A 288,358-nucleotide genomic window follows, 5' to 3' on the forward strand; every position below is an offset into this window, starting at 1 on the left:
GGAAACCAGAGCACCCGGAGGAAACTCACATGTTCCCAGGGAGGATGTACAACTCCTTACCAATGATATCAGATTTGAAATCTGAACTCTGACGCTCTGAACTGCAATAGCGTCACGCTAACTACTACACTACAGTGCCACCAACGACCATAGGATGTTCCCTATAGTGGGGGCGTGATGTCCAGCTCCGGAATTTTCCTCATCATTTACTCCCGAAACCTTCCCCATGAGTGGGCATAGCCACAAAGAGACAAAAGTTTGAGATCTGTTTTCCTTCTCCAAGAAGTTGCCAACCATAGCTGGAGAGCCCCATCTGCCCGAAGCGACTGGTTTTAAGGCACCAGTAACCCTCCCTTGCCCCTTCTCCTATCAGAAGAAATTGTTCTGCCAGGGTTAGTAGCTAAGCCACATGTGAAGACCAGGAGCTGGACTTGGCTCTCAGAGGCTATTTGAGCTGCATGCTATTGGGAGCATTTAATAGGGAGTGGGAGCTTGTCCGCATAACACCCTGCCACTTTGTTACTTGTCAAACCTTTGTCACTTGTTCCTTTCCCAATCATTACTTATCACTGATAAACGTGAGTAAGTCTTAAATATTTCCGCAGCTGGTAATTCTCTCTCTCTCACTCTCTCTCTTGCTCTCTCCCTCTCGCTCTCTCACTCTTCTACTCACCCTCTTCCTCTCTCTCCCTTCTCCTGTTCTCTCTCCCCCTCTAACTCTCTCTCTCCCTCTCTCCTTCTCTCCCTCTCTCTCCAGCTGAAACGGATGAGGGAATACATTAGAAAGGGCCGATACGTGAAGGAACATCCAATACCTGGGAGGCTACCAAGAGAAATGAAGGAAAAACAGGGAACGAGCGGTCGGTGGTTTAAGCTCTATCACTGGGAAAATGCTGACTACATTACTTAGCAGGGAAATGCAGTCACTTTCTAAAAAGAAGATTCTGTTTGACAAGTTTCAAAAATAGTTATTGTTTTTAATTTAGAGATATCAGCCCTTCCTGTCCAACGAGCCCAATTACACCATGTGATCAATTAATCCACTGACCCGTTTGTTCGGAAGGAAACCGGAGCACCCGGAATAAACTATCGCAGTCACGAGGAGAACATACCAACATTCCTCATAACAGCAGTCGGAACGGAACCCAGTTCCTGGCACTGTAATAACGTCACGCTAAAGGCCACGCGACCGTACTGCTCGGGTTCTGTGAGGAGATCATTTAGACCTTCGCTCAGCAATGATGTGAAAGGTTATTACCACAGGTCATCTGTCGGGGTATTTGCTGGTGTTTGTAACCTCTCCCTGTGGTCTGCAGTTGTTTTCTCCTTGTTTATTTTCATTTAGAGGTCCAGCGTGGAACAGACCCTCCCAGCCCAACAAGCCGTACCACCCGTTAACCCCGGCCTAATCACGGGACAATTTACAATGACCAATTAACCTAATAACCCATACGTCTCTGCAATGTGGTTGAAAACTGGAGTCCAGAGGTCATAGGGAGAACGTACAAACAGGTAGCGGTGGGAATTGAACTCTGAACTCCAGAACACCTCGAGCAGTGGCACCCCTCATCCCCTCCTTTTAAGAAATGACCATTATCATCCTGAAACAAGAAAAACAAGGTAATGCCCTTCAATGACAACCTGAAGTGATTTCAGAGGCTGGTTGTGGCTCACGGTAACTCCGGTCCCCTAAGCAACCTGAAGCCTCGCTCTGAAACAGATCTGTAGCGGTCACCATTTCCCTGGCCCCACACTCATCTTGGGAGCACCTGGACAGTAAAGATACCTACATCATCTACTGTTTATTGATTACAGTTCTGCTTTCAATACTATCCTTTCACGCAAACTCATCACCGGACTCCTAGAGCTGGGTACAACACAAGTTCAGGTTCAGTTTGTTGTCATTCAACTGTACACATGTGTACAACCAAACGAAACAATGTTCCTCCAGACCAAGGTGCACAACACAGTATGTGTAACACACACACACACACACACACACACAAAACATAAAGTAATATTACCTCTTCCCTTCACTACTGGATGCCACTCTTTGCCTCCGGGCAGTCAGCCAATCCTGTCCAATCAGCTTCAATATCATTTTTATTGACAGTAAATTGTTAATTCCAGATTTGTTTAAAGGCTGTCTTCACTCCTCTTGTTGCAACAGTTAGATTAGAACCACATGGAGAGCACAAACGAGGGAGGGGGAGGGAGCAGGGGAGAGTAAGAGAGACCGGGAGAAGGGGCAGAGAGAGGGTGGGACAGGGAGTGAGGAAGAAGGGGAGAGGGAGAGAGAGAGGGAGGGGAGATGAAGAGCAAGAGAGGAAGAGGGGATGAGGGAGAGAGAGGGAGAGAGAGAGAGAGAGAGAGAGAGGGAGAGAATGAGAGAGAAAAAGAATGAGAGAATGAGAATTACCAGCTGTGGAAATAATCAATACTTACTCATGTTTATCAGCGATAAGTAATGATTGGGAAAAGGAACAAGTGAAAAAGGTTTGACAAATAACAAAGGGGCAGAAAGTAACCCACCGGTGTCTACAAGTGGATGCTATTTAAATAGAATATTAACATATAAAGCAAGGGAAGAGAAAAGCTTTGCATACTAAGAGACAGGCTAAGAAACAATTGAAAATCTCATTGTATGTGGGACTGAGCTCTATAGAAAAATTGAGTGTATTCCCCAGCCTCCAGCCCACAGCCTGATTCTACATTCCATCAATTTTACCGCATGATCAATATTTGTGAATCCCCAAAGAACTGCAGCTTGTAGGCAACAAGATACAATATGTAAATGCTCCGGGCTTGTGGGGAAGGCTATATCACCAACAAACACTTTGTAATGATGTCCTAGGAAAGTGCGATGTGATCCTCTATTGACAGCCGCGCTCTCAATGTTCTGCCTCTTAACTACACAGGCATCTTCATAGAACACAGAACACAAAACAGAGAACGTAGAACACAGAACATAGAACATGAACATCGAACACAGAACACAGAACATAAAATGTAGAACATGGAATATAGAACATGAACACGAACATGAACATGAGTAGAATACAGAACACAATAGAGACCTTTCGGTCCACAGTGTTGTGTCAACCATTAAGATTAATCTAACCCTTCCCTCCTACATAGCCCTACACTTTTCTATCTCCCATGTGCCTGTCCAGCAGTTTCTAAGTGTCCCTAATGTATCTGCCTCTACCACCACTCCTGCTGTTGTGTTTCACACACCCACAAATCTCTGTCATAAAAACCCACCTCTGACATCTCCCCAATACTTTCCATCAATCACTCTAAAACAATGCCGTTGGTATTAGCCATTTCCACCCTGGGGAAATATCTCTGGCTGTCCACTTGATCTGTGCCTCTTGTCATCTTGTACACCTCTATCATTGCCTGTCATCCTCCTTTGCTCCAAAAGGCTCACTCAGCCTTTCAACATTAGATATGCTCTCTAATCCAGGCAGTGTCCTGGTAAATCTCTTCTGCACCCTCTCTAAAGCTTCCACATCCTTCCTATAATGAGGCAACCAGAACTGAACACAATACTCCAGACAGTGAGGAAGATTTTCAGAGTCTGCAGAGGGACTTGGACCAGCTGGAAAAATGGGCTGAAAAATGGCAGCTGGAGTTTAATACTGACAAGTGTGAGGTATTGCACGTTGGAAGGACAAACCAAGGTAGAACATACAGGGTTAATGGTAAGGCACTGAGGAGTGCAGTGGAACAGAGGGATCTGGGAATACAGATACAAAATTCCCTAAAAGTGTTGTCACAGGTAGATAGGGTCATAAATAGAGCTTTTGGTACATTGGCCTTTATTAATCGTAGTATTGAGTATAAGAGCTGGAATCTTATGATGAGGTTGTATAAGGCATTGGTGAGGCCGAATGTGGAGTATTGTGTTCAGTTTTGGTCAGCAAATTACAGGAAGGATATAAGTAAGGTTGAAAGAGTGCAGAGAAGGTTTACAAGGATGTTGCCGGGACTTGAGAAACTCAGTTACAGAGAAAGGTTGAATAGGTTAGGACTTTATTCCCTGGAGCGTAGAAGAATGAGGGGAGATTTGATAGAGGTATATAAAATTATGATGGGTATAGATAGAGTGAATGCAAGCAGGCTTTTTCCACTGAGGCAAGGGGAGAAAAAAACCAGAGGACATGGTTTAAGGGTGAGGGGGGAAAAGTTTAAAGGGAACATTAGGGGGGGGGGGCTTCTTCACACAGAGAGTGGTGGGAGTATGGAATGAGCTGCCAGACGAGGTGGTAAATGTGGGTTCTTTTTTAACATTTAAGAATAAATTGGACAGATACATGGATGGGAGGTGTATGGAGGGATATGGTCCGTGTGCAGGTCAGTGGGACTAGGCAGAAAATGGTTCAGCACAGCCAAGAAGGGCCAAAGGGCCTGTTTCTGTGCTGTAGTTTCTATGGTTCTATGGAGTGTAACCAGGGATTTATACAGCTGCAACATTACCTCACGGCTCGTGAACTCAATCCCCCAACTAATGAAAGCCAACACACCACACACCTTTGCAATGCTTCTTTGAAAAATGTGTGGGTAATGGTGTTTCTACTTCATATTGCACTGTAACAGGCATTTCCGGCCCAATGAGCCAACTACATCCCTGTGACCAATCAAGCTTGCAATATGTATGTCCTTGGGACTGGGAGGAAACCAGAGCACCTGGACGAAACCCATGCATTCACAGAGAGGGTGTACAAACTCGGTACAGACTGCAGCAGAAATTGAACCTGTCACTAGCACTGTAATAGAATTATAAGACCATAAGACCATAAGACATAAGAGCAGAATTAAAGCTATTTGGCCCATCGAATCTGCCCTGCCATTTCATCATGGCTGATCTATTTTACCTCTCAGCTCCAATCTCCTGCCTTCCCCCTGTGACCCTTCATGCCCTGACCAATTGAGAATCTATCAGCCTCTTCCTTAAATATACGTAAAGACTTGGCATCCACAGCCTCCTGTAGTAAAGAATTCCACAGATTCGCCACTCTCTGGCTAGAGAACATCTCCGTTATAAGAAGGACACCCCTCTATTCTGAGGCTGTGTCCTTTGGTCTTAGACACTCCCACCAGAGGAAACATCCTCTCCACATCCACTCTGTCAAGGCCTTTCACCATTCGATAGGTTTCAATTAGGTCATCCCTCATTCTTATGCTAAACATTATGCTGCTTTTGCAGCAAATTCTTGATTCTGTTTTCTCCTGTTTTCACTGTGCTTAAGCCATTGACCGGTATTGCACTGTGGCTTCCACCGCCAAAGATATAATTTGGTGATTCAATGTACCTGTGGCAAGTAAAGCTAACTGAATCTTGCTGGCTGGGCACAGATTTCAGTGGAAGTTTCCTGATCAGTCTGGCCCTAGATGATACCCATCTGGAGTTGGAGTTGAGAAATGTGGTTCCGGGCTCTCAAGACGGTAATCATACCTGGCTAAATGTGTCACTGGCATTTTCGATGGCTGATTTAGAGAGATATGAAAATAGGTGGAGGGGCTGGTAGTTTTGAGGAAGTAGAGAGGCTACAGAATGACTTAGACAGATTAAGAGAATGAGCAAAGAAGTGACAGATGGATACAGTGTCAGGACATATATGGTTATGCAGTTTGGAAGAAATAGTAAAGATGAACACTAATTTCTCAATTCAAAAATCTGAGGTTCAAAGGGACTTGGGAATCCTTGTGTAGGATTCCCTAAAGATTAATTTACAGGTTGAGTCGGTGGTGAGGAAGGTAAATGCAATGTTAGCATTCATTTCAAGAGGACGAGAATATAAGAACAAGGCTGTGATGCTGAACTTTAAAAGGCTCCGGTCAGACTGTACTAGGAGTATTGTGAGCAGTTTTGTGCTGCTTGTCTAAGAAAAGATGTGCTGGCATTGGAGAGGGTTCAGAGGAGGTTCATGAGAATGATTCCAGGAATGCAAGGGTTAATGTACAAGGATCTTTTGAAGTTACTCACTAGAGTTTAGGACAACAAGGGGTGATCACATTCAAACCTATCAAATATTGAAAGGCCTAAACAGAGTGGATGTGCAGAGGATGTTCTCTGTACTGGGGGAGTCTAGGACCGGAGAGCATGGGCTCAGAATAGAGGGATGTCTATTTAGAACAGAGATGAGAAGGAATTTCTTGATTAGTCGGGTTACGGGGAGAAGGCAGTAGAATGGTGATGAGTGAGATAATAAATCAACCGTGATGCAATGGCAGAACAGACTCAATGGACTGAATGGCCTAATTCTGCTCCTTTGTCTTATGGTCATGCCTCAAACACAGGCAAATGGGACCAGCTCCAGCTGGCAATGAGAAGGTGATGGACTGAAGGGCCTGTTCTATGCTGTATGACAGAAGCCATGTCCAGCTTTGATAGACTGATTTACCAGTGTGAAGTGTTGCACTTACCCAATGAATAGTATATGACTCGGTGATAGGAAGCCACCACCCTCACGTCCAACTTTGATAGACTGATTCACGAGTGTGAGGTATTGCAATTACGCAGTGAATGGTAGGACTCTGAGGAGTGTGGTAGACAAAGGCATCTGGGAATACAGGTACATAACTCATTGACAGTGGCATCACACATTGATAGGGTCATAAAGAAAGCTTTAGGCACATTGGCCTTCATAAATCAATGTATTGAGTAAAGGAGATGGGATGTTATGCTGAAGTTGTATCAGACATTGATGAGGCCTAATTTGAAGTATCATGTGCAGTTTTGGTCTCCTGACTACAGGAAAGACGTAAATACAATTGAAAAGTACAGAGAAAATTTTTACAAGGATGTTGCCAGGACTAGAGGACCTGAGTTATAGGGAAAGGGTGAATAGGTTAGAACTTCATTACCTCAAGAGATTCTGCAAATCCAAAGTAACACACACAAAACGCTGGAGAAACTCAGCAGGTCAGGCAGTATCTATGGAAATGAATAAACAGTCCACGCTTTTAGCCAAGACCCTTCATCAGGACTGTGAAGGAAGGGGGAAGATGGTGGACTAAAATGGTGAGGGGAGAGAAAGGAGGCTACCTGGAAGGTGATAAGTGAAGACAGGTAGGAGGGAAAGGTCAAGGTCTGGAGCAGTTTCCGTACATCCACGCTCACACCATCTTTCCTTCGCCCAAACATTGATAGACATCCTCTTGTCCTGACCTACCACCCCATGGGCCTCTGCATCCAACGAATCATCCTCCGCAACATCTGCCATCTCCAAAGAGATCCTGCCACTAAACACATCTTTACCTCCCCCCTCTTGATCACTCCCTCAGCGATTTCCTGATCCATTTGTCCCTCCCCTCTAATCTGCCTCCCAGCACTTATCCCTGCAAGTGGCTATACATGCTAGTGCCACACCTGCCCAGACACATCCTCCCTCACTTCCATTCACAGCCCAAACAGCTCATCTTGGTGAGGCAACACTTCACCTGTGAATCAGCCGGGGGCGCCAATTGTGTCCGGTGCTCCCGTTGCAGCCTCCATACATTGGTGAGACACAGAGTCAACTGGGGATCACTTCATCAAGCCCCTCTGCTCCATCCGTCAAAAGAGGGACTTCTTGGTAGCCAAATATTTTAATTATGATTCCCATTCCTGGTCTGAGATGTTGGTCCATGGCCTCCTCTTGTGTCAAGATGAGTGCACCCTCAGGGTAGAGGAGCAACATCTTATATGCTGTCTGAGTAGACTCCAACCTGATGGCATGAACATTAATTTCTCTTCCTTGTAAAACAAATTTCACCACCTCTTCCTTTATTCCCCACTCTGACCTCTTCTCACCTGCCTATCATGTCCCCCTTAGTTGCTGTCTGTGAGGAGTGTGTACGTTCTCCTCATTACTGTGTACCGGTCAGTATAACGGTATTACAGTTTCAGTGACCTAGGTTCGATTCCCGTCACTGTGAGGAGTGTGTACGTTCTCCCCACTACCATGTACCGGTCAGTGTAACGGTATTACAGTGTCAGTGACCCGGGTTCGATTCCCGTCACTGTCTGTGAGTGTTTACATTCTCCCCAGTACCGTGTACCAGTCAGTATAACGTAATTACAGTGTCAGTGACCTGGGTTCGATTCCCGTCACTGTCAGGAGTGTGTACGTTCTTCATATGAGCTCCATGGGTTTGCTTTCGAATGCTCCAATTTCCTCCCTCATTCCAAACATTTACTGGTTGGTAGCTTAACTGATCAGTGAAGCTAGGTGGGTGGAAAGTAGGGATGAAGTGAGAAGCTGGGTGGTGATAGGTGGAAAGGCAACAGGCTGAAGAAGTATGTCTCTGATAGGTGAGAAGAGTTGTCCAAAGGAGAAGGGGAAGAAGGACGAACACCAGGGGAAGTGATTGGTGGGTGAGGAGATGAGGTGAGAGGCGATACTGGGGCATAGAAAAAGGGGGAAGGGGGAAAAGAAGAATTTACTAAAATTTGGAGAAATCCATGTTCATGCCATTAGACAGAATATAAGGTGTTGCTTCTTCAAACTGGTAGTGGCCTCATCATGGTAGAAAAGGAGGGAGTGAACTAACATGTCAAAATGAGCATTAATGTTGCATTAACAAATCACAGATACACAGTTATCTGCAGCAAAATATTACATCTGCCATCCCCTGGGCTCCTGGAGAGGATGCAATCTAATGGCTAACGTTCCACGAAATGGCACACGTACTCCCACAGTGGATGCCAACTTGTGAGATAACTACAATGAATTTCTCTTTCTAAACACGAGAAAGTCTGCAGTTGATGGAAATCCAAAGCAACCCACACAAAATGCTGGAGGAGCTCAGCAGATCAGGCAGCATCTATGGAAATGTAAAAACACCTGAAGTTTCAGGCCAAGATTTTTCATCAGGACTGAAGGGAAAGGAGTAAATGCCAGAACAAAGAGGTGGCATTAGGGTAGTCTTCTATACCCATCAATACCACTCTATAGCCTCCGCACTCGTCCATAACCCTCTATAGTCTTCCATACCCATCCATAACCTTCTATTGTCATAAGGGGAGCTTTGGAGGCGGACTCAAGTGCAAGACACAGACACTGAAGTACTAGAAACAGGACTCAGTGTGTCAACAAAGCAAGGGAAGTGGGGAAGAAAGGATGCTGGACATTGACACAGGCACTGGACGAGACTAGGATGCAGAGCCGGAGCTAGGACATGGACAAGAAACACTAAACCCAGACAAGGAACTAGGAACAAGGAACCTGGACGAGGGACACGGGACTCTGGAAATAGAGCCTGAACAAGGGCCTGGAACCTGAGTCTTGGTTGGGACTAGGAACCTGAGTCTTGACTCGGAACCAGAATCCAGGTTTAGGCTAGGGCAAGACATGGCTACAGGACAGGACGCAAGACTCCTGGACAAGTCGAGGGAACTTCAGCACAGGGCTGGGTGAGGTACTCCTAGGCTGGGTGAGGCACATGGACAGGATGAGAACACGAAGCCTTGACAGAAACCTGGGAGCCATGGACTTGGAACTCAGGGACCTCGGAGCCTTGGTCTTTAGCATGGGAAACACAGATCCTTGGTCTTGAGCACAGGAACATGGAACACAGAGCTGGGACCCCTCCTTGGGAACAGGATTAAGGGCTGGGGCTCTTTCTATACACATAACACTGAACACAAAGAGACGGTTCTCCACTGTTGTAGCGGCAAACCGTCGGACCTACACAGCGGAGGCGAGGACACAAAGAGACGGTTCCCAACACTAGGTAGCGGCAAACAGCCCAACCTACCTAGTGAAGGCAAGGACACAAAGGGAGAGTTCCAAACAACGACAGACTGTTCCTTATATTGACACAGCAAGGCCCCGGTCTTGCTCCGGCGATTGAACTTGACAGCGTTACAGGCGAAGGCTTTAGAAGGAAGGGGAAGGGAAGGGAACAGTCCAGCAAATGAAGCTGAACCCAGGAGCTATTTATGTAGCCAGCCCAAAATGAGAATCAGGTGCCTCAACTGAGATACTCAACAGAACAAGGGAGAAAACAGGAAAACCCAGGATCGATAGACCAGACTGGGAACCAGAATGCAGACTTCATGGACCGGACCATGACATATACGTCCATAACCCTCTATAGTCTTCCATATATGTCCATATCCTTCTATAGTCTTCCATATATGTCCATAACCCTCTATAGCCTCCATACCTGTCCATAACCTAGTCTTTCATATACATCTATAACACTATAGTCTTCCATGTATGTCCATGACCCTCCAGTCTTCCATATACATCTATAACTCTTTACAGTCTTCCATATCTGTCTATAACCCTCTATAGCCTCCATACCCAGCCATAACCCTCTATAGTCTCCATACCCATCCATAACCTTCTATAGTCTTCCATATACGTCCATGACACTCTATTGTATTCCATACCTGCCGATAACCCTCTATAGTCTTCCATATTTGTCCATAACTCTTTAGTCTTCCATGCCTGTTCATAACCTTCTATAGCCTTCCATACCATCCATAACCCTCTATAGCCTTCCATACCCGTCCACAGCCCTCTATAGTCTTCCATACCGGTCAAATAGCCCTCTATCATCTTCCATATCTTTCCATAACCCTCTATAATCTTCCATACCCGTCCATAACCGTCTATAGCCTCCACGCCCATCCATAACCCTGTATAGTCTTCCATATATGCCCATAACACTCTAAAGTCTTCTAAAAATATCCATAATCCCCTAGAGTCTTCTATATATATCCATAAATCCCTATAGTCTTTCATACCCGTCCATAACCCTCTATAGTCTTCCATACACGTCCATAGCCCTCTATAGTGTTCCATATATGTCCATAACCATCTGTAGTCTCCCACATCCGTCCATAACCTTCTATGTCCAGGTCCAGATCCAATGGTACGCATGGTCTTCATAAGTTAGGGTCTTCCTTGGTTGCAGTGGATGACTGTGACTTCTACTGTGCCTTGTTCTGCCCTTTGCTCTCCACGGAGCATTGCAGAAATACCTCCCTGACCATTCTTGGCCAGAATGACCTTCCTGGCCATTCGATCTCACTGTAGATCTCATCTGCTCAGTCTGCCACAGCTAGCTTCATGTGCTAGGATAGACATGTACCCTTCTTACCAGAGTACGAGGCCATCTGCTACCCTCAGCTGATTTTGCTGCCGGTTGAAGCAGTGTACTGGGATGTGGCCACTGTCGCTTGCGAACAGCTATTAAACTTGGAGCCACAGGTGAGAGCTGAGTGTCTGGTGGGGACCAAAGGTGAGTGAGTTGCCCTGGAATGGACACAGCAAGCTCCTTCACCAGAGGTGTCTGGACACCCAATACACCCCATTGCAAAAGATTACTAATATAAAATTAATTGAGGGAGGAGATTTTTGTTCCTTTGGTATAACACAGCAAATTAATTCCTGTGCTCTCCTATCTGTTTGTGACTTCTCCTTAATGTTTCTGTAATCATTGTCACCCCGTAAAGGGACGTCCTGTGAGGATGGAATAGTTGGCTGGCAGCCTGGGACATTTGATATATTGCAGGAATGTTGCCTCCTATTTGTCAGGATAATTACCCATGACTGATTGTGTCTTACAGAGCTGGCGAACAACAATGTGAGTGGAGCAAGGGCTTATGCGTACGTCAACCTCTGTCCCATTCCCATTTCAAAAATAATTTGCTGAAATGGAGGGCATTTGCAGCATTATGGCCCCTGACAGATTTTGAATCTTGATTTAACACTTCACAGGTTTCTCCGTGCACATGCTGAGTCTCATAAAACTCATCAGGTTAGCACGTGAATTGCAAAGCAGAGCAATGTTAAGCAGTAATTAAACCAAACCAGTATTGGATTCTCAAACACAAGAAAATCTGCAGATGTTAGAAATCCAGAGCAACACACACAAAATGCGGGAGGAACTCAGCAGGCCAGGCAGCATCTATGAAAAGGAGTAAACAGTTGATGTTTCAGGTCGAGACCCTTCATTTGGATGTCTTGGCCTGAAACGTCAACTGCTTATTCTTTTTCATAGATGCTGCCTGACCTGCTGAGTTCCTCCAGCATTTTGTGTATGCAGTATTGAATTTTGATGTTTTAATCCAAGGTTCATTCAGAAGTCAGGAAAGAGGCTCAAAACTTGTTACTTCATAATCGTTTTATTAAGACCATAAGACATAGGAGCGGAATTGGGCCATTTGGCCCATCCAGTCTGCTCCACCATTCTATCAAGGCTGATTAAGAGTTGACAGAGTAATGAAAGTTGAATGGATAGCGATAGGGGTCGACTATTGAAGTGAAAACTAATATTGAAGAAGGTGCCTAGAAATATAACAGCTATTTTTATATGACAGTGATTAGAAAAAATCCTATCAGAATTTTTAGATAAGAATTAACCAATCAGAAAGAACTTATTCAATACTGCAGTAACAAATTAACCAATGAGAATGCCTTTACTCATTTAATGCAGAACAAAGAAGCTTCCAGAGCTTTCCACAATTATACTTTCTACAGTTACTTTAGCATGTTAAACTTGCATAAAACACACACAGATAATTAATTTTTAAACTGCAAAAAAACAATTAAACAGTCCAACCTAAGAAGAAAACAGTCCGGTCAAACATGGGTCTGAGCAAACAGAAGGCACATCACCAGGCCATTCATTGACTAATTGGAAAGTGAGCAGTCTTCTGCTATTGGCATCTAATGCAAGAGACTTCTGACTGAACCCCTTACTGCCTGGTATGGAGATGAAAAACCTATGGAACACCAAAAGGCCAAGGCAGTCATAGTCATAGTCATACTTTATTGATCCCGGGGGAAATTGGTTTTCGTTACAGTTGCACCATAAATAATAAATAATAATAGAACCATAAATAGTTAAATAGTAATATGTAAATTATGCCAGTAAATTATGAAATAAGTCCAGGACCAGCCTATTGGCTCAGGGTGTCTGACCCTCCAAGGGAGGAGTTGTAAAGTTTGAAGGCCACAGGCAGGAATGACTTCCTATGACACTCTGTGCCGCATCTCGGTGGAATGAGTCTCTGGCTGAATGTACTCCTGTGCCCACCCAGTACATTATGTAGTAGATGGGAGACATTGACCAAGATGGCATGCAACTTAGACAGCATCCTCTTTTCAGACACCACTGTGAGAGAGTCCAGTTCCATCCCCACAACATCACTGGCCTTACGAATGAGTTTGTTGATTCTGTTGGTGTCTGCTACCCTCAGCCTGCTGCCCCAGCACACAAGAGCAAACATGATAGCACTGGCCACCACAGACTCGTAGAACATCCTCAGCATCGTCCGGCAGATGTTAAAGGATCTCAGTCTCCTCAGGAAATAGAGACGGCTCTGACCCTTCTTGTAGACAGCCTCAGTGTTCTTTGACCAGTCCAGTTTATTGTCAATTGGTATCCCCAGGTATTTATAATCCTCCACCATGTCCACACTGACCCCCTGGATGGAAACAGGGGTCACTGGTACCTTAGCTCTCCTCAAGTCTACCACCAGCTCCTTAGTCTTTTTCACATTAAGCTGCAGATAATTCTGCTCACACTATGTGACAAAGTTTCCTACCATAGCCCTGTACTCAGCCTCATCTCCCTTGCTGATGCATCCAACCATGGCAGGGTCATCCGAAAACTTCTGAAGATGACAAGACTCTGTGCAGTAGTTGAAGTCCGAGGTGTAAATGGTGAAGAGAAAGGGAGACAAGACAGTCCCCTGTGGAGCCCCAGTGCTGCTGATCACTCTGTCGGACACACAGTGTTGCAAGCACATGTACTGTGGTCTGCCAGTCAGGTAATCAAGAATCCATGATACCAGGGAAGCATCCCCCTGCATCGCTGTCAGCTTCTCCCAGCAGAGCAGGGCGGATGGTGTTGAACGCACTGGAGAAGCCAAAAAACATGACCCTCACAGTGCTCGCTGGCTTGTCCAGGTGGACGTAGACACGGTTCAGCAGGTAAACGATAGCATCCTCAACTCCTAGTCGGGGCTGGTAGGCGAACTGGAGGGGATCTAAGTGTGGCCTGACCATAGGCTGGAGCAGCTCCAGAACAAGTTTCTCCAGGGTCTTCATGATGTGGGAGGTCAATGCCACCGGTCTATAGTCATTGAAGCCGCTGGGGCGCGGCGTCTTCGGCACAGGGACGAGGCAGGATGTCTTCTATAGTACAGGAATCCTCCGGAGCCTCAGGCTCAGGTTGAATACATGGCAAAGTACTCCAAATAGCTGAGGGGCACAGGCTTTGAGCACCATCCGGTCCTGCAGCCTTGCTTGGGTTGAGACGTTTCAGCTGTCTTATCACCTGTTCAGCTGTGAAGCCCACCATGGTGGTTTTGTGTGGGGAAGGGGTATAGTCATAGAACCATAGAACCATAGAAACTACAGCACAGAAACAGGCCCTTTGGCCCTTCTTGGCTGTGCCGAACCATTTTCTGCCTAGTCCCACTGACCTGCACACAGACCATATCCCTCTATACACCTCCCATCCATGTATCTGTCCAATTTATTCTTAAATGTTAAAAAAGAACCCGCATTTACCACCTCGTCTGGCAGCTCATTCCATACTCCCACCACTCTCTGTGTGAAGAAGCCCCCCCTAATGTTCCCTTTAAACTTTTCCCCCCTCACCCTTAACCTATGTCCTCCGGTTTTTTTCTCCCCTTGCCTCAGTGGAAAAAGCCTGCTTGCATTCACTCTATCTATACCCATCATAATTTTATATACCTCTATCAAATCTCCCCTCATTCTTCTACGCTCCAGGGAATAAAGTCCTAACCTATTCAACCTTTCTATGTAACTGAGTTTCTCAAGTCCCGGCAACATCCTTGTAAACCTTCTCTGCACTCTTTCAACCTTATTTATATCCTTCCTGTAATTTGGTGACCAAAACTGAACACAATACTCCAGATTCGGCCTCACCAATGCCTTATACAACCTCATCATAACATTCCAGCTCTTATACTCAATACTACGACTAATAAAGACCAATGTACCAAAAGCTCTCTTTACGACCCTATCTACCTGTGACAACACTTTTAGGGAATTTTGTATCTGTATTCCCAGATCCCTCTGTTCCACTGCACTCCTCAGTGCCTTACCATTAACCCTGTATGTTCTACCTTGGTTTGTCCTTCCAACGTGCAATACCTCACACTTGTCAGTATTAAACTCCAGCTGCCATTTTTCAGCCCATTTTTCCAGCTGGTCCAAGTCCCTCTGCAGGCTCTGAAAACCTTCCTCACTGTCTACTACACCTCCAATCTTTGTATCATCAGCAAACTTGCTGATCCAATTTACCACATTATCATCCAGATCATTGATATAGATGACAAATAACAACGGACCCAGCACTGATCCCTGTGGCACACCACTAGTCACAGGTCTCCACTCAGAGAAGCAATTTTCTACCACCGCTCTCTGGCTTCTTCCATCGAGCTAATGTCCATTCCAATTTACCACCTCTCCATGTATACCTAGCAACTGAATTTTCCTAACTAACCTCCCATGTGGGACCTTGTCAAAGGCCTTACTGAAGTCCATGTAGACAATATCCACTGCCTTCCCTTCATCCACTTTCCTGGTAACCTCCTCGAAAAACTCCAACAGATTGGTCAAACATGACCTACCACGCACAAAGCCATGTTGACTCTCCCTAATAAGCCTCTGTCTATCCAAATGCTTGTAGATTCTGTCTCTTAGTACTCCCTCCAATAACTTACCTACTACTGACGTTAAACTCACTGGCCTATAATTTCCCGGATTACTTTTCGATCCTTTTTTAAACAACGGAACAACATGAGCCACTCTCCAATCCTCCGGCACCTCACCTGTAGACAGCGACATTTTAAATATTTCTGCCAGGGCCCCTGCAATTTCAACACTAGTCTCCTTCAAGGTCCGAGGGAACACCCTGTCAGGTCCCGGGGATTTATCCACTTTAATTTTCCTCAAGACAGCAAGCACCTCCTCCTTTTCAATCTGTGCAGTTGCCATGGTCTCACTACTTGATTCCCTCAATTCCATAGATTTCATGCCAGCTTCCTTAGTAAATACAGACGCAAAAAACCTATTTAAGATCTCCCCCATTTCCTTTGGTTCCGCACAAAGCCGACCACTCTGATCTTCAAGAGGACCAATTTTATCCCTTACAATCCTTTTGCTCTTAATATACTTGTAAAAGCTCTTTGGATTACCCTTCACTTTGACTGCCAAGGCAACCTCATGTCTTCTTTTTGCCCTCCTGATTTCTTTCTTAAGTATTTTCTTGCACTTCTTATACTCCTCAAGCACCTGATTTACTCCCTGTTTCCTATACATTTCATACAACTCCCTCTTCTTCTTTATCAGAGTTGCAATATCCTTTGAGAACCAAGGTTCCTTATTCCTATTCAATTTGCCTTTAATCCTGACAGGAACATACAAACTCTGCACTCTCAAAGTTTCCCCTTTGAAGGCTTCCCACCTACCAATTACATCTTTGCCAGAGAACAACCTGTCCCAATCCACGCTTTTTAGATCCTTTCTCATTTCTTCAAATTTGGCCTTCTTCCAGTTCAGAACCTCAACCTAGGACCAGATCTATCCTTGTCCATGATCAAATTGAAACTAATGAGAGCAGGGTGGGGGACTGTGAGGAGGGGTAGGAGGGGAGAGTGGAATATGTGTTGGTTAGGGGCCGACAACAGATGGCTCATGTGGGAGATGGGCAGGGGCTACAATGTCAAATCTGTTAAAGAACAGGTTAAGTTCATTGGCCCTGTCCACACTGCCTTCCGCTCCTCTGCTGCTAGTTTGCCGGAACCCAGACAACTGCAGACTGGATGTAAATAGAAAGGATATTTTCTATAATGGGGGAGTCGAAGGTCAGAGGACACAGCGTCAGAATAAAGGAATAACTATTCAGAAGAAACACAAGAGTGGTGAATCTGTGGAATTCATTGTCAATGGCTGTGAAGGTCAGGTCAGTGAGTATATTTATAGCAGAGGTTGACAAGTTCTTGGTTAGTCAGGGCAACAAAGGTTACAGACAGAAAGCAGGAGAATGGGCTTGAGAGGGATAATAAATAAGCCATGAAGGAATGACATAGAAGGCTTGATTGGCTTATCCCACAGCTCATAGTTTCATAGTCTCCGATGTACAAGAGTGCAAGAGGCAGCAGAGTGATGTAGAGTCAGCCCGCTCAGTCATAGGCACAACCTTCCCCAGCGTCCGCAATATCTTTAATAGATAGTACCTCATCAAGGCAGCAACTGTCACCAACCACCATCATCATACAGGACATCAGACAAGAACGACTTGCACCATCCAGATATCTGTAAATGACAATGCTCACCATCCAGGACATCTGTCACTGACAAATCTCACCATCCAGGGCATCTGTCAGTGACGAACTTTACAATCCAGGACATCTGTGACAGACGAACTTCACAATCCAGGTCATCTGTCACTGATAAACTTCACAATCCAGGTTATCTGTCACTGACGAACTTCACAATCCAGGTCATCTGTCACAGACAAACTTCACCATCCAGGAAATCTGTCACTGACGAACTTCACCATCCAGGACATCTGTCACGGACAAACTTCACCATCAGGACATCTGTCACTGACGAACATCAGCATCCAGGACATCTGTCAATGACCAATCTCACCATCCAGGACATCTGTTACTGACGACACTCACCATCCACGACAGCTGTCACTCTCGAACATCATCCAGGACATATGCCTCTGACGAAATTCACCATCTAGGACATCTGTCACTGAAGAACTTCAACACCCAGGGCATCTGTCACTGACGAACTTCACCACCCACAACATCTGTCACAGACAACTACAACCATCCAGGACATCCATCACTGACGAACTTCACCATCCAGGTCATCTGTCACTGTCGAACTTCACTGTCCAGGACATCTGTCATTGACAAACTTCGCCATCCAGACATCTGTCAGTGACGAAGTTCACCATCCAGGACATCTGTCACTGACCAATCTCACCATCCAGGACATCTGTCACTGACGAATTTCACCAGCCAGGGCATCTGTCACTGACAAACTTCACCACCCACAACATCTGTCACTGATGAGCCTCACCATGCCGCACATCTGTCATCGACGAACTTCACCATCCAGGGCATTTTTCACCGAGGAACCTCACGAGCCAGGACTATCTGTCAATGTTGACTCTCATCATCCGGGCCACCTGTCACTGAAGAATTTCACCATCCCGGAAATCTGTCACTGATGAACTTCATCATCCAGGACATATGTGACTGACGACCCTCACCATCCAGGACGTCTGTCACTGACGAACTTCACCATCCAGGGCATCGCAAACTGATGAACTTCACAATATAGGACATCTGTCACTTACGAACTTCACCGTCCAGGACGTCTGTCACTTACGAACTTCACCATCCAGGACATCTGTCACTGATGATCCTCACCATCCAGGACATCTGTCATTGACGCCCCTCATCATTGAGTACAGCAGTCACTGACGAAATTCATTATCCAGGACATCTGTCACTGACGAACATCACCATCCAGAACATGTGCCACTGACGAACTTCACCATGCAGACTATCTGTCACCGACGAACTTCACCATCAAGGGCATATTGCACCGATGAACTTCACCAGCCAGGACATCTGTCAATGTTGACTCTCAGCATCCAGGCCATCTGTCACAGATGAATTTCACCATCCCGGACATCTGTCACTGATGAACTTCACCATCCAGGACATCTGTCACTGACGACTCTCACAATTAAGGATATCTGTCACTGACGAACTTCACTATCCAGGTCAACCGTCACTGACGAACTTCACCACCCAGGATATCTGTCACAGATATCATCACCATCCAGGGCATATGTAAATGATGACTCTGACAGTCAAGGACATCTGTCACTGACGAACTTGAATATCCAGGTCATCTGTCACTGATGACTCTCACAATCAAGGGCATCTGTCACTGACGAACTTCACCACCCAGGACATCTGTCACAGACGAACTTCACCATCCAGACATCTGTCACTGACAAACTTCACCATCCAGGACATCTGTCACTGACGACCCTCACTGTCCAGGAATTCTGACACTTACTAATATCACCATCCAGGACATCTGTCACTGACGAGCCTCACCATGCAGCACATCTGTCACTGACGAACTTTACCATCCAGGGCATATTTCACTGACGAAATTCAACAGCGAGAACATCTGTCACTGTTGACTCTCATTATCCAGGCCATCTGTCACTGATGAATTTCATCATCCCAGACATCTGTCACAGAAGACACTCATCATCCAGGACTTCTGTCACTGAGGAACATCACCATACAGGACATCTGTCACCGACGACACTCAACATGCTGAACATCTGACACTGACGAACTTCACCACCCAGGGCATCTGTCACTGACGAACTTCAACACCCACAACATCTGTCACTGATGAGACTCAACATGCCGCACATCTGTCACCGACAAACTTCACCATCCAGGGCGTTTTTCACCGAGGAACCTCACCAACCAGGGATTCTGTCACCGTTGACTCTCATCATCCAGGCCACCTGTCACTGAAGAATTTCACTATCCCGGAAATCTGTCACTGGCGAACTTCATCATCCAGGACATATGTGACAGATGACCCTCACCATCCAGGACGTCTGTCCCTGAGGAACATCACTATACAGGACATCTGTCACTGATGAACTTCACCATCCAGGACATCGCAAACTGACGAACTTCACAATATAGGACATCTGTCACTTACGAACATCACCATCCAGGTCATCTGTCACTGACGAACTTCACAATCCAGGACATCTGTCAATGACGAACTTCACCATCCAGGTCATCTGTCAATGACGAACTTCACCATCCAGGACATCTCTCACTGACTAACATCACCATCCAGGACATCTGTCACTGACGATCAGCAGCATCCAGTGTATCAGTCATGAGGAACTTCACCACCTAGACATCTGTCAGTGTCAAACTTCACCATGCAGCCCATATGTCACCGACGAACTTCACCATCAAGGGCATAATTCACTGATGAACTTCACCAGCCAGGACATCTGTCAGTGTTGACTCTCAGCATCCAGGACATCTGTCACTGATGAACTTCACCATACAGGACATCTGTCACTGACGAATCTGACCATCCAGGGCATCTGTCACTGACGAACTTCACAATATAGGACATCTGTCACTTATGAATATCACCATCTAGGACATCTGTCAATGACGAACTTCATCACTCAGGACATCTGTAACTGACCAACTTCACAATTCAGGATATCTGTAACATACGGACTTCACCATCCAGGACATATGTCACTGACGAACTTCACCATCCAGAACATCTGTCACTGACGAACTTCAGCATTAAGGTCAGTCAGTAACAAACTACACCATCTAGGACATCTGTCAATGACGAACTTCACCATCCAGGACATCTGTCACCGACGAACATCACCAGCACGGACATCTGTCACTGATGAACTTTACAGTCCAGGTCATCTGACACTGAAAAAACTTCACCATCCAGGACATCTGACACTGACAAACTTCACCATCCAGGACATCTGGCACTGAAGAAATTCACCATCCAGGACATCTGTCACTGACAAACTTCACAATCCAGGACATCTGTCACAGACGAATTTTATCATCCAGGATATCTGGTACTGACAACAGTCACCATCCTGGTCATCTGTTACTGATGAAGTTCACCGTCCAGGTCATCTGTCACTGATGTCCCTCACCATCCCTCACCATCCAGGCATCTGTCACTGTCGAACTTCACCATCCAGACATCTGTCACTGTTGAATGTCATCATACAGGAGATCTGTCACTGACCATCGTCACCGTAGCTAAATTTGTCACCGACGAACTTCACAATCCAGGACATCAGTAACTTACGAACTTCACCATGCAGGACATCTATCACTGAGGAACATTAACCATCCAGGACCTCTGTCAATGACGACTCTCATCATCCAGGACATCTCTCACTGACGATCATCATGATCCAGGACATCGGTCACTGACGATCTTCACCATCCAGGACATCTGTCACTGACGAACTTCACCATCCAGGACATCTGTCACTGATGAACTTCATCATCCAGGGCAGCGGACAGTGACGAACTTCACCATCCAGGACATCTGTCACTGACGAATATCACCATCAGGGACATCTGTCACAGATAACAATCTACATCCAGGAAATCTGTCACTGACAAACTTCACTATCCAGGATATCAATCACCGACAAACTTCATTATCCAGGACATCGGACACTGACAAACTTCACCATCTAGGTCATCTGTCACTTAGGAACTTCACCATCCAAGACATCTGTCACTTACGAACTTCACCATCCAGGACATCTATCACAGACGAACATCACCAACCCGGACATCTGTCACTGATGAACTTCACCATCCAAGACATCGGTCACTTACAAACTTCACCGTCCAGGTCATCAGTCACTGACGAACTTCACCATTAAGGTCAGTCAGTAACAAACGACACCATCTAGGACATCTGTCAATGACGAACTTCACTATCCAGGACATCTGTCACCAACGAACATCGCCAGCACGGACATCTGTCATTGATGAACTTTACAGTCCAGGTCATCTGACACTGAAAAAACTTCACCATCCAGGACATCTGACACTGACAAACTTCACCATCCAGGACATCTGGCACTGAAGAAATTCAACATCCAGGACATCTGTCGCAGACGAATTTTATCATCCAGGATATCTGGTACTGACAACAGTCACCATCCTGGTCATCTGTCACTGACGAAGTTCACCGTCCAGGTCATCTGTCACTGATGTCCCTCACCGTCCAGGCATCTGTCCCTGACCAACTTCACCATCCAGGACATCTGTCACTGACAAACTTCACCATCCAGACATCTGTCACTGTTGAATCTCATCATACAGGAGATCTGTCACTGACCATCGTCACCGTAGCGAAATTTGTCACCGACGAATTTCACAATCCAGGACATCAGTAACTTACGAACTTCACCATGCAGGGCATCTGTCACTGAGGAACATTAGCCATCCAGGACCTCTGTCAATGACGACTCTCATCATCCAGGACATCTCTCACTAACGATCATCACGATCCAGGACATCGGTCACTGACGATCTTCACCATCCAGGACATCTTTAACTGACGAATTTCACCACCCAGTGCATCTGTCACTGACGAACTTCACCATCCAGGACATCTGTCACTTACGACTATCACCATGCAGGACATCCGTCACCGACGAACTTCAACATCCACGACTCATGTCACTGACGACCTTCACCATCCCGGACATCTGTCACTGATGAACTTCATCCTCCAGGACATCTGTCACTGATGACCTTCACCATCCCGGACATCTGTCACTGATGACTCTCACCATGCAGGACATCTGTCACCGATGAACTATACCATCCAGAGCAACTTTAACCAACGAACTTCACCATCCAGGCATCTGTCACTGTTGAATCTCACTGTTGAACTTCAACTTGCAAGACATCTGTTACTGAGGAACATTAACCATCCAGGACATCTGTCAATGACAACTCCCAACATACAGGACATCTCTCACTAACGATCATCACGATCCAGGACATCTGTCACTGACGAACTTCACAATCCAGGGCATCTGTCACTGACGACATTCACCGTCCAGGACATCTGTCACTGACAACTTTCACCTTCCAGGACATCTGTCACTGACAACTTTCACAATAAAGGACATCTGTCACTGACGAACTTCACCATCAGGACATCTGTCACTGACGAACTTCACCATTCAGGACATCTGCCACTGACGAACTTCACCATCCAGGACACCTGCCACAGACGAACTTCACCATCCAGACATCTGTCAGTGACGAACTTCACCATCCAAGACAGCTGTCACCGACGAACTTCACCATCCAGGACATCTATCACTGACGAGCCTCACCATACAGGTCATCTGTCACTGACGAATTTCAACACTGAGTGCATCTGTCACTGAAGAACTTCACCATCCAGGACATCTGTCAGAGACTAACTTCACCATCCAGGACATCTGTCATTGACAACCTTCACCAGCCAGGACATCTCTCACTGACGACCTTCACCAGCCAGGACATCTGTCACTGATGAACTTCATCATCCAGGACATCTGTCACTGACGAACTTCACCATCAGGACATCTGTTACTGACGAATTTCACTACCCAGTGCATCTGTCACTGACGAACTTCACTATCCAGGACATCTGTCACTGATGAACTTCATTATCCAGGACATCAGTCAATGACGAACTACACCATCCAGGACATCTGACACTGATGACTCTCACCATGCAGGACAATTGTCACTGACGAGCATCACAATCCAGGACATCTGTCACTGACGAATTTCAGCATCAGGACATCTGTTCACAGACGAACATCACAATCCAAAACATCTATCACTGACGTCTCTCACCATCCAGGTCATCTGTCACTGACGACTTTCAGCACTGAGTGCATCTGTCACTGACGAACTTCACTATCCAGGACATCTGTCACTGATGAACTTTATTATCCAGGACATCAGTCAATGACGAACTACACCATCCAGGACATCTGACACTGATGACTCTCACAATGCAGGACAATTGTCACTGACGAGCATCACAATCCAGGACATCTGTCACTGACAAATTTCAGCATCAGGACATCTGTTCACAGACGAACATCACAATCCAAAACATCTATCACTGATGTCTCTCACCATCCAGGTCATCTGTCACTGACGACTTTCAGCACTGAGTGCATCTGTCGCTGAAGAAATTCACTATCCAGGACATCTGTCAGAGACTAACTTCACCATCCAGGATATCTGTCACTGATGACCTTCACCAGCCAGGACATCTGTCAGTGACGAACTACACCACCCAGGACATCTGTCACTGACGAACTTCCCAATCCAGGACGTATGTCAATGACGAACTTCAACATCAAGACATCTTTAAGTGACGAACTTCACCATCCAGGACATCTGTCACAGACGAACTTCACCATCCAGACATCTGTCACTGTCGATGTTCATCGTCCAGGTCATTTGTCACTGACGACCTTCACCATCCAGGACATCTGTCAGAGACTAAACTCACCATCCAGAACATCTGTCACTGACGACCTTCACCGGCCAGGACATCTCTCACTGACGAACGACACCATCCAGGACATCTGTCACTCATGAACTTCATTATCCAGGACATCTGTCAGTGACGAACTACACCACCCAGGACATCTGTCACTGACGACCTTCACCATCCCGGACATATGTCAATGACAAACTTCAACATCAGGACATCTTTAACTAACGAACTTCACCATCCAGAGCATCTTTCAGCGACAATCTTCACCATCCAGACATCTGTCACTATTGAGTCTCATCATCTAGGAGATCTGTCACTGACCATCGTCACCATAGGGAAATCTGTCACCAACGAACTTCACAATTCAGGACATCAGTCACTTAAGAACTTCACCATGCAGGACATCTGTCACTGACAAACTATAACCATCCAGGACATCTGTCAATGACGACTCTCATCATCCAGGACATCTCTCACTAACAATCATCACGATCCAGGACATCTGTCACTGATGAACTTCACCATCCGGACATCGGTCACTGACGAGCATCACCTTCCAGGGCATCTGTCACTGACGAACTTCACCATCAGGACATCTGTTACTGACGAATTTCACCACCCAGTGCATCTGTCACTGACGAACTTCACTATCCAGGACATCTGTCACTGATGAACTTCATTATCCAGGACATCAGTCAATGACGAACTACACCACCCAGGACATCTGTCACTGACGACTCTCATCATCCAGGATATCTCTCACTAACGATAATCATGATCCAGGACACCTATCACTGATGAACTTCACCATCCAGACATTGGTCACTGACGAACTTCACCATCAAGGACATCTGTCACCAATGAACTTCACCATCCAGGGCATCTGTCACCGGCAAACCTCTCAATCCAGGACATCTGTCACTTACGAACTTCACCATCCAAGACATCTGTCACTTACGAACTTCACCATCGAGGTCATCTGTCACTGATGAACTTCACCACTCAGGGCATCTGCAACTGACGAAATTCACCATCCAGGACATCTGTAACTGACGAACGTCACCATCCAGGACATCGGTCACTTACGAACGTCACCATCCAGGATATCTGGCACTGAAGAACTTCACCTTCCAGGATATCAAGTCACTGACGAGCTTCACCATCCAGGTCATCAGTCACAGATGACTTTCACCATCCAGGACATCTGTGTCTGACTAACTTCACCATCCGGGTCATCTGTCACTTACGAACTTCACCATTCGGACATCTGCCACCGACGAACATTACCATCCCAGACATCAGTCACTGACGAACTTCACAACTCAGGTCATCTGACACAAAGGAACTTCATCATCCAGGACATCTGTCACAGACGAACTTCACCATCCAGGACATATGGCACTGATGAACATCATCGTCAAGGACATCTGTCACCGATGAACTTCACCATCCAGGACATCTCTCACCCACGAACATCACCATCAAAGAAATCTGTCACTTACGAACTTCACCATCCAGGACACCTGTCACTGACGAGCATCACAATCCAGGGCATCTTTCACTGACGACTCTCATCATCCAGGATATCTCTCACTAACGATAATCACTATCCAGGACATCTGTCACCGACAAACTTCACCATCCAGGGCATCTGTCACTGACAAACCTCCCAATCCAGGTCACCTGTCACATACGAACTTCACCATCCAAGACATCATTCACTGAAAAAGTTCACTGTCCAGGACATATGTCACTGCCAAAATTCATCATCCAGGACATCTGTCACCGACGATAATCACCATCGAGACCATCTGTCACTGAGGAACGTCACCACCCAGGACATCGGTCATGGAAGAACTTCACCATCATGACATCTGTCACTAGCGAACTTTAAAATCCAGGTCATCTGTCAATTACAAATTTCAGCATTCGGACATCTGTCACTGACGAACATTACCATCCCAGACATCTGTCAATGACGAACTTCATAATTCAGGTCATCTGACACAAAGAAACTTCACCATCCAAGGCATCTGTCACAGATGAACTTCACCATCCAGGACATCTGGCACTGATGTACATCGTTGTCAAGGACATCTGTCACCGATGAACTTCACCATCCGAGACATCTCTCACCCACGAACTTCACCATCGAGGACATCTGTCACTGATAAACATCACAATCCAAGACATCTGTCACTTATGAACTTCACCATCCAGAACATCTGGTACTGAAGAACTTCACCATCCAGGACATCTGACACTGACAAACTTCACAGTCCAGGTCACCTGACACTGAGAAAACTTCACCATCCAGGGCATCTGTCACAGACGAATTTCATCATCCAGGTCAGCTGTCACTGATGTCGCTCACCGTCCAGGCATCTGTCACTGACTAACTTCACCATCCAGGACATCTGTCAGTGACGAACTTCACCATCCAGGATATCTGTCACTGACGAACATCATCATCCAGGGCAGCGGACAGTGACGAACTTCACCATCCAGGACATCTGTCACTGACGAACTTCACAATCCAAGACATCTGTCACTGACGAAATTCATCATCCAGGGCAGCGGACAGTGACGAACTTCACCATCCAGGACATCTGTCACTGACGAATGTCACCATTAGGGACATCTGTCACTGATGACAATCAACATCCAGGAAATCTGTCACTGACAAACTTCACTATCCAGAATATCAATCACCGACAAACTTCACCATCCAGGTCATCTGTCACGAAAGAACTACACCATCTAGGACATCTGTCAATGACGAACTTCACCATCCAGGACATCTATCACAGATGAACATCACCAACCCGGACATCTGTCACTGATGAACTTTACAGTCCAGGTCATCTGACACTGACGAACTTCACCATCCAGGACATCTGACACTGACGAACATCACCATCCAGGGCATCTGTCACCCACGAACTTCACCATCCAGGACATCTGTCACTGATGAACTTCACCATCCAGGACATCTGTCACTGACGAACTTCACAATCCAGGACATCTGACACTGATGAACATCACCATCCAGGTCATCTGTCACTTACAAACTTCACCATCCAGGTCAACTGTCACTAATGAACTTCTCCATCCAGGACATCTGTCACCCACGAACTTCACCATCCAGGACATCTGTCACTGACGAACTTCACAATCCAGGACATCTGACACTGATGAACATCACCATCCAGGTCATCTGTCACTTACAAACTTCACCATCCAGGTCAACTGTCACTTACGAACTTCTCCATCCAGGACATCTGTCACCGATGAACTTCACCATCCAGGGCATCTGTCACCCACGAACTTCACCATCCAGGACATCTGTCACTGACGAACTTCACCATCCCGGACATCTGTCACTGACGAACTTCACGATACAGGTCATCTGGCAATGACAAACTTCACAATCAAGGACATTCGTCACTTTCGAACTTCATCATCCAGGACATCTCTCAGTGATAAACTTCACCACTCAGGACATCTGTCACTGACGAATTTCACCACCCAGGACATCTGTCACTGACGAATTTCACCATCGTGGACATCTGTCACTGACGAATTTCACCATCGTGGACATCTGTCACTGATGCCCCTCACCATCCAGGATATCTGTCACGGACGAAATTCACCATCATGACATCTGTCACTAGCGAACTTCACAATCCAGGTCATCTGTCACTTACGAACTTCAGCATTCGGACATCTGTCACCGATGAACATTACCATCCCAGACATCTGTCACTGACGAACTTCACAATTCAGATCATCTGACACAAAGGAACTTCACCATCCAGGGTATCTGTCACAGACGACCTTCACCATCCAGGACATCTGGCACTTACGAACTTCACCATCCAGGTCAACTGTCACTAATGAACTACACCATCTAAGAATCTGTCAATGACAAACTTCAACATCCAGGACATCTATCAGAGACAAACATCACCAACCCAGACATCTGTCACTGATGAACTTTACAGTCCAGGTCATCTGACACTGAAAAAACTTCACAATCCAGGACATCTGACACTGATGAACATCACAATCCAAGACATCTGTCACTGACAAACTTCACCATCCAGAAAATCTGTCACTGACGAACTTCAGTATTAAGGTCAGTCAGTAACAAACTACACCATCTAGGAGATCTGTCAATGGCGAACTTCACCATCCAGGACATCTGTCACCGATGAACATCACCAAGACGGACATCTGTCACTGATGAACTTTACAGCCCAGGTTATCTGACACTGAAAAAACTTCACCATCCAGGACATCTGTCACAGACGAACAGGACCATCAAGGACATCTGTCACCGACGAACATCACTATCCAGGACATCTGCCACCGATGAACTTCATCATGCAGGGCATCTGTCACCGACAAACCTCACAATCCTGGACATCTGGCACTGATGTACATCATCGTCAAGGACATCTGTCACCGATGAACTTCACCATCCAGGACATCTCTCACACACGAACTTCACCATCCAGGACATTTGTCACTGATGAGCATCACAATCCAGAACATCTGTCACTCACGAATCTTACAATCCAGGAGATGTCTCAGCGCCGAACTTCACCATCGAAGACATCTGTCACTGACGAACTTCACCATCCAGGACATCCGTCACTGACAAACTTCACAGTCCAGGTCATCTGACACTGAAAAAACTTCACCATCCAAGACATCTGTCACTGATGTCCCTCACCGTCCAGGCATCTGTCACTGACTAACTTCACCATCCAGGACATCTGTCAGTGACGAACTTCACAATCCAGGACATCTGTCACTGACGAACTTCATCATCCAGGGTAGCAGACAGTGACGAACTTCACCTTCCAGGACATCTGTCACTCATGAACTTCATCATCCAGGGCAGCGGACAGTGACGAACTTCACCATCCAGGACATCTGTCACTCATGAACTTCATTATACAGGACATCTGTCAGTGACAAACGACACCACCCAGGTCATCTGTTAATGACGACCTTCACCATCCCGGACATATGTCAATGACAAACTTCAACATCAGGACATCCTTGACTAACGAACTTCACCATCCAGAGCATCTTTCAGCGACAATCTTCACCATCCAGACATCTGTCACTATTGAGTCTCATCATCCAGGAGATCTGTCACTGACCATCGTCACCATAGGGAAATCCTACGAACTTCACAATCCAGGACATTAGTCACTTAAGAACTTCACCATGCAGGACATCTGTCACTGACAAACAATAACCATCCAGGACATCTGTCACTGACGAACTTCACCATCCAGAACATCTGTCACTGACGAACTTCACCATCCAAGACATCTGTCACTTATAAACTTCACCATCCAGGTCATCAGTCACTGACGAACTTCACCATTAAGGTCAGTCAGTAACAAACTACACCATCTAGGACATCTGTCAATGACGAATTCACCATCCAGGACATCTGTCACCGACGAACATCACCAACACGGACATCTGTCACTGAAGAACTTTACAGTCCAGGTCATCTGACACTGAAAAACCTTCACCATCCAGGTCATCTGACACTGAAGAAATTCACCATACAGGACATCTGTCACTGCCAAACTTCACAATCCAGGACATCTGTCGCAGACGAATTTTATCATCCAGGATATCTGGTAGTGACAACAGTCACCATCCTGGTCATTTGTCACTGATGAACGTCACCATCCAGGACATCGGTCACGGACGAACTTCACCGTCATGACATCTGTTACTAGAGAACTTCAGAATCCAGGTCATCAGTCAGTTACTGACTTCAGCATTCGGATATCTGTCACCGATGAAGATTACCATCCCAGACATCTCTCACTGACGAACTTCACAATTCAGGTCATCTGACACTGAGGAACTTCCCCATCCAGGACATCAGTCACAGACGAACTCCACCATCCTGGACATCAGTCACAGACGAACTTCACAATCCAAGACATCTGTCACAGACGAATTTCATCATCCAGGTCAGCTGTCACTGATGTCGCTCACCGTCCAGGCATCTGTCACTGACTAACTTCACCATCCAGGACATCTGTCAGTGACGAACTTCATCATCCAGGGCATCTGTCACCAACAAACCTCACAATCCTGGACATCTGGCACTGATGTATATCATCGTCAAGGACATCTGTCACCGATGAACTTCACCATCCAGGACATCCGTCACACACGAACTTCACCATCCAGGACATTTGTCACTGATGAGCATCACAATCCAGAACATCTGTCACTGACGAATCTTACAATCCAGGAGATGTCTTAGCGCCGAACTTCACCATCGAAGACATCTGTCACTGACGAACTTCACCATCCAGGACATCCGTCACTGACAAACTTCACAGTCCAGGTCATCTGACACTGAAAAAAATTCACCATCCAGGACATCTGTCACTGATGTCCCTCACCATCCAGGCATCTGTCACTGACTAACTTCACCATCCAGGACATCTGTCAGTGACGAACTTCACAATCCAGGACATCTGTCACTGACGAACTTCATCATCCAGGGTAGCGGACAGTGACGAACTTCACCTTCCAGGACATCTGTTACTGACGAACTTTACAATCCAGGACATCTGTCACTCATGAACTTCATCATCCAGGGCAGCGGACAGTGACGAACTTCACCATCCAGGACATCTGTCACTCATGAACTTCATTATACAGGACATCTGTCAGTGACAAACGACACCACTCAGGACATCTGTTAATGACGACCTTCACCATCCCGGACATATGTCAATGACGAACTTCAACATCAGGACATCTTTAACTAACGAACTTCACGACCCAGGACATCTGTCACTGACGAACTTCACCATCCGGACATCGGTCACTGACGAGCATCACGATCCAGGGCATCTGTCACTGACGGACCTCACCATCAGGACATCTGTTACTGACGAATTTCACCACCCAGTGCATCTGTCACCTACGAACTTCACTATCCAGGACATCTGTCACTGATGAGCATCACGATCCAGGGCATCTGTCACTGATGACTCTCATCATCCAGGATATCTCTCACTAACGATAATCACTATCCAGGACATCTGTCACCGACGAACTTCACATCCAGGGCATCTGTCACTGACAAACATCCCAATCCAGGACACCTGTCAATTACGAACTTCACCATCCAAGACATCTGTCACTTACGAACTTCACCATCGAGGTCATCTGTCACTGACGAACTTCACCACTCAGGGCATCTGCAACTGACGAAATTCACCATCCAGGACATCCGTCACTTTCGAACTTCACCATCCAGGACACCAGTCACTGACGAACGTCACCACCCAGGACATCTGTCACTGACGAATTTCACCACCCAGGACATCTGTCACAGACGAATTTCACCATCGTGGACATCTGTCACTGACGAACTTCACCATCCAGGACATCATCACTGACAAACTTCAACACCCAGGACATCTGTCACTGACGAACACTACCATTCAGAACATCTGTCACTGATGACCCTCACCATCCAAGATATCTGTCATGGACGAACTTCAACATCATGACATCTGTCACTAGCAAACTTCACAATCCAGGTCATCTGTCACGCACGAACTTCACCATCCAGGATACCTGACACTGACAAACTTCACCATCCAGGACATAGGTCACTTACGAACTTCACCACTCAGGGTATCTGCAACTGACGAAATTCACCATCCAGGACATCTGTCACCGACAATAATCACCATCGAGAACATCTGTCACTGACAAACGTCACCATACAGGACATCTGTTACTGACGAACGTCACCATCCAGGACATCGGTCACGGACGAACTTCACCATCATGACATCTGTCACTAGAGAACTTCACAATCCAGGTCATCAGTCAGTTACTGACTTCAGCATTCGGACATCTGTCACCGACGAAGATTACCATCCCAGACATCTGTCACTGACGAACTTCACAATTCAGGTCATCTGACACTGAGGAACTTCACCATCCTGGACATCAGTCAGAGACGAACTTCACCATCCCGGACATCAGTCACAGACGATCTTCACCATCCCGGTCATCTGTCACTGACTAACTTCACCATCCTGGACATCTGTCACTGACGAACTTCACGATACAGTTCATCTGACAATGACGAATTTCACAATCCAGGACATCTGTGACTTTCGAACTTCACCATCCAGGACACCAGTCACTGACGAACTTCACCACCCAGGACATCTGTCACTGACGAATTTCACTATCGTGGACATCTGTCACTGACGAACTTCACCATCCAGGACATCATCACTGACAAACTTCAACACCCAGGACATCTGTCACTGATGAATTTCACCATCGAGGATATCTGTCACTGACGAACAGTACCATTCAGAACATCTGTCACTGATGACCCTCACCATCCAAGATATCTGTCATGGACGAACTTCAACATCATGACATCTGTCACTAGCAAATTTCACAATCCAGGTCACCTGTCACTTACGAACGTCAGCATTCGGACATCTATCACCGACGAACATTACCATCCCAAACATCTGTCACTGACGAACTTCACAATTCAGGTCATCTGACACAAAGGAACTTCACCATCTAGGGCATCTGTCACAGACGACCTTCACCATCCAGGACATCTGGCACTGAAGAACATCATCGTCAAGGACATCTGTCACCGATGAACTTCACCATCCAGGACATCTCTCACCCACGAACTTCATCCAAGACATCTGTCACTTACGAACTTCACCATCCAGGTCAACTGTCACTAATGAACAACACCATCTAAGAATCAAACAATGACGAACTTCACCATCCAGGACATCTGTCACAGACAAACACCACCAACCCGGACATCTGTCACTGATGAACTTTACAGTCCAGGTCATCTGACACTGAAAAATCTTCACCATCCAGGTCATCTGACACTGAAAAATCTTCACCATCCAGGTCATCTGACACTGACGAACTTCACCATCCAAGACATCTGTCACTTACAAACTTCACCATCCAGGTCATCAGTCACTGACGAACTTCAGTATTAAGGTCAGTCAGTAACAAACTACACCATCTAGGACATCTGTCAATGACGAACTTCACCATCCAGGACATCTGCCACCGATGAACATAACCAATACGGACATCTGTCACTGATGAACTTTACAGTCCAGGTCATCTGACACTGAAAAAACTTCACCATCCAGGACATAGGTCACTTACGAATTTCACCATCCAGGATATCTGGCACTGAAGAAATTCACCATCCAGGACATCTGTCACTGACAAACTTCACAATCCAGGACATATGTCGCAGACGAATTTTATCATCCAGGATATCTGGTAATGACAACAGTCACCATCCTGGTCATCTATCACTGACGAAGTTCACCGTCCAGGTCATCTGTCACTGATGTCCCTCAGCGTCCAGGCATCTGTCACTGACCAACTTCACCATGCAGGACTCCTGTCACAGACGAACTTCACCATCCAGAAATCTGTCAGAGACGAACTTCACCATCCAAGACAGCTGTCACCGATGAACTTCACCATCCAGGACATCTATCAATGACGAGCCTCACCATGCAAGACATCAATCACTGACGGACTTCACCATCCAGAGCAACTTTAACTAACAAACTTCACCATCCAGACATCTGTCACTGATGACTCTCATCATCCAGGATATCTCTCACTAACGATAATCACTATCCAGGGCATCTGTCACTGACAAACCTCCCAATCCAGGACACCTGTCAGTTACGAACTTCACCATCCAGGACACCTGTCACTTACGAACTTCACCATCCAAGACATCTGTCACTTACGAACTTGACCATCGAGGTCATCTGTCACTGACGAACTTCACCACTCAGTGCATCTGCAAATGACGAAATTCACCATCCAGGACATCCGTCACTGAAAAAGTTCTCCGTCCAGGACATATGTCACTGACGAAATTCATCATCCAGGACATCTGTCACCTACGATAATCACCGTCGAAAACATCTGTCATTGACGAACGTCACCATACAGGACATCTGTCACTGACGAACATCACCATCCAGGACATCTGGCACTGAAGAACTTCACCTTCCAGGATATCAAGTCACTGACGAACTTCACCATCCAGGACATCTGGCACTGATGAACATCATCGTCAAGGACATCTGTCACCGATGAACTTCACCATCCAGGACATCTCTCACCCAAGAACTTCACCATCCAAGACATCTGTCACTTACGAACTTCACCATCCAAGACATCTGTCACTGAGGAGCATCACGATCCAGGGCATCTGTCACTGACGACTCTCATCATCCAGGATATCTCTCACTAAAGATAATCACTATCCAGGACATCAGTCACCGACGAACTTCACCATCCTGGGCATCTGTCACTGACAAACCTCGCAATCCAGGACACCTGTCACTTACGAACTTCACCATCCAAGACATCTGTCACTTACGAACTTCACGATCGAGGTCATCTGTCACTGTCGAACTTCACCACTCAGGGCATCTGCAACTGACGAAATTCACTATCCAGGACATCTGTAATGGAAAAAGTTCTCCGTCCAGGACATATGTCACTGATGAAATTCATCATCCAGGACATCTGTCACCTGCGATAATCACCGTCGAAAACATCTGTCACTGACGAACGTCACCATACAGGACATCTGTCACTGACGAAGTTCACCATCCAGGTCATCTGTCACTGATGACCCTCACCGTCCAGGCATCTGTCACTGACTAACTTCACCATCCAGGACATCTGTCACTGACGAACTTCACCATTCAGGGTATCTGCAACTGACAAAATTCACCATCCAGGACTTCTGTCACTGAAAAAGTTCACTGTCCAGGACATATGTCACTGCCAAAATTCATCATCCAGGACATCTATCACCGCCGATAATCACCATCGAGAACATCTGTCACTGATGAACTTCAGAATTCAGTCCATCAGACACAAAGGAACTTCACCATCCAGGGCATCTGTCACAGACGAACAGGACCATCAAGGACATCTGTTACCGACGGACATCACTATCCCGGACATCTGTCACTGACGAAATTCACTATCCAGGACATCTGACACCGACGAACTTCATCATCCAGGGCATTTGTCAACGACAAACTTCAAAATCCAGGACATCTGGCACTGAATTACATCATTGTCAAGGACATCTGTCACTGATGAACTTCACAATCCAGGACTTCTGTCGCAGACGAATTTTATCATCCAAGATATCTGGTACTGACAATAGTCACCATCCTGGTCATCTGTCACTGACAAACTTCACCACTCAGGGTATCTGCAACTGACGATATTCATCATCCAGCGTATCTGTCACTGAAAAAGTTCACTGTCCAGGACATCGGTCACAGACGAACTTCACCATCCAGGACATCTGTCACTAGAGAACTTCACAATCCAGATCATCAGTCAGTTACTGACTTCAGCATTCGGACATCTGTCACCGACGAAGATTACCATCCCGGACATCTCTCACTGACGAACTTCACAATTCAAGTCATCTGACACTGAGGAACTTCACCATCCAGGACATCAGTCACAGACGAACTTCACTATCCATGACATCTGCCACCGATGAACTTCATCATCCAGGGCATCTGTCACCGACAAACCGTACAATCCAGGACATCTTTCACTGACAAACTTCACCATCCAGGACATCTGTCACTTGCGAACTTTACCATACAAGACATCTGTCACTTACGAACTTCACCACCAAGGTCATCTGTCACTGACGAACTTCACCACTCAGGGTATCTGCAACTCAGAAAATTCACAATCCAGGACATCTGTCACTGAAAAAGTTCACTGTCCAGGACATATGTCACTGCCAAAATTCATCATTCAGGACATCTGTCACCAACGATAATCACCATCGAGAACATCTATCACTGAGGAACGTCACCATACAGGACATCTGTTACTGACGAACGTCACCATCCAGGACATCTGTCACTGACGAACGTCACCATCCAGGACATCTGTCACTTGCGAACTTCACCATCCAAGACATCTGTCACTTACGAACTTCACCATCCAAGACATCTGTCACTGAGGAGCATCACGATCCAGGGCATCTGTCACTGACGACTCTCATCATCCAGGATATCTCTCACTAAAGATAATCACTATCCAGGACATCAGTCACCGACGAACTTCACCATCCTGGGCATCTGTCACTGACAAACCTCGCAATCCAGGACACCTGTCACTTACGAACTTCACCATCCAAGACATCTGTCACTTACGAACTTCACGATCGAGGTCATCTGTCACTGTCGAACTTCACCACTCAGGGCATCTGCAACTGACGAAATTCACTATCCAGGACATCTGTCATGGAAAAAGTTCTCCGTCCAGGACATATGTCACTGATGAAATTCATCATCCAGGACATCTGTCACCTACGATAATCACCGTCGAAAACATCTGTCACTGACGAACGTCACCATACAGGACATCTGTCACTGACGAAGTTCACCATCCAGGTCATCTGTCACTGATGACCCTCACCGTCCAGGCATCTGTCACTGACTAACTTCACCATCCAGGACATCTGTCACTGACGAACTTCACCATTCAGGGTATCTGCAACTGACAAAATTCACCATCCAGGACTTCTGTCACTGAAAAAGTTCACTGTCCAGGACATATGTCACTGCCAAAATTCATCATCCAGGACATCTGTCACCGCCGATAATCACCATCGAGAACATCTGTCACTGATGAACTTCAGAATTCAGTCCATCAGACACAAAGGAACTTCACCATCCAGGGCATCTGTCACAGACGAACAGGACCATCAAGGACATCTGTTACCGACGGACATCACTATCCCGGACATCTGTCACTGAAGAAATTCACTATCCAGGACATCTGACACCGACGAACTTCATCATCCAGGGCATTTGTCAACGACAAACTTCAAAATCCAGGACATCTGGCACTGAATTACATCATTGTCAAGGACATCTGTCACCGATGAACTTCACAATCCAGGACTTCTGTCGCAGACGAATTTTATCATCCAAGATATCTGGTACTGACAATAGTCACCATCCTGGTCATCTGTCACTGACAAACTTCACCACTCAGGGTATCTGCAACTGACGATATTCATCATCCAGCGTATCTGTCACTGAAAAAGTTCACTGTCCAGGACATCGGTCACAGACGAACTTCACCATCCAGGACATCTGTCACTAGAGAACTTCACAATCCAGATCATCAGTCAGTTACTGACTTCAGCATTCGGACATCTTCACCGACGAAGATTACCATCCCGGACACCTCTCACTGACGAACTTCACAATTCAAGTCATCTGACACTGAGGAACTTCACCATCCAGGACATCAGTCACAGACGAACTTCACCATCCCGAACATCTGTCACTGATGAACTTTACCATCCTGGACATCTGTCACTGACGAACTTCACTATCCATGACATCTGCCACCGATGAACTTCATCATCCAGGGCATCTGTCACCGACAAACCGCACAATCCAGGACATCTTTCACTGACAAACTTCACCATCCAGGACATCTGTCACTTGCGAACTTTACCATACAAGACATCTGTCACTTACGAACTTCACCACCAAGGTCATCTGTCACTGACGAACTTCACCACTCAGGGTATCTGCAACTCAGAAAATTCACAATCCAGGACATCTGTCACTGAAAAAGTTCACTGTCCAGAACATATGTCACTGCCAAAATTCATCATTCAGGACATCTGTCACCAACGATAATCACCATCGAGAACATCTGTCACTGAGGAACGTCACCATACAGGACATCTGTCACTGACGAATGTCACCATACAAGACATCTGTCACTGACGAACGTCACCATACAGGACATCTGTCACTGACGAACGTCACTATCCAGGACATCGGGCATGGACGAACTTCACCATCATGACATTTGTCACTAGCGAACTTCACAATCCAGGTCATCTGTCAATTACGAACTTCAGCATTCGGACATCTGTCACCGACGAACATTACCATCCCAGACATCTGTCACTGATGAACTTCATAATTCAGGTCATCAGACACAAAGGAACTTCACCATCCAGTGCATCCATCACAGACGAACAGGACCATCAAGGACATCTGTCACTGACGGACATCACTATCCCGGACATCTGTCACTGACGAACTTCACTATCCAGGACATCTGCCACCGACGAACTTCATCATCCAGGGCATCTGTCACCGACAAACCTCACAATCCAGGACATCTTTCACTGACAAACTTCACCATCCAGGGCATCTGTCACCGACAGACCTCACAATCCAGGACATCTGGCACTGATGTACATCATCGTCAAGGACATCTGTCACCGATAAACTTCACCATCCAGGACATCTCTCACCCATGAACTTCACCATCCAGAACATCTGTCACTGACGAATCTTACAATCCAGGACATGTCTCAGCGCCGAACTTCACCATCCAGGACATCTGTCAGTGACGAACTTCACCATCCAAGACACCTGTCACTGACGAACTTCACCATCCAGGACATCCGTCACTGACAAACTTCACAGTCCAGGTCATCTGACACTGAAAAAACTTCACCATCCAGGACATCTGTCACTGAAAAAGTTCACCACCCACGTCATTTGTCACTGATGTCCCTCACCGTCCAGGCATTTGTCACTGACTAACTTCACCATCCAGGACATCTGTCAGTGACGAACTTCATCATCCAAGGCAGCGGACAGTGACGAACTTCACCATCCAGGACATCTGTCACTGACGAACTTCACAATTCAAGTCATCTGACACTGAGGAACTTCACTATCCAGGACATCTGCCACCGACGAACTTCACCATCCCAACATCAGTCACAGACGAACTTCACCATCCAGGACATCTGTCAGTGACGAACTTCATCATCCAAGGCAGCGGACAGTGACGAACTTCACCATCCCGGACATCTGTCACTGACGAACTTCACCATCCTGGACATCTGTCACTGACGAACTTCACTATCCAGGACATCTGCCACCGACGAACTTCATCATCCAGGACATCTGTCACCGACAAACTGCACAATCCAGGACATCTTTCACTGACAAACTTCACCATCCAGGACATCTGTCACTTACGAACTTCACGATACAAGACATCTGTCACTTACGAACTTCACCACCAAGGTCATCTGTCACTGACGAACTTCACCACTCAGGGTATCTGCAACTGAGAAAATTCACCATCCAGGACATCTGTCACTGAAAAAGTTCACTGTCCAGGACATATGTCACTGCCAAAGTTCATCATCCAGGACATCTGTCACCAACGATAATCACCATCGAGAACATCTGTCAATGACGAATGTCACCATACAGGACATCTGTCACTGACGAACGTCACTATCCAGGACATCGGTCACGGACAAACTACACCATCATGACATTTGTCACTAGCGAACTTCACAATCCAGGTCATCTGTCAATTACGAACTTCAGCATTCGGACATCTGTCACCGACGAACATTACCATCCCAGACATCTGTCACTGATGAACTTCATAATTCAGGTCATCAGACACAAAGGAACTTCACCATCCAGTGCATCCATCACAGACGAACAGGACCATCAAGGACATCTGTCACTGACGGACATCACTATCCCGGACATCTGTCACTGACGAACTTCACTATCCAGGACATCTGCCACCGACGAACTTCATCATCCAGGGCATCTGTCACCGACAAACCTCACAATCCAGGACATCTTTCACTGACAAACTTCACCATCCAGGGCATCTGTCACCGACAGACCTCACAATCCAGGACATCTGGCACTGATGTACATCATCGTCAAGGACATCTGTCACCGATGAACTTCACCATCCAGGACATCTCTCACCCATGAACTTCACCATCCAGAACATCTGTCACTGACGAATCTTACAATCCAGGACATGTCTCAGCGCCGAACTTCACCATCCAGGACATCTGTCAGTGACGAACTTCACCATCCAAGACACCTGTCACTGACGAACTTCACCATCCAGGACATCCGTCACTGACAAACTTCACAGTCCAGGTCATCTGACACTGAAAAAACTTCACCATCCAGGACATCTGTCACTGAAAAAGCTCACCACCCACGTCATTTGTCACTGATGTCCCTCACCGTCCAGGCATTTGTCACTGACTAACTTCACCATCCAGGACATCTGTCAGTGACGAACTTCATCATCCAAGGCAGCGGACAGTGACGAACTTCACCATCCAGGACATCTGTCACTGACGAACTTCACAATTCAAGTCATCTGACACTGAGGAACTTCACCATCTAGGACATCAGTCACAGACGAACTTCACCATCCCAACATCAGTCACAGACGAACTTCACCATCCCGGACATCTGTCACTGACGAACTTCACCATCCTGGACATCTGTCACTGACGAACTTCACTATCCAGGACATCTGCCACCGACGAACTTCATCATCCAGGACATCTGTCACCGACAAACTGCACAATCCAGGACATCTTTCACTGACAAACTTCACCATCCAGGACATCTGTCACTTACGAACTTCACGATACAAGACATCTGTCACTTACGAACTTCACCACCAAGGTCATCTGTCACTGACGAACTTCACCACTCAGGGTATCTGCAACTGAGAAAATTCACCATCCAGGACATCTGTCACTGAAAAAGTTCACTGTCCAGGACATATGTCACTGCCAAAGTTCATCATCCAGGACATCTGTCACCAACGATAATCACCATCGAGAACATCTGTCAATGACGAATGTCACCATACAAGACATCTGTCACTGACGAACGTCACTATCCAGGACATCGGTCACGGACAAACTACACCATCATGACATTTGTCACTAGCGAACTTCACAATCCAGGTCATCTGTCAATTACGAACTTCAGCATTCGGACATCTGTCACTGACGAACATTACCATCCCAGATATCTGTCACTGATGAACTTCATAATTCAGGTCATCTGACACAAAGGAACTTCACCATCCAGGGCATCTGTCAAAGACGAACAGGACCATCAAGGACATCTGTCACCGACGGACATCACTATCCCGGACATCTGTCATTGACGAACTTCACTATCCAGGACATCTGCCACCGACGAACTTCATCATCCAGGACATCCGTCACTGACAAACTTCACAGTCCAGGTCATCTGACACTGAAAAAACTTCACCATCCACACATCTGTCACTGACGAAGTTCACCATCCACGTCATCTGTCACTGATGTCCCTCACCGTCCAGGCATTTGTCACTGACTAACTTCACCATCCAGGACATCTGTCAGTGACAAACTTCATCATCCAGGGCAGCGAACAGTGACGAACTTCATCATCCAGGGCAGCGAACAGTGACGAACTTCACCATCCAGGACATCTGTCACTGACGAACTTCACAATCCAGGACAACTGTCACTCATGAACTTCATCATCCAGGGCAGCGGACAGTCATGAACTTCACCATCCACGTCATCTGCCACTGATGTCCCTCACCATCCAGGCATTTGTCACTGACTAACTTCACCATCCAGGACATCTGTCAGTGACGAACGACACCACCCAGGACATCTGTCACTGACGAACTTCACCATCCAAGACATCCGTCACTGACAAACTTCACAGTCCAGGTCATCTGACACTGAAAAAACTTCACCATCCAGGACATCTGTCACTGACAAAGTTCACCACCTACGCCATCTGTCACTGATGTCCCTCACCGTCCAGGCATTTGTCACTGACTAACTTCACCATCCAGGACATCTGTCAGTGACGAACTTCATCACCCAAGGCAGCAGACAGTGACGAACTTCACCATCCAGGACATCTGTCACTGACGAACTACACAATTCAAGTCATCTGACACTGAGGAACTTCACCATCTAGGACATCAGTCACAGACGAACTTCACCATCCCGACATCAGTCACAGACGAACTTCACCATCCCGGACATCTGTCACTGACGAACTTCACCATCCTGGACATCTGTCACTGACGAACTTCACTATCCAGGACATCTGCCACCGACGAACTTCATCATCCAGGGCATCTGTCACCGACAAACCTCACAATCCAGGACATCGTTCACTGACAAACTTCACCATCCAGGACATCTGTCACTTACAAACTTCACCATACAAGATATCTGTCACTTACGAACTTTACCACCAAGGTCATCTGTCACTGACGAACTTCACCACTCAGGGTATCTGCAACTGAGAAAATTCACCATCCAGGACATCTGTCACTGAAAAAGTTCACTGTCCAGGACATATGTCACTGCCAAAATTCATCATCCAGGACATCTGTCACCGACGATAATCACCATCGAGAACATCTGTCAATGACGAACGTCACCATACAGGACATCTGTCACTGACGAACGTCACTATCCAGGACATCGGTCACGGACGAACTTCACCATCATGACATTTGTCACTAGCGAACTTCACCACCCACGCCATCTGTCACTGATGTCCCTCACCATCCAGGCATTTGTCACTGACTAACTTCACCATCCAGGACATCTGTCAGTGACGAACTTCATCATCCAGGGCAGCGAACAGTGACGAACTTCACCATCCAGGACATCTGTCACTGACAAACTTCACAATCCAGGACAACTGTCACTCATGAACTTCATCATCCAGGGCAGCGGACAGTCATGAACTTCACCATCCAGGACATCTGTCACTCATGAACTTCATTATGCAGGACATCTGTCAGTGATGAACGACACCACCCAGGACATCTGTCACTGATGACCTTCACCATCCCGGACATATGTCAATGACGAACTTCAACATCAGGACATCTTTAACTAACGAACTTCACCATCCAGGACATCTGGCACTGACGAACAGGACCATCAAGGACATCTGTCACCGACGAACATCACTATCCCGGACATCTGTCACTGACGAACTTCACCATCCAGGACATCTGGCACTGACGAACAGGACCATCAAGGACATCTGTCACCGACGAACATCACTATCCCGGACATCTGTCACTGACGAACTTCACTATCCAGGACATCTGCCACCGACGAACTTCATCATCCAGGGCATTGTCACCGACAAACCTCACAATCCAGGACACCTTTCACTGACAAACTTCACCATCCAGGACATCTGTCACATACGAACTTCACCATACAGGACATCTGTCACTTACGAACTTCACCACCAAGGTCATCTGTCACTGACGAACTTCACCACTCAGGGTATCTGCAACTGAGAAAATTCACCATCCAGGACATCTGTCACTGACGAATGTCACTATCCAGGACATCGGTCATGGACGAACTACACCATCATGACATTTGTCACTAGCGAACTTCACAATCCAGGTCATCTGTCAATTACGAACTTCAGCATTCGGACATCTGTCACCGACGAACATCACCAACCCAGACATCTGTCACTGATGAACTTCATAATTCAGGTCATTAGACACAAAGGAACTTCACCATCCAGGGCATCCGTCACAGACGAACAGGACCATCAAGGACATCTGTCACTGACGGACATCACTATCCCGGACATCTGTCACTGACGAACATTCACTATCCAGGACATCTGCCACCGACGAACTTCATCATCCAGGGCATCTGTCACCGACAAACCTCACAATCCAGGACATCTGTCACTGACGAATCTTACAATCCAGGACATGTCTCAGCGCCGAACTTCACCATCCAGGACATCTGTCAGTGACGAACTTCACCATCCAAGACACCTGTCACTGACGAACTTCACCATCCAGGACATCCGTCACTGACAAACTTCACAGTCCAGGTCATCTGACACTGAAAAAACTTCACCATCCAGGACATCTGTCACTGAAAAAGTTCACCACCCACGACATCTGTCACTGATGTCCCTCACCGTCCAGGCATTTGTCACTGACTAACTTCAACATCCAGGACATCTGTCAGTGAAGAACTTCATCATCCAAGGCAGCGGACAGTGACGAACTTCACCATCCAGGACATCTGTCACTGACGAACTTCACAATTCAAGTCCTCTGACACTGAGGAACTTCACCAACTAGGACATCAGTCACAGACGAACTTTACCATCCCAACATTAGTCACAGACGAACTTCACCATCCCGGACATCTGTCACTGACGAACTTCACCATCCTGGACATCTGTCACTGACGAACTTCACTATCCAGGACATTTGCCACCGACGAGCTTCATCATCCAGGGCATCTGTCACCGACAAACCGCACAATCCAGGACATCTTTCACTGACAAACTTCACCATCCAGGACATCTGTCACTTACGAACTTCACCACCAAGGTCATCTGTCACTGACGAACTTCACCACTCAGGGTATCTGCAACTGAGAAAATTCACCATCCAGAACATCTGTCACTGAAAAAGTTAACTGTCCAGGACATATGTCACTGCCAAAATTCATCATCCAGGACATCTGTCACCAACGATAATCACCATCGAGAACATCTGTCAATGACGAACGTCACCATACAGGACATCTGTCACTGACGAACGTCACTATCCAGGACATCGGTCACGGACAAACTACACCATCATGACATTTGTCACTAGCGAACTTCACAATCCAGGTCATCTGTCAATTACGAACTTCGGCATTCGGACATCTGTCACTGACGAACATCACCATCCCAGACATCTGTCACTGACGAACTTCATAATTCAGGTCATCAGACACAAAGGAACTTCACCATCCAGGGCATCTGTCACAGACGAACAGGACCATCAAGGACATCTGTCACCGACGGACATCACTATCCTGGACATCTGTCACTGACGAACTTCACTATCCAGGACATCTGCCACCGACGAACTTCATCATCCAGGGCATCTGTCACCGACAAACCTCACAATCCAGGACATCTGGCACTGATGCACATCATCGTCAAGGACATCTGTCACCGATGAACTTCACCATCCAGGACATCTGTCACTGATGAACATCACAATCCAGAACATCTGTCACTGACTAATCTTACAATCCAGGACATGTCTCAGCGCCGAACTTCACCATCCAGGACATCTGTCAGTGACGAACTTCACCATCCAAGACATCCATCACTGACAAACTTCACAGTCCAGGTCATCTGACACTGAAAAAACTTCACCATCCACACATCTGTCACTGACGAAGTTCACCATCCACGTCACCTGTCACTGATGTCCCTCACCGTCCAGGCATTTGTCACTGACTAACTTCACCATCCAGGACATCTGTCAGTGACGAACTTCATCATCCAAGGCAGCGGACAGTGATGAACTTCATCATCCAGGACATCTGTAACTGACGAACTTCACAATTCAAGTCATCTGACACTGAGGAACTTCACCATCTAGGACATCAGTCACAGACGAACTTCACCATCCCGGACATCAGTCACAGACGAACTTCACCATCCCGGAAATCTGTCACTGACGAACTTCACCATCCTGGACATCTGTCACTGACGAACTTCACTATCCAGGACATCTGCCACCGACGAACTTCATCATCCAGGGCATCTGTCACCGACAAACCTCACAATCCAGGACACCTTTCACTGACAAACTTCACCATCCAGGACAGCTGGCACTTACGAACTTCACCATCCAAGACATCCGTCACTGACAAACTTCACAGTCCAGGTCATCTGACACTGAAAAAACTTCACCATCCACACATCTGTCACTGACGAAGTTCACCATCCACGTCATCTGTCACTGATGTCCCTCACCGTCCAGGCATTTCTCACTGACTAACTTCACCATCCAGGACATCTGTCAGTGACGAACTTCATCATCCAGGGCAGCGAACAGTGACGAACTTCATCATCCAGGACATCTGTCACTGACGAACTTCACAATCCAGGACAACTGTCACTCATGAACATCATCATCCAGGGCAGCGGACAGTCATGAACTTCACCATCCAGGACATCTGTCACTCATGAACTTCATTATGCAGGACATCTGTCAGTGACGAACGACACCACCCAGGACATCTGTCACTGACGAACTTCACCATCCAAGACATCCGTCACTGACAAACTTCACAGTCCAGGTCATCTGACACTGAAAACACTTCACCATCCAGGACATCTGTCACTGACGAAGTTCACCACCCACGCCATCTGTCACTGATGTCCCTCACCGTCCAGGCATTTGTCACTGACTAACTTCACCATCCAGGACATCTGTCACTGACAAACTTCACAATCCAGGACAACTGTCACTCATGAACTTCATCATCCAGGGCAGCGGACAGTCATGAACTTCACCATCCAGGACATCTGTCACTGACAAACTTCACAATTCAGGACAACTGTCACTCATGAACTTCATCATCCAGGGCAGCCGACATTCATGAACTTCACCATCCAGGACATCTGCCACTCATGAACTTCATTATGCAGGACATCTGTCAGTGACGAACGACACCACCCAGGACATCTGTCACTGATGACCTTCACCATCCCGGACATATGTCAATGACGAACTTCAACATCAGGACATCTTTAACTAACGAACTTCACCATCCAGGACATCTGGCACTGACGAACAGGACCATCAAGGACATCTGTCACCGACGAACATCACTATCCTGGACATCTGTCACTGACAAACTTCACCATCCAGGACATCTGTCACTTACGAACTTCACCATACAAGACATCTGTCACTTACGAACTTCACCACCAAGGTCATCTGTCACTGACGAACTTCACCACTCAGGGTATCTGCAACTGAGGAAATTCACCATCCAGAACATCTGTCACTGAAAAAGTTAACTGTCCAGGACAATGTCACTGCCAAAATTCATCATCCAGGACATCTGTCACCAACGATAATCACCATCGAGAACATCTGTCAATGACGAACGTCACCATACAGGACATCTGTCACTGACGAACGTCACTATCCAGGACATCGGTCACGGACAAACTACACCATCATGACATTTGTCACTAGCGAACTTCACAATCCAGGTCATCTGTCAATTACGAACTTCAGCATTCGGACATCTGTCACTGACGAGCATCACCATCCCAGACATCTGTCACTGACGAACTTCATAATTCAGGTCATCAGACACAAAGGAACTTCACCATCCAGGGCATCTGTCACAGACGAACAGGACCATCAAGGACATCAGTCACCGACGGACATCACTATCCTGGACATCTGTCACTGACGAACTTCACTATCCAGGACATCTGTCACCGACGAACTTCATCATCCAGGACACCTTTCACTGACAAACTTCACCATCCAGGACATCTGTCACTTACGAACTTCACCATCAAGGTCATCTGTCACTGACGAACTTCACCACTCAGGGTATCTGCAACTGACAAAATTCACTGTCCAGGACATCTGTCACTGAAAAAGTTCACTGTCCAGGACATATGTCACTGCCAAAATTCATCATCCAGGACATCTGTCGCCGACGATAATTACCATCGAGAACATCTGTCACTGACGAACGTCACCATACAGGACATCTGTCACTGACGAACGTCACCACACAGGACATCTGTCACTGATGAACGTCACTATCCAGGACATCAGTCACGGACGAACTTCACCATCATGACATTTGTCACTGACGAACTTCACAATTCAGGTCATCTGTCAATTACGAACTTCAGCATTCGGATATCTGACACCGACGAACATCACCATCATTGACATCTGTCACTGATGAACTTTACAGTCCAGGTCATCTGACACTGAAAAACCTTCACCATCCAGGACATTGGTCACTTACGAACTTCACCATCCAGGACATCTGTCACTTACGAACTTCACCATCCAGGACATCTGTCACTTACGAACTTCACCATCAAGGTCATCTGTCACTGATGAACTTCACCACTCAGGGTATCTGCAACTGAGAAAATTCACCATCCAGAACATCTGTCACTGAAAAAGTTCACTGTCCAGGACATATGTCACTGCCAAAATTCATCATCCAGGACTTCTGTCACCGACAATAATCACCATCGAGAACATCTGTCAATGACGAACGTCACCATACAGGAGATCTGTCACTGACGTACGTCACTATCCAGGACATCGGTGACGGATCAACTTCACCATCATGACATTTGTCACTAGCGAACATCTCCGTTCATGTCATCTGTCACTGTCGATGTTCATCGTCCAGGTCATTTGTCACTGACGACCTTCACCATCCAGGACATCTGTCACTGACGAACGACACCATCCAGGACATCTGTCACTCATGAACTTCATTATCCAGGACATCTGTCAGTGACGAACTACACCACCTAGGACATCTGTCACTCATGATCTTCATCATCCAGTGCAGCGGACAGTGACGAACTTCACCATCCAGGACATCTGTCACTCATGAACTTCATTATCCAGGACATCTGTTAGTGATGAACTTCACCATCCAGGACATCAGTCACTGACAAACTTCAACACCCAGGACATCTGTCACTGACGAATTTCACCATCGAGGACATCTGGCACTGACGAACACTACCATTCAGGACATCTGTCACTGATGACCCTCACCATCCAAGATATCTGTCATGGACGAAATTCACCATCATGACATCTGTCACTTACGAACTTCACCATCCAGGTCAACTGTCACTAATGAACTACACCACCTAAGAATCTGTCAATGACGAACTTCAACATCCAGGACATCTATCACAGACAAACATTACCAACCTGGACATCTGTCACTGACGAACATCACCATCCAGGACATCGGTCACCGATGAACTTCACCATCCAGGGCATCTGTCACCCACGAACTTCACCATCCAGGACATCTGACACTGACAAACTTCACCATCCAGGACATCTGTCACTTACAAACTTTACCATCCAGGTCATCAGTCACTGACGAACTTCACCATTAAAGTCAGTCAGTAACAAACTACACCATCTAAGACATCTGTCAATGACAAACTTCACCATGCAGGACATCTGTCACCGACGAACATCACCAACACGGACATCTGTCACTGATGAACTTTAGAGTCCAGGTCATCTGACACTGAAAAAACTTCACCATCCAGGACATCTGACACTGACAAACTTCACCATCCAGGACATAGGTCACTTACGAACTTCACCATCCAGGACATCTGGCACTGAAGAAATTCACCATCCAGGACATCTGTCACTGACAAACGTCAGAATCCTGGATATCTGTCGTAGACGAATTTTATCATCCAGGATATCTGGTACTGACAACAGTCACCATCCTGGTCATCTGTCACTGACGAACTTCACCACTCAGAGTATCTGCAACTGATGACATTCACCATCCAGGACATCTGTCACTGAAAAAGTTCACTGTCCAGGAGATATGTCACTGCCAAAATTCATCATCCAGGACATCTGTCACCGATGATAATCACCATCGAGAACATCTGTCACTGACAAGCGTCACCATACAGGACATCTGTTACTGACGAACGTCAACATCCAGGACATCGGTCACAGACGAGCTTCACCATCATGACATCTGTCACTAGAGAACTTCACAATCCAGGTCATCAGTCAGTTACTGACTTCAGCATTCAGATATCTGTCACCGACGAAGATTACCATCCCAGAGATCTCTCACTGACGAACTTCACAATTCAGGTCATCTGACACTGAGGAACTTCACCATCCAGGACATCAGTCACAGACGAACTTCACCATCCCGGACATCAGTCACAGACGAACTTCACCATCCCAGACATCTGTCACTGACGAACTTCACCATCCCGGACATCTGTCACTGACGAACTTCACGATACAGGTCATCTGACAATGACGAACTTCAGAATCCAGGACATCTGTCACTTACGAACTTCACCATCCAGGACATTTCTCAGTGCTAAACTTCACCACTCAGGACATCTGTCACTGACGAACTTCACCATCCAGGACTTCAGTCACTGACGAACTGCACCACCCAGGACATCTGTCACTGATGACCTTCACCATCCCGGATATATGTCAATGACGAACTTCAACATCAGGACATCTTTAACTAACGAACTTCACCATCCAGAGTATCTTTCAGCGACAATCTTCACCATCCAGACATCTGTCACTATTGAGTCTCATCATCCAGGAGATCTGTCACTGACCATCGTCACCATAGGGAAATCTGTCACCAACGAACTTCACAATCCAGGACATCAGTCACTTAAGAACTTCACCATGCAGGACATCTGTCACTGACAAACAATAACTATCCAGGACATCTGTCAATGACGACTTTCATCATCCAGGACATCTCTCACTAACGATCATCACGATCCAGGACATCTGTCACTGACGAACTTCACCATCAGGACATCTGTTACTGACGAATTTCACCACCCAGTGCATCTGTCACCGACGAACTTCACCATCCAGGGCATCTGTCACTGACAAACCTCCCAATCCAGGACACCTGTCACTTACCAACTTCACCATGGAAGACATCTGTCACTTATGAACTTCACCATCGAGATCATCGGTCACTGACGAACTTCACTACTCAGAGCATCTGCAACTGACGAAATTCACCATCCAGGACATCTGTCACTGAAAAAGTTCTCCGTCCAAGACATATGTCACTGACGAAATTCATCATCCAGGACATCTGTCACCTACGATAATCACCGTCGAAAATATCTGTCATTGACGAACGTCACCATACAGGACATCTGTCACCGACGAATGTCACCATCCAGGACATCCGTCACTGACAAACTTCACAGTCCAGGTCATCTGACACTGAAAAAACTTCACCATCCAGGACATCTGTCACTGACGAAGTTCACCATCCACGTCATCTGTCACTGATGTCCCTCACCGTCCAGGCATTTGTCACTGACTATCTTCACCATCCAGGACATCTGTCAGTGATGAACTTCACAATCCAGGACATCTGTCACTGACGAACTTCATCATCCAGGGCAGCAGACAGTGAGGAACTTCACCATCCAGGACATCTGTCACTGACGAACTTCACAATCCAGGACATCTGTTACTCATGAACTTCATCATCCAGGGCAGCGGACAGTGACGAACTTCACCATCCACGACATCTGTCACTCATGAACTTCATTATACAGTACATCTGTCAGTGACTAACGACACCACCCAGGACATCTGTCACTGACGACCTTCACCATCCCGTACATATGACAATGACGAGCTTCATCATCAGGACATCTTTAACTAACGAACTTCACCATCCAGAGCATCTTTCAGCGACAATCTTCACCATCCAGAATCTGTCACTATTGAGTCTCATCATCCAGGAGATCTGTCACTGACCGTCGTCACCATAGGGAAATCTGTCAGCAACGAACTTCACAATCCAGGACATCAGTCACTTAAGAACTTCACCATGCAGGACATCTGTCACTGACAAACAATAACTACCCAGGACATCTGTCAATGACAACTTTCATCATCCAGTACATCTCTCACTAATGATCATCACGATCCAGGACATCGGTCACTGACAAACTTCATCATCCAGACATCGGTCACTGACAAGCATCACGATCCAGGGCATCTGTCACTGACGAACCTCACCATCAGGACATCTGTTACTGATGAAATCCACCACCCAGTGCATCTGTCACTGACGAACTTCACTATCCAGGATATCTGTCACTGACGAGCATCGCGATCCAGGGCATCTGTCACTGACGACTCTCATCATCCAGGATATCTCTCACTAACGATAATCACTATCCAGGACATCTGTCACTTATGAACTTCACCATCGAGGTCATCTGTCACTGACGAAATTCACCACTCAGGGCATCTGCAACTGACGAAATTCACCACCCAGGACATCTGTCACTGAAAAAGTTCTCCGTCCAGGACATATGTCACTGACGAAATTCATCATCCAGGACATCCGTCACCTATGATAATCACCGTCGAAAACATCTGTCATTGACGAACGTCACCATACAGGACATCTGTCACTGATGAACGTCACCATCCAGGACATCTGGCACTGAAAAACTTCACCTTCCAGGATATCAAGTCACTGACAAGCTTCACCATCCGGGTCATCTGTCACTTACGAACTTCACCATTCGGACATCTGCCACCGACGAACATTACCATCCCAGACATCAGTCACTAATGAACTGCACAATTCAGGTCATCTGACACAAAGGAACTTCATCATCGAGGACATCTGTCACAGACGAACTTCACCATCAAGGACATCTGCCACCGACGAACTTCATCATCCAGGGCATCTGTCACCGACAAACCTCACAATCCAGGACATCTTTCACTGACAAACTTCAGCATCCAGGACATCTGTCACTTACGAACTTCACCATACAGGACATCTGTCACTTAAGAACTTCACCATCAAGCTCATCTGTCACTGACGAACTTCACCACTCAGGGTATCTGCAACTGAGAAAATTCACCATCCAGAACATCTGTCACTGAAAAAGTTCACTGTCCAGGACATATGTCACTGCCAAAATTCATCATCCAGGACATCTCTCACCGACGATAATCAGCATCGAGAACCTCTGTCACTGACGAACGTCACCATACAGGACATTTGTTACTGATGAACGTCACCACACAGGACATCTGTCACTGACGAACGTCACTATCCAGGACATCGGTCACGGACGAACTTCACCATCATGACATTTGTCACTGACGAACTTCGCAATCCAGGTCATCTGTCAATTACGAACTTCAGCATTCGGACATCTGTCACCGACGAACATTACCATCCCAGACATCTGTCACTGATGAACTTTACAGTCCAGGTCATCTGACACTGAAAAATCTTCACCATCCAGGACATTGGTCTCTTACGAACTTCACCATCCAGGACATCTGGCACTGACAAACTTCACAATCCAGGACTTCTGTCGCAGACGAATTTTATCATCCAAGATATCTGGTACTGACAACAGTCACCATCCTGGTCATCTGTCACTGACAAACTTCACCATTCAGGGTATCTGCAACTGACGATATTCATCATCCAGGGTATCTGTTACTGAAAAAGTTCACTGTCCAGGACATCGGTCACAGACGAACTTCACCATCATGACAACTGTCACTAGAGAACTTCACAATCCAGGTCATCAGTCAGTTACTGACTTCAGCATTCGGACATCTGTCACCGACGAAGATTACCATCCCAGACATCTGTCACTGACGAACTTCACAATTCAAGTCATCTGACACTGAGGAACTTCACCATCCAGGACATCAGTCACAGACAAACTTCACCATCCCGGACATCAGTCATAGACGAACTTCACCATCCCGGACATCTGTAACTGACGAACTTCACCCCATCCTGGACATCTGTCACTGATGAACTTCACGATACAGGTCATCTGACAATGACGAAGATCACAATCCAGGACATCTGTCACTTACGAACTTCACCATCCAGGACATCTCTCAGTGATAACCTTCACCACTCAGGACATCTGTCACTGACGAACTTCACCATCCAGGACATCGGTCACTGAGGAACTTCACCACCCAGGACATCAGTCACTGACAAACTTCAACGCCCAGGACATCTGTCAATGACGAATTACACCATCGAGGACATCTGTCACTGACGAACACTACCATTCAGGACATCTGTCACTGATGACCCTCACCATCGAAGATATCTGTCATGGACGAACTTCACCATCATGACATCTGTCACTAGCGAACTTCACAATCCAGGTCATCTGTCACTTACGAACTTCAACATTCGGACATCTGTCACCGACGAACATTACCATCCCAGACATCTGTCACTGACCAACTTCACAATCCAGGATATCTCTCACCCACGAACTTCACCATCCAAGACATCTGTCACTTACGAGCTTCACCATCCAGGTCAACTGTCACTAATGAACTACACCATCTAAGAAACTGTCAATGACGAACTTCAACATCCAGGACATCTGTCACAGACAAACACCACCAACCCGGACATCTGTCACTGATGAACTTTACAGTCCACGTCATCTGACACTGATGAACTTCACCATCCAGGACATCTGACACTGACGAACATCACCATCCAGGACATATGTCACTTACGAAATTCTCCATCCAGGACATCTGTCACCGATGAACTTCACCATCCATGGCATCTGTCACCCATGAACTTCACCATCCAGGACATCTATCACTGACGAACTTCACCATCCAGGACATCTGTCACCGATGAACATCACCATCCTGAACATCTGTCACTGATGAACTTTAGAGTCCAGGTCATCTGACACTGATGAACTTTAGAGTCCAGGTCATCTGACACTGATGAACTTCACCATCCAAGACATCTGTCACTTACAAACTTCACCAACCAGGACACCTGACACTGACAAACTTCACTATCCAGGACATCTGTTGCAGCCGAATTTTATCATCCAGGATATCTGGTAATGACAAAAGTCACCATCCTGGTCAACTATCACTGACGAAGTTCACCGTCCAGGCCATCTGTCACTGATGTCCCTCACCGTTCAGGCATCTGTCACTGACCAACTTCACCATCCAGGACATCTGCCACTGACGAGCCTCACCATGCAGGACATCCGTCACTGACGAACTTCACCATCCAGAGCATCTTTAACCAACAAACTTCACCATCCAGACAACTGTCACTGTTGAATCTCATCATACAGGAGATCTGTCACTGACCATTGTCACCGTAGAGAAATTCGTCACCGACGAACTTCACAATCCAGGACATCAGTCACTTACGAACTTCACCATGCAGGGCATCTGTCACTGACAAACATTAACCATCCAGGACATCTGTCGATGACGACTCTCAACATCCAGGACATCTCTCACTAACTATCATCACGATCCAGGACATCTGTCACTGACGAACTTCACCATCCGGACATCGCTCACTGACCAGCATCACGATCCAGGGCATCTGTCACTGACGAACTTCACCATCAGGACATCTGTTACTGACGAATTTCACCACCCAGTACATCTGTCACTGACGAACTTCACTATCCAGGACATCTGTCACTGATGAACTTCATTATCCAGGACATCAGTCAATGACGAATTTCAACACTGAATGCATCTGTCACTGAAGAAGTTCACTATCCAGGACATCTGTCAGAGACTAACCTCACCATCCAGGACATCTGTCACTGACGACCTTCACCAGCCAGGACATCTCTCACTGACGAACGTCACCATCCAGGACATCTATCACTGATGAACTTCGTCATCCAGGACATCTGTCAGTGACGAACATCACCACCCAGGACATCTGTCACTGACGACCTTCACCAACCCGGACATCTGTCACCGACGACTCTCACCATGCGGGACATCTGTCACTGACGAATTTCAGCATCGTGGACATCTGTCACTGATGAACTTCACCATCCAGGACATCAGTCACTGACAAACTTCAACACCCAGGACATCTGTCAATGACGAATTACACCATCGAGGACATCTGTCACTGACGAACACTACCATTCAGGACATCCGTCACTGATGACCCTCACCATCGAAGATATCTGTCATGGACGAACTTCACCACCCAAGACACCTGTCACTTATGAACTTCATTATCCAGGACATCTATCAGTGACGAACTACACCACCCAGGACGTCTGTCACTGACGACCTTCACCATCCCGGACATATGTTAATAACGAACTTCAACATCAGGACATCTTTAACTAATGAACTTCACCATCCAGAGCTTCTTTCAGCGACAATCTTCACCATCCAGACATCTGTCACTATTGAGTCTCATCATCCAGGAGATCTGTCACTGACCATCGTCACCATAGGGAAATCTGACACCAACGAACTTCACAATCCAGGACATCAGTCACTTAAGAACTTCACCATGCAAGACATCTGTCAATGACAAACAATAGCCATCCAGGACATCTGTCAATGACGACTTTCATCATCCAGGATATCTCTCACTAACGATCATCACAATCCAGGACATCTGTCACTGACGAACTTCACCATCCGGACATCGGTCACTGATGAGCATCACGATCCAGGGCATCCGTCACTGACGAACCTCACCATCAGGACATCTGTTACTGACGAAATCCACCACCCAGTGCATCTGTCACTGACGAACTTCACTATCCAGGGCATCTGTCACTGACGACTCTCATCATCCAGGATATCTCTCACTAACGATAATCAGTATCCAGGACATCTGTCACCGACGAACTTCACCATCCAGGGCATCTGTCACTGACAAACCTCCCAATCCAGGACACCTGTCACTTACGAACTTCACCATCCAAGACATCTGTCACTTACGAACTTCACCATCGAGGTCATCTGTCAGTGACGAACTTCACCACTCAGGGCATCTGCAACTGACGAAATTCACCATCCAGGACATCTGTCACTGAAAAACCTCTCCGTCCAGGACATATGTCACTGGCGAAATTCATCATCCAGGACATCTGTCACCTACGATAATCACCGTCGAAAACATCTGTCATTGACGAACGTCACCATACAGGATATCTATCACTGACGAATGTCACCATCCAGGACATCGGTCACTTACGAACGTCACCATCCAGGACATCTGGCACTGAAGAACTTCACCTTCCAGGACACCTGTGTCTGACTAACTTCACCATCCGGATCATCTGTCGCTTACGAATTTCACCATTCGCACATCTGTCACTTACAAACTTCACCATCCAGGTCATCAGTCACTGACGAACTTCACCATTAAAGTCAGTCAGTAACAAACATCTGTCAGCGACGAACATCACCTACACGGACATCTGTCACTGATGAACTTTACAGTCCAGGTCATCTGACACTGAAAAAACTTCACCATCCAGGACATCTGACACTGACAAACTTCACCATCCAGGACATAGGTCACTTACGAACTTCACCATCCAGGACATCTGGCACTGAAGAAATCCACCATCCAGGACATCTGTCACTGACAAACTTCACAATCCTGGACATCTGTCGTAGACTAATTTTATCATCCAGGATATCTGGTACTGACAACAGTCACCATCCTGGTCATCTGTCACTGACGAACTTCACCACTCAGAGTATCTGCAACTGATGAAATTCACCATCCAGGACATCTGTCACTGAAAAAGTTCACTGTCCAGGACATATGTCACTGCCAAAATTCATCATCCAGAACATCTGTCACCGACGATAATCACCATCGAGAACATCTGTCACTGACAAACGTCACCATACAGGACATCTGTTACTGACGAACGTCACCATTCAGGACATCGGTCACAGACGAACCTCACCATCATGACATCATTCACTAGAGAACTTTACAATCCAGGTCATCAGTCAGTTACTGACTTCAGCATTCAGATATCTGTCACCGACGAAGATTACCATCCCAGACATCTCTCACAGACGAACTTCATAATTCAGGTCACCTGACACTGAGGAACTTCACCATCCAGGACATCAGTCACAGACGAACTTCACCATCCCGGACATCTGTCACTGACGAATTTCACCATCGAAGACATCTGTCACTGACGAACACTACCATTCAGGACATCTGTTACTGATGACCCTCACCATCCAAGATATCTATGATGGACGAAATTCACCATCATGACATCTGTCACTAGCGAACTTCACAATTCAGGTCATCTGACACAAAGGAACTTCACCATCCAGAGCATCTGTCACAGACGACCTTCACCATACAGAACATCTGGCACTGATGAACATCATCGTCAAGGACATGTCACCGATGAACTTCACCATCCAGGACATCTCTCACCCACGAACTTCACCATCCAAGATATCTGTCACTTACGAACTTCACCATCCAGGGCATCTGTCACTGACGACTCTCATCATCCAGGATATCCCTCACTAACGATAATCACTATCCAGGGCATCTGTCACTGGCAAACTTCCCAATCCAGGACACCTGTCACTTACCAACTTCACCATCCAAGACATTTGTCACTTACGAACTTCACCATCGAGGTCATCTGTCACTGACAAACTTCACTACTCAGGGCACCTGCAACTGACAAAATTCACCATCTAGGACATCTGTCACTGAAAAAGTTCTCTGTCCAGGACATATGTCACTGACGAAATTCATCATCCTGGACATCTGTTACATACGATAATCATCGTCGAAAACATCTGTCATTGACGAACGTCACCATACAGGACATCTGTCACCGACGAACGTCACCATCCAGGACATCGGTCACTTACGAACGTCACCATCCAGGACATCTGGCATTGAAGAACTTCACCTTCCAGGATATCAAGTCACTGACAAGCTTCACCATCCAGGTCATCAGTCACAGATGACCTTCACCATCCAGGACATCTGTGTCTGACTAACTTCACCATCCGGGTCATCTGTCACTTACGAACTTCACCATTCGGACATCTGCCACCGACGAACATTACCATCCCAGACATCAGTCACTGATGAACTTCACAATTCAGGTCATCTGACACAAAGGAACTTCATCATCCAGGACATCTGTCACAGATGAACTTCACCATCCAGGACATCTGGCACTGACGAAAAGGACCATCAAGGACATCTGTCACCGACGAACATCACTATCCCGGACATCTGTCAGTGACGAACTTCACTATCCAAGGCATCTACCACCGACGAACTTCATCATCCAGGGCATCTGTCACCGACAAACCTCACAATCCAGGACATCTTTCACTGACAAACTTCACCATCCAGGACATCTGTCACTTATGAATTTCACCATACAAGACATCTGTCACTTACGAACGTCACCATCAAGGTCATCTGTCACTGACGAACTTCACCACTCAGGGTATCTGCAACTGACAAAATTCACCATCCAGGACATCTGTCACTGAAAAACTTCACTGTCCAGGACATATGTCACTGCCAAATTTCATCATCCAGGACATCTGTCACCGACGATAATCACCATCGAGAACATCTGTCACTGACGAACGTCACCATACAGGACATCTGTCACTGAGAACGTCACTATCCAGGACATCGGTCACGCACGAACTTCACCATCATGACATTTGTCAATAGCGAACTTCACAATCCAGGCCATCTGTCAATTATGAACTTCAGCATTCGGACATCCGTCACCGATGAACATTACCATCCCAGACATGTCACTGATGAACTTCATAATTCAGGTCATCAGACACAAAGGAACTTCACCATCCAGGGCATCTGTCACAGACGAACAGGACCATCAAGGACATCTGTCACCGACGGACATCACCATCCCGGATATCTGTCACTGACGAACGTCACTATCCAGGACATTGGTCACTTACGAACTTCACCATCCAGGACATCTGTCGCAGAAGAATTTTATCATCCAAGATATCTGGTACTGACAACAGTCACCATCCTGGTCATCTGTCACTGACAAACTTCACCATTCTGGGTATCTGCAACTGACGATATTCATCATCCAGGGTATCTGTCACTGAAATAGTTCACTGTCCAGGACATCGGTCACAGACGAACTTCACCATCATGACATCTGTCACTAGAGAACTTCACAATCCAGGTCATCAGTCAGTTACTGACTTCAGCATTCGGACATCTGTCACCGACGAAGATTACCATCCCAGACATCTCTCACTGACGAACTTCACAATTCAAGTCATCTGACACTGACGAACTTCACCCCATCCTGGACATCTGTCACAGACGAACTTCACCATCCCGGACATCTGTCACTGACGAACTTCACCCCATCCTGGACATCTGTCACTGATGAACTTCACGATACAGGTCATCTGACAATGACGAAGATCACAATCCAGGACATCTGTCACTTACGAACTTCACCATCCAGGACATCTCTCAGTGATAACCTTCACCACTCAGGACATCTGTCACTGACGAACTTCACCATCCAGGACATCAGTCACTGAGGAACTTCACCACCCAGGACATCTGTCACTGACGAATTTCACCACCCAGGACATCTGTCACTGACGAATTTCAGCATCGTGGACATCTGTCACTGACGAACTTCACCATCCAGGACATCTCTCAGTGCTAAACTTCACCATTCAGGACATCTGTCACTGACGAACTTCACCACCCAGGGCATCTGTCACTGATGAATTTAACCATCGAGGACATCTGTCACTGACGAACTTCACCATCCACGACATCAGTCACTGACAACTTCAACACCCAGGACATCTTTCACTGACGAATTTCACCATCGAGGACATCTGTCACTGACAAACACTAGCATTCGGGACATTTGCAACTGATGACCCTCATCATCCAAGATATCTGTCATGGACGAAATTCACCATCATGACATTTGTCACTAGCAAACTTCACAATCCAGGTCATCTGTCACTGACGAACTTCAGCATTCGAACATCTATCACCGACGAACATTACCATCCCAGATATCTGTCACTGACGATCTTCACAATACAGGTCATCTGACACAAAGGAACTTCACCATCCAGGGCATCTGTCACAGACGACCTTCACCATCCAGGGCATCTGTCACAGACGACCTTCACCATCCAGGACATCTGGCACTGATGAACTTCATCATCAAGGACATCTGTCACCGTTGAATTTCACCATCCAGGACATCTCTCACCCACGTAATTCACCATCTAAGACATCTGTCACTTACGAACTTCACCATCCAGGTCAACTGTCACTAATGAACTACACCATCTAAGAATTTGTCAATGACGACCTTCAACATCCAGCACATCTATCACAGACGAACATCACCAACGCAGTCATCTATCACTGATGAACTTTACAGTCCAGGTCATCTGACACTGACGAACTTCACCATCCAGAACATCAGTCACTTACAAACTTCACCATCCAGGTCATCAGTCACTGACGAACTTCACCATTAAAGTCAGTCAGTAACAAACTACACCATCTAGGACATCTGTCAATGACAAACTTCACCATCCAGGACATCCGTCACCGACGAACATCACCAACACGGACATCTGTCACTGATGAACTTTACAGTCCAGGTCATCTGACACTGAAAAAACTTCACCATCCAGGACATCTGTCACTGACAAACATCACAATCCTGGACATCTGTCGTAGATGAATTTTATCATCCAGGATATCTGGTACTGACAACAGTCACCATCCTGATCATCTGTCACTGACGAACTTCACCACTCAGAGTATCTGCAACTGATGACATTCACCATCCAGGACATCTGTCACTGAAAAAGTTCACTGTCCAGGACATATGTCACTGCCAAAATTCATCATCCAGGACATCTGTCACCGACGATAATCGCCAGAGAACTTGCCTGACAAATGTCACCATTCAGGACATCTGTTACTGACGAACGTCACCATCCAGGACATCGGTCGCAGACGAACTTCACCATCATGACATCTGTCACTAGAGAACTTCACAATCCAGGTCATCAGTCAGTTACTGACTTCAGCATTCAGATATCTGTCACCGACGAAGATTACCATCCCAGACATCTCTCACTGACGAACTTCACAATTCAGGTAATCTGACACTGAGGAACTTCACCATCCAGGACATCAGTCACAGACGAACTTCACCATCCCGGACATCAGTCACAGACGAACTTCACCATCCCAGACATCTGCCACTGACGAACTTCACCATCCCGGACATCTGTCACTGATGTACTTCACGATACAGGTCATCCGACAATGACGAACTTCACAATCCAGGACATCTGTCACTTACGAACTTCACCATCCAGGACATCTCTCAGTGATAAACTTCACCACTCAGGACATCTGTCACTGACGAACTTCACCATCCAGGACATCAGTCACTGAAAAAGTTCACTGTCCAGGACATATGTCACTGCCAAAATTCATCATCCAGGACATCTGTCACCGACGATAATCACCATCGAGAACATCTGTCACTGACGAAAGTCACAATACAGGACATCTGTCACTGACGAACGTCACTATCCAGGACATCTGTCACTAGCGAACTTCACAATCCAGGTCATCTGTCAATTACAAACTTCAGCATTCAGACATCAGTCATTGACGAACGTTACCATCCCAGACATCTGTCACTGATGAACTTCATAATTCAGGTCATCAGACACAAAGAAACTTCACCATCCAGGGCATCTGTAACAGACGAACTTCACCATCCAGGACATCTGTCACTGATGAACATCACAATCCAGAACATCTGTTACTGACGAACTTCACCATCCAAGACATCTGTCACTTTTGAACTTCACCATCCAGAACATCTGGCACTGAAGAACTTCACCATCCAGGAAATCCGTCACTGACAAACTTCACAATCCAGGTCATCTGTCACTTACGAACTTCAGCATTCGGACATCTGTCACCGACGAACATTACCATCCCAGACATCTGTCACTGACGAACTTCAAAATTCAGGTCATCCGACACAAAGGAACTTCACCATCCAGAGCATCTGTCACAGACGACCTTCACCATCCAGGACATCTGGCACTGATGAACATCATCGTCAAGGACATCTGTCAGTGACGAGCATCACGATCCATGGCATTTGTCACTGACGACTCTCATTATCCAGGATATCTCTCACTAACGATAATCACTATCCAGGACATCTGTCACCGACGAACTTCACCATCCAGGGCATTTGTCACTGACAAACCTCCCAATCCAGGACAATGTCACTTACGAACTTCACCATCCAAGACATCTGTCACTGACGAACGCCACCACTCCGGGCATCTGCAACTGACGAAATTCACCATCCAGGACATCTGTCACTGAAAAAGTTCTCCGTCCAGGACATCTGTCACTGACGAACGTCACCATCCACGACATCTGGCACTGAAGAACTTCACCTTCCAGGATATCAAGTCACTGACAAGCTTCACCATCCAGGTCATCAGTCACAGATGACTTTCACCATCCAGGACATCTGTGTCTGACTAACTTCACCATCCGGGTCATCTGTCACTTACGAACTTCACCATTCGGACATCTGTCACCGACGAACATCACCATCATAGACATGTCACTGATGAACTTCATAATTCAGGTCATCAGACACAAAGGAACTTCACCATCCAGGGCATCTGTCACAGACGAACAGGACCATCAAGGACATCTGTCACTGACGAACTTCATTATCCAAGACATCTGTCACCGACAAACCTCACAATCCAGGACATCTTTCACTGACAAAATTCACCATCCAGAACATCTGTCACTTACGAACTTCACCATACAAGACATCTGTCACTTACGAACTTCACCATCCAGGAAATCCGTCACTGACAAACTTCACAATCCAGGTCATCTGTCACTTTCGAACTTCAGCATTCGGACATCTGTCACAGACGAACTTCACCATCCAGGACATCTGTCACTGACGATCAGGACCATCAAGGACATCTGTCACCGGCGAACATCACTATCCCGGACATCTGTCACTGACGAACGTCACCATACAGGACATTTGTCACTGACAAACGTCACTATCCAGGAAATCGGTCACGGACAAACTTCACCTTCACGACATTTGTCACTAGCGAACTTCACAATCCAGGTCATCTGTCAATTACGAACTTCAGCATTCGGACATCTGTCACCGACGAACATCACCATCATAGACATGTCACTGATGAACTTCATAATTCAGGTCATCAGACACAAAGGAACTTCACCATCCAGGGCATCTGTCACAGACGAACAGGACCATCAAGGACATCTGTCACTGACGAACTTCATTATCCAAGACATCTGTCACCGACAAACCTCACAATCCAGGACATCTTTCACTGACAAAATTCACCATCCAGAACATCTGTCACTTACGAACTTCACCATACAAGACATCTGTCACTTACGAACTTTACCATCAAGGTCATCTGTCACTGACGAACTTCACCATACAAGACATCTGTCACTTACGAACTTCACCATCCAGGACATCTGTCACTGAAAAAGTTCACTGTCCAGGACATATGTCACTGCCAAAATTCATCATCCAGGACATCTGTCACCGACGATAATCACCATCGAGAACATCTGTCACTGACGAAAGTCACAATACAGGACATCTGTCACTGACGAACGTCACTATCCAGGACATCTGTCACTAGCGAACTTCACAATCCAGGTCATCTGTCAATTACAAACTTCAGCATTCAGACATCAGTCATTGACGAACGTTACCATCCCAGACATCTGTCACTGATGAACTTCATAATTCAGGTCATCAGACACAAAGAAACTTCACCATCCAGGGCATCTGTAACAGACGAACTTCACCATCCAGGACATCTGTCACTGATGAACATCACAATCCAGAACATCTGTTACTGACGAACTTCACCATCCAAGACATCTGTCACTTTTGAACTTCACCATCCAGAACATCTGGCACTGAAGAACTTCACCATCCAGGAAATCCGTCACTGACAAACTTCACAATCCAGGTCATCTGTCACTTACGAACTTCAGCATTCGGACATCTGTCACCGACGAACATTACCATCCCAGACATCTGTCACTGACGAACTTCAAAATTCAGGTCATCCGACACAAAGGAACTTCACCATCCAGAGCATCTGTCACAGACGACCTTCACCATCCAGGACATCTGGCACTGATGAACATCATCGTCAAGGACATCTGTCAGTGACGAGCATCACGATCCATGGCATTTGTCACTGACGACTCTCATTATCCAGGATATCTCTCACTAACGATAATCACTATCCAGGACATCTGTCACCGACGAACTTCACCATCCAGGGCATTTGTCACTGACAAACCTCCCAATCCAGGACAATGTCACTTACGAACTTCACCATCCAAGACATCTGTCACTGACGAACGTCACCACTCCAGGCATCTGCAACTGACGAAATTCACCATCCAGGACATCTGTCACTGAAAAAGTTCTCCGTCCAGGACATCTGTCACTGACGAACGTCACCATCCACGACATCTGGCACTGAAGAACTTCACCTTCCAGGATATCAAGTCACTGACAAGCTTCACCATCCAGGTCATCAGTCACAGATGACTTTCACCATCCAGGACATCTGTGTCTGACTAACTTCACCATCCGGGTCATCTGTCACTTACGAACTTCACCATTCGGACATCTGTCACCGACGAACATCACCATCATAGACATGTCACTGATGAACTTCATAATTCAGGTCATCAGACACAAAGGAACTTCACCATCCAGGGCATCTGTCACAGACGAACAGGACCATCAAGGACATCTGTCACTGACGAACTTCATTATCCAAGACATCTGTCACCGACAAACCTCACAATCCAGGACATCTTTCACTGACAAAATTCACCATCCAGAACATCTGTCACTTACGAACTTCACCATACAAGACATCTGTCACTTACGAACTTCACCATCCAGGACATCTGTCACTGAAAAAGTTCACTGTCCAGGATAAATGTCACTGCCAAAATTCATCATCCAGGACATCTGTCACTGACGATAATCACCATCGAGAACATCTGTCACTGACGAAAGTCACAATACAGGACATCTGTCACTGACGAACGTCACTATCCAGGACATCTGTCACTAGCGAACTTCACAATCCAGGTCATCTGTCAATTACAAACTTCAGCATTCAGACATCAGTCATTGACGAACGTTACCATCCCAGACATCTGTCACTGATGAACTTCATAATTCAGGTCATCAGACACAAAGAAACTTCACCATCCAGGGCATCTGTAACAGACGAACTTCACCATCCAGGACATCTGTCACTGATGAACATCACAATCCAGAACATCTGTTACTGACGAACTTCACCATCCAAGACATCTGTCACTTTTGAACTTCACCATCCAGAACATCTGGCACTGAAGAACTTCACCATCCAGGAAATCCGTCACTGACAAACTTCACAATCCAGGTCATCTGTCACTTTCGAACTTCAGCATTCGGACATCTGTCACCGACGAACATTACCATCCCAGACATCTGTCACTGACGAACTTCAAAATTCAGGTCATCCGACACAAAGGAACTTCACCATCCAGAGCATCTGTCACAGACGACCTTCACCATCCAGGACATCTGGCACTGATGAACATCATCGTCAAGGACATCTGTCAGTGACGAGCATCACGATCCATGGCATTTGTCACTGACGACTCTCATTATCCAGGATATCTCTCACTAACGATAATCACTATCCAGGACATCTGTCACCGACGAACTTCACCATCCAGGGCATTTGTCACTGACAAACCTCCCAATCCAGGACAATGTCACTTACGAACTTCACCATCCAAGACATCTGTCACTGACGAACGCCACCACTCCGGGCATCTGCAACTGACGAAATTCACCATCCAGGACATCTGTCACTGAAAAAGTTCTCCGTCCAGGACATCTGTCACTGACGAACGTCACCATCCACGACATCTGGCACTGAAGAACTTCACCTTCCAGGATATCAAGTCACTGACAAGCTTCACCATCCAGGTCATCAGTCACAGATGACTTTCACCATCCAGGACATCTGTGTCTGACTAACTTCACCATCCGGGTCATCTGTCACTTACGAACTTCACCATTCGGACATCTGCCACCGACGAAAATTACCCTCCCAGACATCAGTCACTGATGAACTTCACAATTTAGGTCATCTGACACAAAGGAACTTCATCATTCAGGACATCTGTCACAGACGAACTTCACCATCCAGGACATCTGTCACTGACGATCAGGACCATCAAGGACATCTGTCACCGGCGAACATCACTATCCCGGACATCTGTCACTGACGAACGTCACCATACAGGACATTTGTCACTGACAAACGTCACTATCCAGGAAATCGGTCACGGACAAACTTCACCTTCACGACATTTGTCACTAGCGAACTTCACAATCCAGGTCATCTGTCAATTACGAACTTCAGCATTCGGACATCTGTCACCGACGAACATCACCATCATAGACATGTCACTGATGAACTTCATAATTCAGGTCATCAGACACAAAGGAACTTCACCATCCAGGGCATCTGTCACAGACGAACAGGACCATCAAGGACATCTGTCACTGACGAACTTCATTATCCAAGACATCTGTCACCGACAAACCTCACAATCCAGGACATCTTTCACTGACAAAATTCACCATCCAGAACATCTGTCACTTACGAACTTCACCATACAAGACATCTGTCACTTACGAACTTCACCATCCAGGACATCTGTCACTGAAAAAGTTCACTGTCCAGGATAAATGTCACTGCCAAAATTCATCATCCAGGACATCTGTCACTGACGATAATCACCATCGAGAACATCTGTCACTGACGAAAGTCACAATACAGGACATCTGTCACTGACGAACGTCACTATCCAGGACATCTGTCACTAGCGAACTTCACAATCCAGGTCATCTGTCAATTACAAACTTCAGCATTCAGACATCAGTCATTGACGAACGTTACCATCCCAGACATCTGTCACTGATGAACTTCATAATTCAGGTCATCAGACACAAAGAAACTTCACCATCCAGGGCATCTGTAACAGACGAACTTCACCATCCAGGACATCTGTCACTGATGAACATCACAATCCAGAACATCTGTTACTGACGAACTTCACCATCCAAGACATCTGTCACTTTTGAACTTCACCATCCAGAACATCTGGCACTGAAGAACTTCACCATCCAGGAAATCCGTCACTGACAAACTTCACAATCCAGGTCATCTGTCACTTACGAACTTCAGCATTCGGACATCTGTCACCGACGAACATTACCATCCCAGACATCTGTCACTGACGAACTTCAAAATTCAGGTCATCCGACACAAAGGAACTTCACCATCCAGAGCATCTGTCACAGACGACCTTCACCATCCAGGACATCTGGCACTGATGAACATCATCGTCAAGGACATCTGTCAGTGACGAGCATCACGATCCATGGCATTTGTCACTGACGACTCTCATTATCCAGGATATCTCTCACTAACGATAATCACTATCCAGGACATCTGTCACCGACGAACTTCACCATCCAGGGCATTTGTCACTGACAAACCTCCCAATCCAGGACAATGTCACTTACGAACTTCACCATCCAAGACATCTGTCACTGACGAACGCCACCACTCCGGGCATCTGCAACTGACGAAATTCACCATCCAGGACATCTGTCACTGAAAAAGTTCTCCGTCCAGGACATCTGTCACTGACGAACGTCACCATCCACGACATCTGGCACTGAAGAACTTCACCTTCCAGGATATCAAGTCACTGACAAGCTTCACCATCCAGGTCATCAGTCACAGATGACTTTCACCATCCAGGACATCTGTGTCTGACTAACTTCACCATCCGGGTCATCTGTCACTTACGAACTTCACCATTCGGACATCTGCCACCGACGAAAATTACCCTCCCAGACATCAGTCACTGATGAACTTCACAATTTAGGTCATCTGACACAAAGGAACTTCATCATTCAGGACATCTGTCACAGACGAACTTCACCATCCAGGACATCTGTCACTGACGATCAGGACCATCAAGGACATCTGTCACCGGCGAACATCACTATCCCGGACATCTGTCACTGACGAACGTCACCATACAGGACATTTGTCACTGACAAACGTCACTATCCAGGAAATCGGTCACGGACAAACTTCACCTTCACGACATTTGTCACTAGCGAACTTCACAATCCAGGTCATCTGTCAATTACGAACTTCAGCATTCGGACATCTGTCACCGACGAACATCACCATCATAGACATGTCACTGATGAACTTCATAATTCAGGTCATCAGACACAAAGGAACTTCACCATCCAGGGCATCTGTCACAGACGAACAGGACCATCAAGGACATCTGTCACTGACGAACTTCATTATCCAAGACATCTGTCACCGACAAACCTCACAATCCAGGACATCTTTCACTGACAAAATTCACCATCCAGAACATCTGTCACTTACGAACTTCACCATACAAGACATCTGTCACTTACGAACTTCACCATCAAGGTCATCTGTCACTGACGAACTTCACCATACAAGACATCTGTCACTTACGAACTTCACCATCCAGGACATCTGTCACTGAAAAAGTTCACTGTCCAGGACATATGTCACTGCCAAAATTCATCATCCAGGACATCTGTCACCGACGATAATCACCATCGAGAACATCTGTCACTGACGAAAGTCACAATACAGGACATCTGTCACTGACGAACGTCACTATCCAGGACATCTGTCACTAGCGAACTTCACAATCCAGGTCATCTGTCAATTACAAACTTCAGCATTCAGACATCAGTCATTGACGAACGTTACCATCCCAGACATCTGTCACTGATGAACTTCATAATTCAGGTCATCAGACACAAAGAAACTTCACCATCCAGGGCATCTGTAACAGACGAACTTCACCATCCAGGACATCTGTCACTGATGAACATCACAATCCAGAACATCTGTTACTGACGAACTTCACCATCCAAGACATCTGTCACTTTTGAACTTCACCATCCAGAACATCTGGCACTGAAGAACTTCACCATCCAGGAAATCCGTCACTGACAAACTTCACAATCCAGGTCATCTGTCACTTACGAACTTCAGCATTCGGACATCTGTCACCGACGAACATTACCATCCCAGACATCTGTCACTGACGAACTTCAAAATTCAGGTCATCTGACACAAAGGAACTTCACCATCCAGGGCATCTGTCACAGACGACCTTCACCATCCAGGACATCTGGCACTGATGAACATCATCGTCAAGGACATCTGTCACCGATGAACGTCACCATCCAGTACATCTCTCACCCACGAACTTCACCATCTAAGACATCTGTCACTTACGAACTTCACCATCCAGGACATCTGTCAGTGACGAGCATCACGATCCATGGCATTTGTCACTGACGACTCTCATTATCCAGGATATCTCTCACTAACGATAATCACTATCCAGGACATCTGTCACCGACGAACTTCACCATCCGGGTCATCTGTCACTTACGAATTTCACCATTCGGACATCTGCCACTGACGAAAATTACCATCCCAGACATCAGTCACTGATGAACTTCACAATTTAGGTCATCTGACACAAAGGAACTTCATCATTCAGGACATCTGTCACAGACGAACTTCACCATCCAGGACATCTGTCACTGACGATCAGGACCATCAAGGACATCTGTCACCGGCGAACATCACTATCCCGGACATCTGTCACTGACGAACGTCACCATACAGGACATTTGTCACTGACAAACGTCACTATCCAGGAAATCGGTCACGGACAAACTTCACCTTCACGACATTTGTCACTAGCGAACTTCACAATCCAGGTCATCTGTCAATTACGAACTTCAGCATTCGGACATCTGTCACCGACGAACATCACCATCATAGACATGTCCCTGATGAACTTCATAATTCAGGTCATCAGACACAAAGGAACTTCACCATCCAGGGCATCTGTCACAGACGAACAGGACCATCAAGGACATCTGTCACTGACGAACTTCATTATCCAAGACATCTGTCACCGACAAACCTCACAATCCAGGACATCTTTCACTGACAAAATTCACCATCCAGAACATCTGTCACTTACGAACTTCACCATACAAGACATCTGTCACTTACGAACTTCACCATCAAGGTCATCTGTCACTGACGAACTTCACCATACAAGACATCTGTCACTTACGAACTTCACCATCCAGGACATCTGTCACTGAAAAAGTTCACTGTCCAGGACATATGTCACTGCCAAAATTCATCATCCAGGACATCTGTCACCGACGATAATCACCATCGAGAACATCTGTCACTGACGAAAGTCACAATACAGGACATCTGCACTGACGAACGTCACTATCCAGGACATCTGTCACTAGCGAACTTCACAATCCAGGTCATCTGTCAATTACAAACTTCAGCATTCAGACATCAGTCATTGACGAACGTTACCATCCCAGACATCTGTCACTGATGAACTTCATAATTCAGGTCATCAGACACAAAGAAACTTCACCATCCAGGGCGTCTGTAACAGACGAACTTCACCATCCAGGACATCTGTCACTGATGAACCTCACAATCCAGAACATCTGTTACTGACGAACTTCACCATCCAAGACTTCTGTCACTTTTGAACTTCACCATCCAGAACATCTGGCACTGAAGAACTTCACCATCTAGGAAATCAGTCACTGACAAACTTCACAGTCCAGGTCATCTGACACTGAAAAAAATTCACCATCCAGGACATCTCTCACTGACGAAGTTCACCATCCAGGTCATCTGTCACTGATGTCGCTCACCGTCCAGGCATCTGTCACTGACTAATTTCACAATCCAGGACATTTGACACCGATGAACTTCACAATCCAGGACATCTGTCACTGACGAACTTCATCATCCAGGGCAGCGGACAGTGACGAACTTCACCATCCAGGACATCTGTCACTCATGAACTTCATTATCCAGGACATCTGTCAGTGACGAACTACACCACCCAGGACATCTGTCACTGACGACCTTCACCATCCCGGACATATGTCAATAACGAACTTCAACATCACGACATCTTGAACTAATGAACTTCACCATCTAGAGCATCTTTCAGCGACAATCTTCACCATCCAGACATCTGTCACTATTGAGTCTCATCATCCAAGAGATCTGCTACTGACTATCGTCACCATAGGGAAATCTGTCACCAACGAACTTCACAATCCACGACATCAATCACTTAAGAATTTCACCATACAGGACAGCTGTCACTGACAAACAATAACCATCCAGGACATCTGTCAATGACGACTTTCATCATCCGGACATCGGTCACTGACGAGCATCACGATCCAGGGCATCTGTCACTGATGAACTTCACCATCAGGACATCTGTTACTGACGAATTTCACCACCCAGTGCATCTGTCACTGACGAAATTCACTATCCAGGATATCTGCCACCGATGAACTTCATCATCCAGGGCATCTGTCACCAACAAACCTCACAATCCAGGACATCTTTCACTGACAAACTTCACCATCCAGGACATCTGTCACTTACGAACTTCACCATCCAAGACATCTGTCACTTACGAACTTCAACATCAAGGTCATCTGTCACTGACGAACTTCACCACTCAGGGTATCTGCAACTGACAAAATTCACCATCTAGGACATCTGTCACTGAAAAAGTTCACTGTCCAGGACATATGTCACTGCCAAAATTCATCATCCAGGACATCAGTCACTGACAAACTTCACCACCCAGGACATCTGTCACTGACGAATTTCACCACCCAGGACATCTGTCACTGACGAATTTCACCATCGTGGACATCTGTCACTGACGAACTTCACCATCCAGGACATCAGTCACTGACAAACTTCAACACCCAGGACACCTGTCACTGACGAATTTCACCATCGAGGACATCTGTCACTGACGAACACTACCATTCAGGACATCTGTCAATGACGACTTTCAACATCCAGGACATCTCTCACTGGAGATCATCACGATCCAGGACATCGGTCACTGACGAAATTCACCATCCGAACATCGGTCACTGACGAGCATCACGATCCAGGGCTTCTGTCACTGAGGAACCTCACCATCAGGACATCTGTTACTGACGAAATTCACCACCCAGTGCATCTGTCACTGACGAGCATCGCGATCCAGGTCATCTGTCACTGACGACTCTCATCATCCAGGATATCTCTCACTAACGATAATCACTATCCAGGACATCTGTCACCGACAAACTTCACCATCAAGGGCATCTGTCACTGACAAACCTCCCAATCCAGGACACCTATCACTTACCAACTTCACCATCCAAGACATCTGTCACTTATGAACTTCACCATCGAGGTCATCTGTCACTGACGAACTTCACCACTTAGGGCATCTGCAACTGACGAAATTCACCATCCAGGACATCTGTCACTGAAAAAGTTCTCCATCCAGGACATATGTCACTGACGAAATTCATCATCCAGGACATCGGTCACCTATGATAATCACCGTCGAAAATATCTGTCATTGACAAACGTCACCATCCAGGACATCGGTCACTTACGAACGTCACCATCCAGGACATCTGGCACTGAAGAATTTCACCTTCCAGGATATCAAGTCACTGACAAGCTTCACCATCCAGGTCATCAGTCACAGATGACTTTCACCATCCAGGATATCTGTGTCTGACTAACTTCACCATCCGGGTCATCTGTCACTTACGAACTTCACCATTCCGACATCTGTCACCGACGAACATTACCATCCTAGACATCAGTCACTGATGAACTTCACAATTCAGGTCATCTGACACAAAGGAACTTCATCATCCAGGACGTCTGTCACAGACGAATTTCACTATCCAGGACATCTGGCACTGACGAACAGGACCATCAAGGACATCTGTCACCGACGAACATCACTATCCAGGACATCGGCCACAGACGAACTTCACCATCATGACTTTGTCACTAGCGAGCTTCACAATCCAGGTCATCTGTCAATTACGAACTTCAGCATTCGCACATCTGTCACCGACGAACATCACCATCCCAGACATCTGTCACTGATTAACTTCATAATTCAGGTCATCAGACACAAAGGAACTTCACCATCCAGGGCATCTGTCACAGACGAACAGGACCATCAAGGACATCAGTCACTGACGAACATCACTATCCCGGAAATCTTTCACTGACGAACTTCACTATCCAGGATATCTGTCACTGACAAACCTCACAATCCAGGACATCTTTCACTGACAAAATTCACCATCAAGGTCATCTGTCACTGACGAACTTCACCACTCAGGGTATCTGCAACTGACAAAATTCACCACCCAGGACATATGTCACTGCCAAAATTCATCATCCAGGACATCTGTCACCGACGATAATCACCATCGAGAACATCTGTCACTGACGAACACCACCATACAGGACATCTGTCACTGACGAACGTCACTATCGGTCACGGATGAACTTCACCATCATGACATTTGTCACTAGCGAACTTCACAATCCAGGTCATCTGTCAATTACGAACTTCAGCATTCGGACATCTGTCACCGACGAACATTACCATCCCAGACATCCGTCACTGATGAACTTTACAGTCCAGGTCATCTGACACTGAAAAACCTTCACCATCCAGGACATCTAACACTGACAAACTTCACCATCCAGGACATTTAACACTGACAAACTTCACCATCCAGGACATAGTCCACTTACGAACTTCACCATCCAGGACATCTGGCACTGAAGAAATTCACCATCCACGACATCTGTCACTGACAAATTTCACAATCCAGGACTTCTGTCGCAGACGAATTTTATCATCCAAGATATCTGGTACTGACAACAGTCACCATCCTGGTCGTCTGTCACTGACGAACTTCACCACTCAGTGTATCTGCAACTGACGATATTCATCATCCAGGATATCTGTCACTGAAAAAGTTCACTGCCAGGAAATATGTCACTGCCAAAATTCATCAACCAGGACACCTGTCACCGACGATAATCACCACCGAGAACATCTGTCACTGACAAACGTCACCATACAGGACATCTGTTACTGACGAACGTCACCATCCAGGACATCGGTCACGGACGAACTTCACCATCATGACATCTGTCACTAGAGAACTTCACGATCCAGGTCATCAGTCAGTTACTGACTTCAGCATTCGGACATCTGTCACCGACGAAGATTACCATCCCAGACATCTCTCACTGACGAACTTCACAATGCAGGTCATATGACACTGAGGAACTTCGCCATCAAGGACATCAGTCACAGACGAACTTCACCATCCCGGACATCATTCACAGACGAATTTCACCATCCCGGACATCTGTCACTGACGAACTTCACCTTCCGGACATCGGTCACTGACGAGCATCACGATCCAGGGCATCTGTCACTGACGAACTTCACCATCAGGACATCTGTTACTGACGAATTTCACCACCCAGTGCATCTGTCACTGACGAACTTCACTATCCAGGACATATGCCACCGACGAACTTCATCATCCAGGGCATCTGTCACCGACAAACCTCACAATCCAGGACATCTTTCACTGACAAACTTCACCATCCAGGACATCTGTCACTTACGAACTTCACCATACAAGACATCTGTCACTTATGAACTTCACCTTCAAGGTCATCTGTCACTGACGAACTTCACCACTCAGGGTATCTGCAACTGACAAAATTCACCATCCAGGACACCTGTCACTGAAAAAGTTCACTGTCCAGGATATATGTCACTGCCTAAATTCATCATCCAGGACATCTGTCAACGACGATAATCACTATCGACAACATCTGTCACTAACGAACATCACCATACAGGACATCTGTCACTGACGAACATCACCATACAGGACATCTGTCACTGATGAACGTCACTATCCAGGACATCGGTCACGGATGAACTTCACCATCATGACATTTGTCACCAGCGAACTTCACAATCCAGGTCATCTGTCAATTACGAACTTCAGCATTTGGACATCTGTCACCGACGAACATTACCATCCCAGACATCCGTCACTGATGAACTTCATAATTCAGGTCATCAGACACAAAGGAACTTCACCATCCAGGGCATCTGTCACAGATGAACAGGACCATTCAGGACATCTGTCACCGACGAACATCACTATCCAGGACATCTGCCACCGACGAACTTCATCATCCAGGGCATCTGTCACCGACAAACCTCACAATCCAGGACATCTTTCACTGACAAACTTCACCATCAAGGTCATCTGTCACTGACGAACTTCACCACTCAGGGTATCTGCAACTGACAAAATTCACCATCCAGGACTTCTGTCACTGAATAAGTTCAGTGTCCAGGACATATGTCACTGCCAAAATTCATCATCTAGGACATCTGTCACCGACGATAATCACCATCGAGAACATCTGTCACTGACAAACGTTACCATACAGGACATCTGTTACTGACGAACGTCACCATCCAGGACATCGGTCACGGACGAATTCACCATCATGACATCTGTCACTAGAGAACTTCACAATCCAGGTCATCAGTCAGTTACTGACTTCAGCATTCGGACATCTGTCACCGACGAAGATTACCATCCCAGACATCTCTCACTGACGAACTTCACAATTCAGGTCATCTGACACTGAGGAACTTCACCATCCAGGACATCAGTCACAGACGAACTTCACCATCCCGAACATCAGTCACAGACGAACTTCACCATCCAGGACATCTGTCACTGATGAACTTCACGATACAGGTCATCTGACAATGACGAACTTCACAATCCAGGACATCTGTCACTTACGAACTTAACCATCCAGGACATCTCTCACTGATAACCTTCACCACTCAGGACATCTGTCACTGATGAACTTCACCATCCAGGACATCGGTCACTGACAAACTTCACCACACAGGACATCTGTCACTGACGAATTTCACCATCCAGGTCATCTGTCACTTATGTCGCTCACCGTCCAGGCATCTGTCACTGACTAATTTCACCTTCCAGGACATCTTTCACTGACGAACTTCACAATCCAAGACATATGTCACTGATGAACTTCATCACCCAGGGCAGCAGACAGTGACGAACTTCACCATCCAGGACATCTGTCACTCATGAACTTCATTATCCAGGACATCTGTCAGTGACGAACTACACTACCCAGGACATCTGTCACTGACGACCTTCACCATCCCGGACATATGTCAATGACGAACTTCAAGATCACGACATCTTTAACTAATGAACTTCACCATCCAGAGCATCTTTCAGCTACAATCTTCACCATCCAGACATCTGTCACTATTGAGTCTCATCATCCAGGAGATCTGTTACTGACCATCGTCACCATAGGGAAATCTGTCACCAACGAACTTCACAATCCACGACCTCAGTCACTTAAGAAGTTCACCATACAGGACAGCTGTCACTGACAAACAATAACCATCCAGGACATCTGTCAATGATGACTTTCATCATCCAGGACATCTCTCACTAACGATCATCACGATCCAGGACATCTGTCACTAACGAACTTCACCATCAGGACATCTATTACTGACGAATTTCACCACCCAGTGCATCTCTCACTGACGAACTTCACTATCCAGGACATCTGCCACCGACGAACTTCATCATCCAGGGCATCTGTCACCAACAAACCTCACAATCCAGTACATCTTTCACTGACAAACTTCACTATCCAGGACATCTGTCACTTACGAACTTCACCATACAAGACATCTGTCACTTACGAACTTCACCATCAAGGTCATCTGTCACTGACGAACTTCACCACTCAGGGTATCTGCAACTGACAAAATTCACCACCCAGGACATCTGTCACCGACGATAATAACCATCGAGAACATCTGTCACTGACGAACACCACCATACAGGACATCTGTCACTGACGAACGTCACTATCGGTCACGGATGAACTTCACCATCATGACATTTGTCACTAGCGAACTTCACAATCCAGGTCATCTGTCAATTACGAACTTCAGCATTCGGACATCTGTCACCGACGAACATCACCATCCCAGACATCTGTCACTGATGAACTTTACAGTCCAGGTCATCTGACACTGAAAAACCTTCACCATCCAGGACATCTAACACTGACAAACTTCACCATCCAGGACATAGTCCACTTACGAACTTCACCATCCAGGACATCTGGCACTGAAGAAATTCACCATCCACGACATCTGTCACTGACAAACTTCACAATCCAGGACTTCTGTCGCAGACGAATTTTATCATCCAAGATATCTGGTACTGACAACAGTCACCATCCTGGTCATCTGTCACTGACGAACTTTACCACTCAGTGCATCTGCAACTGACGATATTCATCATCCAGGATATCTGTCACTGAAAATTTTCACTGCCAGGACATATGTCACTGCCAAAATTCATCATCCAGGACACCTGTCACCGACGATAATCACCACCGAGAACATCTGTCACTGACAAACGTCACCATACAGGACATCTGTTACTGACGAACGTCACCATCCAGGACATCGGTCACGGACGAACTTCACCATCATGACATCTGTCACTAGAGAACTTCACAATCCAGGTCGTCAGTCAGTTACTGACTTCAGCATTCGGACATCTGTCACCGACGAAGATTACCATCCCAGACATCTCTCACTGACGAACTTCACAATTCAGGTCATATGACACTGAGGAACTTCGCCATCAAGGACATCAGTCACAGACGAACGTCACCATCCCGGACATCAGTCACAGACGAACTTCACCATCCCGGACATCTGTCACTGACGAACTTCACGATACAGGTCATCTGACAATGACGAACTTCACAATCCAGGACATCTGTCACATACGAACTTCACCATCCAGGACATCTCTCAGTGATAACCTTCACCACTCAGGACATCTGTCACTGACGAACTTCACAATCCAGGACATCTGTCACTGACGAACTTCATCATCCAGGGCAGCGGACAGTGACGAACTTCACCATCCAGGACATCTGTCACTCATTAACTTCATTATCCAGGACATCTGTTAGTGACGAACTACACCACCCAGGACATCTGTCACTGACGACCTTCACCATCTCGGACATATGTCAATGACGAACTTCAACATCAGGACATCTTTAACTAATGAACTTCACCATCCAGAGCATCTTTCAGCGACAATCTTCACCATCCAGACATCTGTCACTATTGAGTCTCATCATCCAGGAGATCTGTTACTGACCATCGTCACCATAGGGAAATCTGTCACCGAAGAACTTCACAATCCACGACATCAGTCACTTAAGAACTTTACCATACAGGACAACTGTCACTGACAAACAATAACCATCCAGGACATCTGTCAATGATGACTTTCATCATCCAGAACATCTCTCACTAACGATCATCACGATCCAGGACATCTGTCAGTGACGAACTTCACCATCAGGACATCTGTTACTGACGAATTTCACCACCCAGTGCATCTGTCACTGACGAACTTCACTATCCAGGACATATGCCACCGACGAACTTCATCATCCAGGACATCTGTCAACGACGATAATCACTATCGACAACATCTGTCACTGATGAACATCACCATACAGGACATCTGTCACTGACGAACATCACCATACAGGACATCTGTCACTGACGAACGTCACTATCCAGGACATCGGTCACGGATGAACTTCACCATCATGACATTTGTCACTAGCGAACTTCACAATCCAGGTCATCTGTCAATTACGAACTTCAGTATTCGGACATCTGTCACCGACGAACATTACCATCCCAGACATCCGTCACTGATGAACTTCATAATTCAGGTCATCAGACACAAAGGAACTTCACCATCCAGGGCATCTGTCACAGACGAACAGGACCATTCAGGACATCTGTCACCGACGAACATCACTATCCCGGACATCTGTCACTGACGAACTTCACTATCCAGGACATCTGCCACCGACGAACTTCATCATCCAGGGCATCTGTCACCGACAAACCTCACAATCCAGGACATCTTTCACTGACAAACTTCACCATCAAGGTCATCTGTCACTGACGAACTTCACCACTCAGCGTATCTGCAACTGACAAAATTCACCATCCAGGACTTCTGTCACTGAATAAGTTCAGTGTCCAGGACATATGTCACTGCCAAAATTCATCATCTAGGACATCTGTCACCGATGATAATCACCATCGAGAACATCTGTCACTGACAAACGTTACCATACAGGACATCTGTTACTGACGAACGTCACCATCCAGGACATCGGTCACGGACGAATTCACCATCATGACATCTGTCACTAGAGAACTTCACAATCCAGGTCATCAGTCAGTTACTGACTTCAGCATTCGGACATCTGTCACCGACGAAGATTACCATCCCAGACATCTCTCACTGACGAACTTCACAATTCAGGTCATCTGACACTGAGGAACTTCACCATCCAGCACATCAGTCACAGACGAACTTCACATCCCGAACATCAGTCACAGACGAACTTCACCATCCAGGACATCTGTCACTGATGAACTTCACGATGCAGGTCATCTGACAATGACGAACTTCACAATCCAGGACATCTGTCACTTACGAACTTAACCATCCAGGACATCTCTCACTGATAACCTTCACCACTCAGGACATCTGTCACTGACGAACTTCACCATCCAGGACATCGATCACTGACAAACTTCACCACCCAGGACATCTGTCACTGACGAATTTCACCACCCAGGACATCTGTCACTGACGAATTTCACCATCGTGGACATCTGTCACTGACGAACTTCACCATCCAGGACATCAGTCACTGACAAACTTCAACACCCAGGGCACCTGTCACTGACGAATTTCACCATCGAGGACATCTGTCACTGACGAACGCTACCATTCAGGACATCTGTCAATGACGACTTTCAACATCCAGGACATCTCTCACTAGAGATCATCACGATCCAGGACATCGGTCACTGACGAAATTCACCATCCGTACATCGGCCACTGACGAGCATCACGATCCAGGGCTTCTGTCACTGACGAACCTCACCATCAGGACATCTGTTACTGACGAAATTCACCACCCAGTGCATCGCGATCCAGGTCATCTGTCACTGAGGAGCATCGCGATTCAGGTCATCTGTCACTGACGACTCTCATCATCCAGGATATCTCTCACTAACGATAATCACTATCCAGGACATCTGTCACCGAAAAACTTCACCATCCAGGGCATCTGTTACTGACAAACCTCCCAATCCAGGACTCCTATCACTTACCAAATTCACCATCCAAGATATCTGTCACTTATGAACTTCACCATCGAGGTCATCTGTCACTGACGAACTTCACCACTCAGGGTATCTGCAACTGACGAAATTCACCATCCAGGACATCTGTCACTGAAAAAGTTCTCCATCCAGGACATATGTCACTGACGAAATTCATCATCCAGGACATCTGTCACCTATGATAATCACCGTCGAAAATATCTGTCATTGACGAACGTCACCATACAGGACATCTGTCACTGACAAACGTCACCATCCAGGACATCGGTCACTTACGAACGTCACCATCCAGGACATCTGGCACTGAAGAACTTCACCTTCCAGGATATCAAGTCACTGACAAGCTTCACCATCTAGGTCATCAGTCACAGATGACTTTCACCATCCAGGACATCTGAGTCTGACTAACTTCACCATCCGGGTCATCTGTCACTTACGAACTTCACCATTCGGACATCTGCCACCGACAAACATTACCATCCCAGACATCAGTCACTGATGAACTTCACAATTCAGGTCATCTGACACAAAGGAACTTCATCATCCAGGACGTCTGTCACAGACGAACTTCACTATCCAGGACATCTGGCACTGACGAACAGGACCATCAAGGACATCTGTCACCGACGAACATCACTATCCAGGACATCGGCCACGGACGAACTTCACCATCATGACATTTGTCACTAGCGAACTTCACAATCCAGGTCATCTGTCAATTACGAACTTCAGCATTCGGACATCTGTCACCGACGAACATTACCATCCCAGACATCTGTCACTGATTAACTTCATAATTCAGGTCATCAGACACAAAGGAACTTCACCATCCAGGGCATCTGTCACAGACGAACAGGACCATCAAGGACATCAGTCACCGACGAACATCACTATCCCGGACATCTGTCACTGACGAACTTCACTATCCAGGACATCTGTCACTTACGAACTTCACCATACAAGACATCTGTCACATACGAACTTCACCTTCAAGGTCACCTGTCACTAACGAACTTCACCACTCAGGGTATCTGCAACTGACAAAATTCACCATCCAGGACATCTGTCACTGAAAAAGTTCACTGTCCAGGATATATGTCACTGCCAAAATTCATCATCCAGGACATCTGTCAACGACGATAATCACCATTGAGAACATCTGTCACTGACGAACATCACCATACAGGACATCTGTCACTGACGAACGTCACCATCCAGGACATCGGTCACGGATGAACTTCACCATCATGACTTTTGTCACTGGCGAACTTCACAATCCAGGTCATCTGTCAATAACGAACTTCAGCATTCGGAAATCTGTCACCGATGAACATTACCATCCCAGACATCCGTCACTGATGAACTTCATAATTCAGGTCATCAGACACAAAGGAACATCACCATCCAGGGCATCTGTCACGGACGAACAGGACCATTCAGGACATCTGTCACCGACGAACATCACTATCCCGGACATCTGTCACTGACGAACTTCACTATCCAGGACATCTGCCACCGACGAACTTCATCATCCAGGGCATCTGTCACCGACAAACCTCACAATCCAGGACATCTTTCACTGACAAACTTCACCATCCAGGACATCTGTCACTTACGAACTTCACCATAAAAGACATCTGTCACTTACGAACTTCACCATCAAGGTCATCTGTCACTGACGAACTTCACCACTCAGGGTATCTGCAACTGACAAAATTCACCATCCAGGACTTCTGTCACTGAATAAGTTCAGTGTCCAGGACATATGTCACTGCCAAAATTCATCATCTAGGACATCTGTCACCGACGATAATCACCGTCGAGAACATCTGTCACTGACGAACGTCACCATACAGGACATCTGTCACTGACGAACGCCACTATCCAGGACATCGGTTACGGACGAACTTCACCATCATGACATTTGTCACTAGCGAACTTCACAATCCAGGTCATCTGTCACTTACGAACTTCACCATCCAGACATCTGTCACTGAATAAATTCACCATCCACGGCATCTGTCACTGACAAACTTCACAATCCAGGACTTCTGTCGCAGACGAACTTTATCATCCAAGATATCTGGTACTGACAACAGTGACCATCCTGGTTATCTGTCACAGACAAACTTCACCACTCAGTGTATCTGCAACTGACGATATTTATCATCCAGGATATCTGTCACTGAAAAAGTTCACTGTCCAGGACATATGTCACTGCCAAAATTCATCATCCAGGACACCTGTCACCGACGATAATCACCATCGAGAACATCTGTCACTGACAAACGTCACCATACAGGATATCTGTTACTGACGAACGTCACCATCCAGGACATCGGTCACGGACGAACTTCACCATCATGACATCTGTCACTAGAGAACTTCACAATCCAGGTCATCAGTCAGTTACTGACTTCAGCATTCGGACATCTGTCACCGACAAAGATTACCATCCCAGACATCTCTCACTGACGAACTTCACAATTCAGGTCATCTGACACTGAGGAACTTCACCATCCAGGACATCAGTCACAGACGAACTTCACCATCTCGGACATCAGTCACAGACGAATTTCACCATCCCGGACATCCGTCACTGACGAACTTCACGATACAGGTCATCTGACAATGACGAACTTCACAATCCAGGACATCTGTCACTTACGAACTTCACCATCCAGGACATCTCTCAGTGATAACTTTCACCACTCAGGACATCTGTCACTGACGAACTTCACCATCCAGATCATCTGACACTGATGAACATCACAATCCAGAACATCTGTCACTGACGAACTTCACCATCCAGAACATCTGTCACTGACGAACTTCACCATCCAAGTCATCTGTCACTTACAAACTTCACCATCCAGGTCATCAGTCACTGACAAACTTCACCATTAAGGTCAGTCAGTAACAAACTACACCATCTAGGACATCTGTCACTGAAGACCTTCAACATCCCGGACATCTGTCACCGACGACTCTCACCATGCAGGACATCTGTCACGGACGAACTTCCCCATCCAGGACATATGTCAATGACGAACTTCAACATTAGGACATCTTTAAGTGACGAAATTCACCATCCAGGACATCTGTTACTAACGAGCATCTCCGTTCGTGTCATCTGTCACTGTCGATGTTCATCGTCCAGGTCATCTGTCACTGACGAACGACACCATCCAGGACATCTGTCACTCATGAACTTCATTATCCAGGACATCTGTCAGTGATGAACTACACCACCCAGGACATCTGTCACTGACGACCTTCACCATCCCGGACATATGTCAATGACTAACTTCACCACTCAGGGCATCTGCAACTGATGAAATTCACCATCCAGGACATCTATCACTAAAAAAGTTCTCCTTCCAGGACATATGTCACTGACGAAATTCATCATCCAGGACATCTGTCAACTACGATAATCACCGTCGAAAACGTCTGTCATTGACGAACGTCACCATACAGGACATCTGTCACTTACAAATGTCACCATCCAGGACATCTGGCACTGAAGAACTTCACCTTCCAGGATATCAAGTCACTGACAAGCTTCACCATCCAGGTCATCAGTCACAGATGACTTTCACCATCCAGGACATCTGTGTCTGACTAACTTCACCATTCGGGTCATCTGCAACTTACGAACTTCACCATTCAGACACCTGCCACCGACGAACACTACCATCCCAGACATCAGTCACTGATGAACTTCACAATTCAGGTCATCTGACACAAAGGAACTTCATCATCCAGGACATCTGTCACAGACGAACTTCACCATCCAAGACATCTGGCACTGACGAACAGGACCATCAAGGACATCTGTCACCGACAACCTCATAATCCAGGCCATCTTTCACTGACAAACTTCACCATCCAGGACATCTGTCACTTACAAACTTCACCATACAAGACATCTGTCACTTACGAACTTCACCATCAAGGTCATCTGTCACTGACAAACTTCACCACTCAGGGTATCTGCAACTGACAAACTTCACAATCCAGGACATCTGTCACTGAAAATGTTCACTGTCCAGGACATATGTCAGTGCCAAAATTCACCATCCATGACATCTCTCAGTGATAAACTTCACCACTCAGGACGTCTGTCACTGACGAATTTCACCATCAAGGACATCTGTCACTGATGACCCTCACCATCCAAGATATCTGTCATGGACAAAATTCACCATCATGACATCTGTCACTAGCAAACTTCACAATCCAGGTCATCTGTCACTTATGAACTTCAGCATTCGGACATCTATCACCGTCGAACATTATCATCCCAGACATCTGTCACTGACGAACTTCACAATTCAGGTGATCTGACACAAAGGAACTTCACCATCCAGGGCATCTGTCACCGATGAACTTCACCATCTAGGACATTTCTCACCCACGAACTTCACCATCCAAGACATCTGTCACTTACGAACTTCACCATCCAGGTCAACTGTCACTAATGAACTACACCATCTAAGAATCTGTCAATGACGAACTTCAACATCCAGAACATCTATCACAGACGAACATCACCAACCCGGACTTCTGTCAATGATGAACTTTACAGTCCAGGACATCTGACACTGACGAACATCACCATCCAGGACATATGTCACGTACGAAATTCTCCATCCAGGACATCTGTCACTGATGAACTTCACCATCCAGGGCATCTGTCACCCACGAACTTCACCATCCAGGACATCTGTCACTTACAAACTTCACCATCCAGGTCATCAGTCACTGACGAACTTCACCATTAAAGTCAGTCAATAACAAACTACACCATCTAGGACATCTGTCAATGACAAACTTCACCATCCAGGACGTCTGTCACTGACGAACATAACCAACACGGACATCTGTCACTGATGAACTTTACATTCCAGGTCATCTGACACTGAAAAAACTTCACCATCCAGGACATCTGACACTGACAAACTTCACCAACCAGGACATAGGTCACTTACGAACTTCACCATCCAGGACATCTGGCACTGAAGAAAATCACCATCCAGGACATCTGTCACTGACAAATTTCACAATCCTGGACATCAGTCGTAGACGAATTTTATCATCCAGGATATCTGGTACTGACAACAGTCACCATCCTGGTGATCTGTCACTGACGAACTTCACCACTCAGAGTATCTGCAACTGATGACATTCACCATCCAGGACATCTGTCACTGAAAAAGTTCACTGTCCAGGACATATGTCGCTACCAAAATTGATCATCCAGGACATCTGTCACCGACGATAATCACCATCGAGAACATCTGTCACAGACAAACGTCACCATACAGGACATGCGGTACTGACGAACGTCACCATCCAGGACATCGGTCACAGACGAACTTCACCATCATGACATCTGTCACTAGAGAACTTCACAATCCAGGTCATCAGTCAGTTACTGACATTAGCATTCAGATATCTGTCACCGACGAAGATTACTATCCCAGACATCTCTCACTGACGATCTTCACAATTCAGGTCATCTGACACTGAGGAACTTCACCATCAAGGACATCAATCACAGACGAACTTCACCATCCCAGACATCTGTCACTGACGAACTTCACCATCCCGGACATCTGTCACTGACGAACTTCACCATCCAGGACATCTCTCAGTGATAAACGTCACCACTCAGAACATCTGTCACTGATGAATTTCACCATCCAGGACATCAGTCACTGACGAACTTCACCACCCAGGACATCTGTCACTGACGAACTTCACCATCCAGGACATCAGTCACTGACGAACTTCACCATCCAGGACATCTGTCACTGACGAACTTCACCATCCAAGACATCTGTCACTTATGAACTTCATCATCCAGGACATCCGTCACTGACAAACTTCACAGTCCAGGTCATCTGACACTGAAAAAACTTCACCATCCAGGACATCTGTCACTGAAGAAGTTCACCATGCAGGTCATCTGCCACTGATGTCGCTCACCGTCCAGGCATCTGTCACAGACTAACTTCACCATCCAGGACATCTGTCAGTGACGAACTTCACAATCCAGGACATCTGTCACTGACGAACTTCATCATCCAGGGCAGCGGACAGTGACGAACTTCACCATCCAGGACATCTGTCACTCATGAACTTCATTATCCAGGACATCTGTCAGTGACGAACTACACCACCCAGGACATCTGTCACTGACGACCTTCACCATCCTGGACATATGTCAATGACGAACTTCAACATCAGGACATCTTTAACTAACGAACTTCACTATCCAGAGCATCTTTCAGCTACAATCTTCACCATCCAGACATCTGTCACTATTGAGTCTCATCATCCAGGAGATCTGTCACTGACCATCGTCACCATAGGGAAATCTGTCACCAACGAACTTCAAAATCCAGGACATCAGTCACTTAAGAACTTCACCATGCAGGACAGCTGTTACTGACAAACAATAACAATCCAGGACATCTGTCAATGACGACTTTCATCATCCAGGACATTACTCACTAACGATCATCATGATCCAGGACATCTGTCACTGACGAACTTCACCATCAGGACATCTGTTACTGACGAATTTCACCACCCAGTGCATCTGTCACTGACGAACTTCACTATCCAGGACATCTGTCACTGACGAGCATCGCGATCCAGGGCATCTGTCACTGATGACTCTCATCATCCAGGATATCTCTCACTAACGATAATCACCATCCAGGGCATCTGTCACTGACAAACCTCCCAATCCAGGACACCTGTCACTTACGAACTTCACCATCCAGGACACCTGTCACTTACGAACTTCACCATCCAAGACATCTGTCACTTACGAACTTCACCATCGAGGTCATCTGTCACTAACGAACTTCACCACTCAGGGCATCTGCAACTGACGAAATTCACCATCCAGGACATCTGTCACTGAAAAAGTTCTCCGTCCAGGACATATGTCACTGACGAAATTCATCATCCAGGACATCTGTCGGATACGATAATCACCATCGAGAACATCTGTCATTGACGAACGTCACCATACAGGACATCTGTCACTTACGAACGTCACCATACAGGACATCTGGCACTGAAGAACTTCACCTTCCAGGATAACAAGTCACTGACGAACTTCACCATCCAGGTCATCAGTCACAGATGACTTTCACCATCCAGGACATCTGTGGCTGACTAACTTCACCATCCGGGTCATCTGTCACTTACGAACTTCACCATTCGGACATCTGCCACCGACAAACATTACCATCCCAAACATCAGTCACTGATGAAGTTCACAATTCAGGTCATCTGACACAAAGGAACTTCATCATCCAGGACATCTGTCACCGACGAACTTCACCATCCAGGACATCTGTCACTGATGAACTTCACAATCCAGGACATCTTCTCAGTGATAAACTTCACTACTCAGGACATCTGTCACTGACGAACTTCACCATCCAGGACATCAGTCACCGACAATCTTCACCACCCAGGACATCTATCACTGACGAATTTCACCATCGAGGACATCTGTCACTGACTAACTTCACCATCCAGGACATCTGTCACTGAAAAAGTTCACTATCCAGGACATATGTCACTGCCAAAATTCATCATCCAGGACATCTATCACCGACGATAATCACCATCGAGAACATCTGTCACTGACGAACATCACCACACAGGACATCTGTCACTGACGAACGTCACTATCCAGGACATCAGTCACGGACGAACTTCACCATCATGACCTTTGACACTAGTGAACTTCACAATCCAGGACATCTGTCAATTACAAACTTCACCATTCCGACATCTGTCACCGACGAACATTACCATCCCAGACATCTGTCACTGATGAACTTCATAATTCAGGTCATCAGACACAAAGGAACTTCACTATCCGGGGCATCTGTCACCGACAAACCTCACAATCCAGGACATCTTTCACTGACAAACTTCACCATCCAGGACATCTGTCACTTACGAACTTCACCATCTAGGTCATCTGTCACTGACGAACTTCACCACTCAGGGTATCTTCAACTGACAAAATTCACCATCCAGGACATCTCTCACTGGAAAAGTTCACTGTCCAGGACATATGTCACTGCCAAATTTCATCATCCAGGACATCTGTCACCGACGATAATCACCAACACGGACATCTGTCACTGATGAACTTTACAATCCAGGTCATCTGACACTGAAAAACATTCACCATCCAGGACATCTGACACTGACAAACTTCACCATCCAGGACATAGGTCACTTACGAACTTCACCATCCAGGACATCTGGCACTGAAGAAATTCACCATCCAGGACATCTGTCACTGACAAACTTCACAATCCAGGACTTCTGTCGCAGACGAATTTTATCATCCAAGATATCTGGTACTGACAACAGTCACCATCCTGGTCATTTGTCACCGACAAACTTCACCATCCAGGACATCAGTCACTGACGAACTTCACCATCCAGGACATCTGTCACTGACGAACTTCACCATCCAAGACCTCTGTCACTTATGAACTTCACCATCCAGGACATCCGTCACTGACAAACTTCACAGTCCAGGTCATCTGACACTGAAAAAACTTCACCATCCAGGACATCTGTCACTGAAAAAGTTCACTGTCCAGGACATATGTCAGTGCCAAAATTCATCATCGAAGGACATCTGTCACCGACGATAATCACCATGAAGAACATCTGTCACTGACGAATGTCACCATAAAGGACATCTGTCACTGACGAACGTCACCATACAGGATATCTGTCACTGGAGTACTTCACAATACAGGTCATCTGACAATGACGAATTTCACCATCCAGGACATCTTTCAGTGATAAACTTCACCACTCAGGACATCTGTCACTGACGAACTTCACCATCCAGGACATCAGTCACCGACAAACTTCAACACCCAGGACATCAGTCACTGACGAACTTCACCATCCAGGACATCAGTCACTGACGAACTTCACCACTCAGGGTATCTTCAACTGACAAAATTCACCATCCAGGACATCTGTCACTGAAAAAGTTCACTGTCCAGGACATATGTCACTGCCAAATTTCATCATCCAGGACATCTATCACCGACGATAATCACCATCGAGAACATCTGTCACTGACGAACGCCACCATACAGGACATCTGTCACTGACGAACGTCACCACACAGGACATCTGTCACTGACGAACGTCACTATCCAGGACATCAGTCACGGACGAACTTCACCACCATGATCTTTGACACTAGTGAACTTCACAAGCCAGGACATCTGTCAATTACAAACTTCAGCATTCGGACATATGTCACCGACGAACATTACCATCCCAGACATCTGTCACTGATGAACTTCATAATTCAGGTCATCAGACACAAAGGAACTTCACCATCCGGGGCATCTGTCACAGACGAACAGGACCATCAAGGACATCTGTCACCGACAAACCTCACAATCCAGGACATCTTTCACTGACAAACTTCACCATCCAGGACATCTGTCACTTACGAACTTCACCATCTAGGTCATCTGTCACTGACGAACTTCACCACTCAGGGTATCTTCAACTGACAAAATTCACCATCCAGGACATCTCTCACTGAAAAAGTTCACTGTCCAGGACATATGTCACTGCCAAATTTCATCATCCAGGACATCTGTCACCGACGATAATCACCAACACGGACATCTGTCACTGATGAACTTTACAATCCAGGTCATCTGACACTGAAAAACATTCACCATCCAGGACATCTGACACTGACAAACTTCACCATCCAGGACATAGGTCACTTACGAACTTCACCATCCAGGACATCTGGCACTGAAGAAATTCACCATCCAGGACATCTGTCACTGACAAACTTCACAATCCAGGACTTCTGACGCAGACGAATTTTATCATCCAAGATATCTGGTACTGACAACAGTCACCATCCTGGTCATTTGTCACCGACAAACTTCACCATCCAGGACATCAGTCACTGACGAACTTCACCATCCAGGACATCTGTCACTGACGAACTTCACCATCCAAGACATCTGTCACTTATGAACTTCACCATCCAGGACATCCGTCACTGACAAACTTCACAGTCCAGGTCATCTGACACTGAAAAAACTTCACCATCCAGGACATCTGTCACTGAAAAAGTTCACTGTCCAGGACATATGTCAGTGTCAAAATTCATCATCCAGGACATCTGTCACCGACGATAATCACCATGAAGAACATCTGTCACTGACGAACACTACCATTCAGGACATCTGCCACTGATGACCCTCACCATCCAAGATATCTGTCATGGACGAAATTCACCATCATGACATCTGTCACTAGCGAACTTCACAATCCAGGTCATCTGTCACTTACGAACTTCAGCATTCGGACATCTGTCTCCGATGAACTTCACCATCCAGGGCATCTGTCACTGAAAAAGTTCACTGTCCAGGACATATGTCAGTGCCAAAATTCATCATCCAGGACATCTGTCACCGACGATAATCACCATGAAGAACATCTGTCACTGACGAATGTCACCATACAGGACATCTGTCACTGACGAACGTCACCATACAGGACATCTGTCACTGGCGTACTTCACAATACAGGTCATCTGACAATGACGAATTTCAGCATCCAGGACATCTCTCAGTGATAAACTTCACCACTCAGGACATCTGTCACTGACGAACTTCACCATCCAGGACATCAGTCACCAACAAACTTCAACACCCAGGACATCTGTCACTGACGAATTTCACCATCGAGGACATCTGTCACTGACGAACACTACCATTCAGGACATCTGCCTCTGATGACCTTCACCATCCAAGATATCTGTCATGGACGAAATTCACCATCATGACATCTGTCACTAGCGAACTTCACAATCCAGGTCATCTGTCACTTACGAACTTCAGCATTCGGACATCTGTCACCGATGAACTTCACCATCCAGGACATCTCTCACCCACGAACTTCACCATCCAAGACATCTGTCATTTACGAACGTCACAATCCAGGTCAACTGTCACTAATGAACTACACCATCTAAGAATCTGTTAATGATGAACTTCAACATCCAGGACATCTATCACAGACGAACATCACCAACCCGGACATCTGTCACTGATGAACTTTACAGTCCATGTCATCTGACACTGACGAACTTCACCATCCAGGACATCTGACACTGAAGAACTCTACCATCCAAGACATATGTCACGTACAAAATTCTCCATCCAGGACATCTGTCACCCACGAACTTCACCATCCAGGACATCTGCAACTGACGAACTTCACCATCCAGGGCATCTGTCACCCACGAACTTCACAATCCAGAACATCTGTCACTTACAAACTTCACCATCCAAGACATCTGTCACTTACGAACTTCACCCTCGAAGTCAACTGTCACTGACGAACTTCACCACTCAGGGCATCTGCAACTGACGAAATTCACCATCCAGGACATCTGTCACTGACGAACACTACCATTCAGGACATCTGTCACTGATGACCCTCACCATCCAAGATATCTGTCATGGACAAAATTCACCATCATGACATCTGTCACTAGCAAACTTCACAATCCAGGTCATCTGTCACTTACGAACTTCAGCATTCGGACATCTATCACCGACGAACATTACCATCCCAGACATCTGTCACTGACGAACTTCACAATTAGGTCATCTGACACAAAGGAACTTCACTATCCAGGGCATCTGTCACTGATGAACTTCACCATCCAGGACATTTCTCACCCACGAACTTCACCATCCAAGACATCTGTCACTTACGAACTTCACCATCCAGGTCAACTGTCACTAATGAACTACACCATCTAAGAATCTGTCAATGACGAACTTCAAAATCCAGGACATCTATCACAGACGAACATCACCAACCCGGACTTCTGTCACTGATGAACTTTACAGTCCAGGTCATCTGACACTGACGAACTTCACCATCCATGACATCTGACACTGACGAACATCACCATCCAGGAGATATGTCACGTACGAAATTCTCCATCCAGGACATCTGTCACCGATGAAATTCACCATCCAGGGCATCTGTCACCCACGAACTTCACCATCCAGGACATCTGTTACTGACGAACTTCACCAGCCAGGACATCTGTCACTTACAAACTTCACCATCCAGGTCATCAGTTACTGACGAACTTCACCATTAAAGTCAGTCAGTAACAAACTACACCATCTAGGACATCTGTCAATGACAAACTTCACCATCCAGGAGGTCTGTCACCGACGAACATCACCAACACGGACATCTGTCACTGATGAACTTTACAGTCCAGGTCATCTGACACTGAAAAAACTTCACCATACAGGACATCTGACACTGACAAACTTCACCATCCAGGACATAGATCACTTACGAACTTCACCATCCAGGACATCTGGCACTGAAGAAAATCACCATCCAGGACATCTGTCACTGACAAACTTCACAATCCTGGACATCTGTCATAGACGAATTTTATCATCCAGGATATCTGGTACTGACAACAGTCACCATCCTGGTCATCTGTCACTGACGAACTTCACCACTCAGAGTATCTGCAACTGATGACATTCACCATCCAGGACATCTGTCACTGAAAAAGTTCACTCTCCAAGACATATGTCACTGCCAAAATTCATCATCCAGGACATCTGTCACCGACGATAATCACCATCGAGAACATCTGTCACTGACGAACGTCACCATACAGGACGTGCTACTGACGATCGTCACCATCCAGGACATCAGTCACAGACGAACTTCACCATCATGACATCTGTCACTAGAGAACTTCAAAATCCAGGTCATCAGTCAGTTACTGACTTCAGCATTCAGATATCTGTCACCGACGAAGATTACCATCCCAGACATCTCTCACTGACGATCTTCACAATTCAGGTCATCTGACACTGAGGAACTTCACCATCAAGGACATCAGTCACAGACGAACTTCACCATCCCGGACATCAGTCACAAACGAACTTCACCATACCACAGATCTGTCACTGACGAACTTCACGATACAGGTCATCTGACAATGACGAACTTCACAATCCAGGACATCTGTCACTTACGAACTTCACCATCCAGGACATCTCTCAGTGATAAACTTCACCACTCAGAACATCTGTCACTGACGAACTTCACCATCCAGGACATCAGTCACTGACGAACTTCACCACCCAGGACATCTGTCACTGACGAATTTCACCATCGAGGACATCTGTCACTGACGAACTTCACCATCCAGGACATCTGTCACTGACGAACTTCACCATCCAAAACATCTGTCACTTATGAACTTCACCATCCAAAACATCTGGCACTGAAGAACTTCACCATCCAGGACATCCGTCACTGACAAACTTCACAGTCCAGGTCATCTGACACTGAAAAAACTTCACCATCCAGGACATCTGTCACTGAAGAAGTTCACCATCCAGGTCATCTGTCACTGATGTCGCTCAACGTCCAGGCATCTGTCACTGACTAAATTCACCATCCAGGACATCTGTCAGTGACGAACTTCACAATCCAGGACATCTGTCACTGACAAACTTCATCATCCAGGGCAGCGGACAGTGACGAACTTCACAATCCAGGACATCTGTCACTGACGAACTTCATCATCCAGGGCAGCGGACAGTGACGAACTTCACCATCCAGGACATCTGGCACTGACGAACAGGACCATCAAGGACATCTGTCACCGACGAACATCACTATCCCGGACATCTGTCACTGATGAACTTCACTATCCCGGACATCTGCCACCGACGAACTTCATCATCCAGGGCATCTGTCACCGACAAACCTCACAATCCAGTACATCTTTCACTGACAAAATTCACCATCCAGGACATCTGTCACTTACGAACTTCACCATACAAGACATCTGTCACTTACGAACTTCACCATCATGGTCATCTGTCACTGACGAACTTCACCACTCAGGGTATCTGCAACTGACAAAATTCACCATCCAGGACATCTGTTACTGAAAAAGTTCACTGTCCAGGACATACGTCACGGCCAAAATTCATCATCCAGGACATCTATCACTGACCATAATCACCATCGAGAACATCTGTCACTGACGAACGCCACCATACAGGACATCTGTCACTGACGAACGTCACCACACAGGATATCTGTCACTGACGAACGTCACTATCCAGGACATCGGTCACGGACGAACTTCACCATCATGACCTTTGTCACTAGTGAACTTCACAATCCAGGTCATCTGTCAATTACAAACTTCAGCATTCGGACATCTGTCACCGACGAACATTACTATCCCAGACGTCTGTCACTGATGAACTTCATAATTCAGGTCATCAGACACAAAGGAACTTCACCATCCAGGGCATCTGTCACGGACGAACAGGACCATCAAGGACAGCTGTCACCGACGAACATCACTATCCCGGACATCTGTTACTGACGAACTTCACTATCCAGGACATCTGCCACCGACGAACTTCATCATCCAGGGCATCTGTCACCGACAAACCTCACAATCCAGGACATCTTTAACTGACAAACTTCACCATCCAGGACATCTGTCACTTACGAACTTCACCATACAATACATCTGTCACTTACGAACTTCACCATCTAGGTCATCTGTTACTGACGAACTTCACCACTCAGGGTATCTTCAATTGACAAAATTCACCATCCAGGGCAACTGTCACTGAAAAAGTTCACTGACCAGGACATATGTCACTGCCAAATTTCATCATCCAGGACATCTGTCACCGACGATAATCACCAACACGGACATCTGTCACTGATGAACTTTACAATCCAGGTCATCTGACACTGAAAGACATTCACCATTCAGGACATCTGACACTGATAAACTTCACCATCCAGGACATAGGTCACTTACGAACTTCACCATCCAGGACATCTGGCACTGAAGAAATTCACCATCCAGGACATCTGTCACTGACAAACTTCACAATCCAGGACTTCTGTCGCAGATGAATTTTATCATCCAAGATATCTGGTACTGACAACAGTCACCATCCTGGTCATCTGTCACTGACAAACTTCACCATCCAGGACATCAGTCACTGACGAACTTCACCATCCAGGACATCTGTCACTGACGAACTTCACCATCCAAGACATCTGTCACTTATGAACTTCACCATCCAGGACATCCGTCACTGACAAACTTCAAAGTCCAGGTCATCTGACACTGAAAAAACTTCACGATCCAGGACATCTGTCACTGAAAAAGTTCTCCGTCCAGGACATATGTCACTGACGAAATTCATCATCCAGGACATCTGTCAACTACGATAATCACCGTCGAAAACATCTGTCATTGACGAACGTCACCATACAGGACATCGGTCACTTACGAACGTCACCATCCAGGACATCTGGCACTGAAGAACTTCACCTTCCAGGATATCAAGTCACTGACGAGCTTCACCACCCAGGTCATCAGTCACAGATGACTTTCACCATCCAGGACATCTGTGGCTGACTAACTTCACCATCCGTGTCATCTGTCACTTACGAACTTCACCATTTGGACATCTGCCACCGACGAACATTACCATCCCAGACATCAGTCACTGATGAACTTCACAATTCAGGTCATCTGACACAAAGGAACTTCATCATCCAGGACATCTGTCACAGATAAACTTCACCATCCAGGACATCTGTCACCGACGAACATCACTATCCCGGACATCTGTCACTGATGAACTTCAATATCCAGGACATCTGCCACCGACAAACTTCATCATCCAGGGCATCTGTCACCGACAAACCTCACAATCCAGGACATCTTTCACTGACAAACTTCAGCATCCAGGACACCTGTCACTTACGAACTTCACCATACAAGACATCTGTCACTGACAAACTTCACCATCCAGGACATCAGTCACTGATAAACTTCAACACCCAGGACATCTGTCACTGATGAATTTCACCATCGAGGACATCTGTCACTGACGAACACTACCATTCAGGACATCTGTCACTGATGACCCTCACCATCCAAGATATCTGTCATGGACGAAATTCACCATCATGACATCTGTCACTAGCGAACTTCACAATCCAGGTCATCTGACACTTACGAACTTCAGCATTCGGACATCTGTTACCGACGAACATTACCATACCAGACATCTGTCACTGACGAACTTCACAATTCAGGTCATCTGACACAAAGGAACTTCATCGTCCAGGACATCTTTCACAGACGAACTTCACCATCCAGGACATCTAGCACTGACGAACAGGACCATCAAGGACATCTGTCACTGACAAACCTCAAAATCCAGGACATCTTTCAATGACAAACTTCACCATCCAGGACATCTGTCACTTACGAACTTCACCATCCAGGACATCTGTCACTTACGGACTTCACCATCCAGGTCATCTGTCACTGACGAACTTCACCACTCAGGGTATCTGCAACTGACGAAATTCACCATCCAGGACATCTGTCACTGAAAAAGTTCACTGTCCAGGACATATGTCACTGCCAAATTTCATCATCCAGGACATCGGTCACCGATGATAATCACCATCGAGAACATCTGTCACTGAGGAACGTCACCACACAGGACATCTGTCACTGACGAACGTCACTATCCAGGACATCGGTCACGGACGAACTTCACCATCTTGACATCTGTCACTAGCGAACTTCACAATCCAGGTGATCTGTCACTTACGAACTTCAGCATTCGGACATCTGTCACCGACGAACATTACCATCCCAGACATCTGTCACTGACGAACTTCATAATTCAGGTCATCTGACACAAAGGAACTTCACCATCCAGGGCATCTGTCACAGACATAGAAACATAGAAACATAGAAAATAGGTGCAGGAGTAGGCCATTCAGTTCTTCGAGCCTGCACCGCCATTTATTATGATCATGGCTGATCATGCAACTCTGAACCCCGCCCCAGCCTTCCCTCCATACCCCCTGATCCCCGTAGCCACAAGGGCCATATCTAACTCCCTCTTAAATACAGCCAATGAACTGGCCTCAACTGTTTCCTGTGGCAGAGAATTCCACAGATTCACCACTCTCTGTGTGAGAAGTTTTTCCTAATCTCGGTCCTAAAAGGCTTCCCCTTTATCCTTGAACTGTGACCCCTCATTCTGGACTTCCCCAACATCGGGAACAATCTTCCTGCATCTAGCCTGTCCAATCCCTTTAGGATTTTATACGTTTCAATCAGATCCCCCCTCAATCTTCTAAATTCCAACGAGTACAAGCCCAGTTCATCCAGTCTTTCTTCATATGAAAGTCCTGCCATCCCAGGAATCAATCTGGTGAACCTTCTTTGTACTCCCTCTATGGCAAGGATGTCTTTCCTCAGATTAGGGGACCAAACCTGCACACAATACTCCAGGTGTGGTCTCACCAAGGTCTTGTACAACTGCAGTAGTACCTCCCTGCTCCTGTACTCGAATCCTCTTGCTATAAATACCAGCATACCATTCGCCTTTTTCACCGCCTGCTGTACCTGCATGCCCACTTTCAATGACTGGTGTATAATGACACCCAGGTCTCGTTGCACCTCCCCTTTTCCTAATCGGCCACCATTCAGATAATAATCTGTTTTCCTATTTTTGCCACCAAAGTGGATAACTTCACATTCATCCACATTAAATTGCATCTGCCATGAATTTGCCCACTCACCCAACCTATCCAAGTCACCCTGCATCCTCTTAGCATCCTCCTCACAGCTAACACTGCCACCCAGCTTCGTGTCATCCGCAAACTTGGAGATGCTGCATTTAATTCCCTCATCCAAGTCATTAATATATATTGTAAACAACTGGGGTCCCAGCGCTGAGCCTTGCGGTACCCCACTAGTCACCGCCTGCCATTCTGAAAAGGTCCCATTTATTCCCACTCTTTGCTTCCTGTCTGCTAACCAATTCTCCATCCACATCAATACCTTACCCCCAATACCATGTGCTTTAAGTTTGCACACTAATCTCCTGTGTGGGACCTTGTCAAAAGCCTTCTGAAAATCCAAATATACCACATCCACTGGTTCTCCCCTATCCACTCTACTAGTTACATCCTCAAAAAATTCTATGAGATTCGTCAGACATGATTTTCCTTTCACAAATCCATGCTGACTTTGTCCGATGATTTCACCGCTTTCCAAATGTGCTGTTATCACATCTTTGATAACTGACTCCAGCAGCTTCCCCACCACCGACGTTAGGCTAACCTGTCTATAATTCCCTGGTTTCTCTCTCCCTCCTTTTTTAAAAAGTGGGGTTACATTAGCCACCCTCCAATCCTCAGGAACTAGTCCAGAATCTAACGACTTTTGAAAAACGGGTGCACTACCTTCCTTGATTTATTCTTTTGCCAAACTGGGATGAACAATTGTTGTAGTTCATCCATGCAATCTTTAAATGCTTGCCATTGCATATCCACCGTCAATCCTTTAAGTGTCATTTGCCAGTCTATCTTAGCTAATTCACGTCTCATACCTTCAAAGTTACCCCTCTTTAAGTTCAGAACCTTTGTTTCTGAATTAACTATGTCACTCTCCATCTTAATGAAAAATTCCACAATATTATGGTCACTCTTACCCAAGGGGCCTCTCACGAACTTCACCATCCAGGACATCTGGCACTGATGTACATCATCGTCAAGGACATCTGTCACTGACGAACTTCACCATCCAGGACATATGTCACTTATGAACTTCACCATCCAGAACATCTGGCACTGAAGAACTTCACAATCCAGGACATCTGTCGCAGACGAATTTCATCACCCAGGATATCTGGTACTGTCAACAGTCACCATCCTGGTCATCTCTCACTGACGTCCCTCACCGTCCAGGCATCTGTCACTGGCAAACTTCACCATCCAGGACATCTGTCAGTGATGAACTTCACGATACAGGTCATTTGACGATGAAGAACTTCACAATCCAGGACATCTGTCACTTACGAACTTCACCATCCAGGACATCTCTCAGTGATAAACTTCACTGTTCAGGACATCTGTCACTGACGAACTTCACGGTCCAGGACATCAGTCACTGACAAACTTCACCACCCAGCACATCTGTCAGTGACGAATTTCACCATCGAGGACGTCTGTCACTGACGAACACTACCATTCAGGACATCTGTCACTGATGACCCTCACCATCCAAGATATCTGTCATGGACGAACTTCACCATCATGACATCTGTCACTAGCGAACTTCACAATCCATGTCATCCGTCACTTACGAACTTCAGCATTCGGACATCTGTCACAGACGACCTTCACCATCCAGGACATCTGCCACTGATGAACATCATCGTTAAGGACATCTGTCACCGATGAACTTCACCATCCAGGACATCCGTCACACACGAACTTCACCATCCAAGACATCTGTCACTTACGAACTTTATCATCCAGGTCAACTGTCACTAATGAACTACACCATCTAAGAATCTGTCAATGACGAACTTCACCATCCAGGACATCTATCACAGACGAACATCACCAACCCGGACATCTGTCACTGATGAACTTTACAGTCCAGGTCATCTGACACTGATGAACTTCACCATCCAGGGCATCTGACACTGACGAACATCACCATCCAGGACATATGTCACTTACGAACTTCTCCATCCAGGACATCTGTCACCGATGAACTTCACCATCCAGGGATCTGTCACCCCTAACTTCACCATCCAAGACATCTGTCACTTACAAACTTCACCATCCAGGTCAACAGTCACTGACGAACTTCACCATTAAGGTCAGTCAGTAACAAACTACACCATCTAGGACATCTGACATTGACGAACTTCACCATTCAGGACATCTGTCACCAACGAACATCACCCACACGGACATCTGGCACTGATGAACTTTACAGTCCAGGTCATCTGACACTGAAAAATCTTCACCATCCAGGACATCTGACAATGACAAACTTCACCATCCAAGACATAGGTCACTTACGAACTTCACCATCCAGGACATCTGGCACTGAAAAAAATTCACCATCCAGGACATCTGTCACTGACAAACTTCACAATCCAGGACATCTGTTGCAGACGAATTTTATCACCCAGAATATCTGGTACTGACAACAGTCACCATCCTGGTCATCTGTCACTGACGAACTTCACCACTCAGGGTATCTGCAACTGATGACATTCACCATCCAGGACATCTGTCACTGAAAAAGTTCACTGTCCAGGACATATGTCACTGCCAAAATTCATCATCCAGGACATCTGTCACCGGCGATAATCACCATCGAGAACATCTGTCACTGACAAATGTCACTATACAGGACATCTGTCACTGATGTACGTCACCATCCAGGACATCGGCATGGACGAACTTCACCATCATGACATCTGTCACTAGAGAACTTCACAATCCAGGTCATCAGTCAGTTACTGACTTCAGCATTCGGACATCTGTCACCGACGAAGATTACCATCCCAGACATCTCTCACTGACGAACTTCACAATTCAGGTCATCTGACACTGAGGAAATTCACCATCCAGGACATCTGTCACAGACGAAATTCACCATCCCGGACATAAGTCACAGACGAACTTCACCACCCAGGACATCTGTCACTGACGAATTTCACCATCGAGGACATCTGTCACTGACGAACACTACCATTCAGGACATCTGTCACTGATGACCCTCACCATCCAAGATATCTGTCATGGACTAACTTCACCATCATGACATCTGTCACTAGCGAACTTCACAATCCAGGTCATCTGTCACTTAAGAACTTCAGCATCCGGACATCTGTCACCGACGAATATTACCATCCCAGACATCTGTCACTGACGAACTTCACAATTCAGGTCATCTGACACTGAGGAACTTCACCATGCAGGACATCTGTCACAGACGAACTTCACCATCCCGGACATCAGTCACAGACGAACTTCACCATCCTGGACATCTGTCATTGACGAACTTCACCACCCAGAACATCTGTCACTGACGAATTTCACCATCGAGGACATCTGTCACTGACGAACACTACCATTCAGGACATCTGTCACTGATGACCCTCACCATCCAAGATATCTGTCATGGACGAAATTCACCATCATGACATCTGTCACTAGCGAACTTCACAATCCAGGTCATCTGTCACTTAAGAACTTCAGCATTCGGACATCTGTCACCGACGAACATTACCATCCCAGACATCTGCCACTGATGAACATCACAATCCAGAACATCTGTCACTGACCAACATCACAATCCAGAACACCTGTCACTGACTAATCTTACAATCCAGGACATGTCTCAGCGCCGAATTTCACCATCCAGGACATCTGTCACTGACGAACTTCACCATCCAAGACATCTGTCACTGACAAACTTCACCATCCAGGACATATGTCACTTACGAACTTCACTATCCAGGACATCTGGCACTGAAGAACTTCACCATCCAGGACATCGGTCACTGACAAACTTCACAAACCAGGACATCTGTCGCAGGCGAATTTCATCATCCAAGATATCTGGTACTGAGAACAGTCACCATCCAGGTCATCTGTCACTGACGAAGTTCACCATCCAGGTCATCTGTCACTGACGAACTTCACAATCCAGGACATCTGTCACTGACGAACTTCATCATCCAGGGCAGCGGACACTGACGAACTTCACCATCCAGGTCATTTGTCACTGATGTCCCTCACCGTCCAGGCATCTGTCACTGACTAACTTCACCATCCAGGACATCAGTCACTGACGAACTTCACAATCCAGGACATCCGTCACTGACGAACTTCATCATCCAGGGCAGCGGACACTGAAGAACTTCAACATCCAGGACATCTGTCACTGACGAACTTCACAAACCAGGACACCTGTCACTGACGAACTTCACCATTAAGGTCAGTCAGTAACAAACTACACCATCTAGGACATCTGTCAATAACAAACTTCACCATCTAGGACATCGGTCACTGACGAACTTCACGATACAGGTCATCTGACAATGACGAACTTCACAATCCAGGACATCTGTCATTTACGAACTTCACCATCCAGGACATCTCTCATGATAAACTTCACCACTCAGTACATTTGTCACTGACGAACTTCACCATCCAGGACATCAGTCACTGACAAACTTCACCATCCAGCACATCTGTCAGTGACGAATTTCACCATCGAGGACGTCTGTCACTGACGAACACTACCATTCAGGACATCTGTCACTGATGACCCTCACCATCCAAGATATCTGTCATGGATGAACTTCACCGTCATGACATCTGTCACTAGCGAACTTCACAATCCAGGACATCTGTCACCGACGAACTTCACCATTAAGGTCAGTCAGTAACAAACTACACCATCTAGGACATCTGACACTGATTAACATCACAATCCAGAACATCTGTTACTGACTAATCTTACAATCCAGGACATGTCTCAGCGCCGAACTTCACCAACCAGGACATCTGTCACTGATGAACTTCACCATCCAAGACATCTGTCACTTATGAACTTCACCATCCAGAACATCTGTCACTGATGAACATCACAATCCAGAACATCTGTCACTGACTAATCTTACAATCCAGGACATGTCTCAGCGCCGAATTTCACCATCCAGGACATCTGTCACTGACGAACTTCACCATCCAAGACATCTGTCACTTATGAACTTCACCATCCAGAACATCTGGCACTGAAGAACTTCACCATCCAGAACATCTGTCACTGACAAACTTCACAGTCCAGGACATATGTCACTTATGAACTTCACCATCCAGGACATCTGGCACTGAAAAACTTCACCATCCAGGACATCTGGCACTGAAGAAATTCACCATCCAGGACATCTGTCACTGACAAACTTCACAATCCAGGACATCTGTCACTGACGAACTTCACCATCCAAGATATCTGTCACTTACAAACTTCACCATCGAGGTCATCAGTCACTGACGAACTTCACCATTAAGGTCAGTCAGTAACAAACTACACCATCTAGGACATCTGTCACTGACGAACTTCACGATACAGGTCATCTGACAATGACGAACTTCACAATCCAGGACATCTGTCACTTACGAACTTCACCATCCAGGACATCAGTCACTGATAAACTTCACCACCCAGCACATCTGTCAGTGACGAATTTCACCATCGAGGACGTCTGTCACTGACGAACACTACCATTCAGGACATCTGTCACTGATGACCCTCACCATCTAAGATATCTGTCATGGACGAACTTCACCATCATGACATCTGTCACTTACGAACTTCACAATTCAGGTCATCTAAGACTAAGGAACTTCACCATCCAGGGCATCTGTCAAAGACGAACTTCACCATCCAAGACATCTGTCACTTACGAACTTTATCATCCAGGTCAACTGTCACTAATGAACTACACCATCTAAGATATCTGTCAATGACCAACTTCACCATCCAGGACATCTGTCACAGACAAACATCACCAACCCGGACATCTGTCACTAATGAACTTTACATTCCAGGTCATCTGACACTGACGAACTTCACCATCCAGGACATCTGACACTGACGAACATCACCATCCAGGACATATGTCACTTACGAACTTCTCCATCCAGGACATCTGTCACCGATGAACTTCACCATCCAGGGCATCTGTCAACCATGAACTTCACCATCCAGGGCATCTGTCACCCATGAACTTCACCATCCAAGACATCTGTCACTTACAAACTTCACCATCCAGGTCATCAGTCACTGACGAACTTCACCATTAAGGTCAGTCAGTAACAAACTACACCATCTAGGAAATCTGTCAATGACGAACTTCACCAACCAGGACATCTGTCACCAACGAACATCACCCACACGGACATCTAGCACTGATGAACTTTACAGTCCAGGTCATCTGACACTGAAAAATCTTCACCATCCAGGACATCTGACACTGACAAACTTCACCATCCAGGACATAGGTTACTTACGAACTTCACCATCCAGGACATCTGGCACTGAAAAAAAATCACCATCCAGGACATTTGTCACTGACAAACTTCACAATCCAGGACATCTGTCGCAGACGAATTTTATCACCCAGGATATCTGATACTGACAACAGTCACCATCCTGGTCATCTGTCACTGACGAACTTCACCACTCAGGGTATCTGCAACTGACGAAATTCACCATCCAGGACATCTGTCACTGAAAAAGTTCACTGTCCAGGACATATGTCACTGCCAAAATTCATCATCCAGGACATCTGTCACCGACGATAATCACCATCGAGAACATCTGTCACTGAAAAACGTCACTATACAGGACATCTGTCACTGATGTACATCACCATCCAGGACATCGGCACGGATGAACTTCACCATCATGACATCTGTCACTAGAGAATTTCACAATCCAGGTCATCAGTCAGTTACTGACTTCAGCTTTTGGACATCTGTCACCGACGAAGATTACCATCCCAGACATCTCTCACTGACGAACTTCACAATTCAGGTCATCTGACACTGAGGAACTTCACCATGCAGGACATCTGTCACAGACGAACTTCACCATCCCGGACATCAGTCACAGACGAACTTCACCATCCTGGACATCTGTCATTGACGAACTTCACCACCCAGAACATCTGTCACTGACGAATTTCACCATCGACGACATCTGTCACTGACGAACACTACCATTCAGGACATCTGTCACTGATGACCCTCACCATCCAAGATATCTGTCATGGACGAAATTCACCATCATGACATCTGTCACTAGCGAACTTCACAATCCAGGTCATCTGTCACTTAAGAACTTCAGCATTCGGACATCTGTCACCGACGAACATTACCATCCCAGACATCTGCCACTGATGAACATCACAATCCAGAACATCTGTCACTGACCAACATCACAATCCAGAACATCTGTCACTGACTAATCTTACAATCCAGGACATGTCTCAGCGCCGAATTTCACCATCCAGGACATCTGTCACTGACGAACTTCACCATCCAAGACATCTGTCACTGACAAACTTCACCATCCAGGACATATGTCACTTACGAACTTCACTATCCAGGACATCTGGCACTGAAGAACTTCACCATCCAGGACATCGGTCACTGACAAACTTCACAAACCAGGACATCTGTCGCAGGCGAATTTCATCATCTAAGATATCTGGTACTGAGAACAGTCACCATCCAGGTCATCTGTCACTGACGAAGTTCACCATCCAGGTCATCTGTCACTGACGAACTTCACAATCCAGGACATCTGTCACTGACGAACTTCATCATCCAGGGCAGCGGACACTGACGAACTTCACCATCCAGGTCATTTGTCACTGATGTCCCTCACCGTCCAGGCATCTGTCACTGACTAACTTCACCATCCAGGACATCAGTCACTGACGAACTTCACAATCCAGGATATCCGTCACTGACGAACTTCATCATCCAGGGCAGCGGACACTGACGAACTTCACCATCCAGGACATCTGTCACTGACGAACTTCACAAACCAGGACACCTATCACTGAACTTCACCATTAAGGTCAGTCAGTAACAAACTACACCATCTAGGACATCTGTCAATAACAAACTTCACCATCTAGGACATCGGTCACTGACGAACTTCACGATACAGGTCATCTGACAATGACGAACTTCACAATCCAGGACATCTGTCATTTACGAACTTCACCATCCAGGACATCTCTCATGATAAACTTCACCACTCAGTACATCTGTCACTGACGAACTTCACCATCCAGGACATCAGTCACTGACAAACTTCACCATCCAGCACATCTGTCAGTGACGAATTTCACCATCGAGGACGTCTGTCACTGATGAACACTACCATTCAGGACATCTGTCACTGATGACCCTCACCATCCAAGATATCTGTCATGGATGAACTTCACCGTCATGACATCTGTCACTAGCGAACTTCACAATCCAGGACATCTGTCACTGACGAACTTTACCATTAAGGTCAGTCAGTAACAAACTACACCATCTAGGACATCTGACACTGATTAACATCACAATCCAGAACATCTGTTACTGACTAATCTTACAATCCAGGACATGTCTCAGCGCCGAACTTCACCAACCAGGACATCTGTCACTGATGAACTTCACCATCCAAGACATCTGTCACTTATGAACTTCACCATCCAGAACATCTGTCAGTTACGAACTTCACCATCCAGGACATCTGTCACTGACAAACTTCACAAACCAGGACATCTGTCGCAGGCGAATTTCATCATCCAAGATATCTGGTACTGAGAACAGTCACCATACTGGTCATCTGTCACTAACGAAGTTCACCATCCAGGTCAACAGTCACTGACGAACTTCACCATCCAGGTCATCTGTCACTGATGTCCCTCACCGTCCAGGCATCTGTCACTGACTAACTACACCATCCAGGACATCCGTCACTGACGAACTTTATCATCCAGGGCAGCGGACACTGATGAACTTCACCATCCAGGACATCTGTCACTGACGAACTTCACAAACCAGGACATCTGTCACTGACGAACTTCACCATTAAGGTCAGTCAGTAACAAACTACACCATCTAGGACATCTGACACCGATGAACATCACAATCCAGAACATCTGTCACTGACTAACTTCACTATCCAGAACATCTGTCAGTGACAAACTTCACCATCCAACACATCTGTCACTTACAAACTTCACCATCCAGGTCATCAGTCACTGACGAACTTCACCATTAAGGTCAGTCAGTAACAAACTACACCATCTAGGACATCTGACAATGACGAACTTCACCATCCAGGACATCTGTCACCAACGAACATCACCCTCACGGACATCTGGCACTGATGAACTTTACAGTCCAGGTCATCTGACACTGAAAAAATTTCACCATCCAGGACATCTGACACTGACAAACTTCACCATCCAAGACATCTGTCACTTACAAACTTCACCATCGAGGCCATCCGTCACTGACGAACTTCACCATTAAGGTCAGTCAGTAACAAACTACACCATTAAGTTCAGTCAGTAACAAACTACACCATCTAGGACATCTGTCAATAACAAACTTCACCATCTAGGACATCGGTCACTGATGAACTTCACGATACAGGTCATCTGACAATGACGAACTTCACCATCCAGGACATCTCTCAGTGATAAACTTCACCACTCAGTACATCTGTCACTGACGAACTTCACCATCCAGGACATCAGTCACTGACAAACTTCACCATCCAGCACATCTGTCAGTGACGAATTTCACCATCGAGGACGTCTGTCACTGACGAACACTACCATTCAGGACATCTGTCACTGATGACCCTCACCATCCAAGATATCTGTCATGGACGAACTTCACCATCATGACATCTGTCACTAGCGAACTTCACAATCCAGGACATCTGTCACTGACGAACTTCACCATTAAGGACAGTCAGTAACAAACTACACCATCTAGGACATCTGACACTGATGAACTTCACTATCCAGAACATCCATCAGTGACGAACATCACCATCCAACACATCTGTCACTTCCAAACTTCACCATCCAGGTCATCAGTCACTGACGAATTCACCATTAAGATCAGCCAGTAACAAACTACACCATCTAGGACACCTGACAACGACGAACTTCACCATCCAGGACATCTGTCACCAACGAATATCACCCACACGGACATCTGGCACTGATGAACTTAACAATCCAGGTCATCTGACACTGAAAAATCTTCACCATCCAGGACATCTGACACTGACAAACTTCACCATCCAGGACATAGGTCACTTACGAACTTCACCATCCAGGACGTCTGTCACTGACGAACTTCACCATTAAGGTCAGTCAGTAACAAACTACACCATCTAGAACATCTGACACCGATGAACATCACAATCCAGAACATCTGTCACTGACTAACTTCACCATCCAGGACATCTGACACTGACGAACATCACCATCCAGGACATATGTCACTTAGGAACTTCTCCATCCAGGACATCTGTCACCAACGAACATCACCCACACGGCCATCTGGCACTGATGAACTTTACAGTCCAGGTCATCTGACACTGAAAAATCTTCAGCACCAGGACATCTGACACTGACAAACTTCACCTTCCAAGACATAGGTCACTTACGAACTTCACCATCCAGGACGTCTGGCACTGAAGAAATTCACCATCCAGGACATCTGTCACTGATGAACTTCACAATCCAGGACATCTGTCACTGACAAACTTCACCATCCAGAACATCTGTCACTAACGAACTTCACCATCCAAGACATCTGTCACTTACAAACTTCACCATCCAGGTCATCAGTCACTGACGAACTTCACCATTAAGGTCAGTCAGTAACAAACTACACCATCTAGGACATCTGACAACGACTAACTTCACCATCCAGGACATCTGTCACCAACGAATATCACCCACACGGACATCTGGCACTGATGAACTTAACAATCCAGGACATCTGACACTGACAAACTTCACCATCCAGGACATAGGTCACTTACAAACTTCACCATCCAGGACGTCTGTCACTGACGAACTTCACAAACCAGGACATCTGTCACTGACGAACTTCACCATTAAGGTCAGTCAGTAACAAACTACACCATCTAGAACATCTGACACCGATGAACATCACAATCCAGAACATCTGTCACTGACTAACTTCACCATCCAGGACATCTGACACTGACGAACATCACCATCCAGGACATCTGTCACTTACGAACTTCTCCATCCAGGACATCTGTCACCGATGAACTTAACCATCCAGGGCATCTGTCACCCATAAACTTCACCATCCAAGACATCTGTCACTTACAAACTTCACCATCCAGGTCATCAGTCACTGACGAACTTCACCATTAAGGTCAGTCAGTAACAAACTGCACCATCTAGGACATCTGACAATGACGAACTTCACCAGCCAGGACATCTGTCACCAACGAACATCACCCACACGGCCATCTGGCACTGATGAACTTTACAGTCCAGGTCATCTGACACTGAAAAATCTTCAGCACCAGGACATCTGACACTGACAAACTTCACCTTCCAAGACATAGGTCACTTACGAACTTCACCATCCAGGACGTCTGGCACTGAAGAAATTCACCATCCAGGACATCTGTCACTGACAAACTTCACAATCCAGGACATATGTCACTGCCAAAATTCATCATCAAGGACATCTGTCACCGACGATGATCACCATCGAGAACATCTGTCGCTGACAAACGTCACCATACAGGACATCTGTCACTGATGAACGTCACCATCCAGGACATCGGCACGGACGAACTTCACCATCATGACATCTGTCACTAGAGAACTTCACAATCCAGGTCATCTGTCAGTTACTGACTTCAGCATTCGGACATCTGTCACCGACGAAGATTACCATCCCAGACATCTCTCACTGACGAACTTCACAATTCAGGTCATCTGACACTGAGGAACTTCACCATCCAGGACATCTTTCACAGACGAACTTCACCATCCCGGACATCAGTCACAGACGAACTTCACCATCCTGGACACCTGTCACTGACAAACTTCACCATCCAAGACATCTGTCACTTACGAACTTTACCATCCAGGTCAACTGTCACTAATGAACTACACCATCTAAGACATCTGTCAATGACGAACTTCACCATCCAGGACATCTATCACAGACGAACATCACCAACCCGGATATCTGTCGCTGATGAACTTTACAGTCCAGGTCATCTGACACTGACGAACTTCACCATCCAGGACATCTGACACTGACGAACATCACCATCCAGGACATAGGTCACTTAAGAAATTCTCCATCCAGGACATCTGTCACTGATGAACTTCACAATCCAGGACATCTGTCACTGACAAACTTCACCATCCAGAACATCTGTCACTGACGAACTTCACCATCCAAGACATCTGTCACTTACAAACTTCACCATCCAGGTCATCAGTCACTGACGAACTTCACCATTAAGGTCAGTCAGTAACAAACTACACCATCTAGGACATCTGACAATGACGAACTTCACCATCCAGGACATCTGTCACCAACGAATATCACCCACACGGACATCTGTCACTGATGAATTTTACAGTCCAGGTCATCTGACACTGAAAAATCTTCACCATCCAGGACATCTGACACTGACAAACTTCACCATCCAAGACATAGGTCACTTACGAACTTCACCATCCAGGATGTCTGGCACTGAAAAAAATTCACCATCCAGGACATCTGTCACTGACAAACTTCACAATCCAGGACATCTGTCGCAGACGAATTTTTTCACCCAGGATATCTGGTACTGACAACAGTCACCATCCTGGTCATCTGTCACTGACGAACTTCACCACTCAGGATATCTGCAACTGACGATATTCACCATCCAGGACATCTGTCACTGAAAAAGTTCACTGTCCAGGACATATGTCACTGCCAAAATTCATCATCCAGGACATCTGTCACCGACGATAATCACCATCGAGAACATCTGTCACTGACAAACGTCACCATACAGGACATCTGTCACTGATGAACGTCACCATCCAGGACATCGGCACGGACGAAATTCACCATCATGACATCTGTCACTAGAGAACTTCACAATCAAGGTCATCTGTCAGTTACTGACTTCAGCATTCGGACATCTGTCACCGACGAAGATCACCATCCCAGACATCTCTCACTGACGAACTTCACAATTCAGGTCATCTGACACTGAGGAACTTCACCATTCAGGACATCTTTCACATACGAACTTCACCATCCCGGACATCAGTCACAGACGAACTTCACCATCCTGGACATCTGTCACTAACAAACTTCACAGTCCAGGACATATGTCACTTATGAACTTCACCATCCAGGACATCTGTCACTCACAAACTTCACAAACCAGGACATCTGTCGCAGGCGAATTTCATCATCCAAGATATCTGGTACTGAGAACAGTCACCATACTGGTCATCTGTCAGTGACGAAGTTCACCATCCACGTTATCTGTCACTGACGTCCCTCACCGTCCAGGCATCTGTCACTGATGTCCCTCACCATCCAGGATATCTGTCACTGATGAACTTCACAATCCAGGACATCTATCACTGACGAACTTCACATTCCAGGACATCTGTCCCTGACGAACTTCATCATCCAGGGCAGCGGACTCTGACGAACTTCACCATCCAGGACATCTGTCACTTACAAACTTCACAAACCAGGACATCTGACACTGACGAACTTCACCATTAAGGTAAGTCAGTAACAAACTACACCATCTAGGACATCTGACACTGATGAACATCACAATCCAGAACATCTGTCACTGACGAACTTCATTATCCAGAACATCTGTCAGTGACGAACTTCACCATCCAACACATCTGTCACTTACAAACTTCACCATCCAGGTCATCAGTCACTGACAAACTTCCCCATTAAGGTCAGTCAGTAACAAACTACACCATCTAGGACATCTGTCAATGTCGAACTTCACCATCCAGGACATCGGTCACTGACAAATTTCACCATCCAGGTCATCTGTCACTTACGAACTTCACCATCTAAGACATCTGTCACTTACGAACTTCACCATCCAGGTCAACTGTCACTAATGAACTATACCATCTAAGACATCTGTCACCAACGAACTTCACAATCCAGGACGTCAGTCACTTACGAACTTCACCATGCAGGACATCTGTCACTGACAAACATTAACCATCCAGGACATATGTCAATGACGAACTTCTATCCATCCGGACATCGGTCACTGACGAGCATCACGATCCAGGGCATCTGTCACTGACGAACGTCACCATCCAGGACATCGGTCACGGACGAACTCCACCATCATGACATCTGTCACTAGCGAACTTCACAATCCAGGTCATCTGTCACTTACAAACTTCAGCATTCAGACATCTGTCACCGACGAACATTACCATCCCAGACATCTGTCACTGACGAACATCACAATTCAGGTCATCTGACACAAAGGAATTTCACCATCCAGGGCATCTGTTACAGACGAACTTCTCCATCCAGGACATCTGTCACCGATGAACTTCACCATCCAGGCCATCTGTCACCCACGAACTTCACGATCCAGGACATCTGTCACTGATGAACATCACCATCCAGAACATCTGTCACTGACGAATCTTACAATCCAGGACATGTCTCAGTGCCGAACTTCACCATCCAGGACATCTGTCACTGACGAACTTCACCATCCAAGAAATCTGTCACTTATGGACTTCACTATCCAGGTCATCAGTCACTGACGAACTTCACCATCCAGGACATCTGGCACTGAAGAACTTCACCATCCAGGACATCTGTCACAAACGAACTTCGCCATCCCGGACATCAGTCACAGACGAACTTCACCACCCTGGACATCTGTCACTGATGAACTTCACGATACAGGTCATCTGACAATGACGAACTTCAAAATCCAGGACATCTGTCACTTACGAACTTCACCATCCAGGACATCTCTCAGTGATAAACTTCACCACTCAGGACATCAGTCCCTGACGAACTTCACCACCCGACGAACTTCACCACCCAGGACATCTGTCACTGACGAATTTCACCATCGAGGACATCTGTCACTGACGAACACTACCATTCAGGACATCCGTCACTGATGACCCTCACCATCCAAGGTACCTGTCATGGACGAAATTCACCATCATGACATCTGTCACTAGCGAACTTCACAATCCAGGTCATCTGTCACTTACGAACTTCAGCATTCAGACATCTGTCACCGACGAACATTACCATCCCAGACATCTGTCACTGACGAACATCACAATTCAGGACGTCAGTCACTTACGAACTTCACCATGCAGGACATCTGTCACTGACAAACATTAACCATCCAGGACATATGTCAATGACGAACTTCTATCCATCCGGACATCGGTCACTGACGAGCATCACGATCCAGGGCATCTGTCACTGACGAACGTCACCATCCAGGACATCGGTCACGGACGAACTTCACCATCATGACATCTGTCACTAGCGAACTTCACAATCCAGGTCATCTGTCACTTACAAACTTCAGCATTCAGACATCTGTCACCGACGAACATTACCATCCCAGACATCTGTCACTGACGAACATCACAATTCAGGTCATCTGACACAAAGGAATTTCACCATCCAGGGCATCTGTCACAGACGAACTTCTCCATCCAGGACATCTGTCACCGATGAACTTCACCATCCAGGCCATCTGTCACCCACGAACTTCACGATCCAGGACATCTGTCACTGATGAACATCACCATCCAGAACATCTGTCACTGACGAATCTTACAATCCAGGACATGTCTCAGTGCCGAACTTCACCATCCAGGACATCTGTCACTGACGAACTTCACCATCCAAGAAATCTGTCACTTATGGACTTCACTATCCAGGTCATCAGTCACTGACGAACTTCACCATCCAGGACATCTGGCACTGAAGAACTTCACCATCCAGGACATCTGTCACAAACGAACTTCGCCATCCCGGACATCAGTCACAGACGAACTTCACCACCCTGGACATCTGTCACTGATGAACTTCACGATACAGGTCATCTGACAATGACGAACTTCAAAATCCAGGACATCTGTCACTTACGAACTTCACCATCCAGGACATCTCTCAGTGATAAACTTCACCACTCAGGACATCAGTCCCTGACGAACTTCACCACCCGACGAACTTCACCACCCAGGACATCTGTCACTGACGAATTTCACCATCGAGGACATCTGTCACTGACGAACACTACCATTCAGGACATCCGTCAATGATGACCCTCACCATCCAAGGTACCTGTCATGGACGAAATTCACCATCATGACATCTGTCAATAGCGAACTTCACAATCCAGGTCATCTGTCACTTACGAACTTCAGCATTCAGACATCTGTCACCGACGAACATTAACATCCCAGACATCTGTCACTGACGAACATCACAATTCAGGTCATCTGACACAAAGGAATTTCACCATCCAGGGCATCTGTCACAGACCAACTTCTCCATCCAGGACATCTGTCACCGATGAACTTCACCATCCAGGCCATCTGTCACCCACGAACTTCGCTATCCAGGACATCTGTCACTGATGAACATCACCATCCAGAACATCTGTCACTGACGAATCTTACAATCCAGGACATGTCTCAGCGCCGAACTTCACCATCCAGGACATCTGTCACTGACGAACTTCACCATCCAAGAAATCTGTCACTTATGGACTTCACTATCCAGGTCATCAGTCACTGACGAACTTCACCATCCAGGACATCTGGCACTGAAGAACTTCACCATCCAGGACATCTGTCACTTACGAACTTCACCATCCAGGACATCTGGCACTGAAGAACTTAACCATCCAGGACATCTGTCACTGACAAACTTCACAATCCAGGACATCTGTCGAAGACGAATTTCATCATCCAGGATACCCGGTACTGACACCAGTCACCATACTGGTCATCTGTCACTGACTAAGTTCACCATCCAGGTCATCTGTAACTGATGTCCCTCACCGTCCAGGACATCTGTCACTGACGAATGTCACAATCCAGGACATCTGTCACTGACGAACTTCATCATCCAGGGCAGCGGACAGTGACGAACTTCACCATCCAGGACATCTGTCACTGACGAATGTCACCATTAGGGACATCTGTCACTGATGACAGTCTACATCCAGGAAATCTGTCACTGACAAACTTCACTATCCAGGATGTCAATCACCAACAAACTTCACAATCCAGGACATCCGTCACTGACGAACTTCATCATCCAGGGCAGCGGACACTGACGAACTTCACCATCCAGGACATCCGTCACTGACAAATTTCACACTCCAGGTCATCTGACACTGAAAAAACTTCACCATCCAGGACATCTGACACTGACGAACATCACCATCCAGGACATATGTCACTTACAAACTTCTCCATCCAGGACATCTGTCACCGATGAACTTCACCATCCAGGACATCTGTCACTGACGAACTTCACCATCCAGGACATCTGACACTGATGAACATCACAATCCAGAACATCTGTCACTGACGAACTTCACCATCCGGACATCGGTCACTGACGAGCATCACGATCCAGGGCATCTGTCACTGACGAACTTCACCATCAGGACATCTGTTACTGACGAATTTCACCACCCAGTGCATCTATCACTGACGAACTTCACTATCCAGGACATCTGTCACAGATGAACTTCATTATCCAGGACATCTGTCAATGACAAACTACACCATCCAGCACATCTGTCACTGACGACTCTCACCATGCAGGACATCTGTCACTGACGAGCATCACGATCCAGGGCATCTGTCACTGTCGATTTTCAGCATGAGGACATCTGTTCACAGACGAACATCACAATCCAAAACATCTATCACTGATGTCTCTCACCATCCAGGTCATCTGTCACTGACGACCTTCACCAGCCAGGACATCTCTCACTGACGAACATCACCATCCAGGACATCTGTCACTGAGGAACTTCCCCGTCCAGGACATATGTCAATGACGAACTTCAACATCAGGACATGTTTAAATGACGAACTTCACCATCCAGAACATATGTCACTAACGAACATGTCCGTTGATGTCATCTGTCACTGTCGATATTCATCATCCAGGTCATTTGTCACTGACGACCTTTACCATCCAGGACATCTCTCACTGACGAATGACACCATCCAGAACATCTGTCACTGATGACCCTCACCATCCAAGTTATCTGTCATGGACGAACTTCACCATCATGACATCTGTCACTAGCGAACTTCACAATCCAGGTCATCTGTCACTTACGAACTTCAGCATTCGGACATCTGTCACCGACGAACATTACCATCCCAGACATCTGTCACTGACGAACTTCACAATACAGGTCATCTGAGACAAAGGAACTTCACCATCCAGGGCATCTGTCAAAGACGAACTTCACCATCCAGGACATCTGTCACTGACGAACTTCACAATCCAGAACATCTGTCACTGACGAACTTCACCATCCAAGACATCTGTCACTTACAAACTTCACCATCCAGGTCATCAGTCACTGACGAACTTCACCATTAAGGTCAATCAGTAACAAACTACACCATCTAGGACACCTGACAATGACGAACTTCACCATCCAGGACATCTGTCACCAACGATCATCACCCACACGGACATCTGGCACTGATGAGCTTTACAGTCCAGGTCATCTGACACTGAAAAATCTTCACCATCCAGGACATCTGACACTGACAAACTTCACCATCCAAGACATAGGTCACTTACGAACTTCATCATCCAGGATGTCTGGCACTGAAAAAAATTCACCATCCAGGACATCTGTCACTGACAAACTTCACAATCCAGGATATCTGTCGCAGAAGAATTTCATCACCCAGGATATCTGGTACTGACAACAGTCACCATCCTGGTCATCTGTCACTGACGAACTTCACCACTCAGGGTATCTGCAACTGACGATATTCACCATCCAGGACATCTGTCACTGAAAAAGTTCACTGTCCAGGACATATGTCACTGCCAAAATTCATCATCCAGGACATCTGTCACCGATGATAATCACCATCGAGAACATCTGTCACTGACAAATGTCACCACACAGGACATCTGTCACTGATGAACATCACCATCCAGGACATCGTCACGGACAAACTTCACCATCATGACATCTGTCACTAGAGAACTTCACAATCCAGGTCATCTGTCAGTTACTGACTTCAGCATTCGGACATCTGTCACCGACGAACATTACCATCCCAGACATCTCTCACTGACGAACTTCACAATTCCGGTCATCTGACACTGAGGAACTTCACCATCCAGGACATCTTTCACAGACGAACTTCACCATCCCGGACATCAGTCACTAATGAACTACACCATCTAAGACATCTGTCACCAACAAACTTCACAATCCAGGACGTCAGTCACTTATGAACTTCAGCATGCAGGACATCTGTCACTGACAAACATTAACCATCCAGGACATCTGTCAATGTCGACTCTCATCATCCAGGACATCTCTCGCTAACGATCTTCTATTCATCCGGACATCGGTCACTGACGAACATCACGATCCAGGGCATCTGTCACTGACGAACGTCACCATCCAGGACATCGGTCACGGACGAAATTCACCATCATGACATCTGTCACTAGAGAACTTCACAATCCAGGTCATCAGTCAGTAACTGTCTTCAGCAATCGGACATCTGTCACCGACGAAGATTACCATCCCAGACATCTCTCACTGACGAACTTCACAATTCAGGTCATCTGACACTGAGGAACTTCACCATCCAGGACATCTGTCACAAACGAACTTCGCCATCCCGGACATCAGTCACAGACGAACTTCACCATCCCGGACATCTGTCACTGACGAAGTTCACCATCCCGGACATCTGTCACTGACGAAGTTCACGATACAGGTTATCTGACGACGAACTTCAAAATCCAGGACATCTGTCACTTAAGAACTTCACCATCCAGGACATAAGTCACTTACGAACTTCACCATCCAGGTCATCAGTCACTGACGAACTTCACCAACAAGGACATCTGGCACTGAAGAACTTCACCATCCAGGACATCTGTCACTGACAAACTTCACAATCCAGGACATAAGTCACTTACGAACTTCACCATCCAGGTCATCAGTCACTGACGAACTTCACCAACAAGGACATCTGGCACTGAAGAACTTCACCATCCAGGACATCTGTCACTGACAAACTTCACAATCCAGGACATAAGTCACTTACGAACTTCACCATCCAGGTCATCAGTCACTGACGAACTTCACCAACAAGGACATCTGGCACTGAAGAACTTCACCATCCAGGACATCTGTCACTTACGAACTTCACCATCCAGGACATCTGGCACTGAAGAACTTCACCATCCAGGACATCTGTCACTGACAAACATCACAATCCAGGACATCTGTCACTGACGAACGTCACAATCCAGGACATCTGTCACTGATGAACTTCACGATACAGGTCATCTGACAATGACGAACTTCAAAATCCAGGACATCTGTCACTTACGAACTTCACCATCCAGGACATCTCTCAGTGATAAACTTCACCACTCAGGACATCAGTCCCTGACGAACTTCACCACCCGACAAACTTCACCACCCAGGACATCTGTCACTGACGAATTTCACCATCGAGGACATCTGTCACTGACGAACTTCAGCATTCAGACATCTGTCACCGACGAATATTACCATCCCAGACATCTGTCACTGACGAACGTCACAATCCAGGACATCTGTCACTGACGAACTTCATCATCCAGAGCAGCGGACAGTGACGAACTTCACCATCCAGGACATCTGTCACTGACGAATGTCACCATTAGGGACATCTGTCACTGATGACAGTCTACATCCAGGAAATCTGTCACTGACAAACTTCACTATCCAGGATGTCTGTCGCAGAAGAATTTTATCACCCAGGATATCTGGTACTGACAACAGTCACCATCCTGGTCATCTGTCACTGACGAACTTCACCACTCAGGGTATCTGCAACTGACGATATTCACCATCCAGGACATCTGTCACTGAAAAAGTTCACTGTCCAGGACATATGTCACTGCCAAAATTCATCATCCAGGACATCTGTCACCGACGATAATCACCATCGAGAACATCTGTTACTGATGAACATCACCATCCAGGACATCGTCACGGACAAACTTCACCATCATGACATCTGTCACTAGAGAACTTCACAATCCAGGTCATCTGTCAGTTACTGACTTCAGCATTTGGACATCTGTCACCGACGAAGATTACCATCCCAGACATCTCTCACTGACGAACTTCACAATTCAGGTCATCTGACATTGAGGAACTTCACCATCCAGGACATCTTTCACAGACGAACTTCACCATCCCGGACATCAGTCACTAATGAACTACACCATCTAAGACATCTGTCACCAACAAACTTCACAATCCAGGACGTCAGTCACTTATGAACTTCAGCATGCAGGACATCTGTCACTGACAAACATTAACCATCCAGGACATCTGTCAATGTCGACTCTCATCATCCAGGACATCTCTCGCTAACGATCTTCTATTCATCCGGACATCGGTCACTGACGAACATCACGATCCAGGGCATCTGTCACTGACGAACGTCACCATTCAGGACATCGGTCACGGACGAAATTCACCATCATGACATCTGTCACTAGAGAACTTCACAATCCAGGTCATCAGTCAGTAACTGTCTTCAGCAATCGGACATCTGTCACCGACGAAGATTACCATCCCAGACATCTCTCACTGATGAACTTCACAATTCAGGTCATCTGACACTGAGGAACTTCACCATCCAGGACATCTGTCACAAACGAACTTCGCCATCCCGGACATCAGTCACTGACGAACTTCACCATCCCGGACATCTGTCACTGACGAAGTTCACCATCCCGGACATCTGTCACTGACGAAGTTCACGATACAGGTTATCTGACGACGAACTTCAAAATCCAGGACATCTGTCACTTACGAACTTCACCATCCAGGACATAAGTCACTTACGAACTTCACCATCCAGGTCATCAGTCACTGACGAACTTCACCAACAAGGACATCTGGCACTGAAGAACTTCACCATCCAGGACATCTGTCACTTACGAACTTCACCATCCAGGACATCTGGCACTGAAGAACTTCACCATCCAGGACATCTGTCACTGACAAACTTCACAATCCAGGACATAAGTCACTTACGAACTTCACCATCCAGGTCATCAGTCACTGACGAACTTCACCAACAAGGACATCTGGCACTGAAGAACTTCACCATCCAGGACATCTGTCACTTACGAACTTCACCATCCAGGACATCTGGCACTGAAGAACTTCACCATCCAGGACATCTGTCACTGACAAACATCACAATCCAGGACATCTGTCACTGACGAACGTCACAATCCAAAACACCTGTCACTGATGAACTTCACGATACAGGTCATCTGACAATGACGAACTTCAAAATCCAGGACATCTGTCACTTACGAACTTCACCATCCAGGACATCTCTCAGTGATAAACTTCACCACTCAGGACATCAGTCCCTGACGAACTTCACCACCCGACGAACTTCACCACCCAGGACATCTGTCACTGACGAATTTCACCATCGAGGACATCTGTCACTGACGAACTTCAGCATTCAGACATCTGTCACCGACGAATATTACCATCCCAGACATCTGTCACTGACGAACATCACAATTCAGGTCATCTGACACAAAGGAATTTCACCATCCAGGGCATCTGTCACAGATGAACTTCTCCATCCAGGACATCTGTCACCGATGAACTTCACCATCCAGGCCATCTGTCACCCACGAACTTCGCTATCCAGGACATCTGTCACTGATGAACATCACCATCCAGAACATCTGTCACTGACGAATCTTACAATCCAGGACACGTCTCAGCGCCGAACTTCACCATCCAGGACATCTGTCACTGACGAACTTCACCATCCAAGAAATCTGTCACTTATGGACTTCACTATCCAGGTCATCAGTCACTGACGAACTTCACCATCCAGGACATCTGGCACTGAAGAACTTCACCATCCAGGACATCTGTCACTTACGAACTTCACCATCCAGGACATCTGGCACTGAAGAACTTAACCATCCAGGACATCTGTCACTGACAAACTTCACAATCCAGGACATCTGTCGAAGACGAATTTCATCATCCAGGATACCCGGTACTGACACCAGTCACCATACTGGTCATCTGTCACTGACTAAGTTCACCATCCAGGTCATCTGTCACTGATGTCCCTCACCGTCCAGGCATCTGTCACTGACGAACTTCACCAACCAGGGCAGCGGACAGTGACGAACTTCACCATCCAGGACATCTGTCACTGACGAACTTCACCAACAAGGACATCTGGCACTGAAGAACTTCACCATCCAGGACATCTGTCACTTACGAACTTCACCATCCAGGACATCTGGCACTGAAGAACTTCACCATCCAGGACATCTGTCACTGACAAACTTCACAATCCAGGACATAAGTCACTTACGAACTTCACCATCCAGGTCATCAGTCACTGACGAACTTCACCAACAAGGACATCTGGCACTGAAGAACTTCACCATCCAGGACATCTGTCACTTACGAACTTCACCATCCAGGACATCTGGCACTGAAGAACTTCACCATCCAGGACATCTGTCACTGACAAACATCACAATCCAGGACATCTGTCACTGACGAACGTCACAATCCAAAACACCTGTCACTGATGAACTTCACGATACAGGTCATCTGACAATGACGAACTTCAAAATCCAGGACATCTGTCACTTACGAACTTCACCATCCAGGACATCTCTCAGTGATAAACTTCACCACTCAGGACATCAGTCCCTGACGAACTTCACCACCCGACGAACTTCACCACCCAGGACATCTGTCACTGACGAATTTCACCATCGAGGACATCTGTCACTGACGAACTTCAGCATTCAGACATCTGTCACCGACGAATATTACCATCCCAGACATCTGTCACTGACGAACATCACAATTCAGGTCATCTGACACAAAGGAATTTCACCATCCAGGGCATCTGTCACAGATGAACTTCTCCATCCAGGACATCTGTCACCGATGAACTTCACCATCCAGGCCATCTGTCACCCACGAACTTCGCTATCCAGGACATCTGTCACTGATGAACATCACCATCCAGAACATCTGTCACTGACGAATCTTACAATCCAGGACACGTCTCAGCGCCGAACTTCACCATCCAGGACATCTGTCACTGACGAACTTCACCATCCAAGAAATCTGTCACTTATGGACTTCACTATCCAGGTCATCAGTCACTGACGAACTTCACCATCCAGGACATCTGGCACTGAAGAACTTCACCATCCAGGACATCTGTCACTTACGAACTTCACCATCCAGGACATCTGGCACTGAAGAACTTAACCATCCAGGACATCTGTCACTGACAAACTTCACAATCCAGGACATCTGTCGAAGACGAATTTCATCATCCAGGATACCCGGTACTGACACCAGTCACCATACTGGTCATCTGTCACTGACTAAGTTCACCATCCAGGTCATCTGTCACTGATGTCCCTCACCGTCCAGGCATCTGTCACTGACGAACTTCACCAACCAGGGCAGCGGACAGTGACGAACTTCACCATCCAGGACATCTGTCACTGACGAACTTCACCAACAAGGACATCTGGCACTGAAGAACTTCACCATCCAGGACATCTGTCACTTACGAACTTCACCATCCAGGACATCTGGCACTGAAGAACTTCACCATCCAGGACATCTGTCACTGACAAACATCACAAACCAGGACATCTGTCACTGACGAACGTCACAATCCAGGACATCTGTCACTGATGAACTTCACGATACAGGTCATATGACAATGACGAACTTCAAAATCCAGGACATCTGTCACTTACAAACTTCACCATCCAGGACATCGGTCACGGACGAAATTCACCATCATGACATCTGTCACTAGAGAACTTCACAATCCAGGTCATCAGTCAGTAACTGTCTTCAGCAATCGGACATCTGTCACCGACGAAGATTACCATCCCAAACATCTCTCACTGATGAACTTCACAATTCAGGTCATCTGACACTGAGGAACTTCACCATCCAGGACATCTGTCACAAACGAACTTCGCCATCCCGGACATCAGTCACTGACGAACTTCACTATCCCGGACATCTATCACTGACGAAGTTCACCATCCCGGACATCTGTCACTGACGAAGTTCACGATACAGGTTATCTGACGACGAACTTCAAAATCCAGGACATCTGTCACTTACGAACTTCACCATCCAGGACATAAGTCACTTACGAACTTCACCATCCAGGACATCTGGCACTGAAGAACTTCACCATCCAGGACATCTGTCACATACGAACATCACCATCCAGGACATCTGGCACTGAAGAACTTCACCATCCAGGACATCTGTCACTGACAAACTTCACAATCCAGGACATAAGTCACTTACGAACTTCACCATCCAGGTCATCAGTCACTGACGAACTTCACCAACAAGGACATCTGGCACTGAAGAACTTCACCATCCAGGACATCTGTCACTTACGAACTTCACCATCCAGGACATCTGGCACTGAAGAACTTCACCATCCAGGACATCTGTCACTGACAAACATCACAATCCAGGACATCTGTCACTGACGAACGTCACAATCCAGGACATCTGTCACTGATGAACTTCATCATCCAGGGCAGCGGACAGTGACGAACTTCAACATCCAGGACATCTGTCACTGACGAATGTCACCATTAGGGACATCTGTCACTGACAAATGTCACCATGAAGGACATCTGTCACTGATGAACGTCACCATCCAGGACATCGGCACGGACGAACTTCACCATCAAGATTACATTCCCAGACATCTCTCACTGACGAACTTCACAATTCAGTTCATCTGACACTGAGGAACTTCACCATCCAGGACATCTGTCACAGACGAACTTCATCATCCCGGACATCAGTCACTGACGAACTTCACTATCCCGGACATCTATCACTGACGAAGTTCACCATCCCGGATATCTGTCACTGACGAAGTTCACGATACAGGTTATCTGACGACGAACTTCAAAATCCAGGACATCTGTCACTTACGAACTTCACCATCCAGGACATAAGTCACTTACGAACTTCACCATCCAGGACATCTGGCACTGAAGAACTTCACCATCCAGGACATCTGTCACATACGAACATCACCATCCAGGACATCTGGCACTGAAGAACTTCACCATCCAGGACATCTGTCACTGACAAACTTCACAATCCAGGACATAAGTCACTTACGAACTTCACCATCCAGGTCATCAGTCACTGACGAACTTCACCAACAAGGACATCTGGCACTGAAGAACTTCACCATCCAGGACATCTGTCACTTACGAACTTCACCATCCAGGACATCTGGCACTGAAGAACTTCACCATCCAGGACATCTGTCACTGACAAACATCACAATCCAGGACATCTGTCACTGACGAACGTCACAATCCAGGACATCTGTCACTGATGAACTTCATCATCCAGGGCAGCGGACAGTGACGAACTTCAACATCCAGGACATCTGTCACTGACGAATGTCACCATTAGGGACATCTGTCACTGACAAATGTCACCATGAAGGACATCTGTCACTGATGAACGTCACCATCCAGGACATCGGCACGGACGAACTTCACCATCAAGATTACATTCCCAGACATCTCTCACTGACGAACTTCACAATTCAGTTCATCTGACACTGAGGAACTTCACCATCCAGGACATCTGTCACAGACGAACTTCATCATCCCGGACATCAGTCACTGACGAACTTCACTATCCCGGACATCTATCACTGACGAAGTTCACCATCCCGGACATCTGTCACTGACGAAGTTCACGATACAGGTTATCTGACGACGAACTTCAAAATCCAGGACATCTGTCACTTACGAACTTCACCATCCAGGACATAAGTCACTTACGAACTTCACCATCCAGGACATCTGGCACTGAAGAACTTCACCATCCAGGACATCTGTCACATACGAACATCACCATCCAGGACATCTGGCACTGAAGAACTTCACCATCCAGGACATCTGTCACTGACAAACTTCACAATCCAGGACATAAGTCACTTACGAACTTCACCATCCAGGTCATCAGTCACTGACGAACTTCACCAACAAGGACATCTGGCACTGAAGAACTTCACCATCCAGGACATCTGTCACTTACGAACTTCACCATCCAGGACATCTGGCACTGAAGAACTTCACCATCCAGGACATCTGTCACTGACAAACATCACAATCCAGGACATCTGTCACTGACGAACGTCACAATCCAGGACATCTGTCACTGACGAACTTCATCATCCAGGGCAGCGGACAGTGACGAACTTCAACATCCAGGACATCTGTCACTGACGAATGTCACCATTAGGGACATCTGTCACTGACAAATGTCACCATGAAGGACATCTGTCACTGATGAACGTCACCATCCAGGACATCGGCACGGACGAACTTCACCATCAAGATTACATTCCCAGACATCTCTCACTGACGAACTTCACAATTCAGTTCATCTGACACTGAGGAACTTCACCATCCAGGACATCTGTCACAGACGAACTTCATCATCCCGGACATCAGTCACAGACGAACTTCACCATCCTGGATATCTGTCATTGACGAACTTCACCATCCAGGACATCAGTCACTGATAAACTTCACCACCCAGCACATCTGTCAGTGACGAATTTCACCATCGAGGACGTCTGTCACTGACGAACACTACCATTCAGGACATCTGTCACTGATGACCCTCACCATCCAAGATATCTGTCATGGACGAACTTCATCATCATGACATCTGTCACTAGCAAACTTCACAATCCAGGTCATCTGTCACTTACGAACTTCAGCATTCGGACATCTGTCACCGACAAACATTACCATCCCAGACATCTGTCACTGACGAACTTCACAATTCAGGTCATCTGACACAGACGAACTTCACCATCCAGGACATCTGTCACTGATGAGCATCACAATCCAGAACATCTGTCACTGACTAATCTTACAATCCAGGACATGTCTCAGCGCCGAATTTCACCATCAAAGACATCTGTCACTTATGAACTTCACCATCCAGAACATCTGGCACTGAAGAACTTCACCATGCAGGACATCTGTCACTAACAAACTTCACAGTCCAGGACATATATCACTTACGAACTTCACCATCCAGGACATCTGGCACTGACAAACTTCACAAACCAGGACATCTGTCGCAGGCAAATTTCATCATCCAAGATATCTGGTACTGAGAACAGTCACCATACTGGTCATCTGTCACTTACGAACTTCACCATCCAGGACATCTGGCACTGAAGAACTTCACCATCCAGGACATCTGTCACTGACAAACATCACAATCCAGGACATCTGTCACTGACGAACGTCACAATCCAGGACATCTGTCACTGATGAACTTCACGATACAGGTCATCTGACAATGACGAACTTCAAAATCCAGGACATCTGTCACTTACGAACTTCACCATCCAGGACATCTCTCAGTGATAAACTTCACCACTCAGGACATCAGTCCCTGACGAACTTCACCACCCGACAAACTTCACCACCCAGGACATCTGTCACTGACGAATTTCACCATCGAGGACATCTGTCACTGACGAACTTCAGCATTCAGACATCTGTCACCGACGAATATTACCATCCCAGACATCTGTCACTGACGAACATCACAATTCAGGTCATCTGACACAAAGGAATTTCACCATCCAGGGCATCTGTCACAGATGAACTTCTCCATCCAGGACATCTGTCACCGATGAACTTCACCATCCAGGCCATCTGTCACCCACGAACTTCGCTATCCAGGACATCTGTCACTGATGAACATCACCATCCAGAACATCTGTCACTGACGAATCTTACAATCCAGGACACCTCTCAGCGCCGAACTTCACCATCCAGGACATCTGTCACTGACGAACTTCACCATCCAAGAAATCTGTCACTTATGGACTTCACTATCCAGGTCATCAGTCACTGATGAACTTCACCATCCAGGACATCTGGCACTGAAGAACTTCACCATCCAGGACATCTGTCACTTACGAACTTCACCATCCAGGACATCTGGCACTGAAGAACTTAACCATCCAGGACATCTGTCACTGACAAACTTCACAATCCAGGACATCTGTCGAAGACGAATTTCATCATCCAGGATACCCGGTACTGACACCAGTCACCATACTGGTCATCTGTCACTGACTAAGTTCACCATCCAGGTCATCTGTCACTGATGTCCCTCACCGTCCAGGCATCTGTCACTGACGAACTTCACCAACCAGGGCAGCGGACAGTGACGAACTTCACCATCCAGGACATCTGTCACTGACGAACGTCACAATCCAGGACATCTGTCACTGACGAACTTCATCATCCAGAGCAGCGGACAGTGACGAACTTCACCATCCAGGACATCTGTCACTGACGAATGTCACCATTAGGGACATCTGTCACTGATGACAGTCTACATCCAGGAAATCTGTCACTGACAAACTTCACAATCCAGGATGTCTGTCGCAGGAGAATTTTATCACCCAGGATATCTGGTACTGACAACAGTCACCATCCTGGTCATCTGTCACTGACGAACTTCACCACTCAGGGTATCTGCAACTGACGATATTCACCATCCAGGACATCTGTCACTGAAAAAGTTCACTGTCCAGGACATATGTCACTGCCAAAATTCATCATCCAGGACATCTGTCACCGACGATAATCACCATCGAGAACATCTGTTACTGATGAACATCACCATCCAGGACATCGTCACGGACAAACTTCACCATCATGACATCTGTCACTAGAGAACTTCACAATCCAGGTCATCTGTCAGTTACTGACTTCAGCATTTGGACATCTGTCACCGACGAAGATTACCATCCCAGACATCTCTCACTGACGAACTTCACAATTCAGGTCATCTGACATTGAGGAACTTCACCATCCAGGACATCTTTCACAGACGAACTTCACCATCCCGGACATCAGTCACTAATGAACTACACCATCTAAGACATCTGTCACCAACAAACTTCACAATCCAGGACGTCAGTCACTTATGAACTTCAGCATGCAGGACATCTGTCACTGACAAACATTAACCATCCAGGACATCTGTCAATGTCGACTCTCATCATCCAGGACATCTCTCGCTAACGATCTTCTATTCATCCGGACATCGGTCACTGACGAACATCACGATCCAGGGCATCTGTCACTGACGAACGTCACCATTCAGGACATCGGTCACGGACGAAATTCACCATCATGACATCTGTCACTAGAGAACTTCACAATCCAGGTCATCAGTCAGTAACTGTCTTCAGCAATCGGACATCTGTCACCGACGAAGATTACCATCCCAGACATCTCTCACTGATGAACTTCACAATTCAGGTCATCTGACACTGAGGAACTTCACCATCCAGGACATCTGTCACAAACGAACTTCGCCATCCCGGACATCAGTCACTGACGAACTTCACCATCCCGGACATCTGTCACTGACGAAGTTCACCATCCCGGACATCTGTCACTGACGAAGTTCACGATACAGGTTATCTGACGACGAACTTCAAAATCCAGGACATCTGTCACTTACGAACTTCACCATCCAGGACATAAGTCACTTACGAACTTCACCATCCAGGTCATCAGTCACTGACGAACTTCACCAACAAGGACATCTGGCACTGAAGAACTTCACCATCCAGGACATCTGTCACTTACGAACTTCACCATCCAGGACATCTGGCACTGAAGAACTTCACCATCCAGGACATCTGTCACTGACAAACTTCACAATCCAGGACATAAGTCACTTACGAACTTCACCATCCAGGTCATCAGTCACTGACGAACTTCACCAACAAGGACATCTGGCACTGAAGAACTTCACCATCCAGGACATCTGTCACTTACGAACTTCACCATCCAGGACATCTGGCACTGAAGAACTTCACCATCCAGGACATCTGTCACTGACAAACATCACAATCCAGGACATCTGTCACTGACGAACGTCACAATCCAAAACACCTGTCACTGATGAACTTCACGATACAGGTCATCTGACAATGACGAACTTCAAAATCCAGGACATCTGTCACTTACGAACTTCACCATCCAGGACATCTCTCAGTGATAAACTTCACCACTCAGGACATCAGTCCCTGACGAACTTCACCACCCGACGAACTTCACCACCCAGGACATCTGTCACTGACGAATTTCACCATCGAGGACATCTGTCACTGACGAACTTCAGCATTCAGACATCTGTCACCGACGAATATTACCATCCCAGACATCTGTCACTGACGAACATCACAATTCAGGTCATCTGACACAAAGGAATTTCACCATCCAGGGCATCTGTCACAGATGAACTTCTCCATCCAGGACATCTGTCACCGATGAACTTCACCATCCAGGCCATCTGTCACCCACGAACTTCGCTATCCAGGACATCTGTCACTGATGAACATCACCATCCAGAACATCTGTCACTGACGAATCTTACAATCCAGGACACGTCTCAGCGCCGAACTTCACCATCCAGGACATCTGTCACTGACGAACTTCACCATCCAAGAAATCTGTCACTTATGGACTTCACTATCCAGGTCATCAGTCACTGACGAACTTCACCATCCAGGACATCTGGCACTGAAGAACTTCACCATCCAGGACATCTGTCACTTACGAACTTCACCATCCAGGACATCTGGCACTGAAGAACTTAACCATCCAGGACATCTGTCACTGACAAACTTCACAATCCAGGACATCTGTCGAAGACGAATTTCATCATCCAGGATACCCGGTACTGACACCAGTCACCATACTGGTCATCTGTCACTGACTAAGTTCACCATCCAGGTCATCTGTCACTGATGTCCCTCACCGTCCAGGCATCTGTCACTGACGAACTTCACCAACCAGGGCAGCGGACAGTGACGAACTTCACCATCCAGGACATCTGTCACTGACGAACTTCACCAACAAGGACATCTGGCACTGAAGAACTTCACCATCCAGGACATCTGTCACTTACGAACTTCACCATCCAGGACATCTGGCACTGAAGAACTTCACCATCCAGGACATCTGTCACTGACAAACATCACAAACCAGGACATCTGTCACTGACGAACGTCACAATCCAGGACATCTGTCACTGATGAACTTCACGATACAGGTCATATGACAATGACGAACTTCAAAATCCAGGACATCTGTCACTTACAAACTTCACCATCCAGGACATCGGTCACGGACGAAATTCACCATCATGACATCTGTCACTAGAGAACTTCACAATCCAGGTCATCAGTCAGTAACTGTCTTCAGCAATCGGACATCTGTCACCGACGAAGATTACCATCCCAAACATCTCTCACTGATGAACTTCACAATTCAGGTCATCTGACACTGAGGAACTTCACCATCCAGGACATCTGTCACAAACGAACTTCGCCATCCCGGACATCAGTCACTGACGAACTTCACTATCCCGGACATCTATCACTGACGAAGTTCACCATCCCGGACATCTGTCACTGACGAAGTTCACGATACAGGTTATCTGACGACGAACTTCAAAATCCAGGACATCTGTCACTTACGAACTTCACCATCCAGGACATAAGTCACTTACGAACTTCACCATCCAGGACATCTGGCACTGAAGAACTTCACCATCCAGGACATCTGTCACATACGAACATCACCATCCAGGACATCTGGCACTGAAGAACTTCACCATCCAGGACATCTGTCACTGACAAACTTCACAATCCAGGACATAAGTCACTTACGAACTTCACCATCCAGGTCATCAGTCACTGACGAACTTCACCAACAAGGACATCTGGCACTGAAGAACTTCACCATCCAGGACATCTGTCACTTACGAACTTCACCATCCAGGACATCTGGCACTGAAGAACTTCACCATCCAGGACATCTGTCACTGACAAACATCACAATCCAGGACATCTGTCACTGACGAACGTCACAATCCAGGACATCTGTCACTGACGAACTTCATCATCCAGGGCAGCGGACAGTGACGAACTTCAACATCCAGGACATCTGTCACTGACGAATGTCACCATTAGGGACATCTGTCACTGACAAATGTCACCATGAAGGACATCTGTCACTGATGAACGTCACCATCCAGGACATCGGCACGGACGAACTTCACCATCAAGATTACATTCCCAGACATCTCTCACTGACGAACTTCACAATTCAGTTCATCTGACACTGAGGAACTTCACCATCCAGGACATCTGTCACAGACGAACTTCATCATCCCGGACATCAGTCACTGACGAACTTCACTATCCCGGACATCTATCACTGACGAAGTTCACCATCCCGGACATCTGTCACTGACGAAGTTCACGATACAGGTTATCTGACGACGAACTTCAAAATCCAGGACATCTGTCACTTACGAACTTCACCATCCAGGACATAAGTCACTTACGAACTTCACCATCCAGGACATCTGGCACTGAAGAACTTCACCATCCAGGACATCTGTCACATACGAACATCACCATCCAGGACATCTGGCACTGAAGAACTTCACCATCCAGGACATCTGTCACTGACAAACTTCACAATCCAGGACATAAGTCACTTACGAACTTCACCATCCAGGTCATCAGTCACTGACGAACTTCACCAACAAGGACATCTGGCACTGAAGAACTTCACCATCCAGGACATCTGTCACTTACGAACTTCACCATCCAGGACATCTGGCACTGAAGAACTTCACCATCCAGGACATCTGTCACTGACAAACATCACAATCCAGGACATCTGTCACTGACGAACGTCATAATCCAGGACATCTGTCACTGACGAACTTCATCATCCAGGGCAGCGGACAGTGACGAACTTCAACATCCAGGACATCTGTCACTGACGAATGTCACCATTAGGGACATCTGTCACTGACAAATGTCACCATGAAGGACATCTGTCACTGATGAACGTCACCATCCAGGACATCGGCACGGACGAACTTCACCATCAAGATTACATTCCCAGACATCTCTCACTGACGAACTTCACAATTCAGTTCATCTGACACTGAGGAACTTCACCATCCAGGACATCTGTCACAGACGAACTTCATCATCCCGGACATCAGTCACAGACGAACTTCACCATCCTGGATATCTGTCATTGACGAACTTCACCATCCAGGACATCAGTCACTGATAAACTTCACCACCCAGCACATCTGTCAGTGACGAATTTCACCATCGAGGACGTCTGTCACTGACGAACACTACCATTCAGGACATCTGTCACTGATGACCCTCACCATCCAAGATATCTGTCATGGACGAACTTCATCATCATGACATCTGTCACTAGCAAACTTCACAATCCAGGTCATCTGTCACTTACGAACTTCAGCATTCGGACATCTGTCACCGACAAACATTACCATCCCAGACATCTGTCACTGACGAACTTCACAATTCAGGTCATCTGACACAGACGAACTTCACCATCCAGGACATCTGTCACTGATGAGCATCACAATCCAGAACATCTGTCACTGACTAATCTTACAATCCAGGACATGTCTCAGCGCCGAATTTCACCATCCAAGACATCTGTCACTTATGAACTTCACCATCCAGAACATCTGGCACTGAAGAACTTCACCATGCAGGACATCTGTCACTAACAAACTTCACAGTCCAGGACATATATCACTTACGAACTTCACCATCCAAGACATCTGGCACTGACAAACTTCACAAACCAGGACATCTGTCGCAGGCAAATTTCATCATCCAAGATATCTGGTACTGAGAACAGTCACCATACTGGTCATCTGTCACTGACGAAGTTCACCATCCAGGTCATCTGTCTCTGATGTCCCTCACCGTCCAGGCATCTGTCACTGACTAACTTCACCATCCAGGACATCTGTCACTGATGAACTTCATCATCCAGGGCAGTGGACACTGACGAACTTCACTATCCAGGACATCTGTCACTGACAAACTTCACAAACCAGGACATCTGTCACTGACGAACTTCACCATTAAGGTCAGTCAGTAACAAACTACACCATCTAGGACATCTGACACTGATTAACATCACAATCCAGAACATCTGTCACTGACAAACTGCACTATCCAGAACATCTGTCAGTGACGAACTTCACCATCCAACACATCTGTCACTTACAAACTTCACCATCCAGGTCATCAGTCACTGACGAACTTCACCATTAAGGTCAGTCAGTAACAAACTACACCATCTAGGACATCTGTCAATGACAAACTTCACCATCCAGGTCATCTGTCACTTACGAACATCACCATCTAAGACATCTGTCACTTACGAACTTCACCATCCAGGTCAACTGTCACTAATGAACTACACCATCTAAGACATCTGTCACCAACGAACTTCACAATCCAGGACAACAGTCACTTACGAACTTCACCATCCAGGTCAACTGTCACTAATGAACTACACCATCTAAGACATCTGTCACCAATGAACTTCACAATCCAGGACGTCAGTCACTTATGAACTTCACCATGCAGGACATCTGTCACTGACAAACATTAACCATCCAGGACATCTGTCAATGACGACTCTCATCATCCAAGACATCTCTCGCTAACGATCATCACGATCCAGGACATCTGTCGCTGACGAACGTCACCATCCAGGACATCAGTCACGGACGAACTTCACCATCCAAGACATCGGTCACAAACGAACTTTGCCATCCCAGATATCAGTCACAGACAAACTTCACCATTCAGGACATCTGTCACTGATGAACATCACCATCCTGAACATCTGTCACTGACGAATCTTACAATCCAGGACATGTCTCAGCACCGAACTTCACCATCCAGGATATCTGTCACTGACGAACTTCACCATCCAAGAAATCTGTCACTTCTGGACTTCACCGTCCAGACCATCTGGCACTGAAGAACTTCACCATCCAGGACATCTGTCACTGACAAACTTCACAGTCCAGGTCATCTGACACTGAAAAAACTTCACCATCCAGGACATCCGACACTGACAAATTTCACCATCCAGGACATATGTCACTTACGAACTTCACCATCCAGGTCATCAGTCACTGACGAACTTCACCATCCAGGAAATCTGGCACTGAAGAACTTCACCATCCAGGATATCTGTCACTTACGAACTTCACCATCCAGGACATCTGGCATTGAAGAACTTCACCATCCAGGACATCTGTCACTGACAAACTTCACAATCCAGGACATCTGTCACAGACGAATTTCATCATCCAGGATACCTGGTACTGACACCAGTCACCATACTGGTCATCTGTCACTGACGAAGTTCACCATCCACGTCATCTGTCACTGATGTCCCTCACCGTCCAGGCATCTGTCACTGATGTCCCTCACCATCCAGGACATCTGTCACTGACGAACTTCACAATCCAGGACATCTGTCACTGATGAACTTCATCATCCAGGGCAGCGGACAGTGACGAACTTCACCATCCAGGACATCTGTCACTGACGAACTTCACAATCCAGGACATCTGTCACTGATGAACTTCATCATCCAGGCCAGTGGACAGTGACGAACTTCACCATCCAGGACATCTGTCACTAAACGAATGTCACCATTAGGGACATCTGTCACTGACAAATGTCACCTTGAGGGACATCTGTCACTGATGAACGTCACCATCCAGGACATCGGCACGGACGAACTTCACCATCATGACAACTGTCACTAGAGAACTTCACAATCCAGGTCATCTGTCAGTTACTGACTTCAGCATTCGGACATCTGTCACCGACGAAGATTACCATCCCAGACATCTGTCACTGACGAACTTCACAATTCAGGTCATCTGACACTGAGGAACTTCACCATCCAGGACATCTGTCACATACCAACTTCATCATCCCGGACATCAGTCACAGACGAACTTCACCATCCTGGATATCTGTCATTGACGAACTTCACCACCCAGGACATCTGTCACTGATGAATTTCACCATCGAGGACATCTGTCACTGATGACCCTCACCATCCAAGATACCTGTCATGGACGAACTTCACCATCATGACATCCGTCACTGACGAACTTCACAAACCAGGTCATCTGTCACTTACGAACTTTAGCATTCGGACATCTGTCACCGACGAACATTACCATCCCAGACATCTGTCACTGACGAACTTCACAATCCAGAACATCTGTCACTGATGAACATCACCATCCAGAACATCTGTCACTGACTAATCTTACATTCCAGGACATGTCTCAGCGCCGAATTTCACCATCCAGGACATCTGTCACTGTCGAACTTCACCATCCTAGACATCTGTCATTTATGAACTTCACCATCCAGAACATCTGGCACTGAAGAACTTCACCATCCAGGACATCTGTCACTGACAAACTTCACAATACAGGACATCTGTCGCAAACGAATTTCATCATCCAAGATATCTGGTACTGAGAACAGTCACCATACTGGTCATCTGTCACTGACGAAGTTCACCATCCAGGTCATCTGTCACTGATGTCCCTCACCGTCCAGGCATCTGTCACTGACTAACTTCACCATCCAGGACATCTGTCACTGATGAACTTCACCATCCAGGACATCTGTCACTGACAAACTTCACAAACCAGGACAACTGTCATTGACGAACTTCACCATTAAGGTCAGTCAGTAACAAACAACACCATCTAGGACATCTGACACTGATGAATATCACAATCCAGAACATCTGTCAGTGACGAACTTCACCATCCAACACATCTGTCACTTACAAACTTCACCATCCAGGTCATCAGTCACTGACGAACTTCACCATTAAGGTCAGTCAGTAACGAACTACAATATCTAGGACACCTGTCAATGACGAACTTCACCATCCAGGACATCGGTCACTGACAAACTTCACCATCCAGGTCATCTGTCACTTACGAACTTCACCATCCAAGACATCTGTCACTTACGAACTTCACCATCCAGGTCAACTGTCACTAATGAACTACACCATCTAAGACATCTGTCAATGATGAACTTCACCATCCAGGACATCTATCACAGACGAACAGCACCAACCCAGATATCTGTCACTGATGAACTTCACAGTCCAGGTCATCTGACACTGAAAAAACTTCACCATTCAGGACTTCTGACACTGATGAACATCACCATCCAGGACATATGTCACTTACGAACTTCTCCATCCAGGACATCTGTCACCGATGAACTTCACCATCCAGGGCATCTGTCACTGACGAACTTCACCATCCAGGACATCAGACACTGATGAACATCACAATCCAGAACATCTGTCACTGACGAACTTCACCATCTGGACATTGGTCACTGACGAGCATCACGATCTAGGGCATCTATCACTGACAAACTTCACCATCAGGACATCTGTTACTGACGAATTTCGTCACCCAGTGCATCTGTCACCGACGAACTTCACAATCCAGGACATTTGTCACAGATGAACTTCATTATCCAGGACATCTGACAATGACTAACTACACCATCCAGCACATCTGTCACTAACGACTCTCACCATGCAGGACATCTGTCACTGACGAGCATCACGATCCAGGGCATCTGTCACTGACGAATTTCAGCATGAGGTCATCTGTTCACAGACGAACATCACAATCCAAAACATCTATCACTGACGTCTCTCACCATCCAGGTCATCTGTCACTGATGACCTTCATCAGCCAGGACATCTCTCACTGACGAACATCACCATCCAGGGCATCTGTCACTGACGACCTTCACCGGCCAGGACATCTCTCACTGACGAATGACACCATCCAGAACATCTGTCACTCATGAACTTCATTTTACATTACATCTGTCAGTGACGAGCTACACCATCTAGGACATCTGTCACTATTGAGTCTCATCATCCAGGAGATCTGTCACTGACCATCGTCACCAGAGGAAAATCTGTGACCAACGACCTTCACAATCCAGGACATCAGTCACTTACGAGCTTCACCATGCAGGACATCTGTCACTGACAAACATTAACCATCCAGGACATCTGTCAATGACGACTCTCATCATCCAGGACATCTCTCACTAACGATCATCATGATCCAGGACATCGGTCACTGACGAACTTGACCATCCAGGACATCTGTCACTGATGAACTTCACCATCCAGGATATCTGTCACAGATGATCATCACCCTCCAGGACATCTGTCAATGACGAACTTCACCATCCAGTGCATCTGTCACTGACGACCTTCACCAGCCAGAACACCTCTCACTGATGTACATCACCATCCAGGACATCTGTCACTGATGAACTTCATCATCCAGGACATCTGTCAGTGACGAACTACTCCACCCAGGACATCTGTCACTGATGACCTTCACCATCCCGGACGTCTGTCACTGATGACTCTAACCATGCAGGACATCTGTCACTGACAAACTTCCCCATCCAGGACATATGACAATCACAAAATTCAACATCAGGACAACTTTAACTAACGAACTTCACCATCAGGACATCTGTCACTACCGAACATCTCCGTTCATGTCATCTGCAACTGTCAATATTCATCGTCCAGGTCATTTGTCACTGACGACCTTCACCATCCAGGACATCTGTCAGAGACTAACTTCACCATCCAGGACATCTATCACTGACGACCTTCACCGGCCAGGACATCTGTCAATGAAGAACTTCACCATCCAGTGCATCTGTCACTGACGACCTTCACCAGCCAGGACATCTGTCACTGATGAACTTCACCATCCAGGACATCTGTCACTGACGAACATTAACTATCCAGGACATCTGTCAATGACTACTCTCATCATCCAGGATATCTCTCACTAATGATCATCATGATCCAGGAAATCTATCACTGACGAGCCTCACCATGCAGGACATCCATCACCGATGAACTTCACCATTCAGAGCATCTTTAACCAACGAACTTCACTATCCAGACATCTGTCACTGTTGAATCGCATCATACAGGAGATCTGTCACTGACCATTGTCACCGTAGCGAAATTTGTCACCGACGAACTTCACCATCCAGGATATCGGTCACTTACGAACTTCACCATCCAGTGCATCTGTTCCTGACGACCTTCACCAGCCAGGATGTCTGTCACTGACGAACTTCACTATCCAGGACATCTGTCATTGACAACCTTCACCAGCCAGAACACCTCTCACTGACAAACCTCACCATCCCGGACATCTGTCACTGACGACTCTCACCATGCAGGACATCTGTCACCGATGAACTTCACCATCCAGGACATCTGTCACCCACTAACTTCACCATCCAGGACATCTGTCACTGATGAACATCACAATCCAGAACATCTGTCACTGACTAATCTTACAATCCAGGACATGTCTCAGCGCCGAACTTCACCATCCAGGACACCTGTCACTGACGAACTTCACCATCCAAGACATCTGTCACTTATGAACTTCACCATCCAGAACATCTGGCACTGAAGAACTTCACCATCCAGGACATCTGTCACTGACAAACTTCACAGTCCAGGTCATCTGACACTGAAAAATCTTCACCATCCAGGACATATGTCACTTACGAACTTCACAATCCAGGACATCTGTCGCAGACGAATTTCATCATCCAGGATACCTGGTACTGACAACAGTCGCCATACTGGTCATCTGTCACTGACGAAGTTCACCATCCAGGTCATCTGTCACTAATGTCTCTCATCGTCCAGGCATCTGTCATTGACGAACTTCACAATCCAGGACATCTGTCACTGACGAACTTCATCATCCAGGACATCGGCCACTGACAAACTTCACCATCCAGGTCATCTGTCACTTACGAACTTCACAATCCAGGACATCAGTCACTTACGAACTTCACCATGCAGGACATCTGTCACTGACAAACATTAACCATCCAGGACATCTGTCAATGACGACTCTCATCATCCAGGACATCTCTCACTAACAATCATCACGATCCAGGACATCTGTCACTGACGAACTTCACCATCCGGACATCGGTCACTGACGAGCATCACGATCCAGGGCATCTGTCACTGATGAACTTCACCATCAGGATATTTGTTACTGACGAATTTCACCACCCAGTGCATCTGTCACTGACGAACTTCACTACCCAGGACATCTGTCACTGATGAACTTCATTATCCAGGACATCAGTCAATGACGAACTACACCACCCAGGACATCTGTCACTGACGACTCTCACCATGCAGGACATCTGTCACTGACGAGCATGACGATCCAGGGCATCTGTCACTAATGAATTTCAGCATCAGGACATCTGTTCACAGACGAACATCACAATCCAAAACATCTATCACTGACGTCTCTCACAATCCAGGTCATCTGTCACTCACGAATTTCAACACTGAGTGCATCTGTCACTGAAGAAATTCACTATCCAGGACATCTGTCAGACACTAACTTCACCATCCAGGACATCTGTCACTGATGACCTTCACCAGCCAGGACATCTCTCGCTGACGAATGTCACCATCCAGGACATCTGTCACTGATGAACTTCATCATCCAGGACATCTGTCAGTGACGAACTTCACCACCCAGGACATCTGTCACTGACGACCTTCACCATCCAAGACATCTGTCACTTATGAACTTCACCACCCAGAACATCTGGCACTGAAGAACTACACCATCCAGGACATCTGTCAATGACAAAATTCAACATCAGGACAACTTTAACTGACGAACTTCACCATCCAGGACATCTGTCACTACCGAACATCTCCGTTCATGTCATCTGTCACTGTCGATATTCATCATCCAGGTCATTTGTCACTGACGACCTTCACCATCCAGGACATCTGTCAGAGACTAACTTCACCATCCAGGACATCTGTCGCTGATGACCTTCACCGGCCAGGACATCTTTCAATGAAGAACTTCACCATCCAGTGCATCTGTCCCTGACGACCTTCACCAGCCAGAACACCTCTCACTGATGAACTTCACCATCCAGGACATCTGTCATTGACAACCTTCACCAGCCAGAACACCTCTCACTGACGAATGTCACCATGCAGGAAATCTGTCACTGACGAACATTAACTATCCAGGACATCTGTCAATGACGACTCTCATCATCCAGGATATCTCTCACTAACGATCATCATGATCCAGGAAATCTATCACTAATGAGCCTCACCATGCAGGACATCCGTCACCGATGAACTTCACCATCCAGAGCATCTTTAACCAACTAACTTCACCATCTAGACATCTGTCACTGACCATTGTCACTGTAGCGAAATTTGTCACCGACGAACTTCACCATCCAGGATATCGGTCACTTACGAACTTCACCATGCAGGACATCTGTCACTGACGAACTTCACCATCCAGGATATCGGTCACTTACGAACTTCACCATGCAGGACATCTGTCACTGACAAACTTCACCATCCAGTGCATCTGTCCCTGACGACATTCACCAACCAGGACGTCTGTCACTGATGAACTTCACTATCCAGGACATCTGTCATTGACAACCTTCACCAGCCAGAACACCTCTCACTGACCAACGTCACCATCCCGGACACCTGTCACTGACGACTCTCACCATGCAGGATATCTGTCACCGATGAACTTCACCATCCAGGACATCTGTCACCCACGAACTTCACCATCCAGGACATCTGTCACTGATGAACATCACAATCCAGAACATCTGTCACTGACTAATCTTACAATCCAGGACATGTCTCAGCGCCGAACTTCACCATCCAGGACACCTGTCATTGACGAACTTCACCATCCAAGACATCTGTCACTTATGAACTTCACCATCCAGAACATCTGGCACTGAAGAACTTCACCATGCAGGACATCTGTCACTGACAAACATTAATCATCCAGGACATCTGTCAATGACGACTCTCATCATCCAGGACATCTCTCACTAACGATCATCACGATCCAGGACATCTGTCACTGACGAACTTCACCATGCGGACATCGGTCACTGACGAGCATCACGATCCAGGGCATCTGTCACTGACGAACTTCACCATCCAAGACATCTGGCACTTACGAACTTCACCATCCAAGACATCTGTCACTTACGAACTTCACCATCCAGGTCAACTGTCACTAATGAACTACACCATGTAAGACATCTGTCACCAACGAACTTCACAATCCAGGACATCAGTCACTTACGAACTTCACCATGCAGGACATCTGTCACTGACAAACATTAACCATCCAGGACATCTGTCAATGATGACTCTCATCATCCAGGACATCTCTCACTAACGATCATCACGATCCAGGGCATCTGTCACTAACGAATTTCAGCATCAGGACATCTGTTCACAGACGAACATCACAATCCAAAACATCTATCACTGACGTCTCTCACCATCCAGGTCATCTGTCACTCACGAATTTCAACACTGAGTGCATCTGTCACTGAAGAAATTCACTATCCAGGTCATGTGTCAGAGACTAACTTCACCATCCAGTACATCTGTCACTGACGACCTTCACCAGCCAGGACATCTCTCACTGACGAACGTCACCATCCAGGACATCTGTCACTGATGAACTTCATCATCCAGGACATCTGTCACTGACGAACTTCACCATCCAAGACATCTGTCACTTATGAACTTCACCATCCAGAACATCTGGCACTGAAGAACTTCACCATCCAGGACATCTGTCACTGACAAACTTCACAGTCCAGGTCATCTGACACTGAAAAAACTTCACCATCCAGGACATATGTCACTTACGAACTTCACAATCCGGGACATCTGTCGCAGAAGAATTTCATCATCCAGGATACCTGGTACTGACAACAGTCACCATACTGGTCATCTGTCACTGACGAAGTTCACCATCCAGGTCATCTGTCACTGATGTCCCTCACCGTCCAGGCATCTGTCACTGACTAAATTCACCATCCAGGACATCTGTCAGTGACGTACTTCACAATCCAGGACATCTGTCACTGACGAACTTCACAATCCAGGACATCTGTCACTGACGAACTTCATCATCCAGAACATCTGGCACTGAAGAACTTCACCATGCAGGACATCTGTCACTGACAAACATTAATCATCCAGGACATCTGTCAATGACGACTCTCATCATCCAGGACATCTCTCACTAACGATCATCACGATCCAGGACATCTGTCACTGACGAACTTCACCATGCGGACATCGGTCACTGACGAGCATCACGATCCAGGGCATCTGTCACTGACGAACTTCACCATCCAAGACATCTGGCACTTACGAACTTCACCATCCAAGACATCTGTCACTTACGAACTTCACCATCCAGGTCAACTGTCACTAATGAACTACACCATGTAAGACATCTGTCACCAACGAACTTCACAATCCAGGACATCAGTCACTTACGAACTTCACCATGCAGGACATCTGTCACTGACAAACATTAACCATCCAGGACATCTGTCAATGATGACTCTCATCATCCAGGACATCTCTCACTAACGATCATCACGATCCAGGGCATCTGTCACTAACGAATTTCAGCATCAGGACATCTGTTCACAGACGAACATCACAATCCAAAACATCTATCACTGACGTCTCTCACCATCCAGGTCATCTGTCACTCACGAATTTCAACACTGAGTGCATCTGTCACTGAAGAAATTCACTATCCAGGTCATCTGTCAGAGACTAACTTCACCATCCAGGACATCTGTCACTGACGACCTATACCAGCCAGGACATCTTTCACTGACGAACGTCACCATCCAGGACATCTGTCACTGATGAACTTCATCATCCAGGACATCTGTCACTGACGAACTTCACCATCCAAGACATCTGTTACTTATGAACTTCACCATCCAGAACATCTGGCACTGAAGAACTTCACCATCCAGGACATCTGTCACTGACAAACTTCACAGTCCAGGTCATCTGACACTGAAAAAACTTCACCATCCAGGACATATGTCACTTACGAACTTCACAATCCAGGACATCTGTCGCAGAAGAATTTCATCATCCAGGATACCTGGTACTGACGAATGTCACCATTAGGGACATCTGTCACTGATGACAATCTACATCCATGAAATCTGTCACTGACAAACTTCACTATCCAGGACATCGGTCACTGACAAACTTCACCATCCAGGTCATCTGTCACTTACGAACTTCACCATCCAAGACATCTGTCACTTACGAACTTCACCATCCAGGTCAACTGTCACTAATGAACTACACCATCTAAGACATCTGTCACCAACGAACTTCACAATCCAGGACATCAGCCACTTACGAACTTCACCATGCAGGACATCTGTCACTGACAAACATTAACCATCCAGGACATCTGTCAATGATGACTCTCATCATCCAGGACATCTCTCACTAACGATCATCACGATCCAGTACATCTGTCACTGACGAACTTCACCATCCGGACATCGGTCACTGACGAGCATCACAATCCAGGGCATCTGTCACTGACAAACTTCACCATCAGGACATCTGTTACTGACGAATTTCATCACCCAGTGCATCTGTCACTGACGAATTTCACTATCCAGGACATCTGTCACTGATGAACTTCATTATCCAGGACATCAGTCAATGACGAACTACACCACCCAGGACATCTGTCACTGACGACTCTCACCGTGCAGGACATCTGTCACTTACGAGCATCACGATCCAGGGCATCTGTCACTGACGAATTTCAGCATCAGGACATCTGTTCACAGACGAACATCACAATCCAAAACATCTATCACTGACGTCTCTCTTCATCCAGGTCATCTGTCACTGACGAATATCAACACTGAGTGTATCTGTCACTGAAGAACTTCACTATCCAGGACATCTGTCAGTGACGAACTACACCACCCAGGACATCTGTCACTGACGACCTTCACCATCCCGGACATCTGTCACTGACGACTCCAACCATGCAGGACATCTGTCACTGACGAAATTCCCCATCCAGGACATATGTCAATGACGAACTTCAGCATCAGGACATCTTTAACTGACGAACTTCACAATCCAGGACATCTGTCACTAACGAACATCTCCGTTCATGTCATCTGTCACTGTCAATGTTCATCGTCCAGGTCATTTGTCACTGACGACCTTCACCATCCAGGACATCTGTCAGAGACTAACTTCACCATCCAGGACATCTGTCACTGACGACCTTCACCGGCCAGAACATCTCTCACTGACGAACGACACCATCCAGGACATCTGTCACTGATGAACTTTATCATCCAGGTCATCTGTCAGTGACAAACTACACCACCTAGGACATCTGTCACTATTGAGTCTCATCATCCAGGAGATCTGTCACCAACCATCGTCACCATAGGGAAATCTGTGACCAACGAATTTCACCATACTGGTCATCTGTCACTGACAATTTTCACCATCCAGGACATCTGTCACTTATGAACTTCACTATCCAGAACATCTGGCACTGACAAACTTCACAGTCCAGGTCATCTGACACTGAAAAAACTTCACCATCCAGGACATATGTCACTTACGAATTTCACCATCCAGGATATCTGTCACTGACAAACTTCACAATCCAGCACATTTGTCGCAGACGAATTTCATCATCCAGGATACCTGGTACTAACAACAGTCACCATACTGGTCATCTGCCACTGACGAAGTTCACCATCCAGGTCATCTGTCACTGATGTTCCTCACCGTCCAGGCTCCGTCACTGACTAACTTCACCATCCAGGACATCTGTTAGTGACGAACTTCACAATCCAGGACATCTGTCACTGACGAACTTCATTATCCAGGGCAGCGGACAGTGACGAACTTCACCATCCAGGACATCTGTAACTGACGAACATCACAATCCAGGACATCTGTCACTGACGAACTTCATCATCCAGGGCAGCGGAGAGTGACGAATGTCACCATTAGGGACTTCTGTCACTGATGACAATCTACATCCAGGAAATCTGTCACTGACAGACTTCACTATCCAGGATATCAATCACCAACAAACTTCACTATCCAGGACATCGGTCACTGACAAACTTCACCATCCAGGTCATCTATCACTGACGAACTTCACCATCCAAGACATCTGTCACTTACGAACTTCCCCATCCAGGTCAACTGTCACTAATGAACTACACCATCTAAGACATCTGTCACCAACGAACTTCACAATCCAGGTTATCAGTCACTAATGAACTTCATCATGCAGGACATCTGTCACTGACAAACATTAACCATCCAGGACATCTGTCAATGATGACTCTCATCATCCAGGACATCTCTCACTAATGATCATCACTATCCAGGACATCTGTCATTGACGAACTTCACCATCCAGACATCGGTCACTGACGAGCATCACGATCCAGGGCATCTGTCAATGACGAACTACACCACCCAGGACATCTGTCATTGACGACTCTCACCATGCAGGACATCTGTCACTGACGAGCATCACAATCCAGGGCATCTGTCACTGACGAATTTCAACACTGAGTGCATCTGTCACTGAAGAACTTCACTATCCAGGACATCTGTCAGAGACTAACTTCACCATCCAGGAATCTGTCACTGACGACCTTCACCAGCCAGGACATCTCTCACTGACGAACGTCACCATCCAGGACATCTGTCACTGACGACCTTCACCAGCCAGGACATCTCTCACTGACGAACGTCACCACCCAGGACATCTGTCACTAACGAACATCTCCGTTCATGTCATCTGTCACTGTCGATGTTCATCGTCCAGGTCATTTGTCACTGACGACCTTCACCGTCCAGGACATCTGTCAGAGACTAACTTCACCATCCCTGACATCTGTCACTGACGAACGTTACCATCCCAGACATCTGTCACTGACGACTTCACAATTCAGGTCATCTGACACAAAGGAACTTCACCACCCCGGACATCTGTCACTGACGAAATTCACAATGCAGATCATCTGACACAGACAAACTTTACTCTCCAGGATATCAGTCAATGACGAACTTCACCATCCAGGACATCTGTCACTGACGAATTTCATCATCCAGCACATCTGTCACTGACGAACATTACCATTCAGGACATCTGTCACTGACAACCCTCACCATCCCAGACATCTCTCACCGACGAACTTCACAATCCAGGACATCTGTCACTTACGAACTTCACCATCCAGGACATCTGTCACTTACAAATTTCACCATCCAAGACATCTGTCATTTACGAACTTCACCATCCAGCACATCTGTCACTGACGAACTTCGCCACTCAGGGCATCTGTAACTGACGAACTTAACCATCCAGGACATCTGACACTGTTAAAGTTCACTGTCCAGGTCATCTGTCACTGACGAAATTCATCATCCAGGACATCTGTCACCGACGATAATCAGCATCGAGAACATCTGTCACTGACGAACGTCACCATACAGGACATCTGTCACTGACGAACTTCACCATCCGGGACATCTGTTACTGACGAATTTCACCATCCAGGACATCTCTCACTGAAGAATATTACCATTCAGGACATATGTCACTGACGACACTCACCATCCAAGATATCTGTCACCAAGGAACTTCACCATCATGACATCTGTCACTAGCGAACTTCATAATCCAGGACATCTGTCACTGACGAACTTCACCATCCAGGACATCTCTCAGCGAGAAACGTCACCAGCCAAGACATCTGTCATTTACGAACTTCACCACTCAGGGCATTTGCAACTGACAAAATTCACCATCCAGGACATCTGTCACCGACGATAATCACCATCGACAACATCTGTCCCTGACTAACGCCTCCATACAGGACATCTGTCACTGTCGAACGTGACCAGCTAGGACATCAGTCACGGACGAAATTCACCATCATGACATCTATCACTAGCGAACTTCACAATCTAGGTCATCTGTCAGTTACGCACTTCAGCATTCGGACATCTGTCACCGACGAAGATTACCATCCCAGACATCTGTCACTGACAAACTTCGCAATGCAGATCATCTGTCACTGACAAACTTCACTATCTAGGACATCTGTCACCGATGAAATTCACCATCCAGGGCATCTGTCACAGACAAATTTCACAATGCAGATCATCTGACACAGACAATCATATCTCTCCAGGACATCAGTCACAGATGAACTTCACCATCCAGGACATCTGTCACTAGCGAACTTCACAATCCAGGTCATCTGTCACTTACAAACTTCACCATTCGGACATCTGTCACGGACTAACATTACCATACCAGACACCTGTCACTGACGACCTTCATAATTCAGGTCATCTGACACAAAGGAACTTCATCATCCAGGGCATCTGTCACTGACGAACGTCACCATGCAGGACATCTGTCACTGACGAACTTCACCATCCAGGTCATTGGTCACGGACGAAATTCACCATCATGACATCTGTCACTGACGAACTTCATCATCCAGAACATCTGGCACTGAAGAACTTCACCATGCAGGACATCTGTCACTGACAAACATTAATCATCCAGGACATCTGTCAATGACGACTCTCATCATCCAGGACATCTCTCACTAACGATCATCACGATCCAGGACATCTGTCACTGACGAACTTCACCATGCGGACATCGGTCACTGACGAGCATCACGATCCAGGGCATCTGTCACTGACGAACTTCACCATCCAAGACATCTGGCACTTACGAACTTCACCATCCAAGACATCTGTCACTTACGAACTTCACCATCCAGGTCAACTGTCACTAATGAACTACACCATGTAAGACATCTGTCACCAACGAACTTCACAATCCAGGACATCAGTCACTTACGAACTTCACCATGCAGGACATCTGTCACTGACAAACATTAACCATCCAGGACATCTGTCAATGATGACTCTCATCATCCAGGACATCTCTCACTAACGATCATCACGATCCAGGGCATCTGTCACTAACGAATTTCAGCATCAGGACATCTGTTCACAGACGAACATCACAATCCAAAACATCTATCACTGACGTCTCTCACCATCCAGGTCATCTGTCACTCACGAATTTCAACACTGAGTGCATCTGTCACTGAAGAAATTCACTATCCAGGTCATCTGTCAGAGACTAACTTCACCATCCAGGACATCTGTCACTGACGACCTTCACCAGCCAGGACATCTTTCACTGACGAACGTCACCATCCAGGACATCTGTCACTGATGAACTTCATCATCCAGGACATCTGTCACTGACGAACTTCACCATCCAAGACATCTGTTACTTATGAACTTCACCATCCAGAACATCTGGCACTGAAGAACTTCACCATCCAGGACATCTGTCACTGACAAACTTCACAGTCCAGGTCATCTGACACTGAAAAAACTTCACCATCCAGGACATATGTCACTTACGAACTTCACAATCCAGGACATCTGTCGCAGAAGAATTTCATCATCCAGGATACCTGGTACTGACGAATGTCACCATTAGGGACATCTGTCACTGATGACAATCTACATCCATGAAATCTGTCACTGACAAACTTCACTATCCAGGACATCGGTCACTGACAAACTTCACCATCCAGGTCATCTGTCACTTACGAACTTCACCATCCAAGACATCTGTCACTTACGAACTTCACCATCCAGGTCAACTGTCACTAATGAACTACACCATCTAAGACATCTGTCACCAACGAACTTCACAATCCAGGACATCAGCCACTTACGAACTTCACCATGCAGGACATCTGTCACTGACAAACATTAACCATCCAGGACATCTGTCAATGATGACTCTCATCATCCAGGACATCTCTCACTAACGATCATCACGATCCAGTACATCTGTCACTGACGAACTTCACCATCCGGACATCGGTCACTGACGAGCATCACAATCCAGGGCATCTGTCACTGACAAACTTCACCATCAGGACATCTGTTACTGACGAATTTCATCACCCAGTGCATCTGTCACTGACGAATTTCACTATCCAGGACATCTGTCACTGATGAACTTCATTATCCAGGACATCAGTCAATGACGAACTACACCACCCAGGACATCTGTCACTGACGACTCTCACCGTGCAGGACATCTGTCACTTACGAGCATCACGATCCAGGGCATCTGTCACTGACGAATTTCAGCATCAGGACATCTGTTCACAGACGAACATCACAATCCAAAACATCTATCACTGACGTCTCTCTTCATCCAGGTCATCTGTCACTGACGAATATCAACACTGAGTGTATCTGTCACTGAAGAACTTCACTATCCAGGACATCTGTCAGTGACGAACTACACCACCCAGGACATCTGTCACTGACGACCTTCACCATCCCGGACATCTGTCACTGACGACTCCAACCATGCAGGACATCTGTCACTGACGAAATTCCCCATCCAGGACATATGTCAATGACGAACTTCAGCATCAGGACATCTTTAACTGACGAACTTCACAATCCAGGACATCTGTCACTAACGAACATCTCCGTTCATGTCATCTGTCACTGTCAATGTTCATCGTCCAGGTCATTTGTCACTGACGACCTTCACCATCCAGGACATCTGTCAGAGACTAACTTCACCATCCAGGACATCTGTCACTGACGACCTTCACCGGCCAGAACATCTCTCACTGACGAACGACACCATCCAGGACATCTGTCACTGATGAACTTTATCATCCAGGTCATCTGTCAGTGACAAACTACACCACCTAGGACATCTGTCACTATTGAGTCTCATCATCCAGGAGATCTGTCACCAACCATCGTCACCATAGGGAAATCTGTGACCAACGAATTTCATCATACTGGTCATCTGTCACTGACAATTTTCACCATCCAGGACATCTGTCACTTATGAACTTCACTATCCAGAACATCTGGCACTGACAAACTTCACAGTCCAGGTCATCTGACACTGAAAAAACTTCACCATCCAGGACATATGTCACTTACGAATTTCACCATCCAGGATATCTGTCACTGACAAACTTCACAATCCAGCACATTTGTCGCAGACGAATTTCATCATCCAGGATACCTGGTACTAACAACAGTCACCATACTGGTCATCTGCCACTGACGAAGTTCACCATCCAGGTCATCTGTCACTGATGTTCCTCACCGTCCAGGCTCCGTCACTGACTAACTTCACCATCCAGGACATCTGTTAGTGACGAACTTCACAATCCAGGACATCTGTCACTGACGAACTTCATTATCCAGGGCAGCGGACAGTGACGAACTTCACCATCCAGGACATCTGTAACTGACGAACATCACAATCCAGGACATCTGTCACTGACGAACTTCATCATCCAGGGCAGCGAAGAGTGACGAATGTCACCATTAGGGACTTCTGTCACTGATGACAATCTACATCCAGGAAATCTGTCACTGACAGACTTCACTATCCAGGATATCAATCACCAACAAACTTCACTATCCAGGACATCGGTCACTGACAAACTTCACCATCCAGGTCATCTATCACTGACGAACTTCACCATCCAAGACATCTGTCACTTACGAACTTCCCCATCCAGGTCAACTGTCACTAATGAACTACACCATCTAAGACATCTGTCACCAACGAACTTCACAATCCAGGTTATCAGTCACTAATGAACTTCATCATGCAGGACATCTGTCACTGACAAACATTAACCATCCAGGACATCTGTCAATGATGACTCTCATCATCCAGGACATCTCTCACTAATGATCATCACTATCCAGGACATCTGTCATTGACGAACTTCACCATCCAGACATCGGTCACTGACGAGCATCACGATCCAGGGCATCTGTCAATGACGAACTACACCACCCAGGACATCTGTCATTGACGACTCTCACCATGCAGGACATCTGTCACTGACGAGCATCACAATCCAGGGCATCTGTCACTGACGAATTTCAACACTGAGTGCATCTGTCACTGAAGAACTTCACTATCCAGGACATCTGTCAGAGACTAACTTCACCATCCAGGAATCTGTCACTGACGACCTTCACCAGCCAGGACATCTCTCACTGACGAACGTCACCATCCAGGACATCTGTCACTGACGACCTTCACCAGCCAGGACATCTCTCACTGACGAACGTCACCACCCAGGACATCTGTCACTAACGAACATCTCCGTTCATGTCATCTGTCACTGTCGATGTTCATCGTCCAGGTCATTTGTCACTGACGACCTTCACCGTCCAGGACATCTGTCAGAGACTAACTTCACCATCCCTGACATCTGTCACTGACGAACGTTACCATCCCAGACATCTGTCACTGACGACTTCACAATTCAGGTCATCTGACACAAAGGAACTTCACCACCCCGGACATCTGTCACTGACGAACTTCACAATGCAGATCATCTGACACAGACAAACTTTACTCTCCAGGATATCAGTCAATGACGAACTTCACCATCCAGGACATCTGTCACTGACGAATTTCATCATCCAGCACATCTGTCACTGACGAACATTACCATTCAGGACATCTGTCACTGACAACCCTCACCATCCCAGACATCTCTCACCGACGAACTTCACAATCCAGGACATCTGTCACTTACGAACTTCACCATCCAGGACATCTGTCACTTACAAATTTCACCATCCAAGACATCTGTCATTTACGAACTTCACCATCCAGCACATCTGTCACTGACGAACTTCGCCACTCAGGGCATCTGTAACTGACGAACTTAACCATCCAGGACATCTGACACTGTTAAAGTTCACTGTCCAGGTCATCTGTCACTGACGAAATTCATCATCCAGGACATCTGTCACCGACGATAATCAGCATCGAGAACATCTGTCACTGACGAACGTCACCATACAGGACATCTGTCACTGACGAACTTCACCATCCGGGACATCTGTTACTGACGAATTTCACCATCCAGGACATCTCTCACTGAAGAATATTACCATTCAGGACATATGTCACTGACGACACTCACCATCCAAGATATCTGTCACCAAGGAACTTCACCATCATGACATCTGTCACTAGCGAACTTCATAATCCAGGACATCTGTCACTGACGAACTTCACCATCCAGGACATCTCTCAGCGAGAAACGTCACCAGCCAAGACATCTGTCATTTACGAACTTCACCACTCAGGGCATTTGCAACTGACAAAATTCACCATCCAGGACATCTGTCACCGACGATAATCACCATCGACAACATCTGTCCCTGACTAACGCCTCCATACAGGACATCTGTCACTGTCGAACGTGACCAGCTAGGACATCAGTCACGGACGAAATTCACCATCATGACATCTATCACTAGCGAACTTCACAATCTAGGTCATCTGTCAGTTACGCACTTCAGCATTCGGACATCTGTCACCGACGAAGATTACCATCCCAGACATCTGTCACTGACAAACTTCGCAATGCAGATCATCTGTCACTGACAAACTTCACTATCTAGGACATCTGTCACCGATGAAATTCACCATCCAGGGCATCTGTCACAGACAAATTTCACCATCCCGGACATCTGTCACTGACGAACTTCACAATGCAGATCATCTGACACAGACAATCTTTACTCTCCAGGACATCAGTCACAGATGAACTTCACCATCCAGGACATCTGTCACTAGCGAACTTCACAATCCAGGTCATCTGTCACTTACAAACTTCACCATTCGGACATCTGTCACGGACTAACATTACCATACCAGACACCTGTCACTGACGACCTTCATAATTCAGGTCATCTGACACAAAGGAACTTCATCATCCAGGGCATCTGTCACTGACGAACGTCACCATGCAGGACATCTGTCACTGACGAACTTCACCATCCAGGTCATTGGTCACGGACGAAATTCACCATCATGACATCTGTCACTAGCGAACATCACAATCCAGGTCAGCTGTCAGTTACGCACTTCAGCATTCGAACATCTGTCACCGACGAAGAGTACCATCCCAGACATCTGTCACTGACGAACTTCACAATCCAGGTCATCTGACACTGAGGAACTTCACCATCCAGGACATCTGTCACAGACGAACTTCACCATCCCGGACATCGGACACTGACGAACTTCACAATGCAGATCAACTGACACAGACAAACTTTAGTCTCCAGGACATCACTCACTGACGAATTTCACCATCCAGGACATCATCACTGACGAACATTATCATTCAGGACATCTGTCACTGATGACCCTCACCATCCAAGATATCTGTCACTTACGAATGTCACCATTCGGACATCTGTCACGGACTAACATTACCATCCCAGACATCTGTCACTGACGAACTTCACAATTTAGGTCATCTGATACAAAGGAATTTAATCATCCAGGACATCTGTCACAGACGAACTTAACCATCCAGGACATCTGTCACAGACAATCTTCACCATTCAGGACATCTGTCACTGACGAACTTCACCATCAAGGTCATCTGTCACTGACGAACTTCACCATTCAGGGCATCTGCAACTGACGAAATTCACAATCCAGGACATCTGTCACTGAAAAAGTTCTCCATCTAGGACATATGTCACTGACGAAATTCATCATCCAGGACATCTGTCAGCGACGAAGTTCACGGTCCAGGACATCTGACACTGACAAACTTCAGAATCCAAATATCTGTCGCAGACGAATTTCATCATCCAGGATATGTGGTACTGACGACTGTCACGATCCAGGTCATCTGTCACAGACGACGTTCACCGTCCATGACACCTATCACTGACCAACTTCACCTTCCAGGACATCTGTCACTGACAAACTTCACAATCCAGGACAGCTGTCAGCAACGGACATCATCAACCCGGATGTCTCTCACTGATGAACTTTACAGTCCAGGACATCTGTCACTGAAGGAGTTCACAATACAGGACATCTGTCTCTGACAAACTTCACGAACGATTCCATCTGTCACCGACGAACTTCACCACCCAGGGCATCTGTCACATACGACTCTCACCATCCAGGACATGTGGTACTGACGACAATAACGATCCAGGTCATCTGTCACTGACGATGTTCACCGTCCAGGATATCTATCAGTGACCAACTTCACCATCCAGGACATCTGTCACTGACAAACTTCACAATCCAGGACATCTGTCGCAGACAAATTTCATCATCCAGGATACCTGGTACTGACGACAGTGACCATCCTGGTCATCTGTCACTGACGAATTTGACCATCCAGGTCATCTGTCACTGATGTCCCTCACCATCCAGGATTCTGTCACTGACGAACTTCATCATCCAGGGCATCTGACAGTGACGAACCTCCCCATCCAGGATATCTGTCACTGACAAATGTCACCATTAGGGACATCTGTCACTGAGGACAATCTACATCCAGGAAACCCGTCACTGACAAACTTCAACATCCAGGACATCTGTCACTGAAAAATCTCACCGCCCAGGACGTATGTAACTGACGAAATTCATCATCCAGGACAACCGTCACTGACGAACGTGACCATCTAGGACATTGGTCACGGACGAAATTCACCATCATGACATCTGTCACTAGTGAACTTCACAATCCAGGTTATCTGTCAGTTACGCACTTCAGCATTCGGACATCTGTCACCGACGAAGATTACCATCCCAGAAATCTGTCAATGACGAACTTCACAATCCAGGACATCTGTCACTGAAAAATCTCACCGTCCAGGACGTATGTAACTGACAAACTTCACCATCCAGGATATCTGTCAATAACGAACTTCACCATCCAGATCATCTGTCACTGACAACGTTCACCGTCCAGGACATCTGTTACTGACAAACTTCACCATCCAGGATATCTGTCAATAACGAACTTCACCATCCAGTACATCTGTCACCGATGAACTTCACCATCCAGGACATCTGTCACTGAGGGATTTCACCATCCAGGGCATCTCTCACTGATGAACATTACCATTCAAGATATCTGTCACCGACAAACTTCACCATCATGGTATCTGTCACTATCAAACTTCACAATACAGGTCACCTGTCACTTACGAACTTCACCATTCGGACGTCTGCCACCGATGAACATTACTATCCCAGACAACTGTCACTGACGACTTCACAATTCAGGTCATCTGACACAAAGGCACTTCATCATCCAGGACATCTGTCACAGACGAACTTCACCATGCAGGACATCTAGCACCGACGAACATCACCATCAAGGACATCTGTCACTGACGAACATCGCCATCCTGAACAGCTGTCACTGACCAACTTCACAATACAGGTCATCTCACACTGACAAACTTCACTATTCAGGACATCAGGTCAACGACGAACTTCACCATCCAGGACATCTGTCACTGACGAAAATCACAATCCAGAACACCTGTCACAGACGACCCTTATCATCGGGACATCTATCCCTGACGAACTTCACAATCCAGGACATCTCTCAGCGAGAAACATCATCATCCAGGACATTTGCCTCTGACGAACTTCACCATCCAGGACGTCTGTCAATGACAAACTTCATGATCCAGGACAGCTGTCACTGACGAACATAGCCACTCAGGGCATCTGCAACTGACGAACTACACCATCCAGGACATCTGTCACTGAAAAATCTCAGCGTCCAGGACGTATGTAACTGACGAAATTCACCATCCAGGACATCTGTCACTGACAAACGTGACCATCTAGGACATCGGTCACGGACGAAATTCACCATCATGACATCTGTCACTAGCGAACTTCACAATTCAGCTCATCTGTCAGTTACGCACTTCAGCATTCGGACATCTGTCACCGACGAAGATTACCATCCCAGAAATCTGTCACTGACGAACTTCACAATCCAGGTCATCTGACAATGAGGAACTTCACCATCCAGGACATCTGTCACAGATGAACTTCACCATCCCGGACATCTGTCACTGACGAACTTCAGAATGTAGATCATCTGTCACTGACAAACTTCACTATTCAGGACATCAGGTCACCGACGAACTTCACCATCCAGGACATCTGTCACTGATGAAAATCACAATCCAGAACACCTGTCACAGACGACCCTCATCATCGGAACATCTATCCCTGATGAACTTCAGAATCCAGCACATCTGTCACTTTCGAACTTCACCATCCAGGACATCTCTCAGCGAGATACATCATCATCCAGGACAATTGTCACTGACGAACTTCACCATCCAGGACATCTGTCACTTACGAACTTCACCATCCAGGTCATCAGTCAGTGATGAACTTCACTATCCAGGTCATCTGTCACTAACGAAGACACCATCCAGGACATCTGTCACTGACGAACTTCGCCACTCAGGGCATCTGCAACTGACGAACTTCACCATCCAGGACATCTGTCACTGAAAATTCTCACCGTCCAGGACGTATGTAACTGACGAAATTCATCATCCAGGACATCTGTCACTGACGAACGTGACCATCTAGGACATCGGTCATGGACGAAATTCACCATCATGACATCTGTCACTAGCGAACTTCACTATCCAGGTCATCTGTCAGTTACGCACTTCAGCATTCGGACATCTGCCACCGACGAACATTAGCATCCCAGAAATCTGTCACTGACGAACTTCACAATCCAGGTCATCTGACACAGACGAACTTCACCATCCTGGACATCTGTCACTGACAAACTTCGCAACGCAGATCATCTGTCACTGACAAACTTCACTATCCAGGACATCTGTCACAGACGAACTTCACCATCCTGGACATTTGTCACTGACGAACTTCACAATGCAGATCATCTGACACAGACAAACTTTACTCTCCAGGACATCAGTCACTGACGAACTTCACCATCCAGGACATCTGTCACTGACGAATTTCACCATCGAGGACATCTGTCACTAACGAACGTTACCATTCAAGACATCTGTCACTGACGACCCTCACCATCCAAGATATCTGTCACGGACGAACTTCAACATCATGACATCTGTCACTAGCGAACTTCACAATCCAGGTCATCTGTCACTTACGAACTTCACCATTTGGACATCTGTCACGGACTAACATTATCAACCCAGACATCTGTCACTGACGAACTTCACTATCCAGGACATCTGTCACCGATGAACTTCACCATCCAGGACATCTGTCAAAGGAGAACTTCACCATCCCGGACATTTGTCACTGACGAACTTCACAATTCAGATCATCTGACACAGACAAACTTTACTCTCCAGGACATCAGTCACTGAAGAACTTCACCATCCAGGACATCTGTCACTGACGAATTTCACCATCCAGGACATCTGTCACTGATGAACATTACCATTCAGGACATCTGTCACTGACGACACTCACCATCCAAGATATCTGTCACGGACGAACTTCAACATCATGACATCTGTCACTAGCGAACTTCACAATCCAGGTCATCTGTCACTTACGAACTTCACCATTCGGACATCTGTCACGGACTAACATTACCAACCCAGACATCTGACACTGACGAACTTTACAATTCAGGTCATCTGACACAAAGGAACTTCATCATCCTGGACGTCTGTCACAGATGAACTTCACCATTCAGGACATCTGGCACTGACGAACATCTCCATCAAGAACATCTGTCACCGACGAACATCACAATCCCGGACATCTGTCACTGACGAACTTCACAATCCAGGTCATCAGACACTGACAAAATTCACCATCCAGGACATCTGTCACGGACGAACTTCACAATCCAGGACATCTCACAGTGACAAACATCACCATCCAGGACATATGTCACTTACGAACTTCACCATCCAGGACATCTGTCACTGACAAACTTCACAATCCAGGACATCTGTCACTGACGAACTTCACCATCCAGGGCATCTGTCACTGACAAACTTCACCACCCAGGGCATCTGTCACTGACGGACTGCACCATTCAGGTCATCTGTCACTGATAACTTCCAACACGCAGGGCATTTGTCACTGACGAACTTCACCATCCAGATCATCTGTCACTGACAACGTTCACCGTCCAGGACATCTGTTACTGACAAACTTCACCATCCAGGATATCTGTCAATAACGAACTTCACCATCCAGGACATCTGTCACTGAGGGATTTCACCATCCAGGACATCTCTCACTGATGAACATTACCATTCAAGATATCTGTCACCTACAAACTTCACCATCATGGTATCTGTCACTATCAAACTTCACAATACAGGTCACCTGTCACTTACGAACTTCACCATTCGGACGTCTGCCACCGATGAACATTACTATCCCAGACAACTGTCACTGACGACTTCACAATTCAGGTCATCTGACACAAAGGCACTTCACCACCCAGGGCATCTGTCACTGACGGACTGCACCATTCAGGTCATCTGTCACTGATAACTTCCAACACGCAGGGCATTTGTCACTGACGAACTTCACCATCCAGATCATCTGTCACTGACAACGTTCACCGTCCAGGACATCTGTTACTGACAAACTTCACCATCCAGGATATCTGTCAATAACGAACTTCACCATCCAGGACATCTGTCACTGATGAACATTACCATTCAAGATATCTGTCACCTACAAACTTCACCATCATGGTATCTGTCACTATCAAACTTCACAATACAGGTCACCTGTCACTTACGAACTTCACCATTCGGACGTCTGCCACCGATGAACATTACTATCCCAGACAACTGTCACTGACGACTTCACAATTCAGGTCATCTGACACAAAGGCACTTCATCATCCAGGACATCTGTCACAGACGAACTTCACCATGCAGGACATCTAGCACCGACGAACATCACCATCAAGGACATCTGTCACTGACGAACATCGCCATCCTGAACAGCTGTCACTGACCAACTTCACAATACAGGTCATCTGACACTGACAAACTTCACTATTCAGGACATCAGGTCAATGACGAACTTCACCATCCAGGACATCTGTCACTGACGAAAATCACAATCCAGAACACCTGTCACAGACGACCCTTATCATCGGGACATCTATCCCTGACGAACTTCACAATCCAGGACATCTCTCAGCGAGAAACATCATCATCCAGGACATTTGTCTCTGACGAACTTCACCATCCAGGACGTCTGTCAATGACAAACTTCATGATCCAGGACAGCTGTCACTGACGAACATAGCCACTCAGGGCATCTGCAACTGACGAACTACACCATCCAGGACATCTGTCACTGAAAAATCTCAGCGTCCAGGACGTATGTAACTGACGAAATTCACCATCCAGGACATCTGTCACTGACAAACGTGACCATCTAGGACATCGGTCACGGACGAAATTCACCATCATGACATCTGTCACTAGCGAACTTCACAATTCAGCTCATCTGTCAGTTACGCACTTCAGCATTCGGACATCTGTCACCGACGAAGATTACCATCCCAGAAATCTGTCACTGACGAACTTCACAATCCAGGTCATCTGACAATGAGGAACTTCACCATCCAGGACATCTGTCACAGATGAACTTCACCATCCCGGACATCTGTCACTGACGAACTTCAGAATGTAGATCATCTGTCACTGACAAACTTCACTATTCAGGACATCAGGTCACCGACGAACTTCACCATCCAGGCCATCTGTCACTGATGAAAATCACAATCCAGAACACCTGTCACAGACGACCCTCATCATCGGAACATCTATCCCTCATGAACTTCAGAATCCAGCACATCTGTCACTTTCGAACTTCACCATCCAGGACATCTCTCAGCGAGATACATCATCATCCAGGACAATTGTCACTGACGAACTTCACCATCCAGGACATCTGTCACTTACGAACTTCACCATCCAGGTCATTAGTCAGTGATGAACTTCACTATCCAGGTCATCTGTCACTAACGAAGACACCATCCAGGACATCTGTCACTGACGAACTTCGCCACTCAGGGCATCTGCAACTGACGAACTTCGCCATCCAGGACATCCGTCACTGAAAATTCTCACCGTCCAGGACGTATGTAACTGACGAAATTCATCATCCAGGACATCTGTCACTGACAAACGTGACCATCTAGGACATCGGTCATGGACGAAATTCACCATCATGACATCTGTCACTAGCGAACTTCACTATCCAGGTCATCTGTCAGTTACGCACTTCAGCATTCGGACATCTGCCACCGACGAACATTACCATCCCAGAAATCTGTCACTGACGAACTTCACAATCCAGGTCATCTGACACAGACGAACTTCACCATCCTGGACATCTGTCACTGACAAACTTCGCAACGCAGATCATCTGTCACTGACAAACTTCACTATCCAGGACATCTGTCACAGACGAACTTCACCATCCTGGACATTTGTCACTGACGAACTTCACAATGCAGATCATCTGACACAGACAAACTTTACTCTCCAGGACATCAGTCACTGACGAACTTCACCATCCAGGACATCTGTCACTGACGAATTTCACCATCGAGGACATCTGTCACTAACGAACGTTACCATTCAAGACATCTGTCACTGACGACCCTCACCATCCAAGATATCTGTCACGGACGAACTTCAACATCATGACATCTGTCACTAGCGAACTTCACAATCCAGGTCATCTGTCACTTACGAACTTCACCATTTGGACATCTGTCACGGACTAACATTATCAACCCAGACATCTGTCACTGACGAACTTCACAATTCAGGTCATCTGACACAAAGGAACTTCATCATCCTGGACGTTTGTCACAGATAAACTTCACCATTCAGGACATCTGGCACTGACGAACATCACCATCAAGAACATCTGTCACCGACGAACATCACAATCCCGGACATCTGTCACGGACGAACTTCACAATCCAGGTCATCAGACACTGACGAAATTCACCATCCAGGACATCTGTCACCGACGAACATCACAATCCCGGACATCTGTCACTTACAAACTTCACAATACAGGACATCTCACAGTGACAAACATCACCATCCAGGACATCTGTCACTGACGAACATCACCGTCCAGGACATCTGTCATTTACGAACTTCACCTTCAAGGTTATCACTCACTGACGAACTTCACCATCCAGCACATCTGACACTGACTAACTTCACCATCCAGAACATCTGTCACTGAAGAAATTCACAATACAGAACATCTGTCACTGACGAACTTCACAAACTATTCCATCTGACAACGACGAACTTCACCACCGAGGGCATCTGTCACATATGACTCTCATCATCCAGGACATCTGGTACTGATAACAGTCACGATCCAGGTCATCTGTCACTGACGATGTTCACCATCCAAGACATCTGTCACTGACCAACTTCACCATCCAGGACATCTGTCACTGACAAACTTCACAATCCAGGACATCTGTCACTGACGAACTTCACCATCCAGGACATCTGTCACTGACGAATTTCACCATCCAAGATATCTGTCACGGACGAACTTCAACATCATGACATCTGTCACTAGCGAACTTCACAATCCAGGTCATCTGTCACTTACGAACTTGAACATTTGGACATCTGTCACGGACTAACATTACCAACCAAGACATCTGTCAGTGACGAACTTCACAATTCAGGTCATCTGACACAAAGGAACTTCATCATCCTGGACGTTTGTCACAGATGAACTTCACCATCAAGAACATCTGTCACCGACGAACATCACAATCCCGGACATCTGTCACTGACGAACTTCACAATCCAGGTCATCAGACACTGACAAAATTCACCATCCAGGACATCTGTCACCGACGAACTTCACAATCCAGGACATCTGTCACTTACAAACTTCACAATACAGGACATCTCACAGTGACAAACATCACCATCCAGGACATCTGTCACCGACGAACTTCACAATCCAGGACATCTGTCACTTACAAACTTCACAATACAGGACATCTCACAGTGACAAACATCACCATCCAGATCATCTGTCACTGACAACGTTCACCGTCCAGGACATCTGTTACTGACAAACTTCACCATCCAGGATATCTGTCAATAACGAACTTCACCATCCAGGACATCTGTCACTGATGAACATTACCATTCAAGATATCTGTCACCTACAAACTTCACCATCATGGTATCTGTCACTATCAAACTTCACAATACAGGTCACCTGTCACTTACGAACTTCACCATTCGGACGTCTGCCACCGATGAACATTACTATCCCAGACAACTGTCACTGACGACTTCACAATTCAGGTCATCTGACACAAAGGCACTTCATCATCCAGGACATCTGTCACAGACGAACTTCACCATGCAGGACATCTAGCACCGACGAACATCACCATCAAGGACATCTGTCACTGACGAACATCGCCATCCTGAACAGCTGTCACTGACCAACTTCACAATACAGGTCATCTGACACTGACAAACTTCACTATTCAGGACATCAGGTCAATGACGAACTTCACCATCCAGGACATCTGTCACTGACGAAAATCACAATCCAGAACACCTGTCACAGACGACCCTTATCATCGGGACATCTATCCCTGACGAACTTCACAATCCAGGACATCTCTCAGCGAGAAACATCATCATCCAGGACATTTGTCTCTGACGAACTTCACCATCCAGGACGTCTGTCAATGACAAACTTCATGATCCAGGACAGCTGTCACTGACGAACATAGCCACTCAGGGCATCTGCAACTGACGAACTACACCATCCAGGACATCTGTCACTGAAAAATCTCAGCGTCCAGGACGTATGTAACTGACGAAATTCACCATCCAGGACATCTGTCACTGACAAACGTGACCATCTAGGACATCGGTCACGGACGAAATTCACCATCATGACATCTGTCACTAGCGAACTTCACAATTCAGCTCATCTGTCAGTTACGCACTTCAGCATTCGGACATCTGTCACCGACGAAGATTACCATCCCAGAAATCTGTCACTGACGAACTTCACAATCCAGGTCATCTGACAATGAGGAACTTCACCATCCAGGACATCTGTCACAGATGAACTTCACCATCCCGGACATCTGTCACTGACGAACTTCAGAATGTAGATCATCTGTCACTGACAAACTTCACTATTCAGGACATCAGGTCACCGACGAACTTCACCATCCAGGCCATCTGTCACTGATGAAAATCACAATCCAGAACACCTGTCACAGACGACCCTCATCATCGGAACATCTATCCCTCATGAACTTCAGAATCCAGCACATCTGTCACTTTCGAACTTCACCATCCAGGACATCTCTCAGCGAGATACATCATCATCCAGGACAATTGTCACTGACGAACTTCACCATCCAGGACATCTGTCACTTACGAACTTCACCATCCAGGTCATCAGTCAGTGATGAACTTCACTATCCAGGTCATCTGTCACTAACGAAGACACCATCCAGGACATCTGTCACTGACGAACTTCGCCACTCAGGGCATCTGCAACTGACGAACTTCGCCATCCAGGACATCCGTCACTGAAAATTCTCACCGTCCAGGACGTATGTAACTGACGAAATTCATCATCCAGGACATCTGTCACTGACAAACGTGACCATCTAGGACATCGGTCATGGACGAAATTCACCATCATGACATCTGTCACTAGCGAACTTCACTATCCAGGTCATCTGTCAGTTACGCACTTCAGCATTCGGACATCTGCCACCGACGAACATTACCATCCCAGAAATCTGTCACTGACGAACTTCACAATCCAGGTCATCTGACACAGACGAACTTCACCATCCTGGACATCTGTCACTGACAAACTTCGCAACGCAGATCATCTGTCACTGACAAACTTCACTATCCAGGACATCTGTCACAGACGAACTTCACCATCCTGGACATTTGTCACTGACGAACTTCACAATGCAGATCATCTGACACAGACAAACTTTACTCTCCAGGACATCAGTCACTGACGAACTTCACCATCCAGGACATCTGTCACTGACGAATTTCACCATCGAGGACATCTGTCACTAACGAACGTTACCATTCAAGACATCTGTCACTGACGACCCTCACCATCCAAGATATCTGTCACGGACGAACTTCAACATCATGACATCTGTCACTAGCGAACTTCACAATCCAGGTCATCTGTCACTTACGAACTTCACCATTTGGACATCTGTCACGGACTAACATTATCAACCCAGACATCTGTCACTGACGAACTTCACAATTCAGGTCATCTGACACAAAGGAACTTCATCATCCTGGACGTTTGTCACAGATAAACTTCACCATTCAGGACATCTGGCACTGACGAACATCACCATCAAGAACATCTGTCACCGACGAACATCACAATCCCGGACATCTGTCACGGACGAACTTCACAATCCAGGTCATCAGACACTGACGAAATTCACCATCCAGGACATCTGTCACCGACGAACATCACAATCCCGGACATCTGTCACTTACAAACTTCACAATACAGGACATCTCACAGTGACAAACATCACCATCCAGGACATCTGTCACTGACGAACATCACCGTCCAGGACATCTGTCATTTACGAACTTCACCTTCAAGGTTATCACTCACTGACGAACTTCACCATCCAGCACATCTGACACTGACTAACTTCACCATCCAGAACATCTGTCACTGAAGAAATTCACAATACAGAACATCTGTCACTGACGAACTTCACAAACTATTCCATCTGACAACGACGAACTTCACCACCGAGGGCATCTGTCACATATGACTCTCATCATCCAGGACATCTGGTACTGATAACAGTCACGATCCAGGTCATCTGTCACTGACGATGTTCACCATCCAAGACATCTGTCACTGACCAACTTCACCATCCAGGACATCTGTCACTGACAAACTTCACAATCCAGGACATCTGTCACTGACGAACTTCACCATCCAGGACATCTGTCACTGACGAATTTCACCATCCAAGATATCTGTCACGGACGAACTTCAACATCATGACATCTGTCACTAGCGAACTTCACAATCCAGGTCATCTGTCACTTACGAACTTGAACATTTGGACATCTGTCACGGACTAACATTACCAACCAAGACATCTGTCAGTGACGAACTTCACAATTCAGGTCATCTGACACAAAGGAACTTCATCATCCTGGACGTTTGTCACAGATGAACTTCACCATCAAGAACATCTGTCACCGACGAACATCACAATCCCGGACATCTGTCACTGACGAACTTCACAATCCAGGTCATCAGACACTGACAAAATTCACCATCCAGGACATCTGTCACCGACGAACTTCACAATCCAGGACATCTGTCACTTACAAACTTCACAATACAGGACATCTCACAGTGACAAACATCACCATCCAGGACATCTGTCACTGACGAACATCACCGTCAAGTACATCTGTCATTTACGAACTTCACCTTCAAGGTTATCAGTCACTGACGAACTTCACCATCCAGCACATCTGTCACTGACCAACTTCACCATCCAGGACATCTGTCACTGACAAACTTCACAATCCAGGACATCTGTCACTGAAGAGCTTCACCATCCAGGACATCTGTCACTGAAGAGCTTCACCATCCAGGACATCTGTCACTGACAAACTTCACCACCCAGGGCATCTGTCACAGACGGACTGCACTATTCAGGTCATCTGTCACTGACAACTTCCACCACGCAGGGCATTTGTCACTGACAAACTTCACCATCCAGGTCATCTGTCATTGACAACGTTCACCATCCAGGACATCTGTCACTGACAAACTTCACCATCCAGGGTATCTGTCAATGACGAACTTCACCATCCAGAACATCTGTCACCGACGAACTTCCCCATCCAGGACATCTGTCACTGAGGAATTTCACCATCCAGGATATCTCTCACTGACGAACATTACCATTCAAGATATCTGTCACCAACAAACTTCACCATCATGACATCTGTCACTATCGAACTTCACAATACAGATCATCTGTCACTTACGAACTTCACCATTCAGACATCTGCCACCGATGAACATTACTATCCCAGACATCTGTCACTGAAGACTTCACACTTCAGGTCATCTGACACAAAGGCACGTCATCATCCAGAACATGTGTCACAGACGAACTTCACCATGCAGGACATCTGGCAATGACGAACATCACCATCAAGGACATCTGTCACTGACGAACATCACCATCCCGAACAGCTGTCACTGACCAACTTCACAATACAGGTCATCTGACACTGACAAACTTCACTATTCAGGACATCAGGTCACTGACGAACTTCACCATCCAGGGCATCTGTCACAGACAAACTTCACCATCTTGGACAATTGTCACAGACGAACTTCACAATGCAGATCATCTGACACAGACAAACTTTACTCTCCAGGACATCAGTCAGTGACGAACTTCACCATCCAGGACATCTGTCACTAACGAACGTTACCATTCAAGACATCTGTCACTGACGACCCTCACCATCCAAGATATCTGTCACGGACGAACTTCAACATCATGACATCTGTCACTAGCGAACTTCACAATCCAGGTCATCTGTCACTTACGAACTTCACCATTTGGACATCTGTCACGGACTAACATTATCAACCCAAACATCTGTCACTGACAAACTTCACAATTCAGGTCATCTGACACAAAGGAACTTCATCATCCTGGACGTTTGTCACAGATAAACTTCACCATTCAGAACATCTGGCACTGACGAACATCACCATCAAGAACATCTGTCACCGACAAACATCACAATCCCGGACATCTGTCACTGACGAACTTCACAATCCAGGTCATCAGACACTGACGAAATTCACCATCCAGGACATCTGTCACCGACGAACATCACAATCCCGGACATCTGTCACTGACGAACTTCATAATCCAGGTTATCAGACACTGACGAAATTCACCATCCAAGACATCTGTCACCGACGAACTTCACAATCCAGGACATCTGTCACTTACAAACTTCACAATACAGGACATCTCACAGTGACAAACATCACCATCCAGGACATCTGTCACTGACGAACATCACCGTCCAGAACATCTGTCATTTACGAACTTCACCTTCAAGGTTATCACTCACTGACGAACTTCACCATCCAGCACATCTGACACTTACTAAATTCAGCATCCAGAACATCTGTCACTGAAGAAATTCACAATACAGAACATCTGTCACTGACGAACTTCACAAACTATTCCATCTGACAACGACGAACTTCACCACCCAGGGCATCTGTCACATACGACTCTCACCATCCAGGACTTCTGGTACTGATAACAGTCACGATCCAGGTCATCTGTCACTGACGATGTTCACCATCCAGGACATCTGTCACTGACCAACTTCACAATCCAGGACATCTGTCACTGACGAACTTCACCATCCAGGACATCTGTCTCTGACGAATTTCACCATCCAAGATATCTGTCACGGATGAACTTCAACATCATGACATCTGTCACTAGCGAACTTCACAATCCAGGTCACCTGTCACTTACGAACTTCAGCATTCAGACATCTGACATCGACGGAGATTACCATCCAGGACATCTGTCACTGACAAACTTCACAATCCAGGACATCTGTCACTGAAGAGCTTCACCATCCAGGACATCTGTCACTGACAAACTTCACCATCCAGGACATCTGTCACTCTCAAACTTCACCATCCAAGATATCTGTCACTTACGAACTTCACCATCCAGGTCATCAATCACTGACGAAGAACACCATCCAGGACATCTGTCAGTGACGAACTTCACGATCCAGGACATCTGTCACTGAAAAATTTCACCGTCCAGGACGTATGTAACTGACGAAATTCATCATCCAGGAAATCTGTCACCGACAATAATCACCACCGACAACACCTGTCACTGAAGAATGTCACCATACAGGACATCTGTCACTGACGAACGTGAACATCCAGGACATCGGTCATGGACGAAATTCACCATCATGACATCTGTTACTGACGAACTTCACAATCCAGGTCATCTGTCACTTCAGAATTCGGACATCTGTCATCGACGAAAATTATCATCCCAGACATCTGTCACTGACAAACTTCACTATCCAGGACATCTATCACCGATGAACTTCACCATCCAGGACATCTGTCAAAGGCGAACTTCACCATCCCGGACATTTGTCACTGAGGAACTTCACAATGCAGATCATCTGTCACAGACGAACTTCACCATCCCGGAAATCTGTCACAGATGAACTTCACCATTCAGTACATCAGTCACTGACGAACTTCACCATCCAGGTCATCAGTCACTGACGAACTTCACCATCCAGGTCATCTGTGACTGAAAAAGTTCTCTGTCCAGGACATATGTCACGGACGAACTTCAACATCATGACATCTGTCACTAGCGAACTTCACAATCCAGGTCATCTGTCACTTACGAACTTCACCATTCGGACACCTGTCACGACTAACATTACCAACCCAGACATTTGTCACTGACGAACTTCACAATGCAGATCATCTGACACAGACAAACTTTACTCTCCAGGACATCAGTCACTGACGAACTTCACCATCCAGGACATCTGTCACTGACGAAATTCACCATCCAGGACATCTGTCACTGACGAACATTGCCATTCAGGACATCTGTCACTGACGACCCTCACCATCCCAGACATCTGTCACTGACGAACTTCACAATTCAGGTCATCTGACACGAAGGAATTTCATCATCCAGGACATCTGTCACAGACGAACTTCACCATCCAGGACACCTGGCACTGACGTACATCACCATCAAGTACATCTGTCACAGACGAACATCACCATCCTGGACATCTGTCACAGACGAACTTCACCATTCAGGACATCTGTCACTGACAAACTTCACCATCCAGGTCATCAGTCACTGACGAACTTCACTATCCAGGACATTTGTCACCGACGAACTTCATCATCGAGGTCATCTGTCACTGACGAACTTCACCACTCAGGGCATCTGCAACTGACGAAATTCACAATCCAGGACATCTGTGACTGAAAAAGTTCTCCGTCCAGGACATATGTCACTGACGAACTTCACCATCCAGGACATCTGTCACTCTCGAACTTCACCATCCAAGATATCTGTCACTTACGAACTTCACCATCCAGGTCATCAATCACTGACGAAGAACACCATCCAGGACATCTGTCAATGACGAACTTCACGATCCAGGACATCTGTCACTGAAAAATCTCACCGTCCAGGACGTATGTAACTGACGAAATTCATCATCCAGGAAATCTGTCACCGACAATAATCACCATCGACAACATCTGTCACTGAAGAATGTCACCATACAAGACATCTGTCACTGACGAACGTGACCATCCAGGACATCGGTCACGGACGAAATTCACCATCATGACATCTGTCACTGATGAACTTCACAATCCAGGTCATCTGTCAGTTACGCACTTCAGCATTCAGACATCTGACATCGACGGAGATTACCATCCCAGACATCTGTCACTGACAAACTTCACTATCCAGGACATCTGTCGCCGATGAATTTCACCATCCAGGACATCTGTCAAAGGAGAACTTCACCATCCCGGACATTTGTCACTGACGAACTTCACAATTCAGATCATCTGACACAGACAAACTTTACTCTCCAGGACATCAGTCACTGACGAACTTCACCATCCAGGACATCTGTCACTGACGAATTTCAACATTCAGGACATCTGTCACTAACGAACTTTACCATTCAGGACATCTGTCACTGACGACCCTCACCATCCAAGATATCTGTCACGGACGAACTTCAACATCATGACATCTGTCACTAGCGAACTTCACAATCCAGGTCATCTGTCACTTATGAAATTCACCAGTCAGACATCTGTCACGGACTAACATTACCAACCCAGACATCTGTCACTGACGAACTTCACAATTCAGGTCATCTGACACAAAGGAACTTCATCATCCTGGACATCTGTCACAGATGAACTTCACCATTCAAGATATCTGGCACTGACGAACATCACCATCAAGAACATCTGTCACCGACAAACATCACAATCCCGGACATCTGTCACTGACGAACTTCACAATCCAGGTCATCAGACACTGACGAAATTTACCATCCAGGACATCTGTCACCGACGAACTTCACAATCCAGGACATCTGTCACGTACAAACTTCACTATCCAGGACATCTCACACTGACAAACATCACCATCCAGGACATCGGTCACTGACGAATTTCACCGTCCAGGACATCACTTACACATTTCACCGTCCAAGACATCTGTCATTTACGAACTTCACCATCCAGGTTATCACTCACTGACGAACTTCACCATCCAGGTCATCTGACACTAATGAACTACACCATCTAGTACATCTGTCAATGACAAACTTCACAACCCAGGACATCTGTCACCGACGGACATCACCAACCCGGACATCTGTCACTGATGAACTTTACAGTCCAGCACATCTGTCACTGACTAACTTCACCATCCAGGACATCTGTCACTGACGAAATTCACAAGCCGTTCCATCTGACAACGATGAACTTCATCACCCAGGGCACCTATCACATAGGACTCTCACCATCCAGGATATCTGGTACTGACGACAGTCACGATCCAGGTCATCTGTCACTGACGATGTTCACCGTCCAGGACATCTGTCACTGACCAACTTCACCATCCAGAACATCTGTTGCAGACAAATTTCATCATCCAAGACATCTGGTACTGACGACAGTCACCATCCTGGTCACCTGTCACTGACGAAGTTGACCATCCAGGTCATCTGACACTGACATCCCTCTGCGTCCAGGCATCTATCACTGACCAACTTCACCATCCAGGACATCTGTCACTGACGAACATCACAATCCCGGACATCTGTCACTGACGAACTTCACAATCCAGGTCATCAGACACTGACGAAATTCACCATCCAGGACATCTGTCACCGACGAACATCACAATCCCGGACATCTGTCACTGACGAACTTCATAATCCAGGTTATCAGACACTGACGAAATTCACCATCCAGGACATCTGTCACCGACGAACTTCACAATCCAGGACATCTGTCACTTACAAACTTCACAATACAGGACATCTCACAGTGACAAACATCACCATCCAGGACATCTGTCACTGACGAACATCACCGTCCAGAACATCTGTCATTTACGACCTTCACCTTCAAGGTTATCACTCACTGACGAATTTCACCATCCAGCACATCTGACACTTACTAACTTCACCATCCAGAACATCTGTCACTGAAGAAATTCACAATACAGAACATCTGTCACTGACGAACTTCACAAACTATTCCATCTGACAACGACGAACTTCACCACCCAGGGCATCTGTCACATACGACTCTCACCATCCAGGACTTCTGGTACTGATAACAGTCACGATCCAGGTCATCTGTCACTGACGATGTTCACCATCCAGGACATCTGTCACTGACCAACTTCACCATCCAGGACATCTGTCACTGACAAACTTCACAATCCAGGACATCTGTCACTGACGAACTTCACCATCCAGGACATCTGTCACTGACGAATTTCACCATCCAAGATATCTGTCACGGACGAACTTCAACATCATGACATCTGTCACTAGCGAACTTCACAATCCAGGTCACCTGTCACTTACGAACTTCAGCATTCAGACATCTGACATCGACGGAGATTACCATCCAGGACATCTGTCACTGACAAACTTCACAATCTAGGACATCTGTCACTGAAGAGCTTCACCATCCAGGACATCTGTCACTGAAGAGCTTCACCATCCAGGACATCTGTCACTGACAAACTTCACCACCCAGGGCATCTGTCACTGACGGACTGCACCATTCAGGTCATCTGTCACTGACAACTTCCACCACGCAGGGCATTTTTCACTGACAAACTTCACCATCCAGGTCATCTGTCATTGACAACGTTCACCATCCAGGACATCTGTCACTGGCAAACTTCACCATCCAGGGTATCTGTCAATGACGAACTTCACCATCCAGAACATCTGTCACCGACGAACTTCACCATCCAGGACATCTGTCACTGAGGAATTTCACCATCCAGGACATCTCTAACTGACGAAAATTACCATTCAAGATATCTGTCACCAACAAACTTCACCATCATGACACCTGTCACTATCGAACTTCACAATACAGGTCATCTGTCACTTACGAACTTCACCATTCGGACATCTGCCACCGATGAACATTACTATCCCAGACATCTGTCACTGACGACTTCACACTTCAGGTCATCTGACATAAAGGCACTTCATCATCCAGAACATCTGTCACAGACGAACTTCACCATGCAGGACATCTGGCACTGACGAACATCACCATCAAGGACATCTGTCACTGACGAACATCCTCATCCCGAACAGCTGTCACTGACCAACTTCACAATACAGGTCATCTGACACTGACAAACTTCACTATTCAGGACCTCAGGTCACCGACGAACTTCACCATCCAGGGCATCTGTCACTGACGAAAATCACAATCCAGAACACCTGTCACAGACGACCCTCATCATCGGGACATCTATCCCTGACGAACTTCACAATCAGGGACATCTGTCACTTTCGAACTTCACCATCCAGGACATCTCTCAGCGAGAATCATCACCATCCAGGACATTTGTCACTGACGAACTTCACCATCCAGGTCATCAGTCACTGACGAACTTCACTATCCAGGTCATCTGTCACTGACGAAGACACCATCCAGGACATCTGTCAATGACGAACTTCATGATCCAGGACATCTGTCACTGACGAACTTCGCCACTCAAGGCATCTGCAACTGACGAACTTCACCATCCAGGACCTCTGTCACTGAAAAATCTCACCGTCCAGGACATATGTAAATGACGAAATTCATCATCCAAGACGCCTGTCACTGACGAACGTGACCATCCAGGACATCGGTCACGGACGAAATTCACTATCATGACATCTGTCACTAGCGAACTTCAGAATCCAGGTCATCTGTCACTTACGAACTTCACCATTCGGACATCTGTCACGGACTAACATTACCAACCCAGACATCTGTCACTGACGAACTTCACATTTCAGGTCATCTGACACAAAGGAACTTCATCATCCTGGACGTCTGTCACAGATGATCTTCACCATCCAGGACATCTGCAACTGACGAACTTCACTATCCAGGTCATCTGTCACTAACTAAGAACACCATCCAGGACATCTGTCAATGACGAACTTCACGATCCAGGACATCTGTCACTGAAAAATCTCACCGTCCAGGACGTTTGTAGCTGACAAAATTTATCATCCAGGAAATCTGTCACCGACAACAATCACCATCAAGAACATCTGTCACTGAAGAAAGTCACCATACAGGACATCTGTCACTGACGAACATCACCATACGGGACATCGGTCACGGATTAAATTCACCATCATGACATCTGTCACTGACGAACTTCACAATCCAGGTCATCTTTCAGTTACGCACTTCAGCATTCGGACATCTGTCATCGACGAAGATTACCATCCCAGACATCTGTCACTGACGAACTTCACCATCCCAGACATCTGTGACTGATGAATTTCGCAATGCAGTTCATCTGACACTGACAAACTTCACTATCCAGGACATCTGTCACCGATGAACTTCACCATCGAGGACATCTGTCACAGGCGAACTTCACCATCCCGGACATTTGTCACTGACGAACTTCACAATGCAGACCATCTGACACAGACAAACTTTACTATCCAGGACATCAGTCACTGACAAACTTCACCATCCAGGACATCTGGTACTGATGAATTTCACCATCCAGGACATCTGTCACTGACGAACATTACCATTCAGGACATCTGTCACTGACGACCCTCATCATCCAAGATATCTGTCACGGACGAACTTCAACATCATGACATCTGTCACTAGCGAACTTCACAATCCAGGTCATCTGTCACTTACGAACTTCACCATTCGGACACCTGTCACGGACTAACATTACCAACCCAGACATCTGTCACTGACTAACTTCACAATTCAGGTCATCTGACACAAAGGAACTTCATCATCCTGGACGTCTGTCACAGATGAACTTCACCATTCAGGACATCTGGCACTGACGAACATCACCATCAGGAACATCTGTCACCGACAAACATCACGATCCCGGACATCTGTCACTGACGAACTTCACAATCCAGGTCATCAGACACTGATGAAATTCACCATCCAGGACATCTGTCACTGACGAACTTCGCAATGCAGTTCATCGGTCACTGACAAACTTCACTATCCAGGACATCTGTCACCGAGGAACTTCACCATCCAGGATATTTGTCACTGAGGAATTTCACCATCCAGGACATCTCTCACTGACGAACATTACCATTCAAGGTATCTGTCACCGACAAACTTCACCATCATGACATCTGTCACTATCGAACTTCACAATGCAGGTCATCTGACACTGACAAACTTCACTATTCAGGACATCAGGTCACCGACGAACTTCACCATCTTGACATCTGTCACTATCGAACTTCACAATACAGGTCATCTGTCACTTACGAACTTCACCATTCGGACATCTGCCACCGATGAACATTACTATCCCAGACATTTGTCACTGACGACTTCACACTTCAAGTCATCTGACACAAAGGCACTTCATCATCCAGAACATCTGTCACAGACGAACTTCACCATGCAGCACATCTGGAACTGACGAACATCACCATCAAGGACATCTGTCACTGACGAACATCCCCATCCCGAACAGCTGTCACTGACCAACTTCACAATACAGGTCATCTGACACTGACAAACTTCACTATTCAGGACATCAGGTCACCGACGAACTTCACCATCCAGGACATCTGTCACTTTCGAACTTCACCATCCAGGACATCTCTCAGCGAGAAACATCACCATCCAGGACATTTGTCACTGACCACCCTCATCATCCAAGATATCTGTCACGGACGAACTTCAACATCATGACATCTGTCACTAGCGAACTTCACAATCCAGGTCATCTGTCACTTACGAACTTCACCATTCGGACATCTGTCACGGACTAACATTACCAACCCAGACATCTGTCACTGACGAACTTCACAATTCAGGTCATCTGACACAAAGGAACTTCATCATCCTGGACATCTGTCACAGATGATCTTCACCATTCAGGACATCTGGCACTGACGAACATCACCATCAGGAACATCTGTCACCGACAAACATCACGATCCCGGACATCTGTCACTGACGAACTTCACAATCCAGGTCATCAGACACTGATGAAATTCACCATCCAGGACATCTGTCACTGACGAACTTCGCAATGCAGTTCATCGGTCACTGACAAACTTCACTATCCAGGACATCTGTCACCGAGGAACTTCACCATCCAGGACATTTGTCACTGAGGAATTTCACCATCCAGGACATCTCTCACTGACGAACATTACCATTCAAGGTATCTGTCACCGACAAACTTCACCATCATGACATCTGTCACTATCGAACTTCACAATGCAGGTCATCTGACACTGACAAACTTCACTATTCAGGACATCTGCCACCGATGAACATTACTATCCCAGACATTTGTCACTGACGACTTCACACTTCAAGTCATCTGACACAAAGGAACTTCATCATCCAGAACATCTGTCACAGACGAACTTCACCATGCAGCACATCTGGAACTGACGAACATCACCATCAAGGATTCTGTCACTGACGAACATCCCCATCCCGAACAGTTGTCACTGACCAACTTCACAATACAGGTCATCTGACACTGACAAACTTCACTATTCAGGACATCAGGTCACCGACGAACTTCACCATCCAGGACATCTGTCACTTTCGAACTTCACCATCCAGGACATCTCTCAGCGAGAAACATCACCATCCAGGACATTTGTCACTGACCACCCTCATCATCCAAGATATCTGTCACGGACGAACTTCAACATCATGACATCTGTCACTAGCGAACTTCACAATCCAGGTCATCTGTCACTTACGAACTTCACCATTCGGACATCTGTCACGGACTAACATTACCAACCCAGACATCTGTCACTGACGAACTTCACAAATCAGGTCATCTGACACAAAGGAACTTCATCATCCTGGACATCTGTCACAGATGATCTTCACCATTCAGGACATCTGGCACTGACGAACATCACCATCAAGAACATCTGTCACCGACGAACATCACAATCCCGGACATCTGTCACTGACGAACTTCACAATCCAGGTCATCAGACACTGACGAAATTCACCATCCAGGGCATCTGTCACCGACGAACTTCACCGTCCAGGACATCTGTCACTTACAAATTTCACCATCCAAGACATCTGTCATTTACGAACTTCACCATCAAGGTTATCACTCACTGACGAACTTCACCATCCAGGACATCTGTCACCGATGGACATCACCAACCCGGATGTCTGTCACTGACAAACTTCACCATCCAGGACATATGTCACTTACGAACTTCACCATCCAGCACATCTGTCACTGACTAAGTTCACCATCCAGACATCTGTCACTGAAGAACTTCACTAAACAGGACATCTGTCACTGACGAACTTCACAAGCCATTCCATCTGACAACGATGAACTTCACCACCCAGGGCATCTGTCATATACGACTCTCACCATCCAGGCCATCTGGTACTGACGACAGTCACGATCCAGGTCATCTGTCACTGACGATGTTCACAATCCAGGACATCTGTCACTGACGATGTTCACAATCCAGGACGTCTGTCACTGACGAACTTCACCATCCAGGTCATCTGTCACTGACAAACTTCACCATCTAAGACTTCTGCACTTATGAACTTCACCATCCAAGACTTCTGCACTTACGAACTTCACCATCCAGGTCATCAGTCACTGACAAACTTCACCATCCAGGATATCTGTCAATGACAAACTTCACTATCCAGGACATCTCTCACTGACGAACATTACCATCCTGGTCATCTGTCACTGAAGTCCCTCACCGTCCAGGTCAACTGTCACTGATGTCGCTCTCCGTCCAGGCATCTGTCACTGACCAACTTCACCATCCAGGACATTTGTCACGGACTAACATTACCATCCCAGACATCTGTCACTGACGAACTTCACAATTCAGGTCATCTGACACAAAGGAATTTCGTCATCCAGGACATCTGTCACAGACGAACTTCACCATCCATGACATCTGGCACTGACGAACATCTCCATCAAGTACATCTGTCACCGACGACCATAACCATCCCGAACATCTGTCACTGCCGAACTTTATCATCCAGGACAGCTGTCACTGATGAACTTCACCATCCAGGACATCTGTCACTCTCGAACTTCACCACCCAAGGTATCTGTCACTTACAAACTTCACCATCCAGGTCATCAATCACTGACGAAGAACGCCATCCAGGACATCTGTCAATGAAGAAATTCATGATCCAGGACATCTGTCACTGAAAAATCTCACCGTCCAGGACGTACGTAACTGACGAAATTCATCATCCAGGAAATCTGTCACCGACAATAATCACCATCGACAACACCTGTTTGGTGACGAATGTCACCATACAGGACATCTGGCACTGACGAACGAGACCATCCAGGACATCGGTCATGGACGAAATTCACCATCATGACATCTGTCACTGACGAACTTCACAATCCAGGTCATCTGTCAGTTACGCACTTCAGCATTCGGACATCTGTCATCGACGAAAATTATCATCCCCGACATCTGTCACTGACAAACTTCACTATCCAGGACATCTGTCACCGATGAACTTCACCATCCAGGATATCTGTCACAGGCGAATTTCACCATCCCGGACATTTGTCACTGACGAACTTCACAATGCAGATCATCTGACACAGACAAACTTTACTCTCGAGGACATCAGTCACTGACGAAATTCACCATCCAGGACATCTGTCACTGACGAACATTACCATTCAGGACATCTGTCACTGACGACCCTCACCATCCAAGATATCTGTCACGGACGAACTTCAACATCATGACATCTGTCACTAGCGAACTTCGCCATTCGGACATCTGTCACGGACTAACATTACCATCCCAGACATCTGTCGCTAACAAACTTCACAATTCAGGTCATCTGACACAAAGGAATTTCATCATCCAGGACATCTGGCACTGACGAACATCACCATCAAGTACATCTGTCATCGACGAACATCACCATCACGGACATCTGTCACAGACGAACTTCACCATTCAGGACATCAGTCACTGACGAACTTCACCATCCAGGTCATCAGTCACTGACGAACTTCACTATCCAGGACATCTGACACCGACGAACTTCACCATCGAGGTCATCTGTCACTGACGAACTTCACCACTCAGGGCATCTGCAACCGACGAAATTCACAACCCAAGACATCTGTGACTGAAAAAGTTCTCCGTCCAGGACGTATGCCACTGACGAAATTCATCATCCAGAACATCTGTCACCGACAAAGTTCACGGTTCAGGACATCTCTCGCTAACAAACTTCAGAATCCAGGACATCTGTCACTGACGAACTTCATCATCCAGGACATCTGTCACTGACAAACTTCACCATCCAGGACATCTGTCACTTACAAACTTCACTATCCAGGACATCTCACACTGACAAACATCACCATCCAGGACATCGGTCACTGACGAATTTCACCGTCCAGGACATCTATCACTTACACATTTCACCGTCCAAGACATCTGTCATTTACAAACTTCACCATCCAGGTTATCACTCACTGACGAACTTCACCATCCAGGTCATCTGACACTAATGAACTACACCATCTAGTACATCTGTCAATGACAAACTTTACAACCCAGGACATCTGTCACCGACGGACATCACCAACCCGGACATCTGTCACTGATGAACTTTACAGTCCAGCACATCTGTCACTGACTAACTTCACCATCCAGGACATCTGTCACTGAAGAAATTCACTAAACAGGACATCTGTCACTGACGAACTTCACAAGCCGTTCCATCTGACAACGATGAACTTCATCACCCAGGGCACCTATCACATAGGACTCTCACCATCCAGGATATCTGGTACTGACGACAGTCACGATCCAGGTCATCTGTCACTGACGATGTTCACCGTCCAGGACATCTGTCACTGACCAACTTCACCATCCAGGACATCTGTTGCAGACAAATTTCATCATCCAAGACATCTGGTACTGACGACAGTCACCATCCTGGTCACCTGTCACTGACGAAGTTGACCATCCAGGTCATCTGACACTGACATCCCTCTGCGTCCAGGCATCTATCACTGACCAACTTCACCATCCAGGACATCTGTCACTGACGAACTTCACCATCCAGGACATCTGTCACTGACTAACTTCAGCATCCGAGACATCTGACACTGAAGAACTTACCAATACAGGACATCTGTCACTGACGATCTTCACAATCCATTCCATCTGACACTGTCGAACTTCACCACCCAAGGCATCTGTCACATACGACTCTCACCATCCAGGACATCTGGTTCTGATGACAGTCACGATTCAAGTCATCTGTCACTGACGAAGTTCACCTTCCAAGCCATATGTCACTGATCAACTTCACCATCCAGGTCATCTGACCCTAAGGAACTTCACCATCCAGGACATCAGTCACAGACGAAGTTCACCATCCCGAAAATCTGTCACTGACGAACTTCGCAATGCAGTTCATCGGTCACTGACAAACTTCACTTTCCAGGACATCTGTCACCGATGAACTTCACCATCCAGGACGTCTGTCACAGGCGAACTTCACCGTCCCGGACATTTGTCACTGACGAAGTTCACAATGCAGATCATCTGACACAGACAAACTTTACTCTCCAAGACATCAGTCACCGACAAACATCACAATCCCGGACATCTGTCACTGACAAACTTCACAATCCAGGTCATCAGACACTGACGAAATTCACCATCCAGGTCATCTGTCACCGACGACCTTCACAATCCAGGACATCTGTCACTGACGAACATTACCATTCAGGACATCTGTCACTGACGACCCTCACCATCCAAGATATCTGTCACGGACGAACTTCAACATCATGACATCTGTCACTAGCGAACTTCACAATCCAGGTCATCCGTCACTTACGAACTTCACCATTCGGATATCTGTCACGGACTAACATTACCAACCCAGACTTCTGTCACTGACGAACTTCACAATTCAGGTCATCTGACACAAAGGAACTTCATCATCCTGGACGTCTGTCACAGATGAACTTCACTATTCAGGACATCTGGCACTGACGAACATCACCATCAAGAACATCTGTCACAGAGGAACATCACAATCCCGGACATCTGTCACTGACGAACTTCACAATCCATTCCATCTTACAAGTGTCGAACTTCACTACCCAAGGCATCTGTCACATATGACTCTCACCATCCAGGACATCTGGTACTGATCAACTTCACCATCCAGGACATCTGTCACTGAAGAAGTTCACAATACAGGTCATCTGTCACTGACGAAGTTGACCATCCTGGTCACCTCTCACTGACAAAGTTCACCTTCTAGGACATCTGTCACTGATCAACTTCACCATACAGGACATCTGTCACTGACGAACTTTACAATCCAGGACGTCTGTCACTGACGAACTTCATCATCCAGGGCATCTGACAGTGACGAACTTCACCATCCAGGACATCTGTCACTGACTAACTTCAGCATCCGAGACATCTGTCACTGAAGAACTTACCAATACAGGACATCTGTCACTGACGAACTTCACAATCCATTCCATCTGACAAGTATCGAACTTCACCACCCAAGGCATCTGTCACATACGACTCTCACCATCCAGGATATCTAGTACTGATGACAGTCACGATTCAAGTCATCTGTCACTGACGAAGTTCATCTTCCAGGACATCTGTCACTGATCAACTTCACCATCCCGGACATCTGTCACTGAAGAAGTTCACAATACAGGTCATCTGTCACTGACGAAGTTCACCGTCCAGGATATCTTTCACTCATCAACTTCACCATCCAGGACATCTGTCATTGACGAATTTCACCATCCAGGACATCTGTCACAGACTAACTTCACTATCCGGGACATCTGTCGCCGACGAACTTCACCATCCAGGACATCTGTCACTGACGAACTTCATCATCCAGGGCATCTGACAGTGACGAACTTCACCATCCAGGACATCTGTCACTGACTAACTTCAGCATCCGAGACATCTGTCACTGAAGAACATACCAATACAGGACATCTGTCACTGACGAACTTCACTATCCATGACATCTGTCACTGATGAACTTCACAACCCATTCTATCTGACACTGTCGAACTTCACGACCCAAGGCATTTATCACATACAACTCTCACCATCCAGGACATCTGGTACTGATGACAGTCACGATTCAAGTCATCTGTTACTGACGAAGTTCACCTTCCAGGACATCTGTCACTGATCAACTTCACCATCCAGGACATCTGTCACTGAAGAAGTTCACAATACAGGTCATCTGTCACTGACGAAGTTCACCGTCCAGGATATCTGTCACTGATCAACTTCACCATCCAGGACATCTGTCACTGAAGAAGTTCACAATACAGGTCATCTGTCACTGACGAAGTTCACCGTCCAGGACATCTGTCACTCATCAACTTCACCATCCAAGACACCTGTCACTGAGGAACTTCACCATCCAGGACATCAGTCACTGAAAAATCTCACCATCCAGGACGTATGTAATTGACAAAATTCATCATCCAGGACATCTGTCACAGTCGATAATCACAATCGACAACATCTGTCACTGACGAAGTTCACCGTCCAGGACATCTGTCACTCATCAACTTCACCATCCAGGACACCTGTCACTGAGGAACTTCACCATCCAGGACATCAGTCACTGAAAAATCTCACCATCCAGGACGTATGTAATTGACAAAATTCATCATCCAGGACATCTGTCACAGACGATAATCACAATCGACAACATCTGTCACTGACGAATGTCACCATCCAGGACATCTCTCACTGACGAACATTACCATTCAAGGTATCTGTCACCGACAAACTTCACCATCATGACATCTGTCACTATCGAACTTCACAATGCAGGTCATCTGACACTGACAAACTTCACTATTCAGGACATCAGGTCACCGACGAACTTCACCATCTTGACATCTGTCACTATCGAACTTCACAATACAGGTCATCTGTCACTTACGAACTTCACCATTCGGACATCTGCCACCGATGAACATTACTATCCCAGACATTTGTCACTGACGACTTCACACTTCAAGTCATCTGACACAAAGGCACTTCATCATCCAGAACATCTGTCACAGACGAACTTCACCATGCAGCACATCTGGAACTGACGAACATCACCATCAAGGACATCTGTCACTGACGAACATCCCCATCCCGAACAGCTGTCACTGACCAACTTCACAATACAGGTCATCTGACACTGACAAACTTCACTATTCAGGACATCAGGTCACCGACGAACTTCACCATCCAGGACATCTGTCACTTTCGAACTTCACCATCCAGGACATCTCTCAGCGAGAAACATCACCATCCAGGACATTTGTCACTGACCACCCTCATCATCCAAGATATCTGTCACGGACGAACTTCAACATCATGACATCTGTCACTAGCGAACTTCACAATCCAGGTCATCTGTCACTTACGAACTTCACCATTCGGACATCTGTCACGGACTAACATTACCAACCCAGACATCTGTCACTGACGAACTTCACAATTCAGGTCATCTGACACAAAGGAACTTCATCATCCTGGACATCTGTCACAGATGATCTTCACCATTCAGGACATCTGGCACTGACGAACATCACCATCAGGAACATCTGTCACCGACAAACATCACGATCCCGGACATCTGTCACTGACGAACTTCACAATCCAGGTCATCAGACACTGATGAAATTCACCATCCAGGACATCTGTCACTGACGAACTTCGCAATGCAGTTCATCGGTCACTGACAAACTTCACTATCCAGGACATCTGTCACCGAGGAACTTCACCATCCAGGACATTTGTCACTGAGGAATTTCACCATCCAGGACATCTCTCACTGACGAACATTACCATTCAAGGTATCTGTCACCGACAAACTTCACCATCATGACATCTGTCACTATCGAACTTCACAATGCAGGTCATCTGACACTGACAAACTTCACTATTCAGGACATCTGCCACCGATGAACATTACTATCCCAGACATTTGTCACTGACGACTTCACACTTCAAGTCATCTGACACAAAGGCACTTCATCATCCAGAACATCTGTCACAGACGAACTTCACCATGCAGCACATCTGGAACTGACGAACATCACCATCAAGGATTCTGTCACTGACGAACATCCCCATCCCGAACAGTTGTCACTGACCAACTTCACAATACAGGTCATCTGACACTGACAAACTTCACTATTCAGGACATCAGGTCACCGACGAACTTCACCATCCAGGACATCTGTCACTTTCGAACTTCACCATCCAGGACATCTCTCAGCGAGAAACATCACCATCCAGGACATTTGTCACTGACCACCCTCATCATCCAAGATATCTGTCACGGACGAACTTCAACATCATGACATCTGTCACTAGCGAACTTCACAATCCAGGTCATCTGTCACTTACGAACTTCACCATTCGGACATCTGTCACGGACTAACATTACCAACCCAGACATCTGTCACTGACGAACTTCACAAATCAGGTCATCTGACACAAAGGAACTTCATCATCCTGGACATCTGTCACAGATGATCTTCACCATTCAGGACATCTGGCACTGACGAACATCACCATCAAGAACATCTGTCACCGACGAACATCACAATCCCGGACATCTGTCACTGACGAACTTCACAATCCAGGTCATCAGACACTGACGAAATTCACCATCCAGGGCATCTGTCACCGACGAACTTCACCGTCCAGGACATCTGTCACTTACAAATTTCACCATCCAAGACATCTGTCATTTACGAACTTCACCATCAAGGTTATCACTCACTGACGAACTTCACCATCCAGGACATCTGTCACCGATGGACATCACCAACCCGGATGTCTGTCACTGACAAACTTCACCATCCAGGACATATGTCACTTACGAACTTCACCATCCAGCACATCTGTCACTGACTAAGTTCACCATCCAGACATCTGTCACTGAAGAACTTCACTAAACAGGACATCTGTCACTGACGAACTTCACAAGCCATTCCATCTGACAACGATGAACTTCACCACCCAGGGCATCTGTCATATACGACTCTCACCATCCAGGCCATCTGGTACTGACGACAGTCACGATCCAGGTCATCTGTCACTGACGATGTTCACAATCCAGGACATCTGTCACTGACGATGTTCACAATCCAGGACGTCTGTCACTGACGAACTTCACCATCCAGGTCATCTGTCACTGACAAACTTCACCATCTAAGACTTCTGCACTTATGAACTTCACCATCCAAGACTTCTGCACTTACGAACTTCACCATCCAGGTCATCAGTCACTGACAAACTTCACCATCCAGGATATCTGTCAATGACAAACTTCACTATCCAGGACATCTCTCACTGACGAACATTACCATCCTGGTCATCTGTCACTGAAGTCCCTCACCGTCCAGGTCAACTGTCACTGATGTCGCTCTCCGTCCAGGCATCTGTCACTGACCAACTTCACCATCCAGGACATTTGTCACGGACTAACATTACCATCCCAGACATCTGTCACTGACGAACTTCACAATTCAGGTCATCTGACACAAAGGAATTTCGTCATCCAGGACATCTGTCACAGACGAACTTCACCATCCATGACATCTGGCACTGACGAACATCTCCATCAAGTACATCTGTCACCGACGACCATAACCATCCCGAACATCTGTCACTGCCGAACTTTATCATCCAGGACAGCTGTCACTGACGAACTTCACCATCCAGGACATCTGTCACTCTCGAACTTCACCACCCAAGGTATCTGTCACTTACAAACTTCACCATCCAGGTCATCAATCACTGACGAAGAACGCCATCCAGGACATCTGTCAATGAAGAAATTCATGATCCAGGACATCTGTCACTGAAAAATCTCACCGTCCAGGACGTACGTAACTGACGAAATTCATCATCCAGGAAATCTGTCACCGACAATAATCACCATCGACAACACCTGTTTGGTGACGAATGTCACCATACAGGACATCTGGCACTGACGAACGAGACCATCCAGGACATCGGTCATGGACGAAATTCACCATCATGACATCTGTCACTGACGAACTTCACAATCCAGGTCATCTGTCAGTTACGCACTTCAGCATTCGGACATCTGTCATCGACGAAAATTATCATCCCCGACATCTGTCACTGACAAACTTCACTATCCAGGACATCTGTCACCGATGAACTTCACCATCCAGGATATCTGTCACAGGCGAATTTCACCATCCCGGACATTTGTCACTGACGAACTTCACAATGCAGATCATCTGACACAGACAAACTTTACTCTCGAGGACATCAGTCACTGACGAAATTCACCATCCAGGACATCTGTCACTGACGAACATTACCATTCAGGACATCTGTCACTGACGACCCTCACCATCCAAGATATCTGTCACGGACGAACTTCAACATCATGACATCTGTCACTAGCGAACTTCGCCATTCGGACATCTGTCACGGACTAACATTACCATCCCAGACATCTGTCGCTAACAAACTTCACAATTCAGGTCATCTGACACAAAGGAATTTCATCATCCAGGACATCTGGCACTGACGAACATCACCATCAAGTACATCTGTCATCGACGAACATCACCATCACGGACATCTGTCACAGACGAACTTCACCATTCAGGACATCAGTCACTGACGAACTTCACCATCCAGGTCATCAGTCACTGACGAACTTCACTATCCAGGACATCTGACACCGACGAACTTCACCATCGAGGTCATCTGTCACTGACGAACTTCACCACTCAGGGCATCTGCAACCGACGAAATTCACAACCCAAGACATCTGTGACTGAAAAAGTTCTCCGTCCAGGACGTATGCCACTGACGAAATTCATCATCCAGAACATCTGTCACCGACAAAGTTCACGGTTCAGGACATCTCTCGCTAACAAACTTCAGAATCCAGGACATCTGTCACTGACGAACTTCATCATCCAGGACATCTGTCACTGACAAACTTCACCATCCAGGACATCTGTCACTTACAAACTTCACTATCCAGGACATCTCACACTGACAAACATCACCATCCAGGACATCGGTCACTGACGAATTTCACCGTCCAGGACATCTATCACTTACACATTTCACCGTCCAAGACATCTGTCATTTACAAACTTCACCATCCAGGTTATCACTCACTGACGAACTTCACCATCCAGGTCATCTGACACTAATGAACTACACCATCTAGTACATCTGTCAATGACAAACTTTACAACCCAGGACATCTGTCACCGACGGACATCACCAACCCGGACATCTGTCACTGATGAACTTTACAGTCCAGCACATCTGTCACTGACTAACTTCACCATCCAGGACATCTGTCACTGAAGAAATTCACTAAACAGGACATCTGTCACTGACGAACTTCACAAGCCGTTCCATCTGACAACGATGAACTTCATCACCCAGGGCACCTATCACATAGGACTCTCACCATCCAGGATATCTGGTACTGACGACAGTCACGATCCAGGTCATCTGTCACTGACGATGTTCACCGTCCAGGACATCTGTCACTGACCAACTTCACCATCCAGGACATCTGTTGCAGACAAATTTCATCATCCAAGACATCTGGTACTGACGACAGTCACCATCCTGGTCACCTGTCACTGACGAAGTTGACCATCCAGGTCATCTGACACTGACATCCCTCTGCGTCCAGGCATCTATCACTGACCAACTTCACCATCCAGGACATCTGTCACTGACGAACTTCACCATCCAGGACATCTGTCACTGACTAACTTCAGCATCCGAGACATCTGACACTGAAGAACTTACCAATACAGGACATCTGTCACTGACGATCTTCACAATCCATTCCATCTGACACTGTCGAACTTCACCACCCAAGGCATCTGTCACATACGACTCTCACCATCCAGGACATCTGGTTCTGATGACAGTCACGATTCAAGTCATCTGTCACTGACGAAGTTCACCTTCCAAGCCATATGTCACTGATCAACTTCACCATCCAGGTCATCTGACCCTAAGGAACTTCACCATCCAGGACATCAGTCACAGACGAAGTTCACCATCCCGAAAATCTGTCACTGACGAACTTCGCAATGCAGTTCATCGGTCACTGACAAACTTCACTTTCCAGGACATCTGTCACCGATGAACTTCACCATCCAGGACGTCTGTCACAGGCGAACTTCACCGTCCCGGACATTTGTCACTGACGAAGTTCACAATGCAGATCATCTGACACAGACAAACTTTACTCTCCAAGACATCAGTCACCGACAAACATCACAATCCCGGACATCTGTCACTGACAAACTTCACAATCCAGGTCATCAGACACTGACGAAATTCACCATCCAGGTCATCTGTCACCGACGACCTTCACAATCCAGGACATCTGTCACTGACGAACATTACCATTCAGGACATCTGTCACTGACGACCCTCACCATCCAAGATATCTGTCATGGACGAACTTCAACATCATGACATCTGTCACTAGCGAACTTCACAATCCAGGTCATCCGTCACTTACGAACTTCACCATTCGGATATCTGTCACGGACTAACATTACCAACCCAGACTTCTGTCACTGACGAACTTCACAATTCAGGTCATCTGACACAAAGGAACTTCATCATCCTGGACGTCTGTCACAGATGAACTTCACTATTCAGGACATCTGGCACTGACGAACATCACCATCAAGAACATCTGTCACAGAGGAACATCACAATCCCGGACATCTGTCACTGACGAACTTCACAATCCATTCCATCTTACAAGTGTCGAACTTCACTACCCAAGGCATCTGTCACATATGACTCTCACCATCCAGGACATCTGGTACTGATCAACTTCACCATCCAGGACATCTGTCACTGAAGAAGTTCACAATACAGGTCATCTGTCACTGACGAAGTTGACCATCCTGGTCACCTCTCACTGACAAAGTTCACCTTCTAGGACATCTGTCACTGATCAACTTCACCATACAGGACATCTGTCACTGACGAACTTTACAATCCAGGACGTCTGTCACTGACGAACTTCATCATCCAGGGCATCTGACAGTGACGAACTTCACCATCCAGGACATCTGTCACTGACTAACTTCAGCATCCGAGACATCTGTCACTGAAGAACTTACCAATACAGGACATCTGTCACTGACGAACTTCACAATCCATTCCATCTGACAAGTATCGAACTTCACCACCCAAGGCATCTGTCACATACGACTCTCACCATCCAGGATATCTAGTACTGATGACAGTCACGATTCAAGTCATCTGTCACTGACGAAGTTCATCTTCCAGGACATCTGTCACTGATCAACTTCACCATCCCGGACATCTGTCACTGAAGAAGTTCACAATACAGGTCATCTGTCACTGACGAAGTTCACCGTCCAGGATATCTTTCACTCATCAACTTCACCATCCAGGACATCTGTCATTGACGAATTTCACCATCCAGGACATCTGTCACAGACTAACTTCACTATCCGGGACATCTGTCGCCGACGAACTTCACCATCCAGGACATCTGTCACTGACGAACTTCATCATCCAGGGCATCTGACAGTGACGAACTTCACCATCCAGGACATCTGTCACTGACTAACTTCAGCATCCGAGACATCTGTCACTGAAGAACATACCAATACAGGACATCTGTCACTGACGAACTTCACTATCCATGACATCTGTCACTGATGAACTTCACAACCCATTCTATCTGACACTGTCGAACTTCACGACCCAAGGCATTTATCACATACAACTCTCACCATCCAGGACGTCTGGTACTGATGACAGTCACGATTCAAGTCATCTGTTACTGACGAAGTTCACCTTCCAGGACATCTGTCACTGATCAACTTCACCATCCAGGACATCTGTCACTGAAGAAGTTCACAATACAGGTCATCTGTCACTGACGAAGTTCACCGTCCAGGATATCTGTCACTGATCAACTTCACCATCCAGGACATCTGTCACTGAAGAAGTTCACAATACAGGTCATCTGTCACTGACGAAGTTCACCGTCCAGGACATCTGTCACTCATCAACTTCACCATCCAAGACACCTGTCACTGAGGAACTTCACCATCCAGGACATCAGTCACTGAAAAATCTCACCATCCAGGACGTATGTAATTGACAAAATTCATCATCCAGGACATCTGTCACAGTCGATAATCACAATCGACAACATCTGTCACTGACGAAGTTCACCGTCCAGGACATCTGTCACTCATCAACTTCACCATCCAGGACACCTGTCACTGAGGAACTTCACCATCCAGGACATCAGTCACTGAAAAATCTCACCATCCAGGACGTATGTAATTGACAAAATTCATCATCCAGGACATCTGTCACAGACGATAATCACAATCGACAACATCTGTCACTGACGAATGTCACCATCCAGGACATCTCTCACTGACGAACATTACCATTCAAGGTATCTGTCACCGACAAACTTCACCATCATGACATCTGTCACTATCGAACTTCACAATGCAGGTCATCTGACACTGACAAACTTCACTATTCAGGACATCAGGTCACCGACGAACTTCACCATCTTGACATCTGTCACTATCGAACTTCACAATACAGGTCATCTGTCACTTACGAACTTCACCATTCGGACATCTGCCACCGATGAACATTACTATCCCAGACATTTGTCACTGACGACTTCACACTTCAAGTCATCTGACACAAAGGCACTTCATCATCCAGAACATCTGTCACAGACGAACTTCACCATGCAGCACATCTGGAACTGACGAACATCACCATCAAGGACATCTGTCACTGACGAACATCCCCATCCCGAACAGCTGTCACTGACCAACTTCACAATACAGGTCATCTGACACTGACAAACTTCACTATTCAGGACATCAGGTCACTTTCGAACTTCACCATCCAGGACATCTCTCAGCGAGAAACATCACCATCCAGGACATTTGTCACTGACCACCCTCATCATCCAAGATATCTGTCACGGACGAACTTCAACATCATGACATCTGTCACTAGCGAACTTCACAATCCAGGTCATCTGTCACTTACGAACTTCACCATTCGGACATCTGTCACGGACTAACATTACCAACCCAGACATCTGTCACTGACGAACTTCACAATTCAGGTCATCTGACACAAAGGAACTTCATCATCCTGGACATCTGTCACAGATGATCTTCACCATTCAGGACATCTGGCACTGACGAACATCACCATCAGGAACATCTGTCACCGACAAACATCACGATCCCGGACATCTGTCACTGACGAACTTCACAATCCAGGTCATCAGACACTGATGAAATTCACCATCCAGGACATCTGTCACTGACGAACTTCGCAATGCAGTTCATCGGTCACTGACAAACTTCACTATCCAGGACATCTGTCACCGAGGAACTTCACCATCCAGGACATTTCTCACTGAGGAATTTCACCATCCAGGACATCTCTCACTGACGAACATTACCATTCAAGGTATCTGTCACCGACAAACTTCACCATCATGACATCTGTCACTATCGAACTTCACAATGCAGGTCATCTGACACTGACAAACTTCACTATTCAGGACATCTGCCACCGATGAACATTACTATCCCAGACATTTGTCACTGACGACTTCACACTTCAAGTCATCTGACACAAAGGCACTTCATCATCCAGAACATCTGTCACAGACGAACTTCACCATGCAGCACATCTGGAACTGACGAACATCACCATCAAGGATTCTGTCACTGACGAACATCCCCATCCCGAACAGTTGTCACTGACCAACTTCACAATACAGGTCATCTGACACTGACAAACTTCACTATTCAGGACATCAGGTCACCGACGAACTTCACCATCCAGGACATCTGTCACTTTCGAACTTCACCATCCAGGACATCTCTCAGCGAGAAACATCACCATCCAGGACATTTGTCACTGACCACCCTCATCATCCAAGATATCTGTCACGGACGAACTTCAACATCATGACATCTGTCACTAGCGAACTTCACAATCCAGGTCATCTGTCACTTACGAACTTCACCATTCGGACATCTGTCACGGACTAACATTACCAACCCAGACATCTGTCACTGACGAACTTCACAAATCAGGTCATCTGACACAAAGGAACTTCATCATCCTGGACATCTGTCACAGATGATCTTCACCATTCAGGACATCTGGCACTGACGAACATCACCATCAAGAACATCTGTCACCGACGAACATCACAATCCCGGACATCTGTCACTGACGAACTTCACAATCCAGGTCATCAGACACTGACGAAATTCACCATCCAGGGCATCTGTCACCGACGAACTTCACCGTCCAGGACATCTGTCACTTACAAATTTCACCATCCAAGACATCTGTCATTTACGAACTTCACCATCAAGGTTATCACTCACTGACGAACTTCACCATCCAGGACATCTGTCACCGATGGACATCACCAACCCGGATGTCTGTCACTGACAAACTTCACCATCCAGGACATATGTCACTTACGAACTTCACCATCCAGCACATCTGTCACTGACTAAGTTCACTATCCAGGATATCTGTCAATGACAAACTTCACTATCCAGGACATCTCTCACTGACGAACATTACCATCCTGGTCATCTGTCACTGAAGTCCCTCACCGTCCAGGTCAACTGTCACTGATGTCGCTCTCCGTCCAGGCATCTGTCACTGACCAACTTCACCATCCAGGACATTTGTCACTGAAGAAGTTCACAATACAGGTCATCTGTCACTGACGAAGTTGACCATCCTGGTCACCTCTCACTGACAAAGTTCACCTTCTAGGACATCTGTCACTGATCAACTTCACCATACAGGACATCTGTCACTGACGAACTTTACAATCCAGGACGTCTGTCACTGACGAACTTCATCATCCAGGGCATCTGACAGTGACGAACTTCACCATCCAGGACATCTGTCACTGACTAACTTCAGCATCCGAGACATCTGTCACTGAAGAACTTACCAATACAGGACATCTGTCACTGACGAACTTCACAATCCATTCCATCTGACAAGTATCGAACTTCACCACCCAAGGCATCTGTCACATACGACTCTCACCATCCAGGATATCTAGTACTGATGACAGTCACGATTCAAGTCATCTGTCACTGACGAAGTTCATCTTCCAGGACATCTGTCACTGATCAACTTCACCATCCCGGACATCTGTCACTGAAGAAGTTCACAATACAGGTCATCTGTCACTGACGAAGTTCACCGTCCAGGATATCTTTCACTCATCAACTTCACCATCCAGGACATCTGTCATTGACGAATTTCACCATCCAGGACATCTGTCACAGACTAACTTCACTATCCGGGACATCTGTCGCCGACGAACTTCACCATCCAGGACATCTGTCACTGACGAACTTCATCATCCAGGGCATCTGACAGTGACGAACTTCACCATCCAGGACATCTGTCACTGACTAACTTCAGCATCCGAGACATCTGTCACTGAAGAACATACCAATACAGGACATCTGTCACTGACGAACTTCACTATCCATGACATCTGTCACTGATGAACTTCACAACCCATTCTATCTGACACTGTCGAACTTCACGACCCAAGGCATTTATCACATACAACTCTCACCATCCAGGACGTCTGGTACTGATGACAGTCACGATTCAAGTCATCTGTTACTGACGAAGTTCACCTTCCAGGACATCTGTCACTGATCAACTTCACCATCCAGGACATCTGTCACTGAAGAAGTTCACAATACAGGTCATCTGTCACTGACGAAGTTCACCGTCCAGGATATCTGTCACTGATCAACTTCACCATCCAGGACATCTGTCACTGAAGAAGTTCACAATACAGGTCATCTGTCACTGACGAAGTTCACCGTCCAGGACATCTGTCACTCATCAACTTCACCATCCAAGACACCTGTCACTGAGGAACTTCACCATCCAGGACATCAGTCACTGAAAAATCTCACCATCCAGGACGTATGTAATTGACAAAATTCATCATCCAGGACATCTGTCACAGTCGATAATCACAATCGACAACATCTGTCACTGACGAAGTTCACCGTCCAGGACATCTGTCACTCATCAACTTCACCATCCAGGACACCTGTCACTGAGGAACTTCACCATCCAGGACATCAGTCACTGAAAAATCTCACCATCCAGGACGTATGTAATTGACAAAATTCATCATCCAGGACATCTGTCACAGACGATAATCACAATCGACAACATCTGTCACTGACGAATGTCACCATCCAGGACATCTCTCACTGACGAACATTACCATTCAAGGTATCTGTCACCGACAAACTTCACCATCATGACATCTGTCACTATCGAACTTCACAATGCAGGTCATCTGACACTGACAAACTTCACTATTCAGGACATCAGGTCACCGACGAACTTCACCATCTTGACATCTGTCACTATCGAACTTCACAATACAGGTCATCTGTCACTTACGAACTTCACCATTCGGACATCTGCCACCGATGAACATTACTATCCCAGACATTTGTCACTGACGACTTCACACTTCAAGTCATCTGACACAAAGGCACTTCATCATCCAGAACATCTGTCACAGACGAACTTCACCATGCAGCACATCTGGAACTGACGAACATCACCATCAAGGACATCTGTCACTGACGAACATCCCCATCCCGAACAGCTGTCACTGACCAACTTCACAATACAGGTCATCTGACACTGACAAACTTCACTATTCAGGACATCAGGTCACTTTCGAACTTCACCATCCAGGACATCTCTCAGCGAGAAACATCACCATCCAGGACATTTGTCACTGACCACCCTCATCATCCAAGATATCTGTCACGGACGAACTTCAACATCATGACATCTGTCACTAGCGAACTTCACAATCCAGGTCATCTGTCACTTACGAACTTCACCATTCGGACATCTGTCACGGACTAACATTACCAACCCAGACATCTGTCACTGACGAACTTCACAATTCAGGTCATCTGACACAAAGGAACTTCATCATCCTGGACATCTGTCACAGATGATCTTCACCATTCAGGACATCTGGCACTGACGAACATCACCATCAGGAACATCTGTCACCGACAAACATCACGATCCCGGACATCTGTCACTGACGAACTTCACAATCCAGGTCATCAGACACTGATGAAATTCACCATCCAGGACATCTGTCACTGACGAACTTCGCAATGCAGTTCATCGGTCACTGACAAACTTCACTATCCAGGACATCTGTCACCGAGGAACTTCACCATCCAGGACATTTCTCACTGAGGAATTTCACCATCCAGGACATCTCTCACTGACGAACATTACCATTCAAGGTATCTGTCACCGACAAACTTCACCATCATGACATCTGTCACTATCGAACTTCACAATGCAGGTCATCTGACACTGACAAACTTCACTATTCAGGACATCTGCCACCGATGAACATTACTATCCCAGACATTTGTCACTGACGACTTCACACTTCAAGTCATCTGACACAAAGGCACTTCATCATCCAGAACATCTGTCACAGACGAACTTCACCATGCAGCACATCTGGAACTGACGAACATCACCATCAAGGATTCTGTCACTGACGAACATCCCCATCCCGAACAGTTGTCACTGACCAACTTCACAATACAGGTCATCTGACACTGACAAACTTCACTATTCAGGACATCAGGTCACCGACGAACTTCACCATCCAGGACATCTGTCACTTTCGAACTTCACCATCCAGGACATCTCTCAGCGAGAAACATCACCATCCAGGACATTTGTCACTGACCACCCTCATCATCCAAGATATCTGTCACGGACGAACTTCAACATCATGACATCTGTCACTAGCGAACTTCACAATCCAGGTCATCTGTCACTTACGAACTTCACCATTCGGACATCTGTCACGGACTAACATTACCAACCCAGACATCTGTCACTGACGAACTTCACAAATCAGGTCATCTGACACAAAGGAACTTCATCATCCTGGACATCTGTCACAGATGATCTTCACCATTCAGGACATCTGGCACTGACGAACATCACCATCAAGAACATCTGTCACCGACGAACATCACAATCCCGGACATCTGTCACTGACGAACTTCACAATCCAGGTCATCAGACACTGACGAAATTCACCATCCAGGGCATCTGTCACCGACGAACTTCACCGTCCAGGACATCTGTCACTTACAAATTTCACCATCCAAGACATCTGTCATTTACGAACTTCACCATCAAGGTTATCACTCACTGACGAACTTCACCATCCAGGACATCTGTCACCGATGGACATCACCAACCCGGATGTCTGTCACTGACAAACTTCACCATCCAGGACATATGTCACTTACGAACTTCACCATCCAGCACATCTGTCACTGACTAAGTTCACTATCCAGGATATCTGTCAATGACAAACTTCACTATCCAGGACATCTCTCACTGACGAACATTACCATCCTGGTCATCTGTCACTGAAGTCCCTCACCGTCCAGGTCAACTGTCACTGATGTCGCTCTCCGTCCAGGCATCTGTCACTGACCAACTTCACCATCCAGGACATTTGTCACGGACTAACATTACCATCCCAGACATCTGTCACTGACGAACTTCACAATCCAGGTCATCTTTCAGTTACGCACTTCACCATTCGGACATCTATCACGGACTAACATTAACATCCCAGACATCTGTCATTGACGAACTTCACAATTCAGGTCATCTGACACAAAGGAATTTCATCATCCAGGACATCTGGCACTGACGAACATCACCATCAAGTACATCTGTCATCGACGAACATCACCATCACGGACATCTGTCACAGACGAACTTCACCATTCAGGACATCAGTCACTGACGAACTTCACCATCCAGGTCATCAGTCACTGACGAACTTCACTATCCAGGACATCTGACACCGACGAACTTCACCATCGAGGTCATCTGTCACTGACGAACTTCACCACTCAGGGCATCTGCAACCAACGAAATTCACAACCCAAGACATCTGTGACTGAAAAAGTTCTCCGTCCAGGACGTATGCCACTGACGAAATTCATCATCCAGAACATCTGTCACCGACAAAGTTCACGGTTCAGGACATCTCTCGCTAACAAACTTCAGAATCCAGGACATCTGTCACTGACGAACTTCATCATCCAGGACATCTGTCACTGACAAACTTCACCATCCAGGACATCTGTCACTTACAAACTTCACTATCCAGGACATCTCACACTGACAAACATCACCATCCAGGACATCGGTCACTGACGAATTTCACCGTCCAGGACATCTATCACTTACACATTTCACCGTCCAAGACATCTGTCATTTACAAACTTCACCATCCAGGTTATCACTCACTGACGAACTTCACCATCCAGGTCATCTGACACTAATGAACTACACCATCTAGTACATCTGTCAATGACAAACTTTACAACCCAGGACATCTGTCACCGACGGACATCACCAACCCGGACATCTGTCACTGATGAACTTTACAGTCCAGCACATCTGTCACTGACTAACTTCACCATCCAGGACATCTGTCACTGAAGAAATTCACTAAACAGGACATCTGTCACTGACGAACTTCACAAGCCGTTCCATCTGACAACGATGAACTTCATCACCCAGGGCACCTATCACATAGGACTCTCACCATCCAGGATATCTGGTACTGACGACAGTCACGATCCAGGTCATCTGTCACTGACGATGTTCACCGTCCAGGACATCTGTCACTGACCAACTTCACCATCCAGGACATCTGTTGCAGACAAATTTCATCATCCAAGACATCTGGTACTGACGACAGTCACCATCCTGGTCACCTGTCACTGACGAAGTTGACCATCCAGGTCATCTGACACTGACATCCCTCTGCGTCCAGGCATCTATCACTGACCAACTTCACCATCCAGGACATCTGTCACTGACGAACTTCACCATCCAGGACATCTGTCACTGACTAACTTCAGCATCCGAGACATCTGACACTGAAGAACTTACCAATACAGGACATCTGTCACTGACGATCTTCACAATCCATTCCATCTGACACTGTCGAACTTCACCACCCAAGGCATCTGTCACATACGACTCTCACCATCCAGGACATCTGGTTCTGATGACAGTCACGATTCAAGTCATCTGTCACTGACGAAGTTCACCTTCCAAGCCATATGTCACTGATCAACTTCACCATCCAGGTCATCTGACCCTAAGGAACTTCACCATCCAGGACATCAGTCACAGACGAAGTTCACCATCCCGAAAATCTGTCACTGACGAACTTCGCAATGCAGTTCATCGGTCACTGACAAACTTCACTTTCCAGGACATCTGTCACCGATGAACTTCACCATCCAGGACGTCTGTCACAGGCGAACTTCACCGTCCCGGACATTTGTCACTGACGAAGTTCACAATGCAGATCATCTGACAAAGACAAACTTTACTCTCCAAGACATCAGTCACCGACAAACATCACAATCCCGGACATCTGTCACTGACAAACTTCACAATCCAGGTCATCAGACACTGACGAAATTCACCATCCAGGTCATCTGTCACCGACGACCTTCACAATCCAGGACATCTGTCACTGACGAACATTACCATTCAGGACATCTGTCACTGACGACCCTCACCATCCAAGATATCTGTCACGGACGAACTTCAACATCATGACATCTGTCACTAGCGAACTTCACAATCCAGGTCATCCGTCACTTACGAACTTCACCATTCGGATATCTGTCACGGACTAACATTACCAACCCAGACTTCTGTCACTGACGAACTTCACAATTCAGGTCATCTGACACAAAGGAACTTCATCATCCTGGACGTCTGTCACAGATGAACTTCACTATTCAGGACATCTGGCACTGACGAACATCACCATCAAGAACATCTGTCACAGAGGAACATCACAATCCCGGACATCTGTCACTGACGAACTTCACAATCCATTCCATCTTACAAGTGTCGAACTTCACTACCCAAGGCATCTGTCACATATGACTCTCACCATCCAGGACATCTGGTACTGATCAACTTCACCATCCAGGACATCTGTCACTGAAGAAGTTCACAATACAGGTCATCTGTCACTGACGAAGTTGACCATCCTGGTCACCTCTCACTGACGAAGTTCACCTTCTAGGACATCTGTCACTGATCAACTTCACCATACAGGACATCTGTCACTGACGAACTTTACAATCCAGGACGTCTGTCACTGACGAACTTCATCATCCAGGGCATCTGACAGTGACGAACTTCACCATCCAGGACATCTGTCACTGACTAACTTCAGCATCCGAGACATCTGTCACTGAAGAACTTACCAATACAGGACATCTGTCACTGACGAACTTCACAATCCATTCCATCTGACAAGTATCGAACTTCACCACCCAAGGCATCTGTCACATACGACTCTCACCATCCAGGATATCTAGTACTGATGACAGTCACGATTCAAGTCATCTGTCACTGACGAAGTTCATCTTCCAGGACATCTGTCGCTGATCAACTTCACCATCCCGGACATCTGTCACTGAAGAAGTTCACAATACAGGTCATCTGTCACTGACGAAGTTCACCGTCCAGGATATCTTTCACTCATCAACTTCACCATCCAGGACATCTGTCATTGACGAATTTCACCATCCAGGACATCTGTCACAGACTAACTTCACTATCCGGGACATCTGTCGCCGACGAACTTCACCATCCAGGACATCTGTCACTGACGAACTTCATCATCCAGGGCATCTGACAGTGACGAACTTCACCATCCAGGACATCTGTCACTGACTAACTTCAGCATCCGAGACATCTGTCACTGAAGAACATACCAATACAGGACATCTGTCACTGACGAACTTCACTATCCATGACATCTGTCACTGATGAACTTCACAACCCATTCTATCTGACACTGTCGAACTTCACGACCCAAGGCATTTATCACATACAACTCTCACCATCCAGGACGTCTGGTACTGATGACAGTCACGATTCAAGTCATCTGTTACTGACGAAGTTCACCTTCCAGGACATCTGTCACTGATCAACTTCACCATCCAGGACATCTGTCACTGAAGAAGTTCACAATACAGGTCATCTGTCACTGACGAAGTTCACCGTCCAGGATATCTGTCACTGATCAACTTCACCATCCAGGACATCTGTCACTGAAGAAGTTCACAATACAGGTCATCTGTCACTGACGAAGTTCACCGTCCAGGACATCTGTCACTCATCAACTTCACCATCCAGGACACCTGTCACTGAGGAACTTCACCATCCAGGACATCAGTCACTGAAAAATCTCACCATCCAGGACGTATGTAATTGACAAAATTCATCATCCAGGACATCTGTCACAGTCGATAATCACAATCGACAACATCTGTCACTGACGAAGTTCACCGTCCAGGACATCTGTCACTCATCAACTTCACCATCCAGGACACCTGTCACTGAGGAACTTCACCATCCAGGACATCAGCCACTGAAAAATCTCACCATCCAGGACGTATGTAATTGACAAAATTCATCATCCAGGACATCTGTCACAGACGATAATCACAATCGACAACATCTGTCACTGACGAATGTCACCATACAGGACATCTGTCACTGACGAACGTGATCATCCAGGACATCGGTCACGGACGAAATTCACCATCATGACATCTGTCATTAGCAAACTTCACAATCCAGATCATCTGTCAGCTACGCATTTCAGCATTCGGACATCTGACACCAACGAAGATTACCATCCCAGACATCTGTCACTGACAAACTTCACTATCCAGGACATATGTCACCGATGAACTTCACCATCCAGGATATCTGTCACAGGCGAATTTCACCATCCCGGACATTTGTCACTGACGAACTTCACAATGCAGATCATCTGACACAAAGGAATTTCATCATCCAGGACATCTGGCACTGACGAACATCACCATCAAGTACATCTGTCACCGACGAACATCACCATACCGGACATCTGTCACAGACGAACTTCACCATTCAGGACATCAGTCACTGACGAACTTCACCATCCAGGTCATCAGTCACTGACGAACTTCACCTTCCAGGACATCTGACACCGACGAACTTCACCATCGAGGTCATCTGTCACTGACGAACTTCACCACTCAGGGCATCTGCAACCGACGAAATTCACAACCCAAGACATCTGTGACTGAAAAAGTTCTCCGTCCAGGACGTATGCCACTGACGAAATTCATCATCCAGAACATCTGTCACCGACAAAGTTCGCGGTCCAGGACATCTCTCGCTAACAAACTTCAGAATCCAGGACATCTGTCACTGACGAACTTCATCATCCAGGACATCTGTCACTGACAAACTTCACCATCCAGGACATCAGTCACTCTCGAACTTCACCATCCAAGATATCTGTCACTTACGAACTTCACCATCCAGGTCATCAATCACTGACGAAGAACACCATCCAGGACATCTGTCAGTGACGAACTTCACGATCCAGGACATCTGTCACTGAAAAATTTCACCGTCCAGGACGTATGTAACTGACGAAATTCATCATCCAGGAAATCTGTCACCGACAATAATCACCACCGACAACACCTGTCACTGAAGAATGTCACCATACAGGACATCTGTCACTGACGAACGTGAACATCCAGGACATCGGTCATGGACGAAATTCACCATCATGACATCTGTTACTGACGAACTTCACAATCCAGGTCATCTGTCATTTCAGCATTCGGACATCTGTCATCGACGAAAATTATCATCCCAGACATCTGTCACTGACAAACTTCACTATCCAGGACATCTATCACCGATGAACTTCACCATCCAGGACATCTGTCAAAGGCGAACTTCACCATCCCGGACACTTGTAACTGAGGAACTTCACAATGCAGATCATCTGTCACAGACGAACTTCACCATCCTGGAAATCTGTCACAGATGAACTTCACCATTCAGTACATCAATCACTGACGAACTTCACCATCCAGGTCATCAGTCACTGACGAACTTCACTATCCAGGACATCTGTCACCGACGAACTTCATCACTCAGGGCTTCTGCAACTGACGAAATTCACAATCCAGGACATCTGTGACTGAAAAAGTTCTCTGTCCAGGACATATGTCACGGACGAACTTCAACATCATGACATCTGTCACTAGCGAACTTCACAATCCAGGTCATCTGTCATTTACGAACTTCACCATTCGGACACCTGTCACGGACTAACATTACCAACCCAGACATCTGTCACTGACGAACTTCACAATTCAGGTCATCTGACACAAAGGAACTTCATCATCCTGGACGTCTGTCACAGATGAACTTCACCATTTAGGACATCTGGCACTGACGAACATCACCATCAAGAACATCTGTCACCGACGAACATCACAATCCCGGACATCTGTCACTGACGAACTTCACAATCCAGGTCATCGGACACTGATGAAATTCACCATCCAGGACATCTGTCACCGACGAACTTCACAATCCAGGACATCTGTCACTTACAAACTTCACTATCCAGGACATCTCACACTGACAAACATCACCATCCAGGACATCGGTCACTGACGAATTTCACCGTCCAGGACATCTATCACTTACACATTTCACCGTCCAAGACATCTGTCATTTACGAACTTCACCATCCAGGTTATCACTCACTGACGAACTTCACCATCCAGGTCATCTGACACTAATGAACTACACCATCTAGTACATCTGTCAATGACAAACTTCACAACCCAGGACACCTGTCACCGACGGACATCACCAACCCGGACATCTGTCACTGATGAACTTTACAGTCCAGCACATCTGTCACTGACTAACTTCACCATCCAGGACATCTGTCACTGAAGAAATTCACTAAACAGGACATCTGTCACTGACGAACTTCACAAGCCGTTCCATCTGACAACGATGAACTTCATCACCCAGGGCACCTATCACATAGGACTCTCACCATCCAGGATATCTGGTACTGACGACAGTCACGATCCAGGTCATCTGTCACTGACGATGTTCACCGTCCAGGACATCTGTCACTGACCAACTTCACCATCCAGGACATCTGTTGCAGACAAATTTCATCATCCAAGACATCTGGTACTGACGACAGTCACCATCCTGGTCACCTGTCACTGACGAAGTTGACCATCCAGGTCATCTGACACTGACATCCCTCTGCGTCCAGGCATCTATCACTGACCAACTTCACCATCCAGGACATCTGTCACTGACGAACTTCACCATCCAGGACATCTGTCACTGACTAACTTCAGCATCCGAGACATCTGACACTGAAGAACTTACCAATACAGGACATCTGTCACTGACGAACTTCACAATCCATTCCATCTGACACTGTCGAACTTCACCACCCAAGGCATCTGTCACATACGACTCTCACCATCCAGGACATCTGGTTCTGATGACAGTCATGATTCAAGTCATCTGTCACTGACGAAGTTCACCTTCCAAGCAATATGTCACTGATCAACTTCACCATCCAGGTCATCTGACACTAAGGAACTTCACCATCCAGGACATCAGTCACAGACGAAGTTCACCATCCCGAAAATCTGTCACTGACGAACTTCGCAATGCAGTTCATCGGTCACTGACAAACTTCACTATCCAGGACATCTGTCACCGATGAACTTCACCATCCAGGACGTCTGTCACAGGCGAACTTCACCATCCCGGACATTTGTCACTGACGAAGTTCACAATGCAGATCATCTGACACAGACAAACTTTACTCTTCAAGACATCAGTCACTGACAAACATCACAATCCCGGACATCTGTCACTGACAAACTTCACAATCCAGGTCATCAGACACTGACGAAATTCACCATCCAGGTCATCTGTCACCGACGACCTTCACAATCCAGGACATCTGTCACTGACGAACATTACCATTCAGGACATCTGTCACTGACGACCCTCACCATCCAAGATATCTGTCACGGACGAACTTCAACATCATGACATCTGTCACTAGCGAACTTCACAATCCAGGTCATCTGTCACTTACGAACTTCACCATTCGGATATCTGTCACGGACTAACATTACCAACCCAGACTTCTGTCACTGACGAACTTCACAATTCAGGTCATCTGACACAAAGGAACTTCATCATCCTGGATATCTGTCACAGATGAACTTCACTATTCAGGACATCTGGCACTGACGAACATCACCATCAAGAACATCTGTCACAGAGGAACATCACAATCCCGGACATCTGTCACTGACGAACTTCACAATCCATTCCATCTTACAAGTGTTGAACTTCACGACCCAAGGCATCTGTCACATATGACTCTCACCATCCAGGACATCTGGTACTGATCAACTTCACTATCCAGGACATCTGTCACTGAAGAAGTTCACAATACAGGTCATCTGTCACTGACGAAGTTGACCATCCTGGTCACCTCTCACTGACGAAGTTCACCTTCTAGGACATCTGTCACTGATCAACTTCACCATACAGGACATCTGTCACTGACGAACTTTACAATCCAGGACGTCTGTCACTGACGAACTTCATCATCCAGGGCATCTGACAGTGACAAACTTCACCATCCAGAACATCTGTCACTGACTAACTTCAGCATCCGAGACATCTGTCACTGAAGAACTTACTAATACAAGACATCTGTCACTGACGAACTTCACAATCCATTCCATCTGACAAGTGTCGAACTTCACCACCCAAGGCATCTGTCACATACGACTCTCACCATCCAGGACATCTAGTACTGATGACAGTCACAATTCAAGTCATCTGTCACTGACGAAGTTCATCTTCCAGGACATCTGTCACTGATCAACTTCACCATCCAGGACATCTGTCACTGAAGAAGTTCACAATACAGGTCTTCTGTCACTGACGAAGTTCACCGTCCAGGATATCTTTCACTCATCAACTTCACCATCCAGGACATCTGTCATTGACGAATTTCACCATCCAGGACATCTGTCACAGACTAACTTCACTATCCGGGACATCTGGCACCGACGAACTTCACCATCCAGGACATCTGTCACTGACGAACTTCATCATCCAGGGCATCTGACAGTGACGAACTTCACCATCCAGGACATCTGTCACTGACTAACTTCAGCATCCGAGACATCTGTCACTGAAGAACTTACCAATACAGGACATCTGTCACTGACGAACTTCACTATCCATGACATCTGTCACTGATGAACTTCACAATCCATTCCATCTGACACTGTCGAACTTCACGACCCAAGGCATTTATCACATACAACTCTCACCATCCAGGACGTCTGGTACTGATGACAGTCTCGATTCAAGTCATCTGTTACTGACGAAGTTCACCTTCCAGGACATCTGTCACTGATCAACTTCACCATCCAGGACATCTGTCACTGAAGAAGTTCACAATACAGGTCATCTGTCACTGACGAAGTTCACCGTCCAGGACATCTGTCACTCATCAACTTCACCATCCAGGACATCTGTCACTGAGGAACTTCACCATCCAGGACATCAGTCACTGAAAAATCTCACCATTCAGGACGTATGTAATTGACAAAATTCATCATCCAGGACATCTGTCACAGACGAAAATCACAATCGACAACATCTGTCACTGACGAATGTCACCATACAGGACATCTGTCACTGACGAACGTGATCATCCAGGACATCGGTCACGGACGAAATTCACCATCATGACATCTGTCACTAGCAAACTTCACAATCCAGGTCATCTGTCAGCTACGCATTTCAGCATTCGGACATCTGACACCAACGAAGATTACAATCCCAGACATCTGTCACTGACGAACTTCACAATCCAGGTCATCTGACACTGAGGAACTTCTCCATCCAGGACATCTGTCACAGACGAACTTCACCATCCCGGACATCAGTCACTGACAAACTTCACAATGCAGATCATCTGTCACTGACAAACTTCACTATCCAGGACATCTGTCACCGACGAACTTCACCATCCAGGACATCTGTCACAGATGAACTTCGCCATCCCAGACATCTGTCACTGACAAACTTCGCAATGCAGATCATCTGTCACTGACAAACTTCACTATCCAGGACATCTGTCACCGACGAACTTCACCATCCAGGACATCAGTCACTGACGAACTTCACCATCCAGGACATCTGTCACTGACGAACTTCACCATCCAGGGCATCTGTCACAGACGAACTTCACCATCCAGGGCATCTGTCACAGACGAACTTCACCATCCCGGACATTTGTCACTGATGAACTTCACAATGCAGATCATCTGACACTGACAATCTTTACTCTCCAGGACATCAGTCACTGACGAACTTCACCATCCAAGACATCTGTCACTGACGAACACTACCATTCAGGACATCTGTCACTGACGACCCTCACCATCCAAGATATCTGTCATGGACGAACTTCAACATCATGACATCTGTCACTAGAGAACTTCACAATCCAGGTCATCTGTCACATACGAACTTCACCATTCAGATATTTGTCATGGACTAACATTACCAACCCAGACTTCTGTCATTGACGAACTTCACAATTCAGGTCATCTGACACAAAGGAACTTCATCATCTAGGACGTCTGTCACAGATGAACTTCACCATTCAGGACATCTGGCACTGACGAACATCACCATCAAGAACATCTGTCACCGACGAACATCACAATCCAGGACATCTGTCACTGACGAACATCACCATCCCGGACATCTGTCACCGACGAACATCACAATCCCGGACATCTGCCAATGATGAACTACACAATCCAGGTCATCAGACACTGACGAAATTCACCACCCAGGACATCTGTCACCGACGAACTTCACAATCCAGGACATCTGTCGCTTACGAACTTCACCATCCTGGACATTTGTCACTGACGAACTTCACAATGCAGATCATCTGACACAGACAAACTTTACTCTCCAGGACATCAGTCACTGACGAACTTCATAATCCAGTACATCTGTCACTGACGAACTTCATCATCCAGAGCATCTGACAGTGACGAACTTCATCATCCCGGACATTTGTCACTGACGAAGTTCACAATGCAGATCATCTGACACAGACAAACTTTACTCTCCAAGACATCAGTCACCGACAAACATCACAATCCCGGACATCTGTCACTGACAAACTTCACAATCCAGGTCATCAGACACTGACGAAATTCACCATCCAGGTCATCTGTCACCGACGACCTTCACAATCCAGGACATCTGTTACTGACGAACATTGCCATTCAGGACATCTGTCACTGACGACCCTCACCATCCAAGATATCTGTCACGGACGAACTTCAACATCATGACATCTGTCACTAGCGAACTTCACAATCCAGGTCATCCGTCACTTACGAACTTCACCATTCGGATATCTGTTACGGACTAACATTCCCAACCCAGACTTCTGTCACTGACGAACTTCACAATTCAGGTCATCTGACACAAAGGAACTTCATCATCCTGGATATCTGTCACAGATGAACTTCACTATTCAGGACATCTGGCACTGACAAACATCACCATCAAGAACATCTGTCACAGACGAACATCACAATCCCGGACATCTGTCACTGACGAACTTCACAATCCATTCCATCTTACAAGTGTCGAACTTCACCACCCAAGGCATCTGTCACATATGACTCTCACCATCCAGGACATCTGGTACTGATCAACTTCACCATCCAGGACATCAGTCACTGAAGAAGTTCACAATACAGGTCATCTGTCACTGACGAAGTTGACCATCCTGGTCACCTCTCACTGACGAAGTTCACCTTCTAGGACATCTGTCACTGATCAACTTCACCATACAGGACATCTGTCACTGACGAACTTTAGAATCCAGGACGTCTGACACTGACGAACTTCATCATCCAGGGCATCTGACAGTGACGAACTTCACCATCCAGGACATCTGTCACTGACTAACTTCAGCATCCGAGACATCTGTCACTGAAGAACTTACCAATACAGGACATCTGTCACTGACGAACTTCACTATCCATGACATCTGTTACTGACGAACTTCACAATCCATTCCATCTGACAAGTGTTGAACTTCACCACCCAAGGCATCTGTCACATACGATTCTCACCATCCAGGACATCTAGTACTGATGACAGTCACAATTCAAGTCATCTGTCACTGACAAAGTTCATCTTCCAGGACATCTGTCACTGATCAACTTCACCATCCAGGACATCTGTCACTGAAGAAGTTCACAATACAGGTCATCTGTCACTGACGAATTTCACCGTCCAGGATATCTTTCACTCATCAACTTCACCATCCAGGACATCTGTCATTGACGAATTTCACCATCCAGGACATCTGTCACAGACTAACTTCACTATCCGGGACATCTGTCATTGACAAACTTCACAATCCAGAACATCTGTCACTGACGAACTTCATCATCCAGGGCATCTGACAGTGACGAACTTCACCATCCAGGACATCTGTCACTGACTAACTTCAGCATCCGAGACATCTGTCACTGAAGAACTTACCAATACAGGACATCTGTCACTGACGAACTTCACTATCCATGACATCTGTCACTGATGAACTTCACAATCCATTCCATCTGACACTGTCGAACTTTACGACCCAAGGCATTTATCACATACAACTCTCACCATCCAGGACGTCTGGTACTGATGACAGTCACGATTCAAGTCATCTGTTACTGACGAAGTTCACCTTCCACGACATCTGTCACTGATCAACTTCACCATCCAGGACATCTGTCACTGAAGAAGTTCACAATACAGGTCATCTGTCACTGACAAAGTTCACCGTCCAGGACATCTGTCACTGAGGAACTTCACCATCCAGGACATCTGTCACTGAGGAACTTCACCATCCAGGACATCAATCACTGAAAAATCTCACCATCCAGGACGTATGTAATTGACAAAATTCATCATCCAGGCCATCTGTCACAGACGATAATCACAATCGACAACATCTGTCACTGACGAATGTCACCATACAGGACATCTGTCACTGACGAACGTGATCATCCAGGACATCGGTCACGGACGAAATTCACCATCATGACATCTGTCACTAGCAAACTTCACAATCCAGGTCATCTGTCAGCTACGCATTTCAGCATTCGGACATCTGACACCAACGAAGATTACCATCCCAGACATCTGTCACTGACGAACTTCATAATCCAGGTCATCTGACACTGAGGAACTTCTCCATCCAGGACATCTGTCACAGACGAACTTCACCATCCCGGACATCTGTCACTGACAAACTTCGCAATGCAGATCATCTGTCACTGACAAACTTCACTATCCAGGACATCTGTCACCGACGAACTTCACCACCCAGGGCATCTGTCACAGATGAACTTCGCCATCCCAGACAACTGTCACTGACAAACTTCGCAATGCAGATCATCTGTCACTGACAAACTTCACTATCCAGGACATCTGTCACCGACGAACTTCACCATCCAGGACATCAGTCACTGACGAACTTCACCATCCAGGACATCTGGTACTGACGAATTTCACCATCCAGGACATCTGTCACTGACGAACATTACCATTCAGAACATCTGTCACTGACGAACTTCACCATCCAGGGCATCTGTCACAGACGAACTTCACCATCCAGGGCATCTGTCACAGACGAACTTCACCATCCCGGACATTTGTCACTGATGAACTTCATAATGCAGATCATCTGACACTGACAAACTTTACTCTCCAGGACATCAGTCACTGACGAACTTCACCATCCAAGACATCTGTCACTGACGAACACTACCATTCAGGACATCTGTCACTGACGACCCTCACCATCCAAGATATCTGTCATGGACGATCTTCAACATCATGACATCTGTCACTAGAGAACTTCACAATCCAGGTCATCTGTCACTTACGAACTTCACCATTCAGATATTTGTCACGGACTAACATTACCAACCCAGACTTCTGTCATTGACGAACTTCACAATTCAGGTCATCTGACACAAAGGAACTTCATCATCTAGGACGTCTGTCACAGATGAACTTCACCATTCAGGACATCTGGCACTGACGACAGTCACCATCCTGGTCATCTGTCACTGACGAATTTGACCATCCAGGTCATCTGTCACTGACGAACTTCATAAGCCAGACATCTGTCACTGATGAACTTCATAATATAGGACATCTGACAGTGACGAACTTCACCATCCAGGACAACTGTCACTGACTAACTTCAGCATCCGAGACATCTGTCACTGACGAACTTCATAATCCAGTACATCTGTCACTGACGAACTTCATCATCCAGAGCATCTGACAGTGACGAACTTCATCATCCAGAGCATCTGACAGTGACGAACTTCACCATCCAGGACACCTGTCACTGACTAACTTCAGCATCGGAGACATCTGTCACTGAAGAACTTACCACTACAGGACATCTGTCACTGACGAACATCACTATCCATGACATCTGTCACTGACGAACTTCACAATCCATTCCATCTGACACTGTCGAACTTCACTACCCAAGGCATCTGTCAACTACGACTCTCACCATCCAGGACATCTGGTACTGATGACAGTCACAATTCAAGTCATCTGTCACTGACGAAGTTCACCATCAAGGACATCTGTCACTGAAGAAGTTCACAATACAGGTCATCTGTCACTGACGAAATTCACCATCCAGGACATCTGTCACTGACGAACTTTACAATCCAGGTCATCCGTCAGTTACTGACTTCAGCATTCCGACATCTGTCACCGACGAAGAATACCATCCCAGACATCTGTCACAGACAAACTTCACCATCCAGTACATCTCTCAGAGATAAACTTCACCACTCAGGACATCTGTCACTGATTAACTTCACCATCCAGGACATCATTCACAGAAAAATCTCACCGTCCAGGACGTATGTAACTGACGAAATTCACCACCCAGGACATCTGTCACCGACGAAATTCACAATCCCGTACATCTGTCACTTACGAACTGCACCATCCTGTACATTTGTCACTGACGAACTTCACAATGCAGATCATCTGACACTGACAAAATTTACTCTCCAGGACATCAGTCACTGACGAACATTACCATCCAGGACATCTGTCACTGACGAACATTACCATTCAGGACATCTGTCACTGACGAACTTCACCATCCAGGGCATCTGTCACAGACGAACTTCACCATCCATGGCATCTGTCACAGACGAACTTCACCATCCCGGACAATTGTCACTGATGAACTTCACAATGCAGATCATCTGACACTGACAAAATTTACTCTCCAGGACATCAGTCACTGACGAACATTACCATTCAGGACATCTGTCACTGACGACCCTCACCATCCAAGACATCTGTCACGGACGAACTTCAACATCATGACATCTGTCACTAGCAAACTTCACTATCCCGGACATCTGTCACTGACAAACTTCGAAATGCAGATCATCTGTCACTGACAAACTTTACTATCCAGGACATCTGTCACCGACGAACTTCACCATCCAGGACATCAGTCACTGACGAACTTCACCATCCAGGACATCTGGTACTGACGAATTTCACCATCCAGGACATCTGTCACTGACGAACATTACCATTCAGGACATCAGTCACTGACGAACTTCACCATCCAGGGCATCTGTCACAGACGAACTTCACCATCCAGGGCATCTGTCACAGACGAACTTCACCATCCCGGACAATTGTCACTGATGAACTTCACAATGCAGATCATCTGACACAGACAAACTTTACTCTCCAGGACATCAGTCACTGACGAACTTCACCATCCAGGACATCTGTCACTGAGGAATTTCACCATCCAAGACATCTGTCACTGACGAACATTACCATTCAAGACATCTGTCACTGACAACCCTCACCATCCAAGATATCTGTCACGGACGAACTTCAACATCATGACATCTGTCACTAGAGAACTTCACAATCCAGGTCATCAGTCACTTACGAACTTCACCATTCAGATATTTGTCACGGACTAACATTACCAACCCAGACTTCTGTCATTGACGAACTTCACAATTCAGGTCATCTGACACAAAGGAACTTCATCATCTAGGACGTCTGTCACAGATGAACTTCACCATCAAGAACATCTGTCACCGACGAACATCACAATCCAGGTCATCTGACACTGAGGACCTTCACCACCCAGGCCATCTGTCACCGACGAACATCAGAATCCCGGACATCTGTCACTGACGAACTTCACAATCCAGGTCATCAGACACTGACGAAATTCACCATCCAGGACATCTGTCACTTACGAACTTCACCATCCCGGACATTTGTCACTGACGAACTTCACAATGCAGATCATCTGACACAGTCAAACTTTACTCTCCAGGACATCAGTCACTGACGAACTTCACCATCCAGAACATCTGTCACTGACGAATTTCACCATCCAGGACATCTGTCACTGACGAACATTACCATTCAGGACATCTGTCACTGACGACCGTCACCATCGAAGATATCTGTCACGGATAAACTTCAACACCATGACATCTGTCATTTAGGAACTTCACCATCCAGGTTATCACTCACTGACGAACTTCACCATCCAGGTCATCTGTCACTGAAGAAATTCACAATACAGGACATCAGTCACTGACGAACTTCACTAACCAGGACATCTGTCACTGATGAACTTCACAAACCATTCCATCTGACACCGACGAACTTCACCACCCAGGGCATCTGTCACATACCACTCTCACCATCCAGGACATCTGGTACTGATGACAGTCACGATTCAATTCATCTGTCACTGATGAAGTTCACCTTCCAGGTCATCTGTCACTGATCAACTTCACCATCCAGGACATCTGTCGCAGACAAATTTCATCATTCAGGACATCTGGTACTGACGACAGTCACCATCCTGGTCATCTGTCACTGACGAATTTGACCATCCAGGTCATCTGTCACGGACGAACTTCAACATCATGACATCTGTCACTAGCGAACTTCACCATTCGGACATCTGTCACGGACTAACATTACCATCCCAGACATCTGTCACTGACGAACTTCACAATTCAGGTCATCTGACACAAAGGAATTTCATCATGCAGGACATCTGTCACAGACGAACTTCACCATCCAGGACATCTGGCACTGACGAACATCACCATCAAGTACATCTGTCACCGACGAACATCACCATCCCAGACATCTGTCACTGACGAACTTCACCATCCAGGTCATCTGTCACTGACGAACTACACAATCCATTCCCTCTGACACTGTCGAACTTCACCACCCAAGGCATCTGTCACATACGAATCTCACCATCCAGGACATCTGGTACTGATGGCAGTCACAATTCAAGTCATCTGTCACTGACGAAGTTCACCTTCCAGGTCATCTGTCACTGATCAACTTCACCATCCAGGACATCTGTCGCAGACAAATTTCATCATTCAGGACATCTGGTACTGACAACAGTCACCATCCTGGTCATCTGTCACTGACGAATTTGACCATCCAGGTCATCTGTCACGGACGAACTTCAACATCATGACATCTGTCACGAGCGAACTTCACCATTCGGACATCTGTCACGGACTAACATTACCATCCCAGACATCTGTCACTGACGAACTTCACAATTCAGGTCATCTGACACAAAGGAATTTCATCATGCAGGACATCGGTCACAGACGAACTTCACCATCCAGGACATCTGGCACTGACGAACATCACCATCAAGTACATCTGTCAGAGACGACCATCACCATACCGGACATCTGTCACAGGCGAACTTCACCATTCAGGACATCTGTCACTGACGAACTTCACCATCCAGGTCATCAGTCACTGACGGACTTCACTATCTAGGACATCTGTCACCGACAAACATCACCATCGACGTCATCTGTCACCGACGAACTTCACCACTCAGGGCATCTGCAACTGACAAAATTCACAATCCAGGACATCTGTCACTGAAATAGTTCTCCGCCCAGGACATATGTTACTGACGAAATTCATCATCCAGGACATCTGTTACTGATGAAATTCATCATCCAGGACATCTGTCACCGACGAAGTTCACGGTCCAGGACATCTGTTAGTGAAAAAACTTCAGAATCCAGGACATCAGTCGCAGACAAATTTCATCATCCAGGATATCTGGTAGTGACGACAGTCACTGTCCCGGTCATCTTTCACTCATGTCCCTCACCGTCCAGGCATCTGTCACTGACCAACTTCACCATCCAGGACATCTGTCACTGACGAACTTCACAATCCAGGACATCTGTCACTGACGAATTTCACCATCCAGGTCATCAGTCACTGACAAACTTCTGCATCTAAGACTTCTGCACTTACGAACTTCACCATCCAAGACTTCTGCACTTACGAACTTCACCATCCAGGTCATCAGTCACTGACAAACTTCACCATCATGACATCTGTCACTATCAAACTTCACAATACAGGTCATCTGTCACTTACGAACTTCACCATTCGGACATCTGCCACCGATGAACATTACCATCCCAAACATCTGTCACTGACAACTTCACAATTCAGGTCATCTGACACAAAGACACTTCATCATCCAGGACATCTGTCACAGACTAACTTCACCATGCAGGACATCTGGCACTGACGAACATCACCATCAAGGACAACTGTCACTGACGAACATCACCATCCCGAACAGCTGTCACTGACCAACTTCACAATACAGGTCATCTGACACTGACAAACTTCACTATCCAGGACATCAGGTCACAGACGAACTTCACCATCTAGGGCATCTGCCACCGATGAACATTACCATCCCAGACATCTGTCACTGACGACTTCACAATTCAGGTCATCTGACACAAAGACACTTCATCATCCAGGACATCTGTCACAGACTAACTTCACCATGCAGGACATCTGGCACTGACGAACATCACCATCCAGGACATCTGTCACTGACGAACATCACAATCCAGAACATCTGTCACAGACGATCCTCATCATCGGGACACCTATCGCTGACGAACTTCACAATCCAGGACATCTGTCACTTTCGAACTTCACCATCCAGGACATCTCTCAGCGAGAAACATCACCATCCAGGACATCTGTCACTGACGAACTTCACGATCCAGGACATCTGTCACTGAAAAATCTCACCGTCCAGGACGTATGTAACTGACGAAATTCATCATCCAGGAGATCTGTCACCGACAATAATCACCATCGACAACATCTGTCACTGACAAATGTCACCATACAGGACATCTGTCACTGACGAACGTGACCATCCAGGACATCAGTCACTGACAAACATCACCATCCAGGATATCTGTCAATGACGAACTTCACCATCCAGTACACCTGTCACTGAGGAATTTCACCATCCAGGACATCTGTCACTGACGAACATTACCATTCAGGACATCTGTCACTGATGACCCTCACCATTCAAGATATCTGTCACTGACGAACTTCACCATCATGACATCTGTCACTATCAAACTTCACAATACAGGTAATCTGTCACTTACGAACTTCACCATTCGGACATCTGCCACCGATGAACATTACCATCCCAGACATCTGTCACTGACGACTTCACAATTCAGGTCATCTGACACAAAGGCACTTCATCATCCAGGACATCTGTCACAGACTAACTTCACTATGCAGGACATCTGGCACTGACGAATATCACCATCAAGGACAACTGTCACCGACGAACATCACCATCCCGGACATCTGTCACTGACGAACTTCACCATCCAGGTCATCAGTCACTGACGAACTTCACTATCCAGGACATCTGTCACCGACGAACTTCACCATCGAGGTCATCTGTCACTGACAAACTTCTCCACTCAGGGCATCTGCAACTGACGAAATTCACAATCCAGGACATTTGTGACTGAAAAATTTCTCCGTCCAGGACATATGTCACTGACGAAATTCATCATCCAGGACATCTGTCACCGACGAAGTTCACGGTCCAGGACATCTGTCACTAACAAATTTCAGAATCCAGGACATCTGTCGCAGACAAATTTTATCATCCAGGATATCTGGTACTGACGACTGTCACCGTCCCGGTCATCTGTCACTGATGTCCGTTGCCGTCCAGGCAACTGTCACTGACCAACTTCACCATCCAGGACATCTGTCATTGACGAATTTCACCATCCAGGACATCTGTCACAGACGAACTTCACCATCCCGGACATCTGTCACTGACGAACTTCGCAATGCAGTTCATCTGTCACTGACAAACTTCACTATCCAGGACATCTGTCACTGACGAACTTCAACATCCAGGACATCTGTCACTGACGAACTTCATCATCCAGGGCATCTGACAGTAACGAACTTCACCATTCAGGACATCGGTCACTGACTAACTTCAGCATCCGAGACATCTGTCACTGAAGAACTTACCAATACAGGACATCTGTCACTGACGAACTTCACTATCCATGACATCTGTCACATACAACTCTCACCATCCAGGACATCTGGTACTGATGACAGTCACGATTCAAGTCATCTGTCACTGACGAAGTTCACCTTCCAGGACATCTGTCACTGATCAACTTCACCATCCAGGACATCTGTCACTGAAGAAGTTCACAAAACAGGTCATCTCTCACTGACGAAGTTCACCGTCCAGGACATCAGTCACTGAAAAATCTCACCGTCCATGACGTATGTAACTGACGAAATTCATCATCCAGGACATCTGTCACAGACAAACTTCACCATCCCGGACATCTGTCACTGACGAACTTCACTATCCAGGACATCTGTCACCAATGAACTTCACCATCCAGGACATCTGTCACAAGCGAACTTAACCATCTCGGACATTTGTCACTGACGAACTTCACAATGCAGATCATCTGACACAGACAAACTTTACTCTCCAGGACATCAGTCACTGACGAACTTCACCATCCAGGACATCTGTCACTGACGAACTTCGCAATGCAGTTCATCTGTCACTGACAAACTTCACTATCCAGGACATCTGTCACCGATGAACTTTACCATCCAGGACATCTGTCACAGGCGAATTTCACCATCCCGGATATTTGTCACTGACGAACTTCACAATGGAGATCATCTGACACAGACAAACTTTACTCTCCAGGACATTTGTCACTGACGAATTTCACCATCCAGGACATCTGTCACTGATGAATATTACCATTCAGGACATCTGCCACTGACGACCCTCACCATCCAAGATATCTGTCATGGACGAACTTCAACATCATGACATCTGTCACTAGCGAACTTCACAATCCAGGTCATCTGTCACTTACGAACTTCACCATTCGGACATCTGTCACGGACTAACATTACCAACCCAGACATCTGTCACTGACGAACTTCACAATTCAGGTCATCTGACGCTGAGGAACTTCACCATCCAGGACATCTGTCACAGGCGAACTTAACCATCTCGGACATTTGTCACTGACAAACTTCACAATGCAGATCATCTGACACAGACAAACTTTACTCTCCAGGACATCAGTCACTGACGAACTTCACCATCCAGGACATCTGGTACTGACGAATTTCACCATCCAGGACATCTGTCACTGAAAAATCTCACCGTCCAGGATGTATGTAACTGATGAAATTCATCATCCAGGAAATCTGTCACCGACAATAATCACCATCGACTACATCTGTCACTGACGAATGTCACCATACAGGACATTTGTCACTGACGAACGTGACCATCCAGAACATTGGTCACGGATGAAATTCACCATCATGACATCTGTCACTGACGAACTTCACAATCCAGATCATCTGTCAGTTACGCACTTCAGCATTCGGACATCTGTCATCGACGAAAATTGCCATCCCAGACATCTGTCACTGACGAACTTCACAATCCAGGTCATCTGACACTGAGGAACTTCACCATCCAGGACATCTGTCACAGACGAACTTCACCATCCCGGACATCTGTCACTGACGAACTTCGCAATGCAGTTCATCTGTCACTGACAAACTTCACTATCCAGGACATCTGTCACCGATGAACTTCACCATCCAGGACATCTGTCACAGGCGAATTTCACCATCCCGGATATTTGTCACTGACGAACTTCACAATGGAGATCATCTGACACAGACAAACTTTACTCTCCAGGACATTTGTCACTGACGAATTTCACCATCCAGGACATCTGTCACTGATGAATATTACCATTCAGGACATCTGCCACTGACGACCCTCACCATCCAAGATATCTGTCATGGACGAACTTCAACATCATGACATCTGTCACTAGCGAACTTCACAATCCAGGTCATCTGTCACTTACGAACTTCACCATTCGGACATCTGTCACGGACTAACATTACCAACCCAGACATCTGTCACTATCAAACTTCACAATACAGGTAATCTGTCACTTACGAACTTCACCATTCGGACATCTGCCACCGATGAACATTACCATCCCAGACATCTGTCACTGACGACTTCACAATTCAGGTCATCTGACACAAAGGCAATTCATCATCCAGGACATCTGTCACAGACTAACTTCACTATGCAGGACATCTGGCACTGACGAATATCACCATCAAGGACAACTGTCACCGACGAACATCACCATCCCGGACATCTGTCACTGACGAACTTCACCATCCAGGTCATCAGTCACTGACGAACTTCACTATCCAGGACATCTGTCACCGACGAACTTCACTATCGAGGTCATCTGTCACTGACAAACTTCTCCACTCAGGGCATCTGCAACTGACGAAATTCACAATCCAGGACATCTGTGACTGAAAAATTTCTCCGTCCAGGACATATGTCACTGACGAAATTCATCATCCAGGACATCTGTCACCGACGAAGTTCACGGTCCAGGACATCTGTCACTAACAAACTTCAGAATCCAGGACATCTGTCGCAGACAAATTTTATCATCCAGGATATCTGGTACTGACGACTGTCACCGTCCCGGTCATCTGTCACTGATGTCCGTTGCCGTCCAGGCAACTGTCACTGACCAACTTCACCATCCAGGACATCTGTCATTGACGAATTTCACCATCCAGGACATCTGTCACAGACGAACTTCACCATCCCGGACATCTGTCACTGACGAACTTCGCAATGCAGTTCATCTGTCACTGACAAACTTCACTATCCAGGACATCTGTCACTGACGAACTTCAACATCCAGGACATCTGTCACTGACGAACTTCATCATCCAGGGCATCTGACAGTAACGAACTTCACCATTCAGGACATCGGTCACTGACTAACTTCAGCATCCGAGACATCTGTCACTGAAGAACTTACCAATACAGGACATCTGTCACTGACGAACTTCACTATCCATGACATCTGTCACTGACGAACTACACAAACCATTCCATCTGACACTGCCGAACTTCACCACCCAAGGCATCTGTCACATACAACTCTCACCATCCAGGACATCTGGTACTGATGACAGTCACGATTCAAGTCATCTGTCACTGACGAAGTTCACCTTCCAGGACATCTGTCACTGATCAACTTCACCATCCAGGACATCTGTCACTGAAGAAGTTCACAAAACAGGTCATCTCTCACTGACGAAGTTCACCGTCCAGGACATCAGTCACTGAAAAATCTCACCGTCCATGACGTATGTAACTGACGAAATTCATCATCCAGGACATCTGTCACAGACAAACTTCACCATCCCGGACATCTGTCACTGACGAACTTCACTATCCAGGACATCTGTCACCAATGAACTTCACCATCCAGGACATCTGTCACAAGCGAACTTAACCATCTCGGACATTTGTCACTGACGAACTTCACAATGCAGATCATCTGACACAGACAAACTTTACTCTCCAGGACATCAGTCACTGACGAACTTCACCATCCAGGACATCTGTCACTGACGAACTTCGCAATGCAGTTCATCTGTCACTGACAAACTTCACTATCCAGGACATCTGTCACCGATGAACTTTACCATCCAGGACATCTGTCACAGGCGAATTTCACCATCCCGGATATTTGTCACTGACGAACTTCACAATGGAGATCATCTGACACAGACAAACTTTACTCTCCAGGACATTTGTCACTGACGAATTTCACCATCCAGGACATCTGTCACTGATGAATATTACCATTCAGGACATCTGCCACTGACGACCCTCACCATCCAAGATATCTGTCATGGACGAACTTCAACATCATGACATCTGTCACTAGCGAACTTCACAATCCAGGTCATCTGTCACTTACGAACTTCACCATTCGGACATCTGTCACGGACTAACATTACCAACCCAGACATCTGTCACTGACGAACTTCACAATTCAGGTCATCTGACGCTGAGGAACTTCACCATCCAGGACATCTGTCACAGGCGAACTTAACCATCTCGGACATTTGTCACTGACAAACTTCACAATGCAGATCATCTGACACAGACAAACTTTACTCTCCAGGACATCAGTCACTGACGAACTTCACCATCCAGGACATCTGGTACTGACGAATTTCACCATCCAGGACATCTGTCACTGAAAAATCTCACCGTCCAGGATGTATGTAACTGATGAAATTCATCATCCAGGAAATCTGTCACCGACAATAATCACCATCGACTACATCTGTCACTGACGAATGTCACCATACAGGACATTTGTCACTGACGAACGTGACCATCCAGAACATTGGTCACGGATGAAATTCACCATCATGACATCTGTCACTGACGAACTTCACAATCCAGGTCATCTGTCAGTTACGCACTTCAGCATTCGGACATCTGTCATCGACGAAAATTGCCATCCCAGACATCTGTCACTGACGAACTTCACAATCCAGGTCATCTGACACTGAGGAACTTCACCATCCAGGACATCTGTCACAGACGAACTTCACCATCCCGGACATCTGTCACTGACGAACTTCGCAATGCAGTTCATCTGTCACTGACAAACTTCACTATCCAGGACATCTGTCACCGATGAACTTCACCATCCAGGACATCTGTCACAGGCGAATTTCACCATCCCGGATATTTGTCACTGACGAACTTCACAATGGAGATCATCTGACACAGACAAACTTTACTCTCCAGGACATTTGTCACTGACGAATTTCACCATCCAGGACATCTGTCACTGATGAATATTACCATTCAGGACATCTGCCACTGACGACCCTCACCATCCAAGATATCTGTCATGGACGAACTTCAACATCATGACATCTGTCACTAGCGAACTTCACAATCCAGGTCACCTGTCACTTACGAACTTCACCATTCGGACATCTGTCACGGACTAACATTACCAACCCAGACATCTGTCACTGACGAACTTCACAATTCAGGTCATCTGACGCTGAGGAACTTCACCATCCAGGACATCTGTCACAGGCGAACTTAACCATCTCGGACATTTGTCACTGACAAACTTCACAATGCAGATCATCTGACACAGACAAACTTTACTCTCCAGGACATCAGTCACTGACGAACTTCACCATCCAGGACATCTGGTACTGACGAATTTCACCATCCAGGACATCTGTCACTGAAAAATCTCACCGTCCAGGATGTATGTAACTGATGAAATTCATCATCCAGGAAATCTGTCACCGACAATAATCACCATCGACTACATCTGTCACTGACGAATGTCACCATACAGGACATTTGTCACTGACGAACGTGACCATCCAGAACATTGGTCACGGATGAAATTCACCATCATGACATCTGTCACTGACGAACTTCACAATCCAGGTCATCTGTCAGTTACGCACTTCAGCATTCGGACATCTGTCATCGACGAAAATTGCCATCCCAGACATCTGTCACTGACGAACTTCACAATCCAGGTCATCTGACACTGAGGAACTTCACCATCCAGGACATCTGTCACAGACGAACTTCACCATCCCGGACATCTGTCACTGACGAACTTCGCAATGCAGTTCATCTGTCACTGACAAACTTCACTATCCAGGACATCTGTCACCGATGAACTTCACCATCCAGGACATCTGTCACAGGCGAACTTCACCATCCCGGATATTTGTCACTGACGAACTTCACAATGCGGATCATCTGACACAGACAAACTTTACTCTCCAGGACATTTGTCACTGACGAATTTCACCATCCAGGACATCTGTCCCTGATGAATATTACCATTCAGGACATCTGTCACTGACGACCCTCACCATCCAAGATATCTGTCATGGACGAACTTCAACATCATGACATCTGTCGCTAGCGAACTTCACAATCCAGGTCATCTGTCACTTACGAACTTCACCATTCGGACATCTGTCACGGACTAACATTACCAACCCAGACATCTGTCACTGACGAACTTCACAATTCAGGTCATCTGACACAAAGGAACTTCATAATCCTGGACGTCTGTCACAGATGAACTTCACCATTTAGGACATCTGGCACTGACGAACATCACCATCAAGAACATCTGTCACCGACGAACATCACAATCCCGGACATCTGTCACTGACGAACTTCACAATCCAGGTCATCGGACACTGATGAAATTCACCATCCAGGACATCTGTCACCGACGATCATCTCAATCCCGGACATCTGTCACTGACGAACTTCACAATCCAGGTCATCAGACACTATCGAAATTCACCATCCAGGACATCTGTCACGGACGAACTTCACAATCCAGGACATCTCACAGTGACAAACATCACTATCCAGGACATATGTCACTTACGAACTTCACCATCCAGCACATCTGTCACTGACTAACTTCACCATCCAGAACATCTGTCACTGAAGAAATTCACAATACAGGACATCTGTCACTGACGAACTTTACAAACCACTCCATCTGACAACGACAAACTTCATCACCCAGGGCATCTGTCACATACGACTCTCACCATCCAGGATATCTGGTACTGATAACAGCCACGATCCAGGTCATCTGTCACTGACGATGTTCACTATCCCGGACATCTGTCACTGACGAACTTCACAATCCAGGTTATCAGACACTGACGAAATTCACCATCCAGGACATCAGTCACCGATGAACTTCGCAATCCAGGACATCTGTCACTTACAAACTTCACAATGCAGGACATCTCACAGTGACAAACATCACCATCCAGGACATCTGTCACTGACGAACATCACAATCCAGAACATCTGTCACAGACGATCCTCATCATAGGGACACCTATCGCTGACGAACTTCACAATCCAGGATATCTGTCACTTTCGAACTTCACCATCCAGGACATCTCTCAGCGAGAAACATCACCATCCAGGACATCTGTCACTGACGAACTTCACCATCCAGGACATCTGTCACTGATGAACTTCACCATCCAGGTCATGTGTCACTAACGAAGAACACCATCCAGGACATCTCTCAATGACGAACTTCACGATCCAGGACATGTGTCACGGAAAAATCTCACCGTCCAGGACGTATGTAACTGACGAAATTCATCATCCAGGAAATCTGTCACCGACAATAATCACCATCGACAACATCTGTCACTGACGAATGTCACCATACAGGACATCTGTCACTGACGAACGTGACCATCCAGGACATCGGTCACGGATGAAATTCACCATCATGACATCTGTCAATGACGAACTTCACAATCCAGGTCATCTGTCAGTTACGCACTCAGCATTCGGACATCTGTCATCGACGAAGATTACCATCCCAGACATCTGTCACTGACGAACTTCACAATCCAGGTCATCTGACACTGAGGAACTTCACCATCCAGGACATCTGTCAATGACGAACTTCACCATCCAGTACATCTGTCACTGAGGAATTTCTCCATCCAGGACATCTCTCACTGACGAACATTACCATTCAGGACATCTGTCACTGACGACCCTCACCATTCAAGATATCTGTCACAGACTAACTTCACTATGCAGGACATCTGGCACTGACGAATATCACCATCAAGGACAACTGTCACCGACGAACATCACCATCCCGGACATTTGTCACAGACGAACTTCACCATTCAGGACATCTGTCACTGACGAACTTCACCATCCAGGTCATCAGTCACTGACGAACTTCACTATCCAGGACATCTGTCACCGACGAACTTCACCATCGAGGTCATCTGTCACTGACGAACTTCTCCACTCAGGGCATCTGCAACTGACGAAATTCACAATCCAGGACATCTGTGACAGAAAAATTTCTCCGTCCAGGACATATGTCACTGACGAAATTCATCATCCAGGACATCTGTCACCGACGAAGTTCACGGTCCAGGACATCTGTCACTAACAAACTTCAGAATCCAGGACATCTGTCGCAGACAAATTTTATCATCCAGGATATCTGGTACTGACGACTGTCACCGTCCCGGTCATCTGTCACTGATGTCCGTCGCCGTCCAGGCAACTGTCACTGACCAACTTCACCATCCAGGACATCTGTCATTGACGAATTTCACCATCCAGGATATCTGTCAATGACGAACTTCACCATCCAGTACACCTGTCACTGAGGAATTTCACCATCCAGGACATCTGTCACTGACGAACATTACCATTCAGGACATCTGTCACTGATGACCCTCACCATTCAAGATATCTGTCACTGACGAACTTCACCATCATGACATCTGTCACTATCAAACTTCACAATACAGGTAATCTGTCACTTACGAACTTCACCATTCGGACATCTGCCACCGATGAACATTACCATCCCAGACATCTGTCACTGACGACTTCACAATTCAGGTCATCTGACACAAAGGCAATTCATCATCCAGGACATCTGTCACAGACTAACTTCACTATGCAGGACATCTGGCACTGACGAATATCACCATCAAGGACAACTGTCACCGACGAACATCACCATCCCGGACATCTGTCACTGACGAACTTCACCATCCAGGTCATCAGTCACTGACGAACTTCACTATCCAGGACATCTGTCACCGACGAACTTCACCATCGAGGTCATCTGTCACTGACAAACTTCTCCACTCAGGGCATCTGCAACTGACGAAATTCACAATCCAGGACATCTGTGACTGAAAAATTTCTCCGTCCAGGACATATGTCACTGACGAAATTCATCATCCAGGACATCTGTCACCGACGAAGTTCATGGTCCAGGACATCTGTCACTAACAAACTTCAGAATCCAGGACATCTGTCGCAGACAAATTTTATCATCCAGGATATCTGGTACTGACGACTGTCACCGTCCCGGTCATCTGTCACTGATGTCCGTTGCCGTCCAGGCAACTGTCACTGACCAACTTCACCATCCAGGACATCTGTCATTGACGAATTTCACCATCCAGGACATCTGTCACAGACGAACTTCACCATCCCGGACATCTGTCACTGACGAACTTCGCAATGCAGTTCATCTGTCACTGACAAACTTCACTATCCAGGACATCTGTCACTGACGAACTTCAACATCCAGGACATCTGTCACTGACGAACTTCATCATCCAGGGCATCTGACAGTAACGAACTTCACCATTCAGGACATCGGTCACTGACTAACTTCAGCATCCGAGACATCTGTCACTGAAGAACTTACCAATACAGGACATCTGTCACTGACGAACTTCACTATCCATGACATCTGTCACTGACGAACTACACAAACCATTCCATCTGACACTGCCGAACTTCACCACCCAAGGCATCTGTCACATACAACTCTCACCATCCAGGACATCTGGTACTGATGACAGTCACGATTCAAGTCATCTGTCACTGACGAAGTTCACCTTCCAGGACATCTGTCACTGATCAACTTCACCATCCAGGACATCTGTCACTGAAGAAGTTCACAAAACAGGTCATCTCTCACTGACGAAGTTCACCGTCCAGGACATCAGTCACTGAAAAATCTCACCGTCCATGACGTATGTAACTGACGAAATTCATCATCCAGGACATCTGTCACAGACAAACTTCACCATCCCGGACATCTGTCACTGACGAACTTCACTATCCAGGACATCTGTCACCAATGAACTTCACCATCCAGGACATCTGTCACAAGCGAACTTAACCATCTCGGACATTTGTCACTGACGAACTTCACAATGCAGATCATCTGACACAGACAAACTTTACTCTCCAGGACATCAGTCACTGACGAACTTCACCATCCAGGACATCTGTCACTGACGAACTTCGCAATGCAGTTCATCTGTCACTGACAAACTTCACTATCCAGGACATCTGTCACCGATGAACTTTACCATCCAGGACATCTGTCACAGGCGAATTTCACCATCCCGGATATTTGTCACTGACGAACTTCACAATGGAGATCATCTGACACAGACAAACTTTACTCTCCAGGACATTTGTCACTGACGAATTTCACCATCCAGGACATCTGTCACTGATGAATATTACCATTCAGGACATCTGCCACTGACGACCCTCACCATCCAAGATATCTGTCATGGACGAACTTCAACATCATGACATCTGTCACTAGCGAACTTCACAATCCAGGTCATCTGTCACTTACGAACTTCACCATTCGGACATCTGTCACGGACTAACATTACCAACCCAGACATCTGTCACTGACGAACTTCACAATTCAGGTCATCTGACGCTGAGGAACTTCACCATCCAGGACATCTGTCACAGGCGAACTTAACCATCTCGGACATTTGTCACTGACAAACTTCACAATGCAGATCATCTGACACAGACAAACTTTACTCTCCAGGACATCAGTCACTGACGAACTTCACCATCCAGGACATCTGGTACTGACGAATTTCACCATCCAGGACATCTGTCACTGAAAAATCTCACCGTCCAGGATGTATGTAACTGATGAAATTCATCATCCAGGAAATCTGTCACCGACAATAATCACCATCGACTACATCTGTCACTGACGAATGTCACCATACAGGACATTTGTCACTGACGAACGTGACCATCCAGAACATTGGTCACGGATGAAATTCACCATCATGACATCTGTCACTGACGAACTTCACAATCCAGGTCATCTGTCAGTTACGCACTTCAGCATTCGGACATCTGTCATCGACGAAAATTGCCATCCCAGACATCTGTCACTGACGAACTTCACAATCCAGGTCATCTGACACTGAGGAACTTCACCATCCAGGACATCTGTCACAGACGAACTTCACCATCCCGGACATCTGTCACTGACGAACTTTGCAATGCAGTTCATCTGTCACTGACAAACTTCACTATCCAGGACATCTGTCACCGATGAACTTCACCATCCAGGACATCTGTCACAGGCGAACTTCACCATCCCGGATATTTGTCACTGACGAACTTCACAATGCGGATCATCTGACACAGACAAACTTTACTCTCCAGGACATTTGTCACTGACGAATTTCACCATCCAGGACATCTGTCCCTGATGAATATTACCATTCAGGACATCTGTCACTGACGACCCTCACCATCCAAGATATCTGTCATGGACGAACTTCAACATCATGACATCTGTCGCTAGCGAACTTCACAATCCAGGTCATCTGTCACTTACGAACTTCACCATTCGGACATCTGTCACTGACGAACTTCACAATTCAGGTCATCTGACGCTGAGGAACTTCACCATCCAGGACATCTGTCACAGGCGAACTTAACCATCTCGGACATTTGTCACTGACAAACTTCACAATGCAGATCATCTGACACAGACAAACTTTACTCTCCAGGACATCAGTCACTGACGAACTTCACCATCCAGGACATCTGGTACTGACGAATTTCACCATCCAGGACATCTGTCACTGAAAAATCTCACCGTCCAGGATGTATGTAACTGATGAAATTCATCATCCAGGAAATCTGTCACCGACAATAATCACCATCGACTACATCTGTCACTGACGAATGTCACCATACAGGACATTTGTCGCTGACGAACGTGACCATCCAGAACATTGGTCACGGATGAAATTCACCATCATGACATCTGTCACTGACGAACTTCACAATCCAGGTCATCTGTCAGTTACGCACTTCAGCATTCGGACATCTGTCATCGACGAAAATTGCCATCCCAGACATCTGTCACTGACGAACTTCACAATCCAGGTCATCTGACACTGAGGAACTTCACCATCCAGGACATCTGTCACAGACGAACTTCACCATCCCGGACATCTGTCACTGACGAACTTCGCAATGCAGTTCATCTGTCACTGACAAACTTCACTATCCAGGACATCTGTCACCGATGAACTTCACCATCCAGGACATCTGTCACAGGCGAACTTCACCATCCCGGATATTTGTCACTGACGAACTTCACAATGCGGATCATCTGACACAGACAAACTTTACTCTCCAGGACATTTGTCACTGACGAATTTCACCATCCAGGACATCTGTCCCTGATGAATATTACCATTCAGGACATCTGTCACTGACGACCCTCACCATCCAAGATATCTGTCATGGACGAACTTCAACATCATGACATCTGTCGCTAGCGAACTTCACAATCCAGGTCATCTGTCACTTACGAACTTCACCATTCGGACATCTGTCACGGACTAACATTACCAACCCAGACATCTGTCACTGACGAACTTCACAATTCAGGTCATCTGACACAAAGGAACTTCATAATCCTGGACGTCTGTCACAGATGAACTTCACCATTTAGGACATCTGGCACTGACGAACATCACCATCAAGAACATCTGTCACCGACGAACATCACAATCCCGGACATCTGTCACTGACGAACTTCACAATCCAGGTCATCGGACACTGATGAAATTCACCATCCAGGACATCTGTCACCGACGAACATCTCAATCCCGGACATCTGTCACTGACGAACTTCACAATCCAGGTCATCAGACACTATCGAAATTCACCATCCAGGACATCTGTCACGGACGAACTTCACAATCCAGGACATCTCACAGTGACAAACATCACTATCCAGGACATATGTCACTTACGAACTTCACCATCCAGCACATCTGTCACTGACTAACTTCACCATCCAGAACATCTGTCACTGAAGAAATTCACAATACAGGACATCTGTCACTGACGAACTTTACAAACCACTCCATCTGACAACGACAAACTTCATCACCCAGGGCATCTGTCACATACGACTCTCACCATCCAGGATATCTGGTACTGATAACAGCCACGATCCAGGTCATCTGTCACTGACGATGTTCACTATCCCGGACATCTGTCACTGACGAACTTCACAATCCAGGTTATCAGACACTGACGAAATTCACCATCCAGGACATCAGTCACCGATGAACTTCGCAATCCAGGACATCTGTCACTTACAAACTTCACAATGCAGGACATCTCACAGTGACAAACATCACCATCCAGGACATCTGTCACTGACGAACATCACAATCCAGAACATCTGTCACAGACGATCCTCATCATCGGGACACCTATCGCTGACGAACTTCACAATCCAGGATATCTGTCACTTTCGAACTTCACCATCCAGGACATCTCTCAGCGAGAAACATCACCATCCAGGACATCTGTCACTGACGAACTTCACCATCCAGGTCATGTGTCACTAACGAAGAACACCATCCAGGACATCTCTCAATGACGAACTTCACGATCCAGGACATGTGTCACGGAAAAATCTCACCGTCCAGGACGTATGTAACTGACGAAATTCATCATCCAGGAAATCTGTCACCGACAATAATCACCATCGACAACATCTGTCACTGACGAATGTCACCATACAGGACATCTGTCACTGATGAACGTGACCATCCAGGACATCGGTCACGGATGAAATTCACCATCATGACATCTGTCAATGACGAACTTCACAATCCAGGTCATCTGTCAGTTACGCACTCAGCATTCGGACATCTGTCATCGACGAAGATTACCATCCCAGACATCTGTCACTGACGAACTTCACAATCCAGGTCATCTGACACTGAGGAACTTCACCATCCAGGACATCTGTCAATGACGAACTTCACCATCCAGTACATCTGTCACTGAGGAATTTCTCCATCCAGGACATCTCTCACTGACGAACATTACCATTCAGGACATCTGTCACTGACGACCCTCACCATTCAAGATATCTGTCACAGACTAACTTCACTATGCAGGACATCTGGCACTGACGAATATCACCATCAAGGACAACTGTCACCGACGAACATCACCATCCCGGACATTTGTCACAGACGAACTTCACCATTCAGGACATCTGTCACTGACGAACTTCACCATCCAGGTCATCAGTCACTGACGAACTTCACTATCCAGGACATCTGTCACCGACGAACTTCACCATCGAGGTCATCTGTCACTGACGAACTTCTCCACTCAGGGCATCTGCAACTGACGAAATTCACAATCCAGGACATCTGTGACTGAAAAATTTCTCCGTCCAGGACATATGTTACTGACGAAATTCATCATCCAGGACATCTGTCACCGACGAAGTTCACGGTCCAGGACATCTGTCACTAACAAACTTCAGAATCCAGGACATCTGTCGCAGACAAATTTTATCATCCAGGATATCTGGTACTGACGACTGTCACCGTCCCGGTCATCTGTCACTGATGTCCGTCGCCGTCCAGGCAACTGTCACTGACCAACTTCACCATCCAGGACATCTGTCATTGACGAATTTCACCATCCAGGACATCTGTCACAGACGAACTTCACCATCCCTGACATCTGTCACTGACGAATTCGCAATGCAGTTCATCTGTCACTGACAAACTTCACTATCCAGGACATCTGTCACTGACGAACTTCAACATCCAGGACATCTGTCACTGACGAACTTCATCATCCAGGGCATCTGACAGTGACGAACTTCACGATCCAGGACATTTGTCACTGACTAACTTCAGCATCCGAGACATCTGTCACTGAAGAACTTACCAATACAGGACATCTGTCACTGACGAACTTCACTATCCATGACATCTGTCACTGATGAACTTCACAATCCATTCCATCTGACACTGTCGAACTTCACCACCCAAGGCATCTGTCACATACAACTCTCACCATCCAGGACATCTGGTACTGATGACAGTCACGATTCAAGTCATCTGTCACTGACGAAGTTCACCTTCCAGGACATCTGTCACTGATCAACTTCACCATCCAGGTCATGTGTCACTGACGAACTTCACAATCCAGGACATCTGTCACTGACGAATTTCACCATCCAGGTCATCAGTCACTGACAAACTTCTGCATCTAAGACTTCTGCACTTACGAACTTCACCATCCAAGACTTCTGCACTTACGAACTTCACCATCCAGGTCATCAGTCACTGACAAACTTCACCATCATGACATCTGTCAGTATCAAACTTCACAATACAGGTCATCTGTCACTTACGAACTTCACCATTCGGACATCTGCCACCGATGAACAATACCATCCCAGACATCTGTCACTGACGACTTCACAATTCAGGTCATCTGACACAAAGACACTTCATCATCCAGGACATCTGTCACAGACTAACTTCACCATGCAGGACATCTGGCACTGACGAACATCACCATCAAGGACAACTGTCACTGACGAACATCACCATCCCGAACAGCTGTCACTGACCAACTTCACAATACAGGTCATCTGACACTGACAAACTTCACTATCCAGGACATCAGGTCACAGACGAACTTCACCATCTAGGGCATCTGCCACCGATGAACATTACCATCCCAGACATCTGTCACTGACGACTTCTCAATTCAGGTCATCTGACACAAAGACACTTCATCATCCAGGACATCTGTCACAGACTAACTTCACCATGCAGGACATCTGGCACTGACGAACATCACCATCCAGGACATCTGTCACTGATGAACATCACAATCCAGAACATCTGTCACAGACGATCCTCATCATCGGGACACCTATCGCTGACGAACTTCACAATCCAGGACATCTGTCACTTTCGAACTTCACCATCCAGGACATCTCTCAGCGAGAAACATCACCATCCAGGACATCTGACACTGACGAACGTCACCATCCAGGACATCTGTCACTGACGAACTTCACCATCCAGGTCATGTGTCACTAACGAAGAACACCATCCAGGACATCTGTCAATGACGAACTTCACGATCCAGGACATCTGTCACTGAAAAATCTCACAGTCCAGGACGTATGTAACTGACGAAATTCATCATCCAGGAAATCTGTCACCGACAATAATCACCATCGACAACATCTGTCACTGACGAATGTCACCATACAGGACATCTGTCACTGACGAACGTGACCATCCAGGACATCGGTCACGGATGAAATTCACCATCATGACATCTGTCACTGACGAACTTCACAATCCAGGTCATCTGACACTGAGGAACTTCACCATCCAGGACATCTGTCACAGACAAACTTCACCATCCAGGCATCTGTCACTGACCAACTTCACCATCCAGGACATCTGTCACTGACGAACTTCACCATCCAGGTCATCAGTCACTGACAAACTTCACCATCCAGGATATCTGTCAATGACGAACTTCACCATCCAGTACATCTGTCACTGAGGAATTTCACCATCCAGGACATCTGTCACTGACGAACTTCACAATCCAGAACATCTGTCACTGACGAACATTACCATTCAGGACATCTGTCACTGATGACCCTCACCATTCAAGATATCTGTCACTGACGAACTTCACCATCATGACATCTGTCACTATCAAACTTCACAATACAGGTAATCTGTCACTTACGAACTTCACCATTCGGACATCTGCCACCGATGAACAATACCATCCCAGACATCTGTCACTGACGACTTCACAATTCAGGTCATCTGACACAAAGGCACTTCATCATCCAGGACATCTGTCACAGACTAACTTCACTATGCAGGACATCTGGCACTGACGAATATCACCATCAAGGACAACTGTCACCGACGAACATCACCATCCCGGACATCTGTCACAGACGAACTTTACCATTCAGGACATCTGTCACTGACGAACTTCACCATCCAGGTCATCAGTCACTGACGAACTTCACTATCCAGGACATCTGTCACCGACGAACTTCACCATCGAGGTCATCTGTCACTGACGAACTTCTCCACTCAGGGCATCTGCAACTGACGAAATTCACAATCCAGGACATCTGTGACTGAAAAATTTCTCCGTCCAGGACATATGTCACTGACGAAATTCATCATCCAGGACATCTGTCACCGACAAATTTTATCATCCAGGATATCTGGTACTGACGACTGTCACCGTCCCGGTCATCTGTCACTGATGTCCGTCGCCGTCCAGGCAACTGTCACTGACCAACTTCACCATCCAGGACATCTGTCATTGACGAATTTAACCATCCAGGACATCTGTCACAGACGAACTTCACCATCCCTGACGCCTGTCACTGACGAACTTCGCAATGCAGTTCATCTGTCACTGACAAACTTCACTATCCAGGACATCTGTCACTGACGAACTTCAACATCCAGGACATCTGTCACTGATGAACTTCATCATCCAGGGCATCTGACAGTAACGAACTTCACCATTCAGGACATCGGTCACTGACTAACTTCAGCATCCGAGACATCTGTCACTGAAGAACTTACCAATACAGGACATCTGTCACTGACGAACTTCACTATCCATGACATCTGTCACTGACGAACCACACAAACCATTCTATCTGACACTGTCGAACTTCACCACCCAAGGCATCTGTCACATACAACTCTCACCATCCAGGACATCTGGTACTGATGACAGTCACGATTCAAGTCATCTGTCACTGACGAAGTTCACCTTCCAGGACATCTGTCACTGATCAACTTCACCATCCAGGACATCTGTCACTGAAGAAGTTCACAAAACAGGTCATCTGTCACTGACGAAGTTCACCGTCCAGGACATCAGTCACTGAAAAATCTCACCGTCCATGACGTATGTAACTGACGAAATTCATCATCCAGGACATCTGTCACCGACGATAATCACAATCGACAACATCTGTCACTGACGAATGTCACTATACAGGACATCTGTCACTGACAAAAGTGATCATCCAGGACATCGGTCACGGACGAAATTCACCATCATGACATCTGTCAGTAGCAAACTTCACAATCCAGGTCATATGTCAGTTACGCACTTCAGCATTCGGACATCTGTCACCGATGAAGATTACCATCCCAGACATCTGTCACTGACGAACTTCACAATCCAGGTCATCTGACGCTGAGGAACTTCACCATCCAGGACATCTGTCACAGACAAATTTCACCATCCCGGACATCTGTCACTGACGAACTTCACTATCCAGGACATCGGTCACCAATGAACTTCACCATCCAGAACATCTGTCACTAGCGAACTTCACAATCCAGGTCATCTGTCACTTACGAACTTCACCATTCGGACATCTGTCACGGACTAACATTACCAACCCAGACATCTGTCACTGACGAACTTCACAATTCAGGTCATCTGACACAAAGGAACTTCATAATCCTGGACGTCTGTCACAGATGAACTTCACCATTTAGGACATCTGGCACTGACGAACATCACCATCAAGAACATCTGTCACCGACGAACATCACAATCCCGGACATCTGTCACTGACGAACTTCACAATCCAGGTCATCAGACACTGATGAAATTCACCATCCAGGACATCTGTCACCGACGAACATCTCAATCCCGGACATCTGTCACTGACGAACTTCACAATCCAGGTCATCAGACACTATCGAAATTCACCATCCAGGACATCTGTCACGGACGAAGTTCACAATCCAGGACATCTCACAGTGACAAACATCACTATCCAGGACATATGTCACTTACGAACTTCACCATCCAGCACATCTGTCACTGACTAACTTCACCATCCAGAACATCTGTCAATGAAGAAATTCACAATACAGGACATCTGTCACTGACGAACTTTACAAACCACTCCATCTGACAACGACAAACTTCACCACCCAGGACATCTGTCACGGACGAACTTCACAATCCAGGACATCTCACAGTGACAAACATCACTATCCAGGACATATGTCACTTACGAACTTCACCATCCAGGACATCTGTCACTGATCAACTTCACCATCCAGGACATCTGTCATTGACGAAGTTCACCATCCCGGACATCTGTCACTGACGAACTTCACTATCCAGGACATCTGTCACCAATGAACTTCACCATCCAGGACATCTGTCACAGGCGAACTTAACCATCCCAGACATTTGTCACTGACGAACTTCACAAGGCAGATCATCTGACACAGACAAACTTAACTCTCCAGGACATCAGTCACTGATGAACTTCACCATCCAGGACATCTGGTACTGACGAATTTCACCATCCAGGACATCTGTCACTGAAAAATCTCACCGTCCAGGACGTATGTAACTGACGAAATTCACCATCATGACATCTGTCACTGACGAACTTCACAATCCAGGTCATCTGTCAGTTACGCACTTCAGCATTCGGACATCTGTCATCGACGAAAATTGCCATCCCAGACATCTGTCACTGATGAACTTCACAATCCAGGTCATCTGACACTGAGGAACTTCACCATCCAGGACATCTGTCACAGACGAACTTCACCATCCCGGACATCTGTCACTGACGAACTTCGCAATGCAGTTCATCTGTCACTGACAAACTTCACTATCCAGGACATCTGTCACCGATGAACTTCACCATCCAGGACATCTGTCACAGGCGAACTTCACCATCCCGGATATTTGTCACTGACGAACTTCACAATGCAGATCATCTGACACAGACAGACTTTACTCTCCAGGACATTTGTCACTGACGAATTTCACCATCGAGGACGTCTGTCACTGATGAACACTACCATTCAGGACATCTGTCACTGACGACCCTCACCATCCAAGATATCTGTCATGGACGAACTTCAACATCATGACATCTGTCACTAGCGAACTTCACAATCCAGGTCATCTGTCACTTACGAACTTCACCATTCGGACATCTGTCACGGACTAACATTACCAACCCAGACATCTGTCACTGACGAACTTCAGAATTCAGGTCATCTGACACAAAGGAACTTCATAATCCTGGACGTCTGTCACAGATGAACTTCACCATTTAGGACATCTGGCACTGACGAACATCACCATCAAGAACATCTGTCACCGACGAACATCACAATCCCGGACATCTGTCACTGACGAACTTCACAATCCAGGTCATCTGACGCTGAGGAACTTCACCATCCAGGACATCTGTCACAGACAAATTTCACCATCCCGGACATCTGTCACTGACGAACTTCACTATCCAGGACATCGGTCACCAATGAACTTCACCATCCAGAACATCTGTCACTAGCGAACTTCACAATCCAGGTCATCTGTCACTTACGAACTTCACCATTCGGACATCTGTCACGGACTAACATTACCAACCCAGACATCTGTCACTGACGAACTTCACAATTCAGGTCATCTGACACAAAGGAACTTCATAATCCTGGACGTCTGTCACAGATGAACTTCACCATTTAGGACATCTGGCACTGACGAACATCACCATCAAGAACATCTGTCACCGACGAACATCACAATCCCGGACATCTGTCACTGACGAACTTCACAATCCAGGTCATCAGACACTGATGAAATTCACCATCCAGGACATCTGTCACCGACGAACATCTCAATCCCGGACATCTGTCACTGACGAACTTCACAATCCAGGTCATCAGACACTATCGAAATTCACCATCCAGGACATCTGTCACGGACGAAGTTCACAATCCAGGACATCTCACAGTGACAAACATCACTATCCAGGACATATGTCACTTACGAACTTCACCATCCAGCACATCTGTCACTGACTAACTTCACCATCCAGAACATCTGTCAATGAAGAAATTCACAATACAGGACATCTGTCACTGACGAACTTTACAAACCACTCCATCTGACAACGACAAACTTCACCACCCAGGACATCTGTCACGGACGAACTTCACAATCCAGGACATCTCACAGTGACAAACATCACTATCCAGGACATATGTCACTTACGAACTTCACCATCCAGGACATCTGTCACTGATCAACTTCACCATCCAGGACATCTGTCATTGACGAAGTTCACCATCCCGGACATCTGTCACTGACGAACTTCACTATCCAGGACATCTGTCACCAATGAACTTCACCATCCAGGACATCTGTCACAGGCGAACTTAACCATCCCAGACATTTGTCACTGACGAACTTCACAAGGCAGATCATCTGACACAGACAAACTTAACTCTCCAGGACATCAGTCACTGATGAACTTCACCATCCAGGACATCTGGTACTGACGAATTTCACCATCCAGGACATCTGTCACTGAAAAATCTCACCGTCCAGGACGTATGTAACTGACGAAATTCACCATCATGACATCTGTCACTGACGAACTTCACAATCCAGGTCATCTGTCAGTTACGCACTTCAGCATTCGGACATCTGTCATCGACGAAAATTGCCATCCCAGACATCTGTCATTGATGAACTTCACAATCCAGGTCATCTGACACTGAGGAACTTCACCATCCAGGACATCTGTCACAGACGAACTTCACCATCCCGGACATCTGTCACTGACGAACTTCGCAATGCAGTTCATCTGTCACTGACAAACTTCACTATCCAGGACATCTGTCACCGATGAACTTCACCATCCAGGACATCTGTCACAGGCGAACTTCACCATCCCGGATATTTGTCACTGACGAACTTCACAATGCAGATCATCTGACACAGACAGACTTTACTCTCCAGGACATTTGTCACTGACGAATTTCACCATCGAGGACGTCTGTCACTGATGAACACTACCATTCAGGACATCTGTCACTGACGACCCTCACCATCCAAGATATCTGTCATGGACGAACTTCAACATCATGACATCTGTCACTAGCGAACTTCACAATCCAGGTCATCTGTCACTTACGAACTTCACCATTCGGACATCTGTCACGGACTAACATTACCAACCCAGACATCTGTCACTGACGAACTTCAGAATTCAGGTCATCTGACACAAAGGAACTTCATAATCCTGGACGTCTGTCACAGATGAACTTCACCATTTAGGACATCTGGCACTGACGAACATCACCATCAAGAACATCTGTCACCGACGAACATCACAATCCCGGACATCTGTCACTGACGAACTTCACAATCCAGGTCATCTGACGCTGAGGAACTTCACCATCCAGGACATCTGTCACAGACAAATTTCACCATCCCGGACATCTGTCACTGACGAACTTCACTATCCAGGACATCGGTCACCAATGAACTTCACCATCCAGAACATCTGTCACTAGCGAACTTCACAATCCAGGTCATCTGTCACTTACGAACTTCACCATTCGGACATCTGTCACGGACTAACATTACCAACCCAGACATCTGTCACTGACGAACTTCACAATTCAGGTCATCTGACACAAAGGAACTTCATAATCCTGGACGTCTGTCACAGATGAACTTCACCATTTAGGACATCTGGCACTGACGAACATCACCATCAAGAACATCTGTCACCGACGAACATCACAATCCCGGACATCTGTCACTGACGAACTTCACAATCCAGGTCATCAGACACTGATGAAATTCACCATCCAGGACATCTGTCACCGACGAACATCTCAATCCCGGACATCTGTCACTGACGAACTTCACAATCCAGGTCATCAGACACTATCGAAATTCACCATCCAGGACATCTGTCACGGACGAACTTCACAATCCAGGACATCTCACAGTGACAAACATCACTATCCAGGACATATGTCACTTACGAACTTCACCATCCAGCACATCTGTCACTGACTAACTTCACCATCCAGAACATCTGTCAATGAAGAAATTCACAATACAGGACATCTGTCACTGACGAACTTTACAAACCACTCCATCTGACAACGACAAACTTCACCACCCAGGACATCTGTCACGGACGAACTTCACAATCCAGGACATCTCACAGTGACAAACATCACTATCCAGGACATATGTCACTTACGAACTTCACCATCCAGGACATCTGTCACTGATCAACTTCACCATCCAGGACATCTGTCATTGACGAAGTTCACCATCCCGGACATCTGTCACTGACGAACTTCATTATCCAGGACATCTGTCACCAATGAACTTCACCATCCAGGACATCTGTCACAGGCGAACTTAACCATCCCAGACATTTGTCACTGACGAACTTCACAAGGCAGATCATCTGACACAGACAAACTTAACTCTCCAGGACATCAGTCACTGATGAACTTCACCATCCAGGACATCTGGTACTGACGAATTTCACCATCCAGGACATCTGTCACTGAAAAATCTCACCGTCCAGGACGTATGTAACTGACGAAATTCACCATCATGACATCTGTCACTGACGAACTTCACAATCCAGGTCATCTGTCAGTTACGCACTTCAGCATTCGGACATCTGTCATCGACGAAAATTGCCATCCCAGACATCTGTCACTGATGAACTTCACAATCCAGGTCATCTGACACTGAGGAACTTCACCATCCAGGACATCTGTCACAGACGAACTTCACCATCCCGGACATCTGTCACTGACGAACTTCGCAATGCAGTTCATCTGTCACTGACAAACTTCACTATCCAGGACATCTGTCACCGATGAACTTCACCATCCAGGACATCTGTCACAGGCGAACTTCACCATCCCGGATATTTGTCACTGACGAACTTCACAATGCAGATCATCTGACACAGACAGACTTTACTCTCCAGGACATTTGTCACTGACGAATTTCACCATCGAGGACGTCTGTCACTGATGAACACTACCATTCAGGACATCTGTCACTGACGACCCTCACCATCCAAGATATCTGTCATGGACGAACTTCAACATCATGACATCTGTCACTAGCGAACTTCACAATCCAGGTCATCTGTCACTTACGAACTTCACCATTCGGACATCTGTCACGGACTAACATTACCAACCCAGACATCTGTCACTGACGAACTTCAGAATTCAGGTCATCTGACACAAAGGAACTTCATAATCCTGGACGTCTGTCACAGATGAACTTCACCATTTAGGACATCTGGCACTGACGAACATCACCATCAAGAACATCTGTCACCGACGAACATCACAATCCCGGACATCTGTCACTGACGAACTTCACAATCTAGGTCATCAAACACTGATGAAATTCACCATCCAGGACATCTGTCACCGACGAACATCACAATCCAGGTCATCAGACACTTACGAACTTCATCGTCCAGGACATCTGTCACTTACAAATTTCACCATCCAAGACATCTCACAGTGACAAACATCACCATCCAGGACATATGTTACTTACGAACTTCACCATCCAGCACATCTGTCACCGACAGACATCACCAACTCGGATGTCTGTCACCGACAAACTTCACCATCCAAGAAATATGTCACTTACGAACTTCACCATCCAGCACATCTGTCACTGACTAACTTCACCATCCAGGACATCTGTCACTAAAGAAATTCACAATACAGGACATCTGTCGCTGACGAACTTCACAAACCATTCCATCTGACAACGACGAACTTCACCACCCAGGGCATCTGTCACATGCGACTCTCACCATCCAGGACATCTGGTACTGACGACAGTCACGATCCAGGTCATCTGTCACTGGTGATGTTCACCGTCCAGGACATCTGTCACTGACCAACTTCACCATCTAGGACATCTGTCACTGACAATCTTCACAATCCAGGACATCTGTCACTGACGACACTCACCATCCTGGTCATCTGTCACTGACGTCCCTCAATCGTCCAGGTCATCTGTCACTGATGTCGTTCTCCGTCCAGGTATCTGTCACTGACCAAATTCACCATCGATGACATCTGTCACGGACTAACATTACCATCCCAGACATCTGTCACTGACGAACTTCACAATTCAGGTCATCTGACACAAAGGAATTTCATCATCCAGGACATCTGTCACAGACGAACTTCACCATCCAGGACATCTGGCACTGATGAACATCACCTTCAAGTACATCTGTCACCGACGACCATCACCATCCCGGACATCTGTCAACGACGAACTTCACCATTCGGACATCTGTCACGGACTAACATTACCATCCCAGACATCTGTCACTGACGAACTTCACAATTCAGGTCATCTGACACAAAGGAATTTCATCTTCCAGGACATCTGTCACAGACGAACTTCACCATCCAGGACATCTGGCACTGACGAACATCACCATCAAGTACATCTGTCACTGAGGAATTTCACCATCCAGGACATCTGTCACTGACGACCCTCACCATTCAAGATATCTGTCACCGACGAACTTCACCATCATGATATCTGTCACTATCCAACTTCACAATACAGGTCATCTGTCACTTACAAACTTCACCATTCGGACATCTGCCACCGATGAACATTACCATCCCAGACATCTGTCACTGACGACTTCACAATTCGGGTCATCTGACACAAAGACACTTCATCATCCAGGACATCTGTCACAGACTAACTTCACCATGCAGGACATCTGGCACTGACGAACATCACCATCAAGGACAACTGTCAGTGACGAACATCACCATCCAGAACAGCTGTCACTGACCAACTTCACAATACAGGTCATCTGACACTGACAAACTTCACTAACCAGGACATCAGGTCACAGACGAACTTCACCATCTAGGGCATCTGTCACCGATGAACTTCACCATCCAGGACATCTGTCACTGACGAACATCACAATCCAGAACATCTGTCACAGACGATTCTCATCATCGGGACATCTACCACTGACGAACTTCACAATCCAGGACATCTGTCACTTTCGAACTTCACCATCCAGGACATCTCTCAGCTAGAAACATCACCATCCAGGACATCTGTCACTGACGAACTTCACCATCCAGCACATCTGTCACCGACAGACATCACCAACTCGGATGTCTGTCACCGACAAACTTCACCATCCAAGAAATATGTCACTTACGAACTTCACCATCCAGCACATCTGTCACTGACTAACTTCACCATCCAGGACATCTGTCACTAAAGAAATTCACAATACAGGACATCTGTCGCTGACGAACTTCACAAACCATTCCATCTGACAACGACGAACTTCACCACCCAGGGCATCTGTCACATGCGACTCTCACCATCCAGGACATCTGGTACTGACGACAGTCACGATCCAGGTCATCTGTCACTGGTGATGTTCACCGTCCAGGACATCTGTCACTGACCAACTTCACCATCTAGGACATCTGTCACTGACAATCTTCACAATCCAGGACATCTGTCACTGACGACACTCACCATCCTGGTCATCTGTCACTGACGTCCCTCAATCGTCCAGGTCATCTGTCACTGATGTCGTTCTCCGTCCAGGTATCTGTCACTGACCAAATTCACCATCCAGGACATCTGTCACGGACTAACATTACCATCCCAGACATCTGTCACTGACGAACTTCACAATTCAGGTCATCTGACACAAAGGAATTTCATCATCCAGGACATCTGTCACAGACGAACTTCACCATCCAGGACATCTGGCACTGATGAACATCACCTTCAAGTACATCTGTCACCGACGACCATCACCATCCCGGACATCTGTCAACGACGAACTTCACCATTCGGACATCTGTCACGGACTAACATTACCATCCCAGACATCTGTCACTGACGAACTTCACAATTCAGGTCATCTGACACAAAGGAATTTCATCTTCCAGGACATCTGTCACAGACGAACTTCACCATCCAGGACATCTGGCACTGACGAACATCACCATCAAGTACATCTGTCACTGAGGAATTTCACCATCCAGGACATCTGTCACTGACGACCCTCACCATTCAAGATATCTGTCACCGACGAACTTCACCATCATGATATCTGTCACTATCCAACTTCACAATACAGGTCATCTGTCACTTACAAACTTCACCATTCGGACATCTGCCACCGATGAACATTACCATCCCAGACATCTGTCACTGACGACTTCACAATTCGGGTCATCTGACACAAAGACACTTCATCATCCAGGACATCTGTCACAGACTAACTTCACCATGCAGGACATCTGGCACTGACGAACATCACCATCAAGGACAACTGTCAGTGACGAACATCACCATCCAGAACAGCTGTCACTGACCAACTTCACAATACAGGTCATCTGACACTGACAAACTTCACTAACCAGGACATCAGGTCACAGACGAACTTCACCATCTAGGGCATCTGTCACCGATGAACTTCACCATCCAGGACATCTGTCACTGACGAACATCACAATCCAGAACATCTGTCACAGACGATTCTCATCATCGGGACATCTACCACTGACGAACTTCACAATCCAGGACATCTGTCACTTTCGAACTTCACCATCCAGGACATCTCTCAGCTAGAAACATCACCATCCAGGACATCTGTCACTGACGAACTTCACCATCCAGGACATCTGTCACTGACGAACATCACTATCCAGGTCATCTGTCACTAACGAAGAACACCATCCAGGACATCTGTCAATGACGAACTTCACGATCCAGGACATATGTCACTGAAAAATCTCACCGTCCAGGACGTATGTAACTGACGAAATTCATCATTCAGGAAATCTGTCACCGACAATAATCACCATCGACAACATCTGTCACTGACGAATGTCACCATACAGACATCTGACACTGACGAACGTGACCATCCAGAACATCGGTCACGGATGAAATTCACCATCATGACATCTGTCACTGACGAACTTCACAATCCAGGTCATCTGTCAGTTACGCACTTCAGCATTCGGACATCTGTCATCGACGAACATTACCATCCCAGACATCTGTCACTGACGAACTTCACAATCCAGGTCATCTGACACTGAGGAACTTCACCATCCAGGACATCTGTCACAGACGAACTTCACCATCCCGGACATCTGTCACTGACGAACTTTGCAATGCAGTTCATCTGTCACTAACAAACTTCACTATCCAGGACATCTGTCACCGATGAACTTCACCATCCAGGACATCTGTCACAGGCGAACTTCACCATCCCGGATATTTGTCACTGACGAACTTCACAATGCAGATCATCTGACACAGACAAACTTTACTCTCCAGGACATCAGTCACTGACAAACTTCACCATCCAGGACATCTGGGTACTGACGAATTTCACCATCCAGTACATCTGTCACTGAGGAAATTCACCATCCAGGACATCTCTCACTGATGAACATTACCATTCAGGACATCTGTCACTGACGACCCTCGCCATTCAAGATGTCTGTCACCGACGAACTTCACCATCATGACATCTGTCACTATCAAACTTCGCAATACATGTCATCTGTCACTTACGAAATTCACCATTCGGACATCTGCCACCGATGTACATTACCATCCCAGACATCTGTCACTGACGACTTCACAATTCAGGTCATCTGACACAACGACACTTCATCATCCAGGACATCTGTCAAGGACTAACTTCACCATGCAGGGCATCTGGCACTGACGAACATCACCATCAAGGACATCTGTCACTGACGACCATCACCATCGTGAACAGCTGTCACTGACCAACTTCACAATACAGGTCATCTGACACTGACAATCTTCACTATCCAGGACATCAGGTCACAGACGAACTTCACCATCCAGGGCATCTGTCACCGATGAACTTCACCATTCAGGACATCTGTCACTGACGAACATCACAATCCAGAACATCTGTCACAGACGATCCTCATCATCGGGACATCTATCACTGACGAACTTCACAATCCAGGACATCTGTCACTTTCGAACTTCACCATCCAGGACATCTCTCAGCGAGAAACATCACCATCCAGGACATCTGTCACTGATGAACCTCACGATCCAGGACATCTGACACTGACAAACGTGAGCATCCAGGACATCGGTCACGGATGAAATTCACCATCATGACATCTGTCACTGACAAACTTCACTATCCAGGACATCTGTCACCGATGAACTTCACCATCCAGGACATCAGTCACTGACAAACTTCACCATCCAGAACATCTGGTATTGACGAATTTCACCATCCAGGACATCTGTCACTGACGAACGTTACCATTCAGGACATCTGTCACTGACGACCCTCACCATCCAAGATATCTGACACGGACGAACTTCAACATCATGACATCTGTCACTAGCAAACTTCACAATCCAGGTCATCTGTCACTTACGAACTTCACCATTCGGACACCTGTCACAGACGAACTTCACCATCCAGGACATCTGGCACTGACGAACATCACCATCCCGGATATCTGTCACAGACGAACTTCACCATTCAGGACATCTGTCACTGACAAACTTCACCACTCAGGGCATCTGCAACTGACGAAATTCACAATCCAGAACATCTGTCACAGACGATCCTCATCATCGGGACATCTATCACTGACGAACTTCACAATCCAGGACATCTGTCACTTTCGAACTTCACCATCCAGGACATCTCTCAGCGAGAAACATCACCATCCAGGACATCTGTCACTGACGAACCTCACGATCCAGGACATCTGACACTGACAAACGTGAGCATCCAGGACATCGGTCACGGATGAAATTCACCATCATGACATCTGTCACTGACAAACTTCACTATCCAGGACATCTGTCACCGATGAACTTCACCATCCAGGACATCAGTCACTGACAAACTTCACCATCCAGAACATCTGGTACTGACGAATTTCACCATCCAGGACATCTGTCACTGACGAACATTACCATTCAGGACATCTGTCACTGACGACCCTCACCATCCAAGATATCTGACACGGACGAACTTCAACATCATGACATCTGTCACTAGCAAACTTCACAATCCAGGTCATCTGTCACTTACGAACTTCACCATTCGGACACCTGTCACAGACGAACTTCACCATCCAGGACATCTGGCACTGACGAACATCACCATCCCGGATATCTGTCACAGACGAACTTCACCATTCAGGACATCTGTCACTGACAAACTTCACCACTCAGGGCATCTGCAACTGACGAAATTCACAATCCAGGACATCTGTGACTGAAAAAGTTCTCCGTCCAGGACATATGTCACTGACGAAATTCATCATCCAGGACATCTGTCACCGACGAAGTTCACGGTCCAGAACATCTGTCACTAACAAACTTCAGAATCCAGGACATCTGTCGCAGACGAACTTTATCATCCAGGATATCTGGTACTGACGACCGTCACCGTTCCGGTCATCTGTCACTGATGTCCCTCACCGTCCAGGTATCTGTCACTGACCAACTTCACCATCCAGGAAATCTGTCACTGACGAACTTCACAATCCAGGACATCTGTCACTGACAAACTTCGTTATCCAGGGCATCTGTCACTGACGAACTTCACCATTCAGGACATCTGTCACTCTCGAACTTCACCATCCAAGATATCTGTCACTTACGAACTTCACCATACAGGTCATCAATCACTGACGAAGAACACCATCCAGGACATCTGTCAATGACGAACTTCCCGATTCAGGACATCTGTCACTGAAAAATCTCACCGTCCAGGAAGTATGTAACTGACAAAATTCATCATCCAGGAAATCTGTCACCGACAATAATCACCATCGACAACATCTGTCAGTGAAGAATGTCACCATACAGGACATCTGTCACTGACGAACGTGACCATCCAAAACATCGGTCACGGACGAAATTCACCATCATGACATCTGTCACTGACGAACTTCACAATCCAGGTCATCTGTCACTTACAAACTTCACTATCCAGGACATCTCACACTGACAAACATCACCATCCAGGACATCGGTCACTGACGAACTTCACCGTCCAGGACATCTGTCACTTACAAATTTCACCGTCTAAGACATCTGTCATTTACGAACTTCACCATCCAGGTTATCAATCACTGACAAACTTCACCATCCAGGTTATCTATCACTAATGAACTACACCATCTAGTACATCTGTCAATGACGAACGTCACCACTCAGGGCATCTGTCACCGACGGACATCACCAACCCGGACATCTGTCACTGATGAACTTTACAGTCCAGGTCATCTGACACCGACAAACTTCACCATCCAGGACATATGTCACTTATGAACTTCACCATCCATCACATCTGTCACTGACGAACTTCACCGTCCAGGACATCTGTCACTTACAAATTTCACCGTCCAAGACATCTGTCATTTACAAACTTCACCATCCAGGTTATCACTCAGTGACGAAATTCACCACCCAGGACATTTGTCACCGACGGACATCACCAACCCGGATGTCTCTCACTGATGATCTTTACAGTCCAGGTCATATGACACCGACAAACTTCACCATCCAGGACATATGTCACTTATAAACTTCACCATCCAGGACATCTGTCACTGAAGAAATTCACAATACAGGACTTCTGTCACTGACGAACTTCACTAAATAGGACATCTGTCACTGACGAACTTCACAAGCCATTCCATCTGAAAACGACGAACTTCACCACCCAGGGCATCTGTCACATACAACTCTAACCATCCAAGACATCTGGTACTGATGACAGTCACGATCCAGGTCAGCTGTCACTGACGATCTTCACCGTCCAGGACATCTGTCACTGACCAACTTTACCATCCAGGACATCTGTCACTGACAAACTTCACAATCCAGGACATCTGTTGCACACAAATCTCATCATCCAGGACATCTGGTACTGACGACAGTCACCGCCCTGGTCACCTCTCACTGACAAAGTTCACCTTCTAGGACATCTGTCACTGATCAACTTCACCAACCAGGACATCTGTCACTGACGAATTTCACCATCCAGGACATCTGTCACAGACGAACTTCACAGTCCAGGTCATCCGTCAGTTACTGATTTCAGCATTCCAACATCTGTCACCGACGAAGATTACCATCCCAGACATCTGTCACAGACAAACTTCACCATCCAGTACATCAGTCACTGAAAAATCTCACCGTCCAGGACGTATGTAACTGACGAAATTCATCATCCAGGACATCTGTCACCGACGATAATCACAATCGACAACATCTGTCACTGACGAATGTCACCATACAGGACATCTGTCACTGACGAACGTCACCATCCAGGACATCGGTCACGGACGAAATTAACCATCATGACATCTGTCACTAGCAAACTTCACAATCCAGGTCATCTGTCAGTTACGCACTTCAGCATTCGGACATCTTTCACGGACTAACATTACCATCCCAGACATCTGTCACTGATGAACTTCACAATCCAGGTCATCTGACACTGAGGAACTTCACTATCCAAGACATCTGTCACAGATGAACTTCACCATCAAGAACATCTGTCACCGACGAACATCACAATCCCGGACATCTGTCACTGATGAACTTCACAATCCAGGTCATTAGACACTGACGAAATTCACCACCCAGGCAATCTGTCACCGACGAACATCAGAATCCCGGACATCTGTCACTGACGAACTTCACAATCCAGGTCATCAGACACTGACGAAATTCACCATCCAGGACATCTGTCACTTACGAACTTCACCATCCCGGACATTTGTCACTGACGAACTTCACAATGCAGATCATCTGACACAGTTAAACTTTACTCTCCAGGACATCAGTCACTGACGAACTTCACCATCCAGAACATCTGTCACTGACGAATTTCACCATCCAGGACATCTGTCACTGATGAACATTACCATTCAGGACATCTGTCACTGACGACCGTCACCATCCAAGATATCTGTCACGGACGAACTTCAACACCATGACATCTGTCATTTAGGAACTTCACCATCCAGGTTATCACTCACTGACGAACTTCACCATCCAGATCATCTGTCACTGAAGAAATTCACAATACAGGACATCAGTCACTGACGAACTTCACTAACCAGGACATCTGTCACTGATGAACTTCACAAACCATTCCATCTGACACCGACGAACTTCACCACCCAGGGCATCTGTCACATACCACTCTCACCATCCAAGACATCTGGTACTGATGACAGTCGCGATTCAAGTCATCTGTCACTGATGAAGTTCACCTTCCAGGTCATCTGTCACTGATCAACTTCACCATCCAGGACATCTGTCGCAGACAAATTTCATCGTTCAGGACATCTGGTACTGACGACAGTCACCATCCTGGTCATCTGTCACTGACGAATTTGACCATCCAGGTCATCTGTCACGGACGAACTTCAACATCATGACATCTGTCACTAGCGAACTTCACCATTCGGACATCTGTCACGGACTAACATTACCATCCCAGACATCTGTCACTGACGAACTTCACAATTCAGGTCATCTGACACAAAGGAATTTCATCATGCAGGACATCTGTCACAGACGAACTTCACCATCCAGGACATCTGGCACTGACGAACATCACCATCAAGTACATCTGTCACAGACGACCATCACCATACCGGACATCTGTCACAGGCGAACTTCACCATTCAGGACATCTGTCACTGATGAACTTCACCATCCAGGTCATCAGTCACTGACGGACTTCACTATCTAGGACATCTGTCACCGACAAACATCACCATCGACGTCATCTGTCACCGACGAACTTCACCACTCAGGGCATCTGCAACTGACGAAATTCACAATCCAGGACATCTGTCACTGAAATAGTTCTCCGTCCAGGACATATGTCACTGACGAAATTCATCATCCAGGACATCTGTTACTGATGAAATTCATCATCCAGGACATCTGTCACCGACGAAGTTCACGGTCCAGGACATCTGTCAGTGAAAAAACTTCAGAATCCAGGACATCTGTCGCAGACAAATTTCATCATCCAGGATATCTGGTAGTGACGACAGTCACTGTCCCGGTCATCTTTCACTCATGTCCCTCACCGTCCAGGCATCTGTCACAGGCGAACTTCACCATCCCGGACATTTGTCACTGACGAACTTCACAATGCAGATCATCTGAACACAGACAAACTTTACTCTCCAGGACATCAGTCACTGATGAACTTCTCCATCCAGGACATCTGTCACTGAAGAATTTCACCATCCAGGACATCTGTCACTGACGAACTACACAATCCATTCCCTCTGACACTGTCGAACTTCACCACCCGAGGCATCTGTCACTGACTAACTTCACCATCCAGGACATCTGTCACTGATGAACATTACCATTCAGGACATCTGTCACTGACGACCCACACCATCTAAGATATCTGTCACGGACGAACTTCAACATCATGACATCTGTCACTAGCGAACTTCACAATCCAGGTCATCTGTCAGTTACGCACTTCAGCATTCGGACATCTGTCACCGACGAAGATTACCATCCCAGACATCTGTCACTGATGAACTTCACAATCCAGGTCATCTGACACTAAGGAACTTCACCATCCAGGACATCTGTCACAGACGAACTTTACCATCCAGGACATCTGGCACTGACGAATTTCACCATCCAGGACATCTGGTACTGACGACAGTCACCATCCAGGTCATCTGTCACTGACGAACTACACAATCCATTCCCTCTGACACTGTCGAACTTCACCACCCAAGGCATCTGTCACATACAAATCTCACCATCCAGGACATCTGGTACTGATGGCAGTCACAATTCAAGTCATCTGTCACTGACGAAGTTCACCTTCCAGGACATCTGTCATTGATCAACTTCACCATCCAGGACATCTGTCATTGACGAATTTCACCATCCAGGACATCTGTCACAGACGAACTTCACCATCCCGGACATCTGTCACTGACGAACTTCGCAATGCAGTTCATCTGTCACTGACAAACTTCCCTATCCAGGACATCTGGCACTGACGAACATCACCATCAAGAACATCTGTCACCAACTAACATCACAATCCCGGACATCTGTCACTGACGAACTTCACAATCCAGGTCATCAGACACAGACGAAATTGACCATCCAGGACATCTGTCACCGACGAACATCACAATCCTGGACATCTGTCACTGACGAACTTCACAATCCAGGTCATCAGACACTGATAAAGTTCACCGTCCAGGTCATCTGAGACTGACGAACTTCACCATCCAGGACATCTGGCACTGACTAACTTCACCATCCGGGACATCTGTCACTGAAGAACTTCACAATCCAGGACATCTGTCACTTACGAACTTCACTATCCAGGACATCTCACACTGACAAACATCACCATCCAGGACAACTGTCACTGACGAAGTTCACCATCCAGGTCATCTGTCACTAATGAAATACACCATCTAGTACATCTGTCAATGACGAACTTCACCACCCAGGGCATCTGTCACCGACGGACATCAACATCCAGGACAACTGTCACTAATGATCTTTACAGTCCAGGTCATCGGACACTGACGAACTTCACCATTCAGGACATCTGACTCTGACGAACTTCACCATGCAGGACATCTGTCACTGACGACTCCCACCATGCAGGACATCTGTCACTGACGAACTTCCCCATCCAGGACTTTTGCCACTGACGAACATCACCGTCCAGGACATCTGTCACTGACGAACTTCACCCTCCAGGACATCTGTCACCGACGAACTTCACCATCCAGGACATCTGTCACTGACAAACTTCACAATCCGGGACATCTGTTGCAGACGAATTTTATCATCCAGAATATCTGGTACTGATGACAGTCACCATCCTGGTCATCTGTCACTGACGTCCGTCGCCGTCCAGGCATCTGTCACTGACCAACTTCACCATCTAGAACATCTGTCACTGGCGAATGTCACCATGAGGGACATCTGTCACTGATGACAATCTACATCCAGGAAATCTGTCACTGACAAACTTTATTATCCAGGACGTCGGTCACTGACAAACTTCTCCATCCAGGACATCAGACACTGATGAACTTCACCATCCAGGTCATCAGTTACTGATGACTTTCACCATCTAGGATATCTGTCACTGACTAACTTCACCATCCAGGACATCTGTCACAGAAGAACTTCACAATACAGGACATCTGTCACTGACGAACTTCAACATCCAGGACATCTGTCACTTACGAACTTCACCATCCAGGTCATCTGTCACTAATGAACTACACCATCTAAGAATCTGTCAATGACGAACTTCACCATCCAGGACATCTATCACAGACGAACATCACCAACCTTGACATCTGTCACTGATGAACTTTACAGTCCACGTCATCTGACACTGACGAACTTCACCATCCAGGACATCTGACACTTATGAACTTCACCATCCAGGACATCTGTCACTGACGAACTTCACCATCCAGTTCATCAGTCACTGATGACTTTCAGCATCCAGGACATCTGTCACTGACTAACTTCACCATCCAGGATATCTATCACAGACGAACATTACCAACCCGGACCCCTGTCACTGATGAACTTTACAGTCCAGGTCATCAGACACTGACGAACTTCACCATCCAGGACATCTGTCACTGACTAACTTCAGCATCCGAGACATCAGTCACTGAAGAACTTCACAATAGAGGACATCTGTCATTGACGAACATCACTATCCAAGTCATCTGTCAGTGATGAAGTTCACCATCCAGAACATCTGTTACTGACCAAATTCACCATCCAGGACATCTGTCACTGACAAACTTCACAATCCAGGACATCTGTCGCAGACGAATTTCATCATCCAACACATCTGGTACTGACAACAGTCACCATCCTGGTCATCTGTCACTGACGAAGTTCACCGTCCAGGTCATCTGTCACTGACGTCCCTCACCTTCCAGGCATCTGTCACTGACCAACTTCACCACCCAGGACGTCTGTCACTGACGAACTTCACAATCCAGGACATCTGTCACTGACGAACTTCATCATCCAGGACATCTGACAGTGACGAACTTCAACATCCAGCACATCTGTCACTGACGAATGTCACCATTAGGGACATCTGTCACTGATGACAATCTACATCCAGGAAATCTGTCACTGACAAACTTCACTTTCTAGGACATCAATCACCGACAAATTTCACTATCCAGGACAACGGTCACTGACAATCTTCTCCATCCACGACACCTGTCACTAACCAACTTCACCATCCAGGTCATCTGTCACTTACGAACTTCACAATCCAAGTCATCTGTCACGAAAGAACTACACCATCTAGGACATCTGTCAATGACGAACTTCACCATCCAGGACATCTGTCACCGACGAACATCACCAACCCGGACATCTGTCACTGATGAACTTTTCAGTCCAGGTCATCTGACACTGACGAACTTCACCATCCAGGACATCTGACACTGACGAACTTCACCATCCAGGACATATCTCACTTATGAACTTCACCATCCTGGACATCTGTCACTGACGAACTTCACCATCCAGTTCACAGTCAGTGACGACTTTCACCATGCAGAACGTCTGTCACTGACTAACTTCACCATCCAGGACATCTATCACAGATGAACATCACCAACCCGGACATTTTGACACTGATGAACTTTACAGTCCAAGTCATCTGACACTGACGAACTTCACCACCCAGAACATATGTCACTTACGAACTTCACAATCCAGGTCATCTGACACTGACGAACTTCACCATCCAGGACATCTGACAATGTCGAACTTCAACACCCAGGACATCTGTCACTTACGTACTTCACAATCCAGGACATCTGTGACTGACGAACTTCATCATCCAGGACATCTGACAGTGACGAACTTCAACATCCAGCACATCTGTCACTGACGAATGTCACCATTAGGGACATCTGTCACTGATGACAATCAACATCCAGGAAATCTGTCACTGACAAACTTCACTATCCAGGATATCGGTCACTGACGAACTTCTCCAACAAGGACATCTGTCACTGACGAACTTCATCACCCAGGACATCTGTCACTGACGAACTTCAGCATTCAGGGCATCTGCAACTGACGAACTCCACCATCCAGGACATCTGTCACCGATGATAAATCACCATCGAGAACATCTGTCACTGATGAATGTCACCATACAGGACATATGTCACTGATGAATGTCACCATCCAGGACATCGGTCACGGACGAACTTCACCATCATGACATCTGTCACTAGAGAACTTCACAATCCAGGTCATCAGGCAGTTACTGACTTCAGCATTCGGACATCTGTCATCGACGAACATTACCATCCCAGACATCTGTCACTGACAAACTTCACAATTCAGGTCATCTGACACAAAGGAACTTCATCGTCCAGGACATCTGTCACTTACGAACTTCACCATTCAGGTAACCAGTCACTGACGAACTTCACCATTCAGGTCATCTGTCAATAACGAACTACACCATCCAGAACATCTGTCACTTACGAACTTCACAATCCAGGACATCTGTAACTGACGAACTTCATCATCCAGGACATCTGACAGTGACGAACTTCACAATCCAGGACAGCTGTCGCAGAGAATTTCATCATCCAGGACTTCTGGTACTGACAACAGTCACCATCCTGGTCATCTGTCACTGATGTCCCTCACCATCCAGGTCATCTGTCACTGATGTCCCTCACCGTCCAGGAATCTGTCACTGACCAACTTCACCATCCAGGACATCTGTCACTGACGAACTTCACAATCCAGGACAACTGTCACTGACGAACTTCACCATCCAGGACATCCCTTAGTGACAAACTTCACTATACAGGACAACGGTCACTTCACAATCCATTCCATCTGACACTGACGAACTTCACCACCCAGGGCATCTGTCACATACGACTCTCACCATCCAGGACATCTGGTACTGATGACAGTCACCATCCAGGTTATCTGTCACTGATGAATTTCACCGTCCAGGTCATCTGTCACTGACGTCCCTCACGTCCAGGCATCTGTCACTGACCAACCGTCCACATCATCTGTCACTGACGAAGTTTACTGTGCAGGACATCTGTCACTGAACAACTTCACCATCCAGGACATCTGTCACTGAAAAACTTCATAATGCAGGACACCTGTTGATGACAAATTTCATACAGAATATCTGGTACTGACGACAGTCACCATCCTGGTCATCTGTCACTGATGTCCCTCACCATCCAAGCATCTGTCACTGACCAACTTCACCATCCAGGACATCTGTCACTGACGAACTTCACAATCCAGGACATCTGTCACAGATGATCTTCACCATCCAGGACATCTGTCACTGACGAATGTCACCATTAGGGACATGTGTCACTGATGAAAATCTACATCCAGGAAATCTGTCACTGACAAACTTCACTATCCAGGATATTGGTCACTGACAAACTTCTCCATCCAGGACATCTGTCACTGACGAACTTCACCATCCAGCACATCAAGTCACTGACGAACTGCGCCATCAAGGTCATCAGTCACTGACGACTTTCACCATCTAGGACATCTGTCACTGACTAACTTCACCATCCAGCACATCTGTCACTGATGAACTTCACCACCCAGGACATCTGTCACTGACGAACTTCACCACTCAGGGCATCGGTAACTGATGAACTTCACCATCCAGGACATCTGTCACTTACGAACTTCACCATCCCGGACATTTGTCACTGATGAACTTCACAAACAAGGTCATCTGACACTGACGAACTTCACCATCCAGGACATCTGTCACCGACAAACTTCACCATCCAGGGCATCTGTCACCGATGAACTTCAGCATCCAGGACATCTGTCACTTATGAACTTCACCATCCAGGATATCTCTCAGTGACAAACTTCACTATCCAGGACATCTGTCACTGACGAACATCACCATCCAGGATGTCTGTCACTGACGTACTTCACAATCCAGGATATCTGTCACGGACGAAATGCACCATCATGACATCTGCCACTGACCAACTTCAGAATCCAGGTCATCTGACACTGTTGACTCTCATCATCCAGGACATCTGTCACTGATCAATTTCACCATCTTTCACCAATTTCATCTGTCAGGGACGAACTTCACCATTCAGGACATCTATCACTGATGACTCTCATCATCTAGGACATCTGTCACTGATGAACATCACAATCCAGAACATCTGTCACTTACGAACTTCACCATCCAGGACATCTGTCACTGATGATACTCATCATCCAGGACATCAGTCACTGACGACCCTCACCATCCCAGACATCTGTCACTGACGAATGTCACCATTAGGGTCATCTGTCACTGATGACAATCTACATCCAGGAAACCTGTCATTGACAAACTTCACTATCCAGGATATCGGTCACTGACAAACTTCTCCATCCAGGAAATCTGTCACTGACGAACTTCACCATTCAGGACATCTGTCACTGACGAACTTCACAATCCAGGATACCTGTCACGGACTAACTTCACCATCATGTCATCTGTCACTGACAAACTTCAGAATCCAGGTCATCTGACACTGAGAAACTTCACCGTCCAAGATATCTGTCAAGGACGAACTTCACCATCCAGCACATCTATCACCGATGAACTTTACCATCCAGCACATCTGTCACTGATGAACTTCAAAATCCAGGTCATCTAACACTGACGAACTTCACCATCCAGTACATCAGTCACTGAAAAATCTCACCGTCCAGGACGTATGTAACTGACGAAATTCATCATCCAGGACATCTGTCACCGACGATAATCACAATCGACAACATCTGTCACTGACGAATGTCACCATACAGGACATCTGTCACTGACGAACGTCACCATCCAGGACATCGGTCACGGACGAAATTAACCATCATGACATCTGTCACTAGCAAACTTCACAATCCAGGTCATCTGTCAGTTACGCACTTCAGCATTCGGACATCTTTCACGGACTAACATTACCATCCCAGACATCTGTCACTGATGAACTTCACAATCCAGGTCATCTGACACTGAGGAACTTCACTATCCAAGACATCTGTCACAGATGAACTTCACCATCAAGAACATCTGTCACCGACGAACATCACAATCCCGGACATCTGTCACTGATGAACTTCACAATCCAGGTCATTAGACACTGACGAAATTCACCACCCAGGCAATCTGTCACCGACGAACATCAGAATCCCGGACATCTGTCACTGACGAACTTCACAATCCAGGTCATCAGACACTGACGAAATTCACCATCCAGGACATCTGTCACTTACGAACTTCACCATCCCGGACATTTGTCACTGACGAACTTCACAATGCAGATCATCTGACACAGTTAAACTTTACTCTCCAGGACATCAGTCACTGACGAACTTCACCATCCAGAACATCTGTCACTGACGAATTTCACCATCCAGGACATCTGTCACTGATGAACATTACCATTCAGGACATCTGTCACTGACGACCGTCACCATCCAAGATATCTGTCACGGACGAACTTCAACACCATGACATCTGTCATTTAGGAACTTCACCATCCAGGTTATCACTCACTGACGAACTTCACCATCCAGATCATCTGTCACTGAAGAAATTCACAATACAGGACATCAGTCACTGACGAACTTCACTAACCAGGACATCTGTCACTGATGAACTTCACAAACCATTCCATCTGACACCGACGAACTTCACCACCCAGGGCATCTGTCACATACCACTCTCACCATCCAAGACATCTGGTACTGATGACAGTCACGATTCAAGTCATCTGTCACTGATGAAGTTCACCTTCCAGGTCATCTGTCACTGATCAACTTCACCATCCAGGACATCTGTCGCAGACAAATTTCATCGTTCAGGACATCTGGTACTGACGACAGTCACCATCCTGGTCATCTGTCACTGACGAATTTGACCATCCAGGTCATCTGTCACGGACGAACTTCAACATCATGACATCTGTCACTAGCGAACTTCACCATTCGGACATCTGTCACGGACTAACATTACCATCCCAGACATCTGTCACTGACGAACTTCACAATTCAGGTCATCTGACACAAAGGAATTTCATCATGCAGGACATCTGTCACAGACGAACTTCACCATCCAGGACATCTGGCACTGACGAACATCACCATCAAGTACATCTGTCACCGACGAACATCACCATCCCAGACATCTGTCACTGACGAACTTCACCATCCAGGTCATCTGTCACTGACGAACTACACAATCCATTCCCTCTGACACTGTCGAACTTCACCACCCAAGGCATCTGTCACATACGAATCTCACCATCCAGGACATCTGGTACTGATGGCAGTCACAATTCAAGTCATCTGTCACTGACGAAGTTCACCTTCCAGGTCATCTGTCACTGATCAAGTTCACCATCCAGGATATCTGTCGCAGACAAATTTCATCATTCAGGACATCTGGTACTGACGACAGTCACCATCCTGGTCATCTGTCACTGACGAATTTGACCATCCAGGTCATCTATCACGGACGAACTTCAACATCATGACATCTGTCACTAGCGAACTTCACCATTCGGACATCTGTCACAGACTAACATTACCATCCCAGACATCTGTCACTGACGAACTTCACAATTCAGGTCATCTGACACAAAGGAATTTCATCATGCAGGACATCTGTCACTGACGAACTTCACCATCCAGGACATCTGGCACTGACGAACATCACCATCAAGTACATCTGTCACCGACGAACATCACCATACCGGACATCTGTCACAGGCGAACTTCACCATTCAGGACATCTGTCACTGATGAACTTCACCATCCAGGTCATCAGTCACTGACGGACTTCACTATCTAGGACATCTGTCACCGACAAACATCACCATCGACGTCATCTGTCACCGACGAACTTCACCACTCAGGGCATCTGCAACTGACGAAATTCACAATCCAGGACATCTGTCACTGAAATAGTTCTCCGTCCAGGACATATGTCACTGACGAAATTCATCATCCAGGACATCTGTTACTGATGAAATTCATCATCCAGGACATCTGTCACCGACGAAGTTCACGGTCCAGGACATCTGTCAGTGAAAAAACTTCAGAATCCAGGACATCTGTCGCAGACAAATTTCATCATCCAGGATATCTGGTAGTGACGACAGTCACTGTCCCGGTCATCTTTCACTCATGTCCCTCACCGTCCAGGCATCTGTCACAGGCGAACTTCACCATCCCGGACATTTGTCACTGACGAACTTCACAATGCAGATCATCTGAACACAGACAAACTTTACTCTCCAGGACATCAGTCACTGATGAACTTCTCCATCCAGGACATCTGTCACTGAAGAATTTCACCATCCAGGACATCTGTCACTGACGAACTACACAATCCATTCCCTCTGACACTGTCGAACTTCACCACCCGAGGCATCTGTCACATACGAATCTCACCATCCAGGACATCTGGTACTGATGGCAGTCACAATTCAAGTCATCTGTCACTGACGAAGTTCACCTTCCAGGACATCTGTCACTGATCAACTTCACCATCCAGGACATCTGTCATTGACGAAGTTCACCATCCAGGACATCTGTCACAGACGAACTTCACCATCCCGGACATCTGTCACTGACGAACTTCGCAATGCAGTTCATCTGTCACTGACAAACTTCACTATCCAGGACATCTGTCACCGACAAATTTCACCATCCAGGACATCTGTCACAGGGGAACTTCACCATCCAGGACATTTGTCACTGACGAACTTCACAATGCAGATCATCTGAACACAGACAAACTTTACTCTCCAGGACATCAGTCACTGATGAACTTCTCCATCCAGGACATCTATCACTGAAGAATTTCACCATCCAGGACATCTGTCACTGACGAACTTCACCATCCAAGACATCTGTCAGTGACGAACATTAACATTCAGGACATCTGTCACTGACGACCCTCACCATCCAAGGTATCTGTCACGGACGAACTTCAACATCATGACATCTGTCACTAGCGAACTTCACAATCCAGGTCATCTGTCAATTACGAACCTCACCATTCGGACATCTGTCTGGGACTAACATTACCAACACAGACATCTGTCACAGACGAACTTCACCATCCCGGACATCTGTCACTGACGAACTTCGCAATGCAGTTCATCTGTCACTGACAAACTTCACTATCCAGGACATCTGTCACCGACAAATTTCACCATCCAGGACATCTGTCACAGGGGAACTTCACCATCCAGGACATTTGTCACTGACGAACTTCACAATGCAGATCATCTGAACACAGACAAACTTTACTCTCCAGGACATCAGTCACTGATGAACTTCTCCATCCAGGACATCTATCACTGAAGAATTTCACCATCCAGGACATCTGTCACTGACGAACTTCACCATCCAAGACATCTGTCAGTGACGAACATTAACATTCAGGACATCTGTCACTGACGACCCTCACCATCCAAGGTATCTGTCACGGACGAACTTCAACATCATGACATCTGTCACTAGCGAACTTCACAATCCAGGTCATCTGTCAATTACGAACCTCACCATTCGGACATCTGTCTGGGACTAACATTACCAACACAGACATCTGTCACAGACGAACTTCACCATCCCGGACATCTGTCACTGACGAACTTCGCAATGCAGTTCATCTGTCACTGACAAACTTCACTATCCAGGACATCTGTCACCGACAAATTTCACCATCCAGGACATCTGTCACAGGCGAACTTCACCATCCCGGACATTTGTCACTGACGAACTTCACAATGCAGATCATCTGAACACAGACAAACTTTACTCTCCAGGACATCAGTCACTGATGAACTTCTCCATCCAGGACATCTGTCACTGAAGAATTTCACCATCCAGGACATCTGTCACTGACGAACTTCACCATCCAAGACATCTGTCAGTGACGAACATTAACATTCAGGACATCTGTCACTGACGACCCTCACCATCCAAGGTATCTGTCACGGACGAACTTCAACATCATGACATCTGTCACTAGCGAACTTCACAATCCAGGTCATCTGTCAATTACGAACCTCACCATTCGGACATCTGTCTGGGACTAACATTACCAACACAGACATCTGTCACTGACGAACTTCACAATTCAGGTTATCTGACACAAAGGGACTTCATCATCCTGGACGTCTGTCACAGATGAATTTCACCATTCAGGACATCTGGCACTGACGAACATCACCATCAAGAACATCTGTCACTGACGAACTTCACAATCCAGGTCATCAGACACAGACGAAATTGACCATCCAGGACATCTGTCACCGACGAACATCACAATCCTGGACATCTGTCACTGACGAACTTCACAATCCAGGTCATCAGACACTGATAAAGTTCACCGTCCAGGTCATCTGAGACTGACGAACTTCACCATCCAGGACATCTGTCACTGACGAACATTACCATTCAGGACATCTGTCACTGACGAACATTACCATCCAGGACATCTGTCACTGACTAACTTCACCATCCGGGACATCTGTCACTGAAGAACTTCACAATCCAGGACATCTGTCACTTACGAACTTCACTATCCAGGACATCTCACACTGACAAACATCACCATTCAGGACAACTTTCACTGACGAACTTCACCATCCAGGTCATCTGTCACTAATGGACTACACCATCTAGTACATCTGTCAATGACGAACTTCACCACCCAGGGCATCTGTCACCGACGGACATCAACATCCAGGACAACTGTCACTAATGAACTTTACAGTCCAGGACATCTGACACTGACGAACTTCACCATGCAGGACATCTGTCACTGACGAACATCACCATACAGGATATCTGTCACCGACGATATTCACCATCGAGAACATCTGTCACTTACGAACTTCACCATCCAGGTCATCTGTTACTGACGACTCCCACTATGCAGGACATCTGTCACTGACGAACTTCCCCATCCAGGACTTTTGCCACTGACGAACACCACCGTCCAGGACATCTGTCACTGACGAACTTCACCATCCAGGACATCTGTCACTGACGAACTTCACCATCCAGGAGATCTGTCACCGACGAACTTCACCATTCAGCACATCAGTCACTGACGATTTCCACCATCCAGGACATCTGTCACTGACTAACTTCAGCATCCGAGACATCTGTCACTGAAGAACTTCACCACCCAGGTCATCAGTCACTGACTAACTTCACCATCCAGGACATCTGTCACTGATGAACATTACCATTCAGGACATCTGTCACTGACGACCCACACCATCTAAGATATCTGTCACGGACGAACTTCAACATCATGACATCTGTCACTAGCGAACTTCACAATCCAGGTCATCTGTCAGTTACGCACTTCAGCATTCGGACATCTGTCACCGACGAAGATTACCATCCCAGACATCTGTCACTGATGAACTTCACAATCCAGGTCATCTGACACTAAGGAACTTCACCATCCAGGACATCTGTCACAGACGAACTTTACCATCCAGGACATCTGGCACTGACGAATTTCACCATCCAGGACATCTGGTACTGACGACAGTCACCATCCAGGTCATCTGTCACTGACGAACTACACAATCCATTCCCTCTGACACTGTCGAACTTCACCACCCAAGGCATCTGTCACATACAAATCTCACCATCCAGGACATCTGGTACTGATGGCAGTCACAATTCAAGTCATCTGTCACTGACGAAGTTCACCTTCCAGGACATCTGTCATTGATCAACTTCACCATCCAGGACATCTGTCATTGACGAATTTCACCATCCAGGACATCTGTCACAGACGAACTTCACCATCCCGGACATCTGTCACTGACGAACTTCGCAATGCAGTTCATCTGTCACTGACAAACTTCCCTATCCAGGACATCTGTCACCGACAAACTTCACCATCCAGGACATCTGTCACAGGGGAACTTCACCATCCAGGACATTTGTCACTGACGAACTTCACAATGCAGATCATCTGAACACAGACAAACTTTACTCTCCAGGACATCAGTCACTGATGAACTTCTCCATCCAGGACATCTGTCACTGAAGAATTTCACCATCCAGGACATCTGTCACTGACGAACTTCACCATCCAAGACATCTGTCAGTGACGAACATTAACATTCAGGACATCTGTCACTGACGACCCTCACCATCCAAGGTATCTGTCACGGACGAACTTCAACATCATGACATCTGTCGCTAGCGAACTTCACAATTCAGGTTATATGACACAAAGCGACTTCATCATCCTGGACGTCTGTCACAGATGAACTTCACCATTCAGGACATCTGGCACTGACGAACATCACCATCAAGAACATCTGTCACCAACTAACATCACAATCCCGGACATCTGTCACTGACGAACTTCACAATCCAGGTCATCAGACACAGACGAAATTGACCATCCAGGACATCTGTCACCGACGAACATCACAATCCTGGACATCTGTCACTGACGAACTTCACAATCCAGGTCATCAGACACTGATAAAGTTCACCGTCCAGGTCATCTGAGACTGACGAACTTCACCATCCAGGACATCTGGCACTGACTAACTTCACCATCCGGGACATCTGTCACTGAAGAACTTCACAATCCAGGACATCTGTCACTTACGAACTTCACTATCCAGGACATCTCACACTGACAAACATCACCATCCAGGACAACTGTCACTGACGAAGTTCACCATCCAGGTCATCTGTCACTAATGAAATACACCATCTAGTACATCTGTCAATGACGAACTTCACCACCCAGGGCATCTGTCACCGACGGACATCAACATCCAGGACAACTGTCACTAATGATCTTTACAGTCCAGGTCATCGGACACTGACGAACTTCACCATTCAGGACATCTGACTCTGACGAACTTCACCATGCAGGACATCTGTCACTGACGACTCCCACCATGCAGGACATCTGTCACTGACGAACTTCCCCATCCAGGACTTTTGCCACTGACGAACATCACCGTCCAGGACATCTGTCACTGACGAACTTCACCCTCCAGGACATCTGTCACCGACGAACTTCACCATCCAGGACATCTGTCACTGACAAACTTCACAATCCGGGACATCTGTTGCAGACGAATTTTATCATCCAGAATATCTGGTATTGATGACAGTCACCATCCTGGTCATCTGTCACTGACGTCCGTCGCCGTCCAGGCATCTGTCACTGACCAACTTCACCATCTAGAACATCTGTCACTGGCGAATGTCACCATGAGGGACATCTGTCACTGATGACAATCTACATCCAGGAAATCTGTCACTGACAAACTTTATTATCCAGGACGTCGGTCACTGACAAACTTCTCCATCCAGGACATCAGACACTGATGAACTTCACCATCCAGGTCATCAGTTACTGATGACTTTCACCATCTAGGATATCTGTCACTGACTAACTTCACCATCCAGGACATCTGTCACAGAAGAACTTCACAATACAGGACATCTGTCACTGACGAACTTCAACATCCAGGACATCTGCCACTTACGAACTTCACCATCCAGGTCATCTGTCACTAACGAACTACACCATCTAAGAATCTGTCAATGACGAACTTCACCATCCAGGACATCTATCACAGACGAACATCACCAACCTTGACATCTGTCACTGATGAACTTTACAGTCCACGTCATCTGACACTGACGAACTTCACCATCCAGGACATCTGACACTTATGAACTTCACCATCCAGGACATCTGTCACTGACGAACTTCACCATCCAGTTCATCAGTCACTGATGACTTTCAGCATCCAGGACATCTGTCACTGACTAACTTCACCATCCAGGATATCTATCACAGACGAACATTACCAACCCGGACACCTGTCACTGATGAACTTTACAGTCCAGGTCATCAGACACTGACGAACTTCACCATCCAGGACATCTGTCACTGACTAACTTCAGCATCCGAGACATCAGTCACTGAAGAACTTCACAATAGAGGACATCTGTCATTGACGAACATCACTATCCAAGTCATCTGTCAGTGATGAAGTTCACCATCCAGAACATCTGTTACTGACCAAATTCACCATCCAGGACATCTGTCACTGACAAACTTCACAATCCAGGACATCTGTCGCAGACGAATTTCATCATCCAACACATCTGGTACTGACAACAGTCACCATCCTGGTCATCTGTCACTGACGAAGTTCACCGTCCAGGTCATCTGTCACTGACGTCCCTCACCTTCCAGGCATCTGTCACTGACCAACTTCACCACCCAGGACGTCTGTCACTGACGAACTTCACAATCCAGGACATCTGTCACTGACGAACTTCATCATCCAGGACATCTGACAGTGACGAACTTCAACATCCAGCACATCTGTCACTGACGAATGTCACCATTAGGGACATCTGTCACTGATGACAATCTACATCCAGGAAATCTGTCACTGACAAACTTCACTTTCTAGGACATCAATCACCGACAAATTTCACTATCCAGGACAACGGTCACTGACAATCTTCTCCATCCACGACACCTGTCACTAACCAACTTCACCATCCAGGTCATCTGTCACTTACGAACTTCACAATCCAAGTCATCTGTCACGAAAGAACTACACCATCTAGGACATCTGTCAATGACGAACTTCACCATCCAGGACATCTGTCACCGACGAACATCACCAACCCGGACATCTGTCACTGATGAACTTTTCAGTCCAGGTCATCTGACACTGACGAACTTCACCATCCAGGACATCTGACACTGACGAACTTCACCATCCAGGACATATCTCACTTATGAACTTCACCATCCTGGACATCTGTCACTGACGAACTTCACCATCCAGTTCACAGTCAGTGACGACTTTCACCATGCAGAACGTCTGTCACTGACTAACTTCACCATCCAGGACATCTATCACAGATGAACATCACCAACCCGGACATTTTGACACTGATGAACTTTACAGTCCAAGTCATCTGACACTGACGAACTTCACCACCCAGAACATATGTCACTTACGAACTTCACAATCCAGGTCATCTGACACTGACGAACTTCACCATCCAGGACATCTGACAATGTCGAACTTCAACACCCAGGACATCTGTCACTTACGTACTTCACAATCCAGGACATCTGTGACTGACGAACTTCATCATCCAGGACATCTGACAGTGACGAACTTCAACATCCAGCACATCTGTCACTGACGAATGTCACCATTAGGGACATCTGTCACTGATGACAATCAACATCCAGGAAATCTGTCACTGACAAACTTCACTATCCAGGATATCGGTCACTGACGAACTTCTCCAACAAGGACATCTGTCACTGACGAACTTCATCACCCAGGACATCTGTCACTGACGAACTTCAGCATTCAGGGCATCTGCAACTGACGAACTCCACCATCCAGGACATCTGTCACCGATGATAAATCACCATCGAGAACATCTGTCACTGATGAATGTCACCATACAGGACATATGTCACTGATGAATGTCACCATCCAGGACATCGGTCACGGACGAACTTCACCATCATGACATCTGTCACTAGAGAACTTCACAATCCAGGTCATCAGGCAGTTACTGACTTCAGCATTCGGACATCTGTCATCGACGAACATTACCATCCCAGACATCTGTCACTGACAAACTTCACAATTCAGGTCATCTGACACAAAGGAACTTCATCGTCCAGGACATCTGTCACTTACGAACTTCACCATTCAGGTAACCAGTCACTGACGAACTTCACCATTCAGGTCATCTGTCAATAACGAACTACACCATCCAGAACATCTGTCACTTACGAACTTCACAATCCAGGACATCTGTAACTGACGAACTTCATCATCCAGGACATCTGACAGTGACGAACTTCACAATCCAGGACAGCTGTCGCAGAGAATTTCATCATCCAGGACTTCTGGTACTGACAACAGTCACCATCCTGGTCATCTGTCACTGATGTCCCTCACCATCCAGGTCATCTGTCACTGATGTCCCTCACCGTCCAGGCATCTGTCACTGACCAACTTCACCATCCAGGACATCTGTCACTGACGAACTTCACAATCCAGGACAACTGTCACTGACGAACTTCACCATCCAGGACATCCCTTAGTGACAAACTTCACTATACAGGACAACGGTCACTTCACAATCCATTCCATCTGACACTGACGAACTTCACCACCCAGGGCATCTGTCACATACGACTCTCACCATCCAGGACATCTGGTACTGATGACAGTCACCATCCAGGTTATCTGTCACTGATGAATTTCACCGTCCAGGTCATCTGTCACTGACGTCCCTCACGTCCAGGCATCTGTCACTGACCAACCGTCCACATCATCTGTCACTGACGAAGTTTACTGTGCAGGACATCTGTCACTGAACAATTTCACCATCCAGGACATCTGTCACTGAAGAACTTCATAATGCAGGACACCTGTTGATGACAAATTTCATACAGAATATCTGGTACTGACGACAGTCACCATCCTGGTCATCTGTCACTGATGTCCCTCACCATCCAAGCATCTGTCACTGACCAACTTCACCATCCAGGACATCTGTCACTGACGAACTTCACAATCCAGGACATCTGTCACAGACGATCTTCACCATCCAGGACATCTGTCACTGACGAATGTCACCATTAGGGACATGTGTCACTGATGAAAATCTACATCCAGGAAATCTGTCACTGACAAACTTCACTATCCAGGATATTGGTCACTGACAAACTTCTCCATCCAGGACATCTGTCACTGACGAACTTCACCATCCAGCACATCAAGTCACTGACGAACTGCGCCATCAAGGTCATCAGTCACTGACGACTTTCACCATCTAGGACATCTGTCACTGACTAACTTCACCATCCAGCACATCTGTCACTGATGAACTTCACCACCCAGGACATCTGTCACTGACGAACTTCACCACTCAGGGCATCGGTAACTGATGAACTTCACCATCCAGGACATCTGTCACTTACGAACTTCACCATCCCGGACATTTGTCACTGATGAACTTCACAAACAAGGTCATCTGACACTGACGAACTTCACCATCCAGGACATCTGTCACCGACAAACTTCACCATCCAGGGCATCTGTCACCGATGAACTTCAGCATCCAGGACATCTGTCACTTATGAACTTCACCATCCAGGATATCTCTCAGTGACAAACTTCACTATCCAGGACATCTGTCACTGACGAACATCACCATCCAGGATGTCTGTCACTGACGTACTTCACAATCCAGGATATCTGTCACGGACGAAATGCACCATCATGACATCTGCCACTGACCAACTTCAGAATCCAGGTCATCTGACACTGTTGACTCTCATCATCCAGGACATCTGTCACTGATCAATTTCACCATCTTTCACCAATTTCATCTGTCAGGGACGAACTTCACCATTCAGGACATCTATCACTGATGACCCTCATCATCTAGGACATCTGTCACTGATGAACATCACAATCCAGAACATCTGTCACTTACGAACTTCACCATCCAGGACATCTGTCACTGATGATACTCATCATCCAGGACATCAGTCACTGACGACCCTCACCATCCCAGACATCTGTCACTGACGAATGTCACCATTAGGGTCATCTGTCACTGATGACAATCTACATCCAGGAAACCTGTCATTGACAAACTTCACTATCCAGGATATCGGTCACTGACAAACTTCTCCATCCAGGACATCTGTCACTGACGAACTTCACCATTCAGGACATCTGTCACTGACGAACTTCACAATCCAGGATACCTGTCACGGACTAACTTCACCATCATGTCATCTGTCACTGACAAACTTCAGAATCCAGGTCATCTGACACTGAGAAACTTCACCGTCCAAGATATCTGTCAAGGACGAACTTCACCATCCAGCACATCTATCACCGATGAACTTTACCATCCAGCACATCTGTCACTGATGAACTTCAAAATCCAGGTCATCTAACACTGACGAACTTCACCATCCAGGACATCTGTCACTGTTGACTCTCATCACCCAGAACATCTGTCACTGATCAATTTCACCATCTGTCACCATTTTCATCTGTCAGGATGAACTTCACCATTCAGGACATCTATCACTGACGACCCTCATCATCCAATACATCTGTCACTTACAAACATCACCATCCAGAACATCTGTCAATGATGAACTTCACCAGTCAGGACTCTGTCACTAACCAACTTCACCATCGGGACATCTGTCACTGATGAACATCACAATCCAGAACATCTGTCACTTACGAACTTCACCATCCAGGTAACCTGTTACTGACGAATCCCACCATGCAGGACATCTGTCACTGACGAACTTCATCATCCAAGACACCTGTCACTGATGACACTCATCATCCAGGACATCAGTCACAGTCGACCCTCACCATCCACAACATCGGACACTGACGTACTTCACCATCCAGGAAATCTCTCACTGACGACTCTCACAATCCAGGACATCTGGTACTGATGACAGCCACCATCCAGGTCATCTGTCACTGACGAAGTTCACCGTCCAGCACATCTGTCACTGATCAACTTCAGCATCCAGGACATCTGTCACTGTTGACTCCTATCATCCAGGACATCATTCACTGATCAATTTCACCATCCCAGACATCTCTCAGGGAAGAACTTCACCATTCTTGACATCTGTCAGGGACGAACTTCACCATTCAGGACATCTGTCACTGACCAACTTCACCATCGGGACATCTGTCACAGACAAACTTCACAATCCAGAACATCTGTCACTTATGAACTTCACCATACAGGACATCTGTCACTGATGAAGGTCACCACTAGGGGCATTCTTCGCTGATGACAATCTACATCCAGGAAATCTGTCACTGACAAACTTCACCGTCCAGGATGTCGGTCACTGACGAACATCACCATTCAGGACATCTGTCACTGACGAACTTCACAATCCAGGATATCTGTCACGGACTAACTTCACCATCATGACATCTGTCACTGACAAACTTCAGAATCCAGGTCATCTGACACTGAGAAAATTCACCATCCAAGATATCTGTCAAGGACGAACTTCACCATGCAGCACATCTATCACCGATAAACTTTACCATCCAGCACATCTGTCACTGATGAACTTTGCAATCCAGGTCATCTAACACTGACGAACTTCACCATCCAGGACATCTGTCACTGTTGACTCTCATCCTCCAGAACATCTGTCACTGATCAATTTCACCATCTGTCACCGTTTTCAACTGTCAGGGACGAACTTCACCATTCAGGACATCTATCACTGATGACCCTCATCATACAATACATCTGTCACTTACAAACATCACCATCCAGAACATCTGTCAATGATGAACATCACAATCCAGAACATCTGTCACTGAGGAACTTCACCACTCAGGGCATCGGTAACTGACGAACTTCACTATCCAGAACATCTGTCACTGACAAACGTCACCATCCCGGACATTTGTCACTGACGAAGTTCATAAACAAGGTCATCTGACACTGACGAACTTCACCATCCAGGACATCTGTCACCGACGAATTTCACCATCCAGGGCATCTGTTACTGACAACTCCCACCATGCAGGACATCAGTCACTGACAAACATCACCATATAGGATATCTGTCACTGACGTACATCACCATTCAGGACATCTGTCACTGATGAATGTCACCATTAGAGACATCTGTCACTGATGACAATCTACATCCAGGAAATCTGTCACTGACAAACTTCACTATCCAGGATATCGGTCACTGACAAACTTCTCCATCCAGGACATCTGTCACTGACGAACTTCACCACTCAGGGCATCGGTAACTTACGAACTTCACCATCCAGGACATCTGTCACTGACGAATGTCACCATTAGGGACATCTGTCACTGATGACAATCTACATCCAGGAAATCTGTCACTGACAAACTTCACTATCCAGGACGTCTGTCACTGACAAACTTCACCGTCCAGGATGTCTGTTACTGACGAACATCACCATTCAGGACATCTGTCACTGACGAACTTCACAATCCAGGATATCTGTCATGGACGAACTTCACCATCATGACATCTGTCACTGACGAACTTCAGAATCCAGGTCATCTGACACTCAGAAACTTCACCATCCAAGATATCTGTTACGGATGAATTTCACCATCCAGTGCATCTGTCACCGACGAATTTCACCATCCAGCACATCTGTCACTGTTGACTCCTATCATCCAGGACATCTGTCACTGATCAGTTTCACCATCACAGACACATCACAGGGTCAAACTTCACCATTCTTGACATCTGTCAGGGACGAACTTCACAATTCAGGACATCTGTCACTGACGAACTTCACCATCGGGGCATCTGTCACAGACGGACTTCACAATCCAGAACATCTGTCACTTACGAACTTCACCATACAAGACATCTGTCACTGAGGAATGTCACCATTAGGGACATCTGTCACTGATGACAATCTACATCCAGGAAATCTGTCACTGACAAACTTCACCGTCCAGGATGTCTGTCACTGACGAACATCACCATCCAGAACATCTGTCAATGATGAACATCACAATCCAGAACATCTGTCACTGAGGAACTTCACCACTCAGGGCATCGGTAACTGACGAACTTCACTATCCAGAACATCTGTCACTGACAAACGTCACCATCCCGGACATTTGTCACTGACGAAGTTCATAAACAAGGTCATCTGACACTGACGAACTTCACCATCCAGGACATCTGTCACCGACGAATTTCACCATCCAGGGCATCTGTTACTGACAACTCCCACCATGCAGGACATCAGTCACTGACAAACATCACCACATAGGATATCTGTCACTGACGTACATCACCATTCAGGACATCTGTCACTGATGAATGTCACCATTAGAGACATCTGTCACTGATGACAATCTACATCCAGGAAATCTGTCACTGACAAACTTCACTATCCAGGATATCGGTCACTGACAAACTTCTCCATCCAGGACATCTGTCACTGACGAACTTCACCACTCAGGGCATTGGTAACTTACGAACTTCACCATCCAGGACATCTGTCACTGACGAATGTCACCATTAGGGACATCTGTCACTGATGACAATCTACATCCAGGAAATCTGTCACTGACAAACTTCACTATCCAGGACGTCTGTCACTGACAAACTTCACCGTCCAGGATGTCTGTTACTGACGAACATCACCATTCAGGACATCTGTCACTGACGAACTTCACAATCCAGGATATCTGTCATGGACGAACTTCACCATCATGACATCTGTCACTGACGAACTTCAGAATCCAGGTCATCTGACACTCAGAAACTTCACCATCCAAGATATCTGTTACGGATGAACTTCACCATCCAGTGCATCTGTCACCGACGAATTTCACCATCCAGCACATCTGTCACTGTTGACTCCTATCATCCAGGACATCTGTCACTGATCAGTTTCACCATCACAGACACATCACAGGGTCAAACTTCACCATTCTTGACATCTGTCAGGGACGAACTTCACAATTCAGGACATCTGTCACTGACGAACTTCACCATCGGGGCATCTGTCACAGACGGACTTCACAATCCAGAACATCTGTCACTTACGAACTTCACCATACAAGACATCTGTCACTGAGGAATGTCACCATTAGGGACATCTGTCACTGATGACAATCTACATCCAGGAAATCTGTCACTGACAAACTTCACCGTCCAGGATGTCTGTCACTGACGAACATCACCATTCGGGACATCTGTCACTGATGAACTTCACAATCCAGGATATCTGTCACGGACGAACTTCACCATCATGACATCTGTCACTGAAGAACTTCAGAATCCAGGTCACCTGACACTGAGAAAATTCACCATCCAAGATATCTGTCAAGGACGAACTTCACCATGCAGCACATCTATCACCGATGAACTTCACCATCCAGCACATCTATCACCGATGAACTTCACCATCCAGCACATCTGACACTGACGAACTTCACCATCCAGGAAATCTGTCACTGACGGCTCTCACCATCCAGGACATCTGGTACAGACGACAGCCACCATCCAGGTCATCTGTCACTGAGGAATTTCACCGTCCGGGACATCTGTCACTGACGAACTTCGTCATCCAGGACATCTGTCACTGACGAACTTCACCAGCCAGGACATCTGTCACTGATGAACTTCACCATCCAGGACATCTGACACTGATAAAGTTCACCGTCCAGGTCATCTGACACAGACAAAGTTCATCATCCAGGATATCTGTCACCGACGATAATCACCATCGAGAACATCTGTCACTGACGAACTTCACCATACAGGGCGTCTGTCGCTGACGAATATTACTGTAACATTCCGTTATATTGGCTCATATATGTCTAGGGGAAATTCCACCCGGCACTCGCCTCAACAATCCCCACAGGGTTGTTTGCCGCCCGAAACAAGCCCAAACATCAATCATCAGCCTGCACACCCAGTAAATTTTAACAAGTACACTTTATAGATGTTGCCTATTCTATGACATTAATATAAATTCCATACAGAAAGTGAAGTAATGGGAAAAAAAGGCGCCAACACTTACCAAAGTCCAAGTTCTTCGCACACAATCGTTGAAGCTCAATCGATTCCTGATGACCACCCGAATCCTGTCGACTCATGGCTCGGGATCACCTGAAGTGATCGACCGGAGCCTTTCCGCACGTCCGCCGTCTTCCCCATCTCTCCTCCGACTCCCCCCAAAAACACCGTCCACCGTCCTCCCCGTCTCTCCTCCGACTCCCCGTCTCTCCACCATCCTCCTCGTCTCTCCTCCAACTCCCCATCAAAAACCCCTGCACGTCCACCGTCCTCCCCGTCTCTCCTCCGACTCCCCCCAAAAACGCCCGCACATCAACCGTCCCCGACTCTCCACCGACTCCCTGTCTCTCCTCCGACTCCCTGTCTCTCCTCCGACTCCCCCCAGAACCCCGTCTCTCCTCCGACTTCCCGCCAAAAACCCCGTCCACCGTCCTCCCCGTCTCTCCTCCAACCCCCCCAAAAACCCCTGCACATCCGCCGACCTCCCCATCTCTCCTCCGACTCCCCCCAAAACCCCGTCTCTCCTCTGACTCCCCCCAAAACCACGTCTCTCCTCCGACTCCCCCCAAAAACCCCTGCGCGTCCACCGTCCTCCCTGTCTCTCCTCCGACTCCCCCCAGAACCCCGTCTCTCCTCCGACTTCCCGCCAAAAACCCCGTCCACCGTCCTCCCCGTCTCTCCTCCAACCCCCCCAAAAACCCCTGCACATCCGCCGACCTCCCCGTCTCTCCTCCGACTCCCCCCAAAACCCCATCTCTCCTCTGACTCCCCCCAAAACCACGTCTCTCCTCCGACTCCCCCCAAAAACCCCTGCGCGTCCACCGTCCTCCCCGTCTCTCCTCCGACTCCCCCCAGAACCCCGTCTCTCCTCTGACTCCTCCCAAAAACCCAAGCACGTCCACCGTCCTCCCCATCTCTCCTCCAACCCCCCCAAAAACCCCCGCACGTCCACCGACCTCCCCGTCCCTCCTCCAACCCCCCCAAAAACCCCCACACGTCCACCGACCTCCGTCTCTCCTCCGGCTCCCCCCAAAACCCCGTCTCTCCTCTGACTCCCCCCAAAACCCCGTCTCTCCTTCGACTCCCCGCCAAAACCCCGTCCACAGTCATATGATACAGCATTGTATCCGAAAACAAAACGATACATGACCACCCACTGGCTAATAGCACCCTACTATTTCTAATAACCCAAGCAACTGTCCAGTGAGAGACTTTCTCAACATTCTCCAGTATAACATAACAAAAGAAGCCATTTTAAACTTAACAAAAAAGAAAGACCCCGTACAGTACCATCCAGGATATCTGTCACTGACGAACATCACCGTCTATGAAATCTGTCACTGACAAACATCACCATTCAGGACATCTGTCACTGACGAATGTCACCATTAGGGACATCTGTCACTGATGACAATCGAAATCCAGGACATCTGTCACCGACAAACTTCACAATCCAGGACATCTGTCACTGACGAACATCACCATCCAGGATATCTGTCACGGACAAACTTCATCATCCAGGACATCTGGTACTGACGACAGTCACCATCCTGGTCATCTGTCACCGACGAAATTCACCATCCAGGTCATCTGTCACCGAAGACCCTCACCGTCCAGGCATCTGTCACTGACCAACTTCACCATCTAGGACATCTGTCGCAGACGAAATTCATCATCCAGGATATCTGGTACTGATGACAGTCACCGTCCAGGTCATCTGTCACTGACGTCCCTCACAGTCCAGGCATCTGTCACTGACCAACTTCACCATCCAGGACATCTGTCACTGACGAACGTCACCATCAAGGGCATCTGACAGTGACAAACTTCACCATCCAGGACATCTGTCACTGATAAATGTCACCATTAGGGACATCTGTCACTGATGACAATCTACATCCATAAAATCTGTCACTGACAATCTTCACTATCCAGGACATCTGTCACTGACGAACTTCACCGTCCAGGATGTCTGTTACTGACGAACATCACCATTCAGGACATCTGTCACTGACGAACTTCACAATCCAAGACATCTGTCACTGACGAACTTCAGAATCCAGGTCATTTGACACTCATAAACTTCACCATTCACGATATCTGTCACGGACGAACTTCACAATCCAGCACATCAGTCACTGATGAACTTCAGAATCCAGGTCATCTGACACTTTTGACTCTCATCATCCAGAACATCTGTCACTGATCAATTTCACCATCTGTCACCATTTTCATCTGTCAAGGACGAACTTCACCATTGACGACTCTGTCACTAACCAACCACCATCGGGACATCTGTCACTGATGAACATCACAATCTAGAACATCTGTCAGTGACGAACTTCACCATCAGGACATTTCTCACTGATGAACTTCACATTCCAGGACATCTGTCACTGAGGAACTTCACCATCCAAGTCATCTGTTACTGACGACTCCCACAATGCAGGGCATCTGTCACTGAGGAACTTCACCATCCAGGTCATCTGTTACTGACGATTCCCACTATCCAAGACATCAGTCACAGACGAATTCTACCATCCAGGAAATCTGTCACTGACGACTCTCACCATCCAGGACATCTGGTACTGACGACAGCCACCATCCAGGTCATCTGTCACTGACGAACTTCATCATCCAGGACATCTGTCACTGACGAACATCACCATTAGGTCATCTGTCACTGACGAACTTCACCAGCCAGGACTCTGTCACTGTTGACTCTCATCATCCAGGACATCTGTCACTGATCAATTCACCATCCCAGACATCTGTCAGGGACAAACTTCACCATTCAGGACATCTGTCAGGGACGAACTTCACCACTCAGGACATCTGTCACTGACAAACTTCACCATCAGGACATCTGTCACAGACGTACTTCACAATCCAGAACATCAGTCACTTACGAACTTCACCATCCAGGTCATCAGTCACTGATGACTTTCACCATCCAGGACATCTGTCACTGACTAACTTCACCATCCGGGACATCTGTCACTGAAGAACTTCACTATCCAGGACATCTGTCACTGACGAACTTCACAATCCATTCCATCTGACACTGACGAACTTCACCACCCAGGGCATCTGTCACATACAACTCTCACCATCCAGGACATCTTGTACTGATGACAGTCACGATCCAGGTCATCTGTCACTGACGAAGTTCACCGTCCAGGACATCTGTCACTGACAAACGTCAGAATCCAACACATCTGTCGCAGATGAATTTCATCATCCAGGATATCTGGTACTGACGACAGTCACTGTCCAGGTCATCTCTCACTGACGTCCCTCACCGTCCAGGCATCTGTCACTGACCAACTTCACCATCCAGGACATCTGTCACTCACCAACTTCACCATCCAGGACATCTGTCACTGACAAACTTCATCATCCAGGGCATCTGAGAGTGACGAACTTCACCATCCAGGACATCTGTCACTGACGAATGTCACCATTAGGGACATCTATCACTGATGACAATCTACATCCAGGAAATCTGTCACCGACAAACTTCACTATCCAGGACATCGGTCACTGACAAACTTCTCCATCCAGGACATATGTCACTGACGAACTTCACCATCCAGGACATCTGTCAATGACGAACTTCACCATCCAGGACATCTGACACTGATAAAGATCACCGTCCAGGTCATCTGTCACTGACGAAATTCATCATCCAGGACATCTGTCACCGAGGATAATCACCATCGAGGACATTTGTCACTGACAAACTTCACCATACAGGACATCTGTCACTAACAAACGTCACCATCCAGGACATCGGTCACGGACGAACTTCACCATCCAGGACATCTGTCACGGACGAACTTCACCATCCAGGACATCTGTCGCTGATGAACATAACTGTAACGTTCCGTTATATTGTCTCGTGTATGTCCAGGGGAAATCCCACCCAGCACTCGCCTCAACACTCCCAACAGGGTCGGTTGCCGCCCGAAACAAGCCCAAACATCAATCATCAGCCAGCACACCCAGTAGATTTTAACAAGTACACTTTATAGATGTTACTAATTCTATAACATTAAAGTAAATTCGATACAGAAAGTGAAGTAATGGAAAAAAAAGGCGCCAACACTTACCAAAGTCCAAGTTTTTCGCACACAATCGTTGGAGCTCAATCGATTCCTGACGACCACCCGAATCCTGTCGACTCACGGCTCGGGACCACCCGGAGTGATCGACTGGAGCCTTTCTGCACGTCCACCATCCTCCCCGTCTCTCCTCCGTCCTCCTCGTCTCTCCACCGTCCTCCCCGTCTCTCCTCCGTCCTCCTCGTCTCTCCACCGTCCTCCCCGTCTCTCCTCTGACTCCCCATCAAAACCCCGTCCACTGTCCTCCCCGTCTCTCCTCCGACCCCCCCCAAAAACCCTGTACACCGTCCTCCCTGTCTCTCCTCCGACTCCCCGTCTCTCCTCTGACTCACCGCCAAAATCCCGTCCACCGTCCTCTCCGTCTCTCCTCCGACTCCCCTCCAAAACCCCATCCACTGTCTGCCCGTCTCTCCTCCGACTCCCCATCTCTCCCCCGACTCCCCGTCTCTCCTCCGTCCTCCTCGTCTCTCCACCATCCTCCCCGTCTCTCCTCCAACTCCCTGTCAAAATCCCGTCCACCGTCCTCCCCATCTCTCCTCCCACTCCCCCCAAAAACCCCGTCCACCGTCCTCCCCGTCTCTCCTCTGACTCCCCTCAAAAATCCCCGCACATCCACCGTACTCCCCGTCACTCCTCCGGCTCCCTGCCAAAAACCCCATCCGCCCACCTCCCCGTCTCTCCTCCGACTTCCCGTCTCTCCTCCGACTCCCCACAAAAACCCCCGCACATCCACTGTACTCCCCGTCTCTCCTCCGACTCTCCTCAAAAACCCCGTCCGCCGTCCTCCCCGTCTCTCCTCCGATTCCCCATCTCTCGTCCGACTCCCGCTAAAACCCCGTTGACAGTCATATGATGCAGCATTGTATCCGAAAACAAAACGATACATGACCACCCACTGGCTAATAGCACCTTGCTGTCTCTAATAACCCAAGCAACTGTCCAGTGAGAGACTTTCTCAACATTCCCCAGTATAACATAACAAAAGAAGCCATTTTAAATTTAACTAAAAAGAAAGACCCCGTACAGTACCATCCAGGATATCTGCCACTGACGAACATCACCATTCAGGACATCTGTCACTGACGAATGTCCCTGTTAGGGACATCTGTCACTGATGACAATCGACATCCAGGAAATCTGTCACTGACAAACTTCAGTATCCAGGACATCTGTCACCGACAAACTTCACTATCAAGGACATCTGTCACGGATGAACTTCATCATCCAGGATATCTGGTTCTGACGACAGGCACCATCCTGGTCATCTGTCACTGACGAAGTTCACCATCCAGGTAATCTGTCATTGATGAACTTCACAATCCAGGACATCTGTCACTGAGGAAATTCACCATCCAGGTCATCTGTTACTGACGACTCCCACCATGCAGGACATCTGTCACTGACGAACTTCACCATCCAGGACATCTGTCACTCATGACACTCATCATCCAGGACATCAGTCACAGATGACCCTCACCATCCACGACATCTGTCACTGATGAACTTCACCATCCAGGACATCTGTCACTGACGAACTTCACCATCCAGGACATCTGTCACTGACGAACTTCACCATCGAGAACATCGGTCACTTACGAACTTCACCATCCAGGACATCTGTCACTGACTAACTTCACCATCCAGGACATCTGTCGCTGAAGAACTTCACTATCCAGGACATCTGTCACTCATGACACTCATCATCCAGGACATCAGTCACAGATGACCCTCACCATCCACGACATCTGTCACTGATGAACTTCACCATCCAGGACATCTGTCACTGACGAACTTCACCATCCAGGACATCTGTCACTGACGAACTTCACCATCGAGAACATCGGTCACTTACGAACTTCACCATCCAGGACATCTGTCACTGACTAACTTCACCATCCAGGACATCTGTCGCTGAAGAACTTCACTATCCAGGACATCTGTCACTGACGAAGTTCACCGTCCAGGACATCTGTCACTAACCAACTTCACCATCCAGGACATCTGTCACTGACAAACGTCAGAATCCAGGACATCTGTCACAGATGAATTTCATCATCCAGGATATCTGGTACTGACGACAGTCACTGTCCAGGTCATCTCTCACTGACGTCCCTCACCGTCCAGGAAATCTGTCACTGACCAACTTCACCATCCAGGACATCTGTCACTGACGACTCTCACCATCCAGATGTCTGTACCTGAAGATCTAAACCATCCAGGATATCTGTCACAGACAAACATCACCATCCAGGACATCTGTCGCTGACGAAATTCACCATCCAGGACATCTGTCACATATGAGCTTCACCATCCAGGACATCTGTCACTGACGAAATTCACCACCCAGGACATCTGTCACTGATGAAATTCACCGTCCAGGACATCTGTCACCGATGAACATCACCATCACGGACATTTGTCACTAATCAACTTCACCATCCAGGACATCTGACACTGACGAATATCACCATTCAGGACATCTGTCACTTATGACCCTCACCATCCAGATATCTGTACCTGATGATCCATACCATCCAGGATATCTGTCACAGACAAACATCACCATCCAGGACATCTGTCACAGACGAACTTCACAATCCAGGTCATCTAAGAATGATGAACTTCACCATCCAGGACATCTATCACTGTTGAACATCAAAATCCAGAACATCTGTCACTGACGACTCTCACCATCCATTACATCAGTCACTGATGAACTTCACCATCCAGGACATCTGTCACCGACGAACTTCAGAATGCAGGTCATCTGACAACGAGGAACTTCACAATCCAGGTCATCTGTCACTTACGAACTTCACCATCCAGGACATCTCTCAGTGACAAACATCACCATCCAGGACATCTGTCACTGATGAAATTCACCATTCAGGACATCTGTAACTTACGAACTTCACCATCCAGGACATATGTCACTGATGACTGTCACCATCCAGGACATCTGTCACTGACGAATTTCACCACCCAAGTCAAATCTCACTTACGAACTTCACCATCCAAGACACCTGTCACTGACGACAATCTCAATCGAAGACGTCCATCACAGACGAACTTCAATAACCAGGACATCTTTCACTGACGAACTTGACCAATCAGGACATCTGTCACTGATGACTCTCACCATCCAAGAAATATGTACTTGAGTCCCTTACCATCCAGGATATCTGTCACATACAAACAGCACCATCCAGGACATCTATCACTGATGACTCTCACCATCCAGGACATTGGTCAATGACGAAATTCTCCATCCAGGACATCTGTCACTGATGAATTTCACCACCCAGGACAGCTGTCACGGACGACCCTCACCATGCAGGACATCTGTCACTGACGAACGTCACCATCCAGGATATCTGACATTGACAAACTTCACCACCGAGGGCATCTGTCACTGACAAACTTCACCATCCAGGTCATCTGTCACTGAGGAACTTCACAATCCAGATCATCTGTCACTTACGACACTCATCACGCAGGACATCTGTCACTGATGACCCTCACCATCCGGGACATTTGTCAATGACAATCTTCACCATCCAGAACATCTGTCACTGACGAACTTCACCATCCAGGATATCTGACATTGACAAACTTCACCACCGAGGGCATCTGTCACTGACAAACTTCACCATCCAGGTCATCTGTCACTGACGAACTTCACAATCCAGGACATCTCTCACTGACGAACTTCACCATCCAAGACATCTGTCGCTTACAAACTTCACAATCAATGACATCTGAACCTGACGAACTTCACCACCCAGGGCATCTGTCACAGACGTAATTCACCATCCAGGACATCTGTCACCGACGAACTTCACCATCCAGGTCATCAGTCACCGACGAACATCACCATCACGGACATCTGTCACTGACGAACTTCACAATCCAGGTCATCTGTCACTGAGGAACTTCACAATCAATGACATTTGACACTGACGAACTTCACCACGCAGGGCATCTGTCACACACGTAATTCACTATCCAGGACATCTGTCACCGACGAACTTCACCGTCCAGGACATCTGTCACTAACGACTCTCACCATCCAGGACATCTGTCACTGACGCACATCACCATCCAGGATATCTTTCACTGGCGACTTTCACAATCAAGGACATCTGACACTGACAAACTTCACCATCAGGACATCTGTCACAGACAAACTTCACTATCCAAGACACCTGTCACTGACGAACTTCACAATCAATGACATCTGACCCTGACGAACTTCACCACCCAGGGCATCTGGCACTAACGAACTTCACCATCCATGACATCTGTCACTGACGACAATCTCAATCGAAGACTTCCATCACAGACGAACTTCAATAACCAGGACATCTTTCACTGACGAACTTGACCAATCAGGATTTCTGTCACTGATGAACACCACCATTCAGGACATCTGTCGCTGACGACTCTCACCATCCAAGAAATATGTACTTGAGTCCCTTACCATCCAGGATATCTGTGACATACAAACAGCACCATCCAGGATATCTGTCACATACAAACAGCACCATCCAGGACATCTGTCACTGATGACTCTCACCATCCAGGACATTGGTCATTGACGAAATTCTCCATCCAGGACATCTGTCACTGATGAATTTCACCACCCAGGACAGCTGTCACGGAGGACCCTCACCATGCAGGACATCTGTCACTGACGAACGTCACCATCCAGGACAGCTGTCACTGACCACCCTCACAATCTAGGACATCTGTCACCGAGGAACATCACCAACGAGGTCATCTGTCACTGAGGACATCTGTCACTGATAACTCTCACAATCCAGGACATCTGTCACTGACGAACCTCATAATACAGGACATCTGTCACAGACAACTCTCACAATGCAGGACATCTGTCACTTAGGAAATTCACCATCCAGGACATATGCCACAGACGACTCTCATCATCCAGGACATCTGTCACTGACGCACATCACCTTCCAGGATATCTTTCACTGACGACTTTCACAATCAAGGACATCTGACACTGACAAACTTCACCATCAGGATATCTGTCACTGACGAACTTCACTATCCAAGACATCTGTCACTGACGAACTTCACAATCAATGTCATTTGACACTGACGAACTTCACCACCCAGGGCATCTGTCACAAACGTGATTCACCATCCAGGACATCTGTCACTGACGAACTTCACCGTCCAGGACATCTGTCACTAACGACTCTCACCATCCAGGACATATGTCACTGACGAAAGTCACCATACAGGATATCTGTCAATGGCGAACTTCACTATCAAGGACATCTGTCACTGACAATCTTCACCATCCACGACATCTGTCACTGACGAACTTCACCATCCAGGACATCTGTCACTTACGACCTTCACCATCGAAGACATCTGTCACTGGCGAACTTCACCACCCAGGACATCTGTCGTTGACGAACTTCACCATCCAGGACATCTGTCACTGATGAACTTCACAATCCAGGTCATCTATCACAGACAAACTTCACCATCGAGGACATCTGTCACTGACGACTGTCACCATACAGGATATCTGTCACTGAAAAACTTCACAATCTAGGTTATCTGTCACTGACGAATTTCACCACCCAAGTCATCTCTCACTGACGAACTTCACCATCCAAGACATCTGTCGCTGACGAACTTCACAATCAATGACATCTGACCCTGACGAAGTTCACCACCCAGGGCATCTGTCACAGACGTAATTCACCAACCAGGACAACTGTCACTGACCAACTTCACCATCCAGGACATCTGACACTTACGACCTTCACCATCAAGGTCGTCTGTCACTTACGACCATCACTATCCAAGACATCTGTCACTGAAGAACTTCACCATCCAGGTCATCTTTCACTTACGACCTTCACTGTACAGGACATCTGTCACTGACCAACTTCACCATCCAGGACATCTGACACTTACGACCTTCACCATCAAGGTCATCTGTCACTTACGACCATCACTATCCAAGACATCTGTCACTGACGAACTTCACCATCCAGGACATCTATCACAGACGAACTCACCATACAGGACATCTGTCACTGAGGAACATCACCATCCAGGACATCAGTCACTGATGAACTTCACAATCCAGATCATCTGTCACTTATGACACTCATCACGCAGGACATCTGTCACTGACGATCCTCACCATCCGGGACATTTGTCACTGACAATCTTCACCATCCAGGACATCTGTCACTGATGAACATCACAATCTAGAACATCTATCAGATACGAACTTCACCATCCAGGATATATGACACTGACAAACTTCACCACCGAGGGCATCAGTCACTGACAAACTTCACCATCCAGGTCATCTATCACTGACGAACTTCACAATCCAGGACATCTGTCGCTGACGAACTTCACCACCCAGGACATCTGTCGCTGACGAACTTCACCATCCAGGACATCTGTCAGTTACGACCTACACCATCCAAGACATCTGTCACTGACGAACTTCACCATCTAGGTCATCAGTCTCTGATGAACTTCACCATCCAGGTCATCTGTCGCTGACGAACTTCACCATCCGGGACATCTGTCATTGACAATCTTCACCATCCGGGACATCTGTCATTGACTATCTTCACCATCCAGGACATCTGTCACTAACGAACTTCACCATCCATGACATCTGTCACTGACGACAATCTCAATCGAAGACTTCCATCACAGACGAACTTCAATAACCAGGACATCTTTCACTGACAAACTTGACCAATCAGGATTTCTGTCACTGATGAACATCACCATTCAGGACATCTGTCACTGACGACTCTCACCATCCAAGAAATATGTACTTGAGTCCCTTACCATCCAGGATATCTGTGACATACAAACAGCACCATCCAGGACATCTGTCACTGATGAATTTCACCATCCAGGACAGCTGTCACGGACGACCCTCACCATGCAGGACATCTGTCACTGACGAACGTCACCATCCAGGACATCTGTCACTGAAGAAATTCTCCATCCAGGACATCTGTCACTGCCGAACTTCACCATCCAGGACAGCTGTCACGGACGACACTCACCATGCAGGATTTCTGTCACTAACGAATATCACCATTCAGGACATCTGTCACTGCCGAACTTCACCATCCAGGACATCTGTCACTGACAAAATTCACCACCCAGGACATCTGTCACTGATGAAGTTCACCGTCCAGGACATCTGTCACTGACGAACATCACCATCACGGACATCTGTCACTGATGTACTTCACAATCCAGGTCATCTGACACTGATGAACTTCACCATCCAGGACATCTGTCACTGACGAACTTCACCACCCAGGACATCTGTCGCTGACTACTCTTACCATCCAGGACATCGGTCACTGACGAACTTCTCCATCCCGGACATCTATCACTGACGAAATTCACCATCCAGGACAGCTGACACCGACGACCCTCACCATGCAGGACATCTGTCACTGACGAAATTCACCATCCAGGAGATCTGTCACTGACGACTCTCAACAGACAGGACAACTGTCACTGCAGACCCTCACAATCCAGGACATCTGTCACCGACGAACTTCACCAACCAGGTCATCTGTCACTGAGGACAGCTGTCACTGACAACTCTCACAAACCAGGACATCTGTCATTGACGACTCTCACAATCCAGGACATCTGTCACTGACGAACCACACTATCCAGGACATCTATCACTGACGACTCCCACCATGCAGGACATCTGTCACTTCGGGACTTCACCATCCAGGACATATACCACAGACGACTATCATCATTCAGAACACCTGTACACTGATGAACATCATCATCCAGGACATCTTTCCCTGACAACTCTCACCATCAAGGACACCTGTCACTGACGAACTTCACCATCAGGACATCTGTCACTGACGAACTTCACCATCCATGACATCTGGTACTGACGACAGTCACCATCCAGGTCATCTGTCACTGATGACCCTCACCGTCCAGGCATCTGTCACTGACCAACTTCACCATCCAGGACATCTGTCACAGACTAACTTCACCATCCAGGATATCGGTCTCTGACGACCCTCACGATCCAGCACATATATCAGTGACGAACTTAGCCATCCAGTACATCTGTCACTGACGAAATTCACCACCCAGGACATCTGTCACTGATGAAGTTCACCGTCCAGGACATCCGTCACTGACGAACATCACCATCACGGACATCTGTCACTGATGTACTTCACAATCCAGGTCATCTGACACTGATGAACTTCACAATCAATGACATTTGACACTGACGAACTTCACCACCAAGGGCATCTGTCACAGACGTAATTCACCATCCAGGACATCTGTCACCGATGAACTTCACCATCCAGGACATCTGTCACTGATGACTCCCACCATACAGGACATCTGTCACTTATGATCTTCACCATCCAGGACATATGCCACAGACGACTCTCATCATCCAGGACATCTGTCACTGAAGAAATTCACCATCCAGGACGTCTGTCACTGACGAACTTCACCATCCAGGATATCTGTCACTGACGACTCTCAGCATCAAGCACATCTGTCACTGACGAACTTCACCATCCAGGTCATCTTTCACCGACCAACGTCACCATCCAGGACATCCGTTACTGATGAACTTCACCATCCCGGACATCTGTCATCAATGACTCTCACCATCCAGGACATCTGTCACTGACGAACTCCATCATCCATGACATCAGTCACTGACGAACGTCACCATCCAGGAAATCTGTCACTGACGAACTTCACCTTCCAGGACAGCTCTCACGGATGAACTTCACCATCATGACATCTGTCACGAACGAACTTCACAATCCAGATCATCTGTCACTTACGAACTTCACCATCCAGGACATCTGTCACTGATGAACTTCACCATCCAGACCATCTGTCACAGACGAACTTCAGCATCCAGGACATCTGTCACCGGCAAACTTCAGCATCCAAAACATCTGTCACTGTTGCACCTCAGCATCCAGGACATCGGTCACTCATGAACTTCAATATCCAGGACATCAGTCACTGACGAACTTCACCATCCAGGACATGAGTCACTGATGAATTTCACCATCGAGGACATCGGTCACTGACGAACTTCCCCATCCAGGACCTCTGTCACTGACGACTCTCACCATCCAGGACATCTGTAACTGACGAACTTCACAATCCAGGACATCTGTCACAGACGAACTTCACCATCGAGGACATCTGTCACTGACGAACTTCACCATCCGCGACATCTGTCATTGACGATCTTCACCATCCAGGACATCCGTCACTAAGGAACTTCACCATCCAGGACATCTGTCACAAAGGAACTTCACCATTCAGGACATCTGTCACTGATGAACATCACGATCCAGGACATCTGTCACTGACGAACTTCAGCACTCAGGGCATCTGCAACTGACGAACTCCACCGTCCAGGACATCTGTCACTGATGAAGTTCACAGTCCAGTTCATCTGTCAATGACGGAATTCATCAT

This window comes from Mobula birostris, chromosome 3 (assembly GCF_030028105.1).
Source record: "Mobula birostris isolate sMobBir1 chromosome 3, sMobBir1.hap1, whole genome shotgun sequence".
In the NCBI taxonomy this organism is placed as follows: domain Eukaryota; kingdom Metazoa; phylum Chordata; class Chondrichthyes; order Myliobatiformes; family Myliobatidae; genus Mobula; species Mobula birostris.